The sequence below is a fragment of the Panthera onca genome, chromosome B1 (assembly GCF_046562875.1).
Source record: "Panthera onca isolate mPanOnc1 chromosome B1, mPanOnc1 haplotype 2, whole genome shotgun sequence".
Classification (NCBI taxonomy): Eukaryota; Metazoa; Chordata; class Mammalia; order Carnivora; family Felidae; genus Panthera; species Panthera onca.
This window is the reverse complement of record NC_138342.1, coordinates 142,584,109-142,872,466: the sequence shown is the minus strand read 5'-3', so window position 1 is coordinate 142,872,466 and position 288,358 is coordinate 142,584,109. Positions and strand designations below refer to the sequence as shown.

Sequence of the window (288,358 nt, the reverse complement as noted above, 5' to 3'; positions counted from 1 at the left end):
AGAGGAAAGCACGTAGATGATTAGAACTTTAACATGGAATAAAGTTTAGGTGTGATCAAAAAAGAAGATGTTACCAGGATTGTTATAAAATAATTTTTAAGTTGAATCACATTGTCCCTGCCAATAGTTGAGCTTCACCTGGCAATCCTGAAGATAATCGGTTAATTAAGGAAATTTGAGACTAATTAATTAGAAGAGTATAGATTACACACTTGGGTTTTATTTTTATTTCTTAATACCAGTTTTTTTCTTAAAATACTTTAATTTAAGCAAGAAGGAAAAGCTGGGTAAAAAAAAAAAAAAAAAAAAAAAAAGAGTCACGGAACCCAGCACTTCTCTTTCTTTCATTCTAAAACAATTATCTTTCCTCAGCTTCCAATAGTGGGGACAAAGCAGACCATACATCAAAGTGAACTACAGTGTCCCAAAGAAAAGGAACATACATGTTAAGTGGGGTAAAAGTGAATAAACACCTGTATATTTTCATTCCTGTAAAAGTAAAATGATATACTTAACTGGATTCTATTTAGATTATTATAAGTGTTTACAACTTTGGAACCCATTTCTAGTATGCAGATCCATTCAATAAATAGACATACAGAAAAAATCAGAGAAATGGGTAATTTATAAAAGCAACTAATTAAAATAATTTCATTTTCCTTTGGAATATATCTTATGTTGTATTTAGATACTGCCTGCTGATGGCTTGTCAATTCACATTTTGAAACAGAATTAAGCCATCACACTTTACAGAAGCTATGGAAGGAAGCTCTGTCCTTCTGGTCTACCTCAAACTCATCTTTTATCTTCCAACGGAAGGGATATCGCTCTTAAAGGGTGAGGTTGAAAAACTTTCGAATGTCAGTGGGCCTTTTCTGACCTTCTCTGCTCAATAACTCTCTCTTTTATGCCACCAAATTTCATATATTACTGGAGAAGAATAGAGACATAAAATCTAGAGCTAGAAAGGACCTCAGAGAACAGTTGGACCTGGATATCTCATTAAAAATCCTAGCCCAGCCTGGCAGGTTATGTAGTGACTGACACAGTGAGAGTGTGGGGAAGTAGAGACCTCACGCTCCATCTGAAGGGGTCCATCTATTGCTGAATTATTGGTGACCAACTGGTTTGAAGAATATAGGATCAACAGTGCTAATTTTTTGTATTTTTCAGGTTAAACCATATATCCATAATTTTACACGGCAAATTCTAACTTCAAGTGTTTTAACTTATTTATTTTATGGGCACCTGAGTGGCTCAGTCAGTTATCAGCCTTGATATCAGTCAGGCTCAGTCAGGCTCAGTCTTGATATCAGCTCAGGTTTTGATCTCAGGGTCATGAGATCAAGCCCCATGTAGCGCTCAGGGAGCACCCCGCTTGGAGTCTATCTCTCCCTGTCTCTCTGCCCCTCCCTCATTCACACGTGTGTGTGTGTGTGTGTGTGCGCGCGCGCACACACGTGTGCACATGCTCTCCCTCTTTCTCTCAAAGTCAATAAGCAAACATTAAAAAAACTAATTTAATTTATTTTAACAGAAACAACAACAACGTACGGGTCAGAAAAACACATACAGGGAAGTATAACCATCTTCAAGATTACCAGTCTGTGAGTTTTGGCCCTTTTTTTATGCTTATTTTGTAGATGAGGAAACTGGTAACTGATGAGTAAGTGAGTAAGATGAAGAGCTGAAATAAGAACTCATTATTCCTCACCTTTAATTTTAGTGTCTATTCTTATACCTTATGGCATCAGCTAATTCTCTGCTATAGTACATCATCGGAAACACAGAGTATGCTTAAAGACTTAAGGAGTTAGCTTCTGACGATAGCTTAGTAGTTGAGCATACAGGTTCTACTGCCAAAATGACTATATTTCCTCTAGCTACATCAGCTCCCGCTAGCTCTATCAACCTAGGGAAGGTACTTAAACTCATAACCTAGTTCTGTCATCTCCAAAGTAGGAGACAATGTTGTCTTTTTCACTGGGTTGTGGTGAAAATTAAGGAATATGATAAATGGAAAGCTTTTCCAGTCTCAAGAATAGTAGCTATTATTACCATCCAGGGCACAATCACCATCATTATCATTACAAATTCTTCATGATCTCAGTCCTGAAATGCTCCAAAACTGATCTGCAACTTGATTCTGATTCATGACACTCATGGTTCGAGGGCCTCCTCAAGTATAACTAGTTTATCTCTGTTGCAGAGTATACTATATTTGCTGTGATCTGGATTATACTGCATGCCCCACTGCCCCCCTTTATTCAGGTCTAGGCTCAAATGTGAACTTCACATTTATATCTTCAAAGACTATCCTTGGTAAACCAGTTCTCCCGTGTGATGTTCCATCATTCTGCTTTTCCTTTCTTAATAGAATTTAAAATTCCTGAGATTGTATGATGAGCATTTTTGCATATTTTTGTCAGTCTCGATCCTGATCCTTGAATGCAGGCTCAACAAAGGTGATCGTATTGTTTGTCTTGTTTATTACAGTAGCCCCAGTACCTAGACGACTACCCCCCAAAAATAGTAGGCACTCAATAAACTATTTGCTGAATAAATTGACAAGTGAATAAAATATTACATGAATAAGTGCCAAAGGACAACCTGCTGATAAAAGCAAGTGGATGACAAAACCCTCGATAAATTTAGCCCCTAAGCAAGTCATGCTAATGTGAAAAGCTGAATCTGCCAGTTGAGAGTGACCCTGTGGCTTCAGCTACAAATGTCATGGTAACTTTGCTTCAAGATATTTTGGGGTTGCTTTCACTTCCCGAGGAAGACAAAATGTTTAAATATAGCTGTCTAATTAAGTGTTCTTAAACAGTCATAGCAGAAATGAGACAAAAGAAACAAAACCATGTACAATGTTTGAAGTACTTGACGCACAGTGCTTTCCCGAGTGCCGTTACTTGTATTAAAGCTGCTTTTTATTCACCGATTTTTCAAAGATGCTCAGATACTTGAGCTATATTTGGAAGTGATTAGTGCTAATTGCATTTTGTACTATTAATATTATTGAAAGGGTTTTTGACAAATATCCTCCAATGTTCAAATTCTTTTCATTTTGCCTTCAATTCTTTCATAAAAATATTGCTCTTTAAATAGGAAAAGTAGTAATCATGGTAAGTTTAAACAACAGAAACCATGTCATAGTGGACCAGAGAGCACATGGGAAGCACCACCTGAGTAAAAGATTTTGTGACTGCAGAATTTTCTCTGAAGAATGTTCTTTCTGAAAGAACAGGCTATGACATCATTCACCAAGCCCATTTGTTTGGTAGAAAAAGAGCAATGCTGACATCTAGTGTTTACAAGTTAAAAGACAAAGGTTGATAATTTTCTTTATGAGCAGAAATTCTTATGACCAGCATCAGACTGGGGAGGAAGATAATGAACAGCCCCTGGGCCGTTACGGACAAGTAAACCATCAGCTTCAATTCATAGCTCAAACTTTGAATTACCTAAAAGAACGTTTCTATTTGTGAACAAGACCAGGCTTGGAATGACTGTTTGTTGGTAACAGTAAAATAACTAGATTTCCATAATCACTTTGTGTGGATCCTGATTTCCTGCCAAGTGAAGACAGCTAGTCACAAGAGAAAGATAGAAAAGGAAAGAAAGAAAGAGAAAGAAAGAAAGGAAGACAGAAAGAAAGAAAGAAAGAGAGAGAGAGAGAGAAAGAAAGAAAGAAAGAAGAAAGAGAGAGAGAGAGAAAGAAAGAAAGAAGGAAGGAAGGAAGGAAGGAAGGAAGGAAGAAAGAAAGAAAGAAAGAAAGAAAAAAACAAGAAAGAAAAAGAGAACCTAAGGAAATAGTGGCAGAGGCTGTGATATAATCATTCATTTAAAAGTCCTGGCATGGTCAGGGTGCCTGGATGGCTCAGTTGGTTGTGCATCTGACTCTTGGTTTTGGTTCTGTTCATGGTTTGTGAGTCTGAGCCCCATGCCCGGCTCTGCGCTCTCGCTCTCTCTTTCTCTGCCCCTCCCAAACTCTCTCTTTCTCTTTCTCTCTCTGTCAATAAATAAATAAACATTAAAAAAATAATTAAAAGCCCTGGAGAGGTAAACATCCCTATGGTATTAACTGTTGGTGCCACTGAGGTTAAAATAATACCACAGCCCACAAATGGCAACAAGACTACGCCCCTACTCATTGCAGCTGGTTCCCAACTCCCTCCAAGAATCCAAAAATCCCACTTGCCTTAGGAGTAATACTTGCTGTGGGAAACACTTCAAGCAGAAGTTAGCCCTGACTTCCAGGCTCCATTCCATAGCAGCACATTTCTATAAAACTTCAGAACTCATAAGGAGGCATTTAGATACTTTCATCTACTATAAATGCCTTGGCCGGCCATCAGAGGAGAACCACTAGCCAAGCTGTCATAAATGAGGCCATAAGACTGTGTCATTTGAGAAGATTCAACAATGCTTCACCCGTTTCAAATACATAAACCTTGGGTTGCAAGTAACTTGGCCTGCGAATGTTCCGCAAGTCAAGCAAAGCTTTTGAACACATTGTAGCCTGATAAATGAGTGATGTCTTGCTATACAAGTAGTACATGATGCCAAATTTCACATGGTCACAACTGAGCCAATAGTTCTTCTCTTTCTCTCCCTCTCTCCCTCTCTCCCTCTCTCTTTCTCTCTCTCTGCAGGATTATGGTCGATCATCTCCCATACTCAGATGCTCAGTCTCAGGCCACAGTGTTTAGCAGAAATCAGTGATTTTTCAGAACGTTGGAAGGTGCCCACAACTGGCACTAGTGTATTTTTTGTCATTCCAAACCACCTATGGACAGTCCTTTGCTTTTACACAACAATGCAAGCTTAGGGATGCTTTGCTTCATTCCTGCAGATCAGGCTGCCTGCAGATATAGACCTTTTCCCCTGCCAGTTACATTAAATACAGTATATGACAAGCATTTGTTAATATTGTACTGTAGTCAACATCTGTGAGAGAATATACAATGGCTCCCATGCAGAAAAAGATTCCATTGAGCCAATAGATAGCAGTAGTTTCATTAGTGATAGTGAAAGTCACCCTATACAATAACCCTCCTCTCTCTTGTCTCCCTCAGACTAGCCACGAAGGTTTCCAAAGGTAAGTCCAGGTTAATTTGTTTATTTTTCTTTGTATTTTGTATTTTCTTTATTATTTTGTATTATATTACAGTATTGTAATCATGTTTATATGAATGTTTTTGGGTTGTGGCACAAATCGTCTGAGTTTCCATTACTCTTTAGGGGAAATGCAGTTTGATATCCAAGTGCTTTGGATTACAAGCATGTTTCCGGAATGAATTATGCTTGCAAACCAAGGTTTTATTGTATTTCTAGAGATAACTATAGAAAATTAATATGATTGAAGGAGAAACTTTCTGTAAATTTACTTGCTCTAGCTTTGACTTTATGGAGGTATATATCTGCAGTGTATCAGTTGTCATTAAGTGTACCAGAAGGAAGCTTTTGAACCAGAACTGTGCCCTTCTGTCTCCACAGCATACCTAAATCCCCATGTTAGGTTATACTAACTTTGAAAACATAGACAGGGAAGTTTCCAGTCTAACTCAAGCAGCCTTAAAACAAATGACAGATGAGAACTCCATATGGAAAAAAATAACAAATTGCTCTGTATTAGGGAAGGTTTTATGTTTTCTTAATAACTTTACTTGTTTTGTCATAGTGAACATGGGTAATTCTTACCTTGCAAACATTTCTCTTCCTTGAGATGGGAGGTGTCTTTCGCGGTTACAATTTAACAATTGTACAGGTACAGAAAATACATATCTCGACAGAAAAGTATGATTTGCTATTCCAGCCCATATCCCCCATTATATATTTTGGGTCATCAAGAAGCACCATGGCACACCATCCAGGAGCTTAGGACCTGGTTCAAAGCTCAAAACTTATTTTTGCCATTCACTGACACGTTACCAGTATTTACTCTTGCTGTATCTTGGTTTCCTCATCTGTTGTGCCACTTACTTTGGGCTGCTGTAACAAGGTAACGTAGACTAGGTGGCTCCTAAACAAAAGAAATGTGTTTCCCACAGTTCTGGAGGCTAGAGTCCAAGATCAGGGTATAGCAAGGTCAGATTCGCCTTCAGCTAAGAATTTTGAAGGGACACAAACATTCAGGCCATAACGTCTATATAGGAGAATGATGGTAGTGACTGCCTCATAGGTGGGGAAGGATAATTAATTCTTGTAATCTAGGAAAAATGGTCCTTGATATATTATAAATATTCCTTAATACAGTTGCTTCATTTAAAAAAATGAATCCCAGGCACACAGAATGCTCTAAATAAATGTTAATTGTCATTATTTCAGAGACCTCCCTTGATTAACAAGACATAAAAAGTTACATGATGATGTGTTTTTATAGAAAAGGAGCACAAAAATAGAAAGCCTCCAAGAAAATATGAATTAAAAATATGAATTAAAAGAATATCTGTATTTCCAAGGGTAGAGCCACATGGCGCTACAGATTTTTGCTGTTCTATTATTAAAGTCTTGGAAAGAGGTATTTATCATCTCAAGGGTAGGTCTTCTATGGAATAATGTTAAGGCATGAAGAACAGTCCATGAACCCTTGGAACAATCTACTAGAGAAGTAACATCCTACTGGGGAACAAACAGCTAGATAACCCAATACAGCACATTTTGGAAGCAAGAAGATGTTGGGAGCATTTCAAAGATGGGGAGATACACATATACACACACACACACACACACACACACACACACACACACACACACGCACATGCACAGGCACACGCACACACACACACAGGAAGCACAGGTATGGTGTTCACTACTTGCAACGCTTCTTTGGCCAATGTGTATTAAGTAAAGCTAAAGTGGAACACAGGAGAGTAGGTTCATGAAACCAGGCAAAATTTGCCATGAAAGGGTAGAAAATACTGAGATAAAAACACCCAAATGTTCAAATCTAGGTGAAGGTATTTTTTTAGGGCTCAAGAGAAACATAACATTAAGTACCTGCATTCAATTTACGTTTATATGTAGATATGTATGTAGATATATGTAGATTTCACAAGCAAATCTGGGTACATGCCGAAAAGAAATGGAGTCAAAGGCAAGAGGAAGAAATAGGCTTTCCCATGCATTCTTAGTGAAAAGCACAGTTTCTCTGCAAAGCTCCACTGCAACCCCTTTGCCCACCTCATTAAAATGAAGCTAACCGCGAAACACATACAGCATAATGACTACATCCTATTTGCACAGGTTCAAAGTTTCTGTTTGGTAATTTGTGTTCTTTCTCCAATTAGCTGAGAGTTGGTAGAATTAAGCAATAAATTAATGAAAAGTTCAGGCCGAGTCTCTTTATTTATACTGAAAATGCCTAGCACCTTCTTAGGTAAAATTAACTACATAATAATGTTTGGTGCAATTACAAAGAAAAAAGTACAGTTCCATGTCTCAAATAAACATAGTGATAACACACCTTTAAAAATAAATTTAAATTCTCCTACACGAGAAATTTTATGTTCAAATATCAAAAGAAACTGGCTATTTTATTTTTCATACCTGGAAGTAAGAATAGCTCCTAGTTTCCTTTGCAATTTGAAATCCATTTTTATAATCCACAAGGAATACAAGTTTTATGAAATGATACCATGGTAGGTTACAGTGCTCTACTCTGAGAACAGTTAAATGGTACCAGTGTAGGTATCTGATCCTCCATCAGGAGAGCTTGTTAAGTAAGTCTGAATGGGCAGCATGGATTTGCAGAGGCTCATCCTAAAATGTACAAATCTATGAATGTGGGACCTGTTTATAAAAGCTTGTTCCTATCCTTGTTTTGAGTTAAATTGTGTCCCCCACCCAAATATATGTTCAAGTCCAAAGCGCGAGTAGCTCAAAAGGAACCTTATTTGGAAATAGGGTCATTACATACATAATTAATTAAGATGAGGTCATACTGGAGTGGGTGGGCCTCTAACCAATATAATCGATGCCCTTTTAAGAAGGGAAGAAAGGACACAGATACAGGAAGGGAGAACGCCGTGTGACAATAGAGGTAGAGAAGCCAAAGAAGCTTCAAGCCAAAGAAGCCCAGGAATGCCAGCAAACAACCAGAGGCAAGGAAGAACAAAGGATTCTCTTCACCAGGTTTTGGAGTGATCCTATGACCTTGCTGATCCCTTGACTTTGGACTTCTAGCCTCCGGAGCTCCAATATAATGGATTTCTATTGTCCTAAGCCACTCTATTACCGGCACTTTGTCACAGCAAATTTAAGAATCTAATAAAACCCTTAATACTAAGAGATTTAAAATTTGGAAGACCCCAAAGCACTTTTTATGAAATGATTATAATGTTATCACACAAGAAGGAAAACGAGGACTAAAAAATGCTGTGAAAGAATTGCCAGTAGAGAGCAACATTTAGTGACAGGATCCCAGTTCAGTGGAAGGTATGGATGACCTTTAATAAATATAATGAAGTCACTGAATCCATTTGTTCGTTAAGTAGATAAGACTTGAAGTCTTAAGCACTTGTTTACAACACATCCGGATAATTATTTGCACACCTTAGTTATTAGAAATGATCTTTGAGTTTACTTGCACGTAGGTTGCTTAAATCAATGGAAGAAAAATCTAATACAAAAATAGTACCCTACCTCAAAATATTTCCACATTTGAATAACTAACATTTACTGAATTTTCACTGTGAGTTATGTACTTTTCCGAGAGCTTTGCTCACACTATTCACTTCAATTCTCTCTACCCTAGGATGCAGGTTTATTCATATTATTCCCATTCTCCTGAGGGCAAACCTAAGCCCGGAAGATTCAAACAAACTCTTCAAGACGACACAATCGACAAATCTCAGAGGCGGGGTCTGAGCATAATCCATAGAGGCTGGGGTCTTAATACTTTTGTTATATTACTCCGTACGTGGAAACAATTTTACGTAAGCCTGCTTCCCAGCCACTTACAAATTGTAAATCATATCAGTGAAGCAGTAAGAGGTCAGTGTAGCTGTTTTAACTAATAAATCAATAAGGTCTGGTCGTTCCAGACCTGAGAAAGTTTAAACATGAAGTTAAAACATAAAAGGGGCACCAGGGTGGCTCAGTCAGCTGAGCATTCGACTTCAGCACAGGTCATGATCTGGTAGTTCATGAGTTCAAACCCCACATTGGGCTCACTGCTGTCAGAACCTGCTTCAGATACTCTTTCCCTCTCTCTCCCTGCCCCTCCCCACTTGCATTCTCTCAAAAATAAATAAAACATTAAAAGTCATAAAAATATAAGGTAGTCTCTCATTTTTACATCAGAAAATTATCAGAGGAAAAAGTTAAAAGATGTTTACATCTAGTACATTATGTAAGTCATGTTCCACATGATTCTTCTACTTGCTGACCTTGGAGCCAGGCAGAGCTGGGTTTTTACAACTGGATCCTAGCTAGATATGACATTGATTGATTGATTTAATGAATTAATTAATTTGTACCTCAGTTTTTCATTTATAAAGTGGGGATAATAAAACCTACTCCTCAGTGCTTTACATGTATATACTATCAATGAAAAGCCTTCAATATACTATGCTGCATATAATAAATGTTCAGCAAATGGAAAGTCGTAATGATGTTCCTGCTGACTTGGTCTTCATGCCGTTAAAAATCCTGTTGTGGGTATCTGGGTGGCTCAGTCGGTTAAGCATCCGACTTTGGCTCAGGTCATGATCTCATGGTTTGTGTGTTTGAGCTCCGCATTGGGCTCTGTGCTGACAGCTCAGAGCCTGGAGGCTGCTTCAGATCTGTGTCGCCCGCTCTCTCTGTCCCTCCATCTCTCCCTCTCTCCCTCTCAAACATAAATAAAGTTAAATTTTTTTTAAAAAAAATCCTGTTGAGAACAGGAATATATCATTCTATTATTAGGTCAATCAGAACAAAAGTACACAGTGGATGATTTAACAGAGTTAAATAAAGCAAGAGAGTGGCAACTACTTATCCCATCGGCCAAATTAGTATATACATACAAATTTCACATTTATAATCATGTGAGTTGAAGCAATATATATATATATATATATATATATATATATATATATATGTACTAGCTAATTCCTTTCCCTCTTTTATTCTTTCAGATTTTCTTCATTGTTTTCTCCTTTTTTTCCTAAAAATTAAATAGAAAAATAGAATTCCCATGTATTTTTAAGGTGGCCATATTTTGAGCAATATCTTGACATAATGATCATTCTGTAAATAAGCAATTTCTGTTTTCTGGATATACAGTATACAGTCCAGCATTGTAAGATGAGTAAGATGCTCAGATTTTTTTTTTTTTACTTTTTGTATACAAATTCAAAAATAAAAAAGGAATCACATGTATAGCAGCTTTTCTCAAAATCACCAAAAACTGGAAGCAATCATCCACCTAAAGGTGAATGAATAAGCAATAGAGTACTATTCAGCAGTATAAAGGATGAACTACTGACACAGGCATCAAGACAAATGAATCTCGGGGCACCTGGGTGGCTCAGTTGGTTGAGTGTTCGAGTTCGGCTTAGGTCATGATCTCACAGGTCATAAGTTCAAGCGCCGCGTTGGGCTCTGTGCTGACAGCTCAGAGCCTGGAGCCTGCTTCAGATTCTGTATCTCCTTCTCTCTCTCTACTCCCTCCCTGCTCGCACTCTGTCTCTCTCTCAAAATAAATAAAGATTTAAAAAAAAAAGACAAATCTCAAAGGTGTAAATGATGAGTGAAAAAAGCCAGACTCAAACGGCTGCTTATTGTATGACTCCATTCCTTCCGGAAAAGGCAAAACCAAAGGAACAGAGAACAAACCAATTAGTGTTTGCCAGGTATAAGGCAAGGGGGATTAACTGTAAAGGGTATGAGTCACTGAGGGCGATAGAGCTGTTCTATATCATGACGCAGTGATGGTTAAATGGCTCTGTGTTTTTCATAGTCAATGAAATTCACATCTCCAGGGGATGAATTTCACTATAATAATTATATTTCAATCAACCTGATCTCTAAGTAAAAAAGAAATTGCAGAAAACATGTGCCCTGGTGAATCATCATAGGGCAAGTACTGCTATAATAAACACCCAGGCAAAAAAGTAGAACTTTTTGATAAAAGTCCAACAACCCCAGAAGCTCCTACCTATGCCCCAACCCAACAGCAGCCCCCTCTCTTCCAAATGTAGCTTCTCCCTGACTTTTGTTTTTCTAATGGACTTCATTTTTTTAGAGCATATTTAGGTTTACAGAAAGATTGAATGGCAAGTAGAGTTCCTATACACTCCCTCAGCTCCCCTTCTGTTATGAACATCATGTTTCCATTATTATTGATGTCCCGATTACAGATTTTGCTAATTGCATACCAATGGTTCAATTTAACATGTTCCTCTGCTCTCTGTATTTGAAAATACAGTAAAACTTTGGTTTGTCAGCATAATTCATTCCAGAAACATGGTTGTAATCCAAAGCACTTGTATATCAATGTGAATTGTCCCATAAGAAATAATAGAAACTCAAATGATTCATTCTACAACCCTGAAATATTCATATATAATGATTACAATACTGTAATGTAATATAAAATAATATAGAACATACAAAATATAAAGGAAAATAAACAAATTAACCTGCACTTACCTTTGAAAACCTTCGTGGCTGGTATGAGGGTGACAAGAGAGAGGAAGGTTATTGTGTAGGACAACTTTCACTATCACTAACAGAATCACTGCTATCTATTGGCTCAATGGAATCTTTTTCTTTTTGTGCAGCTTTAACAAGGAACCTATCCAATGACCTAGAATGAAGCAAAGCATTCCTAAGCTTACTCTTGAATGGAAAAGCAAAGGACAGTCCATAAGTGCTTTGAAGTGACAAAAAATGCGTTAGTGCCAGTTGTGGGCACTAATTCACTAACTCACTGATTTCTGCCAAGCACCATGGTCTGAGACTGAGCATCTGAGCGTGGGAGACGATCATCCATGATCCTGCAGAAAGAGAGAGAGAGAGGATGAGAGACAAAGAGAGAGAGAGAGAGAGAGAGAAGAACCATTGGCTCAGTTGTGATCATGTGACGTTCAGCCTCACATACTACTTGTATTACAAGATGTCGCTCATTTATCAATTTAAAGTTTATTAGAAATGTTTGCTCATCTTGCAGAACATTTGCAGAACAAATTACTTGTAATCCAAGGTTTTACTGTATATAGGTAGACTTAGAGACTTAATTAGGTATGTGCTCTATCCCTTTGGCAAGACTATTGGTGTTCTTTGTTTTGTTCTTTCAGCAGGAGGCACGTAATATCTGTTTTTCACACTTTATGGATGTTAGCAGCCATTGTTTCTCAAAGCCTAGAGTCATTAGTTTATTGGAGACTTCAAAATGGCAATATACTCATTCTAGCATTTTGCTTACATACATTAGCTGGAATGCTTTTATAAGGACATACTTCATATCTGTAATACGGTTAATATAGGAAAGGAAGGATAAGTGCCTGATCCTTTTCCTATTATATAATATAATTTTCAAAATAATGACTTGGTTACTTGTCTTCTCAGGAGGCAATCACTTATTGATATGTTTTAATATCATTAAAAACTCATACATTTAGATATATTTTATGAGTTTCAATTAGTTACAATTGTTATCACTAATGAAACTTAAATTGTCTCACTTTTGGCCAGTGAGCACATCTTCAAAGGGAATCCTAATTTTTTTTGAGATGATATGTTGTCGGATTGCTCCCTTACTGTCTAGTATGGTAAGATGTTCCAGGTTCATCTTATACGCTTCCTGCCCAGATCTGGAATCAGAAACAACTATTTCTCTAAAAGTTCTTGGTTTCTTTTCATGGGAAATAGTACTTACAGGCCCCAATCTGCATACTAACAATACTCATTACTGCACGGTTGCCTTATTATTTCCAGGTCTTTTTATAGACAGAACTAGAAGATCACTCATGAGATTATACTCTTATTTCCAATTCAAATATAACACTATAACATCTTCTCCTACTTAACATCTTCTGTATTAGATCTGTATTTTCTCTTTTCACGTCAAGAATCTTCATTGTTAAGGACAAATGGAATGACAGAATATTCCATATGCACTGATTTGTTTTAAATTGCAATAAATATAGAATAGTCTCAGAGTAATAATTCTAATAGTAACACTATTTCAATTAATGAAAACATTCACTATTTGGATATGCTATCTCAATTTTAATGTTTATTTTATATCTGCATCATCAGATATATTGCTATTATGTTCTATAGTCTCTCCCTTTACCCTTTATTCATTCTCAACTCTGTAAGTATCTGTATAGTAGAGCAAGGCTAACCACTCATCACAATTTGATGACACGCTAGTCATTTTGGTTATGGAAGTTCATTTTCTAATAGTTTCCTTAGAAAAGTCCCAGTAGGACAATATTCTGTATGTTAAATTTACTGAATTTTAATACCCCTTCCTATATTTTTTTAAGATAAGGATTGTTTCTTCTGAATACAAAAATCTTTGCTCCCATTTTCTTGCTTTAGAATCTTAAATATATTACTTATTTTTCTGTCACACAGTATTGTTGAAAAGTCTCATGTAACTTTGCTTTATTTTCCTTATAAATCACATATTCTTTCTGCTTAGACACTCAAAGAGGTTATTGGCTTTTTTCTTAAGGTCCTGTAATTTTACCAGCTTCAGTCTTGGTATTAATCTCTCTGTATGCTCTTTTATAACGTTTTTTTTTTTCTTCAAAGCCTTTTGTCATTCTTGTGTTTTCAGGGCAGTTTTTCTTTCCCTAATGATTATTTGTGGTTTTGTTGTTGTTGTTCTCTCAGTTTGGTTTTCTTTAGAGTTCACCCTTCTCCATATCCTGGATCTTCTTTGACCATTTTCCATACTTGCCACTTTCCCTTGAATCTTTTATGTCACTTCCTTTACGTTATTTTGAATGTGAAAAGTTCTCCTTTTCAACTTTCATTTCTTCAAAGACAGTTTTTATTTGCTCTTGAGTTTCTTCTACAGTATTCTTAATTTCTAAAACATTTTTAATTTCTAATTCTTCCTTGAGTGTCATGATCACATGTTTGAGTTCGTAATTCTGACTTATGTGGTTCTTTCAGATCTTCTTGTTTGAGGATCTTAGCTTGAAGTGTTTAAGGGGATCGTTTTCTTACAGCTTTTATTTTCTATAAGAAGGTAATTCTCCCTTTTTATATTTTTCTCGTATAGTAATTTAAACAAAGTTTTGTTTGGATTTCTCATCTTTTTTTATTGTTTTTTAATGTGAATTTCTTTTTATTGAACATTAGAGGGAGGTTTGGTTCAGACAGCTTCACAAATCTCTCTCTCTTCTATTCATGTAGTGTTTAAAAGTATGAAATATTGCATTCCTTTGTTAAAAAATGTTTATTTGGGGGGGGGGGTGGAGAGAGAGAGGGAGACAGAGAATCCCAAGCAGGCTCTGCAGTGTCAGCACAGTGCCTCTCAAACTCACAAACCTTGAGATAATGACCTGAGCCCAAACCAAGAGTCGGTGGCTTAACCAACAGAGCCACACAGGTGCCCCTGAAATATTGCATTCTGAGATTCCCTTGCTCTGTAACCTGCTCCTACTTTTATCAAGGCCTTCTATCCTTTGGTCTTATCCTCTCTGCAGAGTAGACTGCCTGCTCTGTAAGGAATGTCTGGTAACTCACTGCCATCAGTTCGTGAGAGCCATATAGCTCTTGTCCCTTTAGATCTAATATACCTTTCCATTTACCCACTAGAAGAGTGAGCAAAATTCCTCCTGCTTTCATTAGCTTTTCTACATTGGCCATTCGTATTGCAGTGAATAGATATTTAGGGATTCCCCACTTGTCATGATTTGTCAGATGCCTAATTGTTTTCCTGTGCTTTCCCCAGAGCAGATGCTAAAAACATATTGGTCTTGTGGTTATTGGTGGTTTTCCCCTCCCATTAATGTTTTGGGGGATATCTTGTTACCCCAAATTATTGTACATATTCTCCATATGCCTTCGGGTTTTTAGTTTATCTATTTTCTGTTTTTTTGTCTTGTTTGTTTGTTTGTCTTTTCTTTGGGTTTTACCCTCTAGTTATTCTGCATATTTTAACTCAAGCATTCAGATAGATCCAAAATTATGCTACCAATGCCACTGTGCTCTCACTACTTTCTCTCAGACTTTTTTTTAGCAGTGTTAATTTGTTTTTTTGCCCTCCAAATCCCCTTTGGTTTATCTGTTTAATTTTACTTCATTCAGTGTTTATGCAAAGGTTAAATGATGTTTGACAGGGTTTGCACTTAGTCAATTTAGTAAGATATCAAATTCTGTTTAAGTATATCCCTAAGAGCTCAGATTTTATCTCCTGCTAAATAATTTTATGTTTCCTTTTATTTTTAGTAATGGATCTACTAAAGTATGTGCCTGTCCTGAATTAACATCAGTGTTTGTATCTGTGCATTCATATACGTGTATATTCTCCTTACTTCCCTATACTATCTTCCTGTTATTTTGGATGCAATTGTTTATGTTAGAAAAATTCAAGCCCTTTGGAGCATTTTTTCATTCCTTTCCTAAGTCATATGAAAGACTAGTCTTTGAGTTTTGCTCTACAGTTGAACATGACTGACAATTTTCATTTTCATATGTATTTGTCGCACAGTGAAGCTGTCATTGTGAGGCATAAATGTAAAAAACTAAAAAAGCAAGATAAAGGAATAAAGATGGAGACGATTGACATTAAAATTAAAATTTAAAGGAAGAAAAAAATGAGCAAATAAGATAAAAATTTTTGTGATTTTGTTAGCAATAATCTGATGATAATATAATAAATCAATAATCCCTTTCTTCACAAACAGTACTATTCCTTCTAAAATACACTTTCATAAATACTTAATAATTTCTTATGGTAAAGCATAACTTATCAGTCAACCGATAAATTTAGGACAAAATTTCCTCAAGGGGAAGACCATCCCTAATGTGATGTTTTATTTGTGCTGACCTAGAAAAGCTCTAGAAAGCCAGCGGGGTTTCTAATTTGTGCAAACATCTGTAATAGCTATCATATGCTTTATTGCTTTTTGATTTTCAAATCATATCATTTTTGGCTCCTCTTGTTTATATTCATTTCCTTCCTTCAAAATGCACAATATATGAATCTTTAACAGTGGGACCTAAAACAAAAAAGAGTTTGCAGTTTAGAAACTAATTTTTTTCACAAATGTACTAACAAGATATCTAGGGTAAAATTCTAAAACCTCAGAGATTTGGGGGATTGGGAACTTTTGAGCTGTATTGACACCTGCCTTTATCCTTTATCATAGCCCTCCATTTGCAAATCTTCTACATCTTCCACTTGTCTGTGATTATTTGCACTTGAATCAGTAAGTACTCCCTTAGTGCATTTTTCTAAAAGTTATTGTACAATCTCACTGCTTCACTAATTCCTTAAAAAATTCTGTGTGTTTTACTTTGTATTATAACTTCTTTTGCTGGAAGAAGCATGAATGTACATGATTTGGGGGAAAGAAAAGCAATGTACAAATGACGAGACAAATTGACAAAAAGCTGGAAAATTACAAGTGAACAGAAAAATCCAAATTTGGATGTAGGTCTAAATAAAACTCTCCCAATCCCTACATAATTCGGGGTTATTCAATAGTCTTCTTGTTTTATGTCTTACATAGCTGGATTTGTTTAGGTAAATTAGGCTCATGTTTATTGATAGTTCTAAATTAATTATGTTTTGCTTCTCTTACTTAATTTTTTCCAGGTGAATCAAACTAAATGCACAGTATTTTGGCAGAGGTGAGATGTTGTTTTCCCCATTCTCTCATGCACTTAGAATTTTCAAGCCAGTTGAAAATGCTCATGATACTGTGTCATGACTCGCTAAATGTCTACCAACCACATGAGAGGTCAAATTGAGAAAGAGGTTATAATTAGGTCATAACTAGAATTTCTGAAAATAATATTAGAATAATCCCAACACATGTTACAAAGCTATTTATTACAGACACTAATGGAAGACTTCCATTTCGCCCATTACCACAAGGATTCTTATCCTCGTGTAGTATAAATCCAATCTTCCTACATATCTAAGGCTACCACTGGAGCTGTGAAATCTGAGTTGGCTGTCAGCAAAATATCCTACATTTTCAGGTTACCCTCAGAGCAGTTTGCTGCTCTATCTGAAACTAGATTACTTCCCGGGAGCATTATTTACCCTGCATTACTGTTAAGATGTGGCACAGTTCTGTCTTCCCATACTGCTTCTTCGACAGCCTGCAAGTAGGTAATATCCACATTTATTGAACCATCACCGTGTGTTAAGCATCTACCCTAATTTAACTCACTTAGCCCTTAAAACAATCCTATGAGACAGAAAATATTCCCGACTTACTGATGAGTAAAGTGAGCTCCCAGAACTTATTTACGTAAGGACACCACATCTACTAAATGGTAAAAGTTAATCTGATTTCAAACTCATTCTAATAATTGTTGTCATGTGATGCTTTTCCAAGACAGTAGATACCCTCAGTGAACTTCATTGCATCTGCCAAATCATTTTCCCTTGTCTTCAAGAAGCATTACTTCTTGAAGCCCAAACCACCAGATAATATCACTCACTTTTAAAGTCAACTGTTTATGTCCTTGGCGCTCTCTCTCTCTCTCTCTCTCTCTCTCTCTCTCACACCACAGTCCTAGATTGTGATATTTCTCTTCACCAACACCCATGCTATCATTGTGGGTGATTTCTATACCCATGTAAAAGACCAATTTCAAACCTACTCAGTGGCCATTCCATAGTTTTGTCACCCTGATTTCTGCATGCCTTCCATTCTCTGATGATAACCTCTTATCTTCCCAGCTAGCTTGCTTTAGTAATCCACTGGAACAATTTCTCAATCTCATAAATGTCATCAATCCATTACCCTGGCCTTTCTGATTCTTCACCACCTGAATGTCTACTTGACCTTTACACTAGCCAGGAACTGTACTCTAATGTTCCTAGTCAATTCACTCTTAATCAATTCACTCCTAGTCAATTCAGGATGATTATTTCATTATTATCCTCTTTTCAAACCCATTCTTCTCAACACCCATTCTTCTTTCTCTTTTTCACCTAATGACTTTGCTTCTTATTTCACTGGGAAAATAGAGTCACTCTGAACAGATTTCCTCATCTTCCCTGGGGAAATAGAATCATTCTAAATAGATTTCCTCATCTTCCCACCACCACATCCATGAATTGATCTGCATTTATATTCACTTATTTTCATTTCCTGATAGATTATGCATTGACCTACTCTTATGGAACCTACCTTTATTTAGCCAACACTTCTGCTGATGCAGAAGACCTCTGCATCTCCTTTCGGCCATTCCACTGAGGACTCTGGGCCTACCAGGATAGTGCCTACCTGCTCTAACAAGGGTCCAGTGACTTCTGTCTTTCCAGTCCCAGTGATCATCTCTTTGTTCCCATTTGATTCCATATGGCCGTAGCTTTGGGCAAAGTAAATCAATGCCTCTTTTAACGCATTTCATTTCTCAGAAAAGGAAAAAAAAAAAATAGAAACCATTTTCATGGAAGCTGTAGAAAAAACAAAATGCCATCACATTTTAGACAACCATGGAAAATTATGTCATTCCACGTACTTAAGCTTCCAAGAACTCAAGTCAAAATCTGTGGGAAATATGCAGTGTCTGCATGTGAGAAGGGCACTGAAGAAATGTGAAAGAGCTGGAGGGTGCTTATCCAAGATGTTTGAAAGGTTTAAAACCTACTCCATCTTATTTGAAAGGCACTTCCCCTGTTGCAAAGTTCATTTAAAATATTCTGCACTTATTTCTGAGAGCCATGATGGAAGATTCCTTTTAAGTGCATGAGTAAAAGCCCATACTCCCAAGGCCATGCTATTTCTGTCAAAGGAAGAGTTTGCTGTAAAATCAGCTATAATACTTTAAAATTAGATTTGATTCTGAAAAGTTACAAACAGAAAAGTGATTCTTCCTACTGTCCTCATCTTCCTGTGTATTTCTCTCACAGGAGATGGCCTCACGCTGGAAAACTCTGGTAGGGCAGACCCAGGTTGTGCCAGCAGCTTTGTTTGCCGCCCACACACCAACACAGAGTCCTGTGTATTAAATGCATGTTTAATAGTTCATTCCCAAGGCAGACTTATGAGCCAAACCAAAAAGGAGGAGCACATATTCATGCTGTAAATAGCTTTAGGCAGATTGCTCTTGAGTAAAGCATCAAGGTCAGCCTGTCCTTGCTAACTCTGTTTTCTATTTTCTGGGAAAAAATCATTGTGATACTAATTGCTTTTTAAATTACTCAGAGTTGTCCCACTACCGAGATCAGAATTGTACCTGCTCAGATTCTCTTGCATGAGCTGGTACAAGTGTTTTCCATTGTCATATAGCACCTAAATATTAGAAGCAAGTACTGCATTAGACTGTAATGACAGATCTGTTGTCCCCACTGCCTTATTTGAACTGATATTCCATCTGCCCGGCAACAGTCACATTTTCTACTGTACTGTGTGTGTTCTTTACCCCAGCCATTTATCTCCCCCTACAAATATATCCCATTCCATCCAGGCTTAGCTAATTAGATTAGCATCATTGTTTCAGAAACTTTTAAATTTCCTCCATTAAATAGTTTCCTCCAGGGGAGCCTGGGTGGCTCAGTAGGTTAAGCATCCAACTTCAGCTCAGGTCATGATCTCATGGTTAGTGAGTTCCAGCCTTGTGTTGGGCTCTGTGCTAACAGCTCAGAGCCTGGAGCCTGTTTTGAATTCTGTTTCCCTCTCTCTGCCCCTCCCCTGCTTTCTCTCTGTCTCTCTCTCTCTCTCTCTCTCTGTCTCTCAAAAGTAAATAAACACTTAATTTTTTTTTTAAGTTTCCTTCAACCAGTTGAAAGAGGCTGGGCCATTTTATATATGTCTATGTACCCAGACCATGTATCCTATGTCAGCATCTGTATCTCAGACACAGGAAGAGATGGTCATTCCACCTCAACATTCATTTTGTAAAATATACTGAATCTTCCTGCACCAATTCTGAGTGTTTACAAAGGTAAAAATTGGGGTGCCTGAGTGGCTCAGTCAGTTAAGCATCTGACTCTTGATTTTGGTTCAGGTCATGATCTCACGGTTCATGAGTTCAAGCCCTGGGACAAGCTCTGTGCCTGTGCAGGGCCTGCTTGGGATTCTCTCTTTTCTAACCCTCCTCTGCTTGTGTTCTCTCTCTCTCTGAAAGTAAATAAATACATACATACATAAATACATAAATAAATAAATATTAAAACAATTTAAAACAGTAAAAATTAATATTTTCATTTCTAACTGAGACTCTATATTAATTCATCTTGAATACATTATTTTCCTCAAACAAGTTTTCCAAGAAGTATTTTTTTCCTACTCCTATACTTCTTTACCAGTAGTTGGTATGGTAAGATTTTTATTTTTGATGATATATGGATGTGAAATGGTATCTTATAACTTAATATTATCTTCCCCAAGGACTAATGGTATTGAGCGTTTATTTTTAGAAATGGATGTGAGCTATTTGAGCTTTGCCTTTTTGTGAAATGCTTGTTTATGTCTTTTGCTGATTTTTCTGATGGACTTCTTACTGCTTTTGAGTTCTTTATATGTTCTGAATATGCATTTTTTGTTGCCTATATGTGTTACAACTATCTTCTCCCAGTTTTTGGCTTCTCTTTTCATTTACTTTATGATGTTCTTTTGAAGGACAGAAATTCCAATTCTGTTTAGTAATACTGATCAGACTTTTAAACAATTGTTGCAATGTTCGTGCCTTATTTAAGAAAACATTCCCTTTTGCAAAGTGATAAATCCTTCCCCCAATTTTTATTAAAGTTTCAAATGTTGGCCTTTCCTATTTAAATTGCAAGTCCATCAAAAACTTATTCTTGTGCACGGGATAAAGTAATCAATTGTCCCCCGCCATTTACTGAATATCCTCTGATACTCATTCTATCCCCTGTAATGTGCAATTCATCACTGTCATATGCACAAGTACATCTGTATTTCTGCTTTCTATTCAGCTGCATTAGCCTGTCTAGCTCTGTAACTAATAGCAACAGTAGAGTTTTTTCACCTATCTTGGTATTTTCTAAGTTCCTCAAGTATTCTTCTTGAGGACTATCTTAGCAAATTTTGGACCTTCATTTTCTCTGTGAGTTTTAGAATCCACTTATCAAATTCCTTGCCAATAGATAGATAGATATTGAGGTGTAACTGCCTTATGACATTATATTAGCTCCAGGTGATTCAATATACATCTATATTGCAAAATATTCACCACAATAAGTCTAGTTAACATGCTTATACTTAATAATATCGTATTGTATATTTGAGAGTTGCTGGGAGAGGAGCTCTTAAAAGTTCTCATCACGAGAAATACATCTCTTGTGGTATGACAATGGATGTTAACTAGAAATAATTTGCAATACAATTTCCTTGATTTACACTAACTCTACATTTCATAGTAGAGGAAAAGTTCTTTTAAAAAGGCCACTGGTATAAAAACAAACCCAATCATATTGTAAAAGACCATGTTTTACACATTCTGGTACTTTTTAAAAAATTCTAATGCAACTTTTTAAGCTATTTTTTGAAACTCAAAATGCTAAGAGATAATAACAAGAGATTCTAGGGAGTAATGTTCCATGACGGAATAATACCAGGAAACAGCATGGCCTGTAAGCTACCTGAATATTCACAATGCAGATTAGTATATTAAATACTTTGATTGACTCATAAAAAAGAAATAAACTAATTATTCTAAAGCAATTGACTGCAATTCTTAGTAACCTATTAATATCTACTAAAATACAATTTTCCAAGAATCTAATGAGATAGAAATATATACCATATATTCTTTTTTTTATTCTCAAGTAAATAATAAAATAAGTCACTTTTAATGACCTAAGAGTAAACTGAGAGAGTATTATGGAAAGCTATTTCTTCAGACCCCAACAATTTGTTAAGAAAAAAACTCCAGAAGTATTTTAAATAGACCCGTGGAAGTAGATTAATCTTTAGATGACTGGTTACTCTTACCATCAGGGAACACTACCTTGTATAAAGGAGAAAAAAATAATAATAATGTACCTAAAGAGTGTCATACAGTTATCTCTTATTTCTTTTACACACCAAATAATTTTAGTTTTTCTACCATTAATCCACACATATTCCAATCATTTAGTAAAATTTATTGGACATAAAGCCTTTACGATGATTTTCATTATAAACAAGGCTTGCTTTCCAGGAGTCAGGAGATTCTGAAGTCATGGGATCTTCCCAGTTCAGTGAAGACCCCTAGGTAACAGTCAGGACTGTCCTATGGGGGTGGGGGGGGTGGGAGAGCAGCCCAAGTAGCCTCTAGGCATCAGGTGGCATGCCTCTTTACTTAGATCTAGGTGAGAGTGAGATGTACTGTGCAATTTACCCATTTTGGAGATATAGGTCATATCAGTGTTTGTGTTTTACGAAATATCCCACTCCTCATACTGTCCCCACTGAACATTAATGGTGTTCCTTTGAGAATATTTTACCCTTCCACCCTTCTTGGGATATTCTTCCCCTAATAGAGTCACTTATTATTTCTGGCTTATGCAAGGCATCCAATCTTATTTTAACATTAATACCGAATCATCATTTTTTAAAAACTTTTCTTTTATCCTTTGAGTCATTTCACTGGAGTTTGGAAGAGGACAAGATATAAGCACATATGCCTGTAACATCTTGAGCTAGAAATATGTTCCATTTAATAGCTGCTTTTACTTGTTTTGGTTTCTACACATAAATGATTTAGTTTTGTTTATTCCCAGGAAGCGAGACTAGTCACAACTACCAAATACCTTGCATCTGTTAGCAATGAAGCCAAAATCTATAGTCACATTTCTACTATGAATTTTAAAAACTAAGGTATGGGGACACGTGGGTGGCCCAGTCAGTTAAGCCTCTGACTCTTGATTTCAGCTCAGGTCACGATCTCACGGTTCATGAGTCCAAGCCCCAAGTGAGGCTCTGTGCTGACAGTGTGGGAATTCCTGCTTGGAATTCTCTTTCTCCCTCTCTCTCTTCCCTTCCCCTGCTGGCTCTCTCTCTCTCTCTCAATGGATACATAAACTTTAAAAAATAAAAAGCTAAGGTATAAACCATTTTTAAAAATCCTAAAAGTATACAAATATTTTACCATGGATGAGTTTTTAGGTTACACAGTACTATATGATAGTCATAACAAATCTGCACAACTCAATGTGTGATATAAATCCCAAAGGTCTGCCCCCTCACCTGCCCTATTCATATTAAACAACAGCTGTTCAAAAGCTTAGTTATTCAAGTCTTTCTCTGAAAGACAAGTCTTTCAAATCTATTTCTCACATGTATCCATTTGTCTCAGTTTTTAAAAACTTTTAGGGGCACCGGGGTGGCTCAGTCAGTTGAGTGTCCGACTTCGGCTCAGGTCATGATCTCGTAGTTCCCACGTTGGAACCCCACATAGGGCTCTGTGCTGACAGCTCAGAGCCTGGAGCCTGCTTCAGATTCTGTGTCTCCTTCTCTCTCTCTCTCTCTCTCTCTCTCTCTCTCTCTGCCCCTCCCCCACTCACGCTCTGTCTCTCTCCAAAATAAATAAACATTAAAAATTTTTTTTTAACTTTTAAAATTACATTCCCTTCTATGTGTAACTGGGTATGATATGGAAGCCTCTAAAAGCTTGCTATTGTTTTATAGCTCGCTTGTTCACTCTGATATACCGAGAGTGTTTTGTTGTGGTAGTAAATGTAAGTGTACTTTGTTTAGACGGCTGCATATCTTTTTCTGGATAAACTATTTTGCCTACTCGTCGATGTTTAGTTCTTTTCAATAGTTTGTTTAAAAATTTTATGCAAGCGGCTGGGGTGCTCGTGTGGCTAGGTCAGTTAGCAACCAACTTTTGATTTCGTCTCAGGTCATGATCTCATAGTTGGTAAGATTGAGACACCCCCGTAGGCATTGGGCTCTGCACTGACAGTGTGGAGCCTGCTTGGGATTCTCTCTCTTCCCCGCCCCCCCTCCCCTGCTTAGTGCTTGCTCTCTCTCCCCCCTCTCAAAATAAATAACATAAACATTAAATTTTTTTTCTGCAAGAGGCATCTTTCTTCACCTCCGTCAAAGTATCCTTGTTTGATAGAACCATAGAAAGGAAATTGTTGGTTAATTGGCATGCAAATTTTGTTTGGATACAAATTGCTAAATGTCTCCCAGAAAAAAGTGGAGCGATTGACACTCTCCTTAGCAATCGGTGCCCCCTTCTCCACACAGCTAGCACCATTGGATGTCACCATCTAATTTTTGTGGCAGTCAAAATAGTGTTTTGGTGCCAAGCAAAAATTAAGTACATACATAACTCCTAAATCACAGTGGTCTAACACAAACACAATTTTGTCTATCACCAAAATTTTCTCTTCTAACCTTGTCACTAAGCCATCTGGAACAAATATTCTTGAAGGTTGTCATAGAAGGAGAAGAGAGACCATGTTCATGTCGAGATCCAATAATAACACATTTGCCTTCTTGCCACCCATCAGGACTCATCACTTGGCCCATGTAATTCCAAAGGCGTTGAGGAACAGAATTCTTTCAAGCGCTAAGGAAAGAGCTATGGTTATGAGTAAGAGTACTGAAAGTTACAACCTGAAAGTTACTAATATGATGTGTGAAAAGTGTTAGCTCATGACAGGCTTTTAATTTTCTTTCTCTTTTGCGGTCTTTCTACTGCGCTGTTACTTGTTTCATTAATGACTTTTACATTTTTTTTTATTGATTTAGAGGAACTTATAATGTATTTGCATAATATCTTTTCCTCCTATGTGTTACAAATATGTTCCCTCCGACTTTCTGCTCTTAATTATAACTGTGACATGTTTGGTAAGTGACCCTCCCTGTGAAAGATCATCAGTTAAATCAATCACACAGCACACCATTTGGGTCTTTTATTTACATAACCCAAATTTCTTTCAAAGCTGAAAAGACAGACACGTTTAAAAGCATCATACTTCCTGTGTAAAAGTGAAGATGGTGAAACGGCATTATGTCAGCATAGCTTCTGGGTTATTGTCTAATCTTCCCACCAATATGTATATTTTTTTTAACTGAGGCTCCGAATTCGTGAGACGTTGCCTATGATTGGGGACTTCCGAGTATAAGTAGCCCAAAAAAGGGCTAATTCAGAAAAACAGGCCTGAAAGTCTAATGAACAAAAATAATGCCCTGTGTATAGTAGTTTTGAATAAGCAGGAGAGGGCTGTCCACAGTTACACTTCAAAAGCATTCATTAAAAATGCAAATATGTATTTGGGGGCCCATGTCCAAATTTGGAAAATTAGCAAAGAGTAAAAAAAAAAAAAAAAAAAAAAAAAGCAATTTTTAAATCAATAAATCTGACTCAGAGTCCAGGAAATCCAGGTACAAAGGGGAGGATCGAGCAGATTTTTTTAAACTCACTTCAAGGCAAAGGCTACCTGTTTGCTGCCCTGGTTTTATGCTCCTTGCTGAGGGGGGTTGGAAAGAGTTTCCTCAGGCCTAATTTTGATTGGCTTGAGTGACCTCCAAACACAACACGTACAAAACTGCCAACTTTCTCTATATGCTTTCCAATGCCTTTATCCTTCAGAAAAATCTTTCTGTAGGGCAAGAAATGATGGTGCCTTTTCAAATGAGTACTTCTGGTCTTTTGAAAGCAAGAATGACTAGTAGAGGAGAAGGTTCTGAAGGGGAAACTTCTTATCAGGCTCCCACAGTGGATGCCAACATAGCAACTCTTCCTCCAGCAAATGGGCCACAAGGTATTGTGCAGGTATGCTCCCTGCTTTGCACAACCTGAAACAGACATCCTATCAGAGACCACAAATGACAAATATAATAGGACAGTGAATTCACTGTGTACTTCACTGTGACCATGCCTGTGTTATCATCACTTCTGCTATGAAACACATTTCTCCAGACTAAATCACATTGGCTATAAACTATGTGCCAGGCTGGAACTTGGAATACAGAATCATGACCGGGAGCTATGTTTTTTAAGTCAAGTGTCAAAAGAATTGGGGTTACACAGTTGTAAACAAAACAGAAATCCAGCAGCCTTCAGATTACCATAGTAATTTAATTCTGTAAGCATTTTCTATTTTTAAACCATCTTTTTGGAGGCATTCGCCCAGGACATAGCATTTACAGTCCCTGCTTTATTTAACTCAGTGGCCATCACATTGTCTGATGCCAAAAGATTCCCGACGAGAGGATTAAAAACTTAAATATAAAAGACTGAATCCAAAAATTACTGGGATGAAGGCACACTAGAATGTAATGTAAAATATAAGCTTCCTGTGAAATCAAGTTCTCCTTTCACTAACATTACAAACTGAAGTTTTGAAAACCCATGTTTTCCTTGTAAGCATCAAGTTCTCATAAGAATAAACTGGGTGGGCTGATGTATGGTCCTGAGAGAGAGTAGGAAGGCCTTTGAGACTTGGTCCCTATCATTTTCTACCTGATCACACCATCGCGCTACGGTAGTGAAAAAACAAGCACATGACATTATTTGTTTACATTATGCCCCACCAGGGTCACAAATTCTGTTTACTTCAGTGGTCATCAGAGTGATATAAGTAAGCAAAAAGGGCCACATGAAATACAGTGCTGCAGCCTTTAGGCATAAGAAGAATAATACCAAAGTAGACCTAGGCTGACTAAAGACATTCACATTTTTAAAAAAATAATGAGGAATCCCTGTTAAAAATAATAAAATGCACATAAATGTTCCTGAATTACATCTGTTAAAATATGCACCCCTCAAAATGAGGTCAAACAATCCTGGGTCTTTGTATCCCGAGAACTAGTGCAGAATCTAATACTGAGTTTTGTGATGATTATTTGCTTAGTCAAACTTAAGGATTTCTCCTGAAAGAGTTGTGATTAGAGAGGACATTCAAGTTCCCTTCTCATCCCCTCCCAACCAGATGGGGACAATGGGAAGGTTTAGAGAAACTATCGGACAAGCAGAGCACATGGCATGACCATGTCATGGGAGAGAGAAATGCAGAATATAAGGAACCCTGGACATCTTCCTCTGGACCCCCAAACATCTCTGGGGTGCCCTTCTGTGGTATCTCTTCCTTGCTTAGTGCCCTACAATTTCCTATCAGGAAATTCAAAGGCCATGTGCATTTTAAATGAATAACCTGTTTACCTAAAATAAATGGGCTAATGATAGAAGTTTAGTAAATAATCTGGGGCTATACGAAACTGGAAATGCTACCAGAATTATTAAAACCACCCTATGGAAATATCTCCTATAAGAACTACAGACAAAAGGAGACATATTCCTGGAATTCAGATCTACTACAATCAGAAAAGAATATAGAAGCCATTCAATTCCATGTTACTCTTACAGATAAAAGAACTGAGATCCAGAAGAGTCATGTCCTTTTCACAAAACACATAGTATCTCAATAATGGAACCAGTTACTTGATTAGGAATCAAGTACTTTAATTCCTAATTCAATCCTGGCTCCTTCTATCAAGTTACATGGTCTCTTTGTCAAAACAAATCTATCACATATGACTATTCCATTTCAGTAGTGGCAGGTGGACAGGGTAGTAAAATGTAGCCTACAATTAAGGAAGCCACCTGAGGTCTCTTGGGGAAGAGATGGGGCAAGACAAATCTCCCTGTGCTCTTTTGGGTAAAAGCTTTCATGTCCAAACAATTCTCCTATGTATGTATATTATCTATATTTCTTCACATTAAAAAAATGTTATGTGTATACTATAGAAAGAGAATATCCTCATTATGGTTTTAAAGATGGATCTGGGGTGCCTGGGTGGCTCAGTCATTTTGAGTATCTGACTTCAGCTCAGGTCATGATCTCATGGTTCATGAGTGCAAGCCCGGCATCAGGCTTGCTGCTGTCAGTGCATACACAGCCCGCTTCAGATCTTCTGTCCCCTCTCTCTCCGTCCTTCCCCCACTCATGCTCTCTCTCTCAAAAATAAAGAAAACATTAAAAATTTTGGGGCGCCTGGGTGGCTCAGTTGGTTAAGCATCCAACTCTTCATTTCAGCTCAGGTCGTGATCTCATGGTTTCGTGAGTTCAAGCCCCGCATCGGGCTCTGTGCTGACAGCTCAGAGCCTGGAGCCTACTTCAAATTCTGTGTCTCCCTCTCTCTCTCTGCCCCTCCCCTGCTCATGCTCTGTCTCTGTCCGTCTCAAAAAAATAAAAATAAAAACATTAAAAAAATTAAAGAGACATTAATATATATATAGATATATCCGTCATGGTAGATAGCATAGCCTTCAACAAATGAGAAGAAATGATGGTGAGAGAAGTAAAATTTTGTGCAAAAGACAATGAGTGTTACGAGATGTTTGCCATAAAATACCTGGCCTATCTGGGGCACCTGGGTGGTTAAGCATTCAGCTCAGGTCTTGATCTCATGGTTGTGAGATAGAATCCCTGTTTGAGATTCTCTCTCTTCCTCTCTCTATGCCCCTTCCCACGCATGCTCTCTCTCTCTCAAAATAAATAAACATTAAGAAAAAATACATGCCCTAACGTACCACTACATGTTACTTGAACAGTCATTTTTTAGAAACTAGTGAAGGTTGCACCTTTAGTCTGGTCTGGAGCAGTAGAAGATCTCATCATCATGCTAACACATAGATAACAGCACATGATAAAAAGAGAGGTTCCCGGCAGAAAGACTTATAAAAATTTGAGAAAATCTGACGCTGTAGATAAAGGTACTCATGCAGGATCATATACCTCATACTCAGGAGCTTGATATTTACCGTTCAGAAAAGGGGGACCAAGCAAAAGAATTGAAGATGGAGTTGCATGGTCAGATTTTTGTTTTCAATTGACCCCTTCAGTGTCTCCAAAGAGCATAGAATCTAAAAGCATAGTCTCAATGCTGGGAGACTATTGAGAAAACTGTTGCATTAATCCAAACGGATGCCAGTGAGCAGTGAGAGTCCAGATCAGGACTGGTTTACAAAGGATGAAAAACAAGAGAATGATTCAAAAACCATTCAAGCACTCAAATAACCACTATGTGGTGTTGTGATTAAACGTGGACCATGTGGAAGGAGTAAAACTCAGTGAGAACTCCTAGGTAGGGGGTGACTGCTGGGTGAAAAGGGGATGATCTGGGTTAAAGCACAGAAGAAACATGGGCTCCAGAGGGAAGATAGCAACAAAATATCTTTTAGTGAAAATTTTGACTTTAATGAGACATGAGGCATAAATTCAAAACTGAAGATGATGTAGTTTCTATAACTTGCCAACTGTGTGCCTATAAGTTAAAGCACATGTTTCAATGAAAAAGTACAGATTAGTTCTATGTTCCTGTGTGGTTCAGAGAAACATGAGACTAAGGAGCCCAACCAACCACTCACCTTGACCCAAAGTAGTTCTGAAATTAAATAATAACATAAGCACACAATTTATTTTGTATTGTTCTATTTTTCATTGAGGATCTTGGCGAGTACAGGGGATATAACCGAGTAAACTCTCAAGCAAATATAATTCCATGTTCTCCTTTTCAATAAATGTCAGGTCTTAAAGCTAGCTTTGTGTAGAACAGATGTTATAACTTCAGGCTTTCATAGGTTGAAAGAATCCTTGTATTGCTAAATGATAGTTAGCATATCAAGCAAGCCAGTGGGTAGCTGTAAATCCAATTTGTATCTCAACACTTTTCCCAGTGATGATCCGGTGGCCTCAAGCCCTCAGGAGTTATGATAGCATGAGAACAAAGTGGGAGGAGGTAACAAACCCAAGGAGGCAATAGGGGGAAAATCTGAATATTGCCTCCAGTTACCAATAATTCTAACACATAATGTAACATTTTCCAATCTCATTTAACTTTAAAGAGCTTGAGAACGTCCCATTTCTTCTAATAAGAACAGATGGGCACAGATGAACACAGTCTGAAACATTTCGTTCAATAGCTTCCTTGTTCCCACATGGTTTGCACATTCTTCTTCTATTTCTTCTTGTTTCTTACAAATGTCCAAAGGAATACAACACCAAATATTAAGAGTTCCTTCAGGGAAAGGTCATTCATTCTACCAGCTTCTGAGTTTTAGGGTGTTATTAATATCATAAAGCCCCCAGCATCAGTTCCCTGTGTTCTTCAGAATAAATAAATGTTTCATTATTATACTGCTGAGGGAATGCTTGGATAACTTTGTGATTTTTTTTTTCTTCATTTGTTTTCAAGCCTGCAAAGTCATACCGATGAATAAATATCTTTATTTTACCTATAATTAAGTACAATGCGCTACAAACTTGGTTGTTCAAGTCAAGTGTAGCATTTCACCAGTCCTTAGAAATTAATTCTTGTGACTTTGAATACTTTTCAAAAAAAACAAATCTATCAGATAATCTTTAAATTATTATGTTAGACCCTTTATCTATTTTGATGAGGGAAAATGTAGTGTTGTTTCAATCTAAATGATGTTAACTTCTTTTTCCATAGTGTAAGCACTTGATTTCACTACTGAGAGTCCAGGATCCCCAATAACTTAGTAACAAATCTCTATTTCCTAGGAGGAGAGTTGGTCCTCGAACACAACTTCCAACAATAAGACTTTAGTGAGATGTATCTTCAGTGTAGGCAAGGTGAGACTTGTGGTGCTTGTCACTGCCAGTCCTAACCAAAAATCCCTAAATAAACAAAAATATACATTTGATTATTTGCTGGTCCATTCGTTTGGTTTGCTGTGGTGTGGTTCAGTTACAGAAAGACAAAAATACAAAGACAAATACAAATAATAAAAAAGTCATGAGGCCAGGATGGAAACATTGGCTGTTTTCTGAATTGCTACAGTGTCCCCTACCCATCCCATCAACCTAACTCGGAGCTTGAATTGCTCATGCTCCTTCTGTTTCTTATTTCTGCTCATGAAATAAGAAGACTTCTTCAGCCAAAATGACAGGAATGCTTAGCAAGACACTTTTCTCTCCATCTGCCCAGCTTTTTTGGCTCTTATTACCTATATTCTCAAATATCAAACTTGTTTAAAATAGTCCGTGAACCATATAGCATTATTGTCCAGATCTTGAATTCTCATTTTTAGATATATGCACACCTAAGAGAATTTAGTCTGCACATGAATCAAGAAGTACCCGAAAAATATATGTCGTAAGGCGACCCATATTGAAATCCTTCCGAAGGGTCCTGCTATATAATTGCTGGCTATAGTGCTTTGAAAGATGGTCTAATCCATGACAGGTCCACAGTGGATCTTGAAAATGTGCAAATAACTCCTCCAAAGCACTTTTAAAGTGAGCTGCAGGAAGCCAAGCATATTATAAGGATTTTTAAGCTTAGTTCCTCTGAAGTAAGGAATAGATATGTGTCATGAGCACAGAGGACTTAAACTACAACAAACGCAATCAGCTCCAATATGAACTGTGTGAGTTTTCTCCTCTGCAGGAACAGAGAAAAGAAAGAATCAAATAATTGCTATAGAACCAGCTGAAGAGGGGCACCTGGGTGTCTCAGTCGGTTAAGCATCCGACTCTTGATTTTGGCTCAGGTCATTTCTCACAGTTTTGTGGTTTTGAACCGCACATCGGGCTCTGTGCTGGCAGCACAATGCTTGCTTGGGATTCCCTCTCTCCCTCTCTCTCTGCCCCTCCCCAACTTGTGCTGTCTCTCAAAATAAATAAATAAACTTAAGAAAAGAAGAGAAAAGAAAAGAAAAGAAAAGAAAAGAAAAGAAAAGAAAAAAGAAAAGAACCAACTGAAGAGACTCTTATGTGATTCCCTGGCATGGTTCTTAGAGAGCTTATTTTATTTGGAAGAAATTACACTGAGGTGTGGCTATATACTATGCTCATGCTCCTTCTTGAGTCTTAGCAAACTATTACTAATAGTTAAAAACAAACAAAAAAACAAAAAACTAGTGACTCCTAACCCAACTAACTGTGCCAGAAATGAAATAAAGTGGATATGTTGCAAAACTGTATTTCTGCTCTACTCTAATTTTATGATTCTTTTCTGTTGGTAAGTGGTAGTTTTTCTGGTCATTTGGCCATCAAACTTAACTTTACATCTAAAAAGTTAGATAAACTAAATGCATTGACTTAATACTTGAAAATTTGAAACATCTATAAATTGCTTGCTATTGAAATCTGCCAGTGTGCATAACCTCATATTAGAGTACGAGTCTCACTCTGGATGAACACCAGGTCTCTTACCCCTGAGAAGAAATATATACCAAACTCATTTTAAAAGCATGTGTAATATAATGCTGAATTGGATTTGTAATGACTTTTCATGTAGATTTATGAGCCAACTAACAGATGGGAATAATACCATTTTGAATATTTTACTTTGAAGTATTCAGTTGTCCCACACATTAATACAGTAGCAAACAATATATATCAAATGTGCTATGCTTTGCAAAGAAGCAACCACAAAATAGCCTTCTAAAATTTGAACCCTGAACAATATTAATTTTAAAATGCACTTATTTAAACCTATGGGTAGGTCTGTGCCAATTTAATATTCTCAGGCAGAGTGAGAAAGAAATAACTACCAGGCTGGCCCTGCCTGCCATCTGCTGTCTCAAAGAATCCTTCAAGCCCACACGATTTCCCTGCGTTCCTTAATGTCTTTCTTGATTATCTTCCCTTGAGTAATTGCCTAGTATGTAACCTCAGCACTTTGGATCGTAATGTTTCATCCTTTTGGAATACCTCTCTTCTCCTCAGGAACCTATTCAATTCCTTTTTGTGATTTAAAAACTTGCTCAAACCCATGACCACCCATGTCTGAAAAAGACTGTTCCTTTCTCTGTATTTGTATCTCGCTTATTACCCACATCCCAGATACGGACAGTAATACCACATTCCCTGTTGTTTCCGCCTCTTTTGTTGGAACAAGCAGTTTGCTGCCTCATCTTTTCATTTTAATATTTTCAACCCCTTCCATAAGCTCATTGGACAGAATTGTTGTGTCTTCTACTTCACTCAGTCCTCCATATTATGCTGCAGAAGACCTTGCAGATATTAGTTTCCCAATAAATATCCGTTGCTTTGGTTTGAATGCCAGCATATTTCTGTATGTTGGTGTTTTTCTATAGAGATTGAAACAAAGCTACTACTGTGACCAAAATGTCAACAAATCTGATATTTTTGTCTGTTAATACATCATTGCTTCTGTGCAGCTAGCCAAATAATGTGTCATATTTACACAATGGTATTCTATTTGTTTGACATATTATGTCTTTGAAGGATTTTTTTAAATATCTGTGCTCATTGTGGAGGAATCATTTTGGGAGATGAAATTTGTAAGAACACATCCAAATAGATTGGGTAAGAACAGAGCTAAATTTATTAGAATTCACTCATTGGTGGTCATATAATTAAAAGACAAAGTCTCTAAATAAACTAATGCCAGACTCCACTATAATTTTAGCAAATGGTTTTAATTTTTTAAAAGATTAATAGTAACTAAGACTAGTGGTCAGTTTATCTGGGGAAGATTTATCTGGGGAAGACAGTAAAATTTACCACTTATCCAGTTTTAAGAGTTGCAAATTATTCTTAAAGGATGAGAACAAGCAAGGACACAACTCAACTACATGAAAATTTTGAGACAACAAAAAAGTTTGTACCAAAATTTTTTTGCTTTACTGTCTATACAGTGGCAAAAATATGGTTTATATATATTCAGAAATAAGTTGGGGGTGCCTGAGTGGTTCAATCGGTTAAGTGGTCAACTTTGGCTCTTGATCTCGCGGTTTGTGAGTTTGAGCCCTGCGTTGGGCTCTGTGCTGAAGGCTCAGAGCCCGGAGCCTGCTTTGGATTCTGTAAGTCTCCTTGCCTCTCTGCTCCTCCGCCACTGAGGCTCTGTCCCTGTCTCTCTCTCTCAAAAATGAATAAACGTTAAAATTTTTTTTAAAAAAGAAAAAAGATGGAAATTAACCCAAATGTTTTAGTTATTAATATTAATAATGTTCATACTTGCTATTCATTGAAGTTTTAGTATGTCCCAAATACTTTGGTTCCAATTTCATTCAAATTATCTCATTTTATTTTTCCTAAATATTGGGGAAAAGAAAAAGAAAAGGGTGCACTCATTAGTCCCATTTATAAATAACAAAACTGAGACCTAAGTAGTGGAAATAGATTAAATTGCAGATTGTCAAACTCTAAAACACTTGTGCCTAGTTATCCAGCTTTATGCAAGGTTCACATTTTCCTCACTAAGAATTTAAAACTAATAATTAAGTTCATAAAGTCATTCAAGAGCTGAGATTGACACGGAGTGCATCTATACTATATAATATGCTTTTAATTATGTTAGCTCTCTAATATATTTCTAGCCAATTAAATCGATTCTATATTTATTTAAAATCCTACCAAAGGAGGTGGAACGTAATGATAATGAAGTGTTACACTTTTAAAATTAATCCTTGGAGCACCTGGGTGGCTCAGTTGGTTAAGCGTCCGACTTCAGCTCAGGTCACGATCTCGCTGTTCGTGAGTTCGAGCCCCGCGTCAGGCTCTGGGCTGATGGCTCGGAGCCTGGAGCCTGCTTCCGATTCTGTGTCTCCCTCTCTCTCTGCCCCTCCCCCGTTCATGCTCTGTCTCTCTCTGTCTCAAAAATAAATAAATGTTTAAAAAAAATTAAAATTAATCCTTATGGTAGTCATTAAGGTTTTGCTTTGGTCAAAAAACTCATTTTATTTTACTCATAAGCCATGATCTTCATTTATTCTTATGGCATTTAATATCAATAGCTGCTTACAGTCAGGGTAACTGGGGAAAAGTGTGGCATGTTCAATATGAGTAGAAAAAGTGAGCTCTAAGTTTTAAGCTTTTGTTAAAAAAATAAATTTTGAAGGAGAATCTGAAGGCAACACACACAGACAGACACACACACATACACACACAGTCTGCATTAGTTTTATCCAGCATAAAAATCCATAAGAATTAAGTCGCTCACCCCAACTAAAATAGATAAATGTGAAGTTGAACTTTGTTACTTAAAGTTTAAGGCACTCACTCTCTTATAAAAGATAGAAATATGTTGAAATCTATTCAAGTTTAATTTTGTAGGTAACAATTGTAACAACAACCAATCATTACATTAGATTAGACTTCCTTTGTTCACATGGGAGATCTTATAAACTACAGATCCAACAAGAGAAAAGGTAGAATCAAATTTCTTTAGACTCTTCCAAGATCAAAATAATACATTGGTCTTACCCTTGCAAAATCGTATTTTTCCTTGTAGGCATTTTGGTCTACTGTTTCTCTTTGCATATGGAATGGGCCAAGAAGCGTACATTCTGGAAAATGATCCAATGATAAAAAAATGTTCTTGCTACAGCATTAATAGCAGGAATAATGGTGTAAGCAGAGCATCTATATTCTTTTCTTTCCCCTCCTACCTGCTATGGATCTTAGGTGGGTGGTAAAGGAAGTGTAGAAACAGAATTTGGGCAGATTTCAGGAAATTAATTGTGTAAAAAGGCCTTGATAATAGGTCCTGAAATTTGGCAGAATGCTCAGATTTCAGATGAGCCATGATTTTTTTTTATTCTGTAGATATGTAATTATGATATGCATACTGAAACATTAAGGAAGAAAGTGAGAAGCTAATGTTAAAGAATTAAAGTCCCATTATGCATTAATATTGACATAAATATTCAAATATAATGATGTTGTTTGGGTGTATTTTGAAATGATTGAAATATTATATGCTGCAGTACCTTATTATTCAAAAATCCAGTAAAGCAAAGAGCTAATATAGCAGAGTAGGAATCATTTTAAATTGAGAGCTATGGGATCTTGGGCAAGTCACTTAGAAAGAGGAATTATTAGGGGTACCTGGGTGGCTCAGTTGGTTGAGTGTCTGACTCTTGATATTGGCTCAGGTCATGGTCTCACAGTTGGTGAGATTGAGCACCATCTCAGGCTCTGTGCTAATAGCATGGAGCCTGCTTGGGATTCTCTCTCTCCCTCTCTCTCTCTGCCCCTCCCCAGCTATCTCTCTCTCTCTCTCTCCCTCTCTCTCTCTCTCTCTCCTCTCTCTCTCTCAAAATAAATAAACATTAAAAAAATAAAAATAAATAAATAAAATATCATCCATTCAACACATAGGTAGTGAATACCTACCTACTTTACCCACAGTAGATGCTAACTATTGTTGTACATGCTCTGAGTACAGCTTTGAAGCAATAACAACCCCTGGCTTCAAAAGTCTAACATGCTGACTTTACACAAACATATACATAGGTACATTTAAGACACAGTGTGGCTAATTTCAGAAAGCTACTGCATCCAACAAAGACAATTCAACAATAGCAACAAAAATAAATGATGCTGATTTGTACTTTCAGATCTCCCACCATCCTTCTTAAAATCCCCCCGTCCTCCATGACAGTTTTGTCAACTATCGACACTTTTCTCATCTCTCATTCCAGAAACCCTTCACTCTTGCTTCTGTATTCTAACTTATTTCACTTCCCACTGAAGTGAAAACACTTCAGGTGGGTGAAACACAGGTGAGTGCTTTCTCTTCTCAACCCTTCCCTCCAGCTCTTCTTTCAGAATAAGGGATGTGTTTGTTTTATAAAAATGATACAGTAGCATATATTCTTCATTCCTGGGCTTCTTAATTTGATTCATCTATTACTCAACTGGATTTTCTTCAAGAATATTTACTAAGAGATGCATTCCCTGAGTTGTCTCATATTTCAGAATGTGCCTTTATATTTGAGTGGTAACTTGACTGATTATAATATTCAATAACTACCCACCTTTTCTCAGGAACATATATCCATTTATTCCACAAGTATTTACTGAGCACATAATATTGTACCATAAACCGCTACAGGATCTGTGGATTCACTGCTATCAGTGAATAAGGGAGATCTAGTTCCTGCTCGGATGGATCTTTATCTAGATTACCCATACAGACACATTTTTACTCTTATTTGGCTTTGATGGTTATTATGAAGATGTCTGAGGCCAAATTATTTTTTTTCAAGTTTCTTGCTTTATTCAGATTGAATGCCTGAATAATTATATTTTCATTCTTATGATATTCTCTAACTTTACTGAGATAAGATTCAGTGTGTGCCCATTTAATTTGCAAATTCAGTCACTTCTTCGTTTCAGGAAAATTTTCCTATGCTGTATCGCTTATTATTTTCTCTCTTATATGGATTATCTATTTCTGAGTCAGCAATTATTTTATGTCATATTATCTGGCCTGTCTTCCCCATTGTAGTCTTTTTCTACTGTAATCTTTTTTTTTTAATTTCTCCTCTGCCTTTACTGTGATTATCTCAATATTTTCTTCTATTCCAAGAATTTAATGTTCAGCTGGGCCTATTCTCCTCTTTGAGATTTCATTTGTTCCGTAGCATGCTATTTTGGTACTATGGTATTTTGCCAGATCATTTCTCATTATTGCTCATACTTGACTTGAGAAGCTCTGTCCAGAATCTCTAATTATTCTTAAAGAGCATGCCAGCATTTTCAATTCTATGACTCAATCTCCCAATTGCCAGGGAACTGTAAGTCATCTCTGGCTCCAAATTTTTAAGAGTGAGTGTAATGTTATATTCATTCAGAGAAGACACAGAGAACTGAACTGGTTGATGATCACTGGTGGGATAGTGCTCTGCGCCCTATGCTGATACTGAATAGTTCTCTTCTGCGGATCTCCCCACCCAGGGGAGGATGTATCTTATTTCCAGGATGGGGAGTAGCCTTGCAGTTTGTAGGGCTTCTCCCTTCTACTCTCTGAAGCTAACCCTTTTTTATATATAAAAAGCCAGCTCTGCTCCTATAGAAAAAGGCAGTCCTAATTTTACATATATGCTTTTCACTGATATATACAAAACTAACATTTCTACCAACAAAGAGAACAGGAATTAGTACAAACCTCAAGCGCGCCTCTTTCCAAATCTGGAAACATTATTGAAAAATCTTATATCGAGCCATCATAACCACCTGGGGCAAAAGTAGAAATGAGGTGAGGGAACATTAGAGTTTCCTGTAATCATCTCTACTCATACGTATCATAGATCATGGATTAACACCTTTATCTGGTTTGGGACCCTGAGCAATGGGAAAGCCGAAGCTTAAAAATAAGAGTTGAAGATTACCTTAGACTTACCTATAAGCTATTCCTATCTACTAAGTTGTGGCTTTGTAGATGTATGTGGTAACATCAGTGAGGATGAAACTTCATTGTGAGCTGGAAGTCAGGGTATCTGTAGTAAACAATAACAAGCAGGCTCTAAGGAGATTGAATCAGGCTGTCCATTTTGCTTTGCACAGGCTTTTGTATGAACACCACTGGGGAGCTAGCCAAGGGTTTCCATGTCCTATGAGTTATAAAGAGACTGTAAACTAGAGAGTGCCTTAGTGCTTAGTAACCTAGGAAGTGCTAGGGAATATGAGACACCAGGAGCTGCTACTGGGAAGTCATCACAACCGACAGTAAGGAAAACTACTCAGTACTGCTCCATGATTCAGCGGACATCGGAGCTGAGGGAAACGCAACAGCCAATATTTGAAACAGTTGTTCAAAGATGGATCTTCCAATTAGAAGCTTTCAAAGATGTTAGGCATTAGGGTCAACTGCCTCAATATCGTCCAGTAATAAGACGAAGCCATGATATCAGGAAAAAGGGTATAAATTGTTGATTCTTTTTTTCAAAAGATTCTCTCTGATTCTGGAGAGAAAATAAGATATTTCTTCCAGGAAATTTGATGGATTTCAAGGCTTTGTGACTCTGGGTATTGTGTCAACCCAGTTACAGAGATTTTGATTTTGAACTCCTCCATCACATCCTGATACAGAACATAGCCTCAGAAAATAAAGTCATTTTAAAATAGAGAGTCCAATTAAATAAATCTGCAGCACGTCGTGGAGTCTGTCTCTGTGTAAATCTGAAAGGCACTTTGAAAGGTAATGCAGGTCAGTCTCCTCAGCTTTCAAAACAGGATGTCAAGTCTGCCTCCTGTGTATCTGGAATTTAAATCACATGGATCCTTCCATAATCAACCGGGAGAGAAGAGCTGTACTCCAGGCACTTGTCAGAGGATTCCACTGTAAATAGACTGTGGTGCAGCTCTTGCCCAAGGCTTACTTGTGGGAGCTGATACAGGACAGGCAGTCTGAGGACGTGTTAAATCTTTATTCCTCAAGTTTCTCCAGACCCTTTCCCCGTGTGAAGCCAAATGTCAGGTTTTAGAAGAAAAAAAGATCTGGATCACATTATCTTAATTCCCTAGAGGAAGAATTTTAGTGAGCTAAGATTTCGTGTTCTATTCCCCATCTTGCTCAGAGTCATAGTTTAAGGAGCTCCAGGATGAAAAAGATTTATTTGCCATCTTCCTAAGTCGAATTGGAGACTCAAGATGACTTCAATTAAAATTTTAATGATCCATTGTTTATGAGTTCAAGGACAATAAAATATTTGTTTTCCTAGATCAGGTTCTATAATGGTGTGTGCGAGGACGTACTCGGGAACCTGAGAGAGCTGGCTCAGATTCCAGCCCTTCCACTTACTGGCTGCGTGATGTTAAGAGATTACCTCATGGATGGAATCAGGATAATCAGAGTACAGACCTCATCGGATAAAGGTTAAGTAAGTTAATATATGAGGAGAGTTTAGGTGACTGACATGTAGTGAGCTATTACAAAAGGTCAGGGAAAACATGATGCTTACTTGTACGAGGTCAGTAGCAACAGATATGGAGAGAGGCAGACTGATGGAGAGACATTTAGAAATTAATATTGATGAGACTTGGTACCAAATTGAATATGGAATGGAAAGCAGCAGGATTTTTCATACCACACCAAGGGTTAAGGCTTACACAACTGGAGATGAAATATCATTCACGAAAACAGAGTACACTGAATCTTGACTTCAGTTTGGATCCACTGAGTTTGAGGTGCTTTTGAAAAGTTAATTGGCAGTTTGATATTTAGATCAGAAGCATAATGAAGCAGTCGGCACTGGCTACGTAAATGCGGAAGTTATCCGCTCCCTCTAAGGATGGGAGACTAGAAAAAGAGTTTTAGATGAAAACAAAACTAGGGCCGAGACCTGAGGACTTCCAGGGACATTATAACCTTGTCACACTAATACACTATATAATTCGTATACTAATGCAGCCACCTCATATTTATTTAAGTCAACTCTTGAAAATCCACATCAAGAGGAAGCAGGGATGGTGGACATAGATAGCCCCAACTGAAAGAAGCAAAACAAAATGTCTTCAAACATGGTATGACATAGCTTCATCACAGGTGTAGTTTTAATTTTTTATTTGAGTATAGTTGACACCCAATGTTACATTAGTTTCAGGTATACAGCATAGTGACAACTCTGTATGTCATGCTGTGCTCACAAGTGTAGCTCCCATCTGTCACCATACAACACTACATCACAACATCATTAGCTATATTCCTTATGCTGTGACTTTTTTAAAAAAAATTAAAGTTTTTTTAAGTTTATTTATTTTGAGAGAGAGAGAGAGAGAGAGAGAAAGAGAGCATGCTCATGAGTGGGGGAGGAGCAGAGAGAGAGGGAGAGAGAGAGAGAATTCCCAGCAGGCCCTGCGCTGTTAGCATGAAGCCCGATAAGGGGCTCGAAGCCATGATCTGTGAGATCATGACCTGAGCTGAAACCAAGAGCTGAACGCTTAACTGACTGAGCCACCCAGGCTCACCTATGCTGTGACTTTTATTCCCACGACTTATTCCATACCTGAAAGGCGGTCTCTCCTTCTCTCCTTCACCCATTTACCCATCCCTCACCCCCTTCCCTCTGCAAACCATCAGTTTTTTTCTCTGTATTTATAGATCTGAGACTGCATTTTGTTTGCTTGCCTACTGTTTTTTTTTTTTCGACTCTACTTATAAGTGGAGTCATATGGTATTTTGAAAAATTATGTCCACTATTGAGAAATTAAGTGTACTCGATAATTAACTGTGACAATATTAAGGATTATATCACTGGCTTCTTCCTTATACCAACCAATCTCACAATCTGATGAGTCTGTGATCAGATTAAAATTATCCAACTACTCACAATTAAACTTGACTTCGTTTATTATTCTGAAATGTAGAATACAAAATTTTAAAATACATTCTTACTTTCACACTTTCCTCAAGTTTAGTGACACACACATCTTTAATAAACTTTAATATGTTAACAACCATAAGATTAATGCAGCTGTGGACCTTTGATACACACAAGTTCTCAGGAAAAAATAAAATAGTGTTACATGAAATGAATATCCTAGGCAAAATACCTAAATCATAGTTTGTGAAAGACTGAAAGATTGAGAATGAAAGTAGCAATTAGTACGTTTTACATTAAATGTGACAGTTTTGCCATTTGAACAAATGGATGATATAATAATATTTATCTTGTGGGATTTTTCTGAAAATTAAATAAATTAATATAATTAAATATCTTAAAATAATACCTGGCACATGGAAATAGCTTAGTAACACATAATGAAGGATTATGGCATGCTTTTCTGGAAACCCATACTTTTAAAGAAACAATACTATTTTTAAAATTCTTATTCAACTAGAAATTAATTTCAGAAAAAATAATCAAAAATGATTGATTCCAATTCATCAGTAGTCAGAGAAAACACTAAGCTGTTCTGAAAATAAAATATTAAGTAAAAAGTAAATTATCGTGAGAAATTTATACAAAATTTAAAATATGTTTGGACAATGAAATGTAAAGAGTCTTCATTAATGCAATAATTAATTGGTTTAGTTTAATTAAAACTAGCTGTAATAGATCATCTATTATAGCAGGGATAGCTTACTATAACTAAAATATAGTTAGATGATAGATAGATAGATATGGATATAGGCGCAGGTTTGGTATAGGTATTTCCCTAGAGATAACCAATGACTTTAATAGGAATAATAGGGAAAATTTGAATATTGACTCTGTAAAATAATAGCATTGTTTCAATATTAAATTTTCCGAATAATATAATTGTGCTATGATCTTTATAGGAGAATGACTTTGTTGTAAGGATATAAAAGCTGAAGTACTTAAGACTAAAGTGTTGTTGGGGCGCCTGGGTAGCTCATTAGGTTAAGTGTCCAACTTTGGCTCAGATTATGATTTCACACTTGGTGAGTTCGAGCCCTGGGAATCGGGCTCTGTGCTGATAGCTCAGAGCCTGAAGTCTGTTTCAGATTCTGTGTCTCCCTCTCTTTCTGCCTCTCCCTCTCTCTCTCTCAAAAATAAATAAATGTTAATTTTTTTTTAAAGAATGAAGCGTTGTGATGTGGGCAACTTATCCCCGGAATTATACAAACACACACACACACACACACACACACACACACACACACACAAAGAGAAAGAAGTTAAGTGTGCTAAAATGTTAACATTTAATGGAACTAAAAATAAAGCAAAACAAAGGTAAACAATAAAGCAAAATAAGCAGCCCAAGTTTATTCCAGAAACTATACCAGTCAGTTATGCCTTATTATTTTTTAAATCTTTTGTACTAACACTTTTTCAATAGCTCTTAGATATCCATATCTTTTCTATTAAAACGTAAATTTTTCTGTCTAGACATTACATTCCCTGTACAATTCATTGCAAAACAGTAGGAATGAAAATGTTCATTTTTGTAAGTTACTATCCATTGCATCAATAACTATTTTAAAAGGATTAGCTTTGTATTTAATCAGATACAAAAATATATAGAATACCATAGTTGACATTGCTGTTGCTCTGTCCAAACCATCTTGGATTTTTACTTGTTCTGCTAGCCCTTCTTTTTGTTGCTTCTTTTTGTATGCTTTTTGTTTCCCATAGGTAATACCTGCAACTATCTTCCAAGAATTGGCCTTGAGCTATTGACCAACTTCACCCACAAATGAAGCCAGAAAATCTAGAACCAGAAATACATGGGGGGGTTACCTCCCCAACACCATCACTTTAGGATGCCCCTTAGCTAATGTCTCATCAATGAGCATCTAGTGACCTTGACTCAGGATGAGAATTCCACTCCAGTGTAATTTACATTCCATAACTTCCCTGAAATTGGACCCATTCCTGGGCTCTTTTTCCTTCCCTGTTTAACTTCTATTCTCTTTTCTGGATTTCTCCTGGGAATACTTTCTTAATAAATATATCACTGTAACCAAACCTTTATCTCATGCTCTGCACCATTCTAAGACAAATATATTTCATCACACATCTTACCTTGTTTTCTCATACATTTGTACCAAATTGAGCATCTTATAAATCCCCTGAGTAGATTACAAATTAGCATTCTTCCCAGATAACAATTTTTTAAAACAGTATATATATTTGGCCTTTCTTCTCCCATACGAAGCTTTATTTTAACAAAATATTGTCTCCTAAAGAAATACAAATTCATACTCAAAAGCTTTAGACAAGATCATCTCTTGAAAATGTGGCAGATGGAAAAATTATACTTTAAAAAATGCACAGCAAAAGTTAAAATAGATTCTCTTTACCCATATCTTTCAAAAGCTTCTTATCTCATTGAAATTCTCTTGCTCTCAACCACTCTTTTCCAGCTCTGCTCACACAAAACTTGTATTCAGTGATTGTGCTATCTCAGCTCTCCCCTGAGTCCACTTCTCCCAACTTCTTAGTATATCCTATTACTGCATACACACACACACACACACACACACACACACACACAATCTATATAAACATTTATTTCATTTAATTATAGTTGTAAGTATTGATTTTGTTTTTTTATGCCTACTTCTTTAGAGAGAGAGAGAGAGAGCGAGAGCAAGCAGAAGGGAGCAGAGAAAGAGAGGAAAGAGAATCCTTAAGCAGGATTCAATCAACTGTGCAAGTCCAGTGCGGGGCTTGATCTCACAACTGTGAGATCTAAGCCGAAGTCAAGAGTCAGATGCTTAACCAGCTGAGCTGCCCAAATGCCCCTGTGGGTACTGATTATAACACAGTATTTGTTTAGTTTAAATAATGTAATAAACATTTTAATTTCCAACCGTAACAGCCTAGCATTATATCTCTGTCCCGAAAATTTGAAGCCACTTATGCTAAGAAAAGATATAACCGAGGTTAGCTGTTTCTTTGACTCTTATATATGAATTCTTCTTTAAACTTAATTCCGGGGTCGCCTGGGTGGCTCAGTCGGTTGAGCGTCCGACTTCAGCTCAGGTCACGATCTCACGGTTCGTGAGTTCGAGCCCCGCGTTGGCTCTGGGCTGATGGCTCAGAGCCTGGAGCCTGCTTCCGATTCTGTGTCTCCCTCTCTCTCTGCCCCTCCCCCGTTCATGCTCTGTCTCTCTCTGTCTCAAAAATAAATAAACATTAAAAAAAAATTAAAAAAAAAAATAAACTTAATTCCGAAAAAAATAAGCTGCTTACAGAGATACGTAAAATAAATAAAACAGTAATTGGTGAGAAAAGTAGAAGAATATGGGGCAGACATATATAATGAAGCAAGGGAAGAAGCTAGTTTTATTATAAAGAAAGGACAAATTAATCATGGACATGAGAGAGGGAAGGAAGGTGGGAGTAGCAAGCATTCCATGTTGCACTCTGCCTACCATTTTCCTTTCCAAGTCTCCTTTTTGCACCAGGATAAGCACGATTACAAAACACATTGCTTCTTCAGTGACATCACTTGAATATGAGTGCTCCTGGACCTTTTCTCTTATTTAAATTGGCATAACACAGGAAAAGAGACTATGGAAATGGGACAATAGCCTGCTTAAAAATCATACTAATAAGCCGGTGTCATGTAGCACCTAAGACGAAACATCTGTCTCTTCACCTAGAAATGTACAAGGTGCAGATTATGTAAAGTTTACATATTTTGCCACTTTTAAATTAAATGTTAGGCCATAATACCCTACCATTAAAGATCATACTAATTAAAAAATAACGTGAGGTGCTCCTGGGTGGCTCAGTCAGTTAAGCATCTGACTCTTGGTTTTGACTCAGGCCATGATCATAGGCTTCCTGAGATTGAACTCTGAGTCAGGCTCTGCGCTGACAGCACAAAAGCCCTCTTGGTATTCCCTCTCTCTCCGCCTCTCTACCCCTCCCCAGCTAGTGCTCACATTCACGCTCTAAATAAATAAATAAATAAATAAATAAATAAATAAAGTAATAAAGTAATATTGGGATGGCTCTGTGGTTCAGTTGGTTAAGGAACCGACTTCTGCTCAGGTCATAATCTCATGGCTCTTGGGTTCGAGCCCCACCTTCGACTCCACTGCTCACAGTGCAGAGCCTGGAGCCCGCTTCAAATTCTGTGAGTCTTCTTCTGCCGCTCTTCTACTTGTGCTCTCTCTCTTTCTCCAAATAAATACATAAATTAAAAAAAATAATAGTGTAATATCTACTGAGGAAAATTTTACAAAACACACTAAATTATTCTAAACACTTTTAAGTTATTTGAAAATTAAAATTTGACTAGTAATAGCTTTAAACGTACATTTCCCCTAGTTAATCCACTTCAAGATATTATCTTGAAAATATCATTAGAAGATTGCAGAAATGCTAGGACGTACACAGAAGCAACTGGCACAAAAGCAAATAAACAAACAAGCAAATTGCCTGAACAAAACAAAAAATAAGCTATTGCCTGCAAAGGAATCTCCTTTCTCTCCACCCACTACTATGCGCAGCTGTTTGGGCCTTAGCCCCAATATTTTTCAAGACTAAGATGCTTTCTTGCTTGAGAGAGGAGAAAGATGGCAGCATAGGAGGACGCTGGGCTCACCTCGTCCTGCTGATCAGATTCCACCCACATCTGCCTAAATAACCCAGAAAACCACCAGAAGACTAGCAGAATGGAATCTCTGGAGCCAAGCGCAGACAAGAGGCCCATGGAAGAGGGTAGGAAGGGCGGAGAGGCGGTGCGCGCTACACGGACTGGTGGGAGGGATCTGGGACAGTTGAGGGGCAGCCTGCCCAGCAAGACAGAGCCCCCTGAAATCTGGCTTGCAGAAGCAGATGGGCCAAACTCCATGAGTTCTGACAGCCAGTGGGACTTAACATCTGGAATGTTAAAAGTCAACAGCTCTGCTCTCGGGGAGCAGGGAGGGCGAGAGGATACCGGGAGGGAGAGTTGTTGAGCCCCGGGAGACAGAGCTCAGCTTGGTGGGGAACAAAGGTGCTGGCCAGCACCATCTCCCTCTCCTATCCTCCAGCCAAAATACCAAAGGGAACCAGTTCCCGTCACCAAACTTGCTTGCACCCCACTAACCCCCAATGCTGTGCTTCTGTGGATCCATCCCTCCTATGGGTCTGGCTCAATCCTGGGTGCTACAGGGCCCTCCCGCAGGGGACGTCCAATGGCAAAGTGATCTATGCATGCCCCTCCCATCCCTGTGCACCTTGTGGATCCACCCCAGCTAATACACCGGATCCCATCCAGGCAGCACTACAAGCCTGGCAGTGTGCAAGTAGCCCAGACAGGGGCCACACCACTCCACAGTGAGTCCTGCCCCTGGGAGAGAGGAAGATAGGGTACACACTAGTCTGACTGTGTCCCCAGCGGTGGACTGGGGGTAGACATCAGGTCTGACTGCAGCCCCGCCCACCAACACAAATTACTCCAGACAGCACAGGGGAAGTGCCCTACAGTTCTGCGCCACTCCAGGGACTATCCAAAATGACAAAACGGAAGAATTCTCCTCAAAAGAAACTCTAGGAAATAGTGACATCTAATGAATTGATCAAAAACGATTTAAAATATAACAGAAAAAGAATTTAGAAAAATAGTAATAAAATTAATCGCTGGGCTGGAAAAAAGCATAGAGGACAACAGAGAATCTATTTCTATAGAGATCAAAGGACTAAGAAATAGTCAGGAAGAGCTAAAAAATGTTATAAGTGAGGTGCAAAATAAAATGGAGGTGGCCATAGCACGGGTTGAAGAGGCAGAGGAGAGAATAGGTGAATTAGAAGATAAAATTATGGAAAGAGAGGAAGCTGAGAAAAAGAGAGATAAAAAAAAAATCCAGGAGTACGAGGGGAGAATTAGAGAACTAACTGATGTAATCAAATAGAACAATATCCGTATCATTGGAATTCCAGAAGAAGAAGAGAGAGAAAGGGGCTGAAGGTGTACTTGAACAAATCATAGCTGAGAACTTCCCTGATCTAGGGAAGGAAAAGGGCATTGAAATCCAAGAGGCACAGAGAACTCCCTTCAGATGTAACTTGAATCGATCTTCTGCACGACATATCACAGTGAAACTGGCAAAATACATGGATAAAGAGAAAATTCTGAAAGCAGCTAGGGATAAACACGCTCTAACTTACAAAGGTAGACCCATAAGAGTAGTCGCAGACCTATCTACTGAAACTTGGCAGGCCAGAAAGGAATGGCAGGAGATATTCAATGTGATGAACAGAAAAAAAAAATACGCAGCCGAGAATCCTTTATTCAGCAAGTCTGCCACTCAGAATAGAAGGAGAGATAAAGGTTTCCCCAAACAAACAAAAACTGAAGGAATTCATCACCACTAAACCAGCCCTACAAGAGATCCTAAGGGGGGTTCTGTGAGTGAAATGTTGCAAGGACCACAAGGTACCAGAGACATCACTACAAGCATGAAACCTACAGACATCACAATGACTCTGAACCCATATCTTTCTATAATAACACTGAATGTAAATGGACTAAATGCTCCAATGAAAAGACATAGGGTATCAGAATGGATAAAAAAACAAGACCCATCTATTTGCTATCTACAAGAGACTCATTTTAGATCTGAGGACATCTTCAGATTGAAAGTGAGGGGATGGAGAACTATCTATCATGCTACTGGAAGTCAAAAGAAAGCTGGAGTAGCCATACTTATATCAGACAAACTAGACTTTAAATTAAAGGCTGTAACAAGAGATGCAGAAGGGCATTATATAATAATTACAAGGTCTATCCATCAGGAAGAGCTAACAATTATAAATGTCTATGTGCCAAATATGGAAGCCCCCAAAAATATAAAACAATTAATCACAAGCATAAGCAACCTTATGGATAAGAATGTGGTAATGCAGAGGACTTTAATACCCCACTTACAACAATGGATAGATCATCTAGACACAGGATCAATAAAGAAACAAGGGCCCTGAATGATACATTGGATCAGATGGACTTGACAGGTATGTTTAGAACTCTGCATCCCAAAGCAACAGAATATACTTTCTTCTCAAGTGCACATGGAACATCTTCCAAGATAGATCACATACTGGGTCACAAAACAGCCCTTCATACGTATAAAAGAATTGAGATCATACCATGCACACTTTCAGACCACAATGCTATGAAACTTGAAATCAACCACAGGAAAAAGTCTGGAAAACCTCCAAAAGCATGGGGGTTAAAAAACACCATACTACAGAATTAATGGGCCAACCAGGTAATTAGAGAAGAAATTTAAAAATATATGGAAACAAATGAAAATGAAAATACAACAATCCAAACACTTTGGGATGCAGCGAAGGCAGTCCTGAGAGGAAAATACACTGCAATCCAGGCCTATCTCAAGAAACAAGAAAAATCCCAAATACAAAATCTAACAGCACACCTAAAGGAAATAGAAGCAGAACAGCAAAGGCAGCCTAAACCCAGCAGAAGAAGAGAAATAATAAAGATCAGAGCAGAAATAAATGATATAGAACCTAAAAAAACTGTAGAGCAGATCAATGAAACCAAGAGTTGGTTTTTTGAAAAAATAAACAAAATTGATAAACCTCTAGCCAGGCTTCTCCAAAAGAAAAGGGAGATGGCCCAAATAGATAAAATCATGAATGAAAATGGAATGATTACAACCAATCCCTCAGAGATACAAACAATTATCAGGGAATACTATGAAAAATTATATGCCAACAAACTGGACAACCTGGAAGAAATGGACAAATTCCTAAGCACCCACACACTTCCAAAACTCAAATAGGAAGAAATAGAAAACTTGAACAGACACATAACCAGCAAAGAAATTGAAATAGTCATCAAAAATTTCCCAACAAATAAGAGTCCAGGACCATATGGCTTCCCAGGGGAATTCTATCAGACATTTAAAGCATAGATAATACCTATCCTTCTCAAGCTGTTCCAAAAAATAGAGAGAAGGAAAACTTCCAGACTCATTCTATGAAGCCAGCATTACTTTGATTCCTAAACCAGACAGAGACCCAGCAAAAAAAGAGAACTACAGGCCAATATCCCTGATGAATATGGATGCAATAATTCTCAATAAGATACTAGCAAATGGAATTCAACAGCTTATAAAAAGAATTATTCACCATGATCAAGTGGGATTCATTCCTGGGATGCAGGGCTGGTTCAACATTCACAAATCAATCAATGTGATACATCACATTAATAAAAGAAAAGAAAAGAAAAGAACCATATGATCCTGCCAATCAATGCAGAAAAAGCATTTGACAAAATTCAGCATGCTTTCTTAATAAAAACCCTCGAGAAAGTGGAGATAAAGGGAACATAGTTAAACATCATAAAATCCATTTATGAAAAGCCCACAACTAATATCATCCTCAATGGGGAAAAACTGAGTTTTCCCCCTGAGATCAGGAACACGACAGGAATGTCCACTCTCACCGCTGTCATTTAACATAGTGTTGGAAGTGATAGTATCAGCAATCAGACAACAAAAGGAAATCAAAGGCATCAAAACTGGCAAAGATGATGTCAAACTTTCGCTTTTCGCAGATGACATGATCTTATACATGGAAAACCCGATGGACTCCACCAAAAGTCTGCTAGAACTGATATATGAATTCAGCAAAGTTGCAGGATATAAAATCAATGTACAGAAATCAGTTGCATTCTTATACACTAATAATGAAGCAACAGAAAGACAAATAAAGAAACTGATCCCATTCACAATTGCACCAAGAAGCATAAAGTACCTAGGAATAAACCTAACCAAAGATATAAAAGATCTGTATGCTGAAAACTACAGAAAACTTATGAAGGAAATTGAAAAAGATACAAAGAAATGGAAAAACATTCTATGCTCATGATTGGAAGAATAAATATTGTTAAAATGTCAATACTCCCCAAAGCTATCTACACGTTCAATGCAATCCCAATCAAAATTGCACCAGCATTCTTCTCGAAGCTAGAACAAGCAATCCTAAAATTTGTATGGAACCACAAAATGCCCCGAATAACCAAAGTAATTCTGAAGACCAAAGCGGGATCACAATCCCGGACTTTAGCCTCTACTACAAAGCTGTAATCATCAAGACAGCATAGTATTGGCACAAAAACAGACACATAGACCAATGGAATAGAGTAGAGACTCCAGAAGTGGGCCCACAAAATTATGGCCAACTAATCTTTGGCAAAACAGGGAAGAATATCCATGAAAAAAGACAGTCTCTTTAACAAATGGTGCTGAGAGAACTGGACAGCAACATGCAGAAGGTTGAAACTAGACCACTTTCTCACACCACTCACAAAAATAAACTCAAAATGGATAAAGGACCTGAATGTGAGACAGGAAACCAGAAAACCTTAGAGGAGAAAGCAGGAAAAGACCTCTCTGACCTCAGCCGCAATTTCTTTACTTGGCATATATCCGAAGGCAAGGGAATGAAAAGCAAAAATGAACTATTGGGAACTAATGAAGATAAAAAGCTTCTGCACTGCAAAGGAAACAATCAACAAAACTAAAAGGCAACCGACTGAATGGGAAAAGATATTTGCAAATGACACATCAGACAAAGGGCTAGTATCCAAAATCTATAAAGAACTCACCAAACTCCACAACTGACAAACAACTAATCCAGTGAAGAAATGGGCAAAAAACATGAATAGATACTTCTCTAAAGAAGACATCCTGATGGCCAGCAGACACGTGAAAAGATGCTCAACGTCACTCCTCATCAGGGAAATACAAATCAAAACCACACTCAGATACCACCTCACACCAGTCAGAGTGGCTAAAGTGAACAAATCAGGAGACTATAGACGCTGGAGAGGATGTGGAGAAACGGGAACCCTCTTACACTATTGGTGGGAATGCAAACTGGTGCAGCTGCTCTGGAAAACAGTGTGGAGTTTCCTCAAAAAATTAAACATAGACCTACCCTATGACCCAGCAGTAGCACTGCTAGGAATTTACCCAAGGGATACAGGAGTGCTGATGCCTAGGGGCACTTGTACCCCAATGTTTATAGCAGCACTTTCAACAATAGTGAAATTATGGAAAGAGCCTGTATCTCCATCAACTCATGAATGGGTAAAGAAATTGTAGTTTATATACACAGTGGAATACTACCTGGCAATAAGAAAGAATGAAATATGGCCTTTTGTAGCAACATGGATGGAACTGGAGAGTTATACTAAGTGAAATAAGTCCTACAAAGACAGATACCATATGTTTTCACTCTTATGTGGATCCTGAGAAACTTAACTGAAGACCATGGGGGAGGGGAAGGAAAAAAAATTGTTAGGGAGAGAGTCAAACCATAAGAGACTCTTAAAAACTGAGAATAAACTGAGGTTTGATGGGGGGGGTGAGAGGGAGGGGAGGGTGAGTGATGGGCATTGATGAGGGCACCTGTTGGGATGAGCACTGGACGTTGTATGGAAACCAATTTGACAATAAATTTCAAATATAAAAAAGATGGTTTTTTGCTATAGTAATTAAACTACTTATGTTTCAGGGTTTGGATTTTTGTTTGTTTATTTGTGTTCTTTTAGTCTTTTGTAGTGGTAAAAACAGCTGGAGCAAAATGGTCTAAGTAAGAAACATTACTTAGCTGCAAATTGTGAGATAACATATACAATATTCCTCTTGTCTCTATTTAGCTCAAGGACATCCTAAGGAACATTATAAGCAACGGTGGAAAAACGTAGGCAACAGTAGTATGCTGGCTTTACGTCTGTTCTAGAGGGCAACAGCACGTGTTTACTACCACAAACGTTTTTTTGGGGGGAACTCTAAGAAGGAAATAGGAAAGAAAATTTAAAAACAACCACTATGACTTTTTCCAGGTCCAATGTATGGTAACCGTCTATAATTACTAGGCCAACTGTAAGTGATGCCTTCACACATCTTTTTATTTTATTTTCATTTTTTCCTGGATCCATGCCACAAAGATGCCTTCGTCCGGTCAATTCCATTAGAAATATAATTAATATCTCCGTTGAAATAAAAAGAAAAATGTCAATTACTTCAGGAAACCTAACAATTTTTACTTTAGCAGCTCTTTTTGTTTTGAAGGTTCTTTAACAAATTCATAGTGAGGGGCATCTGGGTGGCTCAATTGGTTAAGCATCAGACTTCAGCTTAGGTCATGATCTCGCAGTTCATGGATTCACGTCCCACGTTGGGCTCTGTGCTGACAGCTTGGAGCCTACAGACTGCTTTGGATTCTGTGTCTCCCTCTCTCTCTTCCCTTCCGTCACTCGCAAGCTCTTTCTCTCTCTCCCTCTCTCTCTCTAAAATAAGTACACATTAAAAAAAGAAAATTTGTGGTGATATTACAGTAGCAAAAGTCACAAATTAAAAACTCAAAATAAGATTTCAGTAATTTTTCAAAAATAATTAGCATACAGATTAATTTGTGCATGTTATTTTCAAGATTATTGAAATTCTTATTTCCCCTTTTTGTTCTAAATTTTATTTTTATTTAAAAATATGTTTTTAATGTTTATTTTTGAGAGAGAGAGACAGAGAGACAGAGAGACAGAGAGACAGAGCACGAACTGGGGAGGAACACTGAGAGAGGGAGACACAGAATGTGTCAAGCCTGTCGTGGGGCCTGAACTCATGAACTGTGAGATCATGACCTGAGCCGAAATCGGACGCTTAACTGACTAAGCCACCCAGGCTTCCCTGCTCTAAATTTTAAAAGAAAAATTATCATGCATATTAGGAAAGGAGGCTAAGAGTGATACTTAGTAAGAGAAATACCACTAAATGAATAGAATTAAATCATGTTACTGTAGTTTTTTTCTTAAGAGAAATATTATCTTATGGTGATATGTATTTCTTAGTATTAAATGAGTCATTATTAGATAGTTTCATCATGGATGACAAAATAATTTTTGAAAACTAGTTATATCATGAATGTTTTGGATTGAGGCATAGTATAATTAACATAGCAAATTGAAAATAATAACACAAAAACTAATAAGCTCAATCGTGTTCTCTCCCATGAAAATAATAATAGATGACACAGAAAATAAGTGAAGAGTTGGATTATATGAATCAGGGGCATAAGATACTATGACGGATGACCGCTAAGGTAGCTTCCAGTGATCTCTGCCTGTTTCATTCTTTCTTCTTGAATGTAGGCTGGACCTTGTCACTAACTTCTAATGAGGGAATATGGCAAAAGTGATGGAGTGTCACTTCTGAGATTAGGTTATAAAAATAGCCTTAATTTATGTCTTGACTGTTCTCTCTCACTCTCTTGCTCACCCAGAGAAGCAAGCCAGCGTGTTCTGAGCTGCCCTAGTCAAAGAAGCACATGGCTAAGAACTGAGGGAGGGAGACCCCTGGCCTATAGCCAGTAACTGAATCTTGCCAGCAACCACATGAGTGAGCCTGGAAGTAGCTTCTACCCCAGTCAAGCTTTCAGATAAGATCACAGGCCTAGTCAACACTTTGACAGGACCCTTGTAAGAGACCTTGAGGCAGAGGCATCCAGGTAGCCTCACTTGATTCCTGATTCATAGCAACTATGAGAAAACAAATGTTTTTTGTTTTTAGCCACCTAATTTTTGACTAATTTGTTACACAGCAATAGTAGCTAGTGTTCCTCAGAAAATATCCCAGATTCCAGAGTGACAGGAACTCATCTTCTGAATAGACCCTTTCTGGAACAACAGGTAGTTCAACACGGTTTCATTCAATCCTATTTCAATTCAACTCAATCCAATTCTAAATATTGGAAGTTTTATTATGTAATTCTTGTGGGTGCAGGGGAAAAATAATAATATCTACTGCTTGTTTTCAAGAATCACAAAACCTTACACAGGAAAAAAAAACAGTAAAAGAATAAATGCAATCAGCATGAAAAGTAATTTGGTGGCACACACAGAAGTGAACTCAGTATAATTTTCGAAACCTCTACTGTAGTGCTTTTAAAAGCATATTATCTTATATCAAAATCTATATATCCAACCACAATATAGTGCTAAATGGATTTATGTTGCCACTCTCCAAAGAATTTCTTGAAGGAAACTATAGCATAAAATGAAATTTATTCTTCATAGATAACATGCTGACAGAAATGTTTTACAATCTCTGTTATTTAGAGCAATCTTCTCATATTCTATTAAGTAAAATCTTGATCACATTCACAATCAAAAGGGCAGAAAAAAACAAGTAGGGAATAAAAGAATGCTCTATAGAATTATCAATTTCCCAATGTTATTACCTTGAAGTTAAGACAACCTTTTATGAAAAGCTAAAACTAAAAATGAGTCAAATGTACTTCACTTCTGAATTCCCATTTGAAATTTCAGCTTCTGATACATGATTAACTGAACCTACTGGAACAGAGTTGTTAACTGTATTTTTTGTCAATTATCTTCCATGGACAAATATCATAATTTTCTATTATTTATTCCTATGTTGTTTTCACAGCTACATTGTTTGTTGTCCTCTCTCCTCTAACACATGACAGTTCTTTCAGGATGTGGATTTCTTGTAAGTTTCTCAAAAAATGATTGCTCTTTTGAGATTTCCAATTTCCCTACAGTCAGTGTTCTGTAACTAGGTATTGGTCAAATTATTGATATAGCATTTTCTCTCAAGAATATTTTGGTGATGTATTATAAATGGAATTGATTGTTTTCTTAAATTCTGATAGTTCACTGTTGCTATATAGAAATGCAGCTGATTTTTGTAAATCCATTTTGTATAGTACAACTTTACTGAAATTGTTTGTTAGTTCCAATTGTTTTTTTGGTGCAGTCTTCAGGGTTTTCTGTATTTAATATCATGTCATCTGCAAATAATCACAATTTTACTTCTTCTTTTCTGATGTGATTGCCTTTTATTCCTTTCTTGCCTAATCACCCTGGCTAAGAACTCCATATTGTGTTGAATATTAGTGACCAGAGTGGGAGTCCTTCTCTTGTTCCTGATCTTAGAGGAAAAGCTCTCAGTGTTCCACCATCAAGTTTAATGTTAGCTGTGGGCTTGACATATGTGGCATATATAGAGGTATTTTTTCTTTGTTCTTTGTTGAGAGTTTTTGTCATGAATAAATGTTGAATTTTGTCAAATACCCTTTTTGTATCTGTTGAGATGGTTGTATGATTTTCATCCCTCATTTTGTTAATATGGCGTGTCACCTTTATTGATTTACAACTGTTGCTGCAGCCTTTCATTCTGGAACAATTCCTACTTGATCGTGGTGTATGATCCTTCAGTGTGTTGATTAATTTGGTTTGCTAATATTTTTTTGAAGAGTTTTGCATCTATGTTCATCAGGGATATTGGCCTGTAATTTTCTTGTCTTTTAATATCCTTGTTTGGCTTCAGTATCAGAGTAATGCTGAACTTGTAAAATGAGTTTTGTTTTGTTTTGTTTTTAATTTCCAGTATAGTTAACATACAGTGTTATATTAACTTCAGGCAGGTGAGTGTAATCTTAATCCCCTCGTGATCCCCATCATCTGTTTTAGCTATCCTCCCCACCCACCTACCCTCTGGTAACAATCAGTTTACTGCCTATATGCTTTTTGGTTTGTCTCTCTTTTTTTTTTTTTTTTTTTGTAAAATGAGTTTGGAAATGTTCCCTCATTTGTTTTATTTTTGGAAGTGTTTTGAGAAGGTTTGGAATTCTTTTTAAAATGTCTGATAGAGGGGCGCCTGGGTGGCTCAGTCTGTTGAGCATCTGACCTCAGCTCAGGTCATGATCTCACAGCGTGAGTTCGAGCCCTGCATCGGGCTCTGTGCTGACGGCTCAGAGCCTGGAGCCTGCTTCGGATTCTGTGTCTCCCTCTCTCTCTCTGCCCCTCCCCCGCTCATGCTCTGCTCTCTCTCTGTTAAAAACAAACATTAAAAAAATTTAAAAAAAAATGTCTGATAGAATACACCAGGGAAGCCATTGGATTCTGAACTTGTCTTTGGTGGGATATTTTTTTAGGTCAATTATACCACTTACTGATGATGGAATTATACTGGAAAACAATCACAACAAAAGAACAACTTTTTTAATAGAATAGTTTATGTAGTGAAGCATTTCTTTCAAACATGGAAAATATTATCAAGTATGTCAGTATGAATGCCCATGGATTTATTATATACAGACATCTCATCAGTGCTTTTCTCAAGTTCCACTCCATATCACATCAAGTAGTTGGTGTGTGTGTGTGTGTGTGTGTGTGTGTGTTTAATACCTGTATCTCAGACTGATTAACTGTATTTTAACTGGGATTCTCGGAATAGATTTGCTTACACTGAGATGTATAAAAGAGTTATTTTTGGTCAGTGGGTGAGCACTTAGAATAGTCTTGCTCAATACTATGTTCTTTTTGGTAAAGTTGTGTGTGGTGTGGGGGTGTGTTGGGGGGTGTGGTTTTGTTTTTGGTTTTTATTTTTGTTTTTGGGGGGGGGGGGTTTGGTCACTGGTGCCTTAATTCTCCCTTTGCTTATCAGGAAAAGACAGAGGTATAGGAGAAACTGATATTGGAGACCTATGTGGCAGACACCTTGTTGAGACCATTTTAACCAGGTGTTTTTTTTTTTTATTGTTTTTTAACGTTTATTTATTTTTGAGATAGAGAGAGAGCATGAACGGGGGAGGGCCAGAGAGAGAGGGAGACACAGAATCCGAAACAGGCTCCAGGCTCTGAGTTGTCAGCACAGAGCCCGGCGCGGGGCTTGAACTCACAGACCGCGAGATCATGACCTGAGCCGAAGTCGGATGCTTAACCGACTGAGCCACCCAGGCGCCCAGGTGTTTGGATAATAATCTGCTTGGCTGCAAGTTCTTTTCATGCATTTCAAATGGAGATTTTGGTACACTTAAAATCATCATAAGTGGCAATCAGTTGTTTTGTGCTGGATAAACTTTTTAGAGACGATGGTCTACAATTTCATTTGTATTTGCCAATGTTGTTCCAATTCCATTTGGAAACATTTTGTTCAAGCTTGCAAGAAACAATAATTTTTTTTTTCTTTTTTCTACACAAATTGTCTTTATCTACACAAATTGTCTAAATCCTCAAAGAGTCAGAATGATTTGGCTGTCTCATTTTGGGTGTAGCTTTGAAGGGAGATGTTTGTTCAGTAACTACTGAAGTACAAAAGTCAATAGTTCAGTAACTACTGAAGTAGTTTATAGTCTTTGCTCTCTTTTTGTATAATCATATGTTGTATTATTTCCATTTCCAATAAATGAGTAGTCAAATGTACAACAGAGCTTTCTGGGTATTCCACTCTTCCTTTCCAATTTTTGGACTTTGAGAGGACTAATCTGGGCAAGACCAGCGTCTTGAGTAGTAAAGAAAATCAGAATACAAAAAGATTCTGGTTTTCTACTGTTTTTGGCTTTAAGTTCAGGTCCATCTTTTTAAAATATCTAAGGGGCACCTGGGTGGCTCAGTCAGTTAAGTGTCTTGTTTTCGGCTCAGGTCATTATCTCACAGTTCCTGGGATTGAGCCCTGCATCAGGCTCCACGCTGACATGGAACCTGCTTAGGATTCTGTTTCTCTCTTTCTCTCCCTCTCTCTCCCTCTCTCTCTTTCTCTCTTCCCCTCCCCCATTCATGCTCTTTCTTTCTCTCAAAATAAATAAATAAATATTTAAAAATATCTGAGTAAAATATCACTTTTTTTTTTATTTTTAGATGAATCACTTTGATCTCTTAAATTTTCTTCCAACTGCTGTAATCCATGTTTCAAATTCCAGTTTGGAGCATTTAAATTTTCAGCACTGTGGTTGTTTTATATAGTTAAACGTGGATCAATGTGAAGCTGCTTTCCATCCTTCAAAAAGTCTCCAGCAGCATAGGACCAGCATGGCATCTGCAGTCCAAGAATAAAAACCAGCTTACTTATCAACTGAAGCATTAGTTACTGAGTGGTTCAGAGTAAGGAGACTTACGGGATTATTGGTTACCAGTTTCCATTGATGATTTTCTGAAATCTCTGTTCTCTGTGATACTTCCTTCAGTAAAGGATAACTCCATAATTAAAATATCCATTGTTTACCATTCTGTATTCTTTTGTAAGCATTTTCTGACAAATTAAGTTCTAACATCAGTTGTTAGATGAAATTTCCAAGTGGTTCTACACTGTGTCTTCCAGGGAGAAAGCTTTTCATTTTCAGGAACAGCAACTTCTGAATCCAAATTCCAGTGAGATAGATTCTCAAGAGAAATGTTTGATATATCGGGTTGATATGGTTCTCACCATTTTTTCTCCTGTATTTTCCCCATTTTTTGAAATACCCCGTGGCACCCCAAGCCCACATGTCATCCCCAGCATGGTCTCCAAACACACTGCAGCCTTCAACCCCACGCCTCCTCACATGTGTGGTGAACGACTGGATGGGTACCCCCTCCACCTGGGCCTTCCGGCAACAGGAGGACAGGAAGAGAAGTGGGCATTGGCTCCTTCAATGTGGACAGCCTGCCAGGCCTGCAGCCAGCCTCAGTCTGTGGCTGGGATTCTGCAAGCTTCTCCATCGGCCAGTGGGAGGTTTTTGATTATTGATTCAATCTCCTGACTACTCATTGGTCTGTTCAGATTTCCATTTCTTCCAGCTCAGTCTCCTTGATTCAGTAGATTATCTGTTTCAAGGAATTTATCCATTTCTTCTAGGTTGCCCAATTTGTTGGCATATAATTGCTTCTAGAAGTCTTTTATGATTCTTGTATTTGTGTAGTTACCAGTTGCAGTATATCATCTTTCATTTACAATTTTACTTATTTGAGTCCTCTCTTTTTTTTTTTTCTTGGTAAGTTTTGCAAAGTTTTGTCTATTTTATCATCAACAAAACAAACAAAAAACAGTTATTAGTTTCATTGACCTTTTCTATTGTCTTTTTAGTCTCTTTCATTTATTTCCTCTCTGATCTTAGTTTTTTCCTTTCTCTGCTAATTTTGGACTTACTTTTTTTCTTTCTCTAGTTCCTTGAGGTGTAAAGTTAGGTTGTTTATTTGAGCTTTCTCTTTTTGCTTTTTTTAAGTTGATTTATTTATTTTGAGAGAAAGAGAAAGAGAGAGAGCTGGTGAGGGGTGAAGAGAGAGAGAGAGAGAGAGAGAGAGAGAGGGAGAGAGAGAGAGAGAATCCTAAGCAGGCTCCATGCTGTCAGCATGAATCATGAGACCATGACCTGAGCTGAAATCAAGAGACCAACATTTAACCGACTGAACCACCCAGGTGACCCTCTCTTTCTCCTTAATGTAAATGTTATCTCATAAGCTTTGTTTTTTTATTTCTCTTGATTTCTTCTTTGACCCATTGGTTGTTCAGAGGCACATTGTTTAATCTCCACAATTATTAATTTTCCAGTTTTCTCTCATAACTGATTTCTAGTTTCATACCATTGTGATTTGAAAAGATGCTTGATAGGATTTCAATCTTTTTAAATTTATTAAGAGCCATTTTGTGGCCTAACATGTGATCTATCCTGGAGCATGTGCCACGTGTGCTTGAGAAGAATGTACCTTCTACTGCTATTGGATGAAATGGTCTGTACATATCTGTTATGTCCATCTGTTTAACATCAAGTTATGTCCAATGTTTCCTTAATGATTTCATACCTGGAAGATCTGTCCATTATTGAAAATGGGGTATCAAATTCTCTGCTTTTATTGTATTGTTGTTTATCCTTTTTGAACTGTTAATATTTGCTTTATATATGTAGATGCTCATATATTGGTACAGATATATTTATAATTATTATATCCTCTTGATGAGTTGACCTTTTTATCATTATATAGTGACCTTCTTTGTCTCTTTTGACAGTCTTTGGTGTAAAGCCTATTTTGCCTGATATAAGTATGGGCACACCTGCCTTCCTTTGGTTTCCATATTTATGGAATGTCTTTTTCTTCCCTTCACTTTCAGTCTATGTGTGTCCTTAAAGCTGAAGTGGGTCTATTGTAAAGAAGAAACAGTTGGGTCGTGTTTCAAAACCATTCAGCCACTGTATATCCTTTGATTGGGGAATATAGCCCATTGATATTTAAAGTAATTATTTATAAGAATAGACTTACTCTTGCCATTTTGTTCATTGTTCCCTGACTGCTTTGTAATATGCTTGGTCCTTTCTCCCTCTCTTACTTTCTTCTTTTGTTATTTGATAATTTTCTTTAGCAATACACTTTGATTTCTTTCTCTTTACCTTTTGTATATCTATTATAAGCTTTTGATTTTCCATTACCATGAAGTTTATATAAAGCATCTTATATTTGTAACAGTATTTTAAGCTAATAATAATTTAACTTCAAATGCATAGTAGCACTTACATGTGGCATCTAAAAATGAGTTGAACCCATAGAAACAGAGAAAAGAAGTGATCGTCAGGAGAGAGAAATAGGGAGAGGTTGACAAAAAGGTACAAATTTCAAGTCTTAAGATGAATAAGTTCCAAGTATCTAATGTATAACATGGCGATTATATTCTATAATACCATCATGTATAATTAAAATTTACTAAGGAGTAGAACTTACATGTTCTCATACACACAAAAAAAGGAAATATGTGAGGTGATGGATGTTATAATTAATTCAATGAGGGGAATCTTTCCACAAGGTATACTTATATTAAATCATCACATTGTACACTTTAAATATCTTACAATTTTATTTGTCAATTATATTTGTCAATAAAACTGAAAAAGTCACCCTACTGTTCTGTTTGTTCTTCATAGAGTATATTAGTTTTCAACAAGCTATTTCATTATAACTCTAAATAGAAGTCAATACAATTTAATCAAGCTGCTTAAGTCATTGACTTAATGGGGAAGTTGGTGGCTTTCCTTTTTTAAAGGGAGACTTAGGGGTCCCTGGGTGGCTCAGTTGGTTAAGCATCAGATGTCAGCTCAGATCATGATCTCACAATTGGTGAGTTCGAGCCCCGCATCAGGCTCTCTGCTGATGGCTCAGATCCTGGAGCCTGCTTCAGATTCTATGTCTCCCTCTCTCTCTGCCCCTCCCTCACTCATGCTCTCTCTCTCTCTCAAAAATAAACATTAAAAAAATTTTAAAGGAAGACTTAGTTTTGAATATATTGATATTCAAAATGACAACATAAAGATTAAAACAAAAATCTGAATTATGATTACTTTTTAAAGCTTAAAACATAATGTATATATCAACTTGTTTTCAATATATTTTCTTTATCACAGACACAATGTGATCTTAAAAAAATTATTTTATATTCAAGATCTCCATCTGTGAAATTGGAGTAATATTTACCTCACCAGCTATTGTGAACTCTAAAAATGCTGAATCTGAATTAAAAATTAACATAGGTATACATCAATTATTTTACCTTATTTAATAATACTTTGAAATAATGTTTTTTTTTAAATAATAGATTTATTTATGTTGGTCTTCTTCAGGAGGAGCTAGAGGGAAAAAGGAAAAACAGAAGGAGGAGATTGTCACTTCTGGCTGGAAATTTTATTTTTGCATAATTTATGGTATATATAAACTTCCACTTTTAAAATTTAGTTAAATATTTAATTCTTATGGTTGTAAATTTAAATTAAAAATCTTAAAGATCACAAAATATGTTATATATCATACATATTTATATACTTAATACCATGTCGTTTTATATATTACCAGTTGTCTGGTGATTATTTATTGTCTCTCAATTCAAAACACATTTTTCATTGCCTGCTGTTGCAAATGGAGCTGAGCCCTTTGCATAAGTATTTGTTCTTTGCTAGCCTCATGTCAAGAATTTCTGCAGCCTCACAGCTTCTCTGATGCCCAGCTGGCGCAGTTTAAGTGGCTTCTCTAAAATCAGGTAGGTAGTGTTCAAGAGTATCTCCATATAAAGGAATGGAATTCCTGGTCAATGGGTTTAGAAGCATCTAGATAAGGTCAAGTAGCTATCTAAAACATTCGCACAATTTACATTCTTTCCAGCAGTGTGTAAGAGTTACTATGCTATAAATACTTGCAAACACTTGATAGTGTTTAAAACTAAAGTTTTATAAATGCAGTAGATATGAGATATCCCAATTTTTAAATTTGAATTTTCCAAATAATAGTTGTCAAACATGTTTTCCTATTTATTGGTCATTCTGATTTCCTCACCTGTGAATAGTCTATACATCACCTTTGCACATTTATCTATTGCATAGGTTGGCTATCTTTTTCTGTAATGGGCCAAACAGCTTAGGATTTAAGGCCAACAGGCAATGTCCTCAACTCTAACTGTTCTTGCCAAAAGGCTGAGTCTTTTCTGCACACCATTTTTCACTCACAGGTTATACACAAGCAGGAAGCAATCTAGATTTGGCCCACAAGAAATAGTTTGCCAACTCCTGATCTATTGGGTTGTTTGTATATTATTAAATTTAAGATTCATTTATATAATTTGGGTTCTAGCATTTCATCAGGAATACAGACTGCAAATATCTTATATGTTAATATCTCTCTTACTGAAATCTTAATATTCTTATCATGGATTACATTTTTTTTATTATTTTGACAATTTTATGTATTTGAGACTGTGTGCTTACATTTGTCCAAATTTACGTTTTTAATTATTTTAATGTATTATTTCTTTTTATCATTGTGGAGTCACTCATTTTATCTTAAATAATCTTTTGTGCCTTGAGATTTATCTTATATTACTCTAGACACACCAGTTAACTTTAGCTTAGAATTTACCTTAGGTGATTTTTCATTTTCGAGTTCCCTCATACTATATTTTAGAGATATCCTTTTTAAGAGCTTATGAATGAATTTTTAATCCAATTTGAATATATTTTTCCTTAAATCTGAAATATTATAGGACTTACATTTATTGTGATTACCAGTATATTTACTTCCTCACTGATAAAATGGAGACAATAAAATATAACTAATAGTTAACTATGAGGTTAAATGAGTTAATATGTTCCACGTTTAGAAAAATACCAGATATATGTTTCAAATTTTGAAATTTACATATTATTGTTTTGGCCATCTTATTTTATACTTTTTCCTTTCTTCTGTGATTCACCAGTTTTTTAATGCTATTCTTAATATCATTTTAAAATTACTTTTCCCTCTCTATTGGTTAGAAATTATTTATCCTGCTTATATTCTTTTGGTTATTCTTATAACTTTACCAGGTATTTAACAAAGTATAGAGTTAATCTTTTTCTCAAACACTATGAGAAACTTAGAACTCCTCAAATCTAACGATCCCTCTTTAGTTGTATATAATACAATTATATGTCAAATTATATGTCAAATCACAATTATAATAAAAAAGTCTTATACTTCCACTTTCTCTTCATATTAGTCATTGTTACTATTTTTATAGTATTAATATGTTTTAAACTGGCACATAATTACCAGTTATTCTGATCACTATTCTTTCTTGCATATCACTCGCTCATTTTTTCATTTTTCTTCCAGAAGAAAACGCATTTTTTAAAGTTTATTTATTTTTAGGGAGAGTGAGCGAGAGAGAGAGAGAGAGAAAAAGGGAGAGTGAATGAGTTCAAGTGGGAGACAGGCAGAGAGGGAGAGAGAGAGAATCCCAAGCAGGCTCCGTGCTTTCAGCACAGAGGCTGAAGCCTGATTTGGGGCTGAAGCCCACAAATTGTGACGTCATGACCTGAGCCAAAATGAAGAGTCTGATGCTCAATCGACTGAACCATCCAGGCACCCCAAAAGAAAATTCCATTAACGATGAATATCTGTTAGTGGTAAACTCTTTGTTTTTACTAACCTGAAATTGACTTAATCCCCATTTGTAATTAGTAGCTCAACTGGACACAAAAATTTAGACCAAAAATCACTTGCTGTTAATATCTTGAGATTTTATTTCAGAATACACTGTATTTCTAAAATAATTTCCTTGGTAGTCTTTTCTTTGGTTACTTTTAAAGATGTTTTTCTTTAACTTCGTGTTCTGCAATTTTAGTACTCTGTGTCTGGGTGTAGCTTGCTTTTTATTTTGTTTGGGAACTTCCTGTGTTTCCAGAATGTGAAGATACACATCTTCTGAAAATTGTGAGGCATTTCAGATATTATCTACTGAATATTTTCCTCCATTCTCTACATTCTTGTTTTAAACTCCTAATAACATATGCTGAATATTCACATTCTATTCCACATCCTTAAATATAATTTTTTTCATCTGTCTCCCTCTTTTTAAGCTCTCCCAGTTCATAAATTATTATCGGCAGCTGTATCTAATCTAAATTTTAAATTTCAATTAATGTATTATTTTATTTCTACAAATTCAACTTATTCTTTTTAATTTTTATTTAATTTTATTTTAGAGACAGAGCACTCAAGCAGGGGAGAGGGGCAAAATGAGAGAGAGAGAGTGAGAGAGAGAGAGAGAATCAGGAGTGGAGCCTGACCTGGGGGTTTATTCCATGACCCTGGGATCATGACCTGAGCTGAAATCAAGAATCAGATACTCAGCTGACTGAGCCACCCAGGTGTCCTGTGAATTTATTCTAAAAAAAACAAAAAACAACAAAAAAACCCTCAGTATTTTGATAGTGCCTAAACCTTTTCCATATATTTCCTCTTTTTTTTAAATCATTTTGCTCTACATATGATAATTCCAGTATCCAAAGTTGTGAAGTATAACTATGCCACCTGTTACTTTGGATTACTCTTACCTAAATATTTTATAATTTTTTGTTGTGCCATCACACCCCATTCTATGAAACATTATCTGTAGGGCTAATGTTTGGCGAGTATATGCTCCTGGAGTGCCTTGTATGCGAGTATGCTCTTGAGAGGCTTGGCTATTCCATGGACCTGACTAATATTTTAAAAAAAATACACGTTGACTTGAAGAGGGGCGCAAATAGTGAGGCAGTGAGACATTTCACTGTCCCACAAGTCACATTGTTATTGCAAAACATTTCTTTTCCACCAGTTAGGCCAGCGTGGATTGGAGATTTTAGGTTTCAAGCATCTTAATGTGTATCATAATAAGAATTAGAATTCAGGGCACCTGGGTGGCTCAGTTGGGTTTCTGAATTCAGCTCAGGTCAAGATTTTAAAGTTTGTGAGTTCAAGCCCCACATCGGGCTCTGTGCTGTCAGCTCAGAGCCTGGAGCCTGCTTTGGATTCTGTGTCTCCCTCTCTTCCCTTCCCCCGCTTGCACACTGTCTCTCTCTCAAAAATAGATAAACATTAAAAAAAATTTTTTTAATTAGAATTTATCAAGCACTGTTGGTGCTGGCAATAGATAGTGCTTTTTATAAGTTACATTGTTTAGTTTTACTTGTTAAATGATTACATGAACAAATATCAGAATTTTGATACACTATGTCACCCCCCATCATCCATCTTGAGAATGAATAATTTATAAGTTGAAAATACAAACGATTGATGCAAAAAAAAAAGTTAATTTTAGAGGACAATTGAAATTTTAAAAATAAATGCAAGTAATACGACAGTAGAAAACCAAGGATGAGGAGAGGGTGCATGTTAATGCTTTTCTCAAAATACAAACCGTGTTATTTGGAATAATGTCCCACAAATGGCTGTAAAATATACATGCATGTTTTATATTGCAATTTTGACAGTCTGTGATTGCTTTTATTAGTGTTTATCTCTTTAACTAGAATTTAACCTTCACAGAAGCAAACGTGATTTTTTTTTCTTTTTCAACCTTTCATTAAATTCTTAGCAAGTACTGAGCATATTAGAAGGCATTAAATTAAGCAAGTATTTCTGGAATGAAGAAATAAATGAAATAAATGAGTGAATAAACTAAAGTGCATGGTTGTAATAAGTCTTTTGGTTGGAAAATGACAAAACTTATTATGAAAGACCTTTTATTCCCAGGGAATTCAAACACAAATAATAGACATTCAGTGGTATAAAAAGAACCTTAACAAATATATTAGATCCTTGTGGGAAATCTTCTTGCAGTTTACTTTGATTTTTAATTATAGCCTCCTAAAGAATGTTCACTAAATATTTTTTTTAGGATAGCTTTGTATATCTAAGCTTTATTATGTATAAGCCTTTCACTTTATTTGCCCTTTGTATTTAAATAAATCTTCCTATTTAAATAATTTAATGGCATGCCTTGAAATAACCCCTTCCCCCTGACCTCAACCTTAACACCATTATTTTAGCATTTAGCTGTCATTTCTGTGAGTCACTGATTCTGATGTAAAAATATCACAAGGGAATATAGATGCACTTTCACATTCTGATAAAAAATTATCATATTTAACCCAATTTCTAAAAGTTACTCTTTTAAAAAACTCCCAATGGAGCTTTTGACAGATATGAGATTTGTCAGTTCTTAGATTTGTTGTGTAGTTAAACATTATGACAAATATAATCATCCCTTTATATTATTTAATAGAAGAAACACTTGGAATTGGTTTTTTAAATGTAATTTTTAAAATACACTGAAGCATTAAGCACATGTTTATACTATTATAAATTGCTTTGAATAACCTTAGTTGCTATTTTGTATTTCAGAAGCAAGTATGCTCAAAACTTTGATAGCTGGCCAAAAATAAAATGCTGTATAACTAGTTTTCCAGCTATATGAACAACGTAGGTAGAGCAAAGTAAGAGCAAAGGGATTGGTAAAGCCAGTAGCTTGTATTCAGATAGAAATGACACAAAATAAACATAAGTAATTTCATTATTCACTTAACACCTCCACCCTGGCAGCAAAGGCAAGATAAGACCCGGCTACCAGGACCTTTTATCCACATGTCTTAAGCTACATATCGGCTTCTTAAAGTCTTCTGTGTTCATTTGCTTTAACCCGGATATGTTGCCACCTACAAGTTTTCTCAAGTTAAAGGTTGATTTTACTGTTTTAATTTTTTATATAAAATATTGGATGAGAAGGGGGTTATATATAATGAGATGTGCTAAGGGCCCTATAATCCTTTTGGAGTTGTTCTGCGTGGTCTCTGCACCCGGACCGGACTGGGGTCACACGGTGAGCCTGGGTGCAGGTTGAATACGCTGGGGGTGGGATGAAAGGAGAGCCATGAAACCAGTTGATGTCAAAAGAAAGCTTGAAGACTAATAATAACATCTCAAAATGTATTAGATCTGTGCATTGCGTCAATTATTTCCTAAGCTAATGGCAATATGTCTTAATTTATAACAGTAACACTAAAGACTAACAGCTAACTATTCATTGGCAACCATTTACTGTGCATTGAAGCATAAAAAGCTTTAATTCATTCTCAGGCCAGCTTTTTTTTTCTTTTTGATATGCTCATTTTACCTAACTTTTCTTATTAAATAGAAGGTATTCCTTCAAGTTATAAATCTTTACGAGGTAATTAGTGTTCCTGCTTTCTTCCTCCCGTGCCAGATTTCACAAGTGGTATTAAAGGTTTTCCAAAAAGCAAGTTTTATTCCCATTGTCACTAAACACAATTTCCAAACATTTTGACAACTGCCCTAAGTTAGTTTTAAATGTCACACATGGCTACAGTTTACTTTTAAAAAGTAACATTTACTTGAATGAGCTTGAGTAACATTCAAGTAACATTTACTTGAATTCAAAGTAACATTGAATAAGATGTTTACATTTACTTCTGAAGAACAATAATTAGTCATTAGATGCTTTTAGAAATTTTCTCTATGGGAGAACAAAATTTAGTATTTGAGGCTTACCCTGAAAATATATAGTAATAATAGAAACCAAATATGAGAGACTAAGAACTCTAAAAACAAAACTGGACAGCATTTGAATCTGATACTGTGATACATTAAAATTAGGCCTGGATAGCAAAAAGCCAGCCAATACAAGAAGGGGACATTTGGAAACTTTGGAAATATTGTTTGTTCTCGCATACTTTCAAAAAATGTTGTTTTGTGAAATTATGCTAAGTCATGACCTCATAAATAGACTAGATTAATATTCAAGTTGACTTGAAAAATAATTTAATAAAATCATAGGAAGTAGGAGCAGTTTTTTTCTGTGGATAGCCAGTGAGGATTGTATAGGAGTTAGAACTTTGGCAAATAGAGAGCACAACCAATATACTGATGTAGGGGTTGAAAATAATTTACAAAATTAATTTAATAAAACGCTTGAAACAGTAGCTAACAATAATTAACAAAATGACAACAAAGCTGTTTGTACTTGCAATTAACAACATATTTAAGCCCAAACTGAATTAATATAAAAATAATATGCAACGAATTGATATCTGACATAAGGTACGTTAAAAATTAATGTTCACATTGAAGACTTGAAGTTGTGACATCTCCAAATACCTTTTCACTTTCACTTCTCAGTTTTATTGAATGCAGCTCGTTGTGGCCTAATATGATGTCAATGGTAATACCCAAAATATTTCTTAATGTAGAACACTACATTTCCCCTATCACGCCAGATAAAATAGTTTAATATATTTACTTTAACAAAAGTCCATGGTTACTAACTCTGAGCTATAGAGCAGGTTTTGTTTCTTTAATTTCTAGCACTAATTGTGGTTCTTAAAGATATCTACAGCTGATATTTGAATTGTCATGCTGTTCCTGAAAAGAACAATATATTTATCCTGAAAGTTTTACTGTAATTCACCCCTAAAGTGTACTTTACGTGGAAAAGTTTCATCATAAAAACACTGTCCACTATTTATACATGTCCAGATCGATTCGACTACATTTCGTAGAACGAGCACAGATTTTTATATCAGACAAGCTGGCTTTCAACATCTCACTTTACACTGTGACCCTGGGAATGTTACATACCTTCTATGAGCCTCCAGTCCTGAATTACAAAATGAGAACATCACCACAATCCTCAAACAGTAAAAAAAAAAAAAAAAAAAAAAAAGCTTGTGTCATGTGCCTATCACCGGGCCAGGCATAGTGTAGTACGTTAGGTGTTCATAATTTTTTCCTCCTTTTTGCCCACTCCTGATATATTTTGGCTAATTGAAGATTAGTGAAAAAATATGGAAGAAGTTACTGGAATAAATCAGCTCCACTAGAAAGCTCATTATATTGCAGGCAATAGTGACACATTCCCAAAGTAATGTTCAGTAAGAACCGAAGATTGGTTGTAAAAATGTATTTACATAGTATAATTCAAATGCAAGAAAATATTTTTCAGGGCAATGACAAAGAAAAGAAACAAGCTACACCTGTGTGTATAGTTTAATTTGTAAAAATGAAGAGAAATACCCAATTTTATGGAATGTCAAATGTTCATGGACAGGTAACAGAAACTAAGGTATTTCACGTAGTCATCTACGTCAACATCAAAACATATCAAAACAGAGTTTCTGTAAAGGAAAAAGCCATTTTTATAATGGGGTTGATAATAGTTAGAAGTTCCTATTAATTGTCCATGAAATCTCCTAAGAAAGGTGCTACTTCAGACAGGATTCTAGTAGAACTTGGCACATAAATTCTAACTTTTCCATCCCCCACTACGTTTCACCTTCTTATAGCTCCGCTCACCCAGACAACCTCACATATACACACACAATATTAAAAACACGCATGGCTTTAAAGCAGAAAATTCATTTTCTACAACAAAAGCAAGACACCGTATTTATACCCGATGTTCTCAGTCACGGAAATGGGTTTTCCTCATGGAGTTGCTAATTCACATACATTATTAAGTTCAACCTTTTGAAATGTGTGTCTCTAGGAGGATCTGTTTGATCATGTGCAAGAATTCTAAGGCATTATAAGTAGTTGTTCCACAGGACAAGTGCTGCCCTTGCAATGATATACTCTTGATACGTTTGACAAGTCTTTAGTCTTCAAATGCCACCAGACAGACATAAGGAGACATTCATAGTCTACAGGTGGTTGGCTCAAAGGTCAAAAATTTTGTTTAAAAAAAAAACGTTTATGGAATAGCACCATAGAAAGTCTTTCGGAAACAAATCCTTTTTCAACTGAATCCCAAGAAGAAAGAGAGAGCGAGAGAAAGAGAGAGAGAGAAAGAAAGAAATCTTTCAATGACTACATGGCCTACTTACACTTCGTTTCTTTCTTTCTTTCTTTTTTTTTTAAATACAACATTAACCGTGACAATGTCAGCAATAACAGCTACGACAGGTTGACAACAACAGAAAAGACGATAGCAGCTCTGGTGACTTGAGAATGGACCATCCAGGCAGTCACTAGAAGAATTCTGTTCACACCTGTTGGGAGTTCTCTCACGCAGTTCTAAGACATCACAGCGCTTCTTAAGTTTGGTGTGAAAAGGCAGCACTTTCACTGAAAGAACTGAGTTTACCAATCAGATGGGCATTTTCCAGCATTTAAATAAATGATGTCTAGAGATTAATTGCAATAATGGACACTACTGACATTTCCAACTTGTCAAAATGCCAGTAAAATGAAGTGGTCACAAGATCATTTGCGTCTCAAAGAGGTGAATCTGGCCTGCAAGGAAAGTGACTAAGCTGAAGTATTCCAGTTTCCAAACATCGGACACACCCACAATTAAAGTACAAAGCACCCTCAAAAGACTCCCATTTCCCAACATCCTCTATGGATCTGCATCCAAGATACAAAGCCAAAGCAATTATCCTCAGACGCAGGAAGAGGGTTTTTCTGTATGTGACCTGCAAGACCATTTTATTTCTCCCAAATGTTGAAGAATTGGCAAAAAGAACACTTTGCAAGGTCACAGACCCTGAACTGAACTGCTTGAATTGCAAGGCATCTGCATCAAGCTGTCAACAAAAGCTTGTGGAGTCTTCCTTGAAGTAACATGACGCCCTTCCGCCAGCTTTATTTGGATTTATACATCAAGCATGGAGCTCCAGTCTCCTGGTAATGCTGATCAGAGTTAGGTGAAAACTTCTCTTGTAGTACAGAGATAATTCTGGTCTTACAGTTTTCTTCTGTTCACACTCGTTATATAAAACATTTGTGCTAGTATCTTCATTAAAAAAAAAAATACGTCTTCTCTCCATTCTGCACATTCCTTGATGTTCTGATGGAGGTTTTGGTGTTATTTTTTGGTATGCATGGTGTCTGGATATCTAATACTTTTGTATCTTATATGAAATCCTTTCTTGTTGATTGTGTCATCAGTGTGAAAATGAATTAAAACCGCATCCCCAATGGAGTAGATTTCTTCTGGTGGCTAAAGACAAAAAGAAACACACAGGCAAATAAACAAACAGAAGGAGTCATTTTTTTCTTCATTGAGATTCATATTTAGGATGGGGGGGAGTAGGGGTATATATGACTTAATCCTCTCAACAACCTGGAATAGTGAATACGTGTGGCTTCTTCATTTTACAGATGAGCAAACGTGAGTTTCAGAGAAGCAAATGACATGCTCAAGATCATAGTTATAGGTAGTGATGTCGCTGGGCTTGGAACAGAAGTGTGTTTTCAAGTTGGTGTGTCGTTTTTTTTTTCTTCCCCCAAAATTTTAAGCCAAGTTCCTTTGATTTAGAAATAAAGTGAGGTTCAAAGAGCATAAAGAGCTATCAAATTTGTTTCAGAAGGTGCTCTGAGGCAGAGACAGTTCCAGAATCCAAATCATCCCTCCCTTCCTGTTTCAATAATCTAAACACCAAGAATCTTTTTTGTTTCACTGCAGCTGGTATTTGGACAGGAGTTCAAGAGTATTCATGTTCAGTATTATTTAAGCAATAGACACTGATAGACAAAAAAAGAGCGGGGGTGGGGGGGCCTAATGTCTTCTGAACAAAATAAGTCTTCAGAAGACCACTTGATATTTATCTTAAGCTTTTCTTTTTCTTATTTCTCGTGGCAACGCTCTGTGACCTGTACGCTGGCATTCTGTCCCATGCACAAGTGACACACTGCAGTGGAACAGCATTCTGGTAGCACTGACTGAGTCCGCACAGCACTGGTGGACCCCACCACTCAGCAGGTGTATTCTTTGAGAGGGGAATGTCAACATGGGTTGTGTGCATATTACTTTGCCTTTATGCTGTAATTTAGGAAGTTGACCCAATTGTCAAAGGTGCGTGTTTAAATGTATTGCCTTTAGATTCTTCAAGGTTGAAATATTTATTACACAAGAAGAACATGAATAAAAAAGTTAGAATGTGGACACTAACAGCAAATTAGAGCTACCAAATTCATCCCTCTTGCGTGAGATTATTGAGAAAATTCAATAGAGATAGAGAAAGAGGTGAGGGAGAAGAGGCATAGTATAATTTGTCAAGCCAATAACAATACAGTGTAACCTTTTTTTTTTTTTTTTGTAAAAATATTGTCAATTTGTACATGGCACACATAACAATCATGAATCATTGAGCTTTTTTTTTTTTTTTCAATCTGGCTATGGTTTCCTGCTGGTACTGTATTTACCCCTGATCCACAGAATCGACCAAGCCCCACCGCTGTCGAATCGAGACCATCAAAGAGCTCAACATAGTCATAGCCACAGTCAGCTTCTTCCTCCACCTCGAAAATCGGGAAGGATAACTCCAGGCGAAAGCCACGTTCTGACACTACCAGCCATTCACAGTCGACCTGTCCTGGGTAGTTGTTATCACCAAACTGAGCATGCGAGTATAGATCTCTGGGTTTCGGTTCCGCTTTCAGTCGACCGCCGCACTCTGCCCGGAAAAGAAAAATGAAATAAATCCAGTGAGGTGTCACAAGTCCCCTTTCAAATTTGATGTAGTCTAACCCTCCTCTACTTTCTGAATTCATTTTCATCACCGGATGTGTGTCCCATAATTGTGGGGTCTGTGCAACAGGTACTGACACGGGCACTACACGCAGACTGCTGGGTTGGAATACCACCTCCAACACCTGCTAGCTCAGTTACTTTATACGAGTGATGCCATTTCTCTGATCCATAGGGCAAAATGCAGGTGATAACAATATAACAACAGTAGCAATCTTAGCGGGCTTTGAGGATTGAATGAATACATGAAAATCACTTAAAACAGTGCCTAGCGTCTAGTAACTCTTAATAAATATTTTTGTTACACACGATACTGTTTTTAGTTCCAAATAACTAGTTCTAATAGAAAAAAGATCATTATCTTCATTCAAGTTTAATCTTAATCGATTAAGAACCCAGAATCCAAACGAATAAGAAAGAATTTAAAAATCAACAAAAAAAAAAATATAAGACACCTGGGTAGCTCAGTCGGTTAAGCGTCCGACTCTTGGTTTTGGCTCCAGTCATGGTTTTGCAATCTGTTGAGTTCAAGCCCCACATCGGGCTCCCTGCTGGCAGTGCAGAGCCTGCTTGGGATTCTCTCTCCCTCTCTCTCTGCCTTTCCCCACCCTCCACTCTGTCTCTCTCTCTCAAAGATAAATAAGCTTTAAAAAAATCAACAAAATGTATAAAATTTCTATGTGTGTGTGCATGATATAAAACTCTACATAGAATATATAGAACAGTTTGACTTGGGTAGAAATATTTACCTAACTGGGTTGGGAAAAACATACGCACATCCTTAATTGCAGTTACCTTTGTAGTTCCAGAAGCTACTAAGTATATTTGTGTTTGTAATAAATAAAAAATTTAAATGCTCTTTTCACAGCTTCTTTTTCAGAGAGATATCAATAAACTTATGGATTACCAGTTATTACTTTTGTCATTAGAGGTAAATGTACCAAATAGATAAGTATGCATAAAAATTTGTAGCTAGTGTAATTTAGATATAACACTTTAAAAAATTTTTTTCTCAGAAACTTTGTCATCTTCCCCCTGCCAAACCTCCTAATAACTAGGGCCTATATAGGTTATTATCCCTAATAACTAGGCATTATATGTATTATTATGGCAGAGGGTCGGGGGCAAAGGAGATAAAGAAAGGGATATAAACATGTCAGAAGCAAGTAGAGTTTCTTTCTATCTCTGTTTGTCAAGCACTGAGAGATCCCTGGGAAGCCACAATTTCAGTGCTAAGACCGGGAAAATCCCAGGAGAAGTGGAATAAGTTGGGAGGAGACAGAAATGAAAGCCCAAGATGAAAAGATGTGGACAAGCAGGACACTGGCTTTCAAACCACAACTGTGACATTGTCATGATCATGCGACCAAACCATCCTCAGCAGCACCCTGTGAGGATGAATTGTGCAGTTACAAACACTTAGCTGGAGTTTTCAGGTCTGTGTACAGTTTACCCACACTGTGGTTTGGTGACTTTCAATAACAAAATATTTCTGAATCTCCAGGATGGAACCACCGTTCAGATGTGTCTAAATATATGTAGGCACAAAGACATTTAGATTCGTGTGTGTGGCTAATATCCAACTGGAGTTCCAACCACGAGAATGACTGCCCCCTAGGCTGTGCTCCATGGTGAATGTCAATGTCCCTCTATGTTCCCGGTGGCAGATGGGTGCTACTATTGCCCATGTAAAAAGCTGAAAGCTGGACTCATCTCTTAAATATTGTCTCTTGAGTCCTACAGACTGCGAACCAAACATCCTACCCTTCCTACCAGGGCAGGGCGCTCTTCTTTTTTTTTTTAATTTTTTTTTTAACGTTTATTTATTTTCGAGACAGAGAGAGACAGAACGTGAACAGGGGAGGGGCAGAGAGAGAGGGAGACACAGAATCTGAAACAGGCTCCAGGCTCTGAGCTGTAGGCACAGAGCCTGACGCGGGGCTCGAACTCACGGACCGTGAGATCATGACCTGAGCCGAAGTCGGACGCTTAACCGACTGAGCCACCCAGGTGCCCCAGGGCGCTCTTCTAAGTCCAAAAATTACGGTCCTTCCCCTGTGACAGAACCCCGCAGCCAAACTACCTGGGTCCAAATCTGGGCTCTGCCCTTCATCCGTTGTGGGACTGTATCTCACACTTCATTTCTAAGACAAGCATCATACACAGCAGCCCCACCCCGGGGTCTAGACAAAGAGTGAATGGTTTAATATGTGTAAAATGCTTGGAAGGTAACTGGCACATAGGAAAGGCTGTCTTAGTGGAAGCTACCACCATTTCTGCCATAATTTTCCAGTGAGAACATTGAAATGCCATCATCTGTGCTGCTAGGGATCCATTCAGGTATGAAATGAAAAGCCAGAAAAAAATGAAAAACAATTGAAAACACTATTAATCTGCTATCATAATGGAAGACTTATATTTTTGAAGCCCGGGAAAATATTTTGTGAAAAATATTTCCAAATGTAATATGTAAGTGTATAAACCGGTGTAATCTCATTTAGAGGTTTTTTAAAAGTCTACCTGTTCTTAAAGTTTGATATAATTGCCGGATTTGTTTTGGTTTCAACTTTTTAAAAAACTTTTATCCCACAGCCAGGAAGAGCTGAAGGCACAGACTGTGTGTTGGGAAGAAGGCTTTAGTTTCAGTGTGCCTGCCTTGTACAAAGTAGCAAGACAAAGACCAGGGTCCAGAAGATACAATTCTCTGCCAGTCCCAACTTCCAACAAAAATCAAGGAGGAAATGAACTAGTTGAACAAAATGGAAAAGGAGGGGCTCCTTGGTGGCTCAGTCAGTTGAACCTCTGGCTTCGGCTCAGGTCATGACCTCACAGTTTGTGAGTTCAAACCCCGTGTGGGGCTCTGTGCTGACGGCTCAGAGCCTGGACCCTGCTTCAGATTCTGTGTCTCCTTCTCTCTATGCCCTGCCCCGCTCAGGCTCTGTATGTGTGTATGTCTCTCTCTTAAAAATAAACATTTAAAAAAATTAAACAAAAAATGGAAAGGGAGATTTCATGAAACCACTCAGGCTCTGTGTGTGTGTGTGTGTGTGTGTGTGTGTGTGTATGTCAAAAATAAACATTTAAAAAAAGTAAACAAAAATGGAAAGGGGATTTCATGAAACGTTTGTGAATCTAAAAATGACAGTGAAGAGTTATAACTGGGTTTTATTGAAAATTTCTAGAAAATGGCAATATTCAAAATAAATAAATTACATTTAAGGGTGACTAAAAATATTTCAGAAAGTTCACCGGCTTTCGTTTATCTGTTTCAGAACACAACTGCATTCCTATGGATCACTGCTCAAACTAATCAATCTGGAATTAATGATCCAACAGTGAAAAAGAGACAGAGACAGAGACAGAATTTAGTCCACAGAATAAAATTTTTAAGAACAAACATTTGAATATTATATGCAGAAGAGGTGTGATTTTAATATGCCCTGAGAGAAATTCCATACGCAGAAAATAACAGGCAGAATGAGGGCAATTGCTTACGAGTGTCTTTGAGAATCCTTGTGGCAATTCTTCAAAATTTAGTTCATGTATCATTTAATATGGTCCCTATAAAGGATGTTTTTTAGGTAAATACACTCCCTGCAAATATTCTGTTCATTTACTAAGTTGGAACAATATAAAAGTAGTGTAGCATGTCAGCAATATTGTTTTTAAATCATTTGTTTGAATGTACTCTATAAGCTGCCAGAACATCTTCTACAGAATTCTGGAAAATGAAAATAAAGCTGCATAAGATAGGTGACAAGAAGGGAAGAGAAGCCTGGGGGTGACTTTCCTGTTAATTTGGAAAGACATGATTGTTTGTTTCCTGATAAAGTATTAAATTCCCAAAGAGGTCCTGTAACTTGACCTACAAATGCCTTTAGTGGACATTCTAATTTAATTGAGTTAGATCAAAATAATTTCCTTGCTAAGGAGTTTAATAATGTATTATTTTGTTTTTTTTTAATGTCATTGATAAATAGTATGATGTTGTATGCTCCAGGAAAGAAGTCCTACCAGATGGGCCATGTTTTATTTTATGCATTTATTTTCTTAATATTTCAAGTTTTTATTTAAATTCTAGTTGGTTAACATAGATTGTAATATTAGTTTCAGGAGTGGAATTTAGAGATTCGTCACTTACATACAATACCCAGCACTCATCACAAGTGCCCTCCTTAATGCCAATCACCCATTTTGCCCAACCCCCCCCGCGCCCACCTCCCTTCCATCAACCATCAGTTCCTTTTCTGTAGTTAAGACTCTCCTATGGTTTGCCTCCCTGTCTCTGTTTTTTTTTAATGTTTATTTATTTTTGAGAGACAGAGACAGAGACAGAGAGACAGAGAGACAGAGCGTGAGTTGGGGAGGGGCAGAGAGAGAGGGAGACACAGAATCCAAAGCAGGCTTCAGGCTCTGACCTGTCAGCACAGAGCCCGACGCGGGGCTCACACCTGTGAACTGCAAGATCATGACCTGAGCCTAAGTTGGATACTTAACTGACTGGGCCACCCAGGCGCCCCAGACGGACCATGTTTTAAAATATTATTTTCTCTTCACATTTCCCCCTTTTTCTGTATGATAGCCATATCCTCTGAGAGAATACACAGGAGATATATATATATATATATATTTTTTTTTTTTTTAACTGGAGGATTTGTTTCCTTTCATAAGTTTATTTAAGGGTAGTGGAATACCATTTGTTACCTGATTAAAATATATTTAGGCTTAGAATTTGGACACTATCAGAGAATAAAAAGGACTCTTCCCAATAAAGTCCGTTACTCGTGGATTTTTTTTACATAGCATTACTTGTGAAAAAAAGTAGCCATAAAACCATATTAGAGCAATATTTCTAATCAGCTGATTTCAAAATTCATGGTATTAGAAACTTGTGGATAAAACTCAAATTTTATACAGAAATATATATAAATTTACTCAAGCAAATTAAAAGGGATATTTCAGGGCCCATCAATAAGAGTTACAGATATTCTAGAAGCAGTTAAATAATGAATAAGAGTTTTATACATGCAGAAAAAATTGACTGATGTAGTACTGGACTTGGCTGTCTTGTCAGTAGAAATTGACTGAAAAATCCTAAGTACAGAAACATCTGAAAATCAGAAGTTTAACTTGCCAGACTGTAAGCTGTCAACAGGCAGGAATTCCTTCTATTCCTTATCAACTCCCACAAATTGCTAAATATTTTGCTATAAATTACCAATACCTTACAGTCTATCCAAAGCAGGTGTCAAATAAATATGTGATGAAAGACTATGGGATAAATTAACTTATTAAAGAGAAAGCTTTAGGAGACATAAATAGGAGGCAGTACCTCAGAGGATTTCAACATGTATGGCTACTAGAAAGTAACAGCATAAAACAAATCTACCCAGAAAAGATGCCTGGTTAAGTGAGAGCAAAAATTTATACATAAAGAAAAAAAAAACACAAACAGATAATATGAAAAATTTTGATAACAGCAAATGAGCCCGAGTTAAGAAGCCAGGATTCTAATACCAACTATTATTTTTTTGTTCTACTTCAGGCATTTAATTTTTTGTTCAGAATCCTTAACTGTGAGATGACAGGGCTGGATTAAAAGATATCCAGGGTACGTTTTCACCTAACGAAAATATGACTCATGTTGCTCAATTGGGTATTTGAATGCATGTGAACAGAACAGGGAAATAAAATAGGCCTAGCCAGTTACATACTTTAAACAGAGGGTTTTTTTAAACTTACATAAGGAAAAATTCAATCTCTACCATTGCTTCAATAACAGACCAGTTTGGTATCCTTTTTCTTCCTAATCTGAAACTTTTACATTAAGAGAAAATATACTGTGGTGGAAAGTATGTGAGCTTTGGAGATAGGTAGTATAAAGATTAAATTCAGGCTTTGACATAATTTTAGAAATCTCTAAAAAATAATTAATCAATTTCTTTATCTGAAAAATGAGAATTTGGATGATTAATTAATTTTAGAGATTTCTAAAATTTCTTTATCTGAAAAATGAGGATAATAATACATCATATAGTCTTTATCTGAAAAATGAGGATAGTAACACATCGTATAGTCTTTATCTGAAAAATGAGGATAACACATCGTATAGTCTTTTGAGGATTCAGTATACATAAAGTGTATATATTAAGTACATGTGTGTGCCTAAATGCCAAATGCATGCTATATATATAGACCATCAGATCTCAATATGTGATCTCATTGAGAAATTAGATCCTAACAATGGGTTCTTAAGGGTTATATAAACACTGCAAATAGGGTTCATGAGCAGAGGCCATGCAAAATTAACAAGTTGTGGAGTTTTACAGCTATAAGAAACCTTAAATAGTAGTTTACAGATAAAGAAACAGATCCAAAGAAATGATCCTTTCCAACGTTCCCAGCTAGGTAATGGCATCATTAGACCCAAACCCCAAATGTATCAACATCCCAGAACATGATATAAGTCTTAATCCTTCTACTTACCAAAGGTAAGAAGAGACAGTATGAGATACTATAAAAGTAAGTTTTTACTAACGTAAGAAAGAGGAATTCATAGACAGGAAAATTAAAAATATTATATAGTCAGATATTTCAAGAACTTTGACAGCATATTTTTATACTGCTTTCTTGGAACTTATGATACCCAGGATATTAAAGTATGCATATATATGCCATAAACTCTGTGCTATCAGAAAAGTATTGATGAAGTAATGGGATTCCAATCATTCCACCCCTTCAATGCATAACAAGTTATCAGGAAAATATTTAAAGAGTACATGTCAAATGGGTGGAAAATCATTAGTACAAAATGTCTATAGTCCATGAAAAATTTTTCTCAAACATAATATATATAATATATATAAATATAAATATATAAATAATTTTAAATATAAATATTTATACTAATCCTGAGAAACAATTAATTTGAATTATCAATGAGTCCAACCATTCCTAGTATGAATTAGATCAATATTTTGACAATATTCACTTTTTTTAAATGTTTTTTTTATGTTTATTTTTGAGAGACAGAGAGATACAGAGCACGAGTGGGGAAGAGGCAGAGAGAGAGGGAGACACAGAATCTGAAGCAGGCTCCAGGCTCTGAGCCGTCAGCACAGAGCCTGATGCGGGGCTTGAACTCACGGACTGCGAGATCATGACCTAAGCCGAAGTCGGACGCTCAACTAACTGAGCCACCCAGGCGCGCCCTGGACAATATTCACTTTCTCACATATAGACATCAATATAAATCTAATGCTCATAACAAAATGTATTAAACTGGAAAGTAATATTGGATAATGGAATAATTAAAATTCTGATTTCTCACATAAAATTAAAAAAATTCAAACAAAAAATCAGGAAACCATGATGAAAATTACTACACTCAAAATGTTTCCTGGTAAAATATGTATACTATTTCTAGTGCATTTTACACCAAGATGGATTTCTACCAGGCGGTGTCTAAACGGTTTATGCATCATGAGTGCCACTAGGTGGCACTATAAGCTAAATGACTTTAGGAAACTACAATCAACTGATTTTTTATTTTTAACTGAATGAAAAAAAAAGGACATTTCCTAGACATTTATGAAATATATTATTAGGCTGGCTCCAAGTTATAAAAAATGTTATTCTACATTTTGCCTAAAATTTTCCATATTTTTCTAAATTATATTTTATTTCTTGAAGATTTTCATTACAAAGTCAAATTAGGGATTAGGATTAGGAAAAAGATTGTGTTCCATACCAAATAAAGGGAAAAACAAATGAGGCTCTGTAAAACACAGAGATAAATCTCAAAACTGAGATTTATAAAAATATATTAATTCAAAATCTAGGTAACCAGGTAGGATGTTAGAGAAAACATAATTCTTGAATACTAAGATATAGATTTTTAACTGTTAAACAGAACATATAAATCAAACTGCCAAAGTGAATATGGAACATATTATACAAATATTTAGAGATAATTCTACCTGGTCATACTGCATTGAACATGAATGAGATCAAATTACTGCATTTCCTTTTAATGTTCAACAACTACAAAGACATATAGGTAGGATGCAACACTGCTCTCAAATATTTTACAAAATGCTCCAGTGAGATTTCTTCTACTGTCCTCAGAGATTCGTTAATGTTCCTGTTATAGGATCCACTGCATTCATTCCCGGAAGAGAAACCTAGATCTTAGGAAAGAGAAACATGGCCCTGATTTGCTGACCTGTAGAATGTGTGGCTTGAAAGCCTTTTCTTTGAACAGATGCATCAGAAATAAACCGAACAAACATTTTATTTCCGGTGGCCACAAGGGGCTCTGGTATTTTGCTGCCACATAGTCGTCCAAGAATTGGTGATTTTTCTGTTTCTCCATCAAATACTTCCAAATGATCATAAGCACACTCTTGATGCTGTTCAATCTCAAACTCACTAAAGGCCTAGTTAAAAAAAAAAAAAAAAGAAAGAAGAAGAAGAAAGGAAAAGAAAAATAAAAAATCACATATCACTCAAAATGGGTTCTTTCCTTTGGAGCAGAAATACAGATCAATAAAACATGCTCAGGACATATAAATAAAGAAATCCATGTGGAGCATTACTGAAAGAGTGTGAAATCAACAGAATGTAAAATCTCTGCAAAAACATAAAGAGGAAAACAATGCAATAACTCCGGGTGAAATTCTACTATTCAACTATTTCAACTAAATCTACTATGACAATCTACTCCAAAATATAGACAAATTGTAATCACAAAGTGACATTTTATTCTGAATATAATTCTAAGTTTACACTGAATGCATCAGAAAACAAAAATTGAATTTTAACATTTTTAAATTTTTTTAAAAAGTTGAATCCTCTGGTTTTGATGATCATAAACTATTGAACATCATATACTACCTTGGATGTACTTTGTGTGCAAGTACCTTGGGACACTTAAGCAGAAAACCTCTTACAGTTATTGTTATATCTTCACAAAAATTAAGCACAGTAGATCTTAATAGGATAACTAAAAGGGAATTTTCACTATATACTTCTTTATTTAGATCCTACAAACCCATATTATTAGAGAGTCCTAATATGATTTTAGGCTACATTATTGTTAATTTACTTTTAAGATAGATGGTATACTTATTTTAATATTTAGAGTCTTGCCAAGTTTAGTATGCCTTTAAAAATTATTTTAAGTTTCCTGCGTAGTAATTTTTATGTATGAGTCTGAGCAATTTATTATTTTTTTATACTTGTAGCAAGAATTACTATCAAACTCCACTCACTGGGCCAGAAACCAGTGTTAACGAAAGACTCGCCCTCATGTAGCACACTACCTACACTTGTGAGTTCATCAGCCAGCCAGCGGCCTCACTTCCATGCTTTAACAAAGTACAGAAGCAAATTCTTAAAATGAAAATTCATTAAATGTATAACACATATTAAACATCACAAAGGAACGTGTAACCGAGACAGACTGAAAATAGTAATATCCAAACTATTAATAATTCCAGGAATTCTAGGTTATTTGCCATCGCCAATTAAGGCTTTTTCCTTTCCCTGAAAAAACCATCATGCCTTCAAGAAATAAACTATAACTTCCACTAAAGTCTATAGAGCAAAGCTAAAACAAAATAATAAGGAAAACAACACCAAAGAAAGAGAGCATGTACTCAAAAAATTCACTAATGTTGCTGTGGTCTCTGCAGCTTAAAATATTTGCACAAAACTTTTTACAGACACGTTTTTGATGCAATATGGTGAAACTGTCACAATTCTAAGTTTAATCAAAACCATCAGTTTTGTAATTTTGAAAGAAAAAATCGACTAAGAATTAAGAATGGTTTTCCTTTGGTGCTGACCACAGTTATCTATCCCTTAACGCATTGCCGTCTACTATCACTGACTTTGGAGGAGTAAGGGAAGAAACGAAAGAAGCAATTTATATTAATTAGGGAGGAGGAGAAAGCAATGGAAGCTACTTAAAAGAAGAAACAAAAGAAAAGAAAGAGGTCTGATCTCTGCTGTTGTATATTCCGCCGCATCCTACTTAAAAGTATAAATTAAAATGTTATAACCAACGAGCCTCAGAGAGTCATTATGTATTATAATTATAATGGGTAAAAAGGATTGTTCGCTGCATTCTACCAAGACACTGGATAGTGTGAAAAAGATTAAATACAGCACAAAGAGTCTTACTGGAAACAAACCAACAAAAAGCAGTGCAGAAAGATACAGTGAACAAGGAGACTTTAGCAGAGTGTATTTATCATGAAGTACAACATTCAAAGCAGGGTGATCACTGACGTTTTCCCCTTATTTAGCTCTGCAATCCAGTGGCAGAGAATGGACTAGAGCAGACGCAGTGTATGAGTGATATAGAAGACTCTGAATGGATGGTCGGCTGGACGTCCATTCGTTTACCTGTCTACCGATTCCATGTTTATGGCCAACCCCACGGACGGAAATGCTGTAAAAGGAGAAGGCCACCCCTTCAGGTTTTCTGCATCTCATGAGACGGTATTCAGTCAGCTCCTAGGACTTTTGTGACATATACACAGTCTCAGTATCAGTTTGTGACTGTTAAGAAACCAACAGGAGAAAATTGGCTTATCCTTAGAATTTCTGCGGATTAAATATGAAACCAAGCTTCTGAATTATAAGACCAGGGTTATTTCAAGAAAAAACAACAACAACAACACTGTTTCAGGAAAATGACATCTGAAAACCATTGCATGTTGAATAACTATCTCTTTTGAATGTGATTTAGAGTCATTCATCTAAAAAGACCAGAAAAACTTACTGTGAAGAAGTGAAAATTGTAAGAACGATGGGGGGTGGGGATGGGGGTGAGGGTGGGGTGATGGCATTCTAAAGCATATCCTGTAAGTAAAAGTTAAAATGGGATCAGAATTTACAGACCACACATGTTCAGTCCATTGAAAAGTAAGTGAATGAGATAACTAAGTGACTATTTCACTCCCTAATGAAATGCAGGATGTCTGGAGTGAATCATAACATCTGTTTTACAGAACAGAGCAACACCACACAGAGTGGCAGTACGCTTGTGGGCTGGGGGCATACTGACACCTGGTTTGGAGCCAACTGGCTCCCGCTTTTTATCAAATTACTAATGGAATCGGACTGACTCTGGAAGAGTCAAATTAGGCAAAAGTTTTGCAGCTGACATATTCCCAAGTGATGCAAACAATTCTCCTTCATTAAGGTCTTAGTGACTGTTCCTCCTGGAATTGGTAGCAGCTTGTTAGTTCATCTGCAAAGATTGGGTGGTCCTTTTCCAGAAGTCAGTCTAACCCCAATGCTTCCACACAAGCAAAAGCGTGACCAATTCACATGCCGAGATCTCATAAATCTGGCACTTAATATCATAGAGATATTCACATTAGAGACCTCCATATGTAGTGACATTGCCTCAATAAAAAACATTTCTAGGCCATAGAAAGGTATTACAGGGGTCCATGGGACACTGGGAAAACCTCAAAAAATATTTTTGTAGAATTCCTAAAGATACAGTGAGACACAGTTTATTACTTTCTTTTATGATGCGTCCTGAGCCATGAATATCTATATCTAAATAATGCAGAATACGGAGATTTCTAGCCACTAGGAATCAATGTCACAGAATTGCTTCCCTCGCACCCCCGAAGACACTTAGAATCCCCAAACATCCTTCAACTACACAATGGTAACAGGACAGCTAAGCAAAGCTGATGTATGGAGCGGTAAGAAAGTCTGATTTCTGCTGAAACACTGCCCTCTTTTTTGGTACTTTAAAATATTTTTCTTAGGTATTTACACTAAAACTTTATAGGCATTTTAGTATTCGAACATTTAAACCTTACTCATTCCATGATTATATTTCTATGATTTTAAGGTTACTAATCTAAGTTTGAAAAAACAAAACAAAACAAAAAAGAGCAAATAACCATGAGCTCTCATCAGAAATACTAATGGATTTCCCACAAGGCAAACCAAGAGCTTAAGGAGTCTCATTGAAAAGAAATAAAATTGAATTCTCATTTTGGGCTGTGGAAAGAATAACTATGTGTTTCTGGAACTCCCAAGCAAGCCTAATCTACCTAGCTGGCCCCCCGCCAGGCTTCCATATGCAGCCTCACATGAACATCTGTAGAGGTACTTTGATTGAAAATACAGGCGGTGGCTAAAGGGTAAAGTCATTCAGAGTTGCCATATATATTCATGAAGGACAAGAAAATAAAATGATAGCATTCAATGCAAAAATACAATTTAGCCAGCATGACCATTAAAAGTGAGCGAATGAAAGACGCTGATGCAATCTGAGCAGCTGTGAGATAAGATTTAGCACTCCCTGGGCCCAGCCATCCTTCATCTTTTCCTGTCTTCGGTAAGAACTGTCAGTTGGTTTCCCACAAGATACTGGAAGGAGTAAAGGCCACTGGGAAAAATGGCAGCATGGAATACAGACCCTAGCTTTCTGATTCAAATGACCTTTTCTCCCCCCATGAGTCCTCTATAGCTGTGGTCAATACACTTTCTGTGAATTTATAGTGGAGAATTATGTAACATTTGTAGGTGCTTTTGTTTTCTAAATATCCCATATCTAAAGCTATAAATTGCAACTATATAACTTCACAAAACTCCAGGATAGGATAAACACGACATGAGCACATATTGCTATATGCTCCTATGCCTGGAATTTTGTTTCTGTGTTGTTGGTCTGTTTTTGTTTTATTTTCTATTTAATGTGGAGCAATTCAAAACATTAAAAAAGTACCAAAAATGTAATGATGAGTCTCCAGAATCAAGACAGGAGGAAACCAGGAGTAAAATAGATCCTTGTCTTATTCATTCAGAACTTGATTTCTTTTCTAATAAGAAGACATTTTCCCCCCAACTACCTTTTAATCAAGGTTTCTTTCTATTGTAAAGCTATTATCACATAGTCAGCATCTCCTAGTTAAACACACACACAAACACAGAGAAAGCAAATGTATTAGTTTCCTATTGTTGCTGTAGCAAATTACCGTAAATTTAGTGGCTTAGATGACAGATATTCACTCCCTGCCAGCTATGAAGGTTAGAAGTCTAAAATGGGTGAGCAGCACCAGACCTTCCAGAGGAAGGTGATGATGTTTCCTTGCGTTTTGCCCATCTTCTGGAGGCCGCTCTCATTCTTCGGCTCATATCCCTTTCTTCCATCTTCAAAACCAACAGTATAGCATCTCCTCTCTGATCTCCTGCTCCTGTCTTGTAAGCACCCTTGTGATTACAGCAAGCCCACCCAGATAATCTAGGATAATCTTTCCATTTCAAGATCTTTAATTTAACCACAGCTCCTTTTGCCACATAAGGTAACACGTGCACAGGTTCTGGGGATTAGGACACGGGCATCTTTGGGGGATGAGGAACATTATTCTGTCTACCACAGAAATTAAGAGCTAAATATTTCCACCCTCTGTGATTTCAGGGAAAATAATCACAAACGATTATGGACTTCATGATTTCAAACCCTTTTACCCTGACCTTCTTAACAAACTAGGTAAATTCTGCCTGGCAAATCTAGTTTTCAGGCTGTTTTTGTAATTAAAACAGTTACTGAAACACAACCACGTCCATTCATTTGTGTACTGTCTGTGGATGCTTTCACACCAAAGCAGCGGATTAAAATTGTTGCAACACAGACTACACAGTCTACGAAGTCCATATTATTTCCTATCGGCTCTTTTTTTTAAATTTTTTTTTTCTTCAACGTTTTTTTATTTATTTTTGGGACAGAGAGAGACAGAGCATGAACGGGGGAGGGGCAGAGAGAGAGGGAGACACAGAATCGGAAACAGGCTCCAGGCTCCGAGCCATCAGCCCAGAGCCTGACGCGGGGCTCGAACTCACGGACCGTGAGATCGTGACCTGGCTGAAGTCGGACGCTTAACCGACTGCGCCACCCAGGCGCCCCTCCTATCGGCTCTTTAAAGAAAAAGTTTTCTGACAAATAATTATTAGCTGTATTTTTAATTGTTGGTACTGAATTTCAACTTCATAAGGCTACACAAAAACTTGATCATGGTTGAATTACCCAATAAAATGGTATATAATTTTTATTATTGATCATTGTCATAATTGTAATTGCTATTTGGATATCATATATCAGTGTTTATTGGCTTTTACAGGGCATTATGCCAAATACTTAATATACAAGTTCATTTGATACACTTACAACATTCCTAAGTATTATCTCCAATTTCCTATCTAGAAATGGAGACTAAAAGGATGAGTATCTTTCTCAAGTATCATCTCAAGATGGCTAGTAAGTAGAAACCTTACGTTTAGACACAAGTCACTTTAAATTCAAAATATATATGGTCCTAATCTCTCTTTATTTCTCTGTTGTATGTTCATTTTACTTCATCATTATAACTTTGTCTTATTAACATTTCCCACTGAAATTAGTATATATGCACACATATGTAGCAATTATGGATCTTTTTTCTCTCTGATGCAGGATGCTAAAATAAATAAGACAAAATAAAATAAAAGGTACAGAAAGAATCTCAGGCTTGAAGGTCCTTAGACCCCTGCCAGCTTTACACACTTGCCAACCCCCCTAAACTGCATCCTTCTCCACAAGTGTCATTTGTGAGCCCAACTTGAGATAATATGCATGATACCACTTTGAAACCATTGGGCATTATACTGACATTAGTTCTCAGTGCTCTTTAGTCCAAGCATGATTTTGTGAGATGCAAGAAGTACCCTGTGAAGCTACATTTTATTACCTGGAGAGCACTCTTAAGAAAAGGCAAATTTGAGGACATTTATGTTTTTATTCGTGGAATTTCGTATGAGAGAGTGCCTATGTTACAACTTTTTAAATTTTTTTTTTTCAACGTTTTTTATTTATTTTTGGGACAGAGAGAGACAGAGCATGAACGGGGGAGGGGCAGAGAGAGAGGGAGACACAGAATCAGAAACAGGCTCCAGGCTCCGAGCCATCAGCCCGGAGCCCGACGCGGGGCTCGAACTCACGGACCGCGAGATCGTGACCTGGCTGAAGTCGGACGCTTAACCGACTGCGCCACCCAGGCGCCCCAACTTTTTAAAACACACTATCAGGCTCTCAGGATCCCAGCTCTCCAGCTTACTACATTTACACGAAGACAGTATTTCAGGGTTTTCTAAAGATCAGAGCAGGTATCAAAAAAAGTTTATAAAAGAATGTACAAAAATATCTTTAAGAACTGGCGTAATCATCCATAAACACAACTCAACTTAATTTTTATATTTCGTTTTATAATAGTCAATTCATGATTTAAGGACAAAAATTATGAGTATGTTCATTATGTACTATAGACATAATTTAGGCTATTATTGTATTAAAATTGTTGCTTTATATTATTGAACAGTATTTACTGAGTCATTTTTAAAAAATCATCTTTAGGGGCACCTGGGTGGCTGAGTCGGTTGGGCGACCGACTTCAGCTCATGTCATGATCTCACAGCTGGTGAGTTCAAGCCCCGCATTGGGCTCTGTGCTGACAGACCCTGGAGCCTCCTTCGGATTCTGTGTCTCCCTCTCTCTCTGCCCTTTGCTTGCACTCTCTCACTCTCTTTCTCTCTCAAAAATAAATAAATATTAAAAAATATTTTTAAAACATTTGCCTTTTTAAATTTTTTCTTGTTTTTTTTTAACGTTTATTTTATTGTGTTTTGTTGTTTTGTTTTTTGAGAGACAGAGAGAGAGTGAGCAGGGAGGGGCAGAGAGAGATAGAAAGAGAAAGAGAGAGACACACACACACACACACACACACACACACACACACACAGAATCTGAAGCAGGCTCCAGAGTCTGAGCTGTCAGCACAGGCCCTATGGGGGGCTCAAACTCACAAACCGTGAGGTCATGACCTGAGCCAAAGTTGGATGCTTAACCAACTGAATCACCCAGGTGCCCCCCCCCCAAAAAAAAAATCGCCTTTGAAGATTTCCTGCTTGTGTATCAGGTGGTATATACTACAACCGAATAGTATTCTGGCTATACATTCTGGACTTTACAGAGTAAATCTGTCAGGAGAGTACAGATCATCAAGCACAGGAGAGTGCTTGTTTTAAGCCATGAGGCTTTGGGTTAATTTGTTACAAAGCAATAGATAACTAAAACAGTACATAAAATAGTTGCATTAAAATGCCAAAAGCTTTACATTTCTGCATATCTGTAATAAACTGACCACTCCTTATATATAGCTCAGCCCTCATATTATTGTACACTAATATACATTAGATAGGGATTATCACAACATGAACCAAAAGCATATATTCATGATAAGTAAATATTATGCACAAGAATGCTCATATCTCTCAAAGGGCGTTGGATTTTATTATTCATTTTACTCCATCATTCCAACACTGTCTAAATAGGCTCGATATTTGTAGTCTTATATATAAACCAAATCAACTAAAATATGTTTACCTCAAACACAGAGAAAGGTTGGTTTTACCCACAAACGATTACTTGCATGTCAGCCAACATAACTCAGTATCAAGTTAAAGGAATATTTGTGCTAGAAAGAACAGCAGGTCTCTTAAAATTCACAAATATGGTAGCTTTCTTTATATCTCATGAAATTGTATTTAGGAATAATTTCCTTTGCTTCTCTATGAATACGTGAAATATTTAGAAATGTTATTTTTCCATGCAGCCTAAGTAAAGAAGGGTAACAATATATGAATTGTAAAGAAAGCTTCAAGATGCACCAAAGAGAGATCAAATGTTTTCCTTACTTTTTCTCTTTGCCTTAGCCCATAATAAAGAGACTAGCTTGTAGCTCAGTATCTATCAGCAGTTCTTGGCCTAAGGGCATTAAAAGATTTAATAACTTTTCAAGTTTCCTTGGAATCCATTTTCCAAATTCAGTTTGGGTTTCAGTTCTTCCATGAAAATTAAGAATTTCAAAGGAACCAGGCAAAATGCATTTATCTGGAACAATGTATCTTTTTGCTAAAAATCTCCTATATAATAAATGTCTAACCATACAGGAAAGTGACTGAATGATGTGATGTGGAATTATAAACAGTGTGGGCCCAATGTCCATTGGTTGCTACCTGCTACAGATGGTGATTTTGGTTTTAAAGTAGATTAGTTAGTAGTTTTATAACAAGTAGGGAAACAATGACAGTAAACGTAAGCAATAATGTTGAAATAGTAAGAATTAAAAACTACAGAACTGAAATATCACTTGAAGTTGGTAGCTAATGTTATGACACACTTTCTAGTGATTCCAGCTCTTAGAGTGTATTGAGAGTTAGGTTTGTATGAACACCATTAATAGGATAAGGGAATTGGAATTAGTATTATGTTTCAACGCAGAAACTTTGGGGTGTCAGTAATGTGTGTTTAACAAGCTGTCCCGGTAATTCTGATGAATGCTAATATCTGAGAAAGCCTGGCTTTAGACCATAACTATACCACAAAGATCACAAAGTCAAATGCAATCAACATTTGCCTAGAGCTTCTGTTTTCTTTCTGGGAAATTCCTTCTTAGGATACGAGCAGGCATGACTATTATTGACAAACATGCTTTATGTTCTGACCCTCAAGTGGAATATTTGCATGAAAATTAAAGCTTGCAATTTGTGAAGGAATATACTGTCCTAGAATTGGAAGGGGTGTTCAATAAGCTGAAAGGTATATAACTAAGAAAGAATAAAATACTGTCGTGTTTAAAATTGGGGTAGATCAAGAGTTCTATTTCCTCTTGGATATAGATAGCTGGAACTAGTGTTGCTTCTACCCTAACAACAAGAAAAACCCGTGTCAACTTTAAAGATCACTTTGCTGAATACGTCAAAGAGCTGATGTCATTAGTCAACCAAGTAATATGCAGTCCACTGAATCTCAGCCTCCTCCAAGGAGAGAGGAGACACAAACACCTGTTCACCAGTGGCGGACCCTGAAAGGAAGAGATGCTGGGTGCCATATAACTAGGTAAGAAGTCTTTGCAATAAACTGGTAGAGGTCAGGTGTGGACTCAGGGAAGAGTCCAGAGGCCCTGCGAGCTGTAGACATAGGGGAGTTTGCACCCACTTGCAGTCTCTTCTCCATGGACCTCAATCTCCTGCTCATGAGAGAAATTGTGGGCACAGCAGGAGAAGGCTAAGTGCTTTCCTCAGTGTTGCAGGCTTGGAGGAGGAAAGTGGTCACTGCCATGAGCAAAAACATGAAGCCCAGAGGCAGCTTTTCTCTGAAAAACAAACTGTAAACCTCTGGGAAAGGGAAAGAAAACCGTCACCACCAGGGCAAGGACAAAGACTCACAGAAGCCAGGGGAAAGGTAAAACAACAATGACAATGACAGAAAAAAAAAAAAAAAAAAAAAAAAAAAACACAACACAACGAGCCACTTTTTCCCCTGGGGAACTGCTGGTCACAGGTTCTTAAGGCAGCAACAATAGAGACTTGCTACCACTATAGAAGGTCTTCTCTCATGGAAGACCAACCAGAGATAGAAGATGGAGTTTGGTCACCACAGAGAGAAGAGGCAGGACTGCTGAGGAAGGCCATTTCCAAGACCTCAACAATCGGGGCCTGTTTAAGGTGCAAGCTGTACTAAGACAACGGAGAACTCCTTGCCTTCCCCACTGGAGCAGCGAATACCAAGTAACAAGAAACTGGGGGAAGGAAAAGTATGGAGAGAGAAATAAGTCATGGTGGAGATGAACAGGGAAGCTAAAGTAGCAGTATTGCAAAATGCCTCTGAAATCCCAGCCTCCAATCTAAGAAAAAGGTATTCAAGGCCAATGTCGCATTGAAGGTGATGGTAGGAACTAGAAAACCCACACTCAGCTTTACTGACTAGATTCCTCAACACCAGCCCCTGCTGTACCCACACATGTGCTAACAGCCTCCAGAAGAGATGTGTCTACTTCCAGACATAAAGTCTCTACTGTTATCCACATAATGTCTGGTATTTAATAAAAATTATATGACAAACAAAAAGGCAAGAAAAACAAACCAAAAAAAAAAAAATCGCACCACTAAGAGAGAAAATAACCAACAGAACAGACTGAGACATGACCCCGATGTTTAAACTATGAAATGGAATTTAAAGTAACTATGATTAATACGCAAAAGATTCTAGTAAAACTGCAGACAACATACAAACAGTTGGGAAATTTCAGCAAAGAGATGGTGTTATGGACTGAATTGTGTTCTCCCCAAATCCATACATTCAATCCCTAGTTCACAGTGTGGATGTATTTGGGGATAAGGCTTTTAGGGAGGTGATCAAAATTAAATGAGGTCATACAGGTGATGCCCTAGTCCCATAGGGCTAGTGTCCTTGTAAGAAGGTAAGAAGGCACCACAGCTTACTGTGTCTGTGCATACACAGAATAAAGTCTACCATAAACTGAGTGGCTAAAACACACAAAAAATACTGTCTTATAGTTCTGGAGGCTAGAATTTCAAGATCAAGGTGCTATCAGGTTTGGTCATGCCTCTTCTCCTGGCTTGTAGGTGGCCACTTCATTGCTCTACCCTTACATGGCCTTTATTCTGTGTATGCACAGACACAGTAAGCCATGGTGTCTCCTTAGGAAGAGGAAGTCTAAGGATATCAGTATCCATCTAAAAAAAGGGCAACTACGTGATGCAAAAATGACATTCCACAAGCCACAAGGCAAAATTAATTTTATAAAAAATACATATGCTTTGTTTATGAGGTATACAGAATGGGCACAGCCAGTGCTATGTTGGGTTTAGGCTGATAGTCATTTTATTTCTTTCTTGCTGAATTTCTGATGTGTTTTTGTTCATTTACTGTCCCCATTTGCAAATATCATTACCAATAACATGTTAGGAAATAGAGCCTACTGTTTTGCAGTAACGCTGATAATGCCTTTTAAAGCATCCAGGATAAGAACACGACATGAGAGCTACATGGCTGTCATTACTGTCACCTTGATCTAGGAAATCAGGGATTTATTTAGTGTAAGTAGGAAAGCATAAGAAAGTATTTTCCAGCGGCCCACTAATGCAATTCAATTAAATAAACATTCAACTTATCTCCGTGTGCTAGCCACAAAAGACAAGGGCAGTCCACTTAATAGAAAGAAGGATGAGCTCACTTACTAATTTGATCCGATGGCCAGGAGTGGTACTGATTTCCCACGTGCATTCCTTCCTGCTTGGGTACTTGTCTGGCCAGTTTGGACTGGTGATGAAGCCACTTGGACTGTGGATCTTCTGTTCGCACTCAGCTGTGCCAACAAGGATAATATAAGTCAGTCTGGAAATCTAGCCCAGGGTTGGTTTAGCAAGAAAGTAGCCCATTTACCCACTATCCCACTGAAAGATTTTCCTCAGTACTAACTAATCACCATGCCAATCTCTGTTATCACAGGCATCTGCCTTGGCAAACATGTTGCTGAGCATAATCAGGCAATGTTTGTTTTCTTGCTCACATGAAATTGTTTACAATGAATCAGATAGATGCTTCAAAAAATGAACTATTTTAAACTGCTAGATCTGAAAGCTCAGATTTTAACAGAGCAACATATACTGACATCAAAGCTATCAACGCTTGGCATGTACAAAATATTTGAGTGCAATGCCACAAACGGGGTTCAGTGGACTACACCATTTTCAATTCATTTTTTTCCCATTGGCAGAAACATCATTTACAGCTAATTGACATCATTAAACCATTTTATGGATCATGTGTTTACATTTTCCCTCACCCTTAGTTAAAGTAAACACTGATATCTAAATCATAGTTTTAGCTGCTAAACGAAATGAACCCTAATTTCATCAAAGTAAAATGAAGCGTTAAGGGGAAAAATAAGTAAACAGCTGCTAGTCATGGAAATAACTTTTAAACTAATTTCAAAGATTATTTCATTCATTTAATATGAAATTTCTTTTATGTTTTTCACAATAAAATAACCTTACCTTAAAAGAGACTACTCCACATTGTTTATATCAAACTTCAAAAATTTTTAATATCAAAAAAATATTTAATATCCTCAGGCTGTGTCCATTCTCTGTAATTTATGAAGCAGCACCCTACCCATTCTAACTTAGACTGGGAGTTTTTTTTTTTGTTGTTGTGTAGTAAGTTTCCTATGAAATCCTTTCTTGAAAATATTTAAAAATATTTAATTTTTAAAAATATTTAAAAATAGGCAGAGAAATAAGGTATCTAAATTATATTTGCTACTTGTGAGCCACAGGGTATATTCATACTTTGCAAAAGCTGTCTCTCTCTCTTTTTTTTTTTTCTGAATTATCTTCCAATGCTGTGAAATAACTGGACTATTCCCCGGCCTGTTTATTCAACAAAAAACTTTACTCAGTTACAAATATCAGTCTTCATGGGTTTATCTTCTCATATAGAAAGTGAAAAAAGGAAAAAAGAAATTCTTGTTTGCATATGATTCTGGTTAATATCATTAGCTCAATGAAAAAGCAGAAAAAATAACCCTGACATGTGACAATATTTGAAAGAAACTGAATGGAACAAGGGTCAGTTCAGGATATCCTGTACAATTCCAATGTTAATACAAAGACCTGCTATCTAACTGTGATTCTAGCCAGGGACGTACCAATCTGTACGTGCTAATAACTAAAGTTATAAAATCTGCCATGGTAATTCTTTCAAAATGGGCACAAATCCAATTTAAGTAGAAAATTCAGGTGCAGACCCTCTAAGAATGAAATAAGAACTGAATAACTATTTCTTGTTTCCATCTAGCTCATACTGGTTAAGGAGATACAGATAATTGTTCTTATAAAACTAGAATATTTTAAGAGTTTAGGACCAAAAATGAATAGACTAATATTGTGCTATTAGAAGGCTTTTTTTTTTTTTTTTTGGCCAAAATCATGACTTAAAACTTTAAATGGCACCATTTTCAAATGTCTTTCCTCTGGTAGGCATTTGAGTTTGATACTACTGGTATTTACAGTGCCATTGCTCATGTAGCATAGATGAGATATTTTGGGGAGGGAAATTAAACCAAATGCAAAACATTTAGCAGAAGTCAAGTTTAAATGTGGAGACTGTTACAGGGTCTGTTCTACGAGGACCTGGGGATAATGTGGTGCTTTTCTGATTGCCAGATGGCATCACAGCCACTTCTATATCTGTTTATACAAAGTTATTCGAATGCCACCCGTGTGTGAAGTGCAGAACTTTTGGGTATTATGAAGTTTCCATTAGTAGGCTTGGATATCTGAACACCGTACATGTTTTTTGTTTTTGTCTTTGTTTTTTTTTTGACATTTGAACAGTCAACAATGATATTACTCATTGATATGATTAACTCTACTTGGAAGCAGTGCTTTACCCAAACTGCATGAAATTCTGGATGTTGTCAAGAAAAGAACACTCCCTTCGTACCTTCCTTGCAGTCATGTTTATTTTCATGCAGCACAAATCCATTACGGCACTGACACATGTAGCTCCCCATTGTGTTGACACACTCATGTTGACAACCGCCATTATCCTTAGAGCATTCATCTTTGTCTGGTGAAAAGATAACCCCACACTTAAGTAAGTAGCTTTAAAAACAAAGGATATCAAAGGGCAGTCTTTTAGTGCAGTTAACACTGGCAAAGGGTAAACTAAGTCACAGCTTTCTTTGTTGCCAACATAAAAAAATAAATAAATAAGTAGAGTGTCTTAGTTTTACCCACTCCTTGTTTAGCTTGGAGCCTTATACCATGAATTGAGTGTCTAAGACTATTGGCTGTAGGATGACAACCTGTAGCCTTACGCTCCGATGCTGGAGTAGGAGTTTTGAGTAGGAGAGAGGAAATGGATGGATCTTTCTCCAACTAATCTTAAACATTTATTGCCAATTTTTAAAAACAAATTTAAAATTGTGAGTGGTTTGAATAATTGCAAGAACTGGCATTTAAGTAGAGGGAAATTCTTCAATACATTAGCCATGGTGTATAGACAGAGGCTAAACAAGGTTCCAAAACTTGTGTATAATCACTTTTAAAAAAAAATCACTCAGCATACCTACTGCAGTTGATTTTTTTTGTTAACTTTGCTGTTATGGTTAGCACTAATGAATCTGGACACTTCATAACAGTCCAAGACAAAACAAAATAAAACAAAACAAAACAAAACAAAAGTATCATCAGATTATCCTAAAGAAGTAACTTAACTTATATATTTTAAGCAAATATACTCCAGTAGACCAGTTTATTAATAAGTAATACCCTGAAGAGGCTTTTAGTGTGCTAGAAGCAAAGGTTAGAATAGGAAATATGAGCTTTAAGAAATAGCCAACAAATTCACTACAGGGAAAAAAGCCAAACTAGATTAGCAGGCAGTCAATCCAGTGAGAGGCATCAGCCACCATACTATGTCACTCAGCTGTCATTCCATGGCTGGCTTGTCCATTAAAGTCAAAACTGGCAGATTGCTCCTGACACACACAGATGATGACACATCACTCAGACTTTCATCACTCCCACAGCATAGAGAACAAAAGGACACATGACAGTTATATCAGAGGTTGGCTAAATTCATAATTTCTACTGTCAACTGATTTTTCTAGTGAGAATTTGTGAGCTCATGGTGGCACCCAGATAGCTAAAGCTATTTTTGTATTTTTATCAAATCAATATTCACTCTATGGAAATGGGTTTAGGAAAAACTTTTTTTATCAAAGAATCTGATAGTAATTTTTAAGGATGCATCTATTTTTTTCACTTTTGGAGACTGATTACATGACATAGCACACACATGGGATACATTCATGTATTAGTAATATCAGAATACTCAAAATGCATACAGACAGTCCCAAAGTTTTATATAAGAATCAATATATCTGTGATTTATGTGCTATCTTTAACACCTCCCCTACACTTTTATTTATTTTACTTACTATGTAGCCTAAGAAAAAGAAAAAAGAGTAGAATAAAGACAATTTTTCTCTAACAGTGCATCAACGTGTATAAGAAATCAGAAGTTAATATAGAATTAGCCTCCTAAAATTAATTTTAGAAAAATTTAAAATCATTTCAAAGCTCCACTCTCTTAATTGTGTCAACAGGGAAAATCATGGTTTATGAGTTATGAATGACTTCTGCAAAACAGGGGGATGGCAAGCCATACTTCTTACCATGATGGTGTCAGCTAATTCTAACGTGACTTTCCAGAGACTCTTTAGTTAAGATGCTTCATATGTATACACACATATGAGTGGATGTAGAAACTCACTTCATCTTTGTTAAATGGAAATAACCAAGTTAAAATTTCTGGTGCCAGCATTACTTACTCTGAAACAGACACATATTTCCCATGAAAATGTTTAAATAATGAATGTCTGGTGTACTTAAAACAAAACTTGATAGAGTGAACTTTAGTTGTACTATATGTCAACCAGACATTTTTTTAAGTTTACTCATTTATTCAGAGAGGAAATGGGGGGGGAGCAGGCACAGGAGAGGGGGAAAGAGAGAGGAGGAGAGAATCTTAAGCAGGCTCCATGCCCAATGCAGAGCCCAATGTGGGGCTCAATCTCACGACCAGGAGATCATGATCTGAGCCAAGATCAAGAGTTGGACACTTAACTGACTGAGCCTAGGTCAACCAGATTTCCAAGAGTTCTTTGGAAATCTAACAACTGCAAGCAAATTAGTTTAGAGAAAATGAGTTTCCATTTACAACTGACTGGTGAACAGAGTTATTAACTGCTCAGCGACAAACCCTATGATAGCAGGGACTGCTGGAATTATCTTTTTATCTGGAGCTGGTTTTAATTTAAAAATAAGTTTTTATTTATAAATTTTAAAAATAATTTTTAGTGGAAAAATAAGAAGGAGGGGAAGAAGAGAAAGAGGAGAAAGAAGATTTTATATGGTCATTATTGTCTAAGTAACCATCGTATTATTTTCCAGTTTCCTTGTTGATTGGTGTTTCCTGCCTTCATCTCCACATCTGATGTGCCAAATATAATCAATGTCACAGGAAAATTAAGAGTAATAAAAATACAATGTTAGAATATCTATACTATATATACACCATATAAATGTATATATTATATATACAATGTATATATAATATATACATTTATATATATATATTTATATATATGCTATACATGCATTTCCATAGTATATATAGTATAGATATTTATATATGTACTATATATATCTATATATACAGATATATAGATATATATATATACACACTAGAGTTGAGCTAAAATTCAAAACTAGACTAATCAAAATCAAAACGGCAACTAAAAGCAGTAAAGTTATCATGCCCAGCAAAGTAGCATAGAAAACTGTGCCTCCATGTGTCAAATAATCAAATGAAAAGAGAAAATTTCAGTTAATATTGGAATACTTAAAATTATGCACACAATTTACACTGGAGAAACAAAGAAAGCTATTTATTTAAATTAATGTTGTTATCTAGGGAGTAGTGCATACAGTGTGCTTATTTTAAAAACAGTTGTTTCAATAGAAGTAAATAAACTCTTCTAATTAAAGTGAATGTAATATCTGATTATCTGTTCATAAGAAATAGCATCATAAAAGACAAATTGCACAAATATATTCTGGACTTCTTATATATGGAAGTCATCAAACTAGAGATACAAACTATTAGCACACATGATTATATTTCACTTTCCTTTTCTCCTCCTAGGACACACAAAGTACAAATATGATGAACAAGGAAAATCCAAAAGAGAGAAGGGAGGAGAATGGGGTTTTTAAATATTTCTCAGAATATCTGCATAATAAATTTAATAATTGAGAATTCTATCAACTTATTTGCAATTTTCCAGTAGTTCCATACTGTAGGCACAAAAATTTAAAAATAGTTTTTATTAGTGAGAGAAACAAATGTTTTGTTGAGTAGAAATAAAACATTTATTTTCTGCAGATGGAAATTAGCCTCCTTCTTTGGAATGGACGTATCTCCTTTCCATTCCTTCATGTTAGATAAAGGAAAGGTCCATTATTAGGAAAAAAGGAGGTGGCATTTTCCCATCAGAGGCCTTCAGAGTATCTCTGAGACTATCAGAAGCCATCAGTCTATGAATAATACATACTGGATGGAACTGAAGTGGTAACCTGTATCAAATTCTTGCAAGATTCAAAAATAAAAATTTTCTCTTTGCAGAAAGCTTCCTTGTCTGTAGGGGAAAAAAAAGTAAAGGGTCCATGCAAACAGAACAGAAACATATATGAGCAGACATACTCACACTAAATGACAAAAGATAAAACACAGGCCCACGCACACTCCCGCATAAACACATACACTCCCTTGCATACGCGGACATATACACGGCACATTCTAGTTTTAACATCGAACTAACAGTAAGTGATCATCTTCAGAACAGCACTAATGAACTCATATTACACGCTCTGTTAACTAACCAGAACTTAAAAAAAATCTTGAGGAAACAATGGCACTAGTAAATTCTACTGAGAGCTATGACTAGGACAATTCGCTCTTTCCAAAACATGCAAAACTTTAAGTATCATTAATAACAAAAACTTGTCAAAATCATAGGAAAGTCTCAATTGTTTAATTATTTGAAATTAATCACATTAACATTTGAAGTTTTCTTAGAATAATATCGGGCTGAATTTCTAAAAATATCTACAAGCATTCCATTGGAGAGTTGGTGTACAGGAGGAACAAGGTATAGAACTAACTGTAGGAAACATTAAAAAAAAATTCCTTAAAAGAAAGGCAGGGGGCAGGGGAGGAGGTGGCGACTGGGTGGCTCAGTCAGTTAAGCATCCGACTTTGGTTCAGGTCATGATGTCACACAGTTCATGAGTTCGAGCCCCGCATCGGGCTCTGTGCTGACAGCTCAGAGCCTGGAGCCTGCTTCGGATTCTGTGTCTCCCTCTCTTTCTGCCCCTCCCCCACTCTCTGTCTCTCTCTGTCTCAAAAATAAATAAATATTTTAAAAAATTCCTTAAAGAAGTAACTGTATGCAGTGAAAGCTGGAGAAAATGAAGAGCATGTCTGCTGAAATCACTTGAATTTAGAGGTAGAAAAGTCACACAGATTACTTTATGACTTCTACATCTGTCACAGACAAACTGGAAGTCAGGAAAGCTGGATTTTATTCCATTTCGGTCACTGAGCAAGTCACTGGGTCCATCAGTACTTGATCTGTGAGAGACTGCTCTTAAATGAACTTTATTCTCCAAATTCTCTAATACTTAACTCTAATTTAATTCTCACCAATACATCGTCACCTAAAGAAGAGAGAATGTTTAATTCTTATTGGCCAAATCATTTTTAACAGTCTTTTCAAATAATGAATGCTAAAATTAAATTTTTAAAAACCCATCAAGTTTGACAAATATTGCTGCTTTTGCAGGCATAAAATCCTATTAATATTTCCTTTAAGTTTAATCCATTTAAAAAAAATAACTTTCTTCTGAGAAGAATACAGTTAACTTTGCTTAACCACATAAAATAAGTAAACTATATCATGTATATCTGTGCAGATTTATGTACTTGTGTTCAAGTATAAAATCGCACAAAATTAAGTGTGGTTTTACTATCATATGAAGTAAAGTATTACTGTTAACTGAAAAACAACCTCATTCAGTTAAAAAAGATAACAGTAACATATTGTTTGACCAGATCATCTTTTAGGAAATGCTTATGCCATTTCTGATTTAGCTAAAAAACTGAAGAGGTACACAATTTTATATCATGACTTTGTCCTTATTTCCTTATTAGCTTTCCTATTACTTTATTATGTTGTTTTTAGAATATATTCTAAAATCAGTACAGTATAGGACACTTTGATTTTGGTGGTGGACCTTGTGGAGTTTCTGCTGTATAATATAGTAGTAACTCCTAAATGTTCAAGCTATAGCATTTTTCATGGCTAATGAAAGATTTTATTATGTTAATGTTAAGATTTTAAATCATAACTTATTGTGATGGTTTCTTATTTTCATCAACATGTAAGTGACAGAATTCTTTATTTTGCTAATAAGTTCTCTTAAAAGTCATTCTTCTGATTCCATTTCTTAGGTCTATAAAGTGCTTATTTAAAATGAGAAGCTATTGGCACCCCTGGGTGACTCAGTTGGTTAAGTGTCGACCCTTCATTTTGGCTTGGATCATGGTCTCAGTTTTGTGAGTGCTGACAACTCAGAGCTTGCTTAGGATTCTCTCTCTCCCTCTCTCTCTGCCTCTACCCTGCATGTGCTCTCTATCTCTCAAAATAAATAAACTTAAAAAAAATGAAATGAGAAGCCGTGTATGAAAATAACTGGAATATCTACGTGATTATTTTATTAAATATTTCTCTTTTGGAAATGATGCTATAAATATTTGATTTCACTGTACACATTTAAAATCTAAACATATTTTCTTGTCTTTTTATTCTTGATGTATCACTTAGCTGCAAGAAAGCTAGATTTTGAATAATTTTTGTTTCCAAATAATATGGAATCACCTACTATCAAATGTTGTTTCTTCTATTTATTGAATTCCTTGGTAATTATTCCTAGTATAAGACTGTGGAAAAAATAGCTGAACATGTTATATTCTTCCCCATGTTTTCATAAACTTATAGTCACTTCTGAAATATTTAGAACACTGGTTACAAACAGAATCACTTAGGACTTCATATCTCTCAATTAACATATACAATACAGTAATAACACATTTATCCCATTGTCTATTTTAAGATAATACTATTAAATAACTATAAAGTTAAAATTATAAAATTTAACTCAACTGAAAATACTTATATTAGGATTATTAACCTGTATTAGTATTGATGAAGTAATTAATGAAAGAGATGACTTTAAAAATGTCTTCACTCTCAAAGGTCAAAGTCTATTAGGTAAATGTTTGCAAATTTAGAAACATTTGGGGTAACAGTTAGAAATATGCTATGTGTTTTTCTTCTAAAGTTATTTTTGTATTTGATTTGAAAATTGAAAGAAATTGGACAAAAACTATAATGCACCGTCTTCCCACCTTAGCACAAACATTCTTGGTATTTTTATACGGCAACTTTCAGGTTTGTTCCCCTCCACATGCTTAGCTATATGCATAGCATGCAGACAGTTTGTACCTAGATTTCCATTAATGTTTTGTCACATACAACTTTATACACCACAGAATCTTTAAACCATCTCTATCGTGTGGAAAAGTCCACAAAGTGTATTTGATATAATTTATTTACCATTTTCTTCCTGTCACAAAATTAGGTTGTTTCTAATTTCTATCACTATCATAGTATATTGAAATCCTTCTTCCAGATTTTGAAATATCTCTTTATAAATATGTCTCAAGAATGAGATTTCTGAGACAACTGGAATAGTCGCTGTAAATGACTCTTGATCCCTATGCTAAATTTCTTTCTAAAGAATTTGTTACAATAAATCCAGCAATATGTTTTATCAAATACCCCAAGAGTAAATTTTAACAAACAAACAAAAATCTTTCAATTTTGTTTGTGAAATATAATATCCCCATGGTTTACATGCCTACTTTCTAATAAATATAATGAATTATTTAACTTTGAACGCATAATTATATATTATTACATTTAAAGCATTATTAGATCTCTGAAATAACATTTTTAATGTGAATAGAGCATGTCTATTAAAATAGGTGATCTTCTGTAAATTATGACTTTGTAAGATGATCATGTTTAGGACATTAGGTAAACTACGAATGTGTTACCGTCTCTTGATAGCACCACAGCAGCTCTTTATTATAATATAATGTTTTTACCTCTCCTTTCCCTGAGCAAACATCGTCCCCACCAACCTAAACTCCCAGGAAATTAAACGTGAAATAGATTAATACTCATATAGAACCACAGTATTTTAAATATGAATTTGACAAACGGCTGATATTTTTCAATGCATCACAAAGAAACAATGGAAATGTATAGTTAATGATAATTACCTTGGAGTTACAAATTATTAATCTAATAAAGAAGTGAAAAGTATATCTGTTGTTTTTCAGGTCACAGATATGTTGAGTGTAACACATAACGAAGGCTATTTGCAAAGGGCATGATGTGCTCTTAGACAAACCAGGACATGCTGGGGTTTAAATGCTTGTGGCACTGAGCCATTTACTTAACTCCTCAGCTGTTTCTTCTGTCAGGTGACTATAATAGTGAGAATATTACATCCTTATTTTGATTATTAAAGAGGTGATGCATGCCTGCATAATAAATTCTCAAAATGGAAGCTATCCTATGAACACTCGGGGTTTAATTTCCCCCTCGAAATTCATTGTTCCATTTACTTCACTACCTACATTCCACCAAACAGTCTAGACTAGACTCAATGTTACCTAGTTGATTTATACTTTTTAAATATAGCACTGATAAATACCAAAAACAGACACAATTTCCTAAAATGATCTGCATCGGTGAATATGATTTACAGCAAATTAGTTGTTATGGGCTCAAGTACTCCCAAGGCACTCAGATAATTTTACAAAGCACAGCTACACAGACAGGAACAAAGACTATGTACTCGCATGTGCTGGAGAACATCATCTTCTCTATGTCCCCTTATATTTGTATCATAAGAATTAAAGTAGCATGCTGTATATTTCAACAGTATCGTTCTAAAGACACAAACAATCTGTCTTTACAATTTGAAAGTTTTTCCCGACCAATAATATCAGATAATGAGTTTTAAATATTCTGAGTAACTTTAAATTTAAGCATCCTTTGCCACCAGTATATGGAGAATGTATCTTTTAAAAAGGTAATTATTTAGTAAAATGTCGACTATGGTACAGTGAAAAGGATCCTGAATATCATTAATATTATGATACAATTTATTCACTTTATAATTTCCATTTTTAAAATAAATATTTTGGCGGTTCTAAAATAAGAACCCTTATCTCTAACCACTGAGTCACGTAAAATTTGTAAAACATGATATGCAGAAAATAGTGAAGTCTAAGAAAGCCTTGCTTTCATCAAATTAGGATATTAAAATGCTACTTTGAATAACATAAATCTTAAATGAAAGCCCGAGATGAATTTTTAAAAGGCAATTAAATCTGGGGGAAGAAAGGCAAGGTGAATAAGACAGCCAAGATCCCTTGTATTTTGAATGTACTTCTGTGTATGACGTGGACCTCAATGGAGTTTGTGAACCATTAACTTCAATTACACTGAAAACCCCAAACAAACCCCGGGCACTGTAAATCTCATTAATTTTAAACACATGGGGACTGGAATAAATGGACTTTGAATTAACTCAATCCAAATTACCTAATATTAAAACATAATTGGAATTCAGTTGCTTTAAACTGCTTGCCAGTCTGAAAGGCAGAATAGATTGCTATACTAGGGTTTATTATAATTTTATCTACTTTTGAAGTTTCAGAATATTATCTTTATAAGTAAAGTATGATTCCAAAATTGGAAAAATAAAAGGAATTTTCACTGATATTTCTGTATATTTCCTTAAAGTTGAGGGATGTTCTAACAAATACAAGCTCTAGAAGAGGGAAATTTTACTATGAGTTGGTTAAACTAAATATTAAATTCCAAACAGAAGGGTCAACTGTTAAATATACCTGATAATCTCTTATTTTTAGTAAAATTATAATTTCAATATTTGTAGGTTTCATACTATAATCTTTTCTATAGTGGCAAGGCAAAGTATGATTTTAATATCAATTTAGCAGTAAGAATGAAAATATAATAAAAGGAATAAGAAAAAGGTTGTTAAATAATAAGACCAAAAAATGTGTTGGTAAAATGAGATCAGATATTCCAAAAACAAAGATAAACCATTTTGAAAAAGCCTGCCACTTTTTCAAAGTCTTGTATCATAATCCCCGTCCATTTATAAAGTCACCGTATGAAAACACTGTAATAACTTTGTGTTATTTGTATTAGCCTTCATAAAATTTGATTGTTAAGCGTTTAAGAGCTACATTTTATCAGGGCCCCAATTATTAACCTTCTATTTTTTAGTAAAAAAAAAATTGTTAAACCTACAATAAATGTTCGTGCATTCTATGTCCCTCCAAGTTACATTTACAGAAAACTATGAAGAATAGATAATAATTTAAGCCAATCCACCTTGAAAGTCCACGATATACACATGGAATATTGATACCTGAGAAGAAATGTGCTTTGAAGCCCTTCTTGGATACAGTGTTGTCAGATCTGAATTCAATTCTCATATTGTTGAACTGAGATGTGATCACTTCAGGCACTTCGGCACCACAAAATTTGCCATGCAATTTAGACTCCGAGGAAAGGCCACTCCAAATCTCCACATAATCATATTTGCAAACCTAGAAAAAACAAAATGATTACAGACACCAGATTTTAAGAGTCTCATGCTCTACTGACTGAGCTAGCCAGGCACTGTATAGTCACAGATTTTAAAGTGTCAGAGGATTGACATTCATTTTTGAAAAGTCTACTATTTCTTTCTCTCTTTAGTCCTCTGGTAGTCAAATTGGAATTAACAAGTAAACAAAAAAAAAAAAAAATCAGAGAAAGAGTCCAAATATGAGGTGGATGGCATGAAAAATACTAGTGAATTTTGCTCTGAATACTTATTTGTATATACAAATGTGTGTTTGTTTATATGTATTTACAACATATTTTTTTTCCCAAAGAATAGAGTTTAGGAGAACTGAGATGAATATTTGTTGAGATAATGGTGCTGATGGTCACAAGAACATCCTTTGCGGCCTTAAAAAAAAAAAAATTAAATGTTTAAATATTTTCACTAGGAACTGTGAAAGAACTTGTGCTGTCTTAGTTAACGCTGACAACAATTACATCGAATTGACCATTTAGGGACACCTGGGTGGCTCAGTAGGTTAAACATCCGACTCTTGGTTTTGGCTCAGGTCATGATCTCACATTTTGTGAGTTCGAGCCCCACATCGGGCTGTGTGCTGTCAGTGCAGAGCCTGTTTGGGATTCCGTCTCCCTCTCGCTCTGCCCTTCACTTGTTTGCTCCCAACCTCTCTCTCAAAATAAATACAGATAAACTTTACAGAAGAAAAATTTTAAAAATCTAAAAAAATTGGTACATTTGAAGTCTATAAAACAACCATTAACAACAGAAACCTTCCTTTCTACCGTAAAGATAAGAAAACTGAGGTTCAGAAATTTTTAAATAAAAAGTCCAAAATTATACTTATCATACATGGCAGTTTAGTGAAAACAGCACAGAGTTTGCCTTGGTCGAGTGCTGTCTCCCAGAAACGCTGTGTCCTAATCAGAAGAGTACCCTTAGGAAATTTCAAAGAAGACACAGACACTGTGGTATACAAGAAAAAGGATACCTCGTCTTTCAAATTCATCAAACAAATTGATACTTCTTAACTTCTTTGAGTTGCTAGGCACTATAAAGTTACTCTGTAGCTATACCATACAATTGCAAACAAATAAAAACTCTATGTAGTCGAATGGAGAGGGGAACTTACACTAAAATAAAGTAGACTCATTCTGTTTTATATGTAACGCACTAACAACACCAAAGTGGAAGAAGCTACGTGAGTGCCAGGCATTCTTAAGCAATTTTATGGCTACTCTAACAGATGTTTCCATAATACACTTCTCCAAAGTTCCAAGAGAGCACATTCTAAAGAATATATCTTGCATGAATGACCTTATTACATAAATGTGTAATTAGCAAGGTTTAACAATGCATATGATTGAACCCTGGGGCATGATCTGTACTTTGCAATATGTCAACTCAAATTGAAGTTTCTTGTGATATTAATTAGGTGATAAATAAGCAAAAGGTTGTTAGGAAAAAATTAAAAGTTTACAACTTCAGCCTCTGTTTAGAGAGGGCTCTGGCACAGACTAGGAGAATGTTACCAAGGTTAAAATTGTTTGACATCATCTTTCCTTTGGATATCAATATAATGAATACAACAATGGACTTTCAACTCTGTCCGATATTCTATAAGTCAAGTTTTTGCTCATGTCTTTATTTTAAGTAAGCAAGACATCAAACCACAAAAATACACAGAATTCTGTAACAGCCTTCCACATAGTAATATCATTATAAGTTTAAGAAACTTGGGATATCTTATCGAGTTTATAGACGGTCCTTCAAGGAATAAAGAACACAGCACCCATGGGAAAAATGCTTTCAGAATACAGTGACCCATTTATTTAAAACCACGTATCCCCCCATCCTCTTGAATACAAACTTCTAGCCTTCCTAGTAACATCTATCAACTAATGAATCAAAAATGTTGTATCTGTCACAACTAATAGCTTCAGGGGAAACTGACAGAGCAGAAGTCATTCAACACTAAGTTCATACCACATCACAGAACTGGTAGGGAGATGATCATTTTCAAAAAGGGTCGCTCATATGAAACCTTTTCTAAAATTGCTATAAAAATCTGTTCTTCATTTCAATATTTCTCCAAATTTCAGGGAATTATTAAAGGAAAATGATATGTCATGTGGACAGAGTATGTTAGAAACATAAACAGTTTTTGCCATCATAAAATGTACACATGATGTAAGGAAGGTCTCAAAAGAGACCAGCTGAGCTCTCATTTCTATAATTCTCTGAAATACATAAGTTCATCACCTTTCAGATTTTAATTTCCTTTAAGGAAACACAAAAGTCAGGAACTTCTTACCTCAAAACCATTAGTAGGACTAAAAAAATGCACACGAGTGCCTTGATGGACTACTACAGGCAGAATTAAGAGAAAAAAAAATAAAAGGAATTAAGAAAAAATAAAGAAAAGCAGGAGGGGGAAAAAAACAAAGATACATATACAAAGACAAAATAATGGTGTAAAAATCCCTAAATATTACCAACTATTATTTCCCAGGAGAATAGATACATTATATTTCTGTTATCTCACTTCTTTATAAGTGGTCAACATATATATGTATGTATATGTGTGTGTGTGTGTGTGTGTGTGTGTGTGTGTGTGTGTATATATGTCAGAGACAAAATAATTTTTGAGTTGATTTTATCATACTTAAAAGTTTTAAATCATGTTTGTTTTAAAACGATCACAGAAGTCATTGGAAGAAAGGATATGGAAGTTAGAAAATTAAAAAAAAAAGAAAAGGAAGTGGGAAAACTCAACAAAACTGAAATTAAACCAATGTTGACCAATCATACAAAGGACACAGTCCTAAAAGTTCTCATTTCTAGACTTGACATTCCATTCGAATTTGGTGTGTGTGCACTAGCACGTAGGAATTCTCAAATAAATGATTTCACTTGTTTGAATGTGGCCACCTGGCAGAAAATGGGTCCTTTATTACAATAAGCTATATTTTGTAAAGGAAAGAGAGTCAACTAAATGCTTCTTTGATTGAGATTAAAAAATTAATCTTTATTTATAATCATGAACATGTTCATAATGAAAAACTACTTAATACTGAAAATATACTCATCGCCACAAGTAAAATATAGCAGGTTATTCTAAATGGCTTCTTCCCCCACTTTATTTATTTCAAAGAGTTGGGGGAGAGGGGCAAAGGGAAGGAGAGAGAGAATCTTAAGCCAGCTCTGTGCTCAGCATGGAGCTCGACATGGGTCTCAGTCTCACGACCCTGGGATCATGACTTGAGCAGAAACCAAGAATTGGATGCTCAACCAACCCAGGAGATAGCTTAAATAGCTATTTTTGTTTTGACTCAAGCAGTGGATATTAGTTGATTGATGTTTTTAGAAAAGTCTCTGTGACATGAAGCTGACCTTAATTTTTCCATATTTCTTGGATAAATCAAGCTGTATAATAATACACTAAGTAAAAACTCCCTCTAGGTAATTTTCAGTCTCCCAGAAAGTCTAAAATATCATCCAATGTTGTGGCATCTGGGTGGCTCAGTCAGTTAAGTGCCCTACTTGGGCTCAGGTCATGATCTCGTGGTTCACGACTTTGAGCCCCACATTGGGACTCACTCTCCAGCTCAGAGCCTGGAGCCTGCTTTGGATTCTGTGTCTCTCTCTCTGCCCCTCCCCTGCTCACACTCTGTGTCTCTGTCCCTCAACATAAATAAACATTAAAAGATTTTTTAAAAAATTAAAAAAAATAAAATAAAAATAAATATCATCCAATGCCAACAGAAATTACAAACAGTTGCAGAAATGAACAGTACAGCAAAGACTATAACATCTATATGACTGTACTTCTGTAACCCTTCCCTCCTTCCCTCCTTCCTCCCTTCCTCCCTTCCATTTACCAGGTTGTCTTCAGAGGTTCCCAAAACACAACAGAAAAAAAATTGTATTTATTATTCACTTACTTCATTGCCTTCCAATTCAAAAAACTCAAACTTCATAGAAATTCTGTATTGGGTTGGTGCAACCACTTGCCACACACAGTTTTTATTAGGAGGGTACTCCTTGGGCCAGCCTGGAGTGGTTATAGTGCCATTAAGTTTGGTAAGAAGTCCGCCACAAGCCGCTAGAAGGAAAGAAAAGGACAAAGTTTTCTCCTATAGAGTCATTCCCTTCTTAGCATCTTTCCATTGATAACCAAACATCTCAGCATTAAATTTCAACCATCTTCCAGATTTTTCAAAATCTAGAAAGCCTCAGTCTCGGCTCCTTAGTTTTTACTACAACTATTTTAATTATCTAATCCCATTTATAAGGCACTAATTTGTAGTTTTGGATCCAAACAAGCTACGACTGTATAACAACATTTCAGATCACTTTAAAGTTAGGAAAACAACATAAAGAAAACTGGGTGTCAATTCTCTTATCTTTTCAATGGGTAGTATAATACCTACACAGTATGGTTGTAAGCATCAATATAGGCTGATGTAGTGAGACCAAAATCAGTTATTTATCTCTTCAAACTCATTTTGCCCAAGATGAGCAACTCTTGGGAGTTAGTGAGCCAGCAAGCTGGATACACTAGAGTAAATAGATCATATTTGTTATTTGAAAACCTCATTTAACAACTGTTTTTCTTCCCCTTTTGGATGATCTATTTAAAAGAGGTACTATTTAATACCTTACCTCTCTTGCTTATTGTTAGTGAAATTAGCAAAACAGGGTATCCAAAAGTAAAAAGAACACATATTGTACAAGGTTTGTAACTAATTCCTAGGGAGTCAAGAGTTACCTAAAGTAACTGCTCTCTTTATTTTAATTGCCTTTGTATATATATGTGTACGTATGCCTATGTGTGTGTACATATGTATATTACTACATCTATTCATGTATTGTAAAAACTTCCTGGACTTTCACATCTACCACTTTTTGCTAAATTATTATAAAGTAAAATAATTATTCTTAGGCACTACACTGAACCAACAGCCACATTGTCTGGTATACAATGTCCTCTGTTTTAAAGATACTGTATCGCCTACTGTGTCTATTTCATCTGAGTACAGAGAGCAGATCAGTAGTTTAATAGACAGGATGGAGACTTTTGTCACAGAGGAAAGTTGAAACTTTTAAGAAGAAACAGAGAGACCGACTTTTTAACGTAGGTCAGGAAGCAAAGACGTCCGCCAAGTTTGCCACTGTTATGTCCTCTATTGCAGACACCATAGAGAGCAAGGTGCTCATTTTTAGGCAACTTCCATTTGCACTTTTGTGGGCACCACCAAAAGTAAACTTAATAAATACATCATGATAAGTAACGCTAAGTTGCTACAAGCTTTATGAAGATGATTTGGGCAGACATGTTGAGAGAGGAATAAAGGAGGAAGTGACCACTGGAAGGAAGACCAGTGTGTTTATTTTGTAATCCAAGCATGGGGCCTGTAAGAGGATGAAGCAGGGGAGATGGGAAAAAAAGACAAAGCTTTAAATTCTGAAGGAAGACATCACAGGACATGGCAACAAAACATTGTGCAAGAAATCTCCTCTTAGAATGTGTAGAGGAAATGGGGAAAACAGCAAGACCTCTTTGTTTATGAATCATTTATCGATAAAACACATTTAGCTCCAACTTTATATTTGTGCTAAATACTAAAGATACAAAAAAAAATTCAGATTCAGGATTCTGCACTTTAGTAAGAGAGATATACCCATAAAATATGTTAAGAAAAGGTAAAAATAAATGCCAGACAGATGGATAAAAATCTAGGTTTCGATAGAGATAAAAATAGAAATAGATGGATAGATAGATGGATGATATAGATAAATAGTGAGAGCGAGAGCGAGAGAGAGAGAGAGAGAGAAATACACATATAAACAAAGTGGCCTGGTAATCAGAGGAGGAAATGACTGATTCTATAACAAGAACCCAGGCTAGGAGTCATGTTAGCTATGACGAAACACTGAGTCTTAGGACTCTTGAGGAAACCTCTTGAGGAAAGAGGTTTCTGTGGAGGAAAGGAAAGAGGGAAGCAGAGGGGAAGAAAATGACAGGATAGGAAAGAAAGAAGGAATGGAGCGGCGGTGGTGATTTGGAGGATTCAGGCAGGAAGCGCCACCTGCAAATGCAGCCCTACCTTCACAGCCCCTCTTGTCAGGTCCCAGCTCGTAGCCGGGCTCACACACACACTGGTAACTGCCCAGTGTGTTCAGGCATCGCTGTTCACAGCCCCCACGGTCAGGTTTGGCGCACTCGTCTTCCTCTGCAAAGATGGCGAGAGTTAGAGAACAACGAGACACAGTATTTGGTTTTACATATTAAGGTGTAAAATTTTCTGAAGAGGTGACACTTAATAACTGAATAAAACAGGGACAATTGATTTCTTCAACAAAGGGCCAGGGGCAATTTGTAAGCCCTTGACAGCTGGTATACCAGAATTCATGTCACTGCAATCTAAGAAGTGTATAAGAACCAAGGGAGGGACTGGAACCTTCTATCAGTGCCAACTGAGATCACCTTATCTCAGACAAGTATGTGGGTTTTTTTTTTCTGATTTTTAAGGGCTAAAAGAATTCTTACAATGTATAAAATTTCCAGAATAAAATAGAAAAGCTTACTGAAAATATATAGCTTCACCTGTTGATTTCATAGTATAGTTTGCTAGATATCCTAAGAAATGCTTTTAAAGAAATGCCATTAACTGCAAAAATATAGTGCACAAAAGAAGTTACAATACAATCTTAGATTTAAAAAAAAATGCCATGAAGAAACAGCTTATGGTAAATGTAAATTAAAAAGAAAGAAAATTCAGAAACCTACTGGACCTCTTTAGGGGAGCCTGGGTGGCTCAGTTGGTTAAGCATCTGACTTTGGCTTTAGGTCATGATCTTACGGTTTGTGAGTTCAAGCCCCACGTCGGGCTCTGTGCTAACAGCCTGGAGCCTGCTTCAGATTCTGTGTCTCTATTTCTCTTTCTTTGCCCTTCCCCAGCTCATGCTACGCCTCTCTCTCTCTCTCTCTCTCTCTCTCTCTCTCTCTCTCTCTCTCAAAAATAAATAAACATTAAAAAAAATAAAAGAAACTACTGGACCTCATTAAATGTAAAGCTTTCAGCGCTTTCTATATAGACATACTGATCCAGGAAATATTAAAATTCCATATTTTGTAAATACATATGCTATTTTAATTATACATGGAAATATAAATATATATATATATGAAATAAATACATATAAAAATATACACTATTTAAAACAGCATAGATGATAAGATATTCCATAATCTCAACCTTCAGAAATAACTTACTGTGAGTTAAGAAAATAGCAAACAGTATTCTCAGCAGAAACTCTGCGTTGGCCAAAGTCCAAGCATTTTTGGTAACCAAATATATAAACATCACAGGAGAGAATCTTGATAGAATGTTTCTTGTACTGTAAAATCCTACATATAGAGAAGAACTAAAGCACGTGAACGTGCATTTTAATAAACACTTTTAATACATCTAGTGAAAGCGCCAAGGTTTTCTGCCTTTCAAATCATATGGTGAATAGCAAAGTAATACTCAGGGAAAATCCATTATAATGTTCTTTAAATAATCAAATGTTAAAATGTTTGGTTATTAATCACACTAAATTTTGACATACACAACTAAATCCATCATTTATCATATAAAAATCAGTGTAGAGAATGTTTTGTTTCTCTCCCCATAAAAGAGTTTTTACAATGACACACTTAATGTTAAGTGCCTATGAATTTTCCAAATGCAAATTTGACACTATGTGCACTAAAATGACTTTCTTTTTACCTGAGTAATACACCCCAAATATGAGACATGAAAATACACTAAAATTTGTTTATGTGAGTAAATATTAAAGCTGATCAATAATAATTCTTTGTCAAAAAGGCACTTTCGGTATCAGAATATCCTACGAAGAAGGCCATACATTATTTTCATCGTGGTGGAATGCTATTATCTATAGGATGGTTTAGAAATGCTGTCACTTGGAAATCAATTGATGAATGATGTATCAGTAAACTTTCTTCTGATCATGAATCCTATGTTTATTATATTGCAAATGTTTTCTCCCTGTCTGCATTCCCTTTCTGGATTTTGCCATCTTGACTGTTTCATAAAAAGCAGATGACAGAATATCCTAATGAGGCTCCCAGCCTGTTCTAGAAAGTTCCTAATTCCAGTATTATACCGGTAACCTTCTACTATCAAAAGTCATCCAAATATCTTTCCCAACAGTGCATTCAGTATAACTTTCCTCTCTTAACTCGAAGTTAAAGATCACATTTATTCCTCACAAAGGAAATATCACACTTTAAATCACTTCGAATTACCTTTAAAAAAATTGGCAGCAAACCCAGCCTTGTTCACAGTTCCGTCAGAAACGAATTTCATCCACAAGGTGTTGGAGGTAGATCTGATATCTTCAGGTTTATCATAACCACAGAAACGCCCTATCAAAGGGCTGTTTTCACTGTTTCCATCTCGAACTTCTAGGTAGTCATAGGCACAGTTGTCATGTCTTTCAATCTGCAATAACAAAAATATGCGAAGATATACATATTTTGAACTTTTTAAATGTTTATTTATTAATCTTGAGAGAGAGTGTGTGTGTGTGTGTGTGTGTGCATGAGTGGGGAAAGGGGCAGAGAGAGGGAGAAAAAGAATCCCAAGCAGGCTCCTTGTTGTCAGCAAGAGCTGGAATCAAGAGCCAGATGCTTAACTGACTGAGCCACCTGGGCGACCCTGTGAAGATATATCTAATTAGCAGATAAAATAATTTCTATACAAAGACTATTATATATGCTCAGTGCCATAGTGCTGACATAGTCACATAACAAATTACTTACAGAGCTTTTCTTGTGAGTGTGCATGACAATATCACAACAACACCACCCATGAATAAAGGGCATAGTTTTCTGGTACACAGGAAGAGGTAAAAAAAAAAAATCTATGGAAGAGTGCATCAGAATCAACAAATGCTAACTGCTTCATAAAAGAAAATAAAAATACAAGTAGTACAAAGCAAAAGAAAATACAGACTGAAAGTTATTAAAAATCTGGGCCAAATATGGCATAAGCAATGTATAATTTGTCCTGAAACATAAAATCGCTGGTAGTTTATCAACAAAACTGTTATTTTATTCACAGAGAAGCTTGATTCAAATTCTGTTGATCAATACTGCACTGTTTAAGTTCATAAATCTCTTTTTAAAGAAAAATCTGATAATATAAAATTACATTCTTTCTTGTCCATGAAATCCTTTACCCATAATTAGCACAGCTATAGAAAGACTGCTATATAGTAGAAAGATACACTAGTATATTACTAGTGTATGTAGAATCAGCACTCGCTAGCCCTTTTTCAAGGTAACATGGCTGTTCGGGTGAGCCTTTTTACCCCTACACACTCCTCTTAACCCCTATAATCTACAGGAACTCAATCTCTTTCTTCAAACAACTAAATACAAATAAAAGCTCAGACCTTTGGCCTATAAAGCTTTATGAAGAATTGCATGTTCATGGACCTATGTTTTGGCCCCCAAACTTCTAAAAACAACAAACCAAAATTTACAAATTGGCTTTCAAATTATAAGACAATTTCTAAACAAAATCCTTATTCTTTTCATAGAAAATGGGTATTAGCCCTGAAGTCTTAGTAAGTCAACTGCTGATTAGATATTTAAAGCTAGAAAGCACAGACGTCCATAATTAATAAACCATGCAAAGTATCACATCTTGTCAACTATTTTTCCACATACAATTCACTACTTATTGGAATTCTGTTACATGATGCATGTCAGGAAATACATTCATTCCATGGAATCACAACCCGAATGGATGAAACTGCTGGTACTGTTGGTTGAAGAATCTATTTCATCACTTGTTGATTTGTCAATACATTAAAAATGACAGACTTCAAATAAGAAAGCATAAGACCAAATAGAAAAAACAGACTTTGAAACACAGATTAGGTCAGAACTAATCACCACATTTGCTGCTTTCCTTTTCCCAATCACAAATCAGGATTCATTCACTCCTCCAACAAATATTCAGTGGTTATTCTATTTTAGGCACTCTTCTCACTGCTTGCTATGCAATCTTTTTTTTTTTTCTTTCCAAGATTTTATTTAACTTTAAGTTAGTTAACATATACTGCGGTACTGGTTTCAGGAGAAGAACCCAGTGATTCATCACTTATATATATAACACCCAGGTCTCATCCCAACAAGTGCCTTCCTTAATACCCATCACCCATTTAGGCCTCCCCCATACACCTCCCTCCAGCAACTTTCAGTTGGTTCTCTACAGTTAAGAGTCAGTTATGGTTTGCCTCCCTCTCTGTTTTTACCGTATTTTATTTTTCCTTCCCTTCCCTAATGTTCATCTGTTTTGTTTCTTACATTTCACGTATAAAGGAAATCATATGGTATTTTTCTTTCTCTGACTTTTTTTGCTTAGTATAGTATACTCTAGTTCCATCCACATCATTGCAAATGGCAAGACTGTATTCTTTTGTATGGCTGAGTAATATTCCAGTGTGTGTGTGTGTGTGTGTGTGTGTGTGTGTGTATAACAATATATATATACACATATATATATACCTACATATATATACGTGTGTGTGTATATATACATATATATATGTGTGTGTGTGTATATATATATACCACATCTTTAGCCATTCACAGTTGACGGACATTTGGGTTCTTTTCATAATTTACCTATTGTTAGTAGTGCTGCTATAAACATTGGGGCGGGTGTGCCTCTTCAAATCAGTATTTTTGTATCTTTTGGATAAATACCTAGTAATATAATTGCTGAGTCGCAGGGTAGTTCTATTTTTAAGTTTCTGAGGAACCTTCACACTGTTCTCCAGAGTGGCTGCACCAGCTTGCATTTCTACCAACAGTGTAAGGGGGTTCCCCTCTAATGCATCTTCACCAACATCTGTTGTTTCCCGTGTTGTTAATTTTAGCCATTCTGACAGGTCTGAGGTGGTCTCATTGTGGTTCTGACTTGTATTTCTCTGATGATAAGTGATGTTGAACATTTTTCCATGTGTCTCTTAGCCATTTGCATGTCTTGCAAAGAATCGGTACCATTTATAATTGCACTAAAAACGAAAAGACACCTAGAAATAAACCTAACCAAAGAGGTAAAAGATCTGTATTCCGAAAACTATAGAACACTTATGAAAGAAATTGAAGAAGACACAAAGAAATGGAAAAATATTCCATGCTCATGGACTGGAAGAACAAATTATGTTAAAATGTCTATACTACCCCAAGTAATCTACACATTCAATGTAATCCCTATCAAAATAACACCAGCATTCTTCACAGAGCTAGAACAAAGAATTCTAAAATTTGTATGGAACCAGAAAAGACCCCGAATAGCCAAAGCAATCCTGAAAAAGAGAAAAAAAGCTGGAGGCATCACAATTCCAGACTTCAAGCTGTATTACAAAGCTTGTATACAGTATAGTACTGTACAAAAACAGACACATAAATCAATGGAACCGAAGAGAGGAGACAAAAATGAACCCATAACTATATGGTATGCATCCTTCAGCAAAATGACAAAGAGCCTTACCCTCCTGGACCTTACACGTTACTGGTGGGTAGAGAGCAAAGGGATAACAAACAGGATAAATAATTAAATCATAAAATATTAGCGACTAATAAATTCTATGGAAAAATATTCAGTGAAACAAGAAGTGTGAGAAGTAGCATATGCAGAGGAGGGAAGAAGGAGAGGAAGAGGGGGAGAATCTTAAGCAGGCTCCATACCCAGAGCGGAACGCAATGAGGGGGCTCGATCCTGATGCAGGAGGACTCAATCTCACATTGTGAGATCATGGCCTGCACCAAAATCAAGAGTGTGAGCCACCCAGGTGCCCCTACTCCTTTCAAAATCAGAGTTCTCTATAAATATGAGAACATTTCCAGATGCCTAAGGCTTTTTCTTCAGTCAAAGGAACACATAAATAAATATCCCCAACTCTCCAGGTATCGATAAAAGAATAAATAACAACACGGAACTAGTGACTAACTGTAGGGAAAAGAACCAAAGGTGTCAGAAAGCCAACCTCTCCTCACCTGCTTGAGCAGCACAGAAAGAACTGCTCCTGACCCACGAATCATTTTGGAAGAGAAGAAAAAGAATGAATTAGAAGAAGAAAAGAAGTGAGAACACACAACAAAGAAAGAAGCTGCTTTTCAAAAGTCAACTAAGAAAAGTGAACTTGCTTCATATCATAAGCCATACTGAGTAAAAATAAGAAGGTTAATTAGAATTGGTTTTCAATCACTACTTTGAGTAGATAACTGCTTTTTAAAATTACTATATTAACAAGGAAGAAAACAAGATAGACACTACTGAAAAAGAAGCCAAAACATTTGTACTTCTTCAGTGATTCAAAAGAAATAGGATAATGGATATTTCCCTGCACATAAAACTTACTCTGTTCTTGCAACAGATATATAACAGATCCTTCTAAATTTTAATTTAAAGTACCTGCATATTCAGGTTACTTAGTAAACAAGTAGAGGTTTAAATATTTTATATGATACACAAAGTGCAAATACTTCATGGGTGAAATGCATCAAAATGGCCGATTTTAGGATTAATTCTACTAGTATCTATTTATGAATTACGTATCACTTATTAAATATCACGCACTTGGTGTTAAGGCTAACAAAACAGAAACATATACTGTATTCTTACAGAGTAAATGCCACAGCTGTTCAACTGCTTACAAAATAAAAGTTGCCTTATATATATGATATTTATGATATCATCCCTGTATAACAACACTTCTAAATATCTTACCAATGATCTCAATGCGCTTTGTTTACATATTTTTCCAGTTTAACTGCCTTAATCCTGATTGCAACGTGAGCATAATGACTCCGCTCTATTGGTGTTAATTATAATTATGCCTCTTCAACTACGTCTACACAACAGTAATGAGGGTGAGCACAAATGAAAGTTTGAGTTCTCTTATTTATGTCAGTTGTGTAACATTTTCTCCAGCTATATCAATTACTTCATAAATACACAGAACAGATAGACAGAAATAAATATGATTGAAACTAAAGAGTTGATAAGTGCACTGGTGTCATGTCAGTAAGCTCCACGAGGAAAAAGAACACCAAAGTCAAAGATTTATAAAAACAGAAAAAAAAGGGGGCGCCTGGATGGCTCAGTTGGTTAAGCGACTGACTTCGGCTCAGGTGATGATCTCACAGTGCGTGGGTTTGAGCCCCTTGTCGGGCAGTGCTGACAGCTCAGAGCCTGGAGTCTGCTTCAGATTCTGTGTCTCCCTCTCTCTCAGCCCCTTCCCTGCTCACACTCTGTCTCCCTCTCTTTCAAAAATAAATAAATGTTAAAAAAGAAAAGAAAAGGAAAAGTAGTTTCTTCTTGAATTACATCACAGACACAGTTCATATCTGGAACCTGAATGCAATGTCATGCACAATTACACATATAATAAATGTGGTTTCATAATGATGACGCTGATTTATTATAGACTTTAAGATAATCAGAGCATAAACCATATTCAAATGGGGCAAGGTTATCATAATGTAAACAGACCTAATATGTACACATAGGATACAATGAATGTGACAGTAAGCTCTGAACAGTTTTTGGAAAACTGTGTTTAAATGATATTGGAAGTAGATCCAAACACACACAAAAGGAAGAATGACTGCCAAGACCAGCCAGAAGGGGTTAATGTTACGTTTCATTACTACGTGGGCGCTCATGCCTGTCCTGGCATGTTAGAGAGGAAGCATGTAAAAGCCGAGTGACGTTTATTTAGCAAGAACCCAAATCAATTAAATGTAACCTACAGTAGTCAGCCTCTCATTCCAAAACTGCAAACTCACGCAGAGCTTTGTGCTCAGTGCATGTGAGTGAGCTTCGACACTGAAGGAAAAGCCAGCCTCAAAAGAAGGGATCGTGCCCAGGCTTAGGACCCATTTGCACACTTTTCCTTCATTTTATAATCAACTTTCCAAATAAATATTGCAAAAACATCTACCTACTTATTTGTAAAAATCTCTGAAAACTCCAAAACTTCTCGATAACAGTTTCAATAAAAGCTCTCCCATGTCCCTGAAAAAGTGGAAATGGATTGAAAAATTCTCTGCTTGATTCAACTATCCCATTTCTGGGTATATACCTAAAAATACTGAAAGCAGGGTCTCAAAGAGATGTTTACACATTCGTGATTATACCAGCATTATTCACAATAATCAAAGGTCGTAATAATCCAGATGTCCATCAATGGGTGAATGAATGCACAAAATGTCAAATATATATACAATGGAATGTTATTTAGCCTTGCAAACGCGTGAAATTGTTTCATGTGCTACAACACGGATGAACTTTGTGGATATTACACTGAGTGAAATAAGCCAGTCACAAAAAGGCAAGAAGTGAATGAGTCCACTTACATGAGGTACCTAGAGTAGTCAAATTCATAGTGACAGAAAGTAGGAACGTTGTTGCCGAAAGTCGGGGGGAAGAGAGAAAGGGGGTTGTTTTCTGAGCACAAAGTTTCCGTTTTGCAAGGTGAAAAGAGTTTTGGAGACTGGTTGTACAACAATGTGAATGTACTTAACACTAATGAACTGCACACTTTAAAAATGGTTAAGGTAGGACCACCTGGGTGGCTCAGTCAGTTAAGTGTCCAACTCTTGGTTTCAGCTTAGGTCATTATCTCATGGTTCGTGAGTTCAAGCTCTGTGCTGACAGTGTGGAGCCTGCTTGGGGTTCTCTCTGTCTCTCTCTCTGACCCTCCTCTGCTAACTCTCTCTCTCTCTCTCTCTCTCTCTCTCTCTCTCACTCTCTCTCAAAATAAATAAATAAACTTCAAAAAATGGTTAAGATAGTAAATTTTATATTTATTTTACCATACTAAGGAAAACAAGTCTCTCCTGTGACTGTTAGACTGTAGTTTTAAAATATAATTAACGTAATCCACTACATAAGTGATTAAACTTTTAAAAATAATATAATTTAAAATCTTATACACAGGGAACGATGCTAAAGTCATTACTTTTTGCTTTGCAGGAAAAAATTTTTAAGAAAAATATGACTAAAAAACAATGTAGATTAGCATTTACCATTAAAAATAAACTAATTCAGGAGAAGTTCATTGTGTGGATTTCCCATAAGTATGCTACTAAATTTGATTTTCTTTTGTTAAAAACATAAAAATAAAAATGAATTAATTTTAATAATGGGGAAAAAAAATCCAGTAAAGTTTGAGACATAATGCTATCAACAAAATGAATTTTGAATAAAAAAAAGAAAGGCTTAACAATAGATCATTATTTTGCTACTATCATATTTCATATTTCACTATTTAATATTATTTTACTATTACTATTAAATATTTAATATTAATACTAGATCATCACAGGTCCAAAACAGAGAAAATATATATACGTCCAACCGTGTGAAAATAAAAATCATGGCTCTGCATTAGCTCTATTTTCATGTGACTTGGGTTTTTTAATGCTGCCACTTGGATTTTTTTTCTTTCATTACACAAGTATTTTTAACTCTTTAATTTAATAAGTATTTACTAAAAACCTACTATTGCCTGGAAATATACACTTGACAGTGGATAAACGGTGGAGAATAAAACAGACATGTCCCTGAATGACAAACACGTGTTGATTAAACAACACAAGTGCACAAATGAAGATAGTCATAAAGGGAAAGAATTAATACTATGAGAGAATATAGATGCCTCTCTCTGCTACCAGGATGTGGGCTCAAGAGTGCACAGGCTGTGAAACTGATTTCAGTCATAGTGCTACCAATTATGAATTGTGTGACTTCGAGCAGGTTATTGGAAATGAACACAAGCTAATCTTTCAGAGTAGAACTAAAGCCTCAACCATAAATCTGAAGAGCTACTTAATTCTCTTTGAAGTCATTAATCAAGATATATTCTTAGCCAAATAGTACAATGTGAACAGAAAAATGTTAACTAATTAAGATCTCTTTGTCTTGGCTTCCTAGGTCATTTAAAAGACTACTTAACTTAACCAATATAAATTATTTAGAAGAATTAAAGGATTACTTTTAGTTGGACAAGCCACAAAGTATCAAGATAAGAACTTTTGTGTATAGTTTACAGCTTGCAGTAGTGATGGGTAAGACTATTAAACATTTGCGATTTTCATAAGGGAAGTATAACCAAATCAGCGTGTCTAGAAAGGTTGACAAGTACCTCAAACTTAATCCCACTTAAATTAATGATGTGGGATTTCAATGTAAACATAAGTAAGCTCTGGGTTTATTTCACTTCTTTTCTGCTTTATTGACGTTTCTTTGAAGTTGTTACTATAAACATTTCCAGTCTCCCAAACTTTTTCTCTTCTGTATTTCTGCACACTGAAAGTGCTCCAGTTAAATAGCAGTATAGAGATTTCTTTACAAATAACTCCAAAATGATGTCTGACATGATAAACAGTCATGTGCAAACCCACTTCCGTATCGGCCTTACGAAGCAATGCACCAGTAACTACTAGAGAGGAAAAAGCTTCCCAAATATAATTACAGAAGTATCAGGACTCTATTGGCCTCCAGATAGTATCCTTTCTTGCTCAAAGATAACTGAAATTCATTAATAAAGACACTTGTTCATATTTTCTTTCTGTACATACATTAAAATCTAAGTAGCATTAGGAGAGGTAAAATCATGACATAAATTCATAGAAAGGTATAAATAATAGATAACTAGTAAGTTCTTTACTGTAGACTTCAACAAAATGATGGGCAAATTTATCTTAAAGGCCCTTTTACCTGAAAGGGGAGAGTGTACCATAGAGAATAAAACAGTTATAAAAACAGAAACAGTTTTTGAAAAAAGGCAAAGACTGATAAAAAACTGTTTTGTCAGATAAAACCACAAAACACTATGAAGTGGTGAGGGCTGTTTTTTTTTTTTAATTATACATCTTCAATATAAAATGTATAAGCTGAAGATTGAAAATATATTACATAAATAAAAATAAATTGACATAAACAGATACAAATTAACTAAATGAAACAAATCACCTAGTAACCACCAGAACAAATTAAAAACATATAACCAGTTGATTCTGTTTTCATGGTAGTTAGTTATATAAAATTGCTAAAAACACTGAATTAGTGAATACTGATTTATTGTTCCTGGAAAACTACAGAATTAGGTTCTTGTGAGCTTCTAGTCACAAAATTTTTGTCAACCAATCAATATACAGCCTTGTTTTATGTGTGTTTCTGTTGAAAGACACCTTAATATATTGCCAATTCATGAATACAACTCACAGGCAACTGCATTATAACGCATGCCTGAACAATGTTTATATAACACATACATTTCTCCATAAGGCACATCATAGCTGGGAATGTGCATGTCAGATGACTCAAATATTTTGCAAATCTGTGCATGTCCATGAGTGACCCAGAAAGAACCATGAGTATTAATTTGGGGGTTACAAATTAACTTTAGTTAGTAGGAAAATTTGAAAATATAGAATCTGTAAAAAAATGAATATTGACTATACCTGGATTTTGACGCTGGTTTAGTACTGACTTATATGATACTAGGTTAATGGCATAAGTTCACTTGCCATATCTAAAAGACTTAGATGATATATTAGAACATCTCTAAATTCCTTGTCACTTCTCAATTTCTTAGAACCTAGGATCTAGTCTAAATTGAGCTATATGGCATATCAGGTCCACATAATCCAAATGTTTCTTACCTACCTGTCTAAACTTGTTTCCCTCTACATAGAAACATTAGTATCTTTGATAAAGGAAGGATATATTAATTTCCACCCACCAATAATCATGCGTTCACACACTCTCTTACCTATATTCCACCCATTCTTTCATCTCTCCCGTTATCATGTATTAATCACACATCTGGTGGTGCTGGAGATATGGTAATTGACAAGACAGATTAAGATCCCTACCCTTTGGTGATCATACTTTAGTGAGAGAGACAGTAACCATGTAAACAAACAGACCCATAACACAAATTCCAGTAGTTATAAGTCCAATGAACTAAAATAAAACAGAAGACTGGTTTATAGACAATTGTAGGCAAAAAAAAAAAAAAAAAAAAAAAAAAAAAATATATATATATATATATATACACATATACATATATGTATGTATATATATATATATATATATATATATAAAGAGAGAGAGAGAGAGAGAGAGAGAGAAGGAGAGAGTGGTGTCTCTGTCTCCATGGCAGAAACACCAGGGGAGTCCAGGCAACACCCATGAGCCCAGAGACTCTCTCGCTTCCACGTGCAGGCTGTGTAATACGTTTCTTTGGTACTTACCTCTACCCCTTTGCATGTGCCATTTAATTTCCCAGACATATTTCCTTTTATCGTGAAAAAATCGTCTTCTCTTATGTGATCATGAGATTGTATTATATGCTCCTGATAATTTTGCATTGCTGGAAAACTTAATTCTTGAAATTATTTGACTCGTATTTGAATTTTGATATTTAGAGTTACTAAGCAAGGACTTTTTAAGTAAGTGATGATAAAGCAGAGATCCAAATGAAATGAGAGGAATAAAAGCACGGATTTAGAGGTGTTAAGAGCACCAGAGATAAGACCAGAGGGGCTGGCTCAGAGAGAGTAAGAGGAACTTGGGACCAATCATGAGTTGCCTTGGGCTATGATCATTCAGTCTGGGTTCTATTTTAGGTGTAACGGAAAACTCCTGAAAGAATTTAAGCATAGTGTTATGACCTAACTCACACTGTAAAAGTATCACTCTTGTTGTTGTGTGGAGATCAGGATACGTGGGGCAAGAGTAGAGATGTGAAGCTCTCACTAAGCTCCAAGAGAAGAAGTAGCGGTGAGAACCGAGTAGCTGCCAGAAAGTGGGATAAAGTGGTCATGTGTGGGGCATTGTTGAAGACAAAGCAAATGAAATATGCTAATCGATTGTCCTCGGGGTTTAAGGAAATATTGGAATCAGGGGTATTCCTTGAGTAAATAGTGACATACTGAAATAGTAAATACGAAAATAGGGAAGACTGAAGAAGAGTGGGTTAGTGAGCGGCACAAGATAATCAAAGGTTTGGTTTTGGTCATTTAAAGATGAGAGACCTATCTGACATTTAAATATGTCCAGTATATTAAAGAGGAGGAAGAAATATAAGGATGGACAGGAACCTAGAAATAATAGATAAAATGTACTGTCAGCCAAACTATGACAGGACTTTTCCCCAATCCCAAATCTCAGTAACAATTTATTCACTCACTCAATCAATAAGTATTCCTTAAGCAAATACTCTGTGTCAGCTATGGTTCTAAGTGACTGAGATGTAAATCTTTCCAGTCATTACACTATCCTATTGTTGAAGAATATCGCTGTAACTATATTGGCCTTAAAAAAATAAATAAATAATGACTGCAAACCCAGCTAAGCCTCCTGTATCTCAGAAATTGTATCTCACTTTTTGGGTGCATGGAATTTAGTTTTATATGCCTCCACTGAAAACACTTCTGTAATAAAATTGCATAAAACATTCAATTATATATTAAAAGAGAGCTCATCTCTTAATTATCTGCAACATCACAAAAATACAAATAAAGCAGTCTTAGGTAGATAATTTTTCACTGAACTGGCTATTTTGGTCTAAATAGGAGGTGAAATGTTTATAGCGGCACTCTCAACAATAGCCAAATTATGGAAAGAGCCTAAATGTCCATCAACTGATGAATGGATAAAGAAATTGTGGTTTATATACACAATGGAATACTACGTGGCAATGAGAAAAAATGAAATATGGCCTTTTGTAGCAACATGGATGGAACTGGAGAGTGTGATGCTAAGTGAAATAAGCCATACAGAGAAAGACAGATACCATATGGTTTCACTCTTATGTGGATCCTGAGAAACATAACAGAAACCCATGGGGGAGGGGAAGGAAAAAAAAAAAAAAAAAAGAGGTTAGAGTGGGAGAGAGCCAAAGCATAAGAGGCTGTTAAAAACTGAGAACAAACTGAGGGTTGATGGGGGGTGGGAGGGAGGGCAGGGTGGGTGATGGGTATTGAGGAGGGCACCTTTTGGGATGAGCACTGGGTGTTGTATGGAAACCAATTTGACAGTAAATTTCATATATTAAAAAATAAAAAAAAAAAATTTAAAAAAAAAATAAATAAATAAATACTAACAGTAACAATAAAAAAAAAAAAAAATAAATAAATAAATAAATAAATAAATAGGAGGTGAATCTTATCCAGTCTTAGTTTACTGTTAACAATAAGGTGGTCTATTTGAATAATTGTTGCCATATTACTGATCCATGAGAATAAGAAAATTCCAGGCACCTGGGTGCCTCAGTTGGTTAAGCGTCCAACTTCAGCTCAGGTCATGATCTCATGGTTCGTGGGTTCGAGCTCCGCATTAGCCTCTGTGCTGACAGCTCTGGAGCCTGAAGCCTGCTTCAGACTCTGTGTCTCCCTCCCTTTCTGCCCCTCCCCCACTCACACTCTGTCTCTGTCTCCCTCTCTCTCTGAAAAATAAACACTGAAATTTTTTTTTTAAATATCAAAATTCAAATACGAGTCAAATAATTTCAAGAATTAAGTTTTCCAGCAATGCAAAATTATCAGGAGCATATAATACAATCTCATGATCACACAAGAGAAGACGATTTTTTCACGATAAAAGGAAGTATGTCTGGGAAATTAAATGGCACATGCAAAGGGGTAGAGGTAAGTACCAAAGAAACGTATTACACAGCCTGCACGTGGAAGCGAGAGAGTCTCTGGGCTCATGGGTGATGCCTGGATTCCCTGGTGTTTCTGCCACGGAGACAGAGACACCACTATACTCACTGCACTCAGTGGCAAGGATACTCTGGCAGAGGATGGGGTTCTCTTCAGCCTTCTGACTGCTTGGACAGAGAATCAGCCTTCTAATCAGTGAAGAAATAATCTCCAATTATGGTATCTAGATCTCTGACCCGTGTCTGCCCCTACTCACACCACCTCATTATTCCTTCCCACTTCACCTTGGGGTCTCAATTTCCAGGCCGACTCTTTGATGTAAAATACCATGGAGTTCTTGACAAATGTCCCCATCTGCTGGCTTCGAATCCGAAATAAGTTCCGCCAGCCCCACCAAAATGACTCATCAGCCAGCTCGGTAGTTTGGAGCCCAGACTTTGCTCCAGAATCCTGACTAACCTTTGGTTTATTGTTGCCTCATCTCAGAACGCAATGTTGGTGCTGATCTCCTCCCCGATATACATTTTTGATGAAATCAAAGGTGAAAAACACTTAAATCTCTATTTCTGATAGGAACAGTTTTCTGCCTAATGGTAAAAAGGTGAAGAAGGGATTTTCTCCATAACAACAACAACAAAAAACGAGGGTCTACCTTTTAACCTCTTAGTTTACAAGAGAAGTAAAAGTTCTATTATTTAATGGACTCTTCAAGCAGTCTTGGGAAGGAAGCCTGTGCATTTGTCAAAAGAAACTGTGGTCAGCACTTCAAACATTCTAATTCAAATGGCACAGTTAACGTAAACTCACTTTAATCTTCTTGAAAATGTCTGCAACAAGAGGAAAGAAGGAAAGAAAAAAAAAAACACCTCTTTCACTCTTGATGTTACATTTTATAGGCAATCCTTTGCTTCTCTGCTGATTGAAAAGTGGATTCTCTGGTTCTCTGCTTATTTAATGAGGATCCCCTTAAATGGCACTGTCATTTATGGATGATATGTTCCGTGAAGGTTGCCCAAAAGACTTTACCTCAAAGGCCTGAAAGGTCAATCCGACATAGTAGTCTTCTGACACTGTTATTTTCCACACACATTCCTTCATCGGTCTGTAGTCATCAGGATAATTAGGAGACTGAATCTGTCCCTCGTTTTTACGTATCTCACCTCCACAGATTGCTGAGGGCAAAAATAATCAAATAAATAAACCCAGAAGTGCCATTCCGTTTTCATTTTCTTCTGAGATAACATTTTAGTTCAGTGCCTGTGGCTGAGTACATAAAGACCAGGTTATAAAAATCAAAGCTGGCTGGTTGTACTGTCGTAAATATTTAGATGGCAAAAACGTAGTCAGTTAACTATAAATATTAGAGAACAGCAGGGGACTATAGGATTTTTTTGGTCACTATTTATTTACATCTTTATAAAAGAACATTTTTTTTTAACTTTTAAAAACCTTTGGAGATTTTGTAAATGTATTCTATGTGACAGAATATTCTATCATATTCTGTGTGATTTCCTGAACTGGTTCTTACAGTCTTTTGACCTTAGGTAAAATAGTTGATCAAGAGAGACGCTCCACAGAACTCTCTGGGCCTCTGGCAGTAGGCTAGCATCATGTGCTCAACATCTGTGGCCTCATCCAAATCACCCTCTTCATTGCCATACAGTTAATCTCTAAAACAAAATGCTTCCGTTTATTCAAAAGTTTAAGGGAAGCAGAAATCTTCTGTCTTCCAAATTACCTAAACTCGTGTTCTAGCAGAGGCAGGAGTAAGAAAGGTCTCTTCAGCCCACAACCTGGCAAGAAAAGGGCTGCTTTTAAAGCCCGGACACACAATGCCAGTTTATTGTTTTAGAGAAGTATAGGACAAAGCATCTAGTAAATTCTCCCTTGAATGCTGACTCTCCCACGTAGACAAAGCATGCCCTAGAAATGTGTACAATTGCTTTCTGTGCAGTTTCCTATGACAGAGAATTTCAGCAGTATAGGGACCAAATAGACACAAATCTAGTACAAAGGAAAAATCATAATTTCTTCATGACATTTTAATACTATCATGGAAACAAATGGAAATTTAAGAGCTCTTGTGCCATTTTCCTCTCACATACCCCTGCATACATTTATATGCTACTCTATCACTGGTATCAAAAAACAGGTTCTTCTTGCAATTTAAATGGACTGAGTAGTTTTCTTAAAATCAGTCTTGTGGATATTATAACCCAGATTTAGAAAACTTCATAATTAAAATATGGTTACAATATCATTCTAATGACAATGAGAGAAAGGACATCTCTGCTAAGAGATCTAAGGGGAAGTAATCTCTAAAACTTAATGTGACTTGCCTTCATAGACAGCTGCAAAGCCTTTTCCCACCCAATTACTGCTGCTACGAAACTCAATCCACATTCTGCTGTCTGTAGAGGTAAGAACTTCAGGCAACTTGTCCCCACAGAATCTACCTAAAAGAAATAAAAGAATAAAGAGAGACTCCTAAATATGACTCTATATTCTAGTTGCTTTCCACTCTAGCTACAAATTTTATATATATATATATATATATATACACACAAATTATATATATATATATATATATAATTTTATGTACATATGTATGTACATATGTATATACACATTATATATAGCCTGACTTGGTTACTATACTCTATCCTGAGTAACTAGAGCTAGACGTATGCTTAATATTTACTTAATAAAGGTATCTAAATAAAATAATCTCTTCAAATCTATTTATAAAATACAGGAACATAGCATCCTCAGATTGACTGGCTGATGTCAGCATCATGGTCTACAGAATTAAGAAACAGCTAGTGCAAAAGACATATTTGTAAAAGGATGGACAATACATTAAGGTTGGGACTATTCTTTCATGGAGAACAGAAAAAGGTACAAATGATCTGAGATCAGAGTGGTCACTGTAGAGTATAGTAACTTGGTTAACGATGTGTTTCAGCCCGAAGTGGAATTCTTTGTCTACTTCGGCTCAATGACAACCCATCAGGGAGACCCACATACTGCTTCAAGGATCTTACACTACTGAACATATTCCATCTCATAAATAAAGTTATAATCTGTAGTGCAGTAGGCAGGTTGGCAAACAGGACCCGAAGACCTGGGTGTGAGTTGTGATTATTTTCTAATTGTGTATCCACAGGGGAGTATAATACCAAATGAATATAATAATACCTGTCATTCCTTCTTTCTTCCCTCAACCTTCTACAAGTATTTATTGGCTCGCTGTATGTCTGCTACTGGGCTTTAAATTTTCATATGAGGACAAAATGGTTAAATACAGCAATCCACACGAAATAATTTTACAAACAATACATTGTCACCCATTTTTGTGTGCCCCTGGCAGGGATGTCATACATAAGTTTAGTATATGAAAAAATGGTAGTCAACTTAAATTCATACTAAGAAACAACAGATGAAGAAGTGTCTTCCTAAATGGCAAAGTAAATTAGGGACATGCAAAAGAGAGTAGTGTTTCTTAAACTGTAATGTGCATAAGAAATGCCAGCGAGTATGGAAAGATACAGTCTCTAATTCAGAAAGAATGGAGTAGAACCTGAATATCTACATTTCTAGCAAGTGATTCTGATGTTGCCAATCTGATGGCTATACTTTAAAGATCAGGTCTTGGGGGAAAGAGTGCAAAAAACTTTCCACAGAAAACCACGATCAGGCTGAACCAGTCTGGTGAGCCACTTATATACTGAAGCATATACTGAAGCATACTATATACTTATAACATCCTAAAAAAGAAGTGTGCTTCAATACTTAGCTTTAGATTTGGTTCTTCAATATGAATTTAATGAAATGTGTTCTTATGAACACACGTACACACATAACAAACTGCTTCACCTAGACTAAGAAACTAAGTGTTCAAGACAATGTGTTCCTCAATCTGACTTATCAAACTAGTTCAACTCTTTATTTTTTCCTTATTTTTAAACACTTCTAGAATCTCTTGGACTTATTAAGGCTTTTAACACACTTTTGACTACAACAGCGTCCATTCAGCAGGTTTTAGATGTTAAGAAGATAGATCTGTATGGCACATAAACACAACTGAACAGAGCTACTCCTAAAAATAAAGGCATAGTTGCCATTTCAAAAAATGTATATAAAGAGAGAGTAGGTACACGCTCACAACAGCACTCACCTTTAAGTAAAACAGAAGGCAACAGTAAAGTGCCTCATGCAAGTTAATGGTGTGGTCTGTGGTTAAACTTTGGCAGCCGACTTTTGTAAGCACCAAATACGAGCTACAATTTATGATACAAAGTACAAATGCCTCTTCTCAGCCACAAAAAACTCTCTGAGAAGCAAAACTGTGACCCCTAGAGGAAGAGCTAACATGCGTGGCATAAGAAATCAGCCACCAAACATGTAGCTAACAGCTCACATTCTACTGCCTTAGCAAACAAAACAAACACTTATAAGCACGCTCATATAATCGATCTGGTTTCTGCATTAAAACAATAATGCTCAAATTAAAAATATATAGGCGAAAGCTATTCTAAATCGTTATACTCAGATCCAAGTATTTCCTCATAATGTAAGCTACTTTAAAATCAATCTACTTATTTGTATTTTTGCTGAGGTTGAAAAGAGTACAATAGAAATTAAAATGTGGACCCCATACATTGTTAACTCTAAGATAACTCTTGAGTGAATCTACTCTGGGGGGCACCTGGGTGGCTCAGTTGAGTAAGCATCTGATTTTGTCTCAGGTCACGAACTCACGGTTCGTGAGTTTAAGCCCCATGTCGGGCTCTGTGCTGACAGTTCAGAGACTGGACCCTGCCTGAGGATTCTGTGTCTCCCTCTCTCTCTACCCCTCCCCAGCTTGCACTCTTTCTCTTTCAGAAATAAATAAAAATTAAAAAAATTAAAACAAAACAAAACAATCTACTTTGGGCAGGACAGACTGTATGTGTGGCCACATAGAGGGTAAATACTCTCTTACCAAGGAGGGGCGATTTCCTCCAGCAGCCATCTCTTACTTCAATGTAGTCATACCAGCACAAGCTGCTCTTGTATAGGTCCATCGTGGTAAAATTTAAAACGATCTGCAAATTGGAGCAAAACGACACAAAGACGAAAATGATTGTTACCGCACAGGCTAATTTGATTGCTGGAGATTAGGAATCCAGGACTACAAAGAAAACAGATTCATAGCTAATTCTTTTTTTTTCTTTTTTCTGTTAGTATACCCTTAATATAGTTTCTTGACAAATGCCCCAAAGAAAGAAAATATTTTCTCATTCTCCTTGATGTCTGACAATATAGAACCACCATGTCAATAGTTAAACTAAACATTTTAGCAATCAAAGCCAAGTTTCTGTAGAAGTAGTTTAAACAATATTGAAACAAACAGAAATCTTTATTCAAATAGTTTGTTTTGAATGTTTTAAGATAAATATGACTTAAACCATGAGAAATTCTGATTTTGCCATGAATGTCTTCTTTTTAATAATTTATTTCAAAGACGACCAGTCAGACATCTATAATTATGTTAAAAATTACCACCATGTGCCATGTTCCAAGAACATAATATCATTGTGTATGCTGAAATGTTTTAAATACAGCTCTAAAATTTGAATTTGTCCATGTAAGTATAATCAAAGACAGATGTCATTATGCTTCTCTAGATCCAAGAATATATATTCAAAGACCTTTTAAGTTATAAGATCTTGCACATGACCCCTTATTTTGTACTTTGTTTTGAAGTGATGCTGCTTTTTGTGAAGATAATTCAGATAATTCAAGAACAACTCTAGGAAGGATAATTTTCTTACTGCTTTATAACAAGAGTTTATTTTTCAAATAATTAACTCTTCTTGATTACACTAAAAGTAGAGCCAAACTAACATGAGAAATATACCTACCTGAAGTAAAATTCACTTGGAAAATAGTTTTTTTATTCATAAAAACTCATTCTAAACTCTATTCTGCTTAAAGTATCTAAGATACTTGAGGTGTGTAGTAAACCTGCTTTTTACTCCAGAAGCTGAAATGGACTTTGGCCCAAAGTGACCAATCATGAGTATTTAAATAAATGCTTCTAATCTAAAACTATAGCTTGTAATAACATTTAAAGAATCCTTTGGTGATAATATAAAAATCTGAATGTAAGGGTACTCTCGAGCTCAAGAAATGAGTAAAATATATAAAGAAGCAATCAATGCTAAGTCCATATTACAGAAGAGTACCACCATTTTTGTGTAAGAAAACATATACTTCTCCCCTTTCTTGAATATAATACTTAACATACGTTAAGTAATATAACTTGAATATAATACTTAACGTATGTTAAGTAACTTAACAACATAAGAAAGAAACTATGGCAAATCGATCTTTTTTTAAAGATTTTTAAAATACCTTTTGATAGTTTATTTATTTTAAGAGAGCAAAAGAGAGAGAAAGAGAGAGAGAGAGAGAATCCCAGACAGGCTTCAACTGTCAGCATGAAGCCTGATGTGGGGCTCAAACTCATGAACCAGGAGATCATGACCTGAGCCGAAGTCGGACACTTAACTGACGGAGCCACCCAGGCGTCCCTATGTCAGATCAATCCAAAACTAACTTATTTCTTCCAAGAATTGAAGATATAGCATAACAATAAATATTTCTCATGGCATCTTCTATTTCAGCAACACAATGATCGATGAAACTGTACGCCAACATTGATGATAATTGCCCATATACTCATTTTATAGAGATAGAAACTAAGAATCTAACTATAATGAAAGTCTGTACTTTATAATGGCATTAACATTTCACCATTAAATTCGACCTTTTTTGGTTTCCTTAAACGTGTACTTTCTTAATTCCAAAGAGATGAAAGTAGAGGCACACTGTTCTGTTTTTTAATGTAATACAGTAAGTGTAGCATAACTTGGTTTTATTTAATTGTTCATTTATTTCTATCTTATTTATAGTTTCTCCTTTTCTCCTTTTTCTTTTCCTTCACCTAATTTTATCAATCAAAATATTCTCAAAAATGTTACAAAAATTTCCAAAATATCCAAGGACACAGGACTGATCATGTTTTTCTTTCTTTTTCGGTACTCAACATTCGATTATCAAAATACATAGTTTCGAACGATTTTTTTTCTGAGGCTCCCAATACGTTTCGACTCCATCTCTGAATACCAATGCAACATTAGGTTATTCTTACGACATAATTGAGAAATGATTTCTGGTTTTTCTCCTTAATTTTGTATTTACTTTAAGCCTGCTACAAATGCAAAACACTACCACTGCCTGATATTAGGTTTCATTCTACATTTGTGTTTTCTCTACAGCAACCACCAGGGATTCGAATCTGTAGGATCATATAAGAACTCAGTTATTATAGTAAAAATGGCAAAACTAGAATTTAGACACAAACAGTAGACCCTAAGGCTCATTTTATGGTTTCCTTCTTGGATCTAAAGGTGGATTTTATAATGGTGTGCAAATAGTATCACTTCCTCTTCTAGGAGGGAAAGAAATCAGCTAAATTGGAAGTATGTATATCGTCAAATTGTATTCAAAATTGAAACAATGTGGTTGGATTGCTAACAAGTAGTTAATATTTGAAGTTCGGAACACACAAACACACACACACACACACAGTTGGAAGGGGATAACTCTAAACAGAAAAGTTTCCTATCTTGTTTTCAATCTTCTATTTTAAATGCCAAGCACTGTGGAGGAACAAAAATGGCCGATTTTAATATAAAACACAGAGTCCTTTAGAAGCAGAAAATGCAATAAAGATAGGTTTTCTAAAATCAAATCTTAGGGCTCTGACCTAGAAGTAAAATGCTGGCCTTTGACTAAGGTTGCTAGCAGAATCCATACTTGAACTGCAAATCAAAAGCACTTGGAAAATATCTGGTTGTCTTACATTATATTAGTTTATGAAATATGTTGCACCTTTTTTAAAGAATGATGAAGGAAAAACTACCTAGCACAATTATATAAATGTTTATTTCTTACTGTAAGTATCAATTTAGCAGTATCAATTTAAATTTAATCATGGCTCCCTTGGAACATGAGATTGAAGGAGATACAAGGAATAATTTTAAGATTTCCTGTGATCTGTTATGAATCTTAGTTGCTAAGTTAAATTGATACAATTGCTGTGGAGTTTGCTTATTAATACTTTGTACAGAGTACAGAGTCTTGAAGAAAGGCAGATCAACAGACAAGGGACTGGATGCCTGCATATCTCCAGAGAAAAAAATAATCAAAAAACTACTGTCAGCATAATGAAGACATTACTGACTACCTACACTAATTCCATGAGCACCACAGAAGGACTAATTAGAATAACGTTTATACCTTACAGTGCTGAGGATGAGGAAGACACAAATGTTATCAATTAGACTGATATCATTAAATGGCTTTTTAGAAAAAAATATTAGAATCAAAAGCGGTAAAATAAAATAGATTTCTGGGTTCCAGCCAGAAGAAGCTTGGAAAAACCTAATTATCTCTAGCGGGACTATAGGTTTCTTCTCAGGAATAAGACTAAGGGGTGAGAAGATCAGTAAACTATCCCCCATGGGTCAAATCCAGCCTTCAGTCAGTTTTTGTAAAAGTTTGTTGGACCCATTCCTTTACATATCGTCTGTGATTGCTTTTGCAATATGATAGAATTTAACATTTGAAACAAACTGTATGAACTGCAAAGCCAAAGATATTTACTGTATATCCTTTCCAGAAAAATTTGCAAACTCATGGAATAATTGATCATTACGCTTTCGTTCAGCCCTGAATTGTATCATGCCAAAGGGAAAAAATTTACATCTTTTTTTCTGCAACTGAAAGCTATTTATGACTGGGCATCAGAGAGCATGGGTTCAGGTTCTAGCTTCTTGGTTTGCTAGTTTACTTAAACTTTCTTAGTTTGAATGTATTTTCTTACCATAAAAGCCCTGGAGGCCACAATATCAAGCTGGTCTCAGCAGAGTTCAATCAGAAGGATTTAATTGGGTAATGTTAGCAAACCACTAAGGTAATCTGAAAGCATTGTTAAGATTCTCATGTATTAATATTTTCATGGTAAATATAAATCCTCACAATATAAATCCTGAAGACAGTTATCAAATAAATACAACTACTGACCCAATTTACTTAATCCAACTATGCTGGGAAACATAAAAATATCAGCTTAATTATAAGGTTTCACAGGAAAATCAACACATTAAAGTAAGGGATTCTTACTTTAAAATCTAAAGAATAGACAGGAGAACCTGGGGCCTTGGCTCAAGTCCCTGCTTTACAACAAACTAGTTGTATGAGTCAGGTAGATCCCTAATTCCATCAGGGATTTATTATATGACAGGTGAAAAACAGGCATTGGATTATGACATAAAGGTAATTTCTCTACTTAAAATTATATGATAATACCCGGATTTTGACATTTTGATGTGTCATTACCAACTACTCAGAGGAACATTTTTCACACCTCCTCTTCCTTAATTCCTACTCCACTCCATACTTAATCAATTCCAATTTGCACAATTCCCCTAATGTTCTCCCTCCATTTTCACTGACCTTGTTCTCCATACCTCTTTGCATTAAGTGAAATAATTTCAAAAGCTGTGTTTGGTTTTCAGGTTCACTGGTCTCTAATTCACCCTACCTGTATGGCCACTTTAATCCCTTCAAAGTTGGGTACCAGTGGCTTCACATTCAACTCAACATAAATTTCTAAGCCTGGACGTCACGACTCTAGGGTCATAACCCACCACTGCTGCCTCATCTTTCACTACCTCAAACACAGAATCTTCATCCCACCCATCCCTGACTTCTTGCCGTTGTGTCCTGAAAAAGCACCCCCAATTCCAGCACTCCTTTATTCAGGGTGTACATAATTCCTCCCAGGACACCACTCTCACTTTCCCTATTTCTGGAATCCCTTTATACCCTTCAAAGTCAGTATCAAAAGTCTAGATCTCTCAAGAAGATCTGAGCTCTCCTATCTCAGCATTTCCACTTTGCTTGCTTCTTATTTGTGGTTTTGTATGATTAAAAAGAGACTTGATTTATTTAATTATTCTCATGTATTATTTTTCATTATCTTATTTTTGATTTATGTACTCAACACCACTTTTCCAGAAAAACAAAACAAAACAAATCACTTATGTTTTCTTCAGAAAAATATGAAGTGTAAGTTTAATTTTTTTTTACTTAAAAATGATTTCATTATTATTTATTTAAAAAAATTTTTGCCCAACTTATTTGAAAAATAATCTTTATAAACAAATATATGACAAGTCTTTTTTGCCCTCAAGCACAGTTCTGGTCTTTTTAGTTTCTTCTATGGATTCAGAAGCCTATTTTGATATTGCCACAGAGTATGAATTACCAAAGCTCCATAATGTTTTTCTATCATCTTACAGTGCAATCCACTTTTCTTCATTTTTTTCTAACTTGCCTTGGTTAGTCCAACCCTTAATATTTTATAAATAACCTCTGAAATAATTGGGTATAGGTATAAAACAAAAATCTATTGGAAATTTACTGCAATTACATTAAAGCTATACATTAATTTGGCCTACTTAAAATTTTTTAAACATTTAGAAAAAAAAAGGGTGGTTCAGTCAGTTAGGTGTCCGACTCTTGATCTCAGTTCAGGCCTTGAGTTTAAGCCCCACATCGGGCTCTGCGCTGGACATGAAGCCTACTTAAAAATAAATATATAAGGGCACCTGGGTGGCTCAGCCATGATCTGGTGCTCAGGTCATGATCTGGCAGTTTGTGAGTTCAAGTCCCAGCTGTTCAAACTGTGCTGACAGCTCAGAGCCTAAAGCCTGCTTTAGATTGTGTGTGTGTGTCTCTCTCTCTCTGCCCATCCCCTGCTCACACTCTGTCTCTCTCAAAAATAAATAAATATTTTAAAAAACTAATAGATTAAATAAGTAAATATTTTTTAAAAAACCCTATATATTTATTTGGGAAAAACTGACAATTTTAATATATCCTGACATATGATACATATCTCAACATCCTGCTACATGACAAGTTAGTTTTTTTAGTCCCACATTAAAGCCTTCAGTTTTTAAACTCTGTTCCATTTTAACATATTTGTTTTATCTGATCAACTTAAGTGTGTTTTTTTAGTTGATTCTTCTGAATTTGTAAAAAGATAAAATATATTCTCTATAACTAAAGAAAAATTTAATGATTAGGTCTGCCAATTGCAAATTGTGTGGTGTCAAGGGGGTTACTCAATCCTTTCTTAAGTTCAACTTCTTCATGTATAAAATAGAGATAATTACAATACTAAACCCGATAGGGCATGAGAAGTTTAACACGGTACCTGGCATAGTAAATACTCAATAAATATTAGTTTCTTATATTTACTAAATTGAAAACATTCCTGCTATGCTTAATTCATCACGTTGTCATTCAAAATACATATTGAACTCTAGTGTTGCCAGCATTTATGAAATTTTTAGCCAGCTTTTTCTTTCCATTTTGATACAATTATTTGACAAAATAATAGATTTTATAATACTGAACTACCCTCATAATACTGAGCCAAAACATTTGCAATCTTGTAAATTATGTGGCTTGATTTCATTTGATTAAATTTATACAACATTCATGTTTTTATATTCATATGTAGGGCGCTTGACAATTTTTTCATATGTGTTGTGTATGCCTATCAGAATTTTACTAGTTTAGTAACATAAATGGAGAGATTACACATTGTTATACAATGCACTTAAAATGCATTTTATTACATGGGAGAAATCTCGAGATTTTAGAATTTGAAAAAACTGCCATGAGAAATCATCTGCAAACAGCGTAATTTTATAATAACTTCTGTAAACTTATTTTATATGGTTATAATTTATTCAATTTTTAGGTCTCATTAAATCACTTTTGGTATCTTCAATTTCCAGGATCCTACATTAAGAAATATTTCAAATGAAAATATTCCTGCCGGGGTGCCTGGGTGGTTCCATCAGTTAAGCATCTGACTCTTGGTTTCAGCTCAGGTTATGTTCTCATGGTTCATGGGATCAAACCCTGTGTCGGGTTCTGCAGTGAAGAACTTGTTTGGGATTCTCTCTCTCTCCCTTTCTTTCTACCCTTCACTTGCTTGCATTCGTGTGCGCTCTCTCTCTCAAAATAAATAAACAAACATTAAAAAAAAGAAAGTATTTCTGCAAGTTTTGATATGTCGCAAAGTTAAACGTATAGCCAATTATATACAGTGAAACTACATTATCATGAATTCAAGTAAAAAAAATATTTCACATTTCCAAACAGAAAAAAATACTTCCCAAAAATGCTAATAAAAAAATAATCTAAAGTATAAACCATAGGCAGGACAAAAATGAGCCTTAATGGAAGTCCGAAATGCAAGAAGAAATAATGAATAAAAGTATTTGATAAATCTTCAAATGCTATTGAGAATGAATACTCATGTACAAGAGAATGAAGTCACCTTTAACTTAAGCCATATGCAAAAATTAATTCAATAATGAATTAAAGACCTAAATGCAAAACCCAAAACTGGAAGAAAGCATAGAGGAAAAGCTTCATGATTCAATGATTTCTTGGATATGGCACAAAAGCACAAGCAAAAGAAGCAGGAAGAGTTAAGCGGTGCTATGTCAAACTAAAAGGCTTTTTTGCGAAACAAATAATCAACACGTTAAAAAGGCAACTACAGAAAAGAAGAAAATATTTGCAAATCATATATCTCATAAAGGGTTAATAGTCGGAATATGTAAAGAAATCCGAAACTCCACAAGAAAAAATAAAAGAATCCAGCTAAAAAATGGGCAAAACACTTGAAGATAACATTTCTCCAAAGATGATATACAAATGGCCAAAAAGCTTATGAAAAGATGGTCAACATCACTAATTATCAGAGAAATGCAAATCAAAACCAGAATGAGAGACTCAGTAGGTAGAGCATCTAACTCCTGATTTCAGCTCAAGTCATGATTCCATGGGATCAAGCCCCACGTTGGGCTCCATGCTGAGCACGGAGCCTACTTAAGATTCTTTCTCTCCCACTGCCCAGTCCTCTGCTTACAGGTGCACTCTCTCTCTCCCTTTCTCTCTCTTTAGGGTTACTGGAGGGGTTCTGGGAGGGGGGATGGACTAAATGGGTAAGGGGCATTAAGGAATCTATGCCTGAAATCATTGTTGCACTATATGCTAACTAATTTAGATGTAAATTTAAAAAAATAATAAAGTTAATTAAAAAAAAGAAAAAAAAAAGAAAACCCCACAATGAGATATTACCTCTGACCGAAAAGGATGGTGACTTCCAAAACAAACAAACAAACAAACAAACAAACAAACAAAAACAGAAAACACTACATACTGGTGAAGATGTGGAGAAATTGGAACCTTTCTACATTGTTGGTGGGATTGTAGAATGATCTGACCACTGTGGGAAACAATATGGAAATTCTTCAAAAAATGAAAAACAGAACTACCAAATTATCCAACAATTCCACTTCTGGGAATATATACACAAGAATGGAAAGGACTGTCTTGAAGAGATATCTACATACTCATGTTCATAGTAGCACCATTGACAATAGCCAAAAGATGGAACCAACTCAAATGTCTATCAATGGATGAACGGATAAACACATGCGGTCTATACATATACTGGAATATTATTCAACCTTAAAAAGAAATAAAATCCTGTCACAAGCTCAAACATAGTTAAACTCTGAGACCATTATGCTAGATGAAATAAGCCAGTCACAAGAAGACAAATACTGTAAGCTTCCACTTATGTGAGGTATTTAAAGTAATCAACCTCACAGAAACAAACAGAATAGTGTTTGCCAGGAGTTGAGGGGTGGGGAAAATGGACTTGGTTAAAAGGTACAGAGTTTTAGTTTTGCAAAATGGAAATGTTCTGGAAATCACCGTCATAACAATGTGAATGTACTTAACACTACTGAACTGTACACTTAAAAATAGTTAAGGCAGCAAGTTTTCCACGTGTTTTTACCAGAATAAAAAAATTTGGTAAACATCTGTGTATAGTTTCACAAATGTTAAGTGCAAAAAAACAATAATATCTCATTTATGTCAGAATGAAACAAACTGGAAGAAAAATACAAAAATAACAGCATCTAAAAATGAAGATAATGAGAATTGTAATCTTTTTTTAGGATATTTTTATGGTTTGGGAGAAGGATAAAAATACTAATTAAATATGACTCCATTAAAAAGACTGCTAGAGTGGTGCCTGGGTGGCTCAGTCAGTTAAGCGTCTGACTTCGGCTCAGGTGATGATCTCACAGTTCGTGGGTTTGAGCCTGGTGTCGGGCTCAGCGCTTACAGCTCAGAGCCTGGAGCCTGCTTTGGATTCTCTGTCTCCCTCTCTCTCTGACCCTCCTCCACTAATGCTCTGTCTCTGTGTCTCAAAAATGAATAAACATTAAAAATATTTATAAAAAAAGACTGGTAGAAAAAGCGTACCAAATATAAAAATACACACTTAAAACTTTCAAACCAATAGAGAGAAAATAAATGAAACCATAAATTCAATACATAAAAAGGCAAAAAGTAAAATAAAAGAAACAGAGTGGAGCATACAGAATGCAAAAAAGAAATAATAATACATCAGTAATCACAATAAACGTAACTGCAATAAACACTCTAGCTAAAGACAAAACTAGCCATCATGAATTAAATAAAAAATAAAACCAAACTATTTGCTTTCTAAAAGGGACATACGTAAGACACAAGATCATAGAATGGCTGAATGTCTAAAGCAAGATGAATATATATCAGGCAAGAATATTAATCAAAAGAATGTGCATCCTTATTGATATCAGAAAAAAATAAGGGTATTGACCTAAATCATAACTAGAGATAAAGAAATTTAGTATATAATAACAGTTTGATTATCAAAAAGATGTTATATTCTAAACATAACATGTATATAAAATTTAATAATATAAAACAAAATATATTTTAAATAGTATTTATTTTAGAAAGTAAAGAGAAATTAGTAAGTCCTCTGAATACTGACAAATATTAGCATACCTTTCTATTTGATAGATGAAGTAAAAAATAATCATTAGAGAATATAACACTTCACAATTAAAACACTAATGCATATATAAAGAACTTTGCATCCAATTACTGCACAAAACACATTTTAAGAAATAATTACTCTTCATGAATATTGGCCACTTCCAAGGTCATCCTACCAGCCTCAAAATATTTCAGGGACTGACACCTTACATGCTATAATCTCTCATCAGAAGTGACTAGAGGGGAAATTAATAAGAAAAAGTTGATTGGAAAAACAACATATGTTTACAAATAAGAAAATGTATGTTACCAAAAAATATGTTGGTTGAGAAGAAATAATAAGAGACAAAGAAGAAAATGAGAATTGAAAAATAGCAAAAACACAGTGTCAAGCTAGTGAAATTCAGACAAAGTAGCTTTTAGAAGGAAATCTATAGCCTTGAAGATTTGTATTGGAAAAGAAAAAAATTCTTGGAATTAGTGAGCTAAACTTCCAACTAAAGAAGTGGAAAGAATAGCAAATAAACCCAAATTTTAAAGTAAAGAAAATAATAAAAACACAGAATGAAAAATGAGTTGATATTGTTCATTGACCACTTAATTGAATTTATTTGCCCATCATCATACACATTAAGAAAAATAATTTTAAAAGGTGATAAATGTGTTGATTTCTTCCTATTTGCAATATTTTGGAAAACACAGTTTTATTGGTACTCATACTGATAAGAAGAGTGAATTAACTTTGAATACTGATGGTATGGGTGCTGCAATTGGTTAGGAAGAACAATTTTTTTCCTGATACTATTTTGCTCTTATGAGTTGATTACATTTGATTAATCTTGTTCCAAAACTTTTCATATTCTATAATTTTATTTTCAAAATTATGTATAGTTTTAAACTTACTCTCATTTATTAGATGTTATATTTTGCTTTTCAGTACCTTTTTAAGACTGACTTTCATAATATATTCTCATAACACTTACTCAAAAATCTAAACAGAAATTGATCAACACCTGTAACTACATTATAACATAGAGTTTTAGTTCTTTTTTTTAAATTTTTTTCTTAATGTTTTTATTTATTTTTGAGACAGAGACAGAGCACGAGCAGGAAAGGGACAGAGAGAGAGGGAGACACAGAATCGGAAGGAGGCTCCAGGCTCTGAGCCATCAGCACAGAGCCCAATGCAGGGCTCGAACTCACAGACTGTGAGATCATGACCTGAGCCGAAGTTGGACACTCAACCGACTGAGCCACCCAGGCGCCCCAAGTTTTAGTTCTTAAACGGAAAACAACTGTATGAAGAATTATGTATGCATTCCTGTATTCCAAATGAGCTGTAACTTTTTATGTTTAAAACTCTTCACATCGCACGAATGTTTCATTCAATTTTCATTTTGAGTTTTTGCAACACCCTGGACAGCTCCATACTAATGATCCTCTTAGCATTCAATTATCAGGAATATCAAACTTTCTTTAACCTTAACTGAATTTTCACCAAAACTCTAAGTCTATTTGAATCATTCCAGATAAATCAGCCACAAGCAAATGATAGAAATTATTTAATAAGTACCAAAAATAAATATAAATATCAATACAATCTTGGTCTGGGAAGACTTTTAAGATTAGCATTCAAGACAGAATCCAGAAGTTAATAGATTCATTTATTTCCTTTCTGAATAATTTTTAAATGTATAACCAAACTAAATATAATAAGGGAAACTTTCTTCCTTTTCAATCCTTATTATGCCATGACTTCCATCAAAAATGTTGAAAAAGAAGTGGTGTGATAGAAATAAATACTTTCAGAATTTTCCCAAGAATAATGACATTTGCAGTAATTTTTGTCACTTTTCTTTCTGAGATTAATAAAGTATCCTATGCCTAGTTTGCTCAGGGTTTGTTGTTGTTAAATAAGTAATAGAGATTTCTTCTTGATTTAACTGGGAGACACATCTAATAGTGTTTGTGTATACACACATACACGCATATACATTTACCTTTGGTTTGGTACAGAGAATTTTACATCCATATTCAACTGTGAGTTTGGATTATAATTTCCTTTCTTATATTGTCCTTGTCAGGACTGCTATAAAGTTTTTGCTAGCCATATAAATAGCAGAATGGATCTTCCTTTTTTATTCCCTGGAAGAGTTTATATAAGATTACACCTATTTGAATGTGGGCTAGAACTCACAATTAATGCCATCTGAGACTGAATGTTCATTGCTGAAAAAGATCTAATAATTTGATTAAATAGGAATTCATCTTCTTTAGTGGTTATAGGAGTATTCAAGTTGTTTTTTCTTCTTGAGTTAGAAGTCAATAGTATTTTGTAAGAATTTTCCCATTTCATCTCCGTATTTAAGTTATTGGCATAATGTTAGGCGTCTAGAGCATCTATGGTTATGATAACCTTTTTATTCTGATTATTAGATAATTGTGCTTTCTCTGTTATTCTTTTTCTTGTTTGATCTATTTTCAACCATGTTCCTATTTTGCTAAGTTTTCTCAATGTACCAACTTTTTCAGACTTTATATAATGCTATTTTCATCTCATTAATTTTACCTTTTTCTATTACTTCCTCCATTATGTACTTTTCTGTTTATTTTACTACTCTGTTTCTAGTCACTCAAAAGGGATGTCTAACTCATTAATTTAGGGCATTTTTTATTTGCTAATGTGAGCATTTAAGTTGTGAATTTCCTTCTAAGTACTGCTCTAGTTGAATCGTACAGACTTGCTATTCAGTATTTTTGTTGCATTATAGTTGAAAATAATTTCTCATCTTCCCTATAATTGCTTCTTAGTTGAACTGGATATCTGATATATATTTCTTAACTTTGAAATGTGTGGGATTTTTCTAGTTATCTAATACTTATTTTTAACTTAATTTCATTGTGCCTGAGAACATAGAATCTGTATTATTTCAACACTTTTAGAGCATTTACCATTTTTTAAACTAAATTTTTCAGAAAGTTCCCAGAGTTTAAACAATTGCCATTATAAAATTTTTGAGTTTTCAGTCTATTATTTGAAGAATCAAATAACAATAAAAAATAAAGCAAATTATATTTAAAAGAAGATGAATCTTCATATTTATATAAGACTAAATGAGAACTCTCGATGGTATGCACTACCTTCTCCCCTGGGGTCACTGAAACTCTCCAGATGCAGTGTGTATAAGAAGGATAGCCATTTGGAAATCCTGGAGAGGAAAGGTTGCCGTTGGATTCTTGAAGGGTTTCTCCACATGCTAAAAGGAAAACAAAAAAAGATATATATATTTGGTTTTTTAAAGAGGTAAGGTCACTCTTTAATTTTTATGAAAGACACGGACACCATAAACAAAGCCCTGAGTCTTTTGTTGTTAAACAAGAATGTATACTTGTACACTATAAAGACTTTTTGTTTCTAAGTTTCTTCTTATGGCTCTATTACCAGGATTTCAGCGTACTTAATGGAATCATTAGGGCTAACCATAAAACAAGATTAAGAGATAAATAATATGGCATTCATAAATTTCCTCCTCATGGGGACCTTCCTCATTCATTCCTGAGGAATCCATAGGTCACCCATACTCAGATTCAGGCCAGTGGGTATCTGGCTGATGTAGCTATGGGATCACATGAAACATTATTAATATTTTCAGTATAAAGTGAAGCTCAGTTTAATAGCAAATATCACATCAAAGTTGACAACAGAGAAATCTTAAATAATCACTAGAAGACAACCAATAAACGTGGTATCTAAATGTCATACACAATGAAAATTTTTCTCAAACTGAAAAAAATTGAAAGGGTAAAAACATTAAGGAAGATTAAAAGTTTCCAACAAGATGTAGACATTTATTTACTCTTTCATTTCTGTTGATCATAAGTAAAAATTGCTGGGAAAGCAATTATGTTTTCCTCTTACTAAGGCTGTCTAATTTCTTGGAAGTAATTATCAGTCAACTGAAAGAACAAATTATCAGCTGCTCAGCCTCAAGATCTGTGTGATTGACATCTCTAAGGCCATTTCAACAAAGATACAATTAGTTCATTGGTTCAGGTTAGTGGTCAGAATCGTTCTACAATGGGTTTTCCTGTTGCTTTTGTAAGACATAACATGTGCCATATGAACCTAGGCTGCTTAATTCAAGAATAATTCCTCCACTGCAGCCTGTCATCTTTATAACCTTCACTCAATAACTTAAAAAAAAACTCCCTCCTCTCTGAAGGAGACTAAAATCAGACTGAGATATTACCATATTATAGAGTCATAGCTACCAGCAGGTGAACTCTCGTCTCAACAAATCCTCCATAAATAATAAATGGTTTTGCATATCTTAAGTTAAATGAAGAAAGAAAGACGGTGACTTTGCAAACAAAACAGAGCTGTAAAAAGTCTGATATATAAATATTTATTTGAAAACATAGATATTAAGTTTGCACAACAAAATACATTTTAAGTGGAAGTAAGCAGTGTTTATTCTGATGAATAGGCAGATAAAAGCAACTTTAGAATAAAATAACAATGCTCAAGGTCAAATACATAATTCAGCACTTTCCATGAATCATGTAAGGGCTCTTGATAAATGTAACATTACAAGAATCCTTAGAAAAATGAAAATTTATTAAGATTTTATTAATGCAAACAATGCACTTCTGAGTAGGATCAGTTCAGATGCTAAATAATCATTTGGGAGTCGAGTGTGTGTCAATGAAAAAAACTATAATTCATAGCAGTATAAAAATAAATTCTTTAATGATTAAAAACTACACTAAGCCACACAGAATGCTGGTACTGGATTTAGTAAGTGGAAATAAATCAATTAAGTATATTTCATTCATAGATGTACACAAATAACACTGTTCTGATAAATAGATAAAACGGAAAACGCTATAAAGTGAAAATAACCAGAATACACAATTTAATTCAAAATATTAAGTAAATTTGGGGCAACTGGGTGGCCCAGTTGGTTGAGCATCCAGCTCTTGATTTTCAGCTCAGGTCATGATCTCATAGTTCATGAGATAGAGCCCCACATGGAGCTCTGTGCTGAGAGCACAGAGCCTACTTGGGATTCTCTGTCTCCCTCCCTCTGCATCTCGCCCACCCCACATACACACACACGTGAACTCTTTCTATCTCTCAAAATAAATAAACTTTAAAAATATATGTTAAGTAAATCCATTATATAGTACTTGCTCATAATGCCTATAACTGTTTGTGCATTTACCTCAGTAAATGTGGTTGTCCCAGGCTACCTGATCCCTACTACAAAAGATATTTCACTTTCCCCAGCCATACATTAATTAATGCTCAGGTGTAAAAAGCAAAGTCTATTATTAAAAAACTAAAGGAAAATCAGCAAGAAAAAAAAAGTGGCACTACTAAGTTAAAATGCATTGTCGGTTCATTTACTCAACAAAGTCCATGGATGAGAAAACTAAGTTTTAGTTATGGCATTACCACTTATTAATTATGCCATACAATTAAGTCACAAAAGTTTCAGCTTCAGTTTTCTTTTGTTAAGTGGTCATCTTATTAACATATACTTAATAAAGTTGCTTTGTAGGGGTCAAATGTTATTATGCCCTGAATCCTCTTAACCCATAGAAACCTCTTCCAGGAAGATTGTGGTCTAAAGGGTTTGAATACATGTTTGAACTTAATATGTCATATTTAGGAGGGAAAAAAAGACATAAAGAAATATAAACAGGCAAATTATTATTATAACTGTCCTAATAAAAATTACTGTAAAACTAAATATAATTCAGAAATTAAACTTCTATCTTTGTAGGCAGATGACACAATCTTAAAGTATAAAACAGTAAACATTCCACATACACATAAAACTGTTAGAACTAATAAACAAATTCAGCAAAGTTGCAGGATACAAAAAATCAGTTGCATCTCTATCCACCAACAACAAACAATTTCAAAAGGAAATTAAGAAAATAATCCTATTTATAATAGCATCAAAAATAATAAAATACTTGGCAATAAACCAATGAGGCAAAAGACTTGTACACTGTAAACTACAAAACACTGCTGAAAAAAAATTAAAGATAACACAAATCAATGGAATGATGACCTGTATTCATGATTGGAAGACATGGTATTGTTAAAATATCCATATTACCCAAAGCAATCCACAGAGTCAACACAATCTCTATCAAAATCTCAATGGCATTTCTTGCAGGGAGAGAAAAAACTAAATCCTGATATTCACCAAGAACCACAAACCCACAATAGCCAAAACACTCTTGAGAAATTCTAAGCTAGTCTCCCACTTCCTGACTTTAAAACATATTACAAAGCTACAGTATTCCAAACAGTATGATACTGGCATAGGAGAGAACAGACAGCCCAAAAATAAACCCATGTATATATATATGGTCAAATGATCTTCAACAAGGGTGACAAGACTATTCAATGGGGAACGGATAGTCTCTTTAACAAATGGCATTGAAGAAACCAGATATACACATTACAGAAGAATGAAATTGGACACTATTCTTATACCATACACAAAAATGAACATAAAATGAATTAAACACTTAAATGTAAGACCCAAAACTATAAAACTTCTAGAAGAAAACAGGTGAAAACCTTTAGAACAGTAATTCTGGCAATGATTTCTTGGATACGACACCAAAAGCACTGGAAATAAAAGTAAAATGGACAAGTGAGACTACATCAAACTAAAATAGCTTCTGTGCACCAAAGGAAATAATCAACAGAGTGAACGACAACTTTCTGAATGGGGGAAAATATTTGCAAATCATATATCTCATGAGGGGTTAGTATTCAAAATATATGAGAAACTCATACAAGTCAATAGGAAAAAACAAAACCCAATTTAAAAATGGGCACAGAAGCCATATAAATGATCCACATGCATACGAAAAAAAAATGCTCAACATCACTATTCATCAGGGAAATGCAAATCAAAACTACAATGAAGTAACACTTCACATCTGTTAGGATGGCCATTATCAACAAACAAACAAAAACAGAAAATAAGAAGTATTTGCATGGAAATGGGAGAAAATGTAGCCTTTGTGCACTGTTGGTAGACATATAAAATAGTGGAGCCACCATGGAAAACAGTGTGGAATTTCCTCAAAAATTATATATATATAATTCCCAAACGATCCAACAATCCCACTTCTGGGTATTTATTCAAAAGAATTGCAAACAGGATCCTGAAAAGACATGCATGCTCCTGTATTCACTGCAGCATTATTCACATTGGCCAAGAGACAGAAATACTCTAAACATCCATCAGTAGATGAATGAATAAAGAAACTACGGTATATACATAAAACAGAATATTATTCAGCCTTAAAACAAAGAAATCTGTCATATGCTACAAAACAGATAAATCTGGAGGACATTATGCCAATGTCAGTTACAGAGACATTACAGTTACGGAGAGATAAGTACTGCATGATTCCATTTACACGAGGGTTCTAAAGAGTCAAACTCATAGAAGTGGAAAGTGGAATGCTTGTTACTAGGGGCTGGGGAAGAGGGAAATGAAGAGCTGTTGCTCAGTGGGTATAGAGTTTCAATCATGCAAGATGAAAAAGTTCTGGAGATCTGCTGTACAACCATGTGCATAGAGTTAACAGTATTTACTGTGCAACTACAAATTCGGTAATAAGATAGATCTCATATTATGTGTTTGTTTTGTCAAAATAAAAAACAATTAGTAACAAAAAGGCAGTTAAACTTCTAAGTACTTTATCATAGGATTAATTTCACTTCCGAATCAGGTAATTCGCATATACCTTATTGTTCCAGAATAGAAAATTGTGTTTAAATTGTATAAATGCTATTTGTATTGTGTTTTGTTGAACAATTATTACAAACTCTTTTCCTATTAATTACATGCTTAAATTTGCAGCTGTCTTCACTTCCATCTACAGATACTGTCCTTATCAAATGTCTGTAATATTATCAAATACCAAAGATTGAGAACTTAACTTTCTCCATATTCCATAAGATCACAATTATAATTTTATTAAGGTTACAGAAAACATAGGTAGATATACACAATAATTTCTTTTAGATAAATCTCTTCCCAAAGGAACTTGACAAATTCTAGATTAGGGGAAGAAATAAAATTGTATCCAATCAACTTAGTACTACCTAATTAACTTATATTTACATCCGTAAGCTTTTAAATATAATAAATAAAATGTGGGTTTAAAATGACTTTAAGACAAGGAAATGCTAAAAGGAATCCTAAGTCACCTGAGAAATAATGTGAGATTAATTACTCCAGTTATGTTATTTCTTAAAATGTTTTATTTTTGAGAGAGAGAGACTCACACTTGCGAGCGGGGGAGGGGCAGAGAGAGAAAGGGGACAGAGGATCTGAAGCAGGCTCCATGCTGAGAGCAGCAAGCCCAATGTGGGGCTGGAGCTCACAAGTGGGCTCAAACTCACCGTGGGGCTCAACCTCATGGGGGGTTCGAAGTCATGAATCACAGGATCACAAGATCACAACCTGAGTCGAAACCAAGAGCCTGGTGCTCAGCCCACTGAGCCACCCAGGTGCCCCTAATTACTGAAATATTTTAAAGCACATTTCAGTAGTAACTACCTAGCCTAGTCTGAATCACCCTTTAAAATGAAGCATAAGCGCCCACTCCAAGGGGCCATCCTCCCCCAGTGTGCACTCCTCACAGAACTGCAGTAGCATCCTTTAAGGATGAGAGTTACTTCCTCACCAAGTGATATCGTCTGTGTGATACCCCAGAGGCTCAGCCATTTGTGTGTGTTGTCTATGCTTCCTCTTCTGTGGCCACAGCATCTGGCACGGTGCCTTTCACGGGTTAACGGTGACTCATTCATTCATACAGCAACTATTTATTGAGCACTTAATCTACATCAGATTCAGAACAACGAAAGGGAAACCCCAACTCCAAGCCCACGACAGCTTATACTCTAGTGTGGGAAATGGCAAATGAACTGATGATTAGATGAGTAAGATACAAAGACCAGGATCAAATAAGGCATTTACCGCAGTAGAGTCCTGGGAGACCAGAGAGTCTTTAAGGAGGAGGTGACATAGGAGCTGAATCCTCAATATGAGCTAGGATTTACCAGGATGCAGTTGCCAGCCTTCTGGCTGGAGGAAGAGGCCAGAGGCAAGCATACAATGGTGTCAGGAGCGTGACAAAGTAGAGGTGACAAACGAGGCTGTAGAGGAACTAACTAGAGAAAACACTCAGGGAAGAGTGGAAAAAATCTTGAAGTGACATAATGGAAAGGAAATTAGCCTTTATCCTACCAATAGGCAGAGCAACATTTGCATGTTAAACAGCCACTTTAGGAGCTCCTGGGTGGCTCAGTCATTTAAGCATCTGACTTAGGCTCAGGTCGTGACCTCAGGTTCCTGAGTTCAAGCCCTGCATCGGGCTCTATGCTGACAGCTGGGAGCCTGGAGCCTGCTTTGGATTCTCAAAACTAAAATAAATAAACATTTTTTTTTTAAAGCCACTTTAACAGAAACATGGCCAGAGAAATAAAGAGATGTAAGAATGGAAGCAAGAGGTGAATTAGGAGGCATTGCAGCAATCCGGACAAAAGCGGAGGTTCCCTGGACTAGGGGATGTGCAAGAATGCAAGATTTTAGGAAGGCAGCAGGACTGACTCACTGCAAGAAGTGAGGGAGGAACGAGGTGAGAATGCTCACCACAGTTCTGGCTTCGGCTGCCTGAGGACCTCTGCACGGTACCATCCACGGAACTAGGGAATGTTTACAGGGAGATGAATAAATGAGGCCACGAATAAATGCGGGAAAAAATGGCTGAGTTAATTCGTTTGCATGTGGGGCAATATTTTAGCCAAGAATTGTGTATATACAAGCCTGTATAGGAGGTATATATTACCTGGAATCTCAGAAAATTAGATGAGGAACCAAGAGATTAATGTTTGGCAAACTGCCAAGAACCTTATATCAATTTTAAAGGTAAATGTAATGAAACAAATGTTTAAAGCAGTGTGAAGTTTTTAATATTCAGACTCTATGCTTGCTGAACCTGGCCTTCCATCCCTAAAACCTCCACACAAATGCGCATCCATAGACAGGGATATCCTGCACACATGCTGTGTGTGTACCAGCCCTGAGAGCTTTTAAATCTGTGAACACGGACTGTACGTGTGCTGATGTGTGAATACGTACACGCTTCTATGTAACAAAAAAGATTCTAATCCTCAGAAGGCTCTTTCTTTTTACATAACCATTTATTTTATATTTTTCCTGATTTGATTATGTTACTTGACATATTTAGTTGGGGAAGATTTACTGAGAGAATATTAGGGTTGATGGTGGGTATAAGTACTAAGTAAAAAAAAAAAGGGGGTAAAAGGGTTATGGCACTAGATAAAAACTAAATTAAGAGAAAATGCAAATGAAGACCAGTGACTGTTAAACAGTTTAGAAATAAAAAAGGAAAGGAAATCCTATGATTAGATCAAAGTAGAAAAATACACTGAGAAAATGAGAATCACAAGGAAAACAAAGAGAGAAACAATAGCACACATTACTGATTTATGAAGAGAAGAATATCCACTCCAACTCATGTGCCCTAGAGAAGATCTCCTTCAGAAGCAAACTGCTGATTACTGGCATAAAGGGAAGATGAAGAGTATAATGATGATAATAATAATAATAATAATAATAATAATAATAATAATAATAATCCACCACTACATGGGTGTATCTGGTCCTGACAGGATGTAGGATGCAAAGGATTTTAATGACAGGTGTTGAAAGCAGCATTAGTGGGCATCCTTTTAGGGTTCCTTAATGCTAGAAAGACTTGGCAGCTGTCCAAAGGACACAGGATTGGCCTTTGAGCAGCACTGTCCTGAAACCTAATGAATCCTGGGGTTTAGAAGCTCTTCCTTTGTTTCCCTTCCTTCCCCTTTCTGGGCCTATGTGGCCTAGCGATGGATGACCAGCTCTTATGTCAGAAGAGTGGCAGGGCTGTGAAGGATCATATTCTTTCTCTATATTAACAATGCATAAGGAGATTGTTCTTGTCTGCTTCTAAAAGAACAAGAAATGGCAATGAAAATAATTCTAAACCAAAGGAAACGTTATCTTTGTTCCATCACCTTAAAAACACAACTTTATTCCTGAAGGGAGCTTTTTCATAATTAGTAGGCACCGACTGCGTAAGTAATTCAGGTTTCACATACAAATCTAATTTATATCTTTGGCATATATATATAGACAAACATAATAATGGATTACACGTTCTTTATCAGCTAGAAAGTCTCATAAAAAACAACAGTGTATATTGTTTTAATGGAATTAGAAATACATATATTTTAATGCTGTTCATCTCTAATAGATAAAAATACATTTCCTATGTTATTAGTGGAACAGCAACAATATTTTCAGTCTGTGAATTATAACCTGCCCATTAGAAGTCTGCCCTCTTGGACCCAGGGCCCCTTGGACTTATCACAGATCATAAAAGCCACAACGTCACATATTTAAGTGTGAATCAGGTCAGCATTCCTTTCAAGATTAAACTTTTAAGGAATACCTTTATAAAATGCAGATCTAATAGAGCTTTGAGCATAAACTGATACAAAGTAAAGAGTTGGAATGGTGTAGCCAAATGCCTCTGATTGGATCTATTCACGAGCTATTTCTAACAAAAGAAAACAGGAGAAACTCCAAAGGAATATGCAGTTTTATACCTTCTTTCTGTATTAAAACCAAGACATAGCTAGGGGCACCTGGGTGGCTCAAGTGGGTTGTTTCCCACTCTTGGTTTCTCAGGTCATGATCTCAGGGTTCATGAGGTCCAGCCCTGCATCGGGCTCCATGCTGAGAGCACGGAGCTTACGTGGGATTCTCTCTCTTGCTCTGTCTCTCTCTCTCTCTGTCTGTCCCTTCCCCTGGTTGCCCTCTCTCTCTCTCTCAAAATAAATAAACTTTTTAAAAAGTACAAATAAAAAAGACACAACTAGATTTCATTTTAATAAACACTTTCTTCCCAGGTGATTCTCAAATAAGTCATCCTATTTAGTCTTCTATGTACAGTTATGAATCTTTAACATTATTCCACTGATATTCTTGGAGTTACTGGTAAACCTACTATATCAGTGTAACTTAAGTTTATTTGGCCTATATTTATACCAATATCATTAGGACTCCCCATTGTAAAGTAATGAAGAATGTTAAATACATAACCATACACAGGGCTCAAAGCTAAGGACTGCAGAGAAAGACACACACACACACACACACACACACACACACACACAAACACACACACACACACACACTGGCCGAGAGACAGAGAGAGAGAGAGAGAGAGAGAGAGAGAGAGAAACAGAAAGAGCAAGAGACAGAAAAAAGAGAGACAAGGAGGGATTTGTTTGGTGGGCATTAAACAGTCCAAGATGGGAAAAAAGTCATTCTCAAAGATTTCGTGAACTAAAAGTTAATATATTTTTATTTTTTAATACATATATTTCTTAGCTCTGTCTTCATCATGCCATTAATAAGCAACTTGCCTTTTATATTGCTTTAAAAACACAAGATATCTTTCTCACTGATGATGGTACTTTCATGAATGTGGTTTTACTGTATTAACAAACCAATTTACACATTATTACTGCATTTAAAGAAAAAAATAGCCTATTTATGTATGTACATAATGAAAATCTCAAGTGAAAACTATACTTATCTTCCTATTAATAACTTAAATATTTAAGACCTATAGGCTTAAAATTATAGTGTCACAAATTTTTACTACTTTTTTGATTCCTACTCACTGCCTTTCTTACAATTCAGTGTGCAAACGTATCTCCAGTTTGCTTTCTAAGTGTTATATATATGTATATATGTTTTTAGAGAGACAATCAAACTGGTTTTATATGTGAACTTTCTACTCATTTAAGTGCTATTAGTCACACAATTTTCCCACAAATTTTCTACACTCAAAGTTAAAAAGTATGGTACATCCAGTATTGACAGAAATTACCCAAGGATCATTCATTTCTTCTGTCACAGTGGTACCATTCACTTATAAACCCATCTTTCCTGTGGAAATTTACATTAAAAAAATAAATACCACACATACATTCATATATACATGAACCAAAATTTGGGGGAAAGCTGTGCTAACCAAAGCTAAACATATTTCTTAGAATTAGGATGTTTCAAAGGATTTTGACTATGGAGGAGGAGCATAAAGTATGCAGTATTTCCAGTTTGGAAGCAAACCCTTTTTTCTCTCTTAGACGATTGAGTCTTGGAACATTCGTACTAACACCTTCCCTTAATCTCTTTTTCACAACTTTATCCAGTAGCAAAACATACAGTCACTCACTAGCAACATGGCTAGAACTCAGTTTTTTCAAAAAAAAAGGTTATAAAATTCAAACTAATAAAATTTGAATTTGTATACCATTAATGATAGTATTTGCAAGAAAAAAGATCATTTAGTACTCAATTCTGAAGTTGCAATAAAAAATATTCTTTTTATGTTGGCAAGAAAATTCAACATTTGACTATGAAATCATGCAACTATTTAATAACAACTATGAAACAATCATGCTTTTTTGCTCTTTTACTTGTTAAGTTAAAACAAATAAAACATACTATCCCTGTGCCTTAAATTTGATTTCTAGCAATTTGTTTTTAATTATATCAATGGGTGTTCCAGAGTTCTCATTTCATTTTATGATTAACTGACTTTGAACTGAATACGTCACTTGCCAGCATGGAGAGACACAAGTAAACAGTTCAGTAAACTGTGGCTTATTCATCTGGAAAGAGCGCAATCAGGACAATTATGGTTCTGTTTTCGTATGGTGTAATACCTGGACATCTATACAGCTTTCTTGCCTGTGCAATATCTCCTTTGCTTAAACGGGTTCGCTGACCGATTGCAGGACGTATGCCATTATCATCACGAGATGGGAGAATAGTATCCAGAAACATCCCCCTGAAAAAAATCAGAAGCAAGCCACACATAAGTCACCAAATTAAGACAATTACATTCCTTACAAGTATAAGATTATTTTTTTTTCAAAATCGTGTCAATTAAAAGGAAAAAGCATCAGTGTTGAAATTTAAATAGTGCGCCAGACTTTCAAAACATGTTCATCAAAGTAGGAAAAAAAAAAAAGTTGTGTTAAACTGTATACCTAGCATAAAGTCAATGATGAAATTCACTTTAATTTAGAAATGATTTTTAAAATCTAGAATTCTACATAGCTTCCCATACCAAGTAAACCACGGTTTTTATTTTAGTCTTTTAAGCAGACCTAAGAACCCTTGGATTACTAAATTGTAAAACAAATTCTCCTCATAGAAATCTATTTTTAAGGACAATGTATAATACATATTTTTAAGGTTACTAAGATTGTAAAAGTCAAGCAAAATATGTTATTTTTTAGTTAAATTACTAATTAACCCATGTATTCTTAGAAGTCCAAGTATCAAAGTATATATTAAAAGAACAAGAAAAAAGAAAGTGTCAAATTTTAGAAACAACAGTTTAAAGCAAAATAGTTTTTTGATAAATGCACACACAGAAAGAAAATAAAATTTTTGGGGTGCCTGGGTGGCTCAGTTGGTTAAACATCAGACTTCGGCTCAGGTCACGATCTTGCAGTTTGTGGGTTCCAGCCCCACGTCACGCTCTGTGCTGACAGCTCAGACTGGAGCCTGCTTCGGATTCTGTGTCACCCTCTCTCTCTTCCCTTTCCCTGCTTGCACTCTCTATCTCTCTCAAAAATAAACATTAAAAAACAAACTTAGGGGCGCCTGGGTGGCTCAGTCGGTTAAGCGTCCGACTTCGGTTCAGGTCATGATCTCGCAGTCCGTGAGTTCGAGCCCCGCGTCGGGCTCTGTGCTGACGGCTCAGAGCCTGGAGCCAGTTTCAGATTCTGTGTCTCCCTCTCTAGCCCTCCCCCGTTCATGCTTTGTCTCTCTCTGTCTCAAAAATAAATAAACGTTAAAAAAAATTTAAAAAAACCTTAGAAAATAAAATTTTCGTGGTAAAATTAAGAGGATAAAACTAGCAATGCACCCATGATGCTAACTTAGAGACAATGAGTTGTGAGACCAAGGTCGTGATAAAACTCAACATCTTCTTAATATTCAAAACTAAAAATTCTGAATATACTGCACTAAAGATAATCTTAATTTTGCAATGAATATCAACATTTATAGCTCTAAAGGAAGAACTGAGCTTAAAAGTTAGAGTGGGAAACTATTCCAGTAGTAAGAAGGATTTCAAAAAAAGAAAAGCTTTCTATAAAAGTATTTGAAATTAGTTTTTTTTTTAATTATTATTCTAGGGAGAGAGAGAGAGAGAGCAAGAGCAGGGGAGGGACAAAAAGGGGAGGGAGAGAGAGAGAGAGAGAGAGAGAGAGAGAGAGAGAGAGAGAATCCTAAGCAGGCTCCATGCTCAGTGCAGAGCTCAACACGGGGCTCAACTGCATGTGGGATCATGACCTAAGCCAGATTCAAGAGTTGGAAGCTCAGCCAACTGAACCATCCAGGTGCCCCAAAAGTATTTGAAATTAAGAAATACAATTGTAAAAAAAAAAATTTTAAATAAGATGAAAGACATGATACGCCTTTCCAAAACTTTAATGAATACACTGTATATTAAATACAAGTTAAAGGAAATTTCACCTCTACTTATTCTTTCCTTTAGGGAATACTAACTAAGCACCATTGTAAGTCTGGATTTATAGCCTTTAATAAACATTTATGATTCTCACATTTTAGTGTGGGGTGAGAGACATTAAACAAAAGATTGACAACTGAGATAGTGACAGGTACTATGGAGAAAAAGAAGTGAAGATGGATATTGATTACCCAGTGATGGGGTAGCTTTTAAACAGTGAGATCAAAGGAAAACTCACTTGGAAGTTGACAAATTGGGCAAACATGAAGGGAGTGAAGGCGGGGGCATTGTGGGTAAATGGGAGTAGAGACTTCCAGAGAGAAAAAAACAGGAAATTCAATGGCTCAGAGATGGGAGGATCCTTAAAGTGTTTGAGTGTCACACAGATAATGTGACTCTTAGCCTGAGGAAAACTGTTAATATTTGGAAGATGGTAAACAGAGGAGTGACATGATCTATGAGTATTTTATGACTAACCTCTCTGGCTCCGAGGTCAGGGTAGTGATCTTTTAGATAAAACCTGGATAACGCAAATAGAGAATGGAACTCTATAAATTTAAGTATCTATAGAACGCCACATGCATACTGCCTGAGATAAAAGTAGGGAGGGAAACTAATGATTTATGGGAGTTGACTAGCAAAAGTGAGAGCTTGCACATACTTAATTAGACACAACTACAGCTAGGCCAGTGCAATTGAAGGGGAAGTAGAGCTATAAAATAGGGTAGCATTGAGAAAAGCCATTCTTCAACTACACTTCATGAATCAACATATACATTCAATAGGGTAAGTCCAAATTAGTGAAGGGCTGCCATTTCTGTAGTACTTCAGCACCAACAAAGTATTCACTATTTTCTATTTCTAAAAACAGATTTGTAATCTTTAAAGGTTGATTTTTTCCAGTTTTCAAAACAGTTCAACTTGAAAAGGTCAAGGACATCTTGGCATGGATATATTCAAACTCAGACAACAGAGTGATGAATTTTGACTTCTTCTCTCTACTGAGGTAAACTCTCATTCAGAAGGTGTAAGTCACCATTTCTTTTGTTCTTTCTTTGTGGCAGGAAGTTAACAATTCTCTCCCTCCACATCCAGGCCATTAAGTAATGCAGGCTCTTCCTGACTATCCTCAGTGAGGCACTATCAATAGGCCAGAGACAGATTACAAAAGGCTTCACATACTAATCTTCACTGGCTCCATCTACATGAGAAGAGTGAATGAGCTATGCTTTTTAAAGAAACTTTGTAAAATTTTGTAATTTTTTTATTAATGAAAAATGGGCAATCCCAGTTAACAAGCCTCTATATTCCAAATTACCCATGCATATAAAGATCCCATTTATCTAGTCCTATTCTCCCTAAAAGTAAGTACCCAAATCTGCTGATGGGCTACATTCATGAAAACAACTAAAACTTTTACAGACTCCCTGGATCCAGAATAGAAAAAATATATAAAATTTCAAATATTTGCATGAATGAAGAACAAAAAACCACATGTTCATCTAACTGATGTAGAAAACTCATTTGACAAAATTCACACCTTTCAAGATAAAAACTTTCAACGAACTAGGAATAGAAGGAAACCATCTCAACATAAAGATCATGAATGAAAAACCTATAGCTAACATCATACTCAGCAGTGAAAAACTGAGTTTTTCATCTAAGATCAAGAACAAAGCAGAAATGTCCGCTCTCACCACTTCTATTCAACATAGTATTGGAAGTTGTAGCCAGAGCAATTAGGCAAGAAAAAGAAGTAAAATAAGAAAGAAAGAATTGAAATCTTCTTTTTGCAGATCATATAATCCTATATGTAGAAAACCTTAAGGAGTCCACAAAAAAAGTTAGAACTAATAAATTCAGCAAAGTTGAATAAATTCATTCAAACTGAACACACAAAAATCAGTTGCAATTCCATACAATAACAATGAACAATCTGAAAAGGAAATTAAGAAAAACAATTCCAGGGGCATCTGGGTGGCTCAGGCGGTTAAGTGTCTGACTTCAGGTTATGATCTCACAGTTTGTGAGTTCGAGCCCCATGTCTGTCAACACAGAGCCTGGAGCTTACTTCAGATTCTGGGTCTCCCTCTCTCTGCTCCTCCCCCACTTTTGCTCTGTCTCTGTCTCTCTCTCTCAAAAAACTGAATAAACATTAAGAACTTAAAAAGAAGAAAGAAAAAAAATCCATTTAAAATACCATCAAAAAGAATAAAGTACTTAGGAATAAGCCCAACCAAAAAGGTGAAAGACTTCTAAACTAAAAACTACAAAACATTGTTGAAAGAAATTAAAGAAGACAAAAATAAATGGAAAGACATTCCATTCTTATGGATGGCATGGACATTCCATGCTTAATTTGTTAAAATGTCCACATGACACAAAATGATCTATAGATCCAGCACAATCTCTATCAAAACCCAATATAATTTCTTGCAGAGACAGAAAAACAGACCCAAAATTCATATGGAATTTCATAAAACCTCAAATAGTTAAAAAATTTTGAAAACAACAAAGCTGGAAGACTCACACATTGTAATTTCAAAACACACTATTAAGCTAAAGTAATCAAAGCAGTGTGTTACTGGTATAAAGACAGACCTATAGACCAATGGAACAGAATAAGAATCTCAGAAACAAACCCTAGTAAATATAGCAAATAATCTTCAACAAGGGTGCCAAAAACACTCAATCAGAAATATATATATATTTTTTTTTCAATAAACAATACTGGGAAAACTGAATATCCACATAAAACAATAAAGTTAGGCAATTATTTAAGCTATATAAAAAGTTAACTAAAAATAGATTAAAGACCTAAACACAAATCCCAAAACTATAAAAATCCTAGAAGAAAATAGTGGAAACCCTTCATGACATAGAATCTGGCAATAATTTCTTGGATATGACACTAAAGCACAGTTAACAAAAGCAAAAACAGGTAAGTGGGACTACACAAATAAAAAAAAACTACTATGCAGCAAAGATGAAAAAAGGAAAATATTTGCAAATTATACATCCAATAAGGAGCCAGAATGTATAAAGAACTCCTATAATTCAACAACAAAAAATGAATAATCTGACTTTAAGATGGACAAAAGAATTGAATAGACATTTCTCCAAAGACAATACACAACTAGAAAGCACACGAAAGGATACTCAACATCATTAATCATCAAAGAAATGAAAATCAAGCCGCAATGAAACATCAAGTCATACCCATTAGGATGGCTACTATTTAAAAACAGAAAAAGAAAAAAAAAAGAGACAATAACACATGTTGGTAAGGATATGGATTAATTGGAACACTTTGTGTACTGCTGTGGGATTGTGAAATGGTGCAGCTACTATAGAAAACATGATGAAGTTTCTTCAAAAAATTAAAAATAGAACTACCATATGATCCAGCAATCCTACATCTGGGTATATATGCAAAATAATTGAAAACAGGATTTGGCAAAGATATTTGCATACCCATATTGATAGCAGTACTATTCACAATAGCCAACAAGTGGAAGCAACTCAAATGTCTATCAGTGGATGAATAGATAAACAAAACATGGTATATACATATAATGGAAAATTATTCAGCCTTGAAAAGGAAGGAAATCCTTTCACATGCTACAACTTGGATAAACCATGAAGACATCATGCTAAATGAAATAAGCCAATCACAAAAGGACAAATACTGTATGATTCTACTTAATGAGGTATCTAAAGTATCCAAGTTCATGGAAACACAAAGTGGAATGGTAGTCACCAGGGGCTGGCAAGAGGGGAAATGGGGCATTATTGTTTAATGGGCACTGGGTTTCAGTTTTGCAAGATGAAAAAGTTCAAAACATCCGTTTCACAACCATGTGAATAGACTTAACATCACTAAGTGTATACTAAAAAATAGTTAAGATTGCAAATTTTATGTTCAGTGTCTTTTAACACACACACACACACACACACACACACACACACACACACAGCTTCAAATACTTTGGAGGTGGTGGCTAAGAACTGTGACAACTAAGTTTTTCTCCTGGAATTCATTTTTTCTTTAATTTTTTTTTAACATTTATTTATTTTTGAGACAGAGAGAGACAGAGCATGAATGGGGGAGGGTCAGAGAGAGGGAGGCACAGAATCTGAAACAGGCTCCAGGCTCTGAGCTGTCAGCACAGAGCCCGACGCGGGGCTCGAACCCACGGACCGTGAGATCATGACCTGAGCCGAAGTAGGCCGCTTAACCGACTGAGCCACCCAGACGCCCCTGGAATTCAGTTTTTAAATATATGTACAAGTTAGTAAACATTCTCTTTAAAGATCAAAACAATAAAATAAGGTGAATTGCATCAACTCTTCTCACAGGTAGATATAGTTACTTTCACTCTAAGTTCACTGGGAAGACTGAATAGGATAATTTTGGAAGAATAAGACAAATAATGGGTCAAGACTGGCTGGCATGCAGCACCATGGTGTGGGGGGTGGGAGCGATGGACTTCAGGCAGCAAGAGCAGGATGGCTTATGGAAAAGAAGAAAAAGAAGCAATTTAAACATGTAAAAGAAATGCAGAATGAGAGGAAATATATATTTTAGACTTTGGTATAGATTCATCATCTATAAAAGACAGAAAGAATGAATTATTTTCTCCTCTTTCCACTACCTCCTATGTTGCAAAGAATCAAAAGTCAGTTTAGGTCTAAATAATATAATACACCAACATACGAGAGGTGCCTTGGCTGAACTGGGACCCAAATCCCATTTGTTACATGTTTCTATGGAAAATTCAAGTCCAAACACTGGTCTAAAAATAAAGTTTTATAACTCTTTGAGATTAATTTTAGGCCAAATTTATGGGTGTATTTCTACCAAAACTTAAATTCAATTCCAAAAACAATATATATATTATATATATATATTATATCTGTATAATATATATACACACACACACACACACACACAGTATATAAATATATAAACTACAGGTATAAACTATATATATGTATATATACACACCAGTAGAAAATAATTATTAAATACAGTGAATAATTATTAAAATACAGTTCACACTCAATTTTTTAAATAATATAATTTTGTCTTTTTAAAGGAGCATAATTTAAAAATTTATCTAAGTATTAAAGGCTCATTGACACATCATTCTTTACTTTTTATTAAGAATTATTTTAGGGGGCACCTGGCCGGCTCAGTTGGTGGAGCATGGGACTCTTGATTTTGGGGTTGTAGGTTCAACCTACAACGTGGGCATTGGGTGTAGAGATTACTTAAAAAAAATAAAAATCTTTAAAAAATTAAATATTTTAAAAAAAAAAAGGATTTATTTTTAAAAGACAGGGGTATTAATTTGAATTTTTTATCTCCTTTCTGACCCTGTCCTTAGAAACAGATGTTTGAGGGGCATCTGGGTGGCTCAGATGGTTAAGCATTGTACTCTTGACTTCGGCTTAGGTCATAATCTCACGGTTTGTGGTTTTGAGTCCTGCGTCTTCTTTCTCTCTCCTCCTCTGCCCCTCCCCCCCAAAATAAATAAACTTAAAAAAAATTAAAAAAAAAGAAATAGATGTTAGATGAATTGTGAAGTGGACATAAGTGGACACAAAGAATGAGTTAGAATGGACATATGAGTGTAAAACGAGCATAAATGGGGAAAGGGGATGATTTCAATGATTTGACAGATCTAAATTCCTTACCTGGGAACTATTTGCTTGATGACGTCATCTTTAGAATAAAGTTATTGAAACCTAAATTTATTGCGTTCTTTAAAAATAGCATTAAATCTTTAATGAAATGAATTTAAGGTTAATAAGTGGTGAAATTCTAAATTACATGAGGCAAAATATCTTCATAATATGTTCTTTGAGAATTAAATTAGTTAAGCACCTTTCAAGCATAACTAGTAGTTGAGCAATAGAAAATATACAGTAGGGAACACAACTTAAATAGAGAATAAACATTCCAACTCAACAACCAAGTACCCTATGTGATTTGTGAATGCCTAAGTTTCCTTAAATGATGCTATGCCAATTTAAAATACTGATTGGTTTAATAATCATTTTCATTGGACTTTTAAAATTGACTTAGGAATATAAAATAGTTTTAATTAATTCATACCATTTTAATTTTTAATCTGAATGTATGTATTTGATAGGAAATGTGAAAACGTGTTTTTAAAATCTCAAATGCTGGTGTTGGCTATAAACCTTAATTGAGTATTTTTGTACTTGAGGGCAACAGTATTTGAAAGAGCTTCAAGTTCTAATGTTAAGCATAGCTTTGTCAGGAGCCACACGGAGGAAAGGAATTAAAAGTCAAAAGGTATAACCTGAGACTCCAACCTTGAGAAGGTGTTCCTGGCATAGTGCATGATACTGTCAAAATCGTATCTTTCTCCAAGTGAGTTTACTTCTCCAGGCTCCATCTTCAGAAAATTGTATTCTTGACCTAAGAAACATTTCAGAAGCCTTTTAGCAGACAGAGACAAGAACAGAAGAGCCCCTCCTAAGCCTGCATCTGCTTTTTACTAAATGCAAGTTGCAGCTAAATGCGAACACCCAGGTACGTGCAAAAGTATGCATGCTGTTTTCACTTAACATCACGTTGAAACATTAATACTGGATTTCATTAATAAGTCAATTTGGGGGGAAAAAGGTGGATTATCAAAAACATACTTTGGATTGTTTTGCATGTATATGCTTTATGTTCTTATAAATACTTTTTTTTTTTAATCTCACTGCTTTTTTCAACACTGCAGGAATGATTATAAAAAGTTACATCGTTACCAAATGGGACTCCACTTTCTCTTAGGACTACATTTTCCAAGATCAACAAAAATTATCTTTTGCTTTAGAGTCTTTCTCTGAAACACTGAGAAAAATATAAAAAGAGTATTTGCATGTACACATAACACTGCAGGCTTTAGCTATGTGACTTTGTCACTAAAGGCAAAAACAATAGCAGCAGATTTCACTCAAAATTGAAACAAGATTCTCTCTGATGAATCCATTCCAACCTCTACTTGGAGGGTGTTTTTGATCAGGAAGAATATGCTTGAGAACTTAATAATTTCTTTATTTTTGCTTTACTTTTCACAACCGTTATTTTAACTTCTGGACATTTTCCTTTTAATAGGTTTCTCAACTGGTTGTTTATATCTGTATTGTTACACGGTTTCTTGAAATTTGAAAATAACAGACTTAGATTTGTACATCCATGGCAGTTGTTCCAGAAACAGAGAATTTCCTCAGATAGAGATGAGACCTCAGTGACTCTGTTTTCATAATTTCAGTAGCCGAAGACAGCTGCTTTAGGGGCTCACGTAACTTAAAAAGCTTTGAAAGATCAAAATGTAAAGGTGAGCTCCTAGAATTCCAAATTCAAGGTTCCAACTTAAAATGGAACAACACTCATCTAACTAGGTTTTTATTCCACTCATCTAACTAGGTTTGTATTCTAGATTACAACACTCATCTAACTAGGTTTTTATTCCAACTGCCATATTACTATGAAAAATATAAATATCACATTAATAAAATTTTCCAAACGACAATAAAGAAATAGAGTGATACCAAAGTATAGTATGTCTTCTGCATGTGATAAGGAAAAGTGGTGTGCTCAACACTAACGATTAAAGAATCATCCTAAAGTGACAGAACCCAAGTCCCAGACTAAAGTGTTTTGGTCTATCTTTCAATTAATTCACACATTAGCTAGTATTTAATGAACTAACCAGCTTGTACAGTGAAATATGTTCCACAAGTCTCTGATGTGCCTATTTGTACTATAACTATTTTCAGGAAATACTCTGTATTCTTGCCAACCTCTCACAGAAGCAACTGTTAAAACTCTCTTCTTCATAAGGAATAAGTATGTTTCAACATATCCACTTCTGAGGTGAGGTTTTCATAAAGCTATGGAGTTGATTTTATAAATACTAATCTATGCCCAGTAGAGAGTGGAGATTTCAAATTCAAGCACACTATGGGAAGATATTCTCTGGTTAAAGCAAAATGCTTCACAAAAATTTCTGAAAATGGAACAGTAAGCAACTTTAGTCATAGATTCTGAGGCATATAATTGAGCACTTAACATGCAGGTGACTCAGTGTTTTGTGCTAAATAAAAACAATATAACCACACATGGTCCAAATAAAGAAAGCTGAACTTATTTCATGAATAAAGGGAAGAAGACCAGAGATACAGAGAACCAGGGGAACTCACCCTAAACAATTAAAAAAAAAAAAAAAAGATGATGAACCTTGTTCTTGAAGGCATATTCTAAAATGGATTAAAGTGGGGCACCTAGACGGCTCAGCTGGTTAAGCATCTGACCCTTGGTTTCAGCTCGGGTCATGATGTCATAGTGATTTCAGTTCAGATCATGATCTCGCGGTTCATGAGTTCAAGCCCTGCATTGGGCTTTGCGCTGACAATGCAGAGCCTGCTTGGGATTCTCTCTTCCTCTCTCCCTCTCTCTCCCCACTGCTCTTTCTCTGCCCCTCCCCTGCTTATTCTCTCTCTCTTTCTCAAAATAAATAGAGAAACTTAAAAAAAATAAAAATAAAATAAATAAAATGGATTGAAGTAATACAATCCTTGTAACAATCTGGTTCCTATTGTAGTTACTAATTTTGCATATAAATGTGAGGCTAAAGTCTGCACTTATTAGACATTGCCCTTGAATAACAGTTGATCTTAAGTTTCTGAGCCAGAGCAAGTCATAAATTTGTTGAAGATTAATCTCCAGCATGAACTCTTTCATACTAGAATTGCCCTGCTACACTAGTTCCAAATACTCAGAAAATCTCACACAATAAATTCTTTCTTTTCCATTTGCCTGAATGTTGAGTCACCCAGAGTATGAATAGCCATAATTTCCTAAGCACTGTGTTAAGTATTATACATTTATATACTACTTACATATTTCTTGCTTGTTTTAAATACATCCTTATGTTAAAACAGAGTCCTGTTATTAAGAGTAAGAATCATTCTTGAAAGTTACTTCCTTTATAAGATGCTTTCTCCACATAATAAAAGAAACTTAATAGCTATGGTTAACAGCAAACTTCTCATTAATTGATAGTTGAAATCATTTCCCGAAATATTGTCTCCTTTTTATTTCTTTCTTAATGATATAAAGTAAGATGAACTTTGATAGCTGGCTCAGGCATTTGAGCCTCCTATATTGGGAGTAAACGTTTGCTTTACTTCTCCTTGATAATCAACACTACAAATGATTTCATCATTTTTTAAACTGATGTACAATTGACATACAATATTATATTAGTTTCACGTGTACAACATAGTGATTAGATGCCTGTATACACTGCAAACTGGTCACCACAATAAATCTAATCACCATCAATCACCATGCGGAGTTAATAAAATGCTGACTGAATTCCCTGTGCGGTACATTACATCTCCATGACTTACTTATTTTATAACTGGAAGTTTATACTTCTTGATTCTGTTTACCTACTTCATATCCCCAAATCCGCTCTCCTTTGGCAACCACCACTCTATTTTCTGTATCTATGAATCTCAGTTTTGTTCTGGTTTATGCGTTTGTTAGTTTTGTTTTTTAGATTCCAATTAGAATTGAAATCATGTGTATTTGTCTTTCTCTGTCTGACTTATTTCACTTAGCATAATACCCTCAAGGTCCATCAATGTCACAAATGGCAAGATTTCATTTTTCATGACTAATATACCTGTGTGTGTGTGTGTGTGTGTGTGTGTGTGTGTGTGTGTGTGTGTGAGAGAGAGAGAGAGAGAGAGAGAGAGAGAGAGAGAGGTCTTCTTTATTCATTCATTTATTGACGGATGGATACTTAAGTTGTTTTCCTATTTTGACTACTGTGGATAATGCTGCAATGAAGACAGGGATGCATATATCTTCTTGAATTGGTGATTTTGTTTTCTTTGCATAGATACCAAGAAGTGGAATTGTTGGATCATATGGTAGTTCTATTTTTAATTTATTGAAGAACCTCCATCCTGTTTTCTATGGTATCTTCACCAGTGCATGAAGACTCCCTTATCTCCACATCCTTCCAAGACTTGTTATCTCTTGTCTTTTTTATAAAAGCTGTTTTAACAGGTATGAGATGATATCTGATTGTAGTTTTATTTTGCATTTCCCTGATGATTAATGATGTTGAACATCTTTTCATGTGCCTGTTGCCTATCTGTATGTCTTCTTTGGAAAAATGTCTCTTCAGAGCCTCTGTCCATTTTTTAATCAGATTATATTTTGTTATTAAGTTGTATGAGTTCTTTATATATTTTGGGTGCTAATAACCCCTTATCAGATATATGATTTGCAAATGTCTTCCCATTCAGCAAGTTGCCTTCCATTTTACTGATGGACTCTTTCACTATGCAGAAGCGTTTTAGTTTGATGTAGACACATTTATTTTTCCTTTTATTACCTTGCATTTGGAATCAGATCAAAAAAAAAAAAAAAAACAAAAAAAACATTGCTAAGCCTAAAGTCAAAGAGCTTACTGCCAATGTTTTCTTCTAGGAATTTTATGGTTCCAGGTCTTACATTGGACTTTAATCCATTTTGAGTTAATTTTTGTGAATGGTGGAAGATAGTGGTCCACTTTCATTCTTCTGCATGTAGCTGTCCCGTTTTCCCAGCACCAATTATTGAAGAAACTATCCTCTCCTCATTGCATTGTTCTTGCTCCTTTTGCTATATATTAATTGATCACATATGTTTTAGTTTATTTCTAGGCACACTATTCTGTTCCACTGATCTATGAGGCTGTTTTTAAGCCGGTACCATACGGTTTTGATTACTGTAATTGCGTAGTATAGTTTGAAATCAGGGAGCATGATACTTCTGGTTTTGTTTTTTCTTTCTCAAGATTGCTTTGTCTATTCAGAGTCTATTGCGACTCCATACAAATTTTAGCATTATTTGTTCTAGGTCTCTAAAAATTGCCATTAGAATTTTCATAGGGATTGCACTGAATCTGTATATTGCTTTGGGTAGCATGGATATTTAACGATATTAATTCTTCAATCCATGAACATGGAATATGTTTTTACTTATCTGTGTGTTTTCCTCAATTTCTTTCATCAGTGTCTTACTAGTTTTCAGTATACAAGTCTTTCACTCCCCTGGTTAAACATATTCCAAGGTATTTTATACCATCTGATGCAATCATAAATGACTGTTTTCTTGATTTCTCTTTCTGATAATTTATTAGTGTATAGAAATACAATAGTTTTATATATTAATTTTGTATTCCACAAAATTTACTGAATTCATTTATTGGCACCAGAAGTTATTTTGGTGGAGCCTTTAGTTTCCTACAAATAGCATCATGTCATCTATAAATAGTGGCCATTTTACTTCCTTTCCAAATGGTATGCCTTTTACTTCTTTTTCTGATCGAACTGCTGTAGCTAGAACTTCCAATAGTATTTTGAATAAAAGTGCCAAGTGTCTTGCTCCCGACCTTACAGGAAACACTTTCAGTTTTTCACCACTAAGATATTAGCTGTGATTTTGTGATATATGGTCTTTATTATGTCAAAGTACATTCCCTCTATACCCACTTTGTTGAGAGTTTTTATTATAAATAGATGTTGAATTTTCTCAAGTGCTTTTTCTGCATCTTTTTAATTGATCAAATGATTTCTATGTTTTGTGGGGTTTTATGTTTCCAATTATTATTTTTTAATATAATTTATTGTCAAATTGATTAACATACAGTGTGCTTTTGGTTTTGGAGGTAGATTCCCGTGATTCATCGCTTACATACAACACCCAGTGCTCATCTCAACAAGTGCCCTCCTCAACGCCAATCACCCATTTTCTCCTGATTTTTATATTTTGTTAATGTGGTATATCGCATTGGTTAATTTGCACGTTTGAGCCATCCTTGCATCCCTGGAATAAAATGCACTTGATCATAGTGTATGATCCTTTTAATGGATTATTTTGGTTTATTAATATTTGCTAATACTTTACTGGGGATTTTTGCATCTATATTCATCAGGGATATTGGCCTGTAATTTTCCTTTTTTGTGCTGCCCTTGTCTGGTTTTAGTATTAGAGTAATACTGACTTTGTAAAATGAGTTAGAAGCATTTCATCCTCTTCAATTTTTTGGAATAGTTTGAGAAGGATAGGTATTACATCTTCTTTGAATATTAAGTAGAATTTACCAATGAAGCATTCTGGTCCTGGACTTTTGTATTTTGGCAGTTTGTAGTTACTAATTCAATCTCTTTATACGTAATTAGTATGTTCAGGTTTTCTATATTCTTATGATTCAGTCTTGAAAGATTGTATGTTTCTAGGAACATAACTAATTCTTCTAGGTCACCCTATTTGCTTACCTATAATTGTTCATATTAGTCTAATGATCCTTTGCATTGCTATGGTATCAGTTGTTACTTCTATTTCATTTCTAATTTTATTTATTTGAGCCTTCTCTTTTTCCTGGTGAGCCTAACTGAAGGTTTATCAATTTTACCTTTTCAAAGACCTAACTTTTAATTTCATTGATCTTTTCTATTATCTATTAAGTTCTATTCCATTTATTATTTCCTTTCTTCTACTAACTTTGGCTTCATTTGTTCTTTTTCTAGTTCCTTTGGATGTAAAGTTAGATTGTTTATTTGAGCTTTTTTTTTTTTTTTTTTTTTTTTTTGGTTTCTTGAGATAGGCTTGTATTGCTATGAATTTAACCTCTTATAATCACTTTTACTGCATTCCATAGATTTTGGTATATCATATTTCTATTTTCCTTTCTATCTAGGTATTTTTTAATTTCTCTTTTAAATTCTTCAATGACTCAGTGGAGAAAATATCTTTTTTCCATTCCTTTACTTTCAGTCTGGTGTCCTTAGTTCTTAAGTGAGTCTCTTATAGGCAACATATAGGTGAGTAGTTTTTAAAATATTCAGCCACTTTATATCTTTTGATGGGAGTATTTAGTCAATTTACATTTAAAGTAATTATTGATAGGTATGTACTTATTGCCATCTTGTTGACTGTTTTCTGGCTGATTTTGTAATACCTCTCTGTTCCTTTCTTCTTGGCTTTCTTTTTATCCTTGTGGTTTGATACCTTTCCTTAGTGTTATATTTAGATTCCTTTCTCATTTTCTTTTGGGTATTCACTATAAGTGTTTGCCTGTGGTTACTGTGAGATTCACATATAACATCCTATGTATATAACAGTCTAATTTAAGTTGATAGCAACTTAAATTTGAATACATTCTCAAACTACATTCTTACTCCCCCCCGCCCATGTTTTGCTTTTGATATCACATTTTCAATCTTTTTATTTTATGTACCTTTGAACTGATTATTATAGTTAATCTATCTTTTTCTTTTGACCTATTTCATACTAGCTTTATCAGTTATTAACCTGCTACCTTTACTATACATTTTCTTTTCCCAGTGACATTTTTACTTTTTGTGTTTTATTGTCATTAATTACCGTCAGTACTTTTCTATTTAAAGAAGTCCTTTTAGGGGTACTTGGATGGCTCAGTCAGTTAAGTGTCTGACTTCAGCTCAGGTCATGTTCTCATGGTTTGTGAGTTCAAGCACCACGTCAGGCTCTGTGCTAACAGCTCAGAGCCTGGAGCCTGCTTTGGATTCTGTGTCTCTCTGTCTCTCTGCCCTCCTCCATTCATGCTCTGTTTCTCTCCCTCTCTCTCAAAAATAAATAAACATTAAAACAATTTAAAAAAGAAGTCCTTTTACAGTTTCTTGTAAGTCTGGTTTAATGGTTATGGGTTCCTTTAAAGTTTTGCTTGTCTGGAAAACTCTCTCTCCTTCAATTCTGAATGATAACTTTGCTTGGTAGAATATTCTTGGTTGGAAGGTTTCCCACCCCCCCCCTCCTTTCAGTATTTTGAATAGGTCATGCCACTCTCTTCTGTTCTGCTAAAGTTTCTTCTAAAAATTCTGCTGATGGCTTTATGGGATTTCCCTTGTATGTAACAAGCTTTTTTCCCTTGCTACTTTTAAGATTATCTCTTTGTATTTAACTTTTGATGTTTTAATTAGAAGGTGTCTTGGTGTGGACCTCTTTGGGTTCATCTTATTTGAAACTCTATGGGCTTCCTGGAGCTGGATGTCTGTTTCCATCCCCAGATTAGGGAAGTTTTCAGCCATGATTTCTTCAGATAACCTTTCTGTTCCTTTCACTCTCTTCTCTTTCTGGGACTCCTATATGCAGATACTATTCTAATTAATGTTGTCCCATAAGTCCCTCAAGATATTCCACCTTTTTAAATTCTTTTTTCGTTTTGCTACTCTGAGTTCCATTGCTTTGTCTTTCAATTCACTGATCCATTCTTCTGCTTTATCCAATCTACTGTTGAACCCCTTTAGTGTATTTTTCATCCATTATTGTATTCTTCAACCCTGTAACTTCTATTTGGTACTTTCTCATATTTTCTTTGTTTAAATTCTCATTGTATTCATCCATTCTTCTCCCTGGTGAAGTGAGCAACGTTCTGGCCATTACTTTGAACTTTTTATCAGGTAGACTATGTATCTCTGTTTCATTAAGATCATTATCTGAGGTTTTGTCTTGTCTTTCATTTGAAATATATTCCCCTGTCTCATTTTGCCTCTTCTGTATTTGTTCCCGTGTATGAGGCAGAACAGCTACATCTCCCAGTCTCGAAGAACGGGCTTTGTGTAGAAGATGACCCATGAGGCCCAGGAGCAAAATCCCCTTGGCTACCAGAGCCAGACACTCCAAGGTATCCCCTGTGTGGGGTACATGCACCCCCCAGCGGTGGCAGAGCCACAGCCATGGCTGTGAGGTGCTTGCCCGGCTGTGGTATGGCTATGGCACAGGAGGGGTAGGGCATTTGCCTAGCTGTGGTAGATCTGTGGTTTGGGAGGGAAAGCCTCTTGTCTGGCTGACTGTGACATGGTTCTGGTGTGGGGAAGGGTGCTCTCCCAGCTGGCTGTGGCATAGCTGAGGCACGGTGAGGGGGTCTGCGCCTACCTGCACAAGCAGGTTAGACAGAGATTGCTAAAATGGCACCCACCAGTGTCAGCAGTAGCAAGGAGAAAGAGATTGAAAAAAATGGCACCTACCACTCCTTCTGTCCCTGGAGAGTCTCAACACATTCCTTCCTGTCTAGTGGTCACTTTACGATTAGTCATTGGGCCTGCTTCACATAAGGACTAGGTGCTTTTCAAGCTGCTGTTTTTGCACTGGGTCATAGGGTGCGTGAGTCTGCATGTGAGCCCCTTAAAGGCAGGTTCTCCGTTCCTTCCAGTTCTATTCTTCTCCTGGATACAATCCCTCATGGTTTTACGTTTGGGGGGCTCATCTTTCCCGTGCAGGACCCAAAGGTTGAGGTGTCTGATGTAGGGCCCAAACCCCTTGCTCCACAGGGGGAAGTGCTGTACTTCTGATATCTCTTCTGATTAGGGGTCATCATGCCTAGAACTGGATTTTTTGGCAGCAGGTATGTCTCCACCTCTCCTACCCTATCTCCATGTGGGTCTTTAATCCTTTGTTGGAGAGGCCCTGTTCATCTAGTTATCAAGATATTTTCAGAGAAAGTATTGCACGCATAGCTGTCATTTGTTGTGTCCATGGCAGGAAGTGAGTTCAGGATATTATTAGACTGCCATCTGGAACCACCCTCTCCTCTTCTCCTACTTTATCAGTCTTGAAATGACCTCTTCCCTAGGACATCATATTCAATGATTTTTCTTCTACCTTTTAGACCAAACCTTACTGGTCTTTGGGGGGATTTTTTGCCATCTCCTACTTTCTATCCTCAGGTGTATTTTCCTCTCCCTTCAATATTTCCCTAGACAGTCAAAGCTACCATCAAATTTCCTTCTCTAGATACAGGCTAAAGTTTAGACTCACTTTTCCTTTGTGTACTAACCACTTCCATTTGGATAATCCAATGGCTTCTCAAAATCAAGGATTTGCTAAATAAAATCATTATCTGTCTTTCTCACTCTAAAAATTATGTTGCTTTATCCATATTTCTTCCTTCATTTGATGATGTCACCATTCATCCTGTTGCCTAAAAATAAATCCTTGAAGATTTTCCTTCCTATGTTAGTGTTCCTCCTAAAATATATTTGAAAGGTCATTGCCTCTTATTCTTCTTGAACTGCACTTCCTTGACTGAAGACTTAGTCATCTCTTACAAGTTACTTATTTAATCTTCTTATAGGTTTCCTTAACTTAAGTTCATCCTCCCCACCTCAACTTTCCCATCCTCAGTGAAGGATCTCAAAGCTGAAAGAATTCTTTTTTTTTTAATCTTTTTTTTTAAAAAATCAGAACTTGTTCTGCTTTCAATCATCAATTATTCTCAGTAGCTAAAAGATAAAATCCGGGGCACCTGGGTTGCTCGGTTGGTTAATCGCCAGGCTTCGGCTCAGGTCAAGAGTTCAAGCCCTGCATCAGTCCCTGTGCTGACAGCTCAGAGCCTGGAGCCTGCTTCAGATTCTGTGTGTGTCTCTCTGTCTCTGCCCCACCCCCCAGTCACACTCTGTCTCTCCCTCTCTCTCTCTCTCAAAAATGAATAAATATTAAAAAAAAAAAAAGATAAAATCTAAGTTCCCTAGCTTCATATAGAATATCCCCTATGATGTAACCTCATTAGGTAATTACCAACTCATCTCCCATTTGCAACATACCATGTAGCCATAATGGGAAAATAAAAATGATTTGATTTTCTGTAATTATAGCTATGATCATGATGTTTTTACAGCTTAAAATTCTATAACTCTTCGGTGCACTTTCAACACTTCTACTTTACTTCTAAATTTCAGTTCCTTTGTGACATCTCCCTTGACCCACCAAGGCATTTTGTTACACGTTGCTTGGACTTTATGGTATTCTCATCATATAACTATTATTACTCTCCTCACCCACTTACAATCATGTATATATACGCACATACCCCACATTAAGCCTTATATTTTTCATCACAGCATTTTCAACATCTAACAATGCCTCAATAAATAATTAGAACCAAATATGTGATGAGCAAATAAATAGATCAATACCATTAATTACAAGAAATTCTAAGGAATTCAATGTTTGTAACTTAAAACTTGCCACGAATAAAGAAATAAGGACAAATATTTACTTTTCTAATGCTTGAAATACATATGACCTTATAAGATGATTCCAAAAAACAGAATTCATCTTCTGGTAATTGAAATGTACTGATCTTTAAGAATTTATGAAAGTTAAATAAAAAGCTTTAAAATAAGGTTATTATCACACATCAACTATCAGAGAAAATTAAATTTTAATTATATCTGATATTTCAACTACTGAAAAAATTCTTAAGAATTTATCTTCAGGGTAGTTGAAGGAGAATTCTCAAAGAAACTATTTAGACTATCCCAGAAATGACTCATTTCACTGAAATTTTCTCCAAAAATTGTCCCTGGTATAATATAGATTTCTATGGTAGCAGCACATTTCATGTCAAACCTGGGATCTTTTCTAAATCCCTACCACATAAAGTATAGAGCTAAGTATTAAAAATGCTGTAAAAATTTAACACTATCAATTTGTGGTTCAATAGCCTACACCCACTCTTGGAAAGCACAGAAGTTTAGAAATAAAACAGCTAAACCTTAAGAAAAAAGATCAAGCATAAAAAGTACCTAAGATCATCCAGTCTGAAGGAAAACAAATTAAAAATATAATACCATCATGGGTATTTTTTTAATCAGCAAAATGCTGATTCTACCATATCGAAAAATCAGTTCACATTTTTTTAAGAAAAACTTAAATAAATACTGTAAACACAACTAAAAGATATTCTGTCAACCTTAAACCCAACATATTCTAAAGCCTCTCACCTGGCTGGATGTTTTCTCTTATGATAGTGACATGGTTATCTCGATCTGGTCGTGTGTGTTCATGCCAAAAGCCTATCACATGGCCCAATTCATGAACAACAATTCCAAATTTATCACAGTTCTTGCCAATAGAGATTGCCTGAGGCCCATTTCCACGCCGACCCACATAAGAGCAGCATCTGCAATAAAGGAGAAAAGGGAGATGGTGGTGGAAATGATAAATGAGTTACAGTATGATGAAACTTTGGCAAGAATTATGATGGCATACAAAGCCCAATACATTCAGAGGCAGAACAGCCTTTCATCAATAAATACAGCCCATTTCTAATATCCTGGTAAACTTACATACAACACACATCCCCACATAATCACTGGAAGTGCTTTTTCACTAACTCATATGTTACAAGAGATGCCTTCAATCATCATTGGGAGAATTCAAAAGATATCAGAAAATCAAATACTTATGATGGTGATTAATGTGCTAAACCCACAATTATCAGCCCACATTTAATACTAATATAGTTTTTTATTCTCAAAATCCATCTACTGTGGTAAGTAACTACTTTGTCACTATGGTTACCTGGCAATAATCCATTATTTCAGTTTTGAATATAAAAACAAAGTTTATTTTTCCTCTTTAAGAAAAACAGAATTAAATTTCTTTATGAAAGACAGTTAATCAAAAACGGAGTTACTTTTCCTACTCATGGGAGAATTTATCTCAAGAAGAAAACTTTTAAAAGAAGGAGCCAATGAAGGAAAATTAGTTTCAAAAGGTAAATTATCTAAAGTTAACTGGTGAAGAAAAATCAACAGCCGGCATAATTATGACATTTCCTAATATAAATATAATTATATCTAAAACTTTGATAGTTAAGGTTTACATTAAAATGCTTATCTATAGAATCACACCCTGAGACATCAATTGAGGGTAAGTAATTGGTCTTGGATAGTTGGTGATCATGATACACAAGACGCCAAACAATTTTGTATTTCTTTTTATTTCTTTTTATTTCCTCTTTATTTTTTTAAAATATGAAATTTATTGTCAAATTGGTTTCCATTCAACACCCAGTGCTCATCCCAACAGGTGCCCTCCTCAATACCCATCACCCACTCGCCCCTCCCTCCCACCCATCAACCCTCAGTTTGTTCTCAGTTTTTAAGAGTCTCTTATGTTTTGGCTCCCTCCCTCTCTAACCTCTTTTTTTTTTTCCTTCCTCTGCCCCATGGTCTTAAGTTTCTCAGGATCCACACAAGAGTGAAAACATATGGTATCTGTCTTTCTCTGTATGATGTATTTCACTTAGCATAACACTCTCCAGTTCCATCCACATTGCTACAAAAGGCCATATTTCATTCTTTTTCATTGCCACGTAGTATTCCATTGGGTATATAAACCACAACTTCTTTATCCATTCATCAGTTGATGGACATTTAGGCTCTTTCCATAATTTGGCTATTGTTGAAAGTGCTGCTATAAACAGTGGGGTACAAGTGCCCCTATGCATCAGTACTCCTGTATTCCTTGGGTCAATTCCTAGCAGTGCTATTGCTGTGTCATAGGGTAGATCTATTTTTAATTTTCTGAGGGACCCCCACACTGTTTTCCAGAGTGGCTGCACCAGTTTGCATTCCCACCAACAGTGCAAGAGGGTTCCCATTTCTCCACATCCTCGCCAGCATCTATAGTCTCCTGATTTGTTCATTTTAGCCACTCTGACTGGCGTGAGGTTACAGTATCTGAGGGTGGTTTTGATTTGTATTTCCCTGATGAAGAGCGATGTTGAGCATCTTTTCACGTGCCTGTTGGCCATCCGGATGTCTTCTTTAAAGAAGTGTCTATTCATGTTTTCTGCCCATTTCTTCACTGGATTATTTGTTTTTCGGGTATGGAGTTTGGTGAGCTCTTTATAGATTTTGAATACTAGCCTTTTTTTCCGATATGTCATTTGCAAATACCTTTTCCCATTCCATTGGTTGCCTTTTACTTTTGTTGATTGTTTCCTTTGCGGTGCAGAAACTTTTTGTCTTCATGAGGTCCTAAAAGTACATTTTTGCTTTTAATTCCCTTGCCTTTGGGGTTTGTCAAGTAAGAAATTGCTGCAGCTGAGGTCAGAGAGGTTTTTTCCTGCTTTCTCCTCTAGGGTTTTGATGGTTTCCTGTCTCACATTCAGGTCCTTTATCCATTTTGAGTTTGTTTTTGTGAATGGTGTAAGAAAGTAGTCTACTTTCATCCTTCTGCATGTTACTGTCCAGCTCTCCCAGCACCATTTGTTAAAGAGACTCTTTTTTTCCATTGGATATTCTTCCCTGTTTTGTCAAAGATTAGATGGCCATACTTTTGTGAGTCCACTTCTGGAGTCTCTACTCTATTCCATTGGTCTATGTGTCTGTTTTTGTGCCAATACCATGCTGTCTTGATGACTGCAACTTTGTAGTAGAGGCTAAAGTCTGGGATTGTGATGCCTCCCGCTTTGGTCTTCTTCTTCAAAATTACTTTGGCTATCTGGGGCCTTTTGTGGTTTCATACAAATTTTAGGATTGCTTATTCTAGCTTCGAGAAGCATGCTGGTGCAATTTTGATTCAGATTGCATTGAATGTGTAGATAGCTTTGGGGAGTATCGACATTTTAACAATATTTATTCTTCCAATCCATGAGCACAGAATGTTTTTCAATTTCTTTCTAACTTCTTCAATTTCGTTCATAAGCCTTCTATAGTTTTCAGCATACAGATCTTTTACATCTTTCGTTAGGTGTATTCCTAGGTTTTTTTTATGCTTCATGGTGCAATTGTCAATGGGATCAGTTTCTTTCTGTGTCTTTCTGTTGCTTCATTATTAGTGTATAAGAATGCAACTGATTTCTGTACAATGATTTTGTATCCTGCGACTTTGCTGAATTCATGTATCAGTTCTAGCAGACTTGGTGGAGTCTATCGGGTTTTCCATGTATAATATCATGTCATCTGCAAACAGTGAAAGCATAACTTCATCTTTGCCAATTTTGATGCCTTGATTTCCTTTTGTTGTCTGATTGCTGATGCTAGCACTTCCAACATTATGTTAAACACCAGCCATGAGAGTGGACATCCCTGTCGTGTTCCTGATCTCGGGGGAAAGCTCTCAGTTTTTCCCCATCAAGGATGATATTAGCTGTGGGCTTTTCATTAATGGCTTTTATGATGTTTAAGTATGTTCCTTCTATCCCACCTTTCTCGAGGGTTTTTACTAAGAAAGCATGCTCAATTTTGTCAAATGCTTTTTCTGCATCGATTGACCAGGATCATTTGGTTCTTTTCTTTTATTAATGTGATGTATCACATTGATTGATTTGCGAATGTTGAACCAGCCCTGCAGCCCAGGAATGAATCCCACTTGATCAAGGTGAATAATTCTTTTGATATGCTGTTGAATTCCATTTGCTAGTATCTTATTGAGAATTTTTGCATCCATATTCATCAGGGATATTGGCCTGTAGTTCTCTTTTTTTGCTGGGTCTCTGTCTGGTTTAGGAATCAAAGTAATGCTGGCTTCATAGAATGAGTCTGGAAGTTTTCCTTCCCTTTCTATTTCTTGGAATAGCTTGAGAAGGATAGGTATTATCTCTGCTTTAAACATCTGGTAGAATTCTCCTGAGAAGCCATCTGGTCCTGGACTCTTATTTGTTGGGAGATTTTTGATAACTGATTCAATTTCTTTGCTGGTTATGTGTCTGTTCAAGTTTTCTATTTCTTCCTATTTGAGTTTTGGAAGTGTGTGGGTGCTTAGGAATTTGTCCATTTCTTCCAGGTTGTCCAGTTTGTTGGCATATAATTTTTCATAGTATTCCCTGATAATTGCTTGTATCTCTGAGGGATTGGCTGTAATAATTCCATTTTCATTCATGATTTTATCTATTTGGGTCATTTCCCTTTTCTTTTTGAGAAGCCTGGCTAGAGGTTTATCAATTTTGTTTATTTTTTCAAAAACCCAACTCTTCGTTTCATTGATCTGCTCTACAGTTTTTTTAGATTCTATATTGTTTATTTCTGCTCTGATATTTATTATTTCTCTTCTGCTGCTGGGTTTGGGGCATCTTTGCTGTTCTGCTTCTATTTCCTTTAGGTGTGCTGTTAGATTTTGTATTTGGGATTTTTCTTGTTTCTTGAGATAGGCCTGGGTTGCAGTGTATTTTCCTCTCAGGACTGCCTTTGCTGCATCCCAAAGTGTTTGGATTGTTGTATTTTCATTTTCATTTGTTTCCATATATTTTTAAATTTCTTCTCTAATTGCCAGGTTGACCCATTCATTCTTTAGTAGGGTGCTCTTTAACCTCCATGCTTTTGGAAGTTTTCCAGACTTTTTCCTGTGGTTGATTTCAAGCTTCATAGCATTGTGGTCTGAAAGTGTGCATGGTATGATCTCAATTCTTTTATACGTATGAAGGGCTGTTTTGTGACCCAGTATGTGATCTATCTTGGAGAATGTTCCATGTGCACTCGAGAAGAAACTATATTCTGTTCCTTTGGGATGCAGAGTTCTAAACATATCTGTCAAGTCCATCTGATCCAATGTATCATTCAAGGCCCTTGTTTCTTTATTGATCCTGTGTCTAGATGATCTATCCATTGTTATAAGTGGGGTATTAAAGTCCCTTGCATTACCACATTCTTATCCATAAGGTTGCTTATGCTTGTGATTAATTGTTTTATATATTTGGGGACTCCATATTCGGCACATAGACATTTATAATTGTTAGCTCTTCCTGATGGATAGACGCTGTAATTATTGTATAATGCCCTTCTGCCATCTCTTGTTACAACCTTTAATTTAAAGTCTAGTGTGTCTGATGTAAGTATGGCTACTCCAGCTTTCTTTTGACTTCCAGTAGCATGATTGATAGTTCTCCATCCCCTCACTTTCAATCTGAAGGTGTCCTCAGGCCCATAATGAGTCTCTTGTAGACAGCAAATAGATGGGTCTTGTTTTTTTATCCATTCTGATACCCTATGTCTTTTGGTTGGAGCATTTAGTCCATTTACATTCAGTGTTATTATAGAAAGATATGGGTTTAGAGTCATTGTGATGTCTGTAGGTTTCATGCTTGTAGTGATGTCCCTGGCACTTTGTGGTCCTTGCAACATTTCACTCACAGAGCCCCCTTTAGGATCTCTTGTAGGGCTGGTTTAGTGGTGATGAATTCCTTCAGTTTTTGTTTGTTTGGGAAAACCTTTATTTCTCCTTCTATTCTGAATGACAGACTTGCTGGATAAAGGATTCTCGGCTGCATATTTTTTTCTGTTCATCACATTGAAGATTTCCTGCCATTCCTTTCTGGCCTGCCAAGTTTCAGTAGATAGATCTGCCACTAGACTTATTGGTCTCCCTTTATACGTTAGAGCGTGTTTATCCTTAGCTGCTTTCAGAATTTTCTCTTTATCCATGTATTTTGCCAGTTTCACTATGATATGTCGTGCAGAAGATCGATTCAAGTTACATCTGAAGGGAGTTCTCTGTGCCTCTTGGATTTCAATGCCTTTTTCCTTCCCCAGATGAGGGAAGTTCTCAGCTATGATTTGTTCAAGTACACCTTCAGCCCCTTTCTCTCTCTCTTCCTCTTCAGGAATTCCTATGATGTGGATATTGTTCCGTTTGATTGCATCACTTAGTTCACTAATTCTCCCCTCACACTCCTGGATTTTTTTATCTCTCTTTTTCTCAGCTTCCTCTTTTTCCATAATTTTGTCTTCTAATTCACCTATTCTCTCCTCTGCCTCTTCAATCTGAGCTGTGGTCGCCTCCATGTTATTTTGCACCTCATTTATAGCATTTTTAGCTCTTCATGACTGTTTCTTAGTCCCCTGATCTCTGTAGCAAGAGATTCTCTGCTGTCCTCTAAACTTTTTCAAGCCCTGCAATTACGTTTATGACTATTATTCTAAATTCTTGCTCTTGACCAAAAATGATTTAAGCAATTTTTTAAGTTTATCAAATTAAAATAGAAAATTTCCAAAAAATTAATTGCCCAAATGATTCAAAGGAATTTCACAAGTTTTCACTTTCCACAGTAAGCATATTCAATAGTCCTTTTGATTGTTCACAAATACAAATATTTGTCATTGCAATTATTTCTGTAGGCTTTAAAGCCCTAACCATCTTAACCAATGCCACAGATTTATTATTTATGAGTCTATTATAACAGTTAACAAAGCTTGATAAGTCAATAACAAAAAAAGAGATAACTGGTAGGAAAAAAACCCAGGAAATCTTGGTTTTGCTCCCATATTTAATAGCATTTTTCAACCTAAACACAGATATTTATTAAATACCCAAACAGTAAAGTATTAGATGCAGAAAAACACAAAATTTGCAAATTTTGGAGAGATTTAAACTGAATCATTCACTACCATAGAGCAGAACTAGTTAAAAAATATCTGATGACTATATAGCAACTAAATTACACATGCTAAGTCATTCTTGCTGGTTGTATTCAAATAAGAAAATACCTCGTAAATCAAAATCTGGGAGATAGTCAAGCCATGTGGTGAACTTACTTATCTAAAACGCTTTCTTTTACCATAATTTCACCCATAGCAATTTCCAATATACAAGATGGGATTCCATAACAGAAATTGAAAATACATTTCCCACTGACTTACAATGCTCCTGTGAAAGAAGAAAAATATGGTGATTTGATTCATAGTGTTTTAGGTCGAGAATAATTCTGGATGCTCAGATGAATAAATAACTAAATGTATGCACATACAACTAGGTGTGGAATGACAGTGTAATATGTGCAGTTTATAAACAAGTGGTTTAAGGATGTCTAGGTATTAGCTTCTAATGTAGCTCAGGTGATGCCATTTTTCTTGTATATGGCTTTTGATTTTTTTATTTCTAATTCGTGTGCTGCTTTTAAAACTTGACCACCAAAAGTTCTATTTATTGTCTCAAGAAAAAGTTTCACCATCTATAGAGAAGCGACACCTCTCTCTGAACCACAGACAGTAATCAAGTAATCTCAAACCTGCTACTCCTTACCTTTGCCTCAGACTGGGGATCCAAAGCACCATTGGAAGTTGCCTATAAGATAATCTATCGTGACATCCAAGAAGATGTCCTCTCCATAGCAGTCTTTACTCAACATTGAAATAATTTAAAAATGTAAAGTCATATTATGTCTCTTCTCAATATTCTCCAATGGTTCTATGGCAAATTGTGTCAATGTTCAAAAACATTCCTTACCCCTCACTGGAAGATAATTATACTTCCTTATACCATTGATGCTGAATTTGGTTATGTGACTTGCTCTGGATAATGTCATGTGAGCACAAACTGTGTAAATTCTGAGAGAATCTTCAATTTTTTTTATGTTTATTTATTTTTAAAAGTGAGAGAGACAAGAGTGTCAGCAAGGGAGGGGCAGAGAGAGAGGAGACACAGAATCCGAAGCAGGCTCCAAGTTCTGAGCTGTCAGCACAGAGCCTGGTGCAGGCTTGAACTCATGGAACGTGAGATCATGACCAGAGCCAAAGTCAGATGCTTAACCAGCTGAGCCACCCAGGTGCCCCCGGAGAGAATCTTTAATAGTCAACATGGTTGTCAATACTGTCTCTGTTTGATCTGCCACAATTGCAATGTTCTAAAAAGAGGTTTCGCCATCATACTGAACATTAAAGTGATAACTCTGGAGTGAGACACAGCCAACCAGTGATGGACATGCGATATAAATAAGGAATCAATATCTGTATCCAATATCCTTATAAATAAGGAATCAATACGTTACTCTAAGCTACTGAGGTTTAAGGGTCATGTATTACAATGACATAAATTGTTTCAGCTGATTAATAAAGCTCAGAGGAAAATCTAAAGTACAGTACTTACAAATAACTGTAAAGATCCTACATGGTCTTCACACACAAATGTCTTACCATACGGATCCATCTCTTCTTACTGCCCCTGTAACTCACTCTACCTGAGCCATGTGGTCTCCTTGCTGTGCCTTGAGCATACAGACAAGCTCTTGCCTTAAAGCCTTTTTACTTGTTATTTCCTCTGTCAGGAACTCTATTCTCCCAAGCAGCATACGACTTGTTTCACCTGCTTTTTCAAGCTTTTGTGCAAATGTCTTTCCATACCATTTACATGGCTTTTCTTTCTGTCCCTAGAATTTACAGTCTATTAATACATTTTATATTTCATTTATTTTCATGTTTTTTTCTGACGCCTTACCCTAGAACATAAGCTATTTGTGGGGAGACAACTTACATGTTTTACACACTGATATCTCTAGCGCCTAAAATATAGTCAGGCTATAGATAGTACAGCTCCATAGATACCGAGAACACACTGGTAATTGCAAGAGCTTGGGATGGGAAGTAGTGGGTGGGTCAAATGATTGAAAGGGGTTAAAAGGTACAAACTTCCAGTTACAAGATAAATAAGTCCTGCAAGTGTAATGTATAGCATGGTCACTGAAGTTAGTAATACTCTATCACATACTACAAAGTTGCTAAGAGAACAAATCTAAAAGTTCTCATGGGAAAATAAAAATGTTGCAACTATGTGAGGTGATGTCTGTTACCTAAATTTATTGTGGGAATCATTTCAAAAAATTTTTAATATTTATTTATTTTTTAGAGAGAGAGAGAGTGCAAGCAGGGGCGGGGCAGAGAGAAAGGGAGACACAGAATCTGAAGCAGGCTCCAAGGCTCTGAGCTGTCAGCACAGAGCCTGATGTGGGGCTTGAACTCACGAGCCGTGAGATCATGACCTGAGCTGAAGTTGGATGCTTAACCAACTGAGCCACCCAGGCGACCCGTGTGGGAATCATTTCACAACATATGCATGTATCAACACTTCATGGTAGACACATTAAACTAATACAATGTTCTATGTTATTTACATTATAATAAAACTGGGAAAAGATCATTTTCAAAATAAATAAATTAATAAATTAATAAATACTGTTACAAGAACAGGTCTTGTTAAGTGCAGAAGGGAGCTAAGACTCTGGTGGTTATCACAGAGTACCCAAAGCAGGGGTGAAGATGTTTATGGCCAGGGGTTAAACATAATCTTCCCCCAATACCTCCGTCAACCTGGCTCTCCACTTTTTCCATTCATGTGATTCTATACATTATGTAGTAATCCAATGAGTTATTGTTTTCTGCTTACATTAACCAGTCCCTATTGTTTGCAAGCAGGATTCCTGGCTGGCACACCTCTTCTGTCAAACTGTAACTTCCTTGCAGAAAAAAAACACCCCATGTTCAATTTTATAGTCCGCCATTTGGTACAATAAGTGGCACAAAATGAAAATGCTATAGGTAAGGATATAAGTGACTACTGCCATAATCTGAATAACCAAATTGACTAAAGCTAAAGACAATTTAAAACATAAAATCTAAAAAAAAATAAAAATAAATAAGTAAATAAGTTAACCCTAAGCTTATTTGTTTGGTTATTTGTTTTTAAGGAATCATTAAAATTTAGCAGATAGGAAAACAGTAAGATTGTTCAAGAAACTATCTAGTAGAATAAGAGAGGTAATATAAAATAGAGGATATTCATGGGTTAAATACCTAAATGTGAGACCTGAAACCATAAAATTCCTAGAGGAGAACACAGGCAGTAATCTCTTTGACGTTGGCTGTAGAAACTTCCTTCTAAATAAGCTTACTGAGGCAAGGGAAACAAAAGCAAAAGTAAACTATTGGGACTACATCAAAATAAAAAGCTTCTGCGCAACAAAGGAAACAGTCAACAAAACTGAAAGGCAACCTACTGAATGGGAGAAGATATTTGCAAAAACATATCTGATAAAGGAACAGTATCCAAAATACGTAAAGAACTTATCAAACTCAACACCACAAAAAACAAATGATCCCATTAAAAATGGACAAGTGTGCACTGACTGATGAATATATAAAGAAGATGTGGTATATATATATATACAATGGAATACTCTTCAGCCGTAAAAAACAATGAAACCTTGCCATTTGCAATGACCTGAATGGAGCTAGGGAGGATTATGCTAAGTGAAATAAGTCAATCAGAGAAAGATAAATACCTTATGATTTCACTTCATATGTGGAATTTAAGAAACAAATGAGCAAAAGGATAAAAAGAGAAAGACAGAGACAAAGTTAAGAAACAGACTCTTGGGGCACCTAGGTGGCTCAGTCTGTTGAGCATCTGACTTTGGCTCAGGTCATGATCTCATGGTTTGTGGCCTTGAGCCCCGCGTGGGGCTCTGGGCTGACAGCTCAGGGCCTGGAGCCTACTTCAGATTCTGTGTCTCCCTCTCTGCCCCTCCCCTGCTCATGCCCCATCTCTGTCTCTCAAAAATAAATATTTTCTAAAAAAAATTTAAACAAACAGACTCTTAACTATAGTGAACAAACTGATAGTTACCAGAGAGGAGGAGAGTAGGGGATGGGCTAAAGAGGTAATGGGGATTAAGGAGTGCACTTGTTGACATGAGCACCACACGATGTATAGAATTGTTGAATTTCTGTATTGTACACCTGAAACTAATATAAGACTGTAAAAAATTTTAAAGTTGTGCTTAAAAAATAGAGGATATTCAGCAATATAAGGTTGTATAGTAGACAAAAGTAATAGTATAGTAGACAAAAGTAAATTTCTGCCTTACAAAGAAATAAATCAAACCAGTTGTTATAAAATGATCATTTTGCTAATAATTAATAATCTTGTGAAATAAACAAATGCCACTGATGACAATAAATATTCACTTAAAGAGTATTTATTGTTAAATTTAAACGTTTTGCCAACATAGGAAGAGAGAGCTAAAGCATACGTCCCATTGAAGACGCATCAAATATATCATATACTAAAAAGTTCTGAACTTTACGTTTTGTTTTTTAAAAACTTTATTATTTTCCCACTTACCAAAGATGTGATATGGAATTAGGCACCCAATAAATATTTAGTGAAAAAAAGCTGATTCTAGCAAAATAAGAGGGGAAATAGAACGTGCTAAATAGTACAAGTCGTTCCACATTTAATAATTCTATTAATATGAGGACGTTATTTTAGCTTCTATTTTTATTGTTTTATTTTATATTTTTAATATTTATTTATTTATGTATTTATTTTGAATGAGAAAGCACTGAGAGAGTGCAAGCAGGAGAGGGGCAGAGAGAGAGAGAGAGAGAGAGAGAGAGAGGGAGAGAGAATCCAAAGCAGGCTCCATGCTTAGCACGGATGCCCCACACAGAACTCCATCTCACCCCAATGAGATCATGACCTGAGCCCATATCAGGAGGCAGGCGCCTAACCAACTGAGCCACCCCGGAGCCCCCTGTTGTTTTGTTAAAAACTACAATAGCAAGGTGCCTGGGTAGCTCAGTCAGTTAAGCCTCTGACTCTTGATTTCAGCTCAAGTCATGATCTCATCGTTCATGAGATTGAGCCCTGCATTGGGCTCTGTGCTGACAGAGTGAAGCCTGCTTGGGATTTTCTCTCTCTCTCTCTCTCTCTCTCTCTCTCTCTCTCTCTCTCTCCCTCTGCCTCTCCCCTGCTTATACTCTTTGTCTCAAAAGAAAGAAATAAACATTAAAAAGAAAAAACTACAATAGCTACAAGTTGCCTTAGTCGGTAAGCTTAGTGGATAAGTAGAATGAAAAAAGTGATTTGAAGTGGTAAGATGTGTTTGCCTACCATTTTAAAGCCAGAAATAGAACGGTCAATGTTGCCATCAGTATCAGTGGCACTACTTTACAGCCTCTCCGTATTCAATGGAGATTTACACTAGATATTATTAACTTTGATGCCCTATGTGCAACAGCTTTTATGATATAAAAGACACACTACTAAAGTCCAATAGGAGTGTTATGTGTTTGACTTGACATATATCTGACTGCAGTGGCCCTCAGTGTGTTGTGTAATTACCAACAACCAAACTCTTTAATAATTTTGATTAATATCTATGAGATTTAAATACAGCATCATCACAGAAAAATCTCCTTAATGATGAAAGAACTGTTTCATGAAATTATGGCCAATAGTGGTAGTTCCAAATGAAATTTAGAAGTCACAAAATGGTCAGAATGGTTAACAAGCCAATGATCGATTCCTATAAAATGTATCATTATTCCCATCACTGAAAATGTAAAAAGGGAAACTGAGTATCAAAACAAATGATCAAATGCAATATTACTACCATAACAGTCAAAATTATATGTATATGTAAATACTCAAAATTTAATTCCAAGAGTGTAAATACAGATTTAAAGATCTGAGGGCAATTCACACCTTCAGTATGCATTTCTCTAAAGTCATTACAGTAATCATTAAAGTGCATGCTCTACAATACGTCTTTAAATCCTTACATAATTTTATTTTAAGATTACATTGAATGTGCTTTAGCTGATGCATAAATTGTCAGGATTTTCTTGATCACCTATCTGTAAAGCAGCATGCTGGGTGTCCCAAGGGACACAAAGATAAGCTACCAGCCCTCACACTGATGAAGGCAGACCTATGAACCAACGGTGGGAATGTAACTATTATAGCTGTGGGTAGAGCAATGACCCACTGAGGGCAGCTCAGAAATGGGTGGCAAAGAAATATATGAATGATTTCCACCGATAAAAATGGAAACAGAGGCAGTCCAAGCAATCAGAAAACCACAAGCAAAAAACATGAAGAAATGACAGTGAATGGCAAAAATAGTTTAGCAGAATAAAATAAGTAAAATGAAAAATTAAAAAAAAAGCCAAATTAATGAAAGAACATGAGTATAACTATGAATTTGTTACAAACAGAAATTTATCAATAAAATAATGTATGCCAGTGCTTTGTATTTGTTTTACAAAATTGAAAGGTGGTAAAGAAAAAAGAAAGATGTATTGATCTAAATACATTATGTATTTAGAAATATGTAAGCTGAGCTATATCCATTCCTATTAGATAACCAGAAGGAAGGAAGGACAGTCTAGATTTGGATCTTTTAAATATTAAATAGATATAAAGAACTAGGAGGCATTCCAAATGTAACCAAAACCTGTCAAGCTAAAATTAGAGTAATCTGGAAGAAAACATTACCTGAATAAGTCAAAACTAAAAAATTATGGCATTTTCCAAAACTATACAGAAAAAAATAATGTATTATTTTGACCCCTAGATAGAGCCAAAACTAAAACTGATTACTTAAAAAATAATTTTTAATGCTTATTTATTTTTGAGAGAGAGACAGAGACAGAGCACAAGCTAGAGAGAAGCAGAGAGAGAGGAAGACACAGAATCCGAAGCAGGCTCCAGGCTCTGAGCTGTCAGCACAGAGCCCGACGCAGGGCTTGAACCCACAAACCATGAGATCATGACCTGAGCCAAAGTCAGACACTTAACCGCCCGAGCCACCCAGGCATCCCTAAAATTTATTACTTTTTAAGTGAGGTTAAATGTTGTAGGAATACATGATAAAAAAATCCTCCCCCAGTACCTAGTGGGGGATCACATAGTCCTCCCCTAGTACCTCCAGATCCTCCAGATCACATAATCCTCCCCCAGTACCTAGTGAAATATATATTCCCTCCTCCCAAATTATATGTGATCGGGCAAGAACTATTTCCTCCAAAGGAATTAAGCATTTTTACTTCCTTATTGTAAACTATACTAGAGGGTATTCAGATAGTTATAGCTGACTAAAGAACATCCCTCTGTATAAAAGGATTCCAGCTAATAAGTGGAGAAGGGATCAAAGGAAAGAACCACGTTAGAGCATCATTCTTTTGCAATGATGAGAACTTCTACAATGGAGGGACTTGGCTGTCAGTGCTGGATTCCACTGCTCAACAGCGGCATCACTGACGCGGTAGACCGAGAGCGCGTGCCTCCTGACGGGATGCAATGTAAAGCAGACAGCAAACCCTAGCAAGTGTTCTCAGCAAGCACCCATTCCATTTAATCAAATGTTCGAATGTGGAAGCAGAGGGGAGAGAAGCTGGAAACCTCTCACAGTAAACCGTCTTTAAAGGACACAGCACTGCTTGGGGAGCTGCTATTAATGTCACTTGGCTACATTCTAGGATTTGTGCAGAGACGTGGTGGCAGAAGAAGCTGCAGATGGAAGCTGTGGTAAGTTCATGGCATTCTTTAAATGTTATATCAAGGGATTTGGATCTTATTCGCAGGCTAACATTTCTGGGATACTGATGCGTGTTCTTCACTTTTGAAAGAGGGGCATGGGTGCTCTCGTGTTTCAAGAAGTTTAAAAAACACTGGGTTCTATATTCTCTTCAATTGGTTGAATATTCATAGCGCTCCTTAGCACATTGCTGCAGAAATACCTACTGAAATGTAACACAGCATTTCACAACTTACGGAACAGTTGTTTTGGGGAGTATTCGTTACCCGCCTGTAAGGAGAAAATCTAGAAAGCGCCACTGTCCGAGGAAGCACTGAAGCACCTCAAAAAGTGTGGTATCTTGCTCAGTCCGGCATTTTTTGAAGATAATTCTAGTGGCAGGAAGTTGGTGAAGGAACACGGGAGAGCGTTTGGAATAGATCAGGTGTGGCACGACAAAGAGATAAATATGCACTGAGGTACTGACACAGGCTACAGGTGGAAATCAACAGACACGGTGAATATCAATGTAATCTTACTGCATAGGTTTTAGACGGAGCACAAGAGAATCACCAGACAATATTACCAGTTTCCAATTCAGATGAGTGGGATGTTGGTCATACCACTGTTACAGTTGCAACACAAAGAAAAGTAGTTGACCTGGTGGAGAAATACACTTGGGGTAGGTGTATGATCAAAGTGTGTGATCAAAGAATATATATATTTAAAATATAACATTTTCTTGGGGCACCTGGGTGGCTCAGTCGGTTGAGCGTCCGACTTCGGCTCGGGTCATGATCTTGCACTCTGTGAGTTCAAGCTCCCTATTCTGCTCTGTGCTGACAGCTCAGGGCCTGGAGCCTGCTTGGGATTCTGTGTGTCCCTCTCTCTCTGCCCCTCCCCCACTCACACACCGTCTCTCTCCCCAAAATAATAAACATTAAAAAAAATTTAACCTGTTTTCTTATGTAAAATTCACACTTTCTCATGGGCAAAATGCTAATCAAATATTGAGACATGAATCCTACTTATGGATTTCCCCCCCCCCCCCCCGTCTACACTTGCTGAAGTCATTCCCTGGTTCCACTTACCCGCAAGGTCTATACGTGAATACGATGTAACTCTCTTCATCACTTCTTTCGATAAAAGTCACACAAGTGTGCTTTTCCCAATGCCTCATGGCTTGCTTGAACATGGCTCGCTGGCTGCCTGGAAAAATGGCAGGATGTTAATAAAAGAGTGTGTGTCTCAGGCAGTAGGGCTACATGCTGGCCCCTTCGTCCTGAGTCCGCATGGGCAGTTCAGATGCCGTCACGCTCACCAACCAACAGAGATGAGCCTGGAGCACCACAAGCGAGCGCTCTAAAGAATGGACACTCCCCTTATAATCAGAGATTTGAACTCAGTACCTTAATACATGTGTACAAGACTCTATAAACCGGGCACACACTCTACCTGACAGTGGAAGAGAACTCAGCTTCCAGACATGAGCACATTTGAAGCTCAGTTTAAAAACCAGAACAGCGCTTTCAACCTTTAGAGTTCAACACTAAAGACATTTTTCAATTCCAAAAACATTCTAAACTAACAACCAAGGTGACTGGAGTATTTCTCACGCTTGATTTCATACTATGTTTTATATATTAATTATATATATATATATATATATATAAAACTCTGTAAAAATACACACTCAATCTGTATGATAATATTTCTTCATAAAAATAAACACTCTGGGAATATCTTACCAGTGAAGTTGCCTCCTATAACATAAGGAATAACACCTCCGGGCCATATTCTTTCTGTTCTCGATGTAGCAGCTCTGGGAACTCGATTTTTCTCATTTTGCCCTGAGAATTTTAGAGGTACTTTTCCCTTCACTGTGTTGTTTTGCTCCAAGCCTGCAGTGACATTTAAAACATTCTGTGAAACAGAAGTCCTTGGTCAGGGAATCATTTCCTCTTAAAAGACTGAACTTAAAATGTCTTATTTACATATTTGTGTAAATATGCCTAAAGTCAATGCATTAAAGAACTTCATTTACCTTGCATACTTGAAAAACATTAAAATATTTAAGCATTTCACGTCAAAATCCTATTTCTTAATGATGCTCTCTTAGCAACTTTAATGAATTCTCATACAACAGTCTACAACAGATAGAAGTCAAGCAGACTTGTAGGCCACAAAAAAACCTGTTTCTTGTATTCTAATACTAGAGCACTGCCAATTCACCACCAGACGATAAAATAAATGTTGTTTAAAAAGTACAAGATATTCGAAACTCCTCTTAACTCTTGCTAAATCCTTCATTCTTTTAAATCAGCATTGATAGTCTATCGTATGGCCTAAAATTATGAAGATTGCATTACAGAGGGGGTAAATGAAATAACGTTGAGCTAGATATGGTCTCGGCCTCCTGGAATGCCAGTAGATCTCTGTTCAAATTTCCTCTGGATTCACATCCAGGTGACCTAGCATTATTTAGAGATCAGTACACAACGTGAACAAGCCAACATAAAATGCAACCTACTCCTAGAGAAGCTTTTGAGTCTGTAGTCATTAATTTTCTTGGTGGCCTTTCAAAATATTCAAAAAAACATTTTTTTTTATGTTTTTTTATTTTTGAGAGAGAGGGAGAGACAGAGCATGAGTGGGGAAGGGCAATAAAGAGAGGGAGACACAGAATCTGAAGCAGGCTCCAGGCTCTGAGCTGTCAGCAGAGAGCCCGACATGGGGCTCAAACTCACAAACCGTGAGATCATGACTTGAGCTGAAGTCGGATGCTTAACCGACTGAGCCACCCGGGGGGCCCCAAAATATTTTTGTTACTGTTTTTGTTTTTCCTAAATCTTCATTATTATTCATTCTTATTCATCTACTAACATTGACACAAATAACCCACTGGTTTATACTTCAGACACAACAGTGAAAGTATGCCCCTATTCCCGTGTCCCTAACAGGTCTAGTTTGCTTGGGAAAATTATTGCTTGGAAGTGTGTACTATCAATTATTTAATTAACAATTCATCAATTTAAAAAAAATATTAGGATATAAACTTTGAACAGAAAACTCTTCTAAAAACTCTAAAATACACAAACAGTGTTTAACAAATTCAATACTAGCAGTATTAACTAATTATGAGACCAGAAGGCTGTTTTTCTATGTATGTTTTTGGAAGGATCAAACATTCTCAACTATTTTCTTAATCTAACAAATCAGTTTCTCAATTTACTTTAAGTGAACTTTATTTCAAAACAAACATTTTTTGTTAGGTTAAACATTTTTTGATTTGATTAAAACTGATGTAGTTCCATGCTTGATAAAAACACCTTAGTGTGATAACCATTGCACCGAAAATAAATATCAACCGTAAAATAACCCCCAAATACATCTTATAATAAGGAGAAGCTGAAAATAAGTTAAAAAAACATTTCAACTTTACGTTCTATTCATTAAATTTAAGTTCCAACTTAAGTTCTAAGAAACTTACATTAAACATCAGCTAACAAAAATGATACAGGACTTTTTCTCAGCCTATACCCTTTACATGCTTTGCATATTAATGGCAAACTGAACTGCTATTAGTATAATATTTACTGTACATCAAGTCAAGCGTCTGCAACTTTAAACATTGATATACCAGAGCCAATTCTTCTTATCCTGTCTATAAGCTGGTAGAGAGCCCCTCGTTTCTTTGACATACTATGGTCTCCAAATCCACCTTAAGAATAAAAGAAAACAGTTAAGTTAAACTCATTGTATTTTAAAACTCTTGCAAATAAACCATAGCAACAGGCTACACTGGTTTCTCTTTGGACATCTTTTTTTTTTTTTATGGGGTCTTAGAGTGTTAGAGTCATGAATACCCATAAATCTTAGGAGAGTGTAAACATTCTACAAACACAATTTTGGTAGCTGAAATCAAGGGGGTGAGGGTGATCCAGAGAGCAATCTAAATGACTTTATTTGGACATCATGGCAATTGAGTCATCTATTGATAATTCAGAACATTTTTCTTCACTGTGACCCTGACATCACATAGTGTTATATAGGATGACAGCAAGCTGTTCTGCCCTGTTGACTGCATTCCAGCTATGTCTCCAATGTAAACTGAATATTTTCAGAAGTCAAATCAGCCATTGGAAATAAAAACATTAGAAAAGCAAATGTATAGTGCAAGTCTTGCTCCAAGGCTGTGATCAATTTTGAAAATATTTTTAAAAGCATGTTATACTTTATAATATGTTCACATAAAACTAGAAAATTAGTTTTGATAATTTATAAAAAACAGTAACACATAATTAGAAAAACGTCACAGGAATCCAAAAGGATGTTCAGCAGCAAAATGCATTCCGTTATGCTATGTAATTGGCAACACTTATAAAAATAGATGTAAAGAATTTTATAGCTCAAAAGGTAGAAGAAGAGGTCAGGATAAGGAAATATGTCCTTTTGCAGTTTTACCAACTAGAAAAAGGCTAGAAAAGGTAGATTTCCTGTCATCAAGTCAGAAACCAGAGCATTTAAGGAAAACCCAAGTCCTATGATTCTCATTCCAGGGCTTTACTAAAATGCTCTCCTAATTTTATCTCCTATTTTCCTTTTTTGTTTAATTTTCAATACACAAACAACAAAAAGTCAGCACTGAGCAAACAATATAACCACTAATGATATCTGAACAAGTGCAGATGAATTCATATCACCAGAGTATGGTTCATGAGTCTCTTTAGGCTAAGACGACGAAAGGGCCAGAAACCCATAAAGACAACCAACTGTTCTTGGACCTTGAACTATTTCTTTCCAATACCTTTCCCCCTTTGAAATTAATACCAAAACTTATTTACCTAGATTAAAGCTAACAAAAACAAAAATAATAACAAAAACCATTACATTATATAAGCCTCTTGGAGGAAAAAATCAATTAAGTCCTTATAAGGCAAATAAGTTAGAGTGCTTGTTCACTGACTAATAACCTACTTGATTATTTGCATTACACAGTCACATTTTTGCTGTGGTACTTGAGAAAAATTTTTGAAATTTTTTCATTGAACATTCTAGAAAGATGAGGTAACATTTGAATGTATTCATTCCTAAGTAGTTATAAGAAACATTTTTGAAGAATGGAATTTCTATGTTTGAAATGATGATTTTGTAACAATTATAACTTCATATTAGACAGGCCTGAAACACATATAAATAGGTTTAGAAGAAGGTTAATTATGAGGAAAAAAAAGTGTCTTTAATTATAAAATTATAAGGATAAGAGTAATTATAGAACTTTACAAAAACAATGCCTCAAGACTACTAACAGCAATGATGTTCCTCATATTTAGCAATTTTTAAAAAATTTTATAGAAATCAAAATTGCAAAAAATTCTGTGTAGGCAGTTCATTAAAATAGAAAAAAAAAGAAATTGATAAAATAAGTGGTTATTTCTCACATATTCTAAAAACAAACTAAGTATATATTATGGGAAAGACAATACAGTTTGAAAGAAGAAAATAAGAAATACAGTTAATTTGATCTCCTCACTTGTAAAAATATTAGTATAGCCACCCCTCATAGGGTTATTATGCAGATTCAAAAGGTTAATATCTGAAAAGCACTTAAATCAGGCCTGAGACATGGTAAACATTACAAAATGTTTGTTAAATTAATAAAATTAAAACTATTAACAAAATATAAATTTGCAAATAGGCTCATTTATGTTTAAGAAATGGAAGTTGATCAGCAGGACATGAAAAGTGATTGAAAGAGTACTTTTAGCATTTCAAAAGTATCTTTTCTTCAAAATGAACACAAATTCAATCAAATAATCAACCATACCTGTGGTATGTCCAAGTCCAAAGGGATTCTGTGTAAGGTCAATTGTCCTATCAATTTGAAAGATACTTAAGTCTTCATCATCTAAGGCAATATCACCCCAAAACACAGCTAAAAAAGAAAAGTTCAATTAAAATGAAATACTTCAGAGCAAAGTCAATGCAAACAAAGCTAATCAGAAAATTTTGAGAAAATTATGGAAATGTGGTTCAGACAGATATTTCAGAAAGTACTTATAACTGAATAGAATATTGAACCTGTAATAGTATAATATGAGCCACTTATAAAAGGATATGACCCACGTTTCCTTACTTTAAAGTTTGAGGGAGGGGAGGAAGTCACTTCTCTGAACGAAATGGTCACTAATTTATAGGGGATCTTAGGAAAGAGTTCAGCACTCATGGCTCATTTGCAAATAAATGAAAGTGTGTTTGAATTTTCAGTGGATGCCTGTGACCAAAAGCAGGTCTTCACAGCCAGGTAGCAGGAGAGGTAGTAGTAACTAAATATTTTACTGTCACAGCACCTTACTCATCACACTTGTATACAATTATGATACACTTTCTCTAAATACGGCATTGCCTCCAAGTTTCTGTGAAATGTATAAATAAATACTGAAGTCAGTTCATGGGCTTAGTCAATGTTAGTTGAAGTGACTAAGTCACTTCACTGACTTAGTCAATGACTAGGTGCTACACCTTTGATCTTTCATATTAAATAAAACATTGTCCAAATTTTGAGGAGCTTCAAAATCATTGACCCAAATCCTGAAAACAGGCTATCTTTTATATCCAGTCTTTTATACTGCTTAATAAAATAAAGCTCTACAAACCATTGTGGGGAAAAAATGAGATAATTTCTTTAAAATCAGTATATGAATTTCTCTTTTCAAGTCAGAAATATACATCAACAAAAAATGCCCTCTTTGTATAGTTGAGTCCAAAGCTAAACTAATCAATCTCTTAGTGCTGCCAGATGTCAAAATATAATAACTTTAAGAAACACAGCGGGGCGCCTGGGTGGCGCAGTCGGTTAAGCGTCCGACTTCAGCCAGGTCACGATCTCGCGGTCCGTGAGTTCGAGCCCCGCGTCGGGCTCTGGGCTGATGGCTCGGAGCCTGGAGCCTGTTTCCGATTCTGTGTCTCCCTCTCTCTCTGCCCCTCCCCCGTTCATGCTCTGTCTCTCTCTGTCCCAAAAATAAATAAAAAACGTTGAAAAAAAAAAAAATTAAAAAAAAAGAAACACAGCAAATTTAGAGAATAATCATGAGATTAAAACATTGACAAATGCCCTGGAAGTTGTGGGATATTGTTTCTTGATACAGGCTTACAAATTTTCTTTCCTAAAATTTACTTCAAATGTTTCTTTTGCAAAACCAAATGGGAAAGGGGGAAAATACATTAGAACTTTAGGAAGTGAAAAAAATCCTCCATACTTTTCCAATCACTGTCTTTTAGTAGATTTAAAACTTAATACTTACGAATTTTCACTATAAAAAACTAGTTAATAAAGTTAGTTAATTTATACAATTTACATTTCAATGCCGAAAGCAATACAATATTTTGGGCTTTGGTCAAAAGTTTATTATGTAGAATTATTCACCCAGTTTAGTTCCGTCATGCAAAATGATATAAGAAGGGGTTATATTTATGTGTAAATCTAGAGAGGGAGAAGATAGAAATTAGTTTAAGGAAGGTTATCACCTCAACATGCGGGAAAATATTCACTAAAATTTGAATCCTCTCATCAACCCCTCTCTTGTGCCCTACTGTCAATGGAAAAGCATGAAGTAGGGAAATGCTTACTATCTTTCACTATTGTAGAGACAAAGTAATGAAAGGTCTGTAGAACAGTTTATAGCACTGGCTAAGAGGTTGGTCTTGATGCCTGAAATTGAATCCAGATTCTAATCGGCTTCATACGCATGTGGAAGAAACCGCTGATGCTCCACTCCCCTAAACCCAGACATCTCAAGAAATAGATGACCTGCCTAAATAAAAACAAAAAAATTGCAATTACATAAAAGACTGGCTAGTTTTCATAAAAAATAAATTTTGCACCTTTCCCCCCCAAGATTTTACACTTTAAGGTAAATTAAAGTTTGCTAGTTATTTACATCTTCCATCGTGTGTATTTATGATACAAGTAGTTGAGGGCACGGACTGGCAGTGACTCTCAGCCTGGCTCTTCCTTTCTTAGAGCAACTAGAGACACTAAAATAGTGTTACTCTAACATTAATTTGAATAGGAATCACAGCAGATCTGGTTAAAGTGGAAGTTCTGATTTAGGAGGTCTGGAGAGGCTCAGATCCTACATTTTTAACAAGTTGCCATTACTGCAAATAATTGTCATTGCCATCATCTTGACTAGCATCATTTTTTTTTTCTCAAGAATAAACTCCTCTCTGAATCAGCTTGTTAACATGAACACTGAGGCACTCAGGCACTGAGGCAAACAAAACGTAGTTTGTCAGTACCCCATTTATATAATAAAAGTAGTATGAGTAAAATAAAACTCAAATGTGTTTTAGATTTTTATTTTCTTGTAACGACTTTTCACATGCAATAGGATTCATGTCTTGATGGATGGATTATATCAAAAACAGATCCGCAGTCCAAAGATATAACACTTCACAGGAGCAAAAACATTACTTCTGGGGAGAAGAAAAGGCACAAGGCCAGATGATTCTTAAGAGGAGACAAAACCTTTCTGGAATACATAAACCCATTTTTTTTTTTTATTTAGTGTTATTTTTCCTGAACTCAAAGCTTCAGAACGGTGTGGCAGGTCTGAATACACCATGAACCGCTTCAGGAGAAAACCAAATATTTCCTTGAGAACAAGCCGTAGTGAACGACAAAGCCAATTCATTTCTGTGCGGACTTGATATACACTGCAGGCCATATATATCTTTAAATGTTGATACTATCAACATTAACAAAAAAAAGAAAAAGTGGCCATCTTAAAATTACAACCCATCACACAGTTTAAAACGCACAATTTCTTTCTTTGTATTGCACACATCTGAGGGTTTCCTTAATCCATCTTCTACTTAAATCTGTGTGTCTTATTTCTCCATGCTAGAATACTTTACTTATGCCTTGGTGTAGCAAACTGGACCACGACCCCTTATATTACATGGATTTAGAATTTGCATTATAATCTAGTATGTATTTGTTATTCAGGCTCCAAGATATTTCTAATTCTCAAATCCACTTTGGGGTTTTTTACTTTTCTTTCTTTATGGTATTTTCTATTTGTTTTGCATCACAAAAATGAGAAATAGTTTGAAAAATATGAATTACTACTCATTAGCCCCATTTAGTACAGTGATTTGAGGTTGGGGCTATCAGAACTGAAAGGAATACAGGAAACTGGTTATAGATCATAATACCAGGGAAGTTCTCAAGTGCAATTGGAATATTTACTATCTGTTTGGAATTCTGCTTGGATTCCTATGGTCAAAAACGGGTTTGGAGCTAACCAATAGGCCAACATAAAATGTCAAGAACAATTTTTAAACTACATGAAAACCACAGGTATTGTTTTTCTTCTGAAGGCTATTTGCATTCATTGTACTACATTTTTATTTTTTTAAATCGAAGCCCAAGGAAGGCAAGTAGCTTTTATTGTAGTAGGTATAGTAAACATATCTCATAAAAGAATGTACGGTCAGAATAGGCAATCCAAGGTCGGGACTCCCTACACCACGACTTTCAGGGATACTTCTTCCACCCACTTCAGGATTCCCCAAAGATCTTTAGCCCTTCCATTCTGAAGCTGGGATCCAGCAGTCAACTTTAAGGAGGCTTCGAGCCTGCGATTTCCTAAAAGCTGTATACAAAACATACGTAGGAGTTTATGCGCTCAGTCACATGTTTTGCAGGGGAGAGGTCCACCACAGGCTGTCAGAAAGGATCACACAAAGTAAAGAGCCACTACTTTTGCCAAAAGCAAAGCCTTCCCGTCCATTCAGGAGAAAATGCTTGCAAACTAAACACCCTCACAAAAATGGATGCATTTACTTGAATTAATGCTAAAGAATCTGACAGCTGGTTACTACTTGACAGTGTACTGTAATGGAGTCTCCTTGGGCATTACCTACAGAAAGTCCTTCCAGAAGGACTTCTGTGTCCTGCCTGTGCTTCCGTCAGGAGTAGGCCAGCACGCAAGATTTCATACCATGTTTTCAACAGTCTAATTCGTCAGTCTAATTTTGAAAATACTGACCACAGGAAGCATGCGTCACTCATCTTTAAACCCTCACTTGCCAGAGTGCCTGACATAAAGTAGGTCCTCAATATGTTTTGAGACACACAAAAAATGCGAATGAGAAAATACCGTGCATCGGGCTATAAATCGTGCATGACAAAAATAAGGCTAGCCAGGCTATGTACTTCACAGGTTTGCCTTAAGACCCAAAATACTGATATTCACCATTCCAAGGAAGGAGTATTTTAAATCCTTTCAATCCAGAGTGGATTACTGTTATATACTCAAAAAAAAAAAAAAAAAATTTAAAGGGCAACTGTCTTTCTTTTTTATTCCAGTACTATATATTATTAAGTGCAGTTATGGGAAATGTGTCTGCTTTTCTCTACACATCACACTGATATGGTCAGGAAATACGGACTGAACTAGCAGATCTGTTATCATGAGATTTATGGGATTTGAAGAGATAGCTCAAAGATTCAACAATAGCCAAGACCACTTGCTCATTACACTGTTTTCACATACAGTTTAAACTTTCTGCTTTTATTGATATTGGATTTAGGGAGGAAGAATGATGTCATGTGAAGGCCTGACAAGGCTGCTTTGGCTGCTCTAGCCTACAATAAAGGCTGAGTAAAAATTTCCTCGGACAAGGACAACAATGAAGTCTCAGAAGTCAACTATTTTTACTTGATTGACAACCACTAAGCAAATTCCCAAGGAAAAGTAAGATTTGGCAAAATTCTAATTACACATTTTGGAGACAACGTTACAATACTTAAAAGGGAAAATAATTTTCAGCTGGCATCTCATATGCACAGAATAAAATTTTCCCCCAGAATGACACAGATAAAAGTCAATTTAAGTTCCAAGTTTGGGAAACAATTATCTGAAATTTTTTAAAATCTTAATACAACATAGAAATAAATATGTATATATTTATATAGACTTTCATAATTACTCTTCAAAAAATATAAGAATGAGAATTTTTTTAACTTTTTTAATGTTTATTTACTTTTCAGAAGGAGACAGAGACAGAGTGTGAGTGGAGGAGGGGCAGAGAGAAGGAGACACAGAATCCAAAGCAGGCTCCAGGCTCTGAGTTGTCAGCACAGAGCCCGACGCAGGGCTTGAACCCACGAACTGCCAGGTCATGACCTGAGCCAAAGTCGGACACTTAACTGACTGAGCCACACAGGCACTCCAAGAATTTTTTTATGCAGTAGATCTCCTTCTTAAATTTCTAATAATAAAAAAGTATTTGCAGTCCAATTATTGTAGTGAGTGTTATTAAGAAAACAGCCCATGCCATCATAAAGAATGAAATCTTGCCATTTGCGATGACCTTTGGAACTAGACTGTATTATGCTGAGCAAAATAAGTCAGAGTAAGACAAATGCAATTATGACTTCATTCCTATGTGGAATTTAAGAATCAGAACAAATGAACATGGCGGGGTTAGAGAGAGGCAAACTGTAAAACAGACTCTCAACTGTAGAGAACAAACTGAGGGTTGCTGGAGGGCTGGTGGGCGGCGGGGGGGGCTAGATGGGTGATGGGTACTAAGGAGGGCACTTGTGATGAGCACTGGGTGTAAGTGATGAATCACTGAATTCTACTTCTGAAACCAATGCTACACTATATGTTAACTAACTTGAATTTAAATAAAATCTTGGAAGGAAAAAAACAGCCCATGAAATGTTTTATTTAAAATAATTTCTAGGTTTTTTTTTCAAGATCTGCATTTTCACTTCTACCATATATTATCACATAACATGAGCAAAGCCTTCTCATCTGCAATTAAAAAGTGTTCATAGGGTGCTAGGTGGCTCAGTCGGTTAAGCATCTGACTCCTGATATCAGTTCAGGTCATGATCTTGCTCGTGAGATAGAGCCCCATGTCTAGCTTCATTCAGCACGGAGCCTGCTTGGGATTCTCTCTCTCCCCCTCTCTCTGCTCCTCCTCTGCTCACTCGTTCTCTCTCTGACAATAAAAAAATAAACATTAAAAGAAAAGTGTTCACATAGTGAGATACAAATGATGAGTTAAATAAAATGATAACACTGGGGTGCCTGGGTGGCTCAGTTGATTAAGCATCCGACTTCCGCTCAGGTCATGATCTTGTGGTTGGTGGGTTGAACCCCACATCAGGCTCTGTGCTGACAGCTCAGAGCCTGGAGCCTGCTTCAGATTCTGTGTGTCTCCCTCTCTGCCCCTCCTCCACTTGTGCTCTGTCTCTCTGTCTCTCAAAAATAAGTGAACATTAAAAAAAATTTTAATAAAGTGGATTATATATCCTTCCCTCATAAACTGGATTGAAAGGTGTCTCTGGGTAACATGACAATTATCTGGCCATTTTCATACAAGATGTCTTCATCCACCAAAGACAGAATTTTTGAAGGGAGGGGATACAGTGTGACATAAAAATCTAGATACAGTTTGGATTACTGATTATATATTAAAAAAAAAAAAAAAACCTGTCCAAACATCCTCCAAATTGAAAGGTCCCTTCAAAGAACCCATAACTGTCACTAGAGTGAAACACAGTCTTCTTTGATTATTTCCTAAATCAGGAAATAAAACGTAATCACAATACAAAATCAAATGTTCAATCTGAAATGCAAAACAAACATATACATATGCACATACATACACACATACATATATACCACGCAAAAGCAAAGAATATTTCTCCAGAATATGGAGACATTTGATAATAAAGTCATTTTCCATGATATTAATGAGTTTCAAGATGAATCTAGATTGACCAATAGATTATGAATACAGATCACAAGCAACAAGTTGTCTTCTTTAAATCTTATATTTTTTCTATTCTAATGCAATTGTACATTATGGATATGAGTAAATGCTAAATTTTCAAATAAACATCTTTCTTTTTAAGCCAGAAAACAAAATTTTTCTCATAACAAAAGATCCATTGAAATACCATATCAATCTGCATTTATAGCCCACAATGCCCATGGATAGGATTTCTCAGAACATTTTTAAAATATCACCCATACCACAAATATTCATTCTGAACTCTTTGTCTCAAAAGAGAAAACACTGACAAAAACGTACTTTGATCAAACAATGTAAAAATAAATATTGAATTTTTTTTTTTGCGTATGACCTAATAATTTGTTACAAGCTTTAAATTTAGAAAACAAATTACTGTAGTTCGTCAGTTTTTAAAAACTGCCATTCTTACACTGCTCAAAAATGAATATATAAGCAACCGCTACCAAGATTTGGTTTATTTATGTTTCCCACATCATACATCTTGTAATGACAGAGCAAACACTTGTTTTTTCTTCCCTCAGGCCTTTAATTGTTTACACTTGTGGCCACTTGTGTGGGCGTCAACCCTGATACTTCTTTCTTAATTAAGTTTGTTTATTTTCTAAATATTGACACTCGCTCTTGGAATAAATCTTAATGTCTTCCTGGAAGTAAGACTGTTCATGCAAATTTGTTGTTTTCTATATTTTAGCTATATTTTACCCACTGGCTGGTCATCTATTCACATAAACAGAATCTTTTTTTCCCCACTTTTTTCCATTTTTTATTTAGTCTACTGTTAGGAAAGACTGAGAGAAAAATGCTACATTCCAACCTTTGTATAAGATTTCCTCTTGAGCACAAGTCCAAGGCAGGGTTTTTCTTTGGTTAATATCCCCCACTGCCAACCCATAAAACAACATGTACTCAGTGAAATAAACTTTACAGAATTTAAAAACTCACTGATATCCTAAAAAACTGGATTCCATGCACTGATTTCTATTTCTTCCTCCCATAGTCTCAGGGATTTTAAATAATTGGGAAGATAAAGGGAACTTTACTCACACCAAAACAAGCAAAAATTGAAAAAAACAAAACAAAACAAACAGTGAAATATCCTGTCAATATTATTTTCAACCTTTTAAACTGCTACTTTAAAAGATCTATAGTGGCACCTGAGTGGCTCGGTCGATTAAGCATCCGACTTCAGCTCAGGTCATGATCTCATGGGTCCTTAGTTCAACCCCCCATCAGGTTCCATGCTGATAGCTCAGAGCCTGGAGATGCTTCAGATTCTTCATTTCCCTATTTCTCTGCCCCTCCCCCACTCACGCTCTGTCTCTCAAAAATAAACACTAAAAAAAATTTTTTTAATAAATAAAAGATCTGGGCACCTGGGTGGCTCAGTCGGTTGAGCGTCCGACTTCAGCTCAGGTCACGATCTCACGGACCGTGAGTTCGAGCCCCGCGTCGGGCTCTGGGCTGATGGCTCAGAGCCTGGAGCCTGCTTCCAGTTCTGTGTCTCCCTCTCTCTCTGCCCCTCCCCCATTCATGCTCTGCTCTCTCTGTCTCAAAAATAAATAAACGTTAAAAAAAAATTTTTAAAAAAAATCTATAAAGTGTCGGTAGCTTATACTAACATTAAATGTGCAGTGTTTCCACACTTGTCCAAAGGACAAAAATACAGATTCAAAGGGGCACATGCACCCTGATATTTATAGCAGCATTATCAACAATAACCAAACTGTGGAAAGAGCCCAAATGTCTATCGACTGATGAATGAATAAAGAAGACATAGTACACACACACACACACACACACACACACACACACACATACACACACACACACACACACACACACACACACACACACACACACAGGAATATTACTCAGCCATCAAAAAGAATGAAATCTTCACCATTTGTAACAAAGAGGATGGAACTAGAGTATATCATGCTAGCGAAATAAGTCAAAGAAAGACAAACACCATATGATTTCACTCATATGCAGAATACAAGAAACAAAGTAGATAAACATATGGGAAGTGGGAAAAAAAGAGCCTGAGGGAAACAAACCATAAGAGACTCCTAACGATAGAGAACAAACTGAGGGTTGATGGAGGCAGGTGGGTTGGGGATTGGCAGGTAGGTGATGGGGATTAAAGAGGGCACTTGTTATGTTGAGGACTTGGCATTATATGTAAGTGATGAATCACTGAATTCCAACTCCTGAAACCGATATTGCACTGTATGCTAACCAACTAGAGTTTAAATAAAATTTTTTTAAAAATTGAAAAATAAAAGATAAAGCAACTTCCAAAAAAATAAAAATAAATGTGTCGTGCTTATTATTAGTAAAATGCCCTCATCGACATTCCATTGAAGGCTCAGAAAACCCTCAGATATTATTGATTCATATCACTAAACCTGCTGATAGAATTTAATTTTAAAAACTTACCAGGCCTTATTGTTCATCATAGAATGTATGCCTTTTATTTTATGTAGCAGTTTATTAGCATTGGCTTTAGGTTATTTGTTACAGTTACAAGATTCTGAGTTGAGAAGCTGTCTAAAAACTTCAGTTTGAGGTCATGCTGGTGACTCATCTTAACCACATGAAGAAGGTCTCACATGGGGAATGAAGAAATAAGTGTTTCCATTCTTTTCAGATTTGCAGAAACAAGAATGTTACCTGCATTGGCATATGGAGATGACATACTTTATTGAGAAAATGGAAGTGATCTACAAAGGAAGTATCCATTAAATGAAACTGAGTTAATCATAATGTGCATATGGGAAAGGATAAACCACCCAACTCTGCTTACCTAGTTACAATATTAATGTTATTGAGTAATCTGCCCATAGTGTTTCAAGCCTTGTTTAGGGTAATAAAGGAAAAGAAAACAGATGTTGAAATATAAATAGGGGCACCTGGGTGGCATAGTCAGTTAAGAGTCTGACTCTTGATTTCAGTGCAGGTCATGAGCTGGAGCTCTGCTCTGACAGCGTGGAGTCTGCTTGGGTCTCTCTCTCTCTCTCTCTCTCTCTCTCTCTCTCTCTCTCTCTCTCTCTGTCTCTCTCAAAAATAAATGAATAAACATTAAAAAAAATGGCCATTAAATCCACAATCTCTCTGTAGTGTTACAGATGAATTCATTTTAAAAGAGAATAAATTACAAGTTCTTAAAAAAAGCTTCCAAACACATAACCTGAAAATTTTACAAATATATATATATATATATATATATATATATATATATATATATATAGTTGAGCAAAATAATCCAGTGCCATAAAAAAACAATCCATATATTAATTCACTTTAAAAGTTGTTAGAGGCTTATAGGGGCGCCTGGGTGGCTAAGGTCGGTTAAGCGTCTGACTCTTGATTTCAGCTCAGATCATGATTTCATAGTTTGAGTTTGAGACCCACATCAGGCTCTGTGTTGAGCGTGCAGAAACTGCTTGGGATTCTCTGTCTCCCTGTCTCTCTGCACCTCACTGCTCTCTCTCTGTGTGGCTCTCAAAAATAAATAAACATTTAAAAAATAAAAATTAAAAAATGACACAGAAGTTGTTAGAGGCTTGGGGCACCTGGGTGACTCAGTCGATTAAGCATATGACTTTGGCTCAGGTCATGATCTCCTTGCTAGTGAGTATGAGTCCCATGTCAGGCTCTCTGCTGACAGGTCAGAGCCTGGAGCCTGCCTTGGATTCTGTGTCTCCCTCTCTCTCTACCCCTCCTCCTCCCTTGTTCATGCTCTGTCTCTCTCTTTCAAAGATAAACATTAAAAAGAAAGAAAGAAAGAAAAGAAAAGTTGTTAGAGACTTATAAAACAATGTCTAAAAAATTTTTTTTTAATTTTAAAAAGGTCTTAAAGAAGCCCTCCAGAAGGGACTAATGTTTAATGTTTAAAATCCATTTTTTTCGTGAGTTTCATTAGTGGTCTCTTATGAAGTAGCAAATGAATAACTATTAGAGCCACAGTCTCTGAGAAAAAAGTAATTTAAGTGTGTACTGTAGCCAATTGTAATGATGGACTGTCATTCAGGGATAGCGTAGTTAGAGCTATAGATATATAACGTAAAACTTATATTGTGAGCAGTTGCTAGGGCGATGTGACTAATTCTGGCAGTTTTATCTATTTTTAATATTCTTTGCAATGATTCAAAGTGACCCTCAGGAACCTGAGCCTACTAATGTTTTGAATGGTAAAATAGAAAAAAAAAAAAAAAAAAGAAGGCTAAATAGTCAATTTGTCTTTAAATGGTTGTTAAAGGAACCTACCTAATATACTAAATTGTTTTCCAGCTTTCTTGAATTACAATTGACATATCACATTGTATAGTTTAAGGTGTACAAAGTAGTGATTTTATATATGTTAATATATCCATTGTCTTATTCACTTATAAATTTTATGTGTAGGGCAACAACTTTTAAAATCTACTCTTTTAGCAACTTTCACTATACAATACAGTATTATTAACTTAGTCACCATGCTGTGATGTACTAAATTATTAATCCCTAAGGAAAGAGATTTTGCCTTATTTATTTTTGAGTTCCTAGCACCTAGCATAATATCAAGCACAAAATAGAAGTTCAATAAATAATAATAATCAAGTTGTCTGCTCGTTTTTAACGTAATAAAAATAATATATACACATATTTCCTAACTCTGACCTAGAAAAAAAAAAATAAAGCCTAGGGGGGAAAAAAATGAATGACCAACATACTGGTAATAAACACCGTGAGCACCCAGGAAAACTTCCCAGTAAAGCAATCAGGGCTCTTTGGGAAAAATTACTGATTCTAAGTTTTAGTTAGGAAATGAATAAGATGGGCCTGGAATATATACCATAAACCAGAAAGCAATGAAGCTACCAGAGATAAAAGTGTTATGTTAAAGGATTCAGAAATCAGTAAACAAGTGTCCACCGGCCAAAACTGGGACAATTGAAGCATCGATAAGGATAATCAACAATCGTATTGTACACCATTTAGGCCATTAGCACATAACACTAAAACAACAATTGAGCACCTTTGAAGGACACTAGGAAATCAATTCATTTTCTTTATGTAAATGTACATATAAAGAGAAACAAATCTTAAAAAACACATTGCATGATAACTAGTGAGACTAAGTATTGTGTATACATTTTTAGAAAAGTTTTCTCTTTGAGAATGGGCTGTTCCAATTTTGGGGATGGTTTTCCTTTGAAAGGTTTGCCCTTTGCTTATTGATTGTAGGTTCTTCTTATACACTCTTGATACCAATTTTCTTTCATGACAGTAGTTTCTGGTTTATAGTTAATGCTGATTATAGTTAATTCAATGTACTCAATTCATATAAATGCATTTAATTTCAACACAATAAATTTGATACACATTTCCTTTATGTTTTGTGCTTTTGAGTCATATTTAAGCAGCACATCTTAAATACTTTATCCAGTTAGAGAAGACCCTTATGCACCTATTTTGGATTTTAGCATTTTGATTTATAAAAGAAATTGACCCATACTATTTTTGCTCTTATTTTCATTGTCTAGCTTTAGAATCAAAATTATACTAACCTTATAATATGAGCTGGCAGACATTATTTTTTCGTAGTCATCATTTGTGTAAGAATGGGATTATTTGTTCCTTAAATAGTTGGCAGAAATTATTTGTAAATGTGTTTGGGCATGGTATTATAGTTAAGGGCATGGTAACCTAGATGTTCCCTGTCTGCACTGCCCCTATAACTATGGAGAGGGATACTACTAATAAAGTCTTTTCTGTGGCATATTTTTAGAGGATGCTTTGATGGGCTGCCCAGATCCCACCTCTTGTTTGAAGAATTGATTCCCAGATGCTGGAAAGGTTTTGGCTGAAAGACATCAATGTTAAGCTCTCTTGGCTGAAGAGCAACAAAATCCATAGCCAAACCCACTTCATATATGTAACCGGCATCGTATGACTGGCAGAGGACAATGCTTAAAGGTATAGTCACATCACCCCAACTTCGGACTCTCATCCTAACATCAGCTCTCATCCTCTACAGACTGATGGCAGAGAAAATTTTAAAAAAAAGGTCCAAAGCCAAATACTAAGAGTTATAGAACTTTAAAGCAGGGTTATCCTCCCAATATCAGCAGGTAAGCTATACCAAAGTTAGGTTCAACTTACAAAATAATGGTACACTGACACATGGGATGAAGAATAGGAGTTGAGGCACCTAAAAATCTTGAACCTCAAGATTTATCTGAAACTTCCAGGTCTGAAGAAGGGCCTACTCCACCTTATTAAGGACCAGTGTCCTTCCTTTTTTTTTTTTTAAAGATTATGCAGTGACCCTGTCGTGAAAAACAGCATGCACCACTCTAGATCTGCCTTTGCCTCCCTTTCTGGCTACTAAACCACTAACTAGGGTTAAACAACAATATAACCTGACCAGGATGAGCTGGGCCCAAAATAAGCAAGGGCTATATCCAAAGGGACCTATAGAACCTAACCAACTTGTACTTATAGGAGCCCAGAGATTACTCAAGGACTCAAATCTAAGAGTGGGACATAAAATTATGTAAGACAGAGTTTATTCATCTGGAAGCACTGTCCTGTGATATAGGTTTTAATACCCTTGAAAGGACACCAAAGATGATGCAAACATGCTATTAGGGAAAAGCACTGAACTACCTTAAGTAAGAGAGAAATGCCAGAAGGGTCATGTCAGAGGGATTAAAAGCCTCAGAGAAGTAAGGGGCGCCTGGGTGGCTCAGTCGGTTAAGCATCCAACTCTGGATTTTGGCTCAGGTCATGATCTCATGCTTCGTGGGTTTGAGCCCCGCATGGGACTCCATGCTGACAGCACAGAACCTGCTTGGGATTCTCTCTCTCGCTCTCTCTCTGCCCCTCCCCCACTCATGTTGTCTCTCCACTGTAGTGGATTCCCATTGGATCATTTCCAAAACCATCATGAATGTGTATGTTCATGTTCCTTTATTTGTACATTTTAAAAAAGTCACAGAAAGAAAAGTTCTTTAAGGAAGCAGCAATGTTTACAGTATTTTTAGAATATTTCACTTCTAGTATAGAGCATCTCTAAGCACAAAAGTAGTGAATAAATATAAAAACTACCTGATTAATTATAAAAATAGGTAAAAGCAGAGACTAAGATTTTTTAATTTATTTTTTTATTCAAAAAGTGGTCTTCCTTGGCCTTAAAATGCCATCAAAAGTTTAATGTTTACATCTTATGAAGTAATGAGACACTCAGAATCTGCTCTAGCTTGTGTATTTAAGTTAATGAATTCCCTTATATTTTTAAAGAATTAAAATCTGTGTGGGAACTATAGATTCCTGTGAAATTATACATACAACATTACACACAGTAAAACTCTAGCTAGGAATAATAACTTCTCACACACTTTACATGATAAGAATGTGCTCTAGCAATGATAAAATATACAAAAAAAAGATTCTTCAAAGGATCAGTTAATGTTTTCAACATTTTAATATGAAAATTACAGTAAAGCGATTCTGTACAGCACAGTACTTCTAAGTACAGTGATTAATAATTCTGAACTCGCGTTCTACAGTTTATTTTCATGACATCAAGAATGCCACACATCCATGAAAAAAAGAAAAAAGCAGACGCTGAGTAATTTCTGTTAGATCATCTGTAAAATAATAACCAAAAAAACCCAAAACAATTTATGACAATCTCTGTTATCATAACTTGTATCCATTTGAGGATATTTTCCATATATTTTTTCTCAGAACTTGGCTTAGAGCTAGAATTGTTGAATTTGGAGCCTCTTTGAATATATGCGACATATATGCAGCATTTTTTAATGTGTGTATACATAAATACTTATGATGTTATGCATGCCAACTCTACCATATAAAAGTTATAGACAGTCTCGATGCTTAACGGGTTAGGGTCCTGAACTCTTTCCCTACTGAAACACAATAATAAAGGTAAAACTACATACGTAATGATAAGATAAACTAGTTAAGCATTTCCATATAATTAAACATGACTGACGATATTTGGCCAACCATCAAGGCATAAATTAAAATTGTAAACTGAACTCAAACTCTCTGGACCAGAATACAAGTTAATATTGGCAAGGCAATATTTCCAAGTTCAAAGAAGAAGGTCCCATAGTTATCAGAAATCTCTCATAAAATACTTGAAATGAATCAGTAATTAACATACTGCTTAAAATACTCAGAGGTATAAACTTAAGGGAGAAAGCAATCTTCCAAATATGTTTTGCGTTTTACTAAACACAAAACATCTTAATGTGAAACTTAATTTTGCCAAGCTCAAAACACTTCCAGGTTTTCCAAGGCTTAAGACATACACATTTATATCCTTTCTTTTCACCACCCAGGCAGCAATGAAAGTAGCTTTCCAAAACCACAATCAATATGTCTTTGACCCAAGTTCCCTATGTAGCTCATCATAACTATTGCTACAGTCACACAGACAAAGAAGCTAGCTTTTAATTTAAGAGATGAACTACTATAACAATTCCAATCCCACGGTTTGAAAAAAAATGACACTGTGGTAGAAAATATTGCAGTTTGAATCTCTTTTTCGTAAAAAAATATTGGCAAAACAAAACTTATCATCTCCCCCTTTTTTAAGCTATCAGTGTGATCAAATTGGCTTAGCTTTTCTCTGGGAGAGCTAATACCTCCACGTTTTAATAAACATGTATTTAATACAGCTATTTAGCAAATAATGGTCCTCTAACACATAGCCCAAAAAAGTAAGAACTGAGCCTGAAACTGATAACCTCATTTCTAAAGAGCAGTGAAAAGGCAGTGTTTTTAGCCATTCACTTGCTCAGTCTATGTTCTGACGCAGAGAACTAATGAATTAGCAGCCGGGGATAAGGATTCAGCATTGGCACTGCATGCAGAAGAAGTGTACTTAGAAGTGCTATGGCCTAGAAGCAACAGATTGCTTACTGTTAGAAGCACATGAGTCCTGAAGGTATGTTATATTATGGCTACTAATACAATATTTCTTCCAAAACAATCTCAGAAACTTAGATATGTACTTCGTGTTTAGAAGTTCCAGGTTGTGAAAGAAAAGGCAACATGTACAAATTAATTAAAATTCTTGTTCTGCAAACGGGATTCTGAGACCGAAGACAAATAAAGCATCATAGATGGCTTCTCTCTGATGCTCACAACTTGGACAAGGAATGCAAAACGTGCTATGCATGCACTTAATTCTCATAATAATCCTATGATGTTGGTCCAGTCCTTTCATGGATATGAACAATGAAGTTCAGTGAGGTAAACAAACTTGTCTCAATTTAATTTTGGTTGGGGCTGCAATTCAAACCCGGCATTTTATTGTTATGTTATATGAACTGATGAGTAAATCTTAAATAGAAAGTAGAATATTGCATTATTAACTCATGAATAAAGCTTAAATAAAAACTAGATTAATTATAATCAAATAGGGGATAAACCCAACATAAATTCTATCCATTGCCTTTAAAATTGTTTTCCTTTCCAGCAATATCTTAGTATGTGAGCTTTGTCATTGCCCTCTCCGTCTGCTCTATCCCATATTTAGGGTGGATTATCCCATTCTGTTGACTTTGCCCTCATCCCATTCTGTTGAGCTTTTCCATCTTTTCAAATGTTTCTGTCAGTATGCCAAGCCAGCCTCTCATCACCAAATAAACGAACTCATCAGTAGCTTTCATATTGGCCTCTGGCATACCACTCCATCAGATTAATCTTTCTAGAACACTTCTAACATTACCTTTCTGCACAAAATGGTGCATTCAACAAATGGCCTCATCTTCAACAAATGGCCTCATCTTCAACAAGTGTGAGCCTTGGACTGTACACATTAGAATTAGCAAGGAGTTAGGAAAAGTGTTGATATGTGGCCTTGAACTCCAATGCAATGGAATCTATCATCTCAAGACAGGGCCCATAAATCTGTACTTTAACTAGCTCGAAGTATGATAGTTATTTATAAGCCCTAAGGTTGGGTGCCCCCCACGTCTAAGTCTGGTTTCATCCTTTGCCCATCTTGTTGGCCTTCTCATTGTCCTGTGGCCACAGGCTTTGTTTGTTCCACTCTTTGCCTTCATTCAAGCTGTTTGCAGTGGCTCCCTTTCCGTCCCATCCTTGTACTTTCTAAGTTCAAATCCACATCCTTTCCTGATGCCACTCTAAATACGGTAATGCTTCTTAGTATCCTGGGCAACTGAACATTCCGCATCAAATTCTTAGATGACAACAAAATAAAACAACACACGTGTGCCTCGCTTCATGAAAAGACTACTGACATTCTTTCTCAGTGACTCACAGTAGGCACTATGAACACAGATGATTGCAAACTGCAGGAATACACATCTATGTTGACATGAAGGTCACTGTGTCCTCCTCTGGTTATATGGGGGCACTTCCCCAGCGATCTGTATCCTTCCTTCCAAAAGCTTTGCTCCGTCTTCTTCTAGTTTTTAGACTCAAAGCTAGTAAGTAAGCTTATTTAAAAGCTCTAGCAGTAAGGTTCTGATAGAAATTCCAAGAAATAAAATAAAGTGCCCATTTAACAAACGGTTTTATGACACAGATTTGTGCTGCATGTTGGAGCTCTTTGTTTACTTTGATTCAAAGCTCGACCTTTTAGGGTTCAAAAAAGCTCTAAATCTAACTTCAGAGTAAATGGGTGTTCGTAAAATCTTTTGTAAAGGGGTTTTAATCTGTAGGGTTTCTTAAAGGTAAATGTAATCTCATCAAAAATTATCCAAACACATCTACAAAAAAACGTAGTATTAAGTCTTTTTGAGTCTATGATACATCTATATTTAGGTTTTGGTTACTCTTATTTAACACAGAAACAAAGTCATGGACAAAGTAAAAATGTAGTTTTAGAAATCTAAACATTCTGAACATAAGCAATCAGGTAAGATCAATCAACACAGTTCTCAGATATTAAAAATGAAATATAAATGCCCCAAATTATGCAAGGATGACTGAAACGGATGGATTTATTTATGTCTGGCAGAACTTTCAGAGAATCTTTTTATACCCATACCGCAACCCTCTGAGATAGGAATTACAACATATGAGGACATTAAAGAGAGATTCAGTGGATCATCAGGGTCAGAACTAATTGGCATTAAGGTCAGAACTGGGGCCTAAATCTGTGTGACAACTTAAAAAGTCTGAGTCTTGGGTGCACCATTTCCAAACATGTACACACACACACACACACACACACACACACACACACACACTCAAACCCAAAACCTGCAAATCCAAGGTAGTTCTCACAACATATTATTCATAATTATTCTCATAACTAACTTATTGTGTATAACAAGCACTTAGTATGATACAAGGATTGACACACAACGATTTACAAAGTAGTCTAATTTTTTCCCATATTTTAAAACATTAATGAAGAAATTATGTCTTAAAGAAATTCAGCCAGTAAATCACTAGGTTCAAACCCAGTCTGATTCCAGAGCCCAAATATTTAACTACAACTACTCTTCTAGTATCGTTCTTTTATCGCACTTCATTTTAATGTAGATGCCACAGTGCATAATAATAATGTATAATGATGTATATGCTATAATATGTCTCCCTCCACCCTGCCCACGTTGTAAAATCTTAATGGGATTCTGCCATATTTAGTTTAAAATCTTGAGATTCTGGCACATCAGCTTATAGAAGTTTTTCATTAGGTGTTAGTGACCACACAACACCAGCAAAGACATCACTTAACACATGTTATTTCAGTAATTGGCAATGTTTTTAATAATGTACTGCTGCCCTGGTATCTCTTTCTTCCATTTCTCCCAACCACACACTTCTTTCATTGCATCTGTGTTCATGCTGAATGCACAGCTGCTGTGAATCTGCAAACCTCACAGCCATTACCATGGAGACTCATCCCCTCCTATCACGTATAGGAGACAGACTCTTACCTATTGAGATTTCGCCCTTACTCCTCATAGTTTATGATAAATTATAGAAAACTGAGATCCTTCCAGCCTCCCAATGATATTATGCATTTTCCCTTCACCTGGATTATTTTTTCTTGTTTACTCATTATTTTTCAGTCCTCACTATAAAATCTTAAAATTACAGAACCAAAGTGCAACCTTCCTTGAGCTGTAAGGAAAATATAATTTCCCCAATTCACCCTCCCAAAAAATAAAATACAATATATGATGAACATAACATAGTTACAACCATCATGAGAAGAAACTCATCCAAATACGTGCTCATTTAATTCAAATATGTGCTCGTTCAAATCTTTGTATTTGAATCTTAAAAACCCAGGGGTGCCTGGGTGGCTCAGTTGGTTAAGCAGTTAAGTGTCTGACTCGTGATTTTGGTTCAGGTCATGACCTCACAGTTCGTGGGATCAAGACCCCGTCAGGCTCCATGCTGACAGCACAGAGTATGCTAATTCTCTCTCTCCCTCTCTCTGTCCCCCCACTAGCGCTCTCTCTCTCTCTCTCTCTCTCTCTCTCTCTCTCCCAAAATAAATAAAACTTAAAAAAATCTAGAGTGGGGGTGCCTGGGTGGCTCAGTTAGCTAGGCTCAAGTCATGGTCTCACAGTTTGTGAGATTGAGCCCCATGTTGGGCTCTGTGCTGACAGCACGGAGCCTGCTTGGAATTCTGTCTCTCTGCCCCTCCTGCCCCTCTTCTGCTCATTCATTCTCTCTCTCTCTCTCTCAAAATAAATACATTTTTAAAAATCTAGAGTATCAGACCATTTGCTTTCTTTTTCTATAACACCCTAGTATTGTGTTTGGCTGGTTTTTCCTCCACCGTCCACCATACTATTATTAAGCCTATAGTCATAATTTGTTCCATTTATCTTCTTATGAGTCCACAAATATTTTCCAGATCTTTTTTTTAAGTTTTTTAATGTTTATTTATGCTTGAGAGAAAGAAAGAGAGATGAAACATGAGTGAAGGAGGAGCAGAGAGAGAGGAAGACACAGAATCTGAAGCAGGATTCTGGCTCTGAGCGGTCAGCACAGAGCCCAATGTGGGGCTTGAACCCAAGAACTGTGAGAGTGTGACCTGAGCAGAAGTCAGATGTTTAACTGACTGAGCCACCCAGGTGCCCCATATTTTCCAGATCTGTAAAAAATATCTTCCTTTTGGGGAACCCATTTGCTTCCTCTGTGTATTTATCCCTTTTACTTTTCTCAAATGTACGGGTATTCTGAGTATTGAAAACAAATAGTTACAGTCATTCTTACAATAAGATATTCTTAGAATCCTCCTCTCCCAGTATCCTTTGGTGTTCCTATTGTTATTGGGGAATGTTGTGTGGTCCTCTGCAGCATTCTTACACGAATGTAATTAGTGAATATTGGAAAGAAGCCAGTAATTATTTAGAGGAGTTATGGTAATAAAGATCTAAAATAAGATATAATAAAAATAAATTTTGAGTTTAAAAATAAAAGCCATGTGACAGTACCCAAATTAAGAATTCTAGCCAACGGAGTAAAGTTTGTAATACCTAAATTAGGTGAGCACCTATGTTTGATAAATAAAAATCAAGGAAAGCAGAGATACAAGGAAATATTACAACTTTATTACAAGAGAATCTGCCACAGGGTCCCTTCTTAGGTCTAGAACCTTCTGAGAAGGTTCCCCATTGGAATTTATTTCAATTACAGAAGGCTAGCATTCACATTCCAATTCGGAAACAACTTTTCCCTGATAAAGTTAAAAAACGATTGAAGGGAAATGATGACCTGCTATTAAATAAAGAGAAGTGTTTAAGTAGCATTGTGTCCTTGACTAAACTGAGTGAAATTCACTCTTCATTTGTGCAAAACATATGACGAAGAGCAAATGGACGACCCATCTGAAAGGTGTTTTTTATGACGAATAAATACCATTGTGGTTACCATCTCGGCAAATGGAAAAGCAACGATAACAAGAGCAGCGGGGTGCTGCAGCATGAGGTGATATATAAATAGATGCTCCATGGAGAGAACACAGCCGGGGAGAGGCAGGTAGAAGTTTGCTCCTGGTGCTGCAGCATTGGCACAGTTAACCAGACTCCAGATGGAGAAGGGAAGCTTGGGGGAGCCAAAGTATGCAAGAAGCACAAGCTGTCCATCTGGCAGTAAGCACCTCATGGTTCCTAAAAACTGCAGGTTGCGTGAGAACCTGCGTAATGACAATAAATATCAAAGGACAAGTACTATACTCACTCACTTGGACCTGTCGCCCACACTGGATCATCTGATCCTCTATTACCCAAATCCCGGGTTTAGTGTCAAAACGTTGAAGTCACACATCCTTTCACCAATGACGCTCATAATCACAATATTAAACCCAATACTTATATTACTATGCCTTGACAAGACAACTGCTTTTCATATCTTATTTTGTCCTTCATTATTACTGCACATGAGACAGGTTAAGGCTGTTGGAGAAATTTTGGGGAAAAAAATGAATCTACCAGCATTATAATTAAGTGAAGTTGTAAATGAAGCAAATATGTCAGCAATGAAATCTGCATCATATCTCAAGTTTCCTTTTTCTTTTTAAGCTCATTCTTACTCCTTAGTAGGACATACTTTGCCTATTATAATTTGGAAGATAAAACAAAGACAATTTTTCTTTACATTACCAGATCTATAGACTTTTTGAAAGTATTTATGTTTTTCTCCCACTCTTTAGAATCACAAAAACAGTAACCATGTATGTCTCTAGAAGGCACTCAACATCCTGGGGCAATAATCCTTCACTTCTTCATTTACTTGTATCTCAAACCCTTCAATCCATCCGTTCTCATCAATTTTCATAAGAAATCTGTAAGACGCAAGAACAATTATTAAGTGAAGGGTCCCAGGTCACAAAATGATGAAGAGTATCTAAAATTCAGCCTTTTAATTCCTTGTCCATGATCTCCCTACTTCACTTCCTCATTATTCGAATCACTATTCAAGATCAGGGGCGCCTGGGTGGCTAAGTGGGTTAAGTGTTCAACTCTTGATTTCGGCTCAGGTCATGATCTCAGGGTCATGAGATGGAGCCTTGTGTCAGGCTCAGTGCGGTCTCTGTGTTGAGCCTGGTTAGGATTTTCTCTCTCTCCTTCTCTCTCTGTCCCTCCCCTGCTCATACTCACTCACACTTGCTCACACCCTCTCTCTCTCTCACTATAAATAAATAAACAAAAACACATTCAAGATCATTCACAATTCAGAACTCACTCCCAAACAAGTTTTCTTCAAAACCAGAATATAGTTCCAAATGCTTTCTTGAGATTGTGCAAAAATTTGTAGAAGTTTTACCTGATCTATAAGATTTCAAAATTTCAATAGGCTAGCAATATATACAAAGTAATTATGAAATATTATAGAAATTTAGTATAACCTTGAATATTTTTCATATTTAAAAGAGAATCATTTCACATTTTCCTTGACATGGCCAAATTGTAGAGTACGTTAATTTGATGAGCAGGAAACTCTTTGTTTTCAAATATATGAGACATATATTACTACAGGTACTATTTGTAACTGCAAACATCAACCTTTTTATTTCTACCTGTTCAGGGCTACCTGGCCATCAGAGCAGTTGTTCAGATTTGTAACAAAAGTGTGAAAATAAGCACAATGCTATACAAAGTACGATACGAAGTGGATTAGCAGTATTCTAGCACCGTGTTCTTTATTCTTTTTTAGTTTTGTAAATGTTTTTATTTATTTTTGAGGGGGGGCGAGGAGCAGAGAGAGATGGAGGCACAGAATCTGAAGCAGGCTCCAGGCTCCTGGCTGTCAACACAGAGCCCGACGTGGGACTCAAACTCATGAACCTTGAGATCATGACCTGAGCCAAAGTCAGATGCTTAACTGACTGAGCCACCCGGGCGTCCCTAGCACTGTGTTCTCTAATATTAACAACACTACTCTAAAAAGGATGTAAATGCATGACCAACTGAAATTAGGTTGACTTCATAGAAATGGACCAATGAGTATAACAGAGCTAAAACTCTTTCTAGAGTATAGCAAGGTGCTTGTATTTGTCACCTGAAGAACTTCACTCCCCTGTAGAACACAGTGGCTGAGCAGGGAGCATATGGAAGCACCCAGCACTAAAAGGAGGAACTATCTTTGCCACCGGTACCACCAAGTCATACACAAGTGGCACTCAATTTAGTCAGACACAATTACGCAGACACAATTTACTCAAAATTCTTCTCAGCATACCCACTGGATCACTAAGGGAATGCACATCATTAGTCCTCCCTTTTTGACAAGACATGTCCTCTTGAGACTCTTTCTGCCCTTCAAAGACCACCTAGACCTTCTTGAATATAGCTACTAAAGCCTGGTATTAATTGTTCATGGGCCAATGAGACCAGGACAGACCTCTTGTTAGTGGCACCATTTCTGCCAGTGGGTTGAATCTGGGATTCCCTTTGGTGCCATAAACCTGTGTTTGGCCACTGCCCCACAGCCTGACCAGTCCTGATTTGCTCATTATTTTGCTGACTCCAACACTTTGCCCTAAATTCCAGCCCTCCTGCACCTGAAGGTTTCTCTCCTTGAAGGATTTTAACCAGAATTTGATTTCATTAATACACACAGGCTATTCAGGTTACCATTTCTTCTTAGATCAGTTTTGGTACTCTGTGTCTTTCAAGGAATCAGTAAGCTGTCACACTTAGGTGCATAGGAGATTTTTTGTAGTTTTCCATTTTACTAATTCTGGGATCAGTAATTACATCCTCACTTTCATTCCTGATATTTGTAACTTATGTGTTGTCTTTTTCACTTGGCCAATCTAGATGGAAGTTTGTTAATTTTATTGAATTATTTTCAAAGAATCAGCTTTTGGTTTCATTGATTTTTCTCTAATGATTGTCTCTTTTCAACTTATGAGATTTCTGCCCTGATGACTGCCTTCCTTTTGCTTGCTTTATCTTTTGTTTTCTCTTCTTTTTCTAGATTCTGAAGGCAGAAGCTCAAGTTACTGATTTGAGAACTTTTTTCTTAAAAAATTTTTTTTAATGTTTATTTATTATTTTGAGAGAGAGAGAGAGAGAGAGAGAGAGAGAGAGCGCGCACAAGCAGAGTAGGGGCAAGAGACAGGGAGACACAGAATCTGAAGCAGGCTCCAGGCTCTGAACTGTCATCACAGAGCCTGATCTGGGGCTCCAACCCACAAACTGTGAGATCATGACCTGAGACAAAGTCAGATGCTCAACTGACTGAGACACTCAGGGGACCGATTCAATGTTTATTTTTGACAAGAGTGTGTGAGTTGGGAAAGGACAAAAAGAGGGAAACTGAAGCAGGCTCTGCACTGCCAACCACAAAGCCTGACGTGGGGCTCAAACCCACCAACCATGAGATCATGACCTGAGCTGAAGTCGGATGCTCAACCAACTGAGCCATCCAGGCACCCCAGAGAACTTTTTTCTTTTCTAACGTAAGGATTTGACACTATAAATTCCTACCTAAGAACTGTTTTAGCAACAACACAAATATTTTGATATGTCACAGATTAACATTCTTTCAGCTCAAAATATTTCCTAATTTCCTTTGACATTTCTTCTTTGATACATGGATTATTTTGAGATATTATTGATATATTATTTAGTATTTCCAAATATTTGATTTTCCATCTGTTCTTCTGTCATCAATTTCTACTTTATTCCATTATAGTAAAAAAAGTATAAAACATAGCTTAAATAATTTTTTAACTTAATAATAAGGTTTGTTTTATGACCCACAATGTGGTCTATCTTGGTTAATGTTTCATGTACACCTCTATTGAAAGAATGTGTATTCTGCTATTGATGAGTAGAATTTTCTGTAAGTGTTGGTCAGGCCAAGTTGCTTATGTTGCTCAAGTTTTCTGTATATATTTGCTTATTTCCTATTTGTTGTATCAATTAGTGAGAAAGTAATGTTGAACTGTCCAAATATAATTGTACCCTTCATTATTTCGTTCATTTCTTTTGATTTTTAATTCACATATTTTGAAACATTATTATAAAAGACCTGCACAAATTATGTCTTGGTGAGTTGACCCTTTCATCATTACATAATATTCCTTTTTGTCCCTGGTCGTTTTCCTTCTTCTGAAGTCTTCTTTGTCTGACATTAATATAGTCAGTCTAACTTTTATTTTTACTCAGATTTGTAGAGTATATCTTTTTCCATCTTTTTATTTTTAACCTATTAACATTATATTTCAAGTGAGTTTCCTTGTAGACCACATATAGCTGGCTCTTGCTTTTACAGCTAATCTAATAATCTTAGTCTTTTAATGCTGTGAACCATTTACATTTAATGTAATTATTGATTTGATTGGGTTTATAACTGCCATTTTAGTATTACTTTTCTACTTGTTCCTTATGTTTTGTTGTGTTAGTTTTCTATCACTACTGTAGCAAATTAGCAAAAATGGAATGTGTTAAAGTAACATTCACTTATTATATCAGAGTTTCCACAGGCCACAAGTCCTAAGCACAATGTGGCTCAAATGGTTCCTCTGCTTGGAGCTTCACCAAGCTGAAACTGAGGTGTCGGTAGGGCTATACTCCTTCATGAAGGCTCTAGGGAAGAATCAGCTTCCAACCTCTTTCAGTTAGCCAAAAAAATTCAGTTCCTTGCAGTTGTAGAGATGAGGTCCTGTTTTTTGGGTTTTTTGGGTTGTTTTTTTTTTTTTTTTTTTTTTTTTTTTGGCTGTTAGCTGGGAACCTCTCTCAGGTCCTTAATGTTACCTGTGTTTCTCATCACCTTACCCTCCAATAACAGGGGTTCAGTTCTTCTCCCACTTCATATCTGACTTCTTTTGCTGAATCTCTTATGTTCTTACCTACCTCTTCTGCTGTATAAGGGCTCTTATGATTACAGTAAGCCCATCTAGATAAACCAGGATAATTTCCCCATCTTAAGATCAGCTAGTTACACCTTAATTACATCTGCAATGTCCCTTCAGAGCAGTACCTGGAGTAGCTTAATTGAATCGCCAGAAGAGAATTTGGGGGGAACACTGTTAGAATCACATCTACCGCAGTCTGCCCTCAGGCCCCCAAAGTTTCAGGTCTCTCCCAAATGCAAAACACATTCACATCTCTCCCAATGTCCCAAGAGTTTCATCCCATTACGGCATCAACTCAAAGCATAAGAATCTCATCTAAATCTCATCTGCTCAAAAGTCCAAAATCTCTCAGCTAAATCAAGTGTGGGTGAGTAATCCATTAAAGAGAACTCCTAGGAACAATTTTTCTCTAACCATGGACCCATGAAATTAAAGACACATGTTATCTGCCCCAGTACAGGACTCTGAGACAGGCATAGGTTGTCAGTTACAAACATGCTGGTTTCAACAGGGGAAAAATGAAAGGTAAAGCAAAGTCCCAGGCCCAAAGCAGTTTCAATATCTAGGCAGGAAAAATACATTAGGTTACAAGGCTTGGGAAGACCCCTCGTTGGCACTTGGTTCTGCCCTCTAGGGTCTTAGTTTCATTCTTTGGGCTCATGATTCTGCTCTCCGACTCACCTTCTGTTTCCTCTAAAATGTAGCACCTGCTGCAGCTGGGTAATTCTATCCGTGGTAGTTCTATCTACCTGCCAGCAGAATTCTCGAGATCAAACAGCCTTATGTCATCTCAGACTCTCTTGTCCCTTTCTGTCCCAGCTGGCAGCGTTTCTACCAGTATACAATTCTCAAGAACCTTGTGGGCTTCATGTGAATTTCACACCAGTAGACAAGATGCCTCTCTACAAATCTTTCCTAGGTAATCTTTTCTCTAATTCTGGGTTCTGTTGAGATGGGCAGAGGGACAACACACTTCAGATTACAAGAAGCCCCTTGGTTTGAATGAGGAGATCTGTAAGTAACCCTTAATCTCTTCAAAGAGCCTTTTAGTACCTGAAGACTTGATATTTTTATCTTTTTGAAATTTCTGAAAGAGTTGTAGAGTCACACCCTTAGCCTTTTCTCCAGAGCACTCTTTACTGACAATAAATCTTTTAATTTCAGAGTCTTCTCCCATCTGGGTAGACTAAGAACCTCCAAAAGCATTAAATCCTTCTTCCTTTTTGTTTAATAGTTTTTCCTCCAATTTATCTTTCTCTTCTCACATTTTATGATAAGCAGCAAGAAGAAGCCAGGTGTTATGGAGTGAATGTTCGTATCCTCCCCACAAAATTCGTATGTTGAAATGCTAACCCTCAGTGTGGCTGTATTCAGAGTAGACAAGTAATTAAGGTTAAATGAGGTCATACAGGTAGGGTCCTGATCCAATAGGACTAGTGTCCTCATAGGGAGAGACAGGAGGAATTTTGCCCCTTCTTTGCGAGAGCACGAGAAGTCACAAGAGCCCACAGCAAGATGTCAGCTGCCTATAAGCCAAGAGAAGAGCCCTCAGAGTGAAACCTACCTTGCTGACACCTTGATCTTAGACTTCCCAGCTTCCAGACCTGTGAGAAATAAATTTCTATTGCCTAAGCCATCCAATCTGTGACATTTTCTTATGGCAGCCTGAGCAGACTAATACACCAGGTAATAATACCCTTAACATTTTCTTTGGATGTATCAAGTAAATATCCAAGTTCATCACTTACAAGTTGAGCCTTCAGGACAGTTTTGCCAAGTGCTCTGCCACTATATAGAATTCATCCCTATTCCTCCAGTTCCCAATAACATGCTCCTCATTCCCATTCTAATTCCTCACCAGAAGCATCCTTAATGTCCATATCCTCTACTGGCCTATTCAAGGCAATCTAAGCTTTTTATTTTTTTCCTGTCATGTTCCTCAAAATGTTTATAGCCTCTGCCTATATATAGTCTGATTCCAAAGCCATTTCTACATTTTTAAGCATTTGTTACAGAAGCTCCCTACTTCCAGGTAGCAAAGTCTATATTAAATTTTATTGCTGCCATGACAAATTATGACCAATTTTGTATCTTAACACACCATTTATCTCAGTTGCTGTAGGTCAGAAGCCGAGGCACGGTGTGGCTTGGCTGGTTCCTCTGCTTCATGTATCACTAGGCTGACACTGCCCTCTTTACTGGAGGCTCTGGGGTAGAGTCAGCATCCAAGCTCATTCAGGTGGTTGGCAGAATCCATTCCCTTGGAGCCGTAGGGCAAAATCCCTGAGGTCTGCTATTCCTCGGGATCTCCTTTCAGCTTCTTAAGGTCACAAGCATTCCTCTTCACCTTGTACCTCCAGCAACAGCAGGTTGAGTTGTTCTCACTCATTCTCACGCTTCAGATCTCTGACTTCTGCTACATCTTTCTGACTCTTCTGTCTTCTGCTTTCAAGAGCTGATGTAGTTACCTGAAGAGTAGGTAGCCTCCTTATTTTAAGGTCAACTGTTTAGTGACCTGAATTCCATCTGCAAAGTCCCCTCACAGTAGGGGAAATCTATTTTGATTTCATATAATCTTTTCAGTGGTTGTTCTAATGTGTAGAGTCTACAGTTGACACTTAATATCACTTTATAGCTAACATCAACTTATCTCTCTCAAAAATAAATAAACATTAAAAATAATTTTTTAAGGTATCTTTACATGCTACCTTTACCCCTCCTCTTCTGTGTGACCAATTCCTGCCCAACTTTTACCACCGCAACAACACTGAAACTTCTCTTGCCAACACTGGTGATATTTCAGGTGGTTTATTCCAACCACTCGGAAGCATCAGGCAATGCAGACCACTCATTCTTCTCTCAGAACTTCACAATCCTAGCTTTCCTCTTGTGCTACTTGCTGTTTGTCCTGTTTGTCCGGACTCTATATGCTGAATCTGCAAAAATCTGCTTCTTAAATGTTGGGATTTCTCAAGATTCTTCCCTGGACTTACTTCCTTCTCAGTAGTGGCTCCCAATTAATTATATCCGGTTCTGTGTATCTGAATAGTAGTAACATATCAAAGATTGCCAAATTCCTTTCCTTAGTTGAAACCTCTTTCCTGAGTTTGAAACTCATGTATCCACTAGTTGCCATCTTTACTTGGATCTCAGATATCTTCACCACAGCATGTCCACAACCTTTTTTTTTTTTAAGTTTGTTTATTTATTTATCTATCTATTTATCTATTATTTATCTATTATTTATTTTGAGAGCACACAGAAGCAGTTGAAGAGCACAGAGAAGGAGAGAAAGAATCCCAAGCAGGCCCCTGCGTCATCAATGCAGTGCCTGATGCGGGGCTCAATCTCACAAACTGTGAGATCACGACCTGAGCCAAGATAAGGAGTCAGACGCTTAACTGACCAAGCCAGCCAGGTGCCCCACGTCCAAAATCTTTTAATCCTCAAATCCAAACTTGTAACACCAATGCCAAAATTACCTATCTACAAAAACAGCACCAACAGTATCTTCTCTCAATTTCTATCTTCTTTTTTTTCCCACTCTACAACTACCACTGTGTCCAAATGCCCACCTCCTCCCCTAGATGTTATACAAGTCTCTGAATGGGCTTTCCCTGTTTACTTTCTCACATCCAATGCAAGTCTCTGAATGGGCTTTCCCAGTTTACTTTCCCACATCCAATTCTTGTCTCCAAGAGCAGTGAATCAGAATTTCTTTAATTATAGACCTTCTCATCCCTGCATAAAACCTTACAAGGATTTCCCCTTATACAATGAAATAAATATAATTTTGCTTAAAATGGTCTTCCAGTCCCTGCTAAACTCTATAACCTCATTTCATGCCATTATCTTGCTATTATGCTCCAGCCACACTGGAGCACACAGGAACACATAAAGCTCCTTCCTACCTCAGGAACTTTGCTTTGATCTCTTTATGCTTCTCTTCAAGGTCTACTATTTACGGTAGAGAAGACAATAAGAAAAAACACAAACATAACACATAACATAGGTATAATCAGGTAAATAAATAATATTATGACAGACAACATGGGGGAACAAGTAATTTTGGCTTGATGGAGAAGGCCTCTCTGAGAAGGTAATGTTTAAATTGAGACCTATATAATGAAAATGAGTCAACTAAGTAAATAAGCCATGGGCACTGAAAGCAAAAAGAAAAGTGTATGCAAAACCATGAGTCCAGAAAGAGGGTCTGTGCTAGAAGAACTGAAATATGACCATGGAGACGTAAGTGCTTAGAGTCAGAAGATAAGGTCCTCTGACAAAGCTGGAGAGCAAATAAAGGCCAAGTCAGGCAGGGTCTTAAGACAGCATATGAGAAATTTGGATTTTATAAATACATTGGAACGCTTTGTACAAAAATAAGCTTCATGTAGTGCATTTTAAAACATCTTCCCCTAAGATACAGCCTCAAATCAACCGTTGGGATCACTAATAATAAGCGCATCTCCAAACACTGAATGTCCTCCAAAGGGGCATTTTATCCCTTTATAATGAAGTTGTATCAGAAGACTGCGTATTCTCAAATAGCTGAGTCCATAAGGCCTGAAACAAGAATTTGAAACTACTAAAAATACATACACACAGGCGTACAGAGGTCAGTCCCCATAGGAAGGGGGAAGAGCTAAACACAATAATATTATGATGGGCAAAAGCCAATACATATTGTGCATATGCAGCAACAATAAAAAAAATAACGGTGAATATTCAACTCCAATAAAATACACAGCAAAAAGTCAGAAATGAAAAATAACTTCAATCTACTTTAGCAGCTTTATTTATATGGTGCATGCATTTTCTTTTTCATGATTTTGCCTTACTATGGCTTTAAATGATGAGGTCAGTAATGAGTATTTTGCTTCACATTTTCCAAAGAGTACATGTGGCTTAGGAGGACTATAGGAAACAATTTCCAAATAACCACAACTAGAACTCAGATTCATGGTTTACTTAATACTTCCTGGCATGAGTATTTTAAAGGTTCACTTTTAAGGAGATAAGCAGTTTTCTTTTAAAGGAAGCTTACTTTATTATATAAATTTAATCTACTATTTAGAAAAATCATGTTAAGAATATCTGACAGAAACAAAAAAAGTACAATACTACCAAGAGAGAAGAGATGATCTTTTTTATGATCTTTTAAAATGTGGAAATCCAAAGCTAAGAAGATTTCTAAAGGCATAAATAAAATTGACATTATAGAGTATACAACTAATAAAGTAAGGTTCTTTTTTATTCAAGGAGATTTCTAAGAAAATTAACATTTGCCTCTCCATAAGAAAGCTTAAAATTTATAGTTGGGAAAATAAGTTTTTAAATTGTTAAAGAATTTGATTGGAAAGAGGAAAAACCCATTTCAGCAATTATTCTATTTGCATGAGCCAGCAATCCTTTCTCATATGCTGAGTATAGTAAATGAATAATGGAATTAATCCTGCAGTGCAATTAATTTTGATTTAAAGCACCCAGATAAATATTGCAAGTTTAAAGAGAAATAAAAGGAACTTGAATTTCCCATTCACCTTTGATAATTAAAGGAATTTTTCTACTGTTTTCAACCATTAAATGAAATACTTTGCCAAACAAAATGTTTTCTGACACGAAAATAAATTGTGTTCAAGAAGATACAGGACCAGTAATATACTACATTGTTGGGTGTTCTGAGAAAGCCCATGCACGTGAATAATCTCGGACACTAATAATAATCCCCAAAACACCTCTCATTTGTTGTGTAAGCTTCTCATGGCATGCATGCACATTTAGCATATTATATCTCAATTCTCACAGTTATTCTTTGAGGATGAAAAGAGTATTGAACCCATTAGTACAACTGGAGAGGCAAAAGGTAAAAAAAGGAACTTGTTCAAACTATACAACTTGTAATTCAAAAATCATATACTTCTCTCAATCACTATACTGAGAGGTACTTATCTAGATTCTGGTAATAGAAACACAGGTCATTAAGTTCTGCTTCGGCCTGTCAAGGAGGTAGACCAAAAAAGCAATGAATATAATGCAAAATTAAAAGATAAAACACAACAAATGCCATAGAAGCCCAGCATCATTTTTTTTTTTAATTCAGCCACAGGCGCACAGAGAAGGAAGCCTTTCCGCTAAAAGACATGCCAGGATTTGAACTTAGTCTTTGAAGGAGGATGAAGAGTTAGGCAGGAGAAGAGATGGGAGGGAAGAACCTCACAGGAAAGTGCATTACAAAGCCACGCGGATGGGAAATGGCCAGATAGCTTCTGGCTAGTGCAAGTGCCAACATTGTTGACAGCCTGAGGCTTGTGGAGAGAAATGGCCAAAGGCAAAACTGGAAAAGATCTCAGCAGATAGCCCTGATGAAGAAATTATGATGTATGGTCCTTTTGGGAAAGCTACTTAGTCTTGCTCTGCTCCCATTTCCTCATCTGCAAAATGGGTTAATAATACCTACAGGTTTTGTGAGGAGTAAATGAATTAATGACCAAAACTGGAAAGAATGGCACACAGTACCTATTCAAATATTTGCTATTCTTAGCCAACAGAGGAAAAAGCAGCTGGGCCCAGATTATACAGCTAGTAAGTGTCCTGGCCAGGACTTAAACTCAGGCCGGAGGAACTCCTAAGGCCATTATTCTAACACAACCTGAAGTCCAGTGGCTTAAAAAAATGCATATGCTACCATACGAATCAAATAAAAAATGTTGTTTCTCCTCATTTTTTATTTAAGAGCTCCCAAATTTTAAAAAATCCAAAAATTTTAAAAAGTCAAGGTAACAGGAAAGGAGAATGAAATAACAGGAAAAAGAACCTGAGTACCATAATTACGTTTTATGATCTAGTAAAATAAAATCTAAAAAATAAAAAACAGAAAGAATAAAAGGAAGGAGGAAAGGAAGGAAGGCAGACAAGCTAATAAACATTAGGTATTGGTTATAACGTTTACTCTCTGCATGTGGGAGTACTTTGTCCAGGCAATTATTTCCTATTTTTAACTTAATTTTAGGTTCCTTTTCAAATGGATATACTTCAAACTTAAATACATTTTCAGGTTGGCATTGGGCTATAAAAATCCCAATGATTTGTTAAGGTGTCATTCTAAGTTAGATCAATTGCTAAATTTCACCAACAATGAATTATTAAAATATGTCTAAGCCTCATCATTCATTAAATATTTTGTTCTCTGTTTCCCTCCTCACAGATTCTATAATGGCTTGTACTTCTGTTTCACTCACTCCTGGTATATGCTCTCTTTATGCTCAATTTCTTGTATTCATTTTACCTCCACTTTTCTCCTGAAATTTAATTCTTGCCTCATCATTGGAACAAGCTCACTTTATTCTATAGGACCTCATAGGAATTACACTTTCTCAAGGCCTCTCTTTTATAACTGGCAAATAAGGAGCAGAATCTTTTTTTGCATCATTATAATAACAAAGTGATATTTAGCAAATGCTTTAGGTTCAGAAGTAAGGACAGTAGAACAAAAGTCACCAAAAAGAAAAAAAAAATCACATGTTTCAAGTTTAAGTACCAAGAATGCATCTGTTTTAAGCTTTTATATGACTTTGAGCCAACTACAAAGCTCTGAAGATACAGAAAATATGTCTTATTCTCAGATCTAAATGATGTAGAGTGATCATGAATCTCTGGTATAACAAAATCATGTTAAATTCTGAATTATTCTGTATATAGAATAGTAAGATAAGCGATTCTAAGAGACAGGACTGAGCAAATGTATAACATTTACAGCAGGATATAGAATACCAAGAAGAAACAACCCAATAAATGGTGAATGCTTACAAAATGCAAGGGAGTCTGTCCCCATCCAATACTGTATCTGCAAGACCCACATAGATAATAGAGTTTGCCTATGTGCATTCTGCTCTGTAAGAAAATAGATGACACAAGATATGTAAAAGGTTACATATCCACATCATGTCTGTCTTAACAAAAATATAGACAGGAATGTCTAGAAGGGCAAAAATCTCATGCTATTTTCCTTAAAAGTTTCTAGTACATATTAATGTTAAATCTTCTTTTCTTGAACAAATTAAAAAATAAATTTATCCTCCTCATACAACCAGTTTATTCATCATAAAATTACCAATCTCTTGGTTATTTTTACACTGTGTATGTGTGTATGTGTGTGTGCATATGTGCAGAGAGAGAGAGAGACAAAATTATTTTGTACAGTTCTTAGGAATTTCAGCTTCCTGATATCGGTTTGATAGAATTTACACCCAACAGATTACTTTACTTATACAAATGTGTGATATATATCTCTTACTAGAATAATAAGAATAATAAAGGAAAAAATAACTCAAATTGTATTCAAGCAGCAGCAATGGAAAGAAAACATGGAATGCAATCACATATAGTTTTGAAGAAAGAATCAAATGGATTGCTTCACTTTCCAATTAAATGTGCAGGCTGTAATTAAAGGCAATTCTAAAATATCAAGCCTGATTGCATAGGAAAATTGTAGTGTCCTGGTTTAGCAATGTGAAGAGGAGAAGCTGATTTGGTAAGGAAGAGATCTTTAATTTTATTATTTGACTTTTATTAAAATGGGTAGAATACATAAATAAAAATGCCCAGTAGGAAGATGGAAATCTAGAACTACTGTTTGGTTACAGCTCAATATGATAGTCTAAGTGATCACTGATGGAAAGACAGAAAATTGATAATTTTACAACCCAGAATTCTATCCATGTTTAAGACATAATATGGATGGAAGTGGCATCATAAGAATAAACAAAAGAATAAGGTAGACATACAAGAATAAGAGTGAAGAAAACCAGGAAAGCCAAAGGGAAAGAAATTCTAGCAATAGTAGTACGTTGTGTCAAATGCCACAAAAGACTACAGTTTATATATAAGAAGTCCACAGGGGTATTTAGGGTGCAGACTTCTCATTTCAAGATGGATGTGTGAAGACATTTCCATACACTTAAACTCCCAAAACTCCCCCTAAGCAATAAATACAACAAGAAAGAAAAGTCTAGACACCATCTAGGCTGAAACTTACAAATATCTGTAACCCAAACAGTAAGCAGATAAAAGGAGAGTAAGTGACTTAGTAGAGTGGAAGAAAGATAAGCTTCACAGAATTAATGAAGAGGGAATAAGCCAATTTGCCTTGTGGAACCCTCAAAATGTTCAACGATGTAAAGTTCCAAGTATAGTGGAAGGCTGAGATGAACCTGGGCTGAAAACAGTTGGGTCATCTTAAAATCTGTTTAAAAAATGGTTGAGTTCCCAGACCCTACCCCATTGAGATCTGTCAAGCTACCCAGAAGAATAAAAGTTTTATAGATTCTGAAGAAACTGAGCCAATTAGACGTCAGATTTGGGGACACTAAACACAGAATAAACCCAGGATGAGAAGTGATATTCAAAACACGATGGTTAAGTGATATTTTGCATGGTCATCAATAAGATCCATAGTCCCCTTTTCTTGCCCCAAATTTATAAGATTGGAGGCTCATAATACTAGGACGGACACTAGTGACTCTTTCTTTGAAGGTAGCATGCCAACACTAAGAAACACATTTACAGATAATTTTGCAGTTACCAGTGAATGACCAGCTAGTCCTATAATCACTCTATAGTGAAGCCCCAAATCCTGCAAGACCCACCCAGGCACACAGAACTTCCAATTTGCATTTTAGCACTTGACACTTATTATAATTGGATAGTTAAGAACCATCAGACATCTAAGAAACATAATCAACTTGGGGGTGGGGGGTGCAGGGGGAAGAGCAAAGCAAAGAATAAAGGGAACTCCGAGGAAATACAGAAAAACTTCTAGGAAACCATAATTAATATCCATAGACAGATAAAATGACATTCTAGCCATGAAACAAGATGTTAGAAAAAAATTTAAATATAGCTTAAATAAAATATTTAGTAGAAAGGTAGGTTAAAAAAATAACTATCTGCAAGTTGCAAAAACCTGCAAGATAGAAGAACAGAAGAACAGTGATTTTAAGGGGAAACTCTAGGAACGGAAAACAGAGTCAAGGTTGCCAGGAGACAAGGGTGGGGAAACGGACTGATTACAAAGGAGCACAGGGAATGGGGGCTGGGGTGGGATATTGTGGTGCCAGCTTAAGGACTGCATACATTTGTCAACATATCAAACTGTAAACTTAAAAGGCAACCTCTAGTGCATGAAAATTATGTTTAAAAAACAAAAGACATAGAGATGGAGTCTTAATCCTTTGGGGCTGCTATAATACCGCAGACCGGGTAACTTATAAACAACAGACATTCGTTTCTCACAGTTCTAGAAGCTGGGAAGTCCAAAAGCAAGGCGCCGACAGTTTCAATGTCTGCTGAGAGCCAGTTTCCTGGTTGTTAGCAGGCCAAATTCAGGCTGCGTTCTCACATGGAGGTAGGGGCAAGGGAGCTCTCTGTGGTCTATTTTATAAGGGCACAAATCCTATTCATGAGGGCTCCACCCTCATCACTAAACTACCTCCCAGAGGTCCCACTGCTAAATATCATCACATTGGGAATTAGGGTTTCAATACATGAAGTTTGAGAGAACACAAACAGTCTATAGCACATGGAAAATGGGAAAACAAAAGAAAAAGTAATTAGAAAATTAATCCAGGAGGCTAAACATTCAACTAAGGGGCACCTGGGTGGCTCAGTTGGTTAAGTGTCTGACTTCAGCTCAGGTCATGATCTGTGCAGCTCATGAGTTCAAGTGTTGGGCTCTGTGCTGACAGTTCAGAGCCTGGAGCCTGCTTCAGATTCTGTGTCTCCCTCTCTCTCTGACCCTCCCACATTCATGCTCTGTCTCTTTCTGTCTCAAAAATAAATAAACGTTAAAATTTTTTTTAAGTTTTAAAAGCAGTATAAAGGAAGACAGATTCTCAATTTTATTTAATTGCTGTGAAATAAAATATATCAAATGTGTGCAAATTAGTTAATTATGATTTTTTAAAATAGTAATTGGTCACTTTTAGAGGATGACAGAAATTGAAATTATTGTCTTCAAAACCATGTAAGTAAAGGGAAAGATTCAAACATTTATTGTGCCTTTCCTATATGAACTGTACCTCTGACTACTAGCCAAAAAATAAATGAGAAAAAAATATTTTATGAAATTATTTATATAAACGAAAAAGAATGACCATTTTTGTAACTCTCGAGGAATTAATGGAATTATTATAGGCCTTAAGTGTCAACAGCTACTAATACAAAAAGTTAAAACTAGACATGATGTGCCTGCCTCCTGATAAAAGGAACATATACCACCAGAGAGATGTAACTTGAGTCTGATTATACGTCTGGATCCGGTTGCTAAGTGCAAGAAATCTAGAACGCGGAAGAACAGGCTGAATGCACCACAAGTTTCCAAATCAGCAAAACGTAGATTAGGGTAAACTATAACACTTAAAGGGTACAAGTTCTTACTGAAGGAGATTACAAGGGAAAGAACAAGATTGAAGGGGAACCTGTAGATTAAGAGACTTCAAAGATCTATCACAGTTTTTAATGGGCCAGACTAAACTACAGTGTCTAGGAATGCACTCATAGCTGATAAAGCCATAGGGAAAAGTGGTTATTACATGGGCAGAACAGGAGAGGCCTCTGACCGGGGTGGAGCTCGTGGACGGCTTCTGGAGCCAGGGGCATGGTTCTACTTCTTGACCTGGGTAGTGGTTACACCTTCTAATTCACTAAGCTGTATGTTCATTTTGTCTGGTTTCCCACATCTGAGTTTTATTTTTAAAATAGTAAGGCCTAAAACAGGTTGAACTTAGATCACGTGCATGAAGTCAGTACTGCATTAAAGTGATATATTGCTACAGCAAAAGAGACTGATGTCAGACAAGTAATGTGGACTCTTCCCGCATCACTCCCTCGGCATGTTCCTGAGGGAACTAAGCGACAAACATTATTTGTCACAAGGTCTTTTGTCACAGAGCTACTTCTAACATGATCTATTTACTGAAGCTTAATAACTTGAAAAGGCAGGGGTGTTGACTTCAGACAGATGTAAATTTTAATCCCGATCCCACTTCTTTTCAGTTTTATGACTGATCCTTTCTGATTTTCAGTTTCTTCATCGCAAAATGGGAATAACCACCGTCACTATTGTTTTTAACACCGGAAAATTTTTACACCAAGTGCCAGAAACAGCTCGGGCCCTCAAGAAATATCATCTACTATTAATCAAAAATTAAATTATTAAGTTACTAAAATTCTTTTTAAAATTCTTATTTTTATCTTCAACAAAACATCAGATCCCAGAATACAGACTTTCCGGAACAAAGGAAAAAGAGAATTTCAGTTCATTCCATTTCCCACTAGTAGCTTCCATGTATTTTGAAGCAATAAGAAATACTACGGCTATCGTTCATTAGGGGATCCTGTGGCCATTGTGATAAACACATTAAAATGTATTAGATCTGCCACAAAGTAGACGGGGCTAGAGTATATTATGCTAAGTAAAACAAGTCAGAGAAAGACAAATACCATATGATTTCACTCATATGTGGAATTTAAGAAACAAAACAGATGAGCATATGGGAAGAGGGGAAATAGGAGAAAGGAAGGGAAACCATAAGACACTCTTAAATACAGTGAACAAACCAAGGGTTGCTGGAAGGGAGGTGTGCAGGAGATGGGCTAACTGGGTGATGAATACTAAGGAGGGCACTTGTTGTGATGAGCACTGTGTGTTATACGTAAGTGATGAATCACTAAATCCTATTCTTGAAACCAATATCGTACTATACGTTATTTAACTAGAATTTAAATAAAAACTTGAAACTGGGGCACCTGGGTGGCTCAGTCGGTTAAGCGTCTGACTTTGGCTCAGGTCATGATTTCACGGTTCGTGGGTTTGAGCCCCGTGTCGGGCTCTGTGCTGACAGCTCAGAGCCTGGAGCCTGCTTCAGATTCTGTCTCCGTCTCTGTCTCTGTCTCTGTCTCTCTCTCTCTCTCTGTCCCTCCCCTACTCGTGCTCTGTGTCTCTTTCTCTCTCAAAATTAAATAAATATTTTTTTTAAATTTTAATAAAAACAACTTGAAGCAAACAAAAAAAAAAGAAGATCTGGTATACAATGGAATATTATTCAGCCACAAAAAAGAACAAAACCTTGCCCTTTTGCAATCACATGGATAGAGCTAGATAGTCTAATGCTCAGTGAAATAAGTGAGTCAGAGAAAGACAAATACCATTTGATTTCACTCATGTGAAATTTAAGAAACAAAACAAAACAAATACAAAAAAAGGAGAGAGAGAGAGAGGCAAAGCAAGAAACAGAGTCTTAACTATAGAGAACAAACTAATGGTTACCAGAGCAGGGGGGGCAGAGATGGGTGAAACAGGGGATGGGGATTAAGGTGGGCACTTGTTGTGATGAGCACCGGGTGATGTACGGAAGTGTTGAATCACTATATTGTACACCTGAAACTAATATTACACTGTATATTAGCCAACTGGAATTTGAATAAAAACTTGAAAAATAATTTAACAATTAGATTCTAGAGGGCACTAAGAAAGGGATGTGGCCATCAAGAGATTGGCTAGAAGTGATCCCAGAGTCTGCTGGAATGAAATCAACCATTACTATAATGAAAACATGTGGTACAGAGCAAGGAGAAAAATCTCTTGCCTTTTCTTTTCAAGTGAACTTCTTCCTCACTGCCTTTAGCTCCCCGGGTCATTCTCTTAAAGCTGGACGTCAGGTCTTTGTGCCTGATTTCTAAGCACGGCTTCTGTACCTTTTAAAAGACATCTGAATCATTACCTGACACGGAGGCTTATCCTCTGGCTTGTAGTTGCCAGGACTAGAACAGTCAGTGTAAGTCACATATCAGAGGTTACAGAAACGATTCTGAAAACACCATGGCATTTTTAAAATTATTTCCTCTATGATAAAGAGTGTCTCCCAGCAGGCATTCTGCACTTAAAGAGTGAGGATGAATGCCACCCTGAGAAGGCAGTGGATATGACTTAGGGGAATTTCCAGCAACACAGAAAGGAGAAATAAAAGGAGCTCCTAGAAATTTGAAGGATAAAGAAAAGCAGTAGGGGACTCAGTCATCAAGAGTGTTGAAATAGCAAAGGGTACAGGGGAGGGGGGGGTTGCTCAGCATGCTAAAAGAAAAGCTGAATGCTGAGCGGGCTAGAAAATCCAGGAGGAAAGTGACAGTCAAGTGGATCTATTCCAATTGGGGCCACCGAGCCAGAATAAAACACCAGTTAGTACCCCCAAGCTCCTCTCAAACCCTCATGAGTCAAGGAAGGTATTCAGGGGTATTTCTCCCATGCCCTTAGCAGGATACAGAGGTAGTTGATCACGGAGTATAAAGATCATCAAAGTGATCCTGAAATTAAAAACTAAAAGACAGACTGCCAGAACGGATGGACTGTCAACCTTGGGCTTTTAAACAATGGTTGCGTCAGCAGGGACATGCGTTCATCATCCCTGATTTCCACAGTGAACTCCAGCCAAGAAAACAGCAGTGGGCACAAGCCCAGAATTGTCTCCCCCAAGCAGACCAGTGTGAGCACTGGATGATGCTCAGATCTGATGGGGATGTCACAAAACAGCCTCCCTTCCCTGCCCCCAGACACCCAGATAACATCTCGGCGAGTCTATGAGGAGAAACTGATCAGATAAGGGAAGTGAGCTTACTGAACAATTACGGAAAATGAAACTGAGGTAATTACTTGGTGCTCTAAGTACCCACCACCACAATCCACACCACCAGCAGCATGCAAAGGAAGCTTTGAAAATAAGACACAGAAGAGAAAAATGCTAGGGTTTTGTTTTTGGTTTGGTTTTCAGGTTTTGGTTTGAGGGTTTGGGGGACACGTATAGTGCCATATAAATTTGTGAAGCCTTATACAAGAATTTGAGAAGTTTCATATACTTAAAGCCACTTTAACATTCTAATCGGAAGCAGTAAACGTACCGAGGGAAAATAAGCATCTTACTGTACAGTTAAGTGCAGTATTCTCTCTGCCCAACACTGACACCGGAGCTTTCCATACATCAAGCAGTTCAGTGTCACAGTTTATTCCACAGTGCAGCAGATTTAAATTTTTAAATCCACACACACAACACGGAAGGCTTCTGTCACAGTCAAGGGAACACAAAAACTTTGCTGATTTTAACGTATTTAAATGTATTATTAATGCGTTAATAATTATATACTTATAATTAATATATAATTATATACATGATGATTTAATGATTATTAAATTCTTTTAAAATATTTTTCTGACAAGTAATTCCAACTCTCTTTAATAACACTAGACTACAAACCAATTCTTTTTTTTTTTTTAATTTTTTTTAACGTTTATTTATTTTTGAGACAGAGAGAGGCAGAGCATGAATGGGGGAGGGTCAGAGAGAGGGAGACACAGAATCTGAAACAGGCTCCGGGCTCTGAGCTGTCAGCACAGGGGCCCGATGTGGGGCTCGAACTCACAGACCGCGAGATCGTGACCTGAGCGAAGTCGGCGCTCAACCGACTGAGCCACCCAGGCGCCCCGACTACAAACCAATTCTAAAGTACAAGAAGGTATCTGAATTGTGATTCGGATTACACTAAACGCAGTACTCACTTCCCATTCGCAGTCTCCATTTGGAGCCTCACACCTGAGCTCTGCCTTCTGACTTAGGCAAGGTTATTGCAGATGCTGAGTACCCTCAATCTGAAAGGTTTGTAAGCGACACGTATTTAGGAACCTACCCTTTTGTCTCAATGTAAGCAGCTGCACAGAACTTTATAAAGATGATGAGAGTCAGGGAGGAGGAGTACTTTCTGTTAGAGATACTCACTTTCTACACACAAAATTGAGAATGTCCCAGTAGAAAGAAACAATCTGGAAGAGACGGGTAATACCAGGAACAGGGTGCGTAACATTTTCAGACTCACAAGCTTATGGTGATCTGTGGAAGAGGTGAAATAGCAGTGCTATAGGTTCAAGAAAAGGAAGAAGGGCAGGGGCGAGTATTCACATGAGTGTGGACTAAGAGGGAAATTCCTGGTCTCGGGTGTCTCTGGTAGCATTCCTGGCCTGTCCTCCTCACCTCTTTTCACTGTAATCTTAGTCCTTCCCCAAGACAAGTTCCAAGTAGGCGGAGATGGTAGGTGGTATGTAAGCAGGTATCTCACTACCTACTCCAGGATGTCCAACCCTTCTCTGACTTTCTCTCCATGGGTTCATCTGCTTACAGTCACACTCTATTGGTCACTCTTCCGACATCCTTACTGATGAACTTAGGATAGCACCTGTTTTCCTACCAAAAGCCATAGAGTGAGGGGACTGTATCCTGTGCTTCTCAAGTATCTACCACCTGCAAGAAACGTGGCTTTGCCTCAGGCCACTTCCTCTTTGTAAGTGCAGTATCTCAGAATGAACTGAGAACAACCCCATGAAGAATATAAGGCTAGCCACTGCAGTCTCCAATATGGGCACACTTGAATGCATTAACTTTGAAGGAAGAGAAAAATAAACCCAGTAGAAATCTAACTGTGTAAAAAATTAAATTAAGCTTAAAAATTAAATTAAGCTCAGAACTGCAAACTACCAAATTACAATTCAAGATAACTTTCCTAAGTTCATTAAAACAGTTCTCTGTCATTCTTAATACTTTAGTCATGGGATACAGTGACCTGGCTTTATAATCTCAAGAAACATAAGCATTCATTTGTATCAATAAATCCATGAAATAAATTATAAATGGTATTTTATTAGTTGTCTTTCTTACAAGTTTAAGTCTTTAAATGTATTCACAAGTAAAAAATGTCATCTATAAACTAAGGATAATAATTATCCTACTTCAAAGAGTTGCTGAAGAAAGGAATCATAAAGAGTACTTAGAACAGTGCCTAACACAGAATTAGTACTTTATAAACATTTGCTGTTGTGACTGTCATCTATTCACTTCCCAAATATAACTGGTGACATACTATTCAAGATCACTTTACAGTCACCACACTACTATATGCCTATGTTTTTTCTGGAGTCCTTATGAGCTAAACAACATATTTCCTTATACATTTTATTTCAACATTTGCATTTTTAAAGAATTTCTCAAGTATGAGCAAACAAGATGCAAAGAAAGTATTTGGGGTTCCACTTCTTTGAAAGAAAATAATTTCTTTTGCCTAGGAGAATAATAACCCTGAGCGAATTTATCAAAATCACAGAAATTAGTTTGCGTTTACAAAAAGCACTTCTTTAAAGCAAGGGTCAACAGACATTAAGATAGTAAATATTTTATTTTAGTCTTTGTGGACCATATGTTCTCTGTTGCAACTATTTAAGTCTGCCATTGTAATGCAAAAGCAGCCACAGGCTGCATGTAAATGAATATGACTATTTCAATAAAACTGTCTACTCCAGGTCTCAAGCATGCAATAAATAACTATTCATATAGAAAGCAAAATCTAATAGATGACGAAAGAATATGTACCTGTTGCACGATGAACAGTGTTTAAGAACTCAAACTATTTCCAGTTCTCTTATATCACACTTATGATTGCTTATCCATTAATTCTTCATTATAGTCCCTCTGATATTACCACTACTGCTCTATACCTATCGAAGGGGACACGTTGGCCTTAAACACATTTATTTGTACCTTCTCCTCCTCTTACCAACCTGATGAAGACAGCCAAACTCCAGTGATTTCTGGGAGAATACACCCAGGCCTTGATTTCTGAACATTCCCCTTTAGCTCAATCGAGATTAAAAAGTATTGGCTTAATTTAGTGGCCAAATTAGCAAAGCTGTACTGATTCAACTCCAGCCAAGTCAGCTCTTTTCTGGGATATTTGTTAGGTTGAGTGATGCTTAAACAAATTCATAATGAAGAGTTAATCATGAATTTTACATTCTGGTGGGGGAAAAAAAAGATGTTGCCAACTATCAGACTACTTAGAATTTAATCATACAAACAGGGCACCAATAGACATCAAGGTTGGAAAAATATTTACTTGTGTTATAAAACCTTTTACTTCTTCAATACAGACATTACTTCCTAAGTCCTAAGGAATGAACAGCAGCAGGTATTACAGGATTTATTTCTATAAGGAGAAGTTCAGAAATCAAGAAATAAAGTGTCACAGAGAGTCGACCCATTCGAAATAGAAGACCCATTCGAAATAGACCCATTCAAAATAGACCCATTTGAAATAGACCCATTCGAAATAGAAGACCCATTCGAAATAGACCCATTCGAAATAGAAGACCCATTTCCTGAACTCTCATCACTGTGATATCTACTACATAGCTTCTTTTTATATCTGGATATTTCCAAAGGAAAGCAACAGAAAGAGTTATTCCATTTCAATTCACTTCTCCTGAGAAAAAGTCAGACTTGCTGAGGGAAAACTCATGTATAATTTGTCTACTTCTTTACAGACAGTAGGAAGACGAATTTCTTTCAATACTCTTGTTGCCTTTCATGACCTAATCTGAAGGAGGATACCGACTTTCGCAGCTGCAAAAGAAAACTGAGTGTGATGGTGACTTAAGCCAAGCTGCGAACCACTAGTTCGGCAATGCCGAGCAGCATTTTGGTCACCCAAAGCCAAAAACTACTGTCACTTTGTGCCAAAAGCCTTGGCGCGATCTCTGCCATCACGCTCTCTACTTTAGAAGAACTGAATGGGATGACACTGCCCTTGGTTCCCCTGCATTTGTGAACTAAATCAGCAGTTCTAATTACTCAAGTCCATTGCCCCAAGGGGGTTCTTCAAATTCAAACTTATTTCACGGGTATTTGATGGGGTGAAAAAATCAGTCACTTTTTTTTTTTAATTGGATTTGTTGTTCCTGACTTTTCTGCACCACAAGCCACAACATTAGCAATGAAGCAGCAGAGGAGGCACAAGTTAAAACAAGTAAAGTAGGAGAGCCAGGAGCCTGAGGGAATCCTCAGACTGGAGCTGAGGCTGGCAGTGCTTGGGGTGTACACATTGGAAACGAGTGAATGGCAAGGAGTTAGGACCAGGGCGAAGGGGTAATGTTTACTTTTCTCAGCTTTAAGGTTCTTTTGGAAATTTCTGATATTTTAAGGCAATAGAAGAAGAGTATTTTTATGCAGTGATCATGTTCCAGCCATACGGAAACCTTGCAGAGTTAGAGAATATTCCAAGACTTGGCATAATTCTACGTCTTTGTTTATGCCATTCTTTTGGCCTGCAATGCCCTTCCTGCCTTCTGGCAAATCCCTCATCTAACCCTCCAACAGTCTGTCAAATTCTACTTTCCTTCTGATGAGGTTCTACCCAGCTCTGTTTACCTCAGGTAGCAGCTGTCCTCCCCTGTCCTGCAGAACTTTGATCACACTTCCATTACAATGCTCATCACAGTGCATGGTCACATCTGTTTACATCTGTCTCCTCAGTTACGCTGTGGGCGTTTAGAAATCAGAACCACATATTCTGGTCTTCTGTGTCATTTCACTCATAGAATCTAGCATGTTATTTGACACAGAGGAGGTACTCATGTCAGGCTGAATAAATTGTCTAGCCAAACTATTTTAACTTTGTTGGACTAGAAGAAACCTTAGATCCCGTTCAGCTCTTATTTTGAGAGACAAAGAAATGAAAGAGTTTAAGAAACATGTCCAGGGCTAGAGCTACAGGACAGCTCTCCCGAGTCCCTTTTCATTCTGCACAATACCACACCTTGGGAAATGACTGAACAGACTACCTTAGCACAAAACAGAGTCAGTCACTCCTCTCCTCACCAAGTTACACATGCCTCTTTAAGAACGAGGAATGGAAAAGGGAAGAAGGAAAAGGAAAAAAGAAAAGAGACAAGGAGGAAGCCAAATTGTAAACACCCCTAGATCAAGGTTTTTGGCTTCAGCACTACTGACATTTGGACTGGATAATCCTTTGTTGTGAGAGGCTTTCCTGTGCATTGCAGGATTTTAGCAGCATCTCTGACCCCCTCTACTCACTTAGATGCTGGTAGCAGCCCACCTCCCCAACTGTGACAACCAAAAATGTTTCCAGACTTTGCCAAATGTCCCCTGGGGGCACAATCACTCCAGGTTGAGACTGACGGCCCCAGGCGAACAATCTCAGAGGAGGTAATCTACACAACTTCAAACAAAGTACCAATAAATTAGCATGTTTCATATACTGGCTTCAAACCAATATTCTCATATTAAGCATAGAAGCCAGAACCTAAAATACTTAATCCTCTTACATTTCTATTAATCCATTTTATTAAAAACAATGATGTTGTCACTTGGCCTATACAACTGTTAATACAACAACTAGAAAGAAAGAAAGAAAGAGAAAGAGAGAGAGGAAGAAAGAAAGAAAGAAAGAAAGAAAGAAAGAAAGAAAGAAAGGAAGGAAGGAAGAAAGAAGAGAGACTTGCTAAACCTTACAGTTCTAAAAGAGATTAAACATACTTAATGTGTTGTAGATATAACCTTAATAATTTTTATTTCAGTTTTACTTTAAACTTGTTTAAAAGTCCTTCCTCAGTATCACACATAAGAATCACAAATTCATTATTCCTACAAAACACAATCTAAGGAAATAAAAATTAGTGAAAGAGGAAGCAAATATCTTTGACTTGATTTGAGTATATATCTTCCAAAACCCATGCTTTCCTTCATGGTACGCAAAAGTTTTTAATTAAGATTTTAATGTACCTGCATTTTTTTTTTCTGTTTTGATTCTTAAAAGTAATTCCAGTATTTATAGTTCTGTTCTAATTTCTAACTGAGGAGTGTAACAAATTCACATTTCAAAACCGAAATATTAAACATGAATAGTCAATGGCCAAAGTTATTACTTTTTATTTTTTATAAAATCGAGGTTTATCAAAAAAAAAAAAAAAAGAATAACCTAAACCTAGTCTACTCCATTCATCTAGTCCAATAAAACCTTATCATGACTTACTAAGTAGAGTCCAGAACTGTACTTGTTCAATTGTATAAACCACAACGTCCCATTTCTGCAAAGTTAATGAAACAACAGTCAGCCAACACAACTGGCTGGCTGGGATTTCTTGGGGTCTGGCCTCCAGCTCTTGGCTTTGACAGGGCACCACTGGATGGTGGCTGTCCACTCAGCTTAAACAGCAATGAAGACAGCAAATGGCACTAATGCCAGCTGCCATGTCCAGAACGACAGCAGGGATCCCTGAAACTCAGGTGGTTTCATCACTACACTGTGCAAACTGGATCCAAATGACACTCCAGGTCCACCCTTCTGCTTCTGCTTCCTGAACAGAGTAGCCTCCTATTTCCCACCCCATGTTACCATCCCCTGTGATCTTCCTGATTCCATAAAATAGGAACTTTAACCAGGGGAAAGGGCAAATTGCCAATCACATTATAGCCAAATTTCATTTCTTGTGGGGTTTTATCTACCCACTCACGCTTTTAAATGCAATTAAGAGGAATACCACAGCTTTAAGTATGAGGTTTTTAACCAGGAACTTTTTGCATCCTGCTCACTATCTCCTCAATAAGGCCTTAAAACCTGATAAAAAAGCAGATATAGATAATAAGGAGACAGATAATCAAACTAGACACACACACACACACACACACACACACACACACACACACACACTATTTTATTTCCACTGCAATCCACAGGCTCCCAGGTTATTTGAGAATCTGGAATGCTAACAAGACTGGCAAATCATAATTACTGCCACCAACCCTTCGACTTGTGACAATATTCAAAATTTAATCTCTTATTTAAATTTAAATTTCATTTAAAAATTGCATTATATTCCTACCCCAATGCCTCATTAAATAGTATAGAAACAATTCTTATATTTCAGATTCCCTCTTCTAATAATTAAGATCATATGACTATACTTAAAATAGTTTACTTATAAAACTTTGAAAACTGATAGCTAAAATGTTGATAATCTGCTAATTCCAAAAGTCAGCCATTTCTTATTATTGACTAAATGAAAGAAAGAGTCTGCTGTATTTTGGGATTTTGATGATGTTTTTGGGAAAATTTCCCATTTTTCTCACAGCCTTATGGCTTGGAGGCAGGGCTACTGCATATGATTCTACTATTTATACATGTGCAACAGATCCTGAGTGACAAAGGGGACGCAAACCCAGCCTAGCCTCAGTGCCAAGCCACATCTGAAAGGAAAAGTGCATTACTAGGATTCTTCTGCTCAGAGGTGGCACGTTTTTGTAATTTATCCAAAGACAAGTACACGCTAGCTAATCCCTACCTGACAGGTACACTACAGAGCCTCAAGAATCACTCAAATGTGGAAGAACAGGCCAAAAAAAAAAAAAAAAAAAAAAAAGCTCAATGACCAGAGGACAACCCTTTCAAATTCTGTGCTAACTGCTAGATCATAACCCTCAAAGGGCAGACTCTGTCTAAAGATCACGTTCCAAAATCCCAATTTTTACACAGATGTAAGTTTTAAAAATCCTAAATCAATGCTAACAAATAGCCCAAATTATTGAACTAATTCCCTGTTGTTTAACTTTTGTCTTTATCAACACCAGTCTCTTTATGCAACAGAGAAAATATAAAAATTCAATGTGGCACATGAATCCCCTTTAAAATAATATTACTTATGATGGGTACGTTTAAGGAAAATACTTCTGAGGTGTCCCACGGTCAAATTAGGGCTTGTGCATCGATAGAAATCATTCTAAAATCTTGGGGCAGAGAACAGAAAACAAGGAAGGAGAGCAAGAAAAGACATGGGAAGATAGGCGGGGAAGGAAAAGGATGATTATAACAAAGAAATGAAGGGAACAGAGGAAAAGCAACCCCGATTTTCTGCCTTAGGGTAATTACAGAGTGGTAAACAATATTCATGCAAATATCCAGCTTTCTAAACCACTCTTTCAACTACAGGTTTCAAAAACAAACAACCAGTAACAAAGAATCACACAAGTATTTGATTCTAATAAGTTTAAAGAGTTTCAAAACAGATACTCCCCTTGATTTAAGATGTTTAAATCATGAACGCCAAGATAAATAAGTTTCTTACCTCCTGTTACCCATTCATTTTTGGCTTTTTTCTCCCTTCTCAGTGCTCTCGGCCCAGGTCAACTGGTACATACAGTTTCTCAGAGCCCCAGTCAGCTGTTCTGGGATCAGCTCTGACAAGCACAGCTACCCTGGTAAAATGAGTTCTCTTTGCCTTTCTCATCCGAGAGCTTTCCTCCCATCTCAAATCAAAAAAAAAACCAACTTTGACTGTTATCTGTTTATGAGATTCGGATTTTTATGTGCATCTTCTCAAACTCTGCTTACTTTTCCTTTTTAATGCATTACTTTTCTGTTTCTGTTCTTCCCCGAGTTTTCATTCTAAACATGTGGTGTGGTTTTAAAAACTTTTTTCTTTGAATTATGAATGGTAGGGACAGATCCATCCAAGGAGTTTCAAACCACAGAAGACTCTCAGCCGAAGTGTGACTATACTACACCTGTCAACACCACCTGTGGTTTTATTACTCACTGGGGACCAAAGGCTGCTCTCCTTTTTCTGGTCCAGCAGCTTAGAGCTTCACCCTGTCTTACTACGAAACATCAAGGGAAAGATGTCAAAAAACTTTATACAAAACCTGCCAGGATGTCTAAGCAATATAATATCGATGAAGGAGAGGGCCTGCAGGGTATAAAACCTAAGGTCAGGAGACAAGCAGGAAGTCCCATCATCCTTGGAAGGTATGGGAGGGGGAAAAACAGAATGGAGAAAGACAGAGAGGAGAGGGGGAAGCTAGAAAGAGGGCAGAGGAGGGAGAGGGAGGAGGGCTGGTAAAGACCGTCTGATCCGGGACATGCCAGGGTAGCTTAAGCTGCTTTCCTAAGTATTTTGATGTTGTTATTCCATGCATTCCAGCCTACCGTATATTTGAATTACTTTGTTTCTTGCTCTTTTTTAAAAATAAAAGTTATATAAAAAAGAAAATCTTACTTAAGGCTGCTGGATAAAATACCCAGATCTGAAGTGTTTTGTTCTAAGTGTTGCGCCCAAAAGATTAACAAATCTTCTACAGCCTGTAATAGTTAACCAAGTAATCTTACATATGTAATCTCATTTCATCCTCACAATCTAGAAGGGTAGGCACTCAGTGAACTTAAATGACACTCTAGTAAACTGGGGAACGGGCACCTAAAATATATCTGGGGCTTTTTGCTTCATATACCGTGTTCTTTCCAGTATCCACTATTTTAATATGTTATATAGGATGGATTCAATTAAAGAAGTAGCAATATATAAAACATTAATTTTGTATAAGTCCAAATTTGTTTGTCAGAGTTAGATGCACGCCATTATACAGAAAAATAGAAACTAATTTGAATCTTTACTTACTGTAGAACCTTCTTTTCCCTCCTATATAACGAAGTATTATAACTTTATGTAAGAGCTCTAGAATTCAACTGTACAAGAGAAATGATCTCCTCATTATCTTCAAATACCATTACTTTATAACTTATACACAGAAAAACTATTTGAAAAGATATTTGGATCCTCAGGACTTGATGAGAATAAAACTCGAAGTATATAATATTTTCTCCTCTTTGTTCATAACGAAAATTCCATCTTAATACATGCATCATAATGTAACTTCATTATTTTGCCCGAAAGGAAAAATTCAATCCCTGTAATTTATCACAAATGAACATTATTTCTACTATTTTTTGTTATCCATTTGTACATATACCAAGTATTTTATGATACAATTTACTAAGCTATTACCTTTGGGAATTCCTACATGGTTGGGAATTCATGAAGTGACAACTTCAAAAGGAAATAAATCTGTACTGGGCAACAATGTTCAACAATGCTCAAACTCTAACAGAATTAAAACAATCTCCAAAAATATAAATTTGTAGCTTTGCCCACTTAAGCATTTATGAATCTATTTATGCTCACCTTTAAAGTCCAAGAAAATTTTAAATTAGATTCTCTAAGTTTTCTCTAAACTTTAATTGATGCACATTTTCCAGTAACTCCAATTTCCTCAAAGTAATATTTTGGAGGAATTGAAAATATCAATGGGAAATCATAATGAAACAAAAAAAATTGTATCTTTGAACTATGCTTTTCACCAGAGATGCATAAGAATTTACTACTTTAGAAATACTTCTAAAGTTTTATTTTAAGTCAGTGGCAATATTTGGGTGTATTATGATGACATAAAACACACACTGAAAATAATCATTTCTATGGCTGACTTCATACAGACCTAAAATCACTGAAGGGATTTAGCCCCCCAAATTAGGAAGTCACTTACATTGACTCTGACCTCCCATCATGAGAAGTCCAGGTGCTTCTTCTTGAACTTCAAGGGCTCGGGCAGCCCAGGCATTGCCCCAACACTGCTTAGAGCAGTGGTCAGTCTGGAAGTAAAGAAGCACAGTAGTATCCCAGAGTGAGTGTTTTAAACAAGGCCTTCAAGAGGCACTAACACTGCATCCATGATTGGCCACATGCCATTTGAGACTATAACATTATCCCACCACAGCAAGAAATGGTGATGACCTAGAATGAACTGCATTTCTCCAAAGAATATATCATAAAAGGGTTATAAACACATGGTTCCATATTGCCATTCATTGGAAATGAGCTTTAATGGAATGATATTACACCTCCATATTTAAAAAAATTCTGAAACATACAGAAAGTCAATGGATTATATTGTTGTTTATAGGTAAGAACAAAATCATATGAATCTCATAAAATAGGTAAAATAATTTAAATGAGCTTTCATTACAGAATGTATTTGTTTTGTTTACTCTCCCATCTTTAAAATAATTTAATAGATATCCCATAGCTAAACTAATTTAATACACATACATCCCATCATTTCTGAATAAAGTACAATATATTACTCAACATATTTTTATGTTAATGTTAATTAACATAATTAATATATGCTACATTAAACTCAGAGCCACCAACTGGAAGTGGCACTGCACTTAATCCTGGCCTGGGAGAACTCTAGGGAAGAGCTTGACCAGACTAGCTCAGGGATACAGGAGCTATTCTAACATCTTCACTCACTCCCCAGTGCTTTAGGAAACACAAATGTATGCTATCCCTAAGGCTCATCTACCAAAACAAGGCCTGAGTTACAAGGAGAGGTCTACTCCAAGGGTTTTGGGGACCACACAAACTCATTAAAAATAACACCATCTGGACTAGCCAAAAGAAAGCTGTGGAGGAGACTGGAAAAAGCACTGGTTTAAGAGGAAACCAAGATTCTGTTTCAGTTCTGAAGATAAATGGTTCCGTGACTTCACCAAGGTCTAGAGCAATTCTCTGTTTCCTTTCTAAATATTGGCAAAAACAAAACACTCACACACACACACGCACACACACACACACACACACACACACACAACCAGATGGATGATTCTGACCCTGATCACCAGGGAGCTTTTGAAGAGTAGGCCTATATTCAGTCCCCATTCACAGAGATTCTAATTTGATGTAATTAGAGTATAATGAAATGTAAGTATTTTTTTAGACTTCCAGAAATAAAACTTAAAAATGGCAAATCTAGAATTCCAGATGATCTCAAAGTTCCCTCCCACCCACCAAATTTTATAATTCTGTACCATAGCTCATTTTGCCACTCATGGAAACTATAAAATATACATTATTTTTTTAAAAAAGGGGCTTCAAATGGTAGACAAAGAAAGCATTACACAACTATTGAACCATATAAATATAAGCCTAATTTTTTCTCTTTAAAATGATTTACTATTATATACATGTTTATATCTTATACGTATTAATATATACATTACATGTATTGTTATGTATATATTATGTATTAATATACACGCATATATATATATACATACACACACACACACACACGTACTGGGTTGGGGTGGATAAAATATACCTATCCAACAACTTTTCAGCCAACATTTTCATTAGTCTCAAATTGCACCTACAAGAAAGTTTTTATTCACTTACTATGAAAAAGTAGCGTCTTTATATTGCAATTTTTTTAAGTCACACTGATGACTAAAATTTTAATTTCTCACGCTTTTAGAAGTCTACATTTCTTATTTTTTACTTGTACGAGTCTACAGTTCTAACATCTTGGAAACCTAAGAGGAAACTGAAAAGTGGTAATCAATACTAAAACCTGAGAAAGAAAAAAAAATCTTTTAAAGGACAACACAGTTATGAAATAAACCTAATTTTAACTAAAATGTGCTTTATAGATGACTCATGGTTGGTTTGTGCAAACAACTGGGAGAATTAGAGTGTGTATGCTTTATTGACAGGACAAGGGAAGAAGCAAATCCTATAAATATTCAGAAGCACAATCCCTTGTGAAAGCAAATATCAGCTATAAATAAAGAGTAAAATAAATGAAATAAAATGTAAATATAAAATGCAAATATATAAGTCATTCACTAGCAAATTCTAAGGTTACCACTAATAAAAGTTGTGACGGCTGATGTCATGGAATACTACAATCTGTAGGGTACTATCAGTACCTCCATTTTAAAATTTTTTTTTTTTTTTAATGTTTATTATTTTTGAGAGAGAGAGAGAGAGAGAGACAGAGAGACAGAGACCAAGCAGGGAAGGGGCAGAGAGAGAAGGAGGCACAGAATCAGATTCTTTTTAGTACCTCCATTTTATACCCAAGAAAGAAAGATCAGATAATCTGAGTAACTTCTCCAGGTACTCACATTTAGAAATGTCATAACTAGGATTTAAACCTAAGGCAAGCTTGACTCCAGAGATTCTTACCCTCTAAATGTTCTAGCAGAGCACAAGAATAAAGGAGAAGTCATTTGTAGGTGGTCCTTCATCATGACTTATACCAGTCAAACACCAGAGGCAAAACCAACTTTCTGCCCAGAAAAGGCTTTAGAAGAATCTATGTAAAGTTCACGGACCTTTTCTTAAAATGTTAACTTCATTTCCATACTTTCAAAAGAATACATGCATTTATTTATATAAAACGAAAAACAGAATGGAAAGTTGGCCCAGAAATACCATACAATATATAAGCTCACAATCATTTCTAGTGTATTAAACACTACAAGAAGCCCAAAAATTGTCTCAATGCTACCAGCATGAAAAACAGATTGAAGAAGGAGAAAAAGGAGGAGGAGGGGGAAGAGGAAGAGGAGGGGAAGAAACAGGAGGGAGTGGGGGACGAGAGGGGGAGGAGAAGAAATCCTTCTAAAAGTAGGAGTTTCAATAACCCTGTAAAGGCCTTTTTTTCATCTTTGATAATACTCATGACTTTTTGGATATTTATGTAAAGAAATCTTGGGGCAAATGCTCAAATGTGGATGTAAAACAAGCAGCACAACCAGTTCTTTGAAGATCTTTTGGTTCTAGTTCCTGCTCTGTCAATAACATAACCTTATTCTCCCTGAATCTCACTTTCTTCCCTTACAAAAATGAGAGGGTCAAAGTATACTGGTGAGTTTTTTTCCTAAATAATTTATTAAGGAAAATTTCAAACATACAGCAAACATCCAGCAAAGTTGAAAGAATCATAGGCTGAGCACCCATAAATCCTCCCCCCGACATTTTACCATTAATACGTGACTATCCTTGCTTCATCATGTATCCCAGCAACAATCTACCTTATTTCGGTGCACTTCCAAGTAAATCACAGGCATCGACACATCTCCCCCTAAATACTTCAGCATGCTATAATTGAGTTCGGTAACTGTTTAGTTTTTTACATAAAACACAAATATAATAAAACAGAAATCTTAAGTGCATACTCACTTAGTTTTAATAAATGCATGGACCCAAACTCCTTTCAAGATATAAAATACTATGTTGTTGAGTTTCTGAGTTTGTTTTCTAAGTCACAGAAGCCAAGATGTGGCAAAAATAGAGAAGCTCTATTAGAAGTAAGAGTGAAGATCTTCATCCTCAGTGGTCCCTCTGCACTGCCTCAGAGTTCTTAGAGCCCAGGGCCCCTCAAAGGGGAGGAAATCATCCCAGCAGATGCTCTCTGAGACCCCCTTCCAGCTCAACACAGCCATAGCCTCTTAGCACAGATGAAAACAGTTAAACCACTCTGACATTCTCTGCCTTTCACCATACATGAAACAAGGCCAATTTCTCAACACTTGGAAGTTTCACTGGTAAATTATAATTGGTTTAATTGTTTGTTTATTGTGCTTAAGGCGATCCCGTATTTGTGTCTCAGATATTCATCTTTTTAAAGTGATTTTGAATGGCAATTAATATTTTCCCACATTAGGGCCAAGCTCTAGTCGTAAACTGAAATGCACCTTCAAACATTCTGGCCAGTTCCCAAATACAGTACTAATTTGGGTCGGTATTTACAGTGACAAGTGGAGTTTTCTCCACATCAGGATTATAATTCCTGCTGAGATCAGTCTCCGTCTCTCCCTCTCTCCCTCTCTCCCTCTCTCTCTCTCTCTCTCTCTCTCTCTCTGTGTGTGTGTGTGTGTGTGTGTGTGTGTGTCTCTGTCTCTTACATTTTGACTTTGACATAATGTATATCTTTTGAGTAAACAAATGCCCTACAGGGGACACATGAGATGTTAGTTCAGCTCCGCCTTTCTTAACTTCAGGCCACTCTGCCAGACTTCCTGGGCCTCAGTTTTCCAGCTGGTAATATTGAAGGAGGGGTGACTAATCCTCAGCATTAAGAATGTCAATAATATGAGCAGTTAACACAAAATTCACTTCAAAAGAGCCATCTTCCTGAGAACAATTAAGTACCTGGCAAAGAAAGATACAAACCTGTAGTTCATCAGATCACTCAATTATCTTAAACATTCAGTCCCAGCCACAAGATTTAACTGTAGAAAGAGACTTGCTCTGTTCTCAGTAGTTATGGAATCCTGTCTGAAGAGTTGCTCCTTATTCTCTTCTTTTTTTTTTCCCCCTTTTTTTTTTCCCTTAGACCATCTTCATTAAAAGGAAATTCCAGTTTGGGCTACTATTATTTAATATGTTCCCCAGAACCTCATAAAAGAACAATATTGCCTGCCATATAGTACATTTGTATGAAAGAGGGCCTGATCTATGATGATTGGTTCCCCCTCCCCTTTGTACTCTCAGTTATTTATATTTTAGCTGAACTATTAATCATCAAATTGCCTCTGGTAAAGAAGATATAAAAAGATACACTCCAAGGCATACTCAAGTAAAGGAGAATTAGTAGAATGGACAAAAAAAATCTGGTAAGAATACTTTAAACCATGAGCATATTCATTGCTCAGGACTACTGGAGGACAATTCTCCAAGGGTCTCTTGTGAGCACATCTTGTAAGCAGAAGTATTGATGTCCTGGGTTCTAGGCCATCTTTTGAAGGATTTTTGTAGAGAGAAGAACCTATGCAGACAGAGCAGAGGGCAGATTTGTTTGCTGAGTAGTATAACATCTCTCACCAGGGCAAAGTCTGGGCAGGTTTGTTTGTAGTCCATTATAAAAGAGTTCCCTAATCTCAGGATCCCCGGTTGAGAGGGGAATCCTCTGAATTAGTACCGTCCACCTGGCTGACTCCACGGCATTCCTGAGGAACCTGGGGCACAAGAACTCTCACAAACATGGAGTTCATACTGTTTGCTGTGCTAGACGTATTAAGCGTCTTTGTCTCTGAATCAAAAGTTTCGGCCAATGTCTATGAAACGATACCAGGCTATCCCGTTAGCCTGCAAGGATCCTGCTGCAGGGACTGCAAACATCTCAGACCATTCCCAGTTCTTCACAAGGGCACTGGCATTGCCCAAGTTTTAGCCTGGTATATCCCTCTGTCTCAGCTGAGGGATCACTCAGTCTCTCTCTCTTTCTCTCTCTCTCTCTCTGTTCTCAGGGAACTCTGAACTGGCTTGAACATCAGACCTCCACACAGCTTTCCTGAAGTCAGAGTACTTGATGAGTTTGAATGGCGCTACAAGTTGCATTTTACAGAATCAAAAAATTACAAATGTTTATTTACAAAAGGTAACCTGGGAAAAATAACATAAGTAGATTCAAGACTTCTCCAAACCTGCATACATATAACATTTTTAATAAAGCCTGTTATCTGGGATAGCAATGGAAAAAACACCCTGACATGTTGCAAATGGTAAAAAGTAAAAACTAAATACAAAATACTATTCAAATGAAGGAAATGAATATATTTAAAAAAAAATCCTGAAAAGAGTTTAAACATCATTCCTTATTGGTGCTATTAGCCACCAAGGAAGGTGAGGGATGAGAGAGGACTATGGAGATTTATTGCATTGACTTCTTGTAGTCTTGGAACTTCCCCAGTGTATGCTGTAAATAACTATAAACTAAAATGCAAGTGTTTTACACAGTACCTCAGTTTAAATGGCTACTATGAGACAGCTGTTATTTTGCACAACTGCAAATTAAGGGTAAGGTGCAGGAGGAGAGTCTCAATAACATGGGATTTTGTTTTGGAACACAGTATTAACATCTTTTCAACTACACTTTCATACCTAAGCAGGATCAGCTTTGCCCTGAATTTCTCAGGTGAATAAATTATACATTTGCTTTAAGCGGTTCTCTGTAATTACGCCATAGTTCAAAAAGTAATCTGCATGTGCTGCCTTAGAAAAATAACACGAGGTGCTGAGCAAGAAGGCTCAGCTCTGAAAAGGCTCTTCTCACACAATAAAAATAGACAATAGTCAGGAATGTAAAGACGTAAACTGTGTTCTGTTTGTCTTGAGCACCGAATAACCCTCTTAGCATTGAGTGGACGTTCATTAAATAGTCACTAACTAAATTAACATAAAAAACTTCATTTGCATCGAGTATTTTAATCATCAACTCATGGTGTACTGAAGGTAACTAAAAAATCAATGATACGGACTAGTTATTCAAATAAGAAAAGTGCTCACTGAGAAAATGGCTGAAATCTCTTTATTTCAAAAACTGGAATAAACATGCAATTACTTCACAGGTTATGTGGTATGGTGATGATTTTTTTTAAAAAAAATATTTCCTTGTAAACCCCAATGCATAAAGTAATTTATATTTGATTAAAGAAGGAAAAAGATCAAGGAACTCAACCCCCAAATTTTTCTTTTCATTACATGTAAAATGAGCACCTCTATTGGGAATACAATTCTAAGTGTAATTTACTATGTGCTTACACAACTCTAAGGACAAAAAAGGCACATTTTTCTGGAGATGAGAGTATCTGCTCGTAACAGTTTGCAGTAATAAAGTTTCTAATCAAAGTGCCATGACAGAGTGATAACTCATCATCTAACTTCCCACAGCAGGTAGAGAATGCAGACCACTGAGCCAGGAGAACATCTACACAGGCACTTGCTCCAGGTAAAGGTATCACAATGGGCAGAAATTCCTACACTGGCCAATGCATGAAGCAAGACACATTTTTCAATATACATTTCCAGGTTCCAACTGGAGGAACAGATTTTACGCTTCTGACCTGTACCTCGGGATCTGTCATTCCAAAAATTTCTTCAAGTGATTCTGATACTTTGACGGGCTTGAGAGCTGTTCACATGGCTGACAGAAAGAGGGTAGGACAGCAGAACAATCGACAACCCAAATCAAGTTCTGGAATGAGAATTAGAAGGCGGCAAAGGAGTAAGTCACACTGGAAGGGCTCTGTGTCTGACAATTAAGAGAGAAATGGACGTCAGAGACTCAAGCTGGCGATCTTCCTCTTAGGACCAGGAAGACAGTCAAGGAAAATTGGACGCATGGGCCCCTACACTGTTAAAGAAGGCGATAATGCTGCCAACAGAAAATCTATCATTTTTAAGAACATCTTTGACTCTAACTTTTCCACAGGAAAAAAAGAAGTATTGCCACATTCAGCAGACCCATAAGTTCTGAGATTCGTGTTTCAGAAACATTAAAATCTGGGCAATGCAATTTAAGACTAAAGAATATGAGGGTAGTTTTATAACATGAGAGGCACAGGAAGGAGATGTGAGCACTTCATTTAGTTAATATTGAGAAGTTAACTTGAAAAGGAATAAGGGAGGGTGCCTGGGTGGTTCAGTCGATCGAGCGTCTGACTTCGGCTCAGGTCATGATCTCACAATTTGTGAGTTCAGGCCCCGTGTCAGGCTCTGTTCTGAGAACTCAGAGCCTGGAGCCTGCTTCAGATTCTGTGTCTCCCTCTCTCTCCGCCCATCCCTCACTAGTTCTCTGTTTCTCTTTCTCTCTCAAAAATAAATAAAAACATTTAAAGAAATAAAAAAAAGAAAAGGAATAAGAGAGTGAGTTCAGAAACAAGGCATCTGACAAAATCAAGCAAACTCTGGTTTTCCCACTTTGTAAACGGAAATAAATCGCTGCTTCCCCACATCAAGGAAGGTGTACCCCCCAAAGGACTGAGAGAGATGTATTTAATGATTGAGATTTCAGGCTCAGAACTCAGGCTTGGGTTTCATCACTTAGCTGTGTGAACTTAAGCATGTTAGTTAATCTTGATAAGCCCCAACGTCCTCATATGTAAAAGTGAATGATGGATGGGTGATAACAACAGTAACTATTTCAAGTGGTTATTGTGGTTATGGGAAATAATGTATTATTTTACGAAATTACTTATCCAATCCACATTACAAGTTCAGCATTATAATGTACCATACATTTCAGTTGCCCAATTTTCTTGAATACATTAGTCCAAAGATTCCCTTTCATATAGTAGTGAGGAAAGGGCCCCACATCTTGAAATGTGTGGCTTTCCATAGGATCACAGGTACTACAGTTGGAATTAGTTTTAGGGACTCTACTCAAACTCCCTCATTTCACAGGAGAAATGCAGACGTGGAGATCAAATGGATATGAACTATGTCTTCCTGCTGATGTCTAGAAATTTGCTTAAATGAACTTTTTCTTAGAGTTCTTCATTTTTTTTCATGAAACTGAAGAAAGTAACACATGTTCGTTATAAACAAATCAAACAGAACTAAAGAGAAAAGTCTCCCTTAATTGCCCCTCCCAATCCAACCTGCTCCCCAGAAGTAACTCCTTGGTACGTGTGTCCTCTGAGACTTTTCTAATGTGTTTACAAATACCTTCCCACATGATAGATGTGCTCTCAGCAATACACCAAGCCCTGAGAAACTGGTTTCAAGGCTTGCAGAAAGTTAAGCATCCAGGACTGGTATACAAATTTCCTGATTCTCAGTCCAGGGCGCTCTTCACCACCCCGTGATTCCTTATGTCCCCGTAGACTGTGTCACTGTTTATGTTCTAAACATTCTTCTGTGATTTTCCTTAACATCAATTATTTTTCTCTACTTTATTCTGATCTCTAATTGCGTCCTACTTATAAAATACATTTGTAGAAATTTAGCAAGATATTTGACAGCAGGGTATTGAAAATTAACTTGATATTTGTAACAAAAAATATATGCTACTATAAACTGTAAAACTACAAGCAACTCAGTCACCTTCTCTGGTCTCTGTTTCCTCATGTTAAAAATGAGGATGATGACTCCTTATTACTTACTTCTCACTCTGTTATTGTGACAGCCATAAACATTGCTTCAACTAATGAATAAAAATGTTTAATCACTACAGTGTTTATGATGGACTTTTCTTGAACCATTCCATGCCTAACATACCATTATGCCCATAGCATCGTCTAGGAAAAAAAAAAAAACAAAACTCTCCAAGTTGCTTTCAAGTTCTGTTTCAACATGCCCTTACAGCTTTCCCGTTCTTGGCGGCCTCATTCCAGCTTATTCTAAAGCAACTGAATCAGTATCAAGTACCTTAACGGTTCCTCATCTTCAAGATTTCGGAATGCTGGAGTACCCCAGAACCAAGTTCTTACACCTCTTCTCTTCTTTATCTGCAATCATTCCCCCTAGTGATTCACCCAATCTCACCTCTGTAAGTACCACCTGATGACTTCGAACATCGGATCTCCAGCCCAGACTCTACTCCGAACTCTAAACTCATGCGTCCAGCTGCCATTTGACATGACCACTTGGATGCCTAATTAGCATCTCACCTCCACACATTTAAGACTCAATTCTGACCTGCTCATCTCTGTGTTCCCCGTAATCTTATTCTTTCAGTTGCTCACGTTTTAAACTTTAGATCCATTTTTGACTCTTTCTCTCAAGATCCCACATTATGTTCATCAGTATATCCAGTTGGCTCTGTCTTCAAAATGTATCCAGAATACAAACACTTCCCTCAGCTTCTTAACTCACACCTGGTCTACGCCACAATCATATCTTGCCTGGATTACTGCAATGGTCCACTCATCTTCTCTTGCTTGCTCCTACCTCAAATCTATTCTCAGGCATTTAAGGAGCTTCCGAGACTAAACCCTGACTCCTAGCCTAATTTCCAACCTCCTTTACCTGAGTTCCAGGCAGAATGAGTCTAGCTTAGTGCTTTCCACTCTCCTCTTTAAAGGGTGGTATGATGCAAAACAGAGGATTCAGAGTTGGAAGACCTGGATATGAAGAGCAACACCACCAGTTACCAGTTACCAGAGGATTCAGAGTTGGAAGACCTGGATATGAAGAGCAACACCACCAGTTACCAGTTGTTTACACGCGAGACATTAACCTATTGTCTCAACCTATTTTTAAAATGAGAATAACAATGCTACTTGTTCTATTAGGTTGTTGTCAAATCAGATTAGAGACATGAAAGTGTTTGAAAAAAAATCAAGCTCTATAGAAATATTTAGTCTCCATTATAATCCAATCCTTTCTATTTAAAACCCAGTCCGTATCGCTTTGTAAACTGTTTCCAAGATGAACTAGTAAAAGAATATCTTTCCTATAGCACTGCTGGTTGCAAACATCTACTATATTTCAATTCAACTTATATCAGGTAATTCAATACTGCACTGCTGTTTAACTTATCGTAAGTTTATAAAGTGTCCTATGTGAAACTGGCTTTAGTCTGCATTTTTTAAATTACAATCATTAGTATATTTATTCTGTTGCTCCTGACCAGATTATAATTTCTTTTTAGGACGAGATACTCTCTATGAGGGGTGCCCGGATGGCTCAGTCGGTTAAGCATCTGACTTCAGCTCAGGTCATGATCTCACGGCTCGTGGGTTCAAGCCCCATGTCAGGATCTGTGTTGACAGCTCAGAGCCTAGAGCCTGCTTCGGATTCTGTGTCTCCCATCTCTGTTCCTCCCCGTCTGGTGCTCTCAACCTCTCTCTCTTTCTTTCAAAAATAAACATTAAAAATATATATATATTTTTAAAAGATACTCTCTACAAGATATTCTTTAATTTCTCACATATTTCACAGGTGCCTATTAAAAGAAAATGTACACATTTTTTATAGCTGATGTACCTATTTGGATATAATGAATAGGTATTACTTTAACATCTTGCTTCCTATATTGAAAGAAGTATCTACTATGGCCCTAAAAGAGAAAGGGCATCATGGCCTGAGTCCAAAAATGAATACATAATCGTCTTTTAATAAAAGCATAACCATGACATATTCTTAAATATTAGTTCATGCTGAACTCTGGTCACAAGCATAGTTTCCATAAGAAGAAACAGTTACCAAGTTGTATGTTTATCGTTTTTCAACTTTTTTGAGACCACTGTGTCAAAAATCCAAACTCAAATAATTTCAAGAAAAATAAGCAAGCTGTCAGGATCTCTTCAGCTTGTTTTGTTTTACATGTTTTAGTTGCAAACAATTAGCAAAATAAATGCTTTCTGATTTCTCTACTACAATGATGCAGAAAATATAAAACAGGTTTAAGGAGAAGTCAAAGTTAGGAAGCTAAAATTCTGGAAGTGAGTTTGATTCCTCAGCGGAACAGTTCCAGGGAAATGACATCGAATCAAATGGAAAAGACAAAGACAAAATAGAGAAATAGAGAAGCTGGGAAAAGGAGCCTTAGTCTACTATCCTGTAAAATGACTATACTGAGATACAGGCCTAATTCAAAGGTAATTCACTAAGGGTGAACAAAAGCAAATTTTAAGAAATTGGCTAGTCGTGTAATTATTCTTTTGTGGATAAGCCAGAGGAAACTGCAATAATTAATCTAAAACTAATTAAATATATCTTATCTTCTTCCTTGTAATTTAAATAATTCTCTGCTTTTCACCTAAATTGGTTGACTGTCCACCATAAATTAACCACATATTCTATGTGCTAGATTTTTTTCCTTAATTCTGTATCTCCTTTATGTTTTCAATTGGAGCAGCAAAATGAGACAATTGTTAAAAGCCCAGACTTTGGGGGCACCTGGGTGGCTCAGTCAGTTAAGCACCTGACTTCAACTCAGGTCAAGATCTCATGGTTCATGAGTTCGAGTCCCACACCAGCTCTGTGCTGATAGCTCAGAGCCTGGAGCCTGCTTCAGATTCTGTGTATCCCTCTTTCTCTGCCCCTCCCCTGCTCACACTGACTCTCTCTCTCTCTCTCTCTCTCTCTAAGATAAACATTAAAAAAAAATTTTTTTAAAGACAGAGCAGAAGGAAGTGTTAAACAACAAAAGAGATTTACACAATGAAAGAAACATCTTTAGCTATCCTTTCCCAGGCTCTCCATCCCTTTGAGTAGACTGAGATTATCATCTCGTGCCCTTTGCTCTCTACTTGAATGATTTATTTTAACATTTTTGTAGGGTAAGTTGGGTAGTTACAAACTTGTTCAGCTTTTGCGTGTCTGAAAAAAGTATTCCACCTTCATTTCAGAAAGATATCTTCACTGGGTAAAGGATTCTAAGTTGACCGTGTTTCTCTTTCAGTACTTTGAACATGTGGCTGCACCATCCATTAGTTAGCTTTGCTTACAGCGAGAAACCTGCTATCATTCTTATCTATGCTCCTCCACATGCAATTCCTTTGTGTGTTCCTCTGTAATGTGCTCTTTTCTCTTGCTTCTTTAATATTTTCTCTTTTTCGCTGGATTTTTAAAATATGATTGCAATGTGACATAGTGCAGTTCTCTCCATGTTTCTTATACTCGGGGTTTATGGAGATGATTGAATCTACGGATTGATTGTTTTCATCAGATTCAGAGATTTTCAGTCATTATTTATTCAAATAGTTTTCTAGGCTGTGTTCCACCACCACCACGCTGTGCTCTTCTCCTTCAAGAATTCCAATTACTTATGTATTAAGTCCTTCGACCTTGTCCCACAGCTCACTGATGCTCTCTGCCCATGCCTTTAAGGTCTTTTTTCTCTTTGTGTTCCGTTTTGCATAGCTTCTTGTATTGTGTTCAAATTTACCAATCTTCTCTTCTGCAATGTATAATCTGTTGGTAATACCATCTAGTGTACTTTTTATCTCAAACATTGGGTCTTTCATCTCAACAAATTTGATTTGGGTCTTTTTTATACCCTTTATATCTCCACATAACATGTTAAATCTTTCTTCTAGCTTCTTAAACATACAAAATACCACTGTAATAATTATGTTAATATCTTTGCCTACTAGTCCTATTATCTGTATCATTTCTGAGATTTTTCTCCTTATGGTAAATCATATTTGTGTGGTTCTTTGCAAGCCCTGTTGAGTTTTGAGTTACTTTTTATTATAAAGACAGTACAATGTCACATAAAGTTTGGGGAAATTGAATAAACAAAATGATTCATAACCTGCCATTCTAATACTGCTAATTTTTACATTTTCTCATCTATACTTTGTCCATACCCATGTATATTTTACACACTTTATATCACAGAACTATCCTTAATATTGCCCACAAACATTCAGATATAAAAAGGTGTGTGGGGGAGAATATACATATATCTAACACTAAAAAAACTTCTGAAGTGCTTTCTAGTTTTTATACACATGCATGTCTCATTTTTGCAGCTGTAAAATCAAAGTATATAGTCAAATTCATATTTTTATGCTGTCATTTTATAAAACAATCTATAATATCCCCATATAGTCTTTGTCATTATTTTTCTCTTAAATATTTTAAGGATTAAAAAATTATGAGACAATTTATGTTTATTTTACAAGTAAAATAATTCAATTATATGAAAGAAAAATTACTGGCAGACTTCAGAGATATTGCAGGTTCAGTTCCAGACCACCTCAATAAAGCAAATATCACAATAAAATGAGTCAAATGAATGTTTTGGTTTCCCAGTGCATATAAAAGTCAGGTTAACACTATACTATAGTCTATTAAAAGTACAATAGCATTGCATTAAAAAATACAACAATGTGCATACCTTAATTAAAAAATATTTTATTGCTCAGGACACCTGGGTAGCTCAGTTGGTTAAGCATACAACTTCAGCTCAGGTTATGATCTCATGGTTTGTGAGTTAGAACACTGCATCGGGCTCTGTGCTGACAGCTCAGAGCCTGGAGCCTGCTTCAGATTCTGTGTCTCCCTCTCTCTGCCCCTCCCCTGCTTGGACTCTGTCTCTCAAAAGTAAATAAGCATTAAAAAAATTTTTTAAATATATTGCTAAGAAATGCTAACCATCATCTAAGCTTTCAGTGAGTCATAATCACTAATCACAGATCATGGTAACAAATATAATAATGATAAAAAATTTGTAATATTGTGAGAATTACCAAAATGTGACATGAAGTAAGCATATGCTATTGGAAAAATGGCACTAATAGACAAATTTGCTCAATGAAGGATTGCCACAAACTTTTGATTTGTAAAAGAAAATACACTATTTGCAAAGTTCAGTGAAGTAAAGTACAATAAAGTCAGGTATGCCTATACATGGTCTCCACACCCAATTTCAATTGCATTTCCTTAACTAACAAATACTAATACTCTGGTGTGTATCCTTCCTTATCTTTTTCTATTTCTTTATCTTTCATATGTAAACCATATATAGACAAATATATAATTTTTGTTTGTGGGTTTTTTGGAAACTCATTTTTTTTCATTTATTATACCATGAATACCTGTCAAGGTCAAAAGACACAGGCTTAACTAATTCTTTCAATATCTTCATTTTATTGACTATTCAACAATACAACATATTTTAATCATTTTCCTGATAGACATTCCCACTGTTTCCAGTATTTTCTTTTTGTTTTGGGGGGTTGCTTTTTATTCTTGTTTTTGTTTTGTTTTGTTGCCTCTTAAAGCAATGCAGCAATATTGATTGCATGCCATATGCAATACTGATTGAATTTTAACTTGTTGGTTGCTGGATATTTTTATATTCCTATGAACATCCTTGAGTTTTGCTCTGGGAAGCAGTTAAGTTATCTGGATCCTTTCCGGTCTTTTTTTTTTTTTTTTTTTTTTTCAAGTTTTGTTGGAAAGAACCACCCCGGTGTTTAGTCTAGTGCTAAGTTTTTCCTAATACACTAGAAAAACATTTCCCAGATTTTACCTTCTATCCAGTAAATTATGGAGTTTTTCCATCCTGCTAGGTGAGAACAGAACACTATTACCAGCTCCGTGTGAGCGCCAAGGAATTTTCTATCTTTTTGGGGTAATTCTTTCCTGAACCTTGGGGAGTCTTCTTAAATGCATGCACTAATCAGTAGTCAGCTAACTATTCGGGTTGGACACTGCTGAATAAAACAAAACAAAGGGATTCTCTGCAGATCTCCAGAACTTTTTCTCTGTGCATCAATCTCCTCTCTGTGTGTTTTGCCTCACAAACTCTAGCTGCTTTGAATTCTGGACTCTCAGCTCCATATCCTCAACACAGGGAAACTTCTGGTCTCTGTCTGGATTCTCCAACCCTGTCCTATACAGAATAAGCTGAGGCAGTGATAGGGCTCATCTCATTTGTTTCCCATCTCCCAAAGACCATTGCCCTTGGCTGCTTGATGCTCAATGTCTTGGAACTACTATTCCTTATATTTTGTCCAGTTTTTTAGTTTCTTCAGGCACAGTGATAGTCTGGTCCCTATTACCCCTGTCTGGCCAGAAGCAGAAGGTCCATAGTCTGAATTTATTAAGATTTTATTCAGTCGCATTTCAGAAATCTGGTCACTCAATTTGGATCAAATTTTCTTTAAGTAGTGACCACCTATATAGAAAACCTTACTAAAAAAGAGCAGTTTAAAAATTATTATCATTCTATAGAAGTTTATAAGTTTATAAGACTATCAAGTACTCTCACTCAAAAGCTCAGGGCAAGCTTACATGCTCACTAATGATTCAAAATGACAAGGATAGTTTGGAGTACTGACAAGGAATGAAGTTGAGGGAAATAGCTACCATCTTGAAGAACTCTTCTAATGTAAGGTCAGAAGAATTTCTTTAGAAAAGAAAAATTTCTATAACCACAACCCAGATGGAGGTTAAGGAAAACTGAGCATAATGCAGAGGCACCAATAAAAGAATTCAAAAGTTTAAGGGCAAGAGAGTCACCTGAGTACCCAAAGAGCTGCCCAAAGGCACCAGTGGTGAAGTCGGACTGGGTTCTCCTCAGAGCTGCATTCTCCACCCTCTTATTGTCTGTTCCTAGCACATTTATAAAACTGGCCTAATCTTCCACGTTAATGATTTTCACACTAATGACTTAATACTTACTTACCCAGCAAAGAGTATCTCTGTTTTAAAAGAAAGAGGCACAGTGAGAGCAATGCTTAATTCAAAGAAATCACTAATAGCATGTTTTCAACAAATCCTACTGAATCAGTGAATGACACACGCACTAACTCACCTCCATTCATACATACAAATCCCCACCACCCACTCTACTTATTTGCATAATCTGTTTCAACACAGGTGAAGCATGATAATTGGGATTGGTCAGGACTTCAAAATAGCACTGTCGTGCCCCTAAGGTGAGAAGTTTTGGCTATAATTGCTAAGAGTACACTCAGAGCTATATTTTTACAAATTAAAGAATAATATTTTCTTTGAGGACCTATAACTAAAAAGTAATACAGGAAATTTTGAATGAGTTAATTGTTAATTGAGGTTAAAGTCATATTAGTAAAAGTTTTCATAACCATGTGAGGAGAGGTTAAAGAAATTCTGCTTATTTTAAAGGAGAAAGGAAAACCTTACCGATTTAAAAAAATAATAGATCGAATAATGGTGGGTTGCTTCTCTATGTTTTCAAAATCAATAAAATAGAATGCATTACATATCAAAATATGCTGAAACACATTCCCAATCTACATCACAGTAAATTAAAGAAAAGCAAAATCCTAGCTTTTCCTAACATGGTTACAGAGTAATCATATTTGCCTTAAGGCAGCAAGTCAGTGCAGACTACCGAGTACTGCTTCCTTCAAGCAGTGTATTCCTTTCCCTTGCAAATCACAATGGCTTGCTTTGAATTCATTTGGATTTTCTTCCCCCCTAAAATTTGAATTGAATTCTTTCATGTGAAGGGCATAAAAATGTTGACATTTACAATGAAATCTTCACACAAAATTCAGGAAATTTCTGGAGGTCTTCTTACGCATACCTAGGACTGAATGAAAGTCAGCTAAATGTCAGCTAATGAAAAGTCAGCTAAAAACAAATGGTGGCTTGATCATGAAGAAACAAATGAGACATATGGTACATATACCAATGTATATGTATATTGATATACATATCAATATAACTTTATGGTTATATTTAGCATAAAATAATAAATTTGTTTTATTTTATTTTTTTGAAGGTCAAGCTTTTACTAGAGTTGCATATAAAAACAACCTAAAAGAAAACTATTTTATTTTTTTTGTAAATTAGTTTTAAATAAAGCCATTGAATCACTATAATTTTTAAATTCTAAAAAAAAATGCCTTGATGACGCTTAACATTATAAAGTCCTTTTTAATATTTAAAATCCTTTGTAAAGACTGCTGTTTCTGCCAACATGGCAGATGAGGCACTGGAGCCTCCTGGAGAACTAAAATTGGTACATAAAATATTTTAAAAATCTCCCTGATGTATGACAAGATGAGTAAACATTTTCATGGCTGAGTGAAGGAGGGAACCCAGAGAAGTATGTGGAAGACTAAAGCCAGCTCTCAAAGGAGGGCTTTTGCCTAGATTGGTTGACCTGACTATTGAATTTTGTTGTCAACCAGGGCTCAGGAGAAAGAGGACACATGCAAGCCCCACCAAAGCTGAAAGAATAATAGGATAACCCTCCAAAACTCTGAGATCATCTGGGTTGTCTCAGTATAAGGAAGAATGAAAATTAAATTCCTACCACCCCAGGTAACTGCACAAAACCTGATTATCTGGAAGCCTGAAATTAAACAGAAGAGAGAAAAGCAAACATCCTCAAATGTCATATGCAAAAATCACCCCCAAAGTAGGTTTGCATTCTGAATTTACACTACGATGGTAGCACAATAAACTCAAGTGGAGAATTTAGTTTAAACTTGTACTGAAATGCTAGCAATGCCAAACACTGGACAGAAATGAAGAAAAACCCTTTCAATTCACTAAAAGAACAAATAACTCCAATCTTCCACAATATATGCCAGAGTATTTACAAGGCTAACACAACCTTGACACCAAAACCCGAGAACAGTAAAAGAAGTCAGGTCAATTTAATAATGAACACAGAAACAAAAGTTCTAAAGTACGTATCAATAAACTCAATGGAGGGAAGGAAAAAGAATGATGTATTATGTTAAAAATTGGGTTCAACCCAGAAATGCAAAGTGGGTTAATATTAGTACATCAATTCTAATCCACCACACTAAATGGCAAAAGAAAAAAAAAAAAAAAAAAAAACATAATCGTATCATCTCAGTATAAGCAGAATTTCTTAATCTGATAAAAAGTATCTTATGTTTTAAAGACTATAAATAGCATAATTGATAAATAACTTAAAGCATTCTACTTAAAATTGAGAACAGAGTAATCTAGTCCTCAGTCATCATTTCCTATAACACTGGAATACCATCAGCACACAAGGCAAGAAAGTTTAAGTTAAATTTAAAGCATAGGGATTGTAAAGAAACAAAGCTATATCTTTACTGCAGATCATTTGATTGCCTGTGTGAAGAATATACAGATAAATTATTAAAATTAATGAGAGACTGGCAAGGATTTGGGGTAAAAAGTAAACATATCAAAAATCAAATGCATTTCTATGTAATAGCAGCACATGGCCTAAAAGAAATTTTGTATCATCAAAAAATAGAAAATATATATAAATAAATTTGTCAAAACATGCAGAAAACATTGTTATAGTTAAAAACACTAAAAATTTCTTAAACAGTATTAAAGAAAGCCTAAACAAATGCAGATACATACCATATTCATGGATTGAAAGACTCAATATCATAAAAATAATTCTTTCTAAATTAAATCCAGAGACTCAAGGCAATTCAAATCTAAATCTAAACAGTAGGACATGACAGTTGATTTCAAAGTTAATATAGAATACAAAAGTCTAAATACAACAAATATATTCCCGAAGAATAACAACAAGAAGGGACCTATGATAACAAACAGCAGAGATGTGCAACTCAAAGGGATTTCAAAACCAAATTTATTTGCTTACAAAAGACAAACTTGGTTTTTGTTTTTCTTTTTCTTTTTCTTTTTGTTTTTTTTGTGCTTCTTACCTTGCTCTGTATCATTGTTTCTCCTCCAGTCACTCAAGTATACAGCCATGGAGACATCATCTTTGAGTCCTCCTTTTCTTCTACCCTCTGACTTTCACTCCAAGTCTGTCCAATTGGTGACTGGTCTCTTAAATCCAATCCCTCTTTTCTATAACTACGGCCACAGTACAAATGCAAATAGTCATCAACACTTGGCCACTACTTTTACTATAGCTCTAACAAGCCTCCACGCTCCCATTTGCTCCTTACTTCCTACAGCTACCACATGAGACCACTGTTTACATCCTCACTTATCTTTAAAAAAATAAGACTGTTATCAAGCCAGTAATCTGATCTAAGTGTTCAATAAATCCCTATCCCACTGCAAAGGGGATCAAATTCACACCCCCTCTGGGCATTAAAAATCCTTTTACATTGCACCTTCCCAAATCATCTCTTGCCAAAGCACAAACCTTTATATACCCTCTGCATTACCCACATTAGACTATTTACCACTTTCTCTTTCATAAAATTCCATGAGTCTCCATACATAGTTTCAGTTTTTATCTTAGTGATTTGACTCTATAAAGTTTTGCACCACCTTTTGTCCAGGAAGAAACTTCTAAGCCAAGATCCAACTCAAATGCCACCATCCTTAAGAAGTCTTCCCAATCCCAAACATAATTAATGCATTCCTTCCTCTGTTACTGCAATATTTTGTTACACTTTCATATTCATAACTGAAATATCTGTTGCTTTTTTTCTGGTAGATTTGAAATTGTTATAGGAAGGGACACATCTTGTATTCTCCAATCTTCCTGAAACACACCAAGTGTAAAATATTGGTTGTATTAATTTACATCTGTACAATGCACCACACTTATGCATTTAATCCTTATTTATTATAGACTAGGTATCACTATCCCATATTACAAATGAGAGAATTTAAATTCAGCAGCATTAACCAAAATAATATAATTAAACACAGAAGACCCCAGACATGCACCTAGGTCTCCTGACACAATATCCAGTGTTCTTTAAGTTAAACCATACTACCTAGATTCAGGCTATTAATTTCTATTGGAGTTCATTCTTTACTATCATAAAAGCTCAAGAATGAAAACTTCTTTTGGCAATGATTTGTTTGAGAATTTGAGACTCTTCATTTAAAAAAATTTACATAAATTAACTTATGATGAAAAACTATTCACTAGACAATTCAGATAAATTGAAAGTTTGAGAAATTTAATTTTATACAGATAATTAACAGTATACACTTGTGCCAAGTAAAAGAATGTTTTCAAGAATAGATATGTGATCAATTGATATAAGAATGCATCTTTTAATATACTGTATATTTCAAAAAATGCTTTAAGTGAGAAAAACTTTGCTGTAGATTCTTTAGAGCTCTTGTTCTCTCCACTATGAATATTGACCTCCAACTTGAAAGAAGTGAATTTTCCCCGTCCACTGGCCATTTTCTGCTCATCTGCAGCGCAATCATCTCTTCTATGAAACAAATAGAGTGGTGATGTGAGACTAACAAGTTCTGAAACGCAGATAGGTGCTGCTCACATACCTGGTCGCTGTTTGGGCAGATGTTTTGCTGATGGACTGAGGTTGGAAAAGAGGAATGGGAAATTATTCATAAATGCTTTCAAAGATAATTCTGGCAAAATTCAAGTCAGGGAACTGCACAGCCCTATTGCAGCTGCAATCTGTTGGTTGCCATGATTTGGCTGGAGCCATGAGAAACCTGAGGCCTTCATAAAAGTGCCTGCTGGAGAGGTGTAAACATCTTCCCTTTCCTCTCAATGAACAGTATAGGCCAGGCCGTTGGTCCCACAACTTCCTGGTATCACTTCAAAGGAGATCTTACTTCTCATGTCAGAGACACCAGGGTGCAGAGAGCTTTGTAGCTCAGACAGCCTTAGGGATTCCTAACCTCAGGGAGTAGGTCCCAGAAAACAAGGGACATCCCCAAGGTTACATACAAATACAACAGCAAAGTCCGTAGTGGAAATTATATTTCTTACTACCAAGCCATCAGTTTGTTTTCCAACTGCCATGCCACTACCCACACAGAATTATTTAAAGAAAACAAAACTTATATTTCCTTTTCAAAACCACAGGAGAACACTGCAAGTAAAAACACTAGACTCTTTTTTTTTTCATTTATCATTGATGTTTGCTTTGCCTGGACCTGTAAGCAAAGAAAGAGTCAACCATGTACACTAAGATGTATTTAAGGATAAGGATACTGTGTAAAGGACAGAAATGTACTCTAGCAGATAATATAGGAAAAGATGACAAAAAGAAGTTGAAATTTCTAAATCAAGTTATCTGAGAAAAACAAACGGAAATCATATTATCAATACAGACTTCTTCCAAATAACTGCATAATTATTAGTTACATCCCATCCCAGTCCACTGCCAAATAACAAAGCTTGTAAGGTACTTGCTTAGAAGTTTTCATAGCTCTACTCTTCACTCTTCGTATATCATGAGTAAAGAAAATTCGAGGAAAAAATTATAAGAATATATTTCTTGACTGTCACCATTTATAATAGCATCCATTTTCAAATACTAAATTGAAATAATTTTAGCATATAGTTATGCGATTAGTATATAAGCAACTATTAACACATTAGCTGTATATTATCTACTTTTAGGTATTCTCTACCTAAAAGTGGTAAAGTTAAGGCTGCACCAGGTCAGGGATTGTATCATATTTCATCTTCTGGAATTCCAAGGATAAGACCATGTTTCATCCACAGTAAGTGTTCAATAAAGGTTTGATGAATTTACGAATATTTGTAGTTTAGAGCCATGTGCTTACACTTAGCTCTGTGTAAACACAGGATTATGAGTATGTAAGCTCTTCAACTTAATCCAGATGGCAAATATAATGTGTACCAGAAATTGCTGAAAGACTATATAGCCAAGATTCTATTCACATATTATGAATGGGAATTGAAAACTGTCAATATATTTTGGGTCTATTAAGCATTTGAGCAAATAGCCAAACCTTTCCTGTTACCTTTCCAAACCTCCCTTATTTTTCTACTGGGGACTTAACCTCTCAACTGTAAAATATGAAGGACTTGAGATATGAATGCATTTTTGTATATGACAAGAAAAAAGAACTTTATCTACAAATGTTTTTATAAAGAACACTTTCCCACCAATAAGTAGTTGCAATTAAAAAAAAAATCCTCTACCTCCTATATATTTATGGCACTATGAGTAAAAATTATACAGTGTTTACTCTGTTGCAGACAGAGTGATTTTTACTTCACATTCATTTAGTTCTTATAACAACACCGTGAGGGTCATAACGTCGTCTCCATTTTATAGATGAGAAAACTGAAGCATAAAAGGTATTGCCAAAAGCCACACACAGTTACCATATGTGTGGGATGGTATTAGAAGTCATGTCCATCTTATTCCAGAGCCCAAATTTTTAATAGCAGCACTATTCTGTCTCCTTAAAATTTTAAAAAATAATAATAATAATTTTTGAAGCCAATCCCAATTTTCAAAAATATACCTGAGAAAGAGAGAGAGAGAGAGAGAGGTAGAAGGAGGAGGAAGAGGAGGAGTAGGAGGAGACGAGGAGGGGGAGGAGGAAAGGAACAATGAAGCATCATGGCAACACATGGAATCCAGAGTTCTGGATTCAAATTCTGATTCTATCACAGAGCAACATATGATAAGTTACCTTAAAACCCTAAGCTATAGGTACTATGTAATACAGAAATAAGATATGTTATAGGATACTTTTTATGATGCATACAGTTTTGTACATGAAGCCCCATTCTACCATGACATACACTAGAAATCTGGTCTTATTGTAAACTTTTTAATCTTGTACACAATGGAAGTGTATCCTATAATCAATATCTTTTTTCTGTCTTTACTCTTGGACACTAGTTCACCCAGCAAATCTCACAAATCTCTTTCCCCACAGAAACATAAGGCAACCTGATTTAGGTCATTACTTCCGTTACCCATTCCAGATGGAAAATCCTAATTTTTCCTCCCCTGGTCACTGCCTGCAGGCCACACTTCCCAGGTCCACATATATACTATTTTTTCCCCTGGGACTAAAAAATATATATAAAAGAAAAACTTCCCCTTGGTTCTTAGGTTTAGAAAAGAAGGAAACAGAAAAGGGAAGCCTGTTTCACCAGATTTTGTTCTTACCCATTTGTTAGAGAAAAAATACAGGCAGGAACTCTTCCTTCTAGAACACATGATAATTTGCTAAAAGTAGCATGTTTCCTTCAAAGAAATTGTAACTTAGTAAATATTACATAAAGTATATATTTTGAACATGCCAGACTTCCTAGTCTTAGGAAACCACACTGGAGTTCCAAGAAGTTTAGTTAACCCTATGATCCCCCAAAGCTTTGGAGCTTTTGACCTTAGGGCTTTCAGACAAGTTAGGATTGAAAAGATAAAGTTATTTAAGAGCCTTCTCACAGCATATTTGTTTTCTCAAAGGCATTCACGCATCATTTACATACATACTGTACACAATAAACCACTTTCCTGAATCACCTGCATTTGAAAGGAAGTTCTTCACACTCTTTATGGGCTCATAATCATGCATTCAATGAATACTCAGACAGCAAATCCAAAGTGTGAAACAATTTAACGCGTTACCACACAAAATGTCAGAGCCTGTGCCAAGAACCAGACACTAATAACGACGAATTCTGCTCAAATCCAATTCAGCCTCTGCCTTCATTGACATGAGAAGCCTGCTGTCACAATTAAATACTTGGGACAATGGCAGCAGTGTCTCCCTGACACTATTTAGCACTCAAATATTTCTCTAACACTATTAAAATTAATCGTATGCATTTTGTATCCGTCCCGTACATAATTGGACATTTAGTTTACAACTCTCCACACTTAGAGAACACTCTTTTGAAAGGGACTAGGGTCTCCCCTGTATTCCATGCAATTGAAAGTATTGGCCTTACTCTGACAATATACGGGTTATAAAAGGCAAGAATGCTAAAGACAAAATGTATTCTCACTACAGAAAACCACTTGCCAAAAGGGATAGAGGCCCAGGGCACAAATACCATCACTTCAACTGCCAGTCTTAATACATTTGTACTGGCTGAGGAGCCACTACAGGGGATTCAAAAAAAAAAAAAAAAAAAGAAAAAAAAGGCATCTGAAATACAGAACCCAGGTTCAGGTTCAAATTCTCACCACTCAGTAAGTATCATGACAGGCCCATCACTGAATCTTTCTGAGTCTGTTTCTTCATTTGTCCAAAAGAGGTAACAATAATATTAATTGATGGCGATATGGTGAAGACAGAAGACTATGTAAAACGTTTAATGTGAAAAGATGAACTATGTTATTTTGACATGACTAACAAAGGCAATTCCTAGACAGTGAGGTCCAAAAACTCATTCTCTAAGAAAGGTCTCCATGTGCCTGTTTTCTGGTTATACACGATGTTCTTCCCGGAGATATTCCCGGAGATATTTTAAAGGTTTAATTAACTTCCAGAATTTGAGTACAAAACACAAACTATCCTAAACCTTCACCTCTAGGTATTTGCGGTCAGAGAGCTCAGCCCTGAGGAATAGAGCACCATCCTTTCAGTATGACCCGTCCACTGAAATGGTGCCAAGTGGGTTCCCAATGCTGCACAAGAGCAGAGATGATCTTAATAAGCACTTCAAATCTACTCATGGCCAAAGAAGAGAGCTCAAAAATGCTAAGATCAGCTACGAGGCCCAGGGCCATTCAAGGAGTCCCTGTGGTACACAATCCACGTGCTAACAGTTTAACACAGATGAGAAATGTAAAGAATGAAGAAACTATTCTACCCTCCTACACATCCACCTACGCTCCCCCAACACACCAATTAAATGTCATCAATAGGAAGTTCAACAACACAGGGAAGATATCAACTGTCGATAGTAAATACATGCTTTCTGACTGCATCCCCATACAACTCCCTTGATTTGTAAAATGGTGTAGTGTGTCAAAAACTGTTGAAATATATATATTTTTTAAACATCAAGGTAAATGCTTTGAGTATTTACACAACGTTGGATTTTGTTTGAGAAAAATAATATATTTGGAAGCACTTCTGACCTTCTAATGTATGGTTTCAACATTTTAGAACTATTATCGTTCAAGAAAGTTGTTTGGTTTTTTTTTTTCCTAATATGGTCTAGAGCAAATAGTTTAGCTCAAACTATAGATGTAAATTGCAAGAGAAGAGCTGAGTAAGACAAATGTCTCCTTGGTTCACTTTCTGGATTTCAATTAACACCTAATTTACAATACTTCTTAATACAAATATATAGTTGAGCTCTTTAAAACAGCTTGACAGGATTAGCCCACGTTTTGTAAAGAGCTGATAAAACAAGCATTCCATTAGCCAACCCACAGTGTCTCAAAATCTAATAGTCAATATCCCATTTTCAGGGCTGACAATGGCAAGAACTAAATAAATAAGCAAGGGATTCCCTCCCTCCTGCTCTCTGGGAAAGAACATATTCTGTGCAATTCATTCCATAACTTTAAGGCTATAAATTGTTTTTAATGTTCCTCCCTAAGCATCATTATTCAATAGATAACTAAAGGAAATAAACCACTAAAGCCGTACTGCTAAATCATTCTACTATATCCAGCGTTGGGGAGAGGACTCTTAACTCCCTCATTTAGGAAGGATAAGTCCAGGATTAATTTCAGATCTTGGAATATGAAAACTGTAAGAGGCCTCAAAATTCCCTCAGTTGAGGATATCCTACAGGCCCAGAAACCTTGCCAGGCACCTGAGCCTCAGCCTGGCCCAGGCCTAGCTATGGGCTCCAGATGCTGCAGGGGGCTTTCCTACAGTTCAGGGGAGCAGTATGGCCCCCTCCCCCCATCTCCCCAGACACCAGATGGTCCCAGCAGGATGTGCAAGGCCTCATTTTAAATGGATTATTCACCTCTATCTTTTCCAAGCATTCTTAGAAAAGCTTAGGGCAGCCCTAATTTTAAATATTTAAGTCGATGGGTCTAAGGTACTATTAAAAACAATAGATAATATTCTAAAAAGAAAAACAATAATGATGGTAAATCACTAGCACTCAATACTATCTACCTGAGTTCTAGAAAAATTGAAAGGCTAACCTCTGTCCAGTACATGCACTGTTGAAGAGGCCAAAGGGATCATTAATGTGACTAATATTCTTAAGGTTTACAAAGAATATGATGGTAACTACAGCCAAGTGAGAATAAATGTTAAATAAGGGAGAGTTGCTAAAATGCACAAAAATAGGATTCTTACATACATAATGGGGGAAGACAATATGGTTTCTGTAGAAGAAACTATACATGGCATACATCAGGCCTTCATAGAAAAGTGAGCCATCATGATGGCAAGAGGAAAAGTAGGGAATTATGTGCTAACTTTCTCAAAAAGCCTTTGCTAGGTGGGCTCTTAGGCACGTCTAACTGTTCCACCATAGACTCAGGAGGCCTCAACAGAGAAGGGAGGACTCAAACAGCACCTGCTGAATTAGAAATCATAAAGACTCCATTAATTATTACCTGAACTGCCTCAGAGAGGGGATTCCAGCTAGATTTTGAACTTGTAAATGATACCACCTTCTTCAGGGATCAAAAACTGGGAAGACACCAGGAGATGATGTGTAAATCAACAAACAAAAAGGAGTTTCAAAGCCAGCTTCCTCTATGGGGATATATTTAAGAAAAAAATAGTCCACCTAATTCATACCTAGTTGACAGTAACTGCCATTTACGGGCCAAAAATGGATGTGAACCCTCACGACAAGGGCTAAAGAATTACTATTGTAAATGATGAACAGAATTCAAGTCTATAGAATATAATGTCTATCCATCCCTTTTGCAAAAACTGTACTTCTGAGTTGGCACCAGAAGCAGGAGAAGGAAAAAAAAAAAAAAAAACGAACAAAGCAAGATCTGAGGAATGAAAACTGAAAGAGAAGAGGCTGGTTAAGGGAAGCCACTCTACGAAATGCATTTTTAACATGAGGGTTTGGCAACCTAGAGAGGTGCTGACCAAGAAATATATGCCTCGATATTTAATACTATGATAGAATAAAGTAGACACCGGGTTGGACATCAAATTCTAAAACCTCGTACCTAAGAGGCCAGCAATGAAGCTAGAAAGTACAGCACTGAGGACCAAAAGAAAGAAGATCTTTACCAAGAAATTATGAATTTATGAAAATTATCCCATGAAGAATTGATGAAGAATTAGTATACCAGAACCCTGGGACATTAATTGCAAAGAAAAGCGGAAAGGAGAATCCTTTAGGATGCCAAAAGCCTATTTCTATGTAAACAGGCTTGTATATGCCACTCTAAAGGCAAATTTAACCTTGCAAGTCACTGACCTTTAATCTTGTTTGGATTTTTTCCAAGCAAAGGAGTCATTTACTGAGGAGATTCAAAGTAGAAAGTCTTTTTTTCAGGGTGTTCACACTTGTCCAAGAGGATAAGGACAAATCTTCTAGACAAACATTTTACGTCATCGATCTCCTCCGCCTCTACCCATCACTCACAATAGAAATTCTTCAATCCCCCTTCTTACCTCTTGTATTTCGACTGCCTGAGCTTTCCAGATACCCCCTTAAGTACAAACAGAGAAAGAAAGGAGGAAGGCAGGGAATACAGAGTTTATCAGGTTTCTGTTTTTCCAGGGAACCTCTAGACAAATCTGAGAGTTTAACTTGCACGCTGAATTTGCCCAGGCTCTTCATAGATATTAATACTCAGATTAACACCTACTGGAACAGTTCCACACTGAAACAAGGGAATGTTCTGGAATGGAATGCAACAGTACAACACTGAAACAGTCTCTGTTCTGGAATGACTTCCTGCAGCATCAGCTTCCTGGTGTCCCTCAGGAACCTTCTGAACTAGAGAGAGTAGGATTGCAAACTCAGAGGACTACATACTACGCTGAAGAAAGACAGTCAGATACTCCTTTGAATTATCTGCTTCTTTGTGATTATCTACAAAGAGAGAAAGATTAATTACCTACATTCTGTCCTAACAGATTTGGCTATATAAATATACATGAAGCTGTGCTGTACTAACTTAACCTACTTTTGCTTATACCCAAATGTCTAAGTGAAAGTTCAATTAAATTAACCCGAGGCTTCCTTTCTGTCCCATGAACTTGAAATTAGAGTTCTCATGGATATACAAATTATACCATTTCACAAATGTATTAAGAATGGCACAATTTTAATGTTATATTTATATTTCTTCTTGAGTCACATTACTGGTTAAAATAGAAGTTTGTAGATGAGGAATGAAGATCAACATTTATAGTCTACAGATATCGAGCTGGAATTCAGAACTTTAGCTAGATACCAACAGTGGTAATCTATCTCCCTGTGATAAACATTAAAAATCAGCTATGACCTCTGACCTCAAAGACTTTATAAGATGAAACTATGTTCTTAGTCATTTCATACTTACCAGATATGAAAGTAACTGCACTTTTATTAGTCTAGACTCTAGGTAAACCCAGACAAATTTCTATTGTTTGCATTTCAAGGAAGACCTCCAAAAGGTCAGCTAAGAATGCAGTGTTATTGTCTATCTGTCTATATGCATGCAGGTTTTGCAGCCAGGAGACTTCAAATCAAGTTCTGGATAATCTTAACAAGCATTTGACCTCATGGAGCATCTGTTTTCCTATCTGTGTAATAGGAAGATTCACAAATTCCACCCAATTGGGCTGTTGTGTTGAAATGAAAATTATGGTTTCATTAGTCATTATGACATCAAGCCACTGTATAGTCTGAGGAAAATTAGGACCCTTGTTAGAGAAGGACACTTTATTTCATGGCCCACGTCCTCCATTCTGCTCTTGGAAAGGGCAGACAAAGGTATCCCAGAATCTGGAGAGCACCCTCCATGCTTTTGTGTGGCCTTTTTTCACATATCTGTCCTCATCTTTCTTATTTTAGTGACCTTTTTTTGACTCTTGTTTGGGATTTCAATGTACTATTTAATTTTTTTTCCTGTTATTACAACTTTTACTTGTCTTATATAATGCCAAAAGAGAGGCCAAGGGAAAAACAAAAAGGATTTTGCCACTCTTTAGCCAAGATGGTAAATTAAAGCCTTCACGTCACTGAATTTTAAAAGGTAGCGTTGATCATTTAAAAAGTGATGGCAGGAGCCCCTGGGGGGCTCAGTTGGTTAAGCATCCTACTTGGGCTCAGGTCATGATCTCATGGTTCATGGGTTCGAGCCCTGCATGGGGGCTCTGTGTTGACAGCTCAGAACCTGGAGCCTGCTTGGGATTCTGTGTCTCCTTCTCTCTCGGCCCCTCCCCCACTTTCTCTGTCTCTCTCTCTCTCTCTCTCTCCCCTCCCCCCTTTCCCTTTCTGCCTCCCTCTCAAAAACAAATAAACATTAAAAAAATTTTTTTAAGTGATCTCAGATTTTGGACATACTTCTCAGCCTACCACTGGTGCCATTCTTCTCTCTCTTTCATGATACATACACAACATACACATACACACAGGTATGCCTCTTGTACTCAAAGATAGGGAAGAAATAAGATTAGAGTAATAATCCATTCAAAGTTGTTTTCATTGTTTTATCTTCAACAGCTATGCTCAACAATAAACCAATATTAAAGGAAAAAACAAAACTAAACGCTCTTAGAATTTCTTTCCTTGCTCTAGATGTTTATTTACTGAGGATAATAAATATTTATCCTTGAGTCATATTTCAATACACATGGTGCAACCATTTAAATTTCAAAATTGAAAACAGTCTTAAGTAGAAAACAAAAAACAAAACAAAACAAAAAAAACAGTATGTTCGCCGAATCTTATTCTGTACAATTTCTAACATAAGATAAATCTAAAAACAACATAATTTCTGAAAATAGTACTAATTTTTGACACTTCTTATATTCATATTTTAAGTCAATGATTTTCAAAGACATAAACTTTTACTTGAATCTGTATGGAAAACAATATTTATTGTCCTGAAATCAAGCCCATGATACATATGCCCTGGTTTTTTCATATTAATAGCTGGTTGAATTTTTCACACAAGAGAGCATCAGAATAGATGTTTCCCTAGACAACCTTTAGAAACACTTCATTTCTACCTTATGTAAAACAAGGAAGTACACAATTTTCACCCAGCTGTAAACATGATTCAAAACTAATTTCCCAATAAAAAGTGTGCTTTGGGGAGTTGTTACAGTACTGAATTCTGGTTGTCCAGTCGCTAGTCACCCATCCCGGCAGAATGATGTCTCCTTCTCCAAACCACCAGGGAAGGCCCAAGAAACTTTCGGCGGGACAGACTTAGTGTTAAAGGTGTCAGGAGGAAACTTACAAAGCAAATGGAATCAAATGAGAATTCCAAGCTCCAGACTGACAAGTTTCTACGAAGCTACTCCAAGTTTTGAACAACTATCCTCAGTAAGAGCGCACCAAGGAAGATCTGATAACGCGCACACAGCACACATTCGCTCCTTGTCAGAGCAATGTGTCATCAACGGTACAAAGCAACAAGGGAATTTCCAGCATTTTCTTTCACTGTGTGCATTTCTCCTTCCTTCAGGACCAAGAAAGGCTGAATAAGGTTTACCTAGCTATGAAAAGGGAAGAAGTCGCAGTCACATACCGACCAAGCCCGCACAGAATCCGGAGAGGCAGACACACTTTTGGCACTTTGCCCACTCCCTTCCTCTCTGCTTCGCCAAAGCCCACACCTCTAGAGATGGGACAGAACGTGCTTACAAACAACCCTACCGAGTTGGCCCCAACACCCCTCGTAACCTTCCTTCCGAAGTTGGTCGTGAGTCCACCACACTGAATTCTGGTCACCCCAACCTCCGCTGCGCAGGGCCAGGGACCTGGCGCCTCCGGAGCCCCCGGGACGCTGCGCTCACGTGGTCACCGGCCGCGGCACGTGCGGATCCGACCTGAGGCGGCGGGAGCTAAGCTCCGCCCCGAGCGGGAGGAGGACCCGCAGAGGCGCTGGACGTGTTGGGGGGGGAGAGGGGAAGATCCCGGGGCGCTTGGGGACCCGCGAGGGGAAGCTGAGCTTCAGGCAGTGCAGGTCAAACTGCGGTTCCCAGGGGGCGTACACAGGAAGGAAGGCGCAAGTTTGAATGGGGTAACAACTTGGACATTTTTTTTTAAGGTTTATTTTAAATGGGTAACTGCATTCGAATTCCATCTAGCATGAGAGCTTCCAAGGTCGTCCCACAATCCCCTTTTCGCCCGGATCCCACACTTGAAATCCCTGGCAAAAGAGGGAAGCAAAGGTGTCCCGAGGTAGCAATCCCACCCCCACCCATATTTGGGGGAACTCGAACCAACTGGGTCTCGGGCGAGCACCGGGGAACCGCACCCTGGAACAAAGAGGAGGTGAAGTCCCCTCCAGATACATATAGCCCGCTGAGTGTTGGTATTTAAAACCCACGGCCAGCCAGCTGTGTGTAAGTCTTGTTTCGTTTTGCTGGGGGAGGGGAAGGGAATCCGAACTCTGGACGTTTTTCCCAAACTGGGAGATGGGAGCTTGGCGTTCGATCCCACTAGCACAGAACTCCAGTCAACTCGGGCCACGGCGACTGCCACTTGGGGGGTGGGGAGGGGAAGGAAAGGAGGGCAAGAGGAGGGACGGCGGAGGGGCTGGCGAGAGAGGGAAGGAAACAGGTGAGCTCCCACCGCCACCCCTCGGAAATCCAGCGCGACGGACCCCGCGCGCCACCGTCCCGACCTGGAGAGGCACTTACCGGCTTTACAAGGGTCCTTGTAATCTATCGTGTCCGTTTTATCCTCTTCGTTCCCATCAAAAGTGTAATCATAGTCGAGGCCAGCGCAGACCCAAAGCTCCCCGTACAAAACAATCCCCGAGGCCACCAGCAACACGAGCATCCTCGGGGGAAGCGTTTCCAACCCCATCCTCCTCCCCTGGAGGAAAAGGAAGGGACGGGACCGGGAGGTGAGGCGTCCGCGGTCCGCGCTGATGTGCGGTGCGAGGGGAACCGGTGCTCCTCTCCCCACCGGGAGGCTCCTCGGCGACACTGGGGCGTTCAGGTGTCCGAAGACATACGGATGCCGTCGGGACAGGAGAGAGGGCGAGAACTGCCTGTTACCCCCAGTCGCAGGGAGAAGTTGGCTAGGGGCCCGCGGGTGGGCGGAGGGCAGGTAAGGAGCTCGGCTCCCGGAGACGGGGAGGGGCAGCTGCGGGCAAACTCGGCTCTCGCGGAGCGGGCGCTCGCAGCCTGCCAGGTCGTCCTTCTGGCGGCCGAACTTCCCGCGGCCGCGGCTGGGCGAGCGGCGCCCCGCGGGCTCAGCTGCCACCGGAGCTCGGGCTCCAGCGCCGCGCCCCCGCCGCTGCCAGGACCCGGCGGTCGAGCGCGAGCCGCCGCCGCCGCCGCCGCCTGCGCCCGCCGCCGCCGCCGCCGCTCCGGGAAGATGAATCCGGTCTGCACATCAGCACATCTGAACTGAAAGGGGAGACCGAGGAAGGGGGTGGGGGGCAGGCATTTCTACGCCGCGAGACCTTAAAAGCCTACAGAAGCCAGCAAAGCAACTGACTGAAAAGAGCAAAAGTGTGAGGATGTGGGGATGCACCGTTTGCCTCCCCCCCACCTTCCCCAGGCTGTCTTTTTACCCTCTTCCTAACTTGAAAAAAAAAAAAAAAAAAAAAAAAAATCTTCGCAGCATCTAACCCAATCACTTGCATCCTGCTTACTTATTCATACAATCAGGGTCAGGATCCGGGCCACAGCCTCCTCTCTGACTTCTTTTGATAGCCTTATACAAACAAACAGACACGAGCGCGCTGACAATTCCATTTATATTTTACTAAAGATAAAAATGAATATATTATGTATCTGCGTCCGCGAACAGCAATTAATAGATGATGTACGTGTCAGCCGAGAGTGCCAGACCGGGGGTGGCGCGAGGGATCGTGATAACTTAGCTGCAAACCTCTACTTCCCCTCCCCCCAAATAAACAGCGAGTGTGTGTTTCTTTCCTTTGCTGCGGCTTAACCTTAGTGCAGCCCGGGAATGGAGGAAAAGTGAGCCTTCGCGACTTGGGTAAGGAAATAGACTGCTTTAAAAGTCCTCCAACCAACAAAGTTTTGCTAAGAACTAAGATCCCCAGAACTGCAATTAAAAAAAAAAAAAATCCAAAATCAAGTTACAGATTGCAGCAGCAGGAAACGCTAAGACCTTGCTGATGGGCTGGCGCTCTGGCTCACGTGGGCGCAGGAAGGGAAGTTGGAAGGAATACTCGGGAAGCAAATTTTCTGTGACAGTTCTGGCGCCCATGCCCAGAGTTGCTCGGTATCCTTCGGCTTCAGTTGTTTTACTTCTGAGGAGAGTGTGTAAAACCTGGCAGCAGGATCAGCGAGGTAAACCACATGTCAGCCTAGCAGACGCAAGACAAACACAGGTTGTGGGAAATAGGGGAGGAAAAAAAATCAGAGGAAATCTCTGCAAAACCCCTGTTGTGAGCAATTCAGTGGTTTCCCCACATCTGCAAGCAGTTTCCAAAATAGGTGAGAGGACTTCTCCTCCCCCAGACTGGTGATTGGGAGTCTTGCCTTTTCCGACTCAATCTTGAACTGTCACTTTGGCAGTGGCTTGTAAAAAATCTTCTGTTCCCTTTGCATTGTTATTTAACATTTAAATGCCCCCCTTTTCCATCAATATACAGTGTTATCTAGAGGAAAGTATGAAAGTAACCATCCTCCCTCCCACACACATACTTTTGACAGGTAGACCCAGTTAGGTTAGTGGATTTGACCAGGTTTTATGTTTGTTAAAGAAATATTGGAGGCTAAACTCAAAGAAGTATCATCTATTTCCAACTTAAACTAAGACTAAAAGGATGAGAGGACTAGGTAGAACTGATTTGATATTCCTGGCAAAACTGGGGCTTTCTCAGAGGCCGATGCAGTAACAAAGCCTTCTTCTGTAGATCTCAAACTTTTAACCCCAGGTCACAGAACAGAGAGCAGATCTGAAAAGAACATGTTCAATAAGTAGGTAGAGGTATTTGGTTTTGAAATCTCTTGCTGAGTCATTCTCAAATTCTTTTACCCATCCAAAAAAAAAAAAAAAAAGGTTTGCATAATTAATAATGGTGTTGCTGTAGTGCAGGGCTAAACAAGAATGTATTCTGCCCATCTGAATGCCTAGAAAATGCAACTTTCCTTTAGAGGATCCTTGCTCTTGAAAAGCTGCTAGCATTGTCCCTACCTGCTATCCCCAAACTTTTAAAATGTCCCTTGCTGATGTAAATGACTGCAAACATCTCCTAGACTTTTTAACATAGGTAAATTTGGAAGAGTTTGTACCTGGAGTCTACTTAAACATCACTTACTTTGCAGGAATAAGTATATTCATTCATTTTCCCTGAAAAAAAAAAAAAGGTAATATATAGGGACATCTGCCTCATCATATAATGATGCCTATTATGGTTTCCATACAAAATTTATCATTGCTCAGTTTCACAATTTTATAAATTTATATTTTAGATTTAGGATGATTGACATAGTAGAACCTCAAATCAGAATATAGAAATGTTTCTTTAAGGCTAAAATACCTGTAGAGAATAGTTATTTACACCACAATATCCTAGGCCTCAACCCTGATTTATTTATAAATATTATTTTAAAATAGTTACTGAATCTAACTCTATAGTAATAAAATACTTACCTTTAAATTTTGTTTCTATAGTTGCTGTGATCACAAACTAAAAGTAGACTTTTTTCCCATGTGCATTAAAAAAACATGAATTTGCAAGAATTTGAAGAAAACAAAAAGCAAGAACATGCATGTTAGGAAGGAGTTGAATGTTCGGTCAGAATGTAGCCACAAACATGTGCAGGATGTGAATCCAGTCTCCTTAGAAAGATAAAAAGAGGAGATTGATTCCTTTAGTGAGACATGTGCTGGAGTAACCTTGGCTTCTAGGTGGCACCTGACCCTGACCACCATCACCACCTGCAGCAGAACTCCATCAGCCCCCAGCACTCCAGGGAATAAAGTCACCCAAGAGAGCTAAAGCAAGAGATACACTCTATGCCAACTGGTATATCCTGTTGGCTGTCACAGTAATTTAAATAAACTTGCCCTGTGGATAATCTGAATTCGAAATGTCTATTTTCTTATCTAGTCATTTTGTAAAAAGCTAATTGTGATTGTTGTGGTTAGGAAACCAAGTAATACATGAATATATCCTGCTCATGTCCCTGGTTAAAAAAAAAAAAGACACAGAAAAACCTTGTTTTGTGAGCATAATTCATTCTGGAAACATGCTTGTAATCCAAAGCACTCGTATATCAATGCAAATTTCAAGAACCATTGACTAAGTTGTGATCATATGATGTTCGGCATCAGACACTACTTGTATTGCAAGACATCACTCGTTTATCATATCAAAATTTATTAGAAATGTTGGCTCATCTTGCAGAACACTCACACAACAAGTTCCTCAGGATCCAAGGTTTTACTGTAATTTAGATGTGAATAGAATCAAATGCGGTTTCCTCTCTCCCTTAGTCTCACTCCCCTTGTCTGAAGTAAACACTTTAACCTGTTAACCAAATAGTATATATATTGACTGGCTTCTGTGAAATTGTCTTCTCTGAAGGTTAAAAACAGAAAATATTGGCAATTTCATATGGTTCAACCTACTGTTTCAAGGCTTTAAAAAAAAATCCTGCTTTGAATTAATGCTGCTGTTCTTTGGAATTACATTTTAGGCATCTCAGATAAATATATTTCAATGAGGAGATGATTCTCTGGGCCTAAATGACCTCTGACTTTCACGTTTTTTAAATTTCACATTCTATGGGTATTTTTTTATGTCATATTGTTTCATATGTCACTATTACAGTATGCTCCCAACTCTTGATAATTAGCATGAAACTACATTCAATCCAAATCTGTCTGTATTGCTGTTTCCTAAGTAACAAATATAGTGTCAGAGACAGAATGAAAAAATGAACAGAAGGCAGTATTAGCTTCACAACAAAAGTGTCACAGAAGGTGTTTGTTTGTTTGTTTGTTTGTTTGTTTGTTAAGAAAAAGATATACACCTCCCCCAGGAAAAGAAAGAGAAAGAAAGAAAGAAAGAAAGAAAGAAAGAAAGAAAGAAAGAAGGAAGGAAGGAAGGAAGGAAGGAAGGAAGGAAGGAAGGAAAGGAAGGAAGGAAAGGAAGGAAGGGAAGGAAGGAAGGAAGGAAGGAAAGGAAGGAAGGAAGGAAAGGAAGGAAGGAGGGAGGGAGAAAGGAAGAAAGAACCTTTCTCCGTCAAAGGCTTCTGGTCTGACTACTGACTAAGAGTCTGTGGTTATTGGGACTCCTGGATGGCTCAGTTGGTTAAGCATCTGACTTTCACTCAGGTCATGATCTTAAGATTTCCTGAATTCTAGCCCCACATCAGGTTCTCTGCTGTCAGCGTGCAGCCTGCTTTAGTTCCTCTTTCTCTCTCTCTCTGCCCCTCCTCTATTCTCTCCATCTCTTTCTTTCTCTCAAAAATAAATATTTAAAAAAAAAAGAAAGAAAAAAACCAGTCGGGTTATTCCTTGGTACTTACTGGTGTGCTGTACTACCCTCTTCTCTAACATATCCTCAACTGTGGGGAACAGAGATCCCCTTTGTTTTTATGGCTTTTTAACTCATGTAACTCTCGCTTTCCCCCCATTCTTATGCGATCCTTTACAGCACACATATGCTGTATCTCACCTTCTTTCTCTTAGGCTCTCTCTCTGCCCTAAGCAAGTCTACATAGCATCTCCTAATTCTACTTCAGTGTCCCAAGGTGTGGTACTTAAACTACCAATACTGCCTGAGATCATTTTAGGTAACACAGTGATAACCTTCTAAAAAAATACATGAAAAGCTACATACATCTGTATATCCTATATACACACATGTTATAAAAAATTAATTAACAAATTCGCAATTGCATATATTTCTCCTGCTACTTAGATTAAAAAGCAAGTTGGATGCTTTATGAAATTAAGTCGATAATAAAGGTAGCACATGAAGGTTAACTGATACTTGATAAACACCGATCTAACTCACTTGCTATGTACCCATAGAGCCCCACACTGTCTGTGGACCACAACCTTTTTGCGGCTTCCACACGCCAAACCTCAGTCTTTTCCTTCTCTTACTTATCACTCACTGTCACGTCTAGTAACGCAGTGCAAAAAGGCCATGTTTGTACACAGAAGCTGCGTGTATTTACCATTAGCACTTTAGGTTGGGTCGCTTCTTTAAGCATCATTTACTATTTAAGTCTCAAGAAGAGCCACTGACTTGTGTGTTCAGAAACCATGTATTATTGCCTAATGACATCCAGAAATGATTGTATTCTTCATTCAGGCATCAGCTTGCCAAAGGAAAATGGAAGGAATTGAATGGAATAAGAAGAAAATCATCTCATCTCTCACCCGATGGGACTCATAACCGTAGTCCGCTAACAGGTATTCAACTATGTGACCTCCAGGCCTACACTGAATCTTCACTGTTTTCCCCTGAACAACTAGCGAGGGAGGTACAAAAATATGGAGCTTGGAAATGATCCCCCAATCAAAATTCCAGTGCTCTGTTTATTAGCTTAGCAGTGGTAACTTTGAATCTACTTTTTTTTTTAACCTTGTCTGTCCTCACTTCCTTCATCCATAAAACAGGGATAATCTTAGGGGTAATAATAATATTTAATAGAGTTGTTATAAGGATTAAGTTAGTTAATATATGTGATATGCTTTACAATTCCCATATATAGGGCACTTTTGGTATCTGTTTGCTATTATTATCATCCTAAGTGAGTTCTGAAAAGTCAAACTATATCCAGCCCTCTAAACATATTATTCGAAGAGAGCCTTCTCCTTCACTAAATGGAACTAAGTGGTATAACTCTAAGGTAGAGTGATTTATTCAAGGTGATGCTGGAAAGAGACAACGGACAGATTGGTTAAGGGCATGGGTTTCACTACCAGAAAACAAAGTTTTAAGTCTGACCTTGTCAATTAGTAGTGGTTTTGCCTCAGGCAAATTACTTCCCTAGCTTCTCTCTCTTGGTTTTTGAAACAAGAATAAAATATCCGATAGTGTTGAAATAAGAATTAAGTAAGATCATGCATGCAGTGTACTTTTGGGTGGGTGTAAGCATATTTTAAAAGGTGCTTTTATTATTAATCGGCATTATTATTATTAATCGGCATTTTCCTAATGATTTGTGTGAAAATCCTGTACACTGTGAGCTTTTCCACCGTCAGGCAAGAAATTCACTCACACACACACACACACACACACACACATACACACACACACACACACCTGGGTACAAATTAAATAAAGCTAGGACAATTTTATTTGTAAATCCCTCTAATACAGCCTGTATCAATTTGAAATAAAGATTTAGGTGACATTGGTGGTGTTGCTTATAAATTCCCCAATAATATACATCTGTGACCAGTGTCTAGAATGTAGGTTTCCCAACTTTTGCTATGCAATCTCCTTATCAAATAAAATTTGTACTTCATTTCATTCAACTTTCCTCAAGAAGATTAAAAAATAGTCACTGACACCTTCAATAAAACATACTATATACTTCCAGTGCAATGAGGATAACTTAATTTTAAAAATAAAATAACTAAGTAGTACCAGCTTCTTGTGAGATAGAAATGCCCAAACTACATAAGGGCCATTATCCAAGTCAATCACTTCCTAACATTCTTCTGATCCTATGCTATTATAAAGGGCTAAGATGAATAGATACATAAATAGGGGTGCCTGGGTAGTTCACTCGGTTGAGCGTCGGACTCTTGATTTGGCTCAGGTCATGATCTCACGGTTCCGTGAATTTGAGCCCCTGCGTAGGGCTCTGCCTACTGCCAGGGGAGCCTGCTTGGGATTCTCCCCCTCTCCTTCTCTTTCTGTCACTCCCCTGCTCATGCTTTCTCTATTTCTCTCAAAATAAATAAATAAACTTTTCTAAAAATGTAAAAATAAATAGATGAATAAATAAAAATAAGCGATAAGAGAATAAGTATGTCTTTCATGAACACACTACTGTCACCTTGTAAGTTCTGATCCTCTGCTGGCTCCCTAAGCTGTCTGCTCTTTGGGGGCCTGCAATTCTGCTAGTCCTTCCTGCTGACCAGTGATGGGCAGGGAGAAATGCATGTGTGATAGTGGCCAAGAACCTCTGGCCCCAGCTAAAGCCCAGTCTTTCTTCAACCCTCTGGTGAAGCCTCATTTTGCATTGTATCCGTCCTGACTCCCCAGGTTATATTCTAGATGGAAGTGTCCCTACTCCGCCTTCCATTCAAGTCCTGAGAAGTAGAGGCCATGTTTGTTTCCATGCACATCTTTTCCATGACAAAGGCCCCATATTTTCTGTGCATGAATCCCACCAGATACATATCTCTAACTAACAAAAATAGAATTCAGTTTATTTCAAAAAGCTAAGTAGTATTCTAATATTCCATCATGGGAAATATTTTACACTAGAATAAGCCTGAAAATTAATTTTAAACTCTACCTACTTAACATAAATGCAGTGTTTGGAATCAGAAAATGCCTTTGAATCCTTGCCCTTGGACAAGATGTCTTTGGACGCTTACTCTTTCTCAGCTCAATTTTTCTCTCCTTCAAAATAAAATGCTCACTTCATACGGTTATCTTGCAATGCAAACACGTCGGGTACATGAATCATTTAGCATGGAGCTGGGCATTTGACAGCAGCTCAGAGGCTAGGAAGTCCTGGTCTCTTCTCCCGCCCACAAATTACAAATATCCATGAGAGCATCAACAATCAGATCAGAGACTCAGAAAGGAAACTTGTAATAAACACTTACAGAACAGTAGGGGAAAGCAAGATTTCCCATCACAGGTAAAAAGAGAATCTGAAGGGAGACTGGAGAAGGAGAATGCCTTTCCTCATAACAGGACTCATTTACCTCAGGATTTCATCTCCCCATTCCCTAGGTACTAGGGACTAAATGTCCAAATAGCAGTGATCCCCATAACTAACTTTATTAATTTACCTTCTGAAAATAAATTTCTGACAGCCTGGACTTATCAAAGCAAGCCTCTTTCAGTAATTAGCAAATAAAAACACGATATGCCAAACTGACTTAGCTGGGAAAAGCTGACATTCTCTACCAGCCTCTAGAATAAGTTGTTGGGTAATTGGTTGGTATATATTTACAACGTGTATGACTTCAGTTTTTATGATGCATTGTAAAATCACCAGGTTATTTTATAACTTATTTAACTCTATTCATCATATGCAGCTGCACTTACACACTGGTTTTTCTGTACTTCTAAACTCACCATTATGCTCTGGGCTGGTTTCAGGGCCAGGCCAAATTCACTTGGTAAGCTGCACTGAGCTTTCAGGTGGCAATAATTAATGACCTTGGCCTTCATCTTCAGGCATTATAACTCACTTTGGGTCACTTTTGCAACTCCTAAAGCAGTAATTTTGCACCATAAAACCAAATTCCGATCAATATGAAGCATCTGAGGTGTGTTTATTTATATATGTATTGCTTTTCATCTGCACAGCACTTTAACAACATTAACTAATGGTCCCTAAAATAGGTGAACATGGTGTGCTCAAGGCTAGCAACACCAGCTCTAAAATCCTGAGACGCTGAGGCGGCTCCAACTCGGAGGGGACAATTTCCTTTTATGTGATTTCTTTTCCTCGCTTCCTGGGGAAAGTTTTCATTCAGATTTACTCTATGTCTGACACCCAAAAGAAAAAAAAAAATCTGTCAACAGAACTGAGCACAACTGAGCCAGGGATACCAATTGTCTGAACAGTGGATTCCGATTGTCTCACAGGTCAGTAGAGCACTAGAATATCCACATTGCTTTTGCCAGGGTACACAGGAGAGCTGGGTTATCAAAAGCTAATTACCCAGACAAGGTTTTGAAAGCACCCCTCATCCTCAATTATCTAGCTATTTCAGAGGACAATGGGTGTGGTGCTTTAATTTTTTGCTAGAGGGAAAGTGCTGACATTTCCGGATAATTTCCTCCGTTTTCTACTTTAGTTAGCATGTATTTGATAGAAGGTTATACCCAGTGCTTTCCAAATTATTACCACTCCTCTAAAAACACCACCATCTGTGAGCTGAGGTCACAGTTCATTTGTAAGGCTGTGCTTAGTATCACACTCCTCACTATTGAGTATTCTGGTTGTCACAGAGATGGACTGGGTTGCTGTCCCTTTTTCTCTCTGTTCTACAGAAAGATTTCAAAAAGTCTGCTCGTTCATAATGGCTCCAACATTAACATAAAAAGTAACTAAATCATATTGCTAGAGCAATTTCTAAGCACAGGCTGCCTTTTAAAATAAAATGTTTTAGTAATTTCAAAAAAGAATAGCAGAAGATTTAAACATTTCTAGATAACCTGTAGAAATGAATTTGGTTCTCCTTTGTTTTCTTGCCCTATAATAACAATTGCTACAAGAAATGGAAATTGTCATGTGTTTGGCTTTAAAATCAGTGCAAAGTTTATGACTTACTCTTTTGAAATCATCAGACCACATGCAAAGAACATAAAGCCGTTTGCTCTTAATTACTAGTAAAACAGGAAAGCAATTAGTAGAGCAATTAATTCAATATGTTGTAGGACCTTTTATTAGCCATTTTTATTATAATAACCCAGCATATAAATGCCTCAGTTCTCAGGACTTGTTCCCGAAGAATAAATAAAACTATCGTAAACAGGTAGCTCTTCATAAAACAGAGTAAGTGCCGATAAGTGATTTTAACTATACAAAAAATATAACATCAGGATTGACCAATTACTAACTTGTGTTCTTCTAACCTCTCAAAATTAACTTGCTCCTAACTGAATCAATATTTACTGCTTTGATCTCAGTATCTGAGTTATTTTTAATAATTTCCCCAAATAAGAAACATCAAAGGGAACAATGGGATGATAAATTTTAATTTAACTCAATAGAACTTATTTTATTTCGGAATCAGTTGTTTCTTCTCACATGTCGAATACTATAGGCTGAAGTGATGACAACTTTTTTGATCTGTAAGATTCCCTGTGGCTTTTGAATTGCCTTCAAAGAGGAGATCTGTTTTTCCCCAATTGTCACATTTTTCCATAAGACTAATCCTTTAACTACGCTGGCTCATTTCAGGGTAAGTTTTCAGAAGGGTTGCTCCATTTAAAAGTTCTCCTGAGGATTTATAATTGGTACTTTTGCACCACAATTGCAAGAGATTTTTGTATATTTTAAGTATTATTTTGTTTTGATAATACTCTAGTTACTATGAAGGGCAAAATAAATAAATAAATAAATAAATAAATAAATAAATAAATAAGTAAGTAAATAAATAAGTAAAAAGTATGAGATCCATATCAGAGTTTGAATATTGAAAGGGCTGTTACAATCAAACTTGAAAACGGAAATTACCAGAGGAATATTTGCATGTGAAACTTACCAGATAGGGCGTGTTAAGAAAAGGACAGGATAGCGTTACCTCCTTTTCTAGCAATACATTACTAAAATATTTAAAGAAATAATGAGTTTGTAAGAGTTGAATTTATAATACTCATTGGGATACCAATTAAATATGTCTGCCACTTCACAAGACAGAAAATAGACTACTAACCCTAGCCATCAGATAACCTTAACTGT

The 288,358-nt window shown here is 36.5% G+C and overlaps 1 protein-coding gene and 1 non-coding gene across 3 annotated transcripts; both read right to left on the bottom strand.

Annotated features, from left to right (window-relative positions):
• Positions 1 to 68,135: 68,135 nt before the first annotated feature.
• TLL1 (tolloid like 1) lies at positions 68,136 to 277,819 on the bottom strand. 2 transcript variants are annotated; one of them, XM_078445633.2, is made up of 22 exons: positions 277,445 to 277,547; positions 245,505 to 245,610; positions 194,404 to 194,511; positions 192,217 to 192,297; positions 190,325 to 190,477; positions 189,668 to 189,785; positions 174,502 to 174,680; positions 162,997 to 163,102; positions 154,832 to 154,956; positions 144,121 to 144,236; positions 130,922 to 131,024; positions 128,277 to 128,393; positions 126,964 to 127,109; positions 113,488 to 113,683; positions 111,278 to 111,403; positions 109,112 to 109,272; positions 104,970 to 105,150; positions 95,248 to 95,373; positions 92,979 to 93,106; positions 81,091 to 81,304; positions 72,542 to 72,792; positions 68,136 to 71,336 (listed from the first exon to the last, which is right to left on the bottom strand). In XM_078445633.2, the coding sequence occupies exons 2-22, from the start codon at positions 245,524 to 245,526 to the stop codon at positions 71,202 to 71,204; spliced, it is 2,892 nt and encodes a 963-aa protein (XP_078301759.1). In that variant the 5' UTR covers positions 245,527 to 245,610; positions 277,445 to 277,547; the 3' UTR covers positions 68,136 to 71,201. The 2 variants fall into 2 exon arrangements, with proteins under 2 accessions (XP_078301759.1, XP_078301758.1); XM_078445632.2 differs by lacking the exon at positions 245,505 to 245,610 and having other exon boundaries at positions 277,445 to 277,819.
• On the bottom strand, positions 82,104 to 82,251 carry LOC132693475 (small nucleolar RNA SNORA62/SNORA6 family). Its single transcript, XR_009616843.1, has one exon. It is a non-coding gene; the product is annotated as a small nucleolar RNA SNORA62/SNORA6 family (small nucleolar RNA).
• Positions 277,820 to 288,358: the final 10,539 nt, after the last annotated feature.

What these genes read in the sequence shown, in the direction of transcription:
- TLL1 (XM_078445632.2), bottom strand. Translation starts at nt 277,613, where the DNA reads ATGGGGTTGGAAACGCTTCCCCCGAGGATGCTCGTGTTGCTGGTGGCC. An exon ending in GAGGAAATCGCCCCTCCTTG is followed by an intron (nt 128,394 to 130,921) that starts GTAAGAGAGTAT and finishes TATTTCTTTTAG; the next exon opens with GTAGATTCTGTGGGGACAAG. An exon ending in TGCTGCCAATTTTTTTAAAG is followed by an intron (nt 111,404 to 113,487) that starts GTAATTCGAAGT and finishes CCATCTTTGCAG; the next exon opens with AGGAAGACGAGTGCGCCAAA.